Here is a 205,000-nt window from a genome sequence, read left to right as displayed (position 1 = left end):
CTCAATGCTTTCATGGTGGTTTGTATGTTGTATGTATTTTATGTATTTGTACCTTGTTTTACTGTTGTACCTTGTTTTTACTGTTGTACTTCGTTTTTACTGTTGCGCCTTGTTTTTTACTGTTGTACCCCGTTTTACTGTTGAACCTTGTTTTTTAATGACTACTGCTGCAAACCAAATTGCCCCCCGGGGACATTAAAGATTTTCTAAGTCTAAGTCTAAAAGCGACATCAGTCTGTAAAGGATATCACCGCATGGGCTCAGGAACACTTTAGAAAATCACTGTCAGTAACGACAGTTCGTCGCTACATCTGTAAGTGCAAGTTGAAAGCCCTTTATCAACAACACCCAGAAACGCCGCCAGCTTCGCTGGGCCCGAGCTCATCATTTTTTCTCTTTGCATTTTCTACGTACGAATGGTCGTGCTCAGAAAAACCTTAGATTTTACTGCACACAATTCAACTAAAGAGCAGAGTATTATGGTAAAGCAATACATTATTTTGAAGCCTGAATCCCAGTCTAAAGGCATTACCACCTTGTGTCATGATATAACTGCACTCGGTAAAGGGCAAGAATTAGGTAGAGGGTGATAGCCAGTGTTGAATACACAGTAACTGACACGTAGGGTAGACCACAAGGATAAACGAGTCAGGGGAGAGAGCAATGTGTTATGAAGTCTTGTCTCATGTTACTGTCACACTGACACAGGTCACCGGTCATTTATGCCGTCCATACGTTCAGGGTTGGATTACACCAGCATCGGAATGTCACCTTCACCTCTAATACAGCCAGCATCTAGAACTCAATGTTCATATGTTTGATGTGTGATTACCAACAGAAGGCAGGCACTTTTTAAGATGAGGTAGGATGTTGAGAATCATGCGTCCATCTCTTATTTTGAATACCCCATTTCTGTATCTGAATTTGTCTGACAACATAGATTCAAACCAACAGTGACGTGCAGTGAGGTTGATGACTGGTGAGGCACTGACTTCATCACAGTCAGATTTACAAACATATGAACCCTAAAGAGTATCTTATTCACCATTTGATTGGCAGCAGTTAACGGGTTATGTTTAAAAGCTCATACCAGCATTCTTCCCTGCTTGGCACTCAGCATCAAGGGTTGGAATTGGGGGTTAAATCACCAAAAATTATTCCCGGGCGCGGCGCCGCTGCTGCCCACTGCTCCCCTCACCTCCCAGGGGGTGAACAAGAGGATGGGTCAAATGCAGAGGACACATTTCATTACACCTAGTGTGTGTGTGACAATCATTGGTACTTTAACTTAACTTTAACTTTACACATACAAACTGTAGCACACAAAAAAGCACATTTAATTAAAGAAAATGTTATTATGGTCTTACCTTTACTTATAAGTGCGGGAACAGTGGTGTTCGTGTTGGAGGAGTTGTGAATGAATTAAATAGAAATCCGTGCTGCAGTCTGCAGGTGTACCTAATGTTGTGTCCCTGCAGTCCTTCACGGCTCCTCCGGCGCGAGCATTGTTGTTTTTGCACTTTGTGGCTTCTTGTTAAGTAACTTTTTTTGGGTGGATTCGGTCTTGCACATGGAGGGTTTGGGTGTGGGCTTTGGTTGGTGTGGCGCTCCCGTCGGGGGGTGCACTCTGCGGCGGGGGTGCATTATCCACCAGGAGGCGGGATTACTGCGAGCCTCAGCCAGTGCGTCTTCGCAGCATTTTTATGATCGCTCAGCACAAGAAATACGTTACACACATACAGTTGTTGACAAAATACACTGTACATTATATACCTCAGCTAACTAAACTATGGAAATGTATAATATAATTCATATAGCAATACGGTCTCACTGCACAGCAGGCCAGCAGTTAGCCGAGTCATTGCACAATCCATGTTGAGGCACTGAGTGACGTGCCTCAACTGGCTGCTGATCACCGCACCGTCTCTTCTCAGTATTTGAACGGCAAATGTGAAAATTCTGCGATTTTGAATAAAAATAATCTAAAACTGGTGAAGTTAAATGGAAAATAACTTTATAGTATAATCACTGAATACATATAACAATTTAATAAGTTTTTTTTCTTTTTACATTTTTTTTCTTTCCATGATGGCAGGTGAGGCCATCAGCTACAAAATAAATTATAAGATGTCATTGCTGAACTGACAATACGTCTCAAAGTGGCCCACATTTGATGACACACACACAGACGGAATATTCTCTCTCTCCATCAATTGTCTTTACAGAGCATCTTTTCTCCCAGCCATTTGTGCGTAACTGTGCCAGTGTGCACGAACATTTCAACATATACATAAAGAAGCAAAACAGCGGCCGCAGAACAGTTTCAGTCTTGACAAATCACATTGCGTGTGCTGAATGAGTATATTTGGATATGTTCTACTGGAATTGTGGGCGTTTTGATAATCTGCATATATTCTGCAAAGACATGAAGACGGACACGCTAAATCAAAGCTCATTTTAGATCGGGGAGCCACATGGAGAAAAATCTACTCCCAAGTGGTAAAATTACGGCATGATAACTTAAAAATAAAGACAACTTCAGATTGTTTTCTTTGTTAAAAAATAGAACAGGCACATTCTGAAAATGTACAAATCATAATGTTGTTGTTGTTTTTTTTATATTTACATGTTTATTTGTCGTTATTTATACTTACTGAATAAAGTGTGTGATAATGTTCATCAGTCAACTCCATCCATCCATCCATCCATCTTCTTCCGCTTATCCGAGGTCGGGTCGCGGGGGCAGCAGCTTAAGCAGGGAAGCCCAGACTTCCCTCTCCCCAGCCACTTCGTCCAGCTCCTCCCGGGGGATCCCGAGGCGTTCCCAGGCCAGCCGGGAGACATAGTCTTCCCAACGTGTCCTGGGTCTTCCCCGTGGCCTCCTACCGGTCGGACGTGCCCGAAACACCTCCCGAGGGAGGCGTTCGGGTGGCATCCTGACCAGATGCCCGAACCACCTCATCTGGCTCCTCTCGATGTGGAGGAGCAGCGGCTTTACTTTGAGCTCCTCCCGAATGACAGAGCTTCTCACCCTATCTCTAAGGGAGAGCCCCGCCACCCGCCGGAGGAAACTCATTTCGGCCGCTTGTACCCGTGATCTTGTCCTTTCGGTCATGACCCAAAGCTCATGACCATAGGTGAGGATGGGAACGTAGATTGACCAGTAAATCGAGAGCTTTGCCTTCCGGCTCAGCTCCTTCTTCACCACAACGGATCGATACAGCGTCCGCATTACTGAAGACGCCGCACCGATCCGCCTGTCGATCTCACGATCCACTCTTCCCTCACTCGTGAACAAGACTCCGAAGTACTTGAACTCCTCCACTTGGGGCAAGATCTCCTCCCCAACCCGGAGATGGCACTCCACCCTTTTCCGGGCGAGAACCATGGACTCGGATTTGGAGGTGCTGATTCCCATCCCAGTCGCTTCACACTCGGCTGCGAACCGATCCAGTGAGAGCTGAAGATCTTGGCCAGATGAAGCCATCAGGACCACATCATCTGCAAAAAGCAGAGACCTAATCCTGCAGCCACCAAACCAGATCCCCTCAACGCCTTGACTGCGCCTAGAAATTCTGTCCATAAAGGTTATGAACAGAATCGGTGACAAAGGACAGCCCTGGCGGAGTCCAACCCTCACTGGAAACGGGTCCGACTTACTGCCGGCAATGCGGACCAAGCTCTGACACTGATTATACAGGGAGCGAACTGCCACAATAAGACAGTCCGTTACCCCATACTCTCTGAGCACTCCCCACAGGACTTCCCGGGGTACACGGTCGAATGCCTTCTCCAAGTCCACAAAGCACATGTAGACTGGTTGAGCAAACTCCCATGCACCCTCAAGGACCCTGCCGAGAGTATAGAGCTGGTCCACAGTTCCACGACCAGGACGAAAACCACACTGTTCCTCCTGAATCCGAGGTTCGACTATCCGGCGTAGCCTCCTCTCCAGTACACCTGAATAGACCTTACCGGGAAGGCTGAGGAGTGTGATCCCATGATAGTTGGAACACACCCTCCCTCCATTGGTGTTAATTTTCAATCTAACCAGATAAAAAAATAATATAAAAATCAAATTGCAGGATGTTATTGATGTATTTATAAATGGTTGATTTATATAGGCTAGTTAATGTGATCCACTGCCCGGATCATAGTCTGTTTACGTTTTCGAGTCACTTGTGTTTTCAGCATCTCTTGAGTTTGTTTGTTTCAGTTGCCATGACGGCAGATTGCACTCACCTGCCTCTGGTTAGTGTTCGGGACGCTCACCTGTTGCCCGGGCACTAATCAGAGGGCTATTTAGTCTAGACCCTGGCCTCACTCGGTCTGGCTTCCTAGTTTGCTTTATGCAACAGTCGACGACAATTTTGATTCCTGTTAGCTTCCACGCTAGCCCCTTTTGGTTTTTGCCTTCTGTGCTATGAACACGTTTTTCTTTGTTCCCGTCTGATTTATTCCTAAAATAAATCATTTCCTACCTGCACGCTGTGTCTGAAGTCCGTTTGCATCCTGGGAGAACAAACCCTGCATCATCATGCGACCCGGTCGTCACACTAGTAAGGTAAAGTTTTGTACCTGACAAGTTATTTACCGTATTTCCTTGAATTGCCGCCGGGTATATAGTATGCGCATGCCTAGAATTACCACCGGGTCAAACTCGTTTCGCGAATATTATTTTTATTAGCGCATGTCTAGAATTTCCGCCGGGTCAAACTCGTTTCGCAAAATAATTAGCATATGCCTAGAATTTTCGCCGGGTCAAACTCGTCACGTCACAACTGACACTTCACCTGTCATCATTTTCAAAATGGAGGAGGCTGATTTAAATAATTTAAAATCGCATAAAGGGAAGAAGATTAAGAGCTATTCAGTAGGATTTAAGGTCCAAGCTATTGAATATGCTAAAAAGAACAGCAAGAAGCTATGTTTTATTAATATACCGTAGCTCCGTGTGTCAAATATGAGTCACTAAATGATTCCCGCCTCCTGGTGGTAGAGGGCGCTAGTGATCCTTTTTGCGACTACTCGGCTGCAGAAGAAGTGACAACAAGCAGCAACAGTGAGCAGCGATCGTTTATTTGTTCCTCTCGCTTGCACTTTTAACATGGAGGATTACATATCTAAAATAAAACAGTTTTCTAAACTGGACTTTCAATCGAAGCAGTAGGTAATAATTAAAGGAAGATCTCCATCGAGACAGAGAGACTTTTAAAACTGAAGAAAGATAAGGAAGACTTCTACAAACAAGTTATCGATGCTTTTGTTCAGAAGGAGCTGCGCATGGACATCATTTATAAGTAAAGGTAAGACCATAATAATGTTTTTTTTATTAAATGTGCTTTTTATGATGGTATCCTTACATCACACTCAAATTTATAAGCGCAGGCCTAAATTTACCGCATGCCTTTGGTAAGCGCCGGAGTGAGAAGAGGTTTTAAAATAATTAGCGCATGCTTACATTTACCGCATGCCTTTGGTTTTGATTGATTGATTGAGACTTTTATTAGTAGGTTACGCAGTGAAGTACATATTCCGTACAATTGACCACTAAATGGTAACACCCGAATAAGTTTTTCAACTTGTTTAAGTCGGGGTCCACTTAGATTGATTCATGATACAGATATATACTATCATATATCTGTATATAGAGATCAGAAGGCATAAGAAAAAGTATCTGCATTTGATTGTTTACATTTGATTATTAACAATCCGGGGAGGGTGTTAGTTTAGGGTTGTAGCTGCCTGGAGGTGAACTTTTATTGCGGTTTTTAAGGAGGATAGAGATGCCCTTTCTTTTATACCTGTTGGGAGCGCATTCCACATTGATGTGGCATAGAAAGAGAATGAGTTAAGACCTTTGTTAGGTCGGAATCTGGGTTTAACGTGGTTAGTGGAGCTCACCCTGGTGTTGTGGTTAAGGAAGTAGTTTGACATGTACTTCGGTATCAGGGAGGTGTAGCGGATTTTATAGACTGGACTCAGTGCAAGTTGTTTTACTCTGTTCTCCACCCTGAGCCAGCCCACTTTGGAGAAGTGGGTAGGAGTGAGGTGGGATCTGGGGTGGAGGTCTAGAAGTAATCTGACTAGCTTGTTCTGGGATGTTTGGAGTTTAGATTTGAGGGTTTTGGAGGTGCTAGGGTACCAGGAGGTGCATGCGTAATCGAAAAAGGGTTGAACGAGAGTGTCAAGACTTGATCCGGGGTGTGTGCTTTTCCAGGATGCAACGGAAAGTTGGCACGGGCGAGACGGGAATGAAGGTACATGATTTATTTATCAACTATAAATACAAAAAAAAGGATCAAACAAAAAGCGCGCACAGTGGCGGAGAATAAACTATGAACAATTAAACAAAACTTGCAAACTATGGCTTGAATAAAGAAAACTTACTTGGCATGGACAAAAAAGGAGCAGCGTGAACATGGACATGAAAAAATGGACAGAGCATAAATGTGGTGTGAGGTCGTCAGGACGAACAACAGAAAATGAATGAACTTAAATATTATGGACATGATTAGTGAAAGCAGGTGCGTGACTCAAAATGTGAAACAGGTGCGTGACGTGACAGGTGAAAACTAATGGTTGCTATGGTGACAAACAAGAGTGCACAATGAGTCCAAACGTGGAACAGGTGAAACTAATGGGGTAATCATGGAAACAAGACAAGGGAGTGAAAAGACAGAAACTAAAGAGTCCTATAACTAAACAAAAACATGACTTAACACAAAACATGATTACACAGACATGACAGAGAGTTTCCGCCAGAATCCTCATGGTGCTTTTGTTGACCAGAGAGGAGATTCTACAGAGAAATCTCGTTCGTTGGTTGACCTTTTTGATTACCTTGGTAAGCGCCGGAGTGAAAAGAGGTTTTAAATTAATTACCGCCCCGGCGCTAATTCAAGGAAATACGGTATGTAGTTTGCTCATTTTCCTCGACTGATGTACTAACATCATGTGGTTTACTTTTTTTTTTTTAACATATGTAGCATCATCTACATAGATACAAAGAATTGCTGTTGTGACATCTAGTGGACACATTTAGAACAGCAGTTTCTTTCATTCAAAAATTTCGGTTCATTTTCATACTTAGCAAACTCATCCCGCAGGCCGGATAAAACCTGTTTGTGGGCCTTTTTTAAGACATGCAGTCGTCTGCGCACGAGCTTGGTAGATCAGCTTTGAATGCGCTATCAAGTTTACACACGTTTGAACACGCACAAACCTTTATCAGGCCTTATGTGACTCAGTTTATAGGACAGTGATAGTATGCACATATTGACATTTGTATGCTGTTTCTCGTCAAACTGAAGGCGAAGTTTATAATACAGTATATATAACACACGTAAGGACCTCCCAACCTTATAAAACATAAGGACTTGCACTCAGCCCTTGCTAGGAAATCATCATAAAAGTCAAGAACAAGTGAAGGGGGAGCGCTACCATGATGGAATGTGTGATCCGCTGCCAAGGGTATTCGGAGAATCACTGACACATCATACGGTTCAATGACCATCCATAAAGTAGGAGACAATGAGTATTATCATGAATGCCAAACACCAATCCGCACCAAAATCTTCACTGGCATACCAATGTCAGCATTTTCCAGAATGACTCGAAATCTGAATCCATTCTAAACCGGGATCGGGTGATGCTTACTGTATCCTGGAGTATCTGTTTGATGTATGTCTTCTCTGGTGTGAGAGCGGGCCAAACGTTTATTTAGAAGTATCCTCGGCGGGGGCGGGGGGTGGGTTTGCCAAGCAGATTTATTCCCCTGCTATCGCAGCAGACGGACTTCTAAAGATGTAGGACAGGGTTGTCAAAGTCATTTTCGCTCAGGGAGGAAAATATATTCCCAAGTGGGCCGGAATGGTAAAATCATGGCATGATAACTTAAAAACAAAGACAACCCCAGGCTGTTTTCTTTGTTTTACTTTGGCCACAATTACAACAAGCACATTCTGAAAAAACGTACAAATCACAAATAATCCTCTGGACAAAACACTTCAAGTTTGTTGAAATTGAGGCAGCTTCTAAGACACAATGGGGCGGTATAGCTCGGTTGGTAGAGCTGCCGTGCCAGCAACTTGAGGGTTGCAGGTTCGATCCCCGCTTCCGCCATTCTAGTCACTGCCGTTGTGTCCTTGGGCAAGACACTTTACCCAACTGCTCCCAGTGCCACCCACACTGGTTTAAATGTAACTTAGGTATTGGGTTTCACTATGTAAAGCGCTTTGAGTCACTTGAGAAAAAGCGCTATATAAATGTAATTCACTTCACAATGGGTCCCATCCAGAAATAAGTTCCTAAGTTTTCCTCTTATCTTTCTTCCTAAGCGATTTCCTAGGAGGAGTCCATTCAAATTCATGACGTGTTCTTAAACGCCTAAATTGTTCCCACCTGCTGTTCTCAAATTGCTGAAGGCCAATTGGTGAGCGCGTGCGTGTCTATCATAATTTGCATATAAACACGCCCTTATTTCCCCAATATGCATATGTAAACACTAGAGATGTCCGATAATATCGGCCTGCCGATATTATCGGCCGATAAATGCGTTAAAATGTAATATCGGAAATTATCGGTATCGGTTTTTTTATTATCGGTATCGGGGGTTTTTTTTCGCCCGATTGTAGCTGAGATAGGCTCCAGCGCCCCCCGCGACCCCAAAGGGAATAAGCGGTAGAAAATGGATGGATGGATGGGGGTTTTTTTTCGTTTTGTTTGTTTTTTTTTTGTTTTTTTTTATTAAATCAACATAAAAAACACAAGATACACTAAGAATTAGTGCACCAACCCAAAAAACCTCCCTCCCCCATTCACACACATTCACAAAAAAGGGTTGTTTCTTTCTGTTATTAATATTCTGGTTCCTACATTATATATCAATATATATCAATACAGTCTGCAAGGGATACAGTCCGTAAGCACACATGATTGTGCGTGCTGCTGGTCCACTAATAGTACTAACCTTTAACAGTTAATTTGACTCATTTTCATTAATTACTAGTTTCTATGTAACTGTTTTTATATTGTTTTACTTTCTTTTTTATTCAAGAAAATGTTTTTAATTTATTTATCTTATTTTATAAAAAAATTTTAAAAAAGTACCTTATCTTCACCATACCTGGTTGTCCAAATTAGGTATAATAATGTGTTAATTCCACGACTGCATATATCGGTTGATATCGGTATCGGTAATTAAAGAGTTGGACAATATCGGAATATCGGATATCGGCAAAAAACCATTATCGGACATCCCTAGTAAACACCCTTAAGTCCGTAATTTGCATAGGTAAACGCCCTTAATTCCCCATATAAGGGCACAATTCCGACGGAAAAGCCGACCATCAAACACACGGAGAAAACACGAACAGATTACAGAAGACAAATTCGTATTATCCCGCGGGGGGAGTACATAATGTCAAAACGTAAGTTTAAGAAAGGGGGGACAGCTCTCAGTTGCTTAAAGCGTTCAAGTAAATATTTGTCACTTTTTTGATTGATTAAAACTTTTATTAGTAGATTGCACAGTACAGTACATATTCCGTACAATTGACCACTAAATGGTAACACCCGAATAAGTTTGTCAACTTGTCCACGTTAATCAATTCATCACTTCGTACATATCAACCGATATACGCAGTCGTGAAATTAACACATTATTATGCCTAATTTGGACAACCAGGTATGGTGAAGATAAGGTACTTTTTTTTTAAATTTAGAAAATAAGATAAATAAATTAAAAACATTTTCTTGAATAAAAAAGAAAGTAAAACAATATAAAAACAGTTACATAGAAACTAGTAATTAATGAAAATGAGTCAAATTAAGTGTTAAAGGTTAGTACTATTAGTGGACCAGCAGCACGCACAATCATGTGTGCTTACGGACTGTATCCCTTGCAGACTGTATTGATATATATTGATATATAATGTAGGAACCAGAATATTAATAACAGAAAGAAACAACCCTTTTGTGTGAATGAGTTTAAATGGGGGAGGGAGGTTTTTTGGGTTGGTGCACTAATTGTAAGTGTATCTTGTGTATTTTATGTTGATTTAATTAAAAAAATAAATAAAAAAATTTAAAAAAATAAAAACGATACCAGTAATTTAAAAAAAACGATACCGGTAATTTCCGATATTACATACAAAAATGTTCAAAATTGCCGATATCCGATATTCCGATATTGTCCAACTCTTTAATTACCGATACCGATATCAACCGATACCGATATCAACCGATATATGCAGTCGTGGAATTAACACATTATTATGCCTAATTTGGACAACCAGGTATGGTGAAGATAAGGTACTTTTAAAAAAAAATAATAAAATAAGATAAATAAATTAAAAACATTTTCTTGAATAAAAAAGAAAGTAAAACAATATAAAAACAGTTACATAGAAACTAGTAATTAATGAAAATGAGTAAAATTAACTGTTAAAGGTTAGTACTATTAGTGGACCAGCAGCACGCACAATCATGTGTGCTTACGGACTGTATCCCTTGCAGACTGTATTGATATATATTGATATATAATGTAGGAACCAGAATATTATTAACAGAAAGATACAACGCTTTTGTGTTGGGGGAGGGAGGTTTTTTGGGTTGGTGCACTAATTGTAAGTGTATCTTGTGTTTTTTATGTTGATTTAATTAAAAAAATAAAAAATAAAAAAATAAAAACGATACCGGTAATTTAAAAAAACGATGCCGATAATTTCCGATATTACATTTTAACGCATTTATCAGCCGATAATATCAGTCTGCCGATATTATCGGCCAATAAATGCGTTAAAATGTTAAAAATTGCCGATATCCGATATTCCGATATTGTCCAACTCTTTAATTACCGATACCGATATCAACCAATACCGATATCAACCGATATATACAGTCGTGGAATTAACACATTATTATGCCTAATTTGGACAACCAGGTATGGTGAAGATAAGGTACTTTAAAAAAATAAAATAAAATAAAAAATAAGATAAATAAATTAAAAACATTTTCTTGAATAAAAAAGAAAGTAAAACAATATAAAAACAGTTACATAGAAACTAGTAATTAATGAAAATGAGTAAAATTAACTGTTAAAGGTTAGTACTATTAGTGGACCAGCAGCACGCACAATCATGTGTGCTTACGGACTGTATCCCTTGCAGACTGTATTGATATATATTGATATATAATGTAGGAACCAGAATATTAATAACAGAAAGAAACAACCCTTTTGTGTGAATGAGTGTGAATGACTTTAAATGGGGGAGGGAGGTTTTTTGGGTTGGTGCACTAATTGTAAGTGTATCTTGTGTTTTTTATGTTGATTTAATTAAAAAAATAAAAAATAAAAAAATAAAAACGATACCGGTAATTTAAAAAAACGATGCCGATAATTTCCGATATTACATTTTAACGCATTTATCAGCCGATAATATCAGTCTGCCGATATTATCGGCCAATAAATGCGTTAAAATGTTAAAAATTGCCGATATCCGATATTCCGATATTGTCCAACTCTTTAATTACCGATACCGATATCAACCGATACCGATATCAACCGATATATGCAGTCGTGGAATTAACACATTATTATGCCTAATTTGGACAACCAGGTATGGTGAAGATAAGCTACTTTTTTTTTTTAATAATCAAATAAGATAAATAAATTTAAAAAAAAATGTTGAATAAAAAAGAAAGTAAAACAATATAAAAACAGTTCCGTAGAAACTAGTAATTAATGAACATTAGTAAAATTATCTGTTGAGGAAGGTTTTTTGGGTTGGTGCACTAATTTTTAGTGTATCTTGTTTTTTTATGTTGATTTAATTAAAAATAAAAAAAATAAAAAAAAAATAAAAACGATACCGATAATAAAAAAAAACGGTACCAATAATTTCTGATATTACATTTTAACGCATTTATCGGACATCCCTAGTTTGTAGTTCATCATGCATTTAAGTATAGCCTTGTAGTGACGCTACAAAACCCCCATTTGTAATACTTCTTTTAATCCTACTTCTTAGTTCAATTATGATATGCGTAAAGTTGGCAAGCAAATAGGAATAAAAAATAAAATAAGTCTGGAATGATTTTCTCCATTTCTGCTCTATCAAGAAGTGCTTGCCCAACGGAGCGTCACATTCCGGCCTGGAGCCGCAGTTGGGGCTTTGCGAGATTATGATCAGACAATGAACGCCCCAGCTCACACTCACACTGCTCGTGCGGATGATCGTTCTCTTCTAAATATTTCTTTTTTTTTTTCATCCAAAGAAATTGCATCTAGAAACTCCATCCCAACATCATGTGTTTGATCCGTTGGTCCCGAGCCAGATCCTAAGGCACTGAACCACTTCCATGCTGCAACAATGAATTCTTGAATAGAAAATCCCAGAGTGGTCACATTTTGTCACAATTGTGTTGACAGGAACAAGTTGTGGTTGCTCAGCTGGACAGATGGTGTATTCCTTCATAATCTATAAATTGCTTCATTTGTGTCCTTCTGTTCTGGCTACAGATTGTGTTCCACATTTCATCTCTGACTTCACAAGTGTGATGTAGCTTCAGTTCAGTGGAAACGCCACTCTTCAACACACACACCCACAGGGGAAACACTACAGTCTCCGCTGAGTCAGACCAAAACACCATTCAAACCCAACAACACCCCCATGCAACACACACGATAAGACTCTGAAAGCTGCATGCTCACATCTCGTTACCATTTATCCGCTGACTGAGAAGCGTGTGTTCAGCGATAGATACCCACCGTGGGCTTCTTGGCAGCTCACTGCTGAAACGATTCCTCATTTATGTCAAATTCCATTTTTTTCAACATGGAAGTGTTGATTTTCTCTTAAGTACAAGAAACAGGATAGTCTTTTTTTGACCTGTTTTATCATTTTACAACACCCTGTAGTAGAGATGTCCGATAATATCGGACTGCCGTTATTATCGGCCGATAAATGCTTTAAAATGTAATAACGGAAATTATCGGTATCGGTTTCAAAAAGTAAAATTTATGACTTTTTAAAAAGCTGCTGTGTACACGGACGTAGGGGAGCAGTGAGCAGCAGCGGTGGCCACGCCTGGAATCATTTTTGGTGATTTAACCCTCAATTCCAACCCTTGATGCTGAGTGTCAAGCAGGGAGGCAATGGGTCCCATTTTTATAGTCTTTGGTATGATTCGTGGCAAGAATGTGGGTGATAAGAGTGAATGTGCGTAGACATGAACTTGGACCCTGTTTCAACTGAAACTCAGAACATGTAGCGCCAATTGACCTTAAAGGCACTGCCTTTGCGTGCCGGCCCAGTCACATAATATCTACGGCTTTTCACACACACAAGTGAACGCAAGGCATAGTTTTGGTCAACAGCCATACAGGTCACACTGTGGGTGCCCGGATAAAAAACTTTTAACATTGTTACAAATATGCGCCACACTGTGAACCCACACCAAACAAGAATGACAAACACATTTCGGGAGAACATCCGCACCGTAACACAACATAAACACAACAGAACAAATACCCAGAACCCCTTGCAGCACTCTTCCGGGATGCTACAATATAAAGCGTGCCAGCCCAACACTTGTTATACAATATACATCTTCTGCTTGCACACGTACGTGACAGCAAGGCATACTTGTTCAACAGCCACACAGGTTACACTGACGGTGACCATATAAAACAACTTTAACACTCTTACTAATAATGCGCCACACTTTGAACCAAAACCAAACAAGAATGACAAACACATTTCGGGAGAACATCTGCACCTTAACACAACATAAACACAACAGAACAAACACCCAGAATCCCATGCAGCCCTGACTCTTCCGGGCTACATTATACACCCCTGCTACCACCAAACCCCGCCCCCACCCCAACCCTGCTCCCTCACACATCAACATTTTTAAATAATAATATGACTCTTTTAATGCGCCTTATTATCCGGTGCGCCCTATGGTCCGGAAAATACGGTAATTCTAAACATTTCGGTTTTCTTTATCCATTCCCCAGCCAATAAACAGTATATCTAAAAATGCGATGAGGTGGCGACTTGTCCAGGGTGTACTCCGCCTTCCCCCCGAAAGCAGCTGAGATAGGCTCCAGCACCCCCCACGACCCGAAAAGGGACAAGCGGTAGAAAATGGATGGATGGATGGATGGGGAGAAAAAAACATTGTACAATGATGTGATGTTAAAGGTCTACTGAAACCCACTACTACCGACCACGCAGTCTGATAGTTTATATATCAATGATGAAATCTTAACATTGCAACACATGCCAATACGGCCGGGTTAGCTTACTAAAGTGCAATCTTAAATTTCGCGCGAAATATCCTGCTGAAAACGTCTCGGTATGATGACGTCTGCGCGTGACGTCACGGATTGTAGCGGACATTTTTGGGACAGCATGGTGGCCAGCTGTTAAGTCGTCTGTTTTCATCGCAAAATTCCACAGTATTCTGGACATCTGTGTTGGTGAATCTTTTGCAATTTGTTCAATGAACAATGGAGACAGCAAAGAAGAAAGCTGGAGGTGGGAAGCGGTGTATTGCGGCCGACTGCGGCAACACAAACACAGCCGGTGTTTCATCGTTTACATTCCCGGAAGATGACAGTCAAGCTTTACCATTGGCCTGTGGAGAACTGGGACAACAGAGACTCTTACCAGGAGGACTTTGAGTTGGATGCGCAGACACGGTACCGTGAGTATGCTTCCAAACATTTGATTGCTTGCCCGTACGTGCGTGCCGCTATGTGCATGTCACGTACGTAACTTTGGGGACTTTGGGGAAATATATGTGCTGTATGAACTTTGGAGAGGTGAACGGTACTTTGGGCTGTGGGATTGAGTTTGTTGTGCAGGTGTTTGAGTTGTATTGGCGGGTTATATGGACGGGAGGAGGGAGGTGTTTGTTATGCGGGATTAATTTGTGGCATATTAAATATAAGCTTGGTTGTGTTGTGGCTAATAGAGTATATATATGTCTTGTGTTTATTTACTGTTTTAGTCATTCCCAGCTGAATATCAGGTCCCACCCGCCTCTCACAGCATCTTCCCTATCTGAATCGCTCCCACTGCCCTCTAGTCCTTCACTCTCACTTTCCTCATCCACGAATCTTTCATCCTCGCTCAAATTAATGGGGAAATCGTCGCTTTCTCGGTCCGAATCGCTTCTCGCTGCTGGTGGCCATGATTGTAAACAATGTGCGGATGTGAGGAGCTCCACAACCTGTGACGTCACGCTACTCGTCTGCTACTTCCGGTACAGGCAAGGCTTTTTTATCAGCCACCAAAAAGTTGCGAACTTTATCGTCGATGTTCTCTACTAAATCCTTTCAGCAAAAATATGGCAATATCCCGAAATGATCAAGTATGACACATAGAATGGACCTGCTATCCCCGTTTAAGTAAGAAAATCGCATTTCAGTAGGCCTTTAATGTTGATCACCAAATAACCCTGTGAGTCATAAAACCTTGTTAGACAAAATAACTTTTACACAGGAAGCTATTAAGCCGTGTGTACTATGAGCGTGCACCGTGCATACTGATTGTCACACCAAATGTGTCCTTCCCTGCAAAAAGTGTCGGGAGGCTCCCCGACCGTGCAGGCCATAAAAGCAACACCAAACATCAGCATCAGAGCTAATCTGCACTCACACATAATCATGAAACTAAAAGATGCGTCCGAGGCCAGCAGATAATTGAATCCACAACATACCGAGGGCGGAAATAAGGACACATCATGGAGTGCACTCTATATTCCGAGTCGCTTAAAACAACAACGGTTTGTGCTGCGTTTTGTTTTGGCTGTTAATCGAAAGGTCAGCGGTGAGGACTTTGACAAATGCACACATGGATGGTTCTGGGGCGAAAAGACTGATTTTAAAAAGGCAGCGGATGAAAAATAGCCTCTTCTTCCTATCTGCTCATCCAGACCCGCCTTTTAGGTCCGTATCAGACACGAGGGCCAGAGGTGGGTAGAGTAGCCAGAAATTGTACTCAAGTAAGAGTACTGTTACTTTAGAGATTTATTACTCAAGTAAAAGTAAGGAGTAGTCACCCAAATATTTACTTGAGTAAAAGTAAAAAGTATGTTGTGAAAAAACTACTCAAGTACTGAGTAACTGATGAGTAACATACACACTCATATCATATATATATATATATATATATATATATATATATATACATTGATATATACAGTATATCATTTATATGTATTTATTTTGCTGTTTTTGTTTACATGTTAAAGGTGTTTTAATGATAATACAAGCATGTTTAACATATAGATTCCTTTCTTTCATGAAGACAAGAATATAAGTTGGTGTATTACCTGATTCTGATGACTTGCGTTGATTGTAATCAGACAGTCGTGATGATAACGTCCACGTTTTCAAATGGAGGAGAAGAAAAGTTCCTCCTTTCTGTCTAATACCACATGAAAGTGGTGGGTTTTTGGCATCTTATTTGTCCAGCTTCCATATTCGTTTTTATACACTTTACAAGAAATATATTGGCGTCAAACTCCGTAGCTTGCTAGCTTGTTTGCGCTGGCTTTCGGAGACTCTTGTTTTGAAAGCGCAGGCGCGATGGAGCGGCACTTTTATTGTGAAGACAGGAACGTCCTCATGTGCGATCAGTCTTTAGGCTTTTGACGGGATGTACGGTTGAAATAAAAAAGTATCTTTTTTCCTTCACACTTTTGATTGATTGATTGGAACTTTTATTAGTAGATTGCACAGTACAGTACATATTCCGTACAATTGACCACTAAATGGTAACACCCCAATAAGTTTTTCAACTTGTTTAAGTCAGGTCATGTGACCACCTGGCTCTGTTTGATTGGTCCAACGTCCCCAGTGACTGCATCTGATTGGTGGAACGGAGTGAACGTCACCAGTGACTGTATTTGTTGAAACGCAGGCACTATGACAGACCAAAACAAACAAAGCGTGCATTAACAGATCGATAAAAATTAGTAGCGAGTAGAGAGCTGAATGTAGATAAAAGTAGCGGAGTAAAAGTAGCGTTTCTTCTCTATAAATATACTCAAGTAAAAGTAAAAGTATGTTGCATTAAAACTACTCTTAGAAGTACAATTTATACCAAAAGTTACTCAAGTAGATGTAACGGAGTAAATGTAGCGCGTTACTACCCACCTCTGCTTGTCAACAATCTGATTTGAAGTGGAAATCCATTTTTTGCAGCATCTTTTCACAGCCAAAAAAGCAAAACCCAGGTTTTTTAAATTCTTAGCTTAAACCCAGCTGTCTAAAAATAGACCAAAAGGCATACTAATTACTACAACTAACCGAAGTCAAACTTCCCACTATATTGTTCTATACATGGATTTTAATGTAAGTGGCAGTAAGTGGTCCAAGTTTCTCCCCTTTCTGAGATTTATTTTTTATTTTTTATAATGACGTCTAATTATACGATGGTGATTGCTTTCCTTTTGTTTGGCGCACTGCCATCAGAAAGGTACGCCTTGCACTTTGGCGACATAACGAAGGACGAAAGGTAACAAAAAGGAACAAAAGACACGTTGATGCCAGAAAATTATCCTGCCAATGTATTATCCCACCCACATAATAAGCACTCTTTAAAACATCAAATAGTTGATGGGGTGTGCGTCCTGAAACCACGAAACGTCATAACAAAAAAAACAAAAAAGGCCGCCTGTATATGTTGGATAGATCTCCAATAAGCTTCCATTCGCCGATATTCCAAAAAAACAAGAATCCATGCAAAATTGACTAAGGATGTCAGCAAAAAACAAGTATCGGATTATATCATCTAAACCAGTGGTTCCCAACCACCGGGCCGCGGCCCGCTACCGGTCCGTGGATCGATTGGTACCGGGCCGCACAAGAAATGTAAAAAAAAATAATAATAATAAATATTTTTTTGATTTTTATTAAATCAACATGAAAAATTTAAGATACACTTACAATTTGTGCACCAACCCAAAAAACCTCCCTCCCCCATTTACACTCATTCGCACAAAAGGGTTGTTTCTTTCTGTTATTAATATTGTGGTTCCTACATTATAAATCAATATATATCAATGCAGTCTGCAGGGATACAGTCCGTAAGCACGCATGACTGTATTTTTTTATGACAAAAAAACAAAAAAAAACAAAAATTAAAATAAAAATTAAAAAAAAACACCATACCCCCCGCAGGTATTATTATTATGTATTGTGTTTTTTTGTATTTCAACTATTAATATTACTACTATTATTATTGTATTAACTTATTAATGTATTATTTATATTTTATTTTCACACATATTTTTTCATATGTTTCATATTATTTTTTAGATGCCGTTAATTAGTTTTATTCTTCAGCGTAGACGCCTCAAAGGTGGCGTTTTTCCTCAAATCCTCAGTGCCATGCCATGTTTTGTTTTTGGTTTTGTTGATGTTTTGTTTTGCCATGTTTTGTTTTTGTTTTGTTAGTGTCAATAGTGCTGTCTTTGTGTGTGTGTGTGTGTGTGTGTGTGTGTGTGTGTGTGTGTGTGTGTGTGTGTGTGTGTGTGTGTGTGTGTGTGTGTGTGTGTGTGTGTGTGTGTGTGTGTGTGTGTGTGTGTGTGCGTGTCTTTTATTCTCTTCCTCTTTTTTTTGTACAGCACTTTGTTTCCCCCTTGCCAGTGCATGAAAAGTGCTATATAAATAATGTTTTATTGTATTTTATTCGAAAGTATCCAGTAACAAACGTGTCCGCACCGTTCAACTAACTGCGTCTCGATCTTAACCTAATGCCTTATTGTCTTCCACGAGGTGTTGTTAAAAGATTGGAATTGGACTGGTATCCAAATGTTGCTCGAAATCTGTTAATCACAATCAGAATAAACTAGTGTGTATTATAATTTGTCAATACAAACAAGTATCAATTAGTTATAGCCTCCAAAGGTAGAAGCGCATTAGAAAATATCCAGTAACAAACGTGTCCGCATGAATCAACTTACTGCATTATGAGCATAACTTATTGAATTTTTGTGGCGGCGAGGTGTCGCCTAACCCCTCTCCTCCTCCCTAAAAAATATGTTTGTAGCCCATTTCAATGCAACCAGAAGGAGGTTTTATAACCTGTAACCTGTTTTGAAAAAGTTTCATTATAATTATCATATCAAATCACTAGAGATGTCCGATAATGGCTTTTTTGCCGATTTCCGATATTCCGATATAATCCAACTCTTAATTACCGATACCGATATCAACCGATACCGATATATTTACAGTTGTGGAATTAACACATTATTATGCCTAATTTTGTTGTGATGCCTTGCTGGATGCATTAAACAATGTAACAAGGTTTTCCAAAATAAATCAACTCAAGTTACGGAAAAAAGTGCCAACATGGCACTGCCATATTTATTATTTAAGTCACAAAGTGCATTATTTTTTTTAACATGCCTCAAAACAGCAGCTTGGAATTTGGGACATGCTCTGCCTGAAATAATCCTGATACCCACTACAACTATGGGAAACACTGTTAACTTTGACTTTCACAAAGTGCTTTTTTTTTTTTTTTTTTTTAAACATGCCTCAAAACAACAGCTACAAAAACAATGAAGGCACGCAGCTTCAGTCCAGAGTATACTATAAACAGGGCTCAATCTGCCCTGTTCTTAACATATTCGTATGAGTAACAAAAATGTGCAAATAAAAACAAGAAAGGCACAAAAATAAAAAACTGCTTCAGTCTGGACTAGTAGATAACACAGCCATCCTTTAAAGTGCATGAATATTAATACAACTGCTTCAGTCTAGACTAGTAGAAAACACAGTAAATCCTTTAAAGTGCATGGGGTAGAGATGCGCGGATAGGCAATTTATTTCATCCGCAACCGCGTCAGAAAGTCGTCAACCATCCGCCATCCACCCGATGTAACGTTTGATCAGAACTGCACCCGCCCGCCATCCGCCCGATCTAATATAGATGATGCAAGGCATTAGTGAGCCTGCCAACTACTCCGGTTTTCCCGTAATTCGTACGGTTTTCATCAACCTATTCCGGGTTTTTCATTAATTTAAAAAAAAAAAAAGGGTGAAAACTACGCGAATTGCACCTTGTGCAGACAAGATTTTTCGATCGGACACGGAGGAATTAGCGATGTAAAAGACCACGTTGGGACAAAAAAACACAAGTCTAATGCCGTTGCTAGCGATACAAGTGGAAAACTTTCAACGTTTTTCGTCGCCCAAACAGATTCTTTGGATGTGATAAATGCCGAAGTTTTATTTACGGAGGCAATAATTGAGCATGGATTTCCAATCGCACTGGCTGATCACATGGGACAGTTAAATGTTTGTAATGCAACCTTTAAAAATCATTACGCGGTGATCGCGGTCCCAAAAATAAACTTTTCTTGCATGATAATGTCCAGAAAAATTTGCTTTATATTACTATAGAGTCCTTTTAACAAACCTTAAATGAAAGAAGTCCTTTGTTCTCCTGCACCATGGCCTTGCTTCGTGTTTGGTGCGCAAGCTTTATAACCTCACTGAGGTTATAAAACTTTTGCCTGTTAAAGAAAGGAGACTGATCCAATGCAGCACAGACTTTCGCGTGCCACGCTGTCACGACCCAGACGCACACCAGTGCGCAATCATATGGGAGCCGCGCTGAGCGCACCTCCAAGCGCGTCTCGCTGCCGGCGACGGCCGGGTATATGGGCCCGACGCTCCAGCGCCATCCATTTTCAGGGCTAGTTGATTCGGCAGGTGGGTTGTTACACACTCCTTAGCGGGTTCCGACTTCCATGGCCACCGTCCTGCTCTCTATATCAACCAGGGTGAGCCCCACCCCTTTCGTGAGCGCACTGCGCGCGGAGTGACCCCTGTTACGCGCCCCCGGCAACAGGGGTGGCGGGCAGGTAAGCTGCGCGGGCGGAGCGCGCGGAGTGACCCCTGTTACGAGCCCCCGGCCACGGGGGTGGCGGGCAGGTAAGCTGCTTACCTGCTGCGCGTGACGCCGGCCGCGGCGAAGGCGGACGAGGCGGGGTGTCGGTGCGGTAGTGCGTCGGGCCCTTCTCGCGGATCGCCTCAGCTACGGCTCCCGGTGGGGCCCTCTCGGGGGAAGGGGCCTCGGTCCCGGACCCCGGCGAGGCGTCCCTTCTCCGCTCCGTAAAAGTGTCCATCTCTTTTCTTTTTTTTTCTTCTGTTGTGGCATATGCAGCAGGTGCCTGCTCGTTTTTCGTATGTGGGTAACAACATTTAACTATGTATATATATTTCCCAATTGGTTTAACTGCCACCCGCAAAAATAAAAATAAAAATAAAAATATATATATATATATATATCTAATTAATCCACCCGACCCGACCTGCGCGCGGATAAAATCTTATTTTTTTTAATTTTATCCGCCCGATCCGCGGATAATCCGCGGACTCCGCGGTTGTGTCCGCAAACCGCGCATCTCTAGCATGGGGGAAAAAGGCACAAAACATAAATAAAACAGCTTAGACTATTAGTCTATTTGTGCAACAGATGAAGCTCAAAGAGTGGGCTAATTATTTTTCTCCTTGTCATCACGTGTGAGAGGTAGATTTTTCTGAATGAAAACAAGCATCTGCAAGGGATTCTGGGTATTTGTTCTGTTGTGTTTATGTTGTGTTACGGTGCGGATGTTCTCCCGAAATGTGTTTGTCATTCTTGTTTGGCGTGGCGCATATTTGTAACAGTGTTAAAGTGGTTTATACGGCCACCCTCAGTGTGACCTGTATGGCTGTTGACCAAGTATGCCTGGCATTCACTTGTGTGTGTCAAAAGCCGTAGATATCATGCGACTGGGCCGGCACGCAAAGGCAGCGCCTTCAAGGTTTATTGGCGCTCTGTACATCTTCCTAGTTCCGTGTGCACAGCACAGTTTAAAAAGTCATACATTTGACTTTTTGAAACCGATACAGATCATTTCCGATATTACAATTTAAAGCATTTATCGGATGATAATAACGGCAGTCCGATATTTTCAGACATCCCTACAAATAACACATTGAGAAAATCGGTTTTGGGAATGGAGAACCGTGTTGAATTGAGAATTGATTCTGAATCGAATCATCGAATTGTAAGTGTTCAAAGATTCACACCTCTAATAATAAGGACTTTTTTTTTTCCAGATATAATAAACAAAACTCCAATTGTATTGCAACATAATATAAGCTGCCAGGGCCCTACATCATTTAGTTTGGACATTTTTGCAGCAATTTGAATTGAACATGATCCATCCATCCATCTTCTTCCGCTTATCCGAGGTCGGGTCGCGGGGGCAGCAGCCTAAGCAGGGAAGCCCAGACTTCCCTCTCCCCAGCCACTTCGTCCAGCTCTTCCTGTGGGACCCCGAGGCGTTCCCAGGCCAGCCGGGAGACATAGTCTTCCCAACGTGTCCTGGGTCTTCCCTGCGGCCTCCTACCGGTCGGACGTGCCCTAAACACCTCCCTAAGGAGGCGTTCGGGTGGCATCCTGACCAGATGCCCGAACCACCTCATCTGGCTCCTCTCGATGTGGAGGAGCAGCGGCTTTACTTTGAGCTCCCCCCGGATGGCAGAGCTTCTCACCCTATCTCTAAGGGAGAGCCCCGCCACCCGGCGGAGGAAACTCATTTCGGCCGCTTGTACCCGTGATCTTGTCCTTTCGGTCATAACCCAAAGCTCATGACCATAGGTGAGGATGGGAACGTAGATCGACCGGTAAATTGAGAGCTTTGCCTTCCGGCTCAGCTCCTTCTTCACCACAACGGATCGATACAGCGTCCGCATTACTGAAGACGCCGCACCGATCCGCCTGTCGATCTCACGATCCACTCTTCCCTCACTCGTGAACAAGACTCCGAGGTACTTGAACTCCTCCACTTGGGGCAAGATCTCCTCCCCAACCCGGAGATGGCACTCCACCCTTTTCCGGGCGAGAACCATGGACTCGGACTTGGAGGTGCTGATTCTCATCCCAGTCGCTTCACACTCAGCTGCGAACCGATCCAGTGAGAGCTGAAGATCCTGGCCAGATGAAGCCATCAGGACCACATCATCTGCAAAAAGCAGAGACCTAATCCTGCAGCCACCAAACCAGATCCCCTCAACGCCTTGACTGCGCCTAGAAATTCTGTCCATAAAAGTTATGAACAGAATCGGTGACAAAGGGCAGCCTTGGCGGAGTCCAACCCTCACTGGAAACGTGTCCGACTTACTGCCGGCAATGCGGACCAAGCTCTGACACTGAGCATACAGGGAGCGGACTGCCACAATCAGACAGGCCGAAACCCCATACTCTCCGAGCACTCCCCACAGGACTTCCCGAGGGACACGGTCGAATGCCTTCTCCAAGTCCACAAAACACATGTAGACTGGTTGGGCAAACTCCCATGCACCCTCAAGGACCCTGCCGAGAGTATAGAGCTGGTCCACAGTTCCACGACCAGGACGAAAACCACACTGTTCCTCCTGAATCCGAGGTTCGACTATCCGGCGTAGCCTCCTCTCCAGTACACCTGAATAGACCTTACCGGGAAGGCTGAGGAGTGTGATCCCACGATAGTTAGAGCACACCCTCCGGTTCCCCTTCTTAAAGAGAGGAACCACCACCCCGGTCTGCCAATCCAGAGGTACCGCCCCCGATGTCCACGCGATGCTGCAGAGTCTTGTCAACCAAGACAGCCCTACAGCATCCAGAGCCTTAAGGAACTCCGGGCGGATCTCATCTACCCCTGGGGCCTTGCCACCGAGGAGCTTTTTAACTACCTCAGCAACCTCAGCCCCAAAAATTGAACATGAAAAATATAAAATTCGGAGGCGTTCACTGGCTGTATTTGCATTAGAAAAATGTCAACAAGTCCGAGTTGGTTAAGTTTAATAGCACAAAAAGATGAGATAAAAAAAGAAAAGAATATGTGATTTAGGTTAAGTCAAGGTAGGGCCCTAGCCAGTCGTTGAGCACTCGGATTACGATGTCAATTTTTTTTTTTTAGTTCTTGACAGATGGACCTCTCGGTGGAAAGAGACATTTTTCTTGTGATATCAGGCTGCCACATTTAGCTCATCTCCCCCATTAGACAATGACCTTCACACCAGTGCTGACAGCCCAGCAGGAGCATACATCACTGGGAGGATTTCATGCAAGTCTGCTGCTCCAAATTCATCCAAATAACCGAGATAAGAATCTGTATATATTGAACAATTATACAGTGTGTTCATGCTTTTTCTTTTTTAATTTCCTTGTTATTAATCCTGTGTTGTTTTTTTGTTGGTTTTTATTGAAAGCAAAATGCCCTGATAGTGTAGTAAATGATGAAAACGACGATCATTTTTAACAGTAATTGTATGAACGCTCCAAAGCAAAATTCCTCTATTTATTATTCAACTTCTTCTTCTTCTCCACATTTTGGCGCTCTCTACCTTCCACATTTTTCACCCGATTCAAACGGTTCTAACTTCAAACTGTTCAGCCTATTCGAGAATCGCGGGCTTTCCCTTTACTAATTCCAAAAAGTCCCAGATTTAACAGAATTCCAGGTTTTCCGGGACATTTTTCCCATTCAAAATGAATTGGCCCTTTTTCAAACTTCCACCATTTCCACATTTTTCAATTGATTCAAATAATTCCCCCTTCAACACATTTCACCATCCTGGAAATTCAAACTACCCGTTTTCTAAATTCAAAAAAATTTCAGGATTTTCCATAATTCCTGGTTTTCCAAATCCCTATTTCCACCCTTTTTTCTGGCGACTACTCCTCCCACATTTTTCATCCCACTTCAACCATTCCACCGTCAAAACATTCCTCTCAATTAGGACACAAAACTAAGTGGGGTTTTTTAACTGGAAAATTTCCCAAAATTCCAGGAATTCCATAGTACCATTTCTCAATTCAACATGTTACTTCTTCAAAATTTCTGGACCAATTTGAAAAATTCCAACACCAACCATTTCAACTCATTCAGACCATTCAAGCTTTTTACCATTTTTTTAAAAATTCCCGATTTTCCCCGAAATCCCCAAATTTTTTTAAAATTCCCATTGAAATAAATGGAACATTCTTCAAAGTTCCACAACTCCCACATTTTTTATCCGATTCAAACCGTTCTAACTTCTAAATATTCACCTTGTTCAGGAATTGTGTGCTCTACTTCAACAATTCTAAAAAAAATTCCAGGATTTCAGTTCAAATTCCAAAAATTCCCAGATTTCCCCGAATTCCAGGTTTTCCGGGACATTTTTCCCATTCAAAATGAATTGGCCCTTTTTCAAACTTCCACCATTTCCACATTTTTCAATTGATTCAAACCATTCCCCCTTCAACACATTCCACCATCCTGTAAATTCAAACTACTATTTTTCCAAGTTCAAAACAATTTCAGGATTTTCCATAATTCCTGGTTTTCCAAAGCCTTATTTCCACCCTTTTTTCTGGCGACTACTCCTCCCACATTTTTCATCCCACTTCAACCGTTCCACCATCAAAACATTCCTCTCAATTAGGACACAAAACTAAGTGGGGTTTTTTAACTGGAAAATTTCCCAAAATTCCAGGAATTCCAAAATACCATTTCTCAATTCAACATGTTACTTCTTCAACATTTCTCGACCGATTTGAAAAATTCCAACACCAACCATTTCAACTCATTCAAGCTTTTTACCATTTAATCCGATTAAAACCGTTCCAACTTCTAAATATTCACCTTGTTCAGGAATAGTGTGCTCTACTTCAACAATTCTAAAGAAATTCCAGGATTTCAGTTCAACTTCAGCATTGGAGCATTCACACGCAATTCCTTCAGGAATTGCCTCATCTAGTTATTCAACTTCTTCTTCTACAGATTTTGGCGCGCTCTACCTTCCACATTTCACCCGATTCAAACCATTCCAACTTCAAACTGTTCAGTCTATTCAGGAATCGCGGGCTTTACCTTTACTAATTCCAAAAAGTCCCAGAATTCCAGGTTTTCCGGGACATTTTTCCCATTCAAAATGAATTTCCCTTTTTCAAACTTCCACCATTTCCACATTTTTCAACCGACTAAAACCATTCCACCTTCAACATATTCCACCATCCTGGAAATTCAAACAACCCTTTTTCCAAGTAAAAAAAAAATTCCTAGATGTTCCAGAATTCCTGGATTTCCAAAGCCCTATTCCCACCCTTTTTTCTGGCGACTACTCCTCCCACATTTTCCTCCCACTTCAACCATTCTACCGTCAAAACATTCCTCTTAATTAGGACAAAAAACTAAGTGGGTTTTTTTAACTGGAAAATTTTCCGAAATTCCAGGAATTCCATAATACCATTTCTCAATTCAACATGTTACTTCTTCAACATGTCTCGACCGATTTGAAAAATTCCAACACCAACCATTTCAACTCATTCAGACCATTCAAGCTTTTTACCATTTTCCAAAAAATTCCCGCTTTTCCCCGAAATGCCCAATTTTTTTGAAAAGACCCATTGAAATGAATAGAACATTCTTCAAAGTTCCACAGCGCCCACATTTTTTTTATCCAATTCAAACCGTTCCAACTTCTAAATATTCACCTTGTTCAGGAATTGTGTGCTCTACTTCAACAATTCTAAAAAAAATTCCAGGATTTCAGTTCAACTTCAGCATTGGAGCATTCACACGCAATTCCTTCAGGAATTGCCTAATCTAGTTATTCAACTTCTTCTTCTTCTCCAGAGTTTGGCATGCTCTACCTTCCACATTTTTCACCCGATTCAAACCGTTCCAACTTCAAACTGTTCAGCCTATTCGAGAATCGTGGGCTTTCTCTTGACAAATTCCAAAAATTCCCAGCTTTCCCAGAATTCCAGGTTTTCCGGGACATTTTTCCCATTCAAAATGAATTGGCCCTTTTTCAAACTTCCACCATTTCCACATTTTTCAATTGATTCAAATCATTCCCCCTTCAACACATTTCACCATCATGGAAATTTAAACTACCCTTTTTCCAAGTTCAAAAGAATGTCAGGATTTTCCATCATTCCTGGCTTTTCCAAAGCCCTATTTCCACACTTTTTTCTGGCGACTACTCCTCCCACATTTTTCATCCCACTTCAACCGTTCCACCGTCAAAACATTCCTCTCAATTAGGACACAAAACTAAGTGGGGTTTTTTAACTGGAAAATTTCCCAAAATTCCAGGAATTCCATAGTACCATTTCTCAATTCAACATGTTACTTCTTCAAAATTTCTGGACCAATTTGAAAAATTCCAACACCAACCATTTCAACTCATTCAGACCATTCAAGCTTTTTACTATTTTTTAAAAAATTCCCGATTTTCCCCGAAATCCCCAAATTTTTTGAAAATTCCCATTGAAATGATTGGAACATTCTTCAAAGTTCCACAACTCCCACATTTTTTATCCGATTCAAACCGTTTTAACTTCTAAATATTCACCTTGTTCAGGAATTGTGTGCTCTACTTCAACAATTCTAAAAAAAATTCCAGGATTTCAGTTCAAATTCCAAAAATTCCCAGATTTCCCCGAATTCCAGGTTTCCCGGGACATTTTTCCCATTCAAAATGAATTGCCCCTTTTTCAAACTTCCACCATTTCCACATTTTTCAATTGATTCAAACCATTCCCCCTTCAACACATTCCACCATCCTGGAAATTCAAACTACCCTTTTTCCAAGTTCAAAAAAATGTCAGGATTTTCCATAATTCCTGGCTTTTCCAAATCCCTATTTCCACACTTTTTTCTGGCGACTACTCCTCCCACATTTTTCATCCCACTTCAACCATTCCACCGTCAAAACATTCCTCTCAATTAGGACACAAATCTAAGTGGGTTTTTTTAACTGGAAAATTTCCCAAAATTCCAGGAATTCCATAGTACCATTTTTCAATTCAACATGTTACTTCTTCAAAATTTCAGGACCAATTTGAAAAATTCCAACACCAACCATTTCAACTCATTCAGACCATTCAAGCTTTTTACCATTTTTTTTAAAAATTCCCGATTTTCCCCGAAATCCCCAAATTTTTTTAAAATTCCCATTGAAATGAATGGAACATTCTTCAAAGTTCCACAACTCCCACATTTTTTATCCGATTCAAACCGTTCTAACTTCTAAATATTCACCTTGTTCAGGAATTGTGTGCTCTACTTCAACAATTCTAAAAAAAATTCCAGGATTTCAGTTCAAATTCCAAAAATTCCCAGATTTCCCCGAATTCCAGGTTTTCCGGGACATTTTTCCCATTCAAAATGAATTGGCCCTTTTTCAAACTTCCACCTTTTTTTCTGGCGACTACTCCTCCCACATTTTCCTCCCACTTCAACCATTCTACCGTCAAAACATTCCTCTTAATTAGGACAAAAAACTAAGTGGGTTTTTTTAACTGGAAAATTTTCCGAAATTCCAGGAATTCCATAATACCATTTCTCAATTCAACATGTTACTTCTTCAACATGTCTCGACCGATTTGATAAATTCCAACACCAACCATTTCAACTCATTCAGACCATTCAAGCTTTTTACCATTTTCAAAAAAATTCCCGCTTTTCCCCAAACTGCCCAATTTTTTTGAAAAGTCCCATTGAAATAAATGGAACATTCCTCAAAGTTCCACAGCGCCCACATTTTTTTTATCCGATTCAAACCGTTCCAACTTCTAAATATTCACCTTGTTCAGGAATTGTGTGCTCCACTTCAACAATTCTAAAAAAAATTCCAGGATTTCAGTTCAACTTCAGCATTGGAGCATTCACACGCAATTCCTTCAGGAATTGCCTAATCTAGTTATTCAACTTCTTCTTCTTCTCCAGAGTTTGGCGCTCTCTACTTTCCACATTTTTCACCCGATTCAAACCGTTCCAACTTCAAACTGTTCAGCCTATTCGAGAATTGCGGGCTTTCCCTTGACTAATTCCAAAAAGTCCCAGATTTCCCAGAATTTTAGGTTTTCCTGGACATTTTTGTCATTCAAAATGATTTGGCCCTTTTTCAAACTTCCACCATTTCCACATGTTTCTATTGATTCAAACCATTCCACCTTCAACACATTCCACCATCCTGGAAATTCAAACTACTCGTTTTCCAAATTCAAAAAAATTTCAAGATTTTCCATAATTCCTGATTTTCCAAATCCCTATTTCCACCCTTTTTTCTGGCGACTACTCCTCCCACATTGTTCATCCCACTTCAACCATTCCACCGTCAAAACATTCCTCTCAATTAGGACACAAAACTAAGTGGGTTTTTTTAACTGGAAAATTTTCCAAAATTCCAGGAATACCATAGTACCATTTCTCAATTCAACATGTTACTTCTTCAAAATTTCTGGACCAATTTGAAAAATTCCAACACCAACCATTTCAACTCATTCAGACCATTCAAGCTTTTTACCATTTTTTTAAAAATTCCCGATTTTCCCCGAAATCCCCAAATTTTTTGAAAATTCCCATTGAAATGAATGGAACATTCTTCAAAGTTCCACAACTCCCACATTTTTTATCCGATTCAAACCGTTCTAACTTCTAAATATTCACCTTGTTCAGGAATTGTGTGCTCTACTTCAACAATTCTAAAAAAAATTCCAGGATTTCAGTTCAAATTCCAAAAATTCCCAGATTTCCCAGAATTCCAGGTTTTCCGGGACATTTTTCCCATTCAAAATGAATTGGCCCTTTTTCAAACTTCCACCATTTCCACATTTTTCAACCGATTAAAACCATTCCACCTTCAACACGTTCCACCGTTCTGGAAATTCAAACTACTATTTTTCCCAGTTCAAAAAAATTTCAGGATTTTCCATAATTCCTGGTTTTCCAAAGCCCTATTTCCACCCTTTTTTCTGGCGACATTTTTCAACGCATTTCAACCGTTCCACCGTCAAAACATTCCTCTTGATTAGGACAAAAAACAAAGATGTTTTTTTGAACTGGAAAAATTCCCGGTTTTCCCGAAATTCCAGGAATTCCGTAATACCATTTCTCAATTCAACATGTTGATACGTCAACATTTCTCGACCGATTTGAAAGAATCCAACACCAACCATTCATTCAGAACATTCACATTTTTTAGCATTTTCAAAAAAAATTCCCTCTTTTCCCAAAAATACCCACATTTCCATGAAATTCTCATTGAAATGAATGGGATATTTTTGTAAGTTCCAAACCAAATTCCAGTCTTCCTGGAAATTCAAACTCTTCATTACATTCTATTATTACATTCATACTACATTTTGTCAGCATTTCAGTTCAACTTCAGCATTGGAGCATTCACACGCAATTCCTTCTGGAATTGCCTCCTCTAGTTATTATTGCTTTCCAAAATAATCAATAATGACAGCCACATGTTTGTTCTAAGCACATATATTCTTGATGATGTCATTAGGGATGTGATATAATCTCTCTACAAAAGCTAGTAACATAAATCAAATAAATGTACCATATCTGAAAACACAGACCTTAAACAGGTCTGTCAACGGATGAGTGGCGGCTCGCCTCGGATGAAAAACAAAACAAAAAAAAACATGATGGCTGTCTACCAGAAAATGCCTTTTTCTGCTACTAAATATGTTGTACCTGTTTCATATTGGAAGCATGAATGATTGCAGAATCAGTGTCAGCTATCAAACTGTATGTCTCTGCACTCATGGATCAATCACCATCCTGAGTGTGACAATATCTACATTCTATAAATTCTCTTTTAGGTTCCTTTTAAAAAAAAAAAGATATGTGTTTTGTCGTTGTTGTTGTGTTGTATATATTATATACATTGTTGATGACGTATTTATATATTATTTTACCCTGATTCATCCATCCATTTTCTACCGCTTGTCCCATTTGGGGGTCGCGGGGGTGCTGGAGTCTATCTCAGCTGCATTCGGGCGGAAGACGGGGTTCACATTGGACAAGTCGCCACCTCATCACAGGGCCAACACAGATAGACACTGATTATTATTGTAATATAGCAAATGTAGAGTAAAATTTGGATATCAGTCCAACTCCAATCGTTTCGACACCTAGTGGCGACAATAGTGCACTAAAAAAGATCATGACAGTAAGTTCAAGAATGTGGACACGTTTGTTACTGGATACTTTCTAATATGCTTCTGCCTTGGAGAATTTGTATCTATAAGTAAAATGTATCTATGATTATTTAATATGTGTTTATGTTGGCAAATGTGTTTAGACTGCACTTATTACGTATTTCTATCTTGTGTGCTATTGTGTGCTTAGCTGTTGTGTAGCTGCTAGTTCTTTGCAGCCTACCGCGTTTATCTTTTGTAAATATTTCAGGAAAATACCAACCATGTGTGCTTAATGGAGGACATTTGTGACCTGGCTGTCCATAGCTTTGCACGAGCAAATGCTCCGCCGGACTGCTTGTATCGAAGCTTATATCAGAGATTTTTGTTTTACAATTGTGTGAGTCAAAATGTTATGTAACACATTTCCTCTCCTATTAATAGATATACAGTACAGGCCAAAGGTTTGGACACACCTTCTTATTTCAATGCGTTTTCTTTATTTTCATGACTATTTACATTGTAGATTGTCACTGAAGGCATCAAAACTATGAATGAACACATGTGGAGTTATGTACTTAACAAAAAAAGGTGAAATAACTGAAAACATGTTTTATATTATAGTTCAGGGCGCCAGCGTCCAAAATCCGGCCAGCGGGAAGTCCCAAGTTTAAAAAAATATTATTTTTCATTATTATTTAAAAAAATATTTTCTACCGCTTGTTACTCTTGGTGTCTCCGAGCCACTCAGGCAAATCATATTGTCTAAAAATGCATTTTCCCATCGATCATGTGACATCATCAGCGGCAAGTGCGCGCTCTTACAGTCAATTAGTGTGCGAGGAATATATATACAGTATATATATATTTATATATATATATATATATATATATATATATATTTATATATATATATATATGTATATATACATATATATATATATATATATATATATATATATATATATATATATATATATATATATATATATATATTATAATATACTATAAATATTATAATATATATTATATATTTTATAAATAAATAAATACCATTTTATAAATAACTAAAATCCCCTGAAGAGCAGGGAAACCTGCGAAACAGGCTTGTAGGGATGAAATAGCCTCTGTGTTTTTTCCTGGCCTAACGTATATATATATATATATATATATATATATATATATATATATATATATATATATATATATATATATATATATATATATATATACATGTTAGGCCAGGAAAAAACACATATATATATATATATATATATATATATATATATATATATATATATATACACACGTTAGGCCAGGAAAAAACACAGAAGCTATTTCATCCCTACAATATATATATATATATATATATATATATATATATATATATATATATTGTAGGGATGAAATAGCCTCTGTGTTTTTTCCTGGCCTAACGTATATATATATATATATATATATATATATATATATATATATATAAAACACAGAGGCTATTTCATCCCTACAAGCCTGTTTCGCAGGTTTCCCTGCTCTTCAGGGGATTTTATTTATTTATAAAATTGTATTTATTTATTTATAAAATACATTTTATTTATACATTTTATTTATTTATAAAATCCCCTGAAGAGCAGGGAAACCTGCGAAACAGGCTTGTAGGGATGAAATAGCCTCTATGTTTTTCCTGACCTAACGTATATTCTGCTTTATTCAGGTATTGAGCACTGTATAACAGATAAACCACAGAAACCTTGACTATATATATATATATATATATATATATATATATATACATTAGTTTAAAAAAAATAATATTATGTTTATAAACACAGGAAATACGTCCGTAGACACATGAGGACTTTGAATATGACCAATGTATGATCCTGTAACTACTTGGTATCGGATTGATACCCAAGTTTGTGGTATCATCCAAAACTAACGTAAAGTATCAAACAACAGAATAATAAGTGATTATTACATTTTAACAGAAATGTAGATAGAACATGTTAAAAGAGAAAGTAAGCAGATATTAACAGTAAATGAACAATTCATTTTCACCACTTGTTCTGTATAATTTTGACAAAATAATAGAATGGAAAATGACACAATATGTTAGTGCATAAATTAGGAGCCTTTGTTTGTTTACTTACTACTAAAAAACAAGTTGTCTTGTATGTTCACTATTTTATTTAAGGACAACATTGCAATAAGAAACATATGTTTAATGTACCCTAAGATTTTTTTGTTAAAATAAAGCCAATAATGCCATTTTTTGTGGTCTCCTTTATTTAGAAAAGTATCAAAGTACCGAAAAGTATCGAATTCATTTTGGTACCGGTACCAAAATACTGGTATCGGGACAACACTAGTTTGGACTTTCAAGTCTGCAGAATGACTGGTTTGTTAGGTGCAATGTTTGACTGTATAATGAACAGAAAAATATACTTTTTGGCTATAATATCAACAATGTAAGAATATGTGGGCTCGGGATCTTTCTGTATGGAGTTTGCATGTTCTCCCCGTGACTGCGTGGGTTCCCTCCGGGTACTCCGGCTTCCTCCCACCTCCAAAGACATGCACCTGGGGATAGGTTGATTGGCAACACTAAATAGGCCCTGTGTGAATGTGAGTGTGAATGTTGTCTGTCTATCTGTGTTGGCCCTGGGTTGAGGTGGCGACTTGTCCAGGGTGTACCCTGCCTTCCGCCCGAATGCAGCTGAGATAGGCTCCCGAAAGGGACAAGCGGTAGAAAATGGATGGATGGATGGACAGTAGCCTGTACTGTACGTTATAATGGCGATTCGATACTTGTTTTTTTTTTAGCTTTCCAATATCAATATCGACCCGTAGTCCATACTTGCCAACCCTCCCGGATTTTCCGGGAGACTCCCGAAATTCAGCGCCTCTCCCGAAAACCTCCCGGGACAAATTTTCTCCCGAAAATCTCCCGAAATTCAGGCGGACTCCACAATATAAAAAGGCGTACCTGCCCAATGACGTTTTAACTGTAGAATGATGGAGGGCGAGTTCTTGGTTTCTTATGTGGGTTTATTGTTAGGCAGTTTCATTAACGTCCTCCCAACGCGGCAACAACACACAACAACAGCAGTCACGTTTTTCGTCTACCGTAAAGCAGTTCGTCTGCCGTAACAGCAATGTTGTGACACTCTTAAACAGGACAATACTGCCATCTAGTGCATTTGATGAAAGCACTTTTGTGCGTGCCACACATCAATGCATCATCAGAGAGGGTGTTCAGCATGGTTAGAAAGATAGTGACAGAGAATAGAACAAGGATGGACAATTCAACCCTTAACTCAACAATGAGTAGATGAGTGTTATGTGTGTGTATATGTGTAAATAAATGAACACTGAAATTCAAGTATTTATTTTATATATATATATATATATATATATATATATATATATATATATATATATATATATATATATATATATATATATATATATATATATAGCTAGAATTCACTGAACGTCAAGTATTTCTTAAATATATATATATATTATCTATATATATATGAAATACTTGACTTGGTGAATTCTAGCTGTAAATATACTCCTCCCCTTTTAGCCACGCCCCCAACCACGCCCCCGTCCCACCCCGACCACGCCCACCCACCCCCCCTCCCCCCACCTCCCGAAATCGGAGGTCTCAAGGTTGGCAAGTATGACCCTGCCTTCCGCCCGAATGCAGCTGAGATAGGCTCCAACAACCCCTCCGACCCCGAAAGGGACAAGCGGTAGAAAATGGATGGATGGATGGACAGTAGCCTGTACTGTACGTTATGATGGCGATTCGATACTTGTTTTGTTTTTTTAGCTTTCCAATATCAATATCGACCCGTAGTCCCTTGCCACGACATGTTTTTTTTTTTTTTAATCCGTTTTTTTAAATCTTAAATCTTAAATTTTGAATCTCACCTTCTTTATCAAAGTGCACAGGCACTCGTGTTAGCGCCAAGAATAGAACCAATCAAACGCATGCGCGAGAAATCACTTTACAAGGCGTCACACTGTCATGTCTAGACAAGCCCACATGTATGCTACAACTTTATTTTTGCAGCCGTATGCAATAAATAAAAAAAAAGCACAGCAAATAGGAAGCCTACTGGGTTTGGACTTTCTTTTTCTTTTTTTTTCTTTTTTTTGTCCTGTCCAGCTTCTCACGCAAATCATATAGTTGATGTAGATGCCCGTATCGGCTGTTCAGATTGACTTTACAAAAGAGAAGTCTCTTGTTGCCTTATTTGTATTTGACTTCATTAAATGTATTTATATTATCATTTGATGCAGATGGGATAGAAAGAGAAAAAAAAAAGGAAGACAGACGGGGGAATTGTGGGCACAGTAGGGGGATTAGACAGAGAGGGTTTGGACTTTCAAGTCTGCAGAATGACTGGGGTTTTTTTTTTTTTTGGTGCAATGAACAAAAAAAATATACTTTTTGGCAATAATATCAAGAATATGGCCAAACGACCATAGATATTTGTGAGAGGAAACATCAGGGAGAATTTTGGCATTGCCACTGTGGATAGAAAGGAGGTATGAAAACTCACACATAATCTTTTATCAGCTCAACCATTGGAAATAGCAACAGGTTCCAAACTTCTACCTGCAGCTTTGTCACTTATTCACTATAATCATGTTTCTATACAGTCAAATATCCTGAGCACACAACAACTTTGTGAAGGCGGAACCATTGGACATAATGGGACATACTAAACAGGGTTGAAACTTTTCTATGTGACATGAGAGAGCAAAATTGGGAAGCAAGCTCACCGAATCTCAACACGTGTGGCATCCCGTGAGAACATCCCACACAGTGTAAAAGCAGCAGCAGGAGACTGCGCCTCAATCTGCCGTTAGAAACCAGCAGGGAGGTCATCTTCACGGTTCCTGTGTGGCGCGCGCTATTCGGCATTGCCCTAAATCGCCGTATCTCCCAGGTGTGCGGTTTTTTTTTTTTTTCCTCGTTCACTCCGGCAGGTCAGACGAGCGCTTCCTCATATCCATAGGGGGGGTGGTGGGGTGGGGGGGGAGAAGAGAGGAAAAAAAAGCGCTGCGTGTCCGCGTCTCCGCTGCAGAAGCAAATGCTCTCCGGCTCGGCCGAGGAAGGAGACGGCGGTGATGATGGAGATGGTGAAGGACGTGCAGGGGCATCCATGTCAGGCGGGACGGAGTTTGAAGAAATCCATCTGGGGGGGGGGGGGGGGGGGGGGAGGAGAGACGGTCGGGTTTAGGAGAGACGGAGTGATGGATGGAGTTGGAGAGAGTGGTGCTGATGCTGCACTGGCGCAGAGCATCTGACATGCAGCCGGCTAATAACAGTTCACGCACTCTCACGTCTCCGCGGATGACATTATCTCACATAGTCCACCCTTCCCCTCCCCTACCCCGCCTCCCCCCCCGCCCGGAGGCTGTGTTGCCTTTCTAGATTGTCCTCACGGTTCACTTCAGTCGCCGCTCGCTCCGATCCGAGTGAGCGCCAGTCAATGAATTAGACAAGATTGCTGTTTGATCGGAGTCACTCGAGCGTGCGGGCTGGAAGCGACCCTGCCAGCATGATGAATAGCCTCTTTCCTTCTACTTATCTGTGGAATTATGACTTTTTTTTTTATTGTCTTATTGTTTGAGGCAGTGGGTTTTTTTTAACTTTTTTTCACCAAGTGCCACATCAGAAAAAAAAACTTGGCTCTCCAAGTCAGGCCCGGCCCTAACCAATCTGGCGCCCTAGGCAAGATTTTAGGTGGCGCCCCCCCCCCCCACATCGGCAGTGAAGTGTATATACTCACAAGAAACCGAATAGCTTTGTCTTTGACCTTTTTTTTTTACTTACAACTATACCTAATATATAAAGGGGTGGAAAAGTGACTATTACCTGCAGGGCAAACATTAGCTAACCAGAAGGCAATAACAATGTAAACAAAAAACACCTGCTTAAAATATCTAATACAAATGTCCCTGAGGAATGTAAGGTGGGAGTACTGTAATTACCTAACGTTACATTATTATTTTCCATAACAATTTAGCCCCCTCCACAATATTAACCCGACGTTAAAACAGAACTAGCTATTTATTGATTAGCAATTGCCGACTCATGTAACATTAGCTTAATGCTAAAAAGCCAGGTTACTATCACATTCTGTAACAGACAAATCATTTCATGTAGGCTAACGTTACCTACTTGCTACCTCTGTCTTTTCTCGTTTCTCCTCCTCTTCTTTTCTCTTTTTTCTTCCCTGGGCACCTGACAGTTTTGGCCGTTTTGACATCTTGTGTTGATTTTTTGATGTGGTGACGTCCAAAAAGAGTCATGATACGGGAAGGGAGGGGGCGCACCGTGCGGGGGGGGGATGTTGTAACAAATAATAATTCTATTAAATAGGCTTTACTTTGCATTTTAATTAACGTGGGATTATTTTTTTGTATTTAGAAATAATAGTACCAACTTTTTTTCTCTTTTTTTTTTTTTCTCTCCAACATTTGTGGCACTTGCGTGGCGCCCCCTGATGGACGGCGCCCTTAGCATTTGCCTATACGGCCTATGCCACGGGCCAGCCCTGCTCCAAGTACCAACATATTTTTTTTTTTTATATGTATTTATTCATTTGTTAGGGAAATCATAACACTACGGAGACCCTAAAGCATGGGTGTCAAACTCTGGCCCGCCGTGTAATTTCACTTGGCCCGTGAGGTGATATCAAATTAACACTAGAGCTGGCCCGCCGATTATATACAGCGGTGGTGCCGCGGTACACCGCTAATTCTCATGCTTGCCAAACCTCCCGGGAGACACCCAAATTTCAGTGCCCCTCCCGAAAATTGTAACGTCCCCTTTTCGTCCAGTCCAATGAGTGCTGGCACACAGAAGTGAATGCAACGCATATTTGATCTTCAGCAATACAGGTTACACTGAGGGTGGCTGTATAAAAACCTTGAACATTGTTAGAAATATACGCCACACTGGGAATCCACACCAAACAAGAATGACAAACACATTTCGGGAGAACATCCGCACAGTAACACAACATAAAACACAACAGAACAAATACCCAGAACCCTTTGTAGCACTAACTCTTCCGGGACGCTACAAGGTGTGTGTATGTGTGTGTGTGTGGGGGGGGAGCGGCAGGGTTTGGAGGTAGCGGGGGTGTATATTGTAGCGTCCCGGAAGAGTTAGTACTGCAAAGGGTTCTGGGTATTTGTTCTGTTGTGTTCATGTTGTGTTACTGTGTGGATCCATCCATCCATCCATTTTCTACCGCTTATTCCCTTTGGGGTCGCGGGGGGCGTTGGAGCTGGACAAGTCGCCACCTCATCGCAGGGCCAACACAGATAGACAGACAACATTCACACTCACATCCACACACTAGGGCCAATTTAGTGTTGCCAATCAACTTATCCCCAGGTGCATGTCTTTGGAAGTGGGAGGAAGCCGGAGTACCCGGAGGGAACCCACGCAGTCACGGGGAGAACATGCAAACTCCACACAGAAAGATCCCGAGCCCGGGATTGAACCCATGACTACTCAGGACCTTCGTATTGTGGATGTTCTCCCAAAATGTGTTTGTCATTCTTGTTTGGTGTGGATTCACAGTGTGGCGTGTATTTCTAACAATGTTAAAGTTGTTTATTCGGCCACTCTCAGTGTAAACTGTATCGCTGTCGATGAAGGATGCTTTGCATTTACGTGTGTGTGCGTACAGGAGCCGCTCATATCTTGTGACTGGGCAAGCACGTTGTTAGAAGGGAGGAAAAGCGGACGTGACGTCAGCTCGTAGAGGACGTTAAAAGCAGTGCCTGTAAGGCACGCCCCCAAGACTGTGGAATACGAGATATAATGACTGATGAACACTTTCAATCGATAATGAGGGTTGCCTCAGCTTAAAGCCTGAGCCCCGACATTAATGAACTAGCATCCAAGAAAAGATGCCAAGTATCTGGCTTGGGCACATCAGGTTAGATCAGTGTGTTGCAAACTGAGCAGTTTAAAGTCCAGAATGGTTGGTTTATTCATTATTTTATTTTCAAATTTATTAGCCTGTGGAAAAAGTTAATGTTGATATTTACCTCAGAAGGCTGCAAATAGAAAAGAGGCATTACATTTTTATTTAAATTGTATTTGATATGCCATTGATATTTTTTAATTATTATTATTATTATTTGAAACTCGATTTTGCATGTCACTATAAAGTTATATAGGCCTTGCTTGTTCAATATTTAATGCAAAACTTGTTTGGGTCCCTATTAAAAGGTTAATTTGTTCAACCTTGGCCCACGGCTTTGTTCAGTTTTAAATTTTGGCCCACTCTGTATTTGAGTTTGACACCCCTGCCCTAAAGGGACATGGAGGGGGAAAAAAGTATTGCGAGATATCGCAAAAGTACACTTTTGGAACTTTTTCAGGTTATAAGTTGAACTTTGCTTAAAAAAAAGTGTCTGTTTTCTCAGTACCTGTATTATACGGAGCCCCTTAAAGGGACATGGATGTTTTGCGAGATCTCGCAATACTTTTTGTGAGATCTCCATCCTTTCGGTTCACCATCGATGTGTTCGTTTTACTTTCGGTTCACTGACATAGGAAAAAAAAACTTTTGTGAGATCTCCATTAGAGATCTCCGACAATATCGGCCTGCCGATATTATCGGCCGATAAATGCTTCAGAATGTAATATCGGAAATTATCGGTATCGTTTTTTTTATTATCAGTATCGTTTTTTTTGTTTTTTGTTTTTTTTAATTAAATCAACATAAAAAACATAAGATACACTTACAATTAGTACACCAACCCAAAAAACCTCACTCCCCCATTTACACTCATTCACACAAAAGGGTTGTTTCTTTCTGTTATTAATATTCTGGTTCCTGCATTATATATCAATATATATCAATACAGTCTGCAAGGGATACAGTCCATAAGCACACATGGTTGTGCGTGCTGCTGATCCACTAATAGTACTAACCTCCATCCATCCATTTGACTCATTTTCATTAATTACTAGTTTCTATGTAACTGTTTTTATATTGTTTTACTTTCTTTTTTATTCAAGAAAATGTTTTTAATTTCCATCCATCCATCCATCCATCTTCTTCCGCTTATCCGAGGTCGGGTCGCGGGGGCAGCAGCCTAAGCAGGGAAGCCCCAGACTTCCCTCTCCCCAGCCACTTCGTCCAGCTCTTCCTGTGGGACCCCGAGGCGTTCCCAGGCCAGCCGGGAGACATAGTCTTCCCAACGTGTCCTGGGTCTTCCCCGCGGCCTCCTACCGGTCGGACGTGCCCTAAACACCTCCCTAGGGAGGCGCTCGGGTGGCATCCTGACCAGATGTCCGAACCACCTCATCTGGCTCCTCTCGATGTGGAGGAGCAGCGGCTTTACTTTGAGCTCCCCCCGGATGGCAGAGCTTCTCACCCTATCTCTAAGGGAGAGCCCCGTCACCCGGTGGAGGAAACTCATTTCGGCTGCTTGTACCCGTGATCTTGTCCTTTCGGTCATAACCCAAAGCTCATGACCATAGGTGAGGATGGGAACGTAGATCGACCGGTAAATTGAGAGCTTTGCCTTCCGGCTCAGCTCCTTCTTCACCACAACGGATCGATACAGCGTCCGCATTACTGAAGACGCCGCACCGATCCGCCTGTCGATCTCACGATCCACTCTTCCCTCACTCGTGAACAAGACTCCGAGGTACTTGAACTCCTCCACTTGTTTTTAATTTATTTATCTTATTTTATTTTTTTAAAAAGGACCTTATCTTCACCATACCTGGTTGCCCAAATTAGGCATAATAATGTGTTAATTCCACAACTGTATATATTGGTATCGGTTGATATCGGTATCGGTTGATATCGGTATCGGTAATTAAGGGTTTGGTCAATATCGGAATATCGGATATCGGCAAAAAGCCATTATCGGACATCCCTAATCTCCATCCTTCCGGTTCACCATCGATGTGTCTGTTTTACTTCCGGTTCACTGACATAGGAAAAAAAATCTTTGCGAGATCTCGCAATACTTTGTGCGAAAGTAAAACAGACAAAGCGATGGAGGAGCCTACCCATTAACAGCGAGAGAAATTTATTGATTTCTATTTTAGTATTGGCCTAACATATAAAGACATCAAATCGTATTATAGTCCCACAACTGAGCACAGATGATGGGTAGGCTAAAGGAAAAAATAAAAAACTTTTGCGAGATTTTCGCAAAAGTTTTTTTTCTTCCTATGTCAGTGAACCGGAAGTAAAACAGCGATGGTGAACCGGAAGGATGGAGATCTCACAAAAAGTATTGCGGGATCTCGCAAAACATCCGTGTCCCTTTAAGGGGCTCCGTATAATACAGGTATTGAGAAAACCGACACTTATTTTAGCAAAGTTCAACTTATAACCTGAAAAGGTTCCAAAAGTGTTGAGCAGGTCAACTATCTTAGGAATGGTAGATATCGGATCCGAAATAAACAGTAACAAATCATCTGCATATAGGGAAAGTGTATGTTCCAGACCGCGTCTACTGATTCCTTTGCTAAAACTAACCGATTTAAGTGCAATAGATAGAGGTTCGATTGACATAGCGAACAACAACGGGCTCAGAGGACACCCTTGACGGGTGAAATATTGGGATTTCATCCCATTGGTGCTTACGGACGCTTTAGAATATAAGAGTGCTATCCAAGATATGTAATTAGACCCAATGTAAAACCTTTTTAAGACTTCTAACAAAAAACTTTTTTTTTTTAATTGTCTTATTGTTTAAAGCAGTGGTTCTTCAACTTTTTAGTACCACCATATTGACCAGACCTGGGCAATATCAGAATATCAGAATCAGAAATACTTTATTAATCCCCGAGGGGGGATGGGGAGAAAAAAAAATTAAATCCAAGTTTAGGCTTGGATTGGTCCAGACTGAGGCCAAGGGAGGAAATACCTCACAGCCATAGCACACATAAGCATGCGTCTAAGAGGGAAACATCAAAGAACACAAAGGCCATTAAAGACATTAAAAGAGCAGAGCTGATGCAACCAGCCAAAACTGTTTTTATCATCTCAGAAATATTTCTTAAGTGAGATATTTGTTGTCAAAATTATATCGGGAAATGATCATTCACGCGTTCATTTCGTCTCGCATTGACTATTGCAATTCTCTCTTCACTCTTTTAAACAAGTCAATGCTAAAAGGACTTCAGACTGTACAAAATGAGGCTGCCAGACTTTTGACCGGTGTACCCAGAACAGCCCATATTACCCCCATTTTATCCAGTCTTCATTGGCTTCCGGTTAAATTCCGAATTGAGATTAAAATGTTATTCCTGACATTCCATGTGTTGCATGGTGGGGCCCCCTCAGTACATCACTGACTTGCTATGCCCCTACTCTTCAGGTCTTCAGGCCAGGGTCTTCTAAAGATCCCCAAAACTCGTTTTAAAACCCGTGGAGACCTGGCATTCCAGGCTACAGCTCCCAGACTCTGGAACAACTTGCACTAGTCCCTCCGTGATCTTGACTGTGTTAAACTTTTAAGAAACATTTGAAAACATCTCTTTTTAGTAAAGCCTTTAGTTAATGCACCTTTTAACTATCATTATCCTTTTTAATGATGTTGCCCGTGTTGTTTTAAATTGAATTTTTGTTTTACTTCACCTATGTTTTGTACTGCGCTTAGTGATTTTATCTCTGAAAAGCGCTTTATAAATAAAATGTACTTACTTACTTCTACATACAGCTTCAAAATAAATACACTTTTTTTTTTTTTTTTTTAACATATACACTGTGGTGGCCTCTGCCTCCTTTTACAGTAATATACACTACATTTTGAGGTGAAAATATTGCAACATAATATATATTTTTTTAGATTTTAGTTGAAAAAAATCTACTAATAAAATGCGTTCAAAAATTGTGTAATGATAGTATTCACTGTTCGAAGCGGCCCTCTGGGGCCAAACATAACTCCGATGTGGCCCCCAGTGAAAACGACTTTGACACCTCTGTTTTACATCATTTTTTTTAGACCTTTAACATAAAAACTGTCGCCGCCATTATGATGTGCAGTGTTTTTTTTTTAATGATCGTAAGTCTTGAACTATAGAAAGTAGTTCAATGGTCGAAATCTGCACTTTTTGAGTTTATACGAGTTATTACGGTAATCTATGTCACAGGAGCTCAGACCAGGAACAAACCAGAGTGGGCGGGGTTTGTTTTTGACACGTGTGTGTCAGGAAACAGATCCGGAAGCAGATTTTTACGTGATAATATATCATATTGTAGGTGTTTATTACACTTTGCATTCATATTTAGCTGTTTTTTAAATTTTTGTTGAGTTTTGCTTGATTTGAAAAGATACACAACTATCGAGGAGCTGGTCTGAGAAGTACTAGGGGAAGCGACATTCATATGTTGTTGATATTTAGTGTTTTATTGTTCATAGTTAATATTTTAAATCCCACTTTCTTTATTTTCATGTACATTTTGGGTGTCCCATTGAGTAAAAAACGGTAAAATTCCATTTCGCTTTTTTGGAGGTGGTCTGTCATAATTTTTTTAGAATTCCATCAGACGTTGTGACTTTTAGTATTAGTGTTCCTGAAAAAAAGGGACCCAAACACACATACTGTACAGCAGATTTTTACAGCTAAATGTGTTTATATCATTTATACACACATACACATTGGCCCCCCCGGACACATTTCTTCTCTCAATGTGGCCCCCAGAGTCAAAATATTTGCCCAGCTCTGATATTGACCAACATCAAAACGCAGTAACATGGTGGGTAGGGGTGTGGGGAAAAATCTATTCGAATTCGAATCGCGATTCTTACGTTGTGCGATTCAGAATTGATTCTCATTTTTTATAATTTGTTCTATTATTATTTTTAAATTATTATTTTATTATTTTTATTTTTTTAATTAATCAATCCAACAAAACAATACACAGCAATACCATATCAATACAATCCAATTCCAAAACCAAACCCGACCCAGCAACACTCAGAACTTCAATAAACAGAGCAATTGAGAGGAGACACAAACACGACACAGAACAATCCAAAAGTAGTGAAACAAAAATGAATATTATCAACAACAGTATCAATATTAGTAACAATTTAAACATAGCAGTGATTAAAAATCCCTCATTGACATTATCATTAGACATTTATTTAAAAAAAAAAAAGAACAATAGTGTCGCAGTGGCTTACACTTGCATCACATCTCATACGCTTGACAACACACTGTGTCCAATATTTTCACAAAGCTAAAATAAGTCATATTGTTGGTTCATTTAATAGTTAAAACAAATTTACATTATTGCAATTAGTTGATAAAACATCGTCCTTAACAAGCTTTTTACAAAAATCTACTACTCTGCTTGCATGTTATCAGACTGGGGTAGATCCTGCTGAAATCCTATGTATTGAATGAATAGAGAATCACTTTGAATCGGGGAAAAATCGTTTTTGAATCGAGATTCGTGTTGAATTGAAAAAAAAAATCGATTTTGAATCGAATCTTGACCCCAAGAATCGATATTGAATCGAATCGTGGGACACCCAAAGATTCACAGCCCTAATGGTAGGCCTAAGTATTCATTAAAGACAAAGCGGGGGATTTATTTAATCGTTTTGGCCACTGTAACATTACACACCGTTTGAACAGTAACAGAAACTTTTATTCGTAGATTGCACAGTGAAGTACATATTCCGTACAATTGACCACTAAATGGTAACACCTGAATAAGTTTTTCAACTTGTTTAAGTCGGGGTCCACTTAAATTGATTCATGATACAGATATATACTATCAGATATATACTATCATCATAATACAGTCATCACACAAGATAATCATCAGAGTATATACATTGAATTATTTATATTATTTACAATCCGGGGTGTGGGAAATGGTGGGGACACAGGGGGTTAGGTTTGGTTGGTATCAACACTTCAGTCATCAACAATTGCATCGTAAGAGAAATTGACATTGGAACAGTGTAGGACTGACTCGGTAGGATATGTACAGCAAGTAGTGGACATAGAGAGAGAGATCAGAAAGTATAAGAAAAAGTGTCTACATTTGATTATTTACATTTGATTATTTACAATCCGAAGAGGTATGATGAGGAAGGGAGGGTGTTAGTTTAGGGTTGAAGTTGCCTGGAGGTGTTCTTTTAGTGCGGTTTTGAAGGAGGATAGAGATGCCCTTTCTTTTACACCTGTTGGGAGTGCATTCCATATTGATGTGGCATAGAAAGAGAATGAGTTAAGACCTTTGTTAGATCGGCATCTGGGTTTAACGTGGTTAGTGGAGCTCCCCCTGGTGTTGTGGTTATGGCGGTAGTTTGGAAGTAGTTTGACATGTACTTCGGTATCAGGGAGGTGTAGCGGATTTTATAGACTAGGCTCAGTGCAAGTTGTTTTACTCTGTCCTCCACCCTGAGCCAGCCCACTTTGGAGAAGTGGGTAGGAGTGAGGTGTGATCTGGGGTGGAGGTCTAGAAGTAATCTGACTAGCTTGTTCTGGGATGTTTGGAGTCTAGATTTGAGGGTTTGGGAGGTGCTCGGGTACCAGGAGGTGCATGCGTAATCGAAAAAGGGTTGAACGAGAGTTCCCGCCAGAATCTTCATGGTGCTTTTGTTGACCAGAGAGGAGATTCTATAGAGAAATCTTGTTCGTTGGTTGACCTTTTTGATTACCTTGGTTGCCATTTTATCACAGGAAAGATTAGCCTCTAGAATGGAACCTAGGTAGGTGACCTCATCTTTCTTGGCAATAACAATGTCACCCATTTTTATAGTGAAGTCATTGACTTTCTTAAACGCTGTATTTTAATGAAGTAATTATTTGACGTACCACTCGATGGCGCACGCGTACCACTAGTTTGTGCCACAGTTTGACAAACACTGGTTCAAGGTGTAGTTGCATGCGCCATGATGAGTCAATTTAGTTTATCCCTCGCTTTACCTTTTCCATGAGGGGCGTTGCCTCTTTAAAAAACGTCTGAAGTATTTGATTGTGGCTTAAATTACATTTCTTCACCTTAACAAAAAAAACAAATCGGTTTAAAAATGTACAAATGTATATTTAAGCAACACTGACCTTTTTTTATTAATGAGAGTCTTGATCATTTAAACCGTTTAGGCCATGGAAGTGCACGTGCTGAAAACTTTTTAGAATAATGCACAATACCGTGGGGCGATATAGCTCGGTTGGTGCCAGTAACTTGAGGGTTCCAGGTTTGACCCCCCCCCCACATCCGCCATCCTAGTCACTGCCGTCGTGTCCTTGGGCAAGACACTTTACCCACCTGCTCCCAGTGCCACCCACACTGGTTTAAATGTAACTTAGAGAGAATGGGTTTCACGATGTAAAGTCACTAGAGAAAAGCGCTATATAAATAGAATTCACTATTTCACACTATTCTTTAGTGTTTATTCATACTTGTCATGTTTCTTAATCCACTGCCTTAATAATGTGAAATTGTGTTTCATTCCCTTATATGCACAAGTTTTAATAAAAATTCATAATCTTATGTCCCAAAAAAACAGTATTTTCTTATAATCTTGTCAAGTCAAAAATATGGAAAATGTTGCACAATAGACATTTTAATTCGCTGATTTTTTTTTTTTTTTTTTTCTTTAAGAAGCTCAGTGAAGTCAATAAAGTTGATGTTAAGCATTAACTACATTGTTTTAAAGACTTAAACGAATTATCTGCGGATCTTTAACAGCAAGCATTGTCTAATTCCAGCTCAATAACAGCATGAAAGTGTCGAGACAAAAACAAGCTCATTGGAGGTCAATATATATATTTTGATACGACATATTATTTGCCGACATATGCACGAAAATTATCACAACAATCTGACTGGTGCGAATTTTTTTTTTTTTTTTTTTTTTTTTTTTTTTAAATATAAATAAAAAGTCCCAATTTCAGAAAAATGCCAGTCCAAACTAGCCCAATGGATGCAAAAGTTGTCAGGGATCGTCTTACCTTCGAAAAGGAGAGCATCGAGCAAGAGTCTTACGTCCGCACAGAGAAGTTGCTTTGTTTCTGGATGGCGAAGCAGAGCCGCTTCATAGCACCGCTCGCCTCCGGGAAAGCCGCGCTGGATGCGGCCGTGGGGTAGACACGCCCCCTGTCGGCCGCTGCTAGGCACTGTTTACAGCAGCGCCTCTTAACCTTTTATGAAGGATTATTTTACCCTCCATGACCTTAAATATCAACCTTTCAAAAATGTGTTTGGAACAAAATTGTTTTTCTTCTCTTTCTGTTCATTAATGCATTTATATTTTCACATGTTGATAAAGAAATAATAAAATGCCATTATGTATAAAACTCAGAGGTGGGTAGTAACGCGCTACATTTACTCCGTTACATCTACTTGAGTAACTTTTGGGATAAATTGTACTTCTAAGAGTAGTTTTAATGCAACTTACTTTTACTTTTACTTGAGTATATTTATAGAGAAGAAACGCTACTTTTACTCCGCTACTTTTATCTACATTCAGCTCGCTACTCGCTACTAATTTTTATCGATCTGTTAATGCACGCTTTGTTTGTTTTGGTCTGTCAGACAGACCTTCAAAGTGCCTGCCTTACTGGTGACGTTTGACTCCGTTCCACCAATCAGATGCAGTCACTGGTGACGTTGGACCAATCAAACAGAGCCAGGCGGTCAAATGACCTGACTTAAACAAGTTGAAAAACTTATTGGGGCGTTACCATTTAGTGGTCAATTGTACGGAATATGTACTGTACTGTGCAATCTACTAATACAAGTTTCAATCAATCAATCAAAAGTGTGAAGGAAAAAAGACACTTTTTTTATTTCAAACGTACATCCCGTCACAAGCCTAAAGACTGACTGCACAGTTCCTGTCTTCACAATAAAAATGCCGCTCCATCGCGCCTGCGCTTTCAAAATAAGAGTCTCCGAAAGCCAGCGCAAACAAGCTAGCAAGCTACGGAATTTGCCGCCAATGTATTTCTTGTAAAGTGTGTAAAAACGAATATGGAAGTTGGACAAATAAGATACCAAAAACCAACCACTTTCATGTGGTATTAGACAGAAAGGAGGAACTTTTTTTCTCCTCCATTTTAAAACGTGGACGTTAAGCACTGCTGTCTGATTACAATCAATGCAAGTCATCAGAATCAGGTAATACACCAACTTATATTCTTGTCAACATGAAAGAAAGGAATCTATATGTGTTAAACATGCATGTATATTCGTTAAAACACCTTTAACATGTAAACAAAAACGGCAAAATAAATAAATATAAATGATATACTGTATATATCAATGTATGTGTATATATGTATATATATATATATATATATATATATATATATATATATATATATGATATGTGTGTGTATGTTACTCATCAGTTACTCAGTACTTGAGTAGTTTTTTCACAACATACTTTTTACTTTTACTCAAGTAAATATTTGGGTGACTACTCATTACTTTTACTTGAGTAATAAATCTCTAAAGTAACAGTACTCTTACTTTAGTACAATTTCTGGCTACTCTACCCACCTCTGATAAAACTATACATTTGCAATTCCTAACATCCACTGTAATGATACCAAGTACAGAAGTGTATCTAGTCGATACTACTGTGATTACATCGTTATTTTTTAGCATCACAAAATATTTTTTTCTTTTTTTCTTTTTTCATTCAATTTTTATTGATATCCAGCATCGGACATTTCTATCCATTACATCATATTTACATACTTCATATATTTGTTGCCTGCCCTAAATGTCAAAATATTTTTTTGTTTATATCCCAATGATGCCACCCTCAAAAAAAGAAAGAAACAGCAAGAAAACAAAATAATAATATTTACAGATAAATCAATTAAATAAAGAAAAAATTAAGAAAGAAAGAAAAATAATAACAATCAGAAATAAAATAAAAGAATATACATATAGTAAATAATAACAAAACAAAAAATTATATAGACATATAGGGAGTAATCCTTTTTTTTTTTTAAACAGTACAATAACTAATTCCAGATATTAAAATCAATGTATGGGGCGTGACATTATTGACCCAGTGTTCCCATATATGAAGTAAATTTCTCCAATTTATAATTCATAAAAGCATTGTTTATATCCCAACGATGCCACCCCCCCACCCCCAAAAGAAAGAAACAGCAAGAAAACAAAATAATAATATTTACAGATAAATCAATTAAATAAATAAAAAATAAATAAATAAATAAATAATAGTAATAATAATCAGAAATAAAATAAAATAATATACATATAGTAAATAATAATTTAAAAAAAAATGATATAGACATATAGGGAGTAATACTTTTTTTTTTTTTTTTAAACAGTACAATCACTAATTCCAGAAATTAAAATCAATGTATGGGGCGTGACATAATTGATCCAGTGTTCCCATATATGAAGTAAATTTCTCCAATTTATAATTAATAAAATCATTGTTTATACCCCAACGATGCCATCCCCACCCCCAAAAGAAAGAAACAGCAAGAAAACAAAATAATAATATTTACAGATAAATCAATTAAATAAAGAAAAAAAAGAAAAATAAATAATAGTAATAATAATCAGAAATAAAATAAAATAATATACATATGGTAAATAATAATTTTTTAAAAATTATATAGACGTATAGGGAATAACCTTTTTTTTCTTTTTTTTTAAACAGTACAATCACTAATTCCAGAAATTAAAATCAATGTATGGGGCGTGACATTATTGACCCAGTGTTCCCATATATGAAGTAAATTTCTCCAATTTATAATTAATAAAAGCATTGTTTATACCCCAACGATGCCACCCCCCACCCCCAAAAGAAAGAAACAGCAAGAAAACAAAATAATAATATTTACAGATAAATCAATTAAATAAAGAAAAAAAAAAGAAAAATAAATAATAGTAATAATAATCAGAAATAAAATAAAATAATATACATATGGTAAATAATAATTTAAAAAAAATTATATAGACGTATAGGGAATAACCTTTTTTTTCTTTTTTTTTAAACAGTACAATCACTAATTCCAGAAATTAAAATCAATGTATGGGGCGTGACATAATTGAACCAGTGTTCCCATATATGAAGTAAATTTCTCCAATTTATAATTAATAAAAGCATTGTTTATACCCCAACGATGCCACCCCCCACCCCCAAAAGAAAGAAACAGCAAGAAAACAAAATAATAATATTTACGGATAAATCAATTAAATAAAGAAAAAATAAATAAATAAATAATAGTAATAATAATCAGAAATAAAATAAAATAACATACATATAGCAAATAATAATTTAAAAAAATATATATAGACGTATAGGGAGTAATTTATTTTTATTTTTTTTAAACAGTACAATCACTAATTACAGAAATTAAAATCTTTACTGCCAGTATAAATTCAGAATGTTTATCATGGTTCTTCTTCTTTGTACTTTGTAAACTTTAAGCTTGAAGAGTTTCTTAAAGTGGATCATATTAGTACTTTGTTTGATTTCTTTGCTTAATCCATTCCATAATTTAATTCCACATACTGATATAATGAAGGTCTTAAGTGTTGTACGTGCGTACAAATGTTTTAAATGACATTTTCCTCTAAGATTATATTTCTCCTCTTTTGTTGAGAAGAATTGTTGTATATTCTTAGGTAGCAGATTATAGTTTGCTTTGTGTATAATTTTAGCTGTTTGCAAATCCACTATGTCGTGAAATTTCAGTATTTTTGATTCAATAAATAAAGTGTTTGTATTTTCTCTATATCCAACATTATGTATCATTCTAACTGATCTTTTTTGTAACACCGTTAATGAATGAAGTGTACTTTTGTAATTATTTCCCCATATTTCTGCACAATAACTCAGATATGGTAACACTAGTGAGCAGTAGAGAATATGAAGTGATTTTTGGTCAAGAACATGTTTTGCTTTATTCCTTATTAATGTGTTTCTTGCTACTTTATGTTGTATATTTTTTACATGAGATTTCCAGTTCAATTTATCATCAATCATTATACCTAGAAATTTGGTTTCATTTACTCTTTCAATTTCTATTCCGTCTATTTGTATTTTGTGTTTGACTTTCTCTTCTACTGTTCATGAGGACTTTGAATATGACTTACTTGGTATCACATTGATACCTAAATTTGTGGTATCATCCAAAACTAATGTAAAGCATCCAAACAACAGAAGAATAAGTGATTAGATCAGAGACATACAGTCATGGAACAGGCTGCCAGCCCATGTCGGAAACTGTGACAGCTATTTAACAATTACAACTGCACTGAAAAAGTGGTTGAAAACTAATCAGACATGCACGCACAATTAGATTATTCACTTGTTTTTGTTGTTGTTTGTTTTATTTTGTTGTCCATGGTCTGTGCTTATGGTATGCGTGTAATGTGTAATGTCTTGTGATTTATGTATACTTTTGTATCATGACCTGTTGAATGTTTACTGTATTAACCTGCCTTAGGAAAACGAATGAAAATTAGCTATTGTGCTAACTCCGGCATATTTACATTGTTGCTCTATGTTGATGAATATGCATTGTCCTAATTCAAATAAATAAATAAATAGAAATAAATAAATTATTACATTTTAACAGAAGTGTAGATAGAACATATTAAAAGCATATATTAATAGTAAATGAACAAGTCGATTAATAATTCATTTTCTACCACTTGTCCTTAATAATGTTGACAAAATAATAGAATGATAAATGACACAATTTGTTACTGCATACGTCAGCAGCTAAATTAGGAGTCACACTTACTAATAAAAGACAAGTTGTCTTGTATTTTCACTATTTTATATAAGGACAAACTTGCAATAAGAAACATATGTTTATTGTACCCTAAGATTTTTTGTTAAAATAAAGCCAATAATAAAAAAATTTTGAGGTCCCCTTTATTTAGAAAAGTATCGAAAAGTATCGAAATACATTTTGGTATCGGGACAACACTAATGTACAGTATTCATTGTTTCCATTTTGACAGAAAAAAATGCATGTACTTTATACAATTGCATTTCTGTTAAGCGTTGATATTATCCAATAATGTGACTGATATCATATATTCCAAACATTTATTGTTGAAATAGAAATGGATACTTTAATATTTTATCCATCAATTTTACACTGTAAAAATGACAGTAGATTTTACAGTAAAAATCTGGCAGCTGAGTCACCGGAATGCTAATGTAAAACAAAATAAAGTGGAACCTTTTTTCCATTTGCAGTAAAACAACTGTAGATTTTACAGTAAAACACTGTCATCTCAGTCACCTGTTTTTTTTTTAATTGCATTCTGAAAACTGTGGTGTTGTTTTTGTCCATTTACGGTAATATGGTTTATGATTTAAGGTTTAAGTTTAATGCTGTAAAAAAAAAAAAGTATGGTAAAATTCTTGTGACTGAGCTGCCAGTTTTTTATTGTAAAATCTAAATATTTTTTTTCAGTGTACGTAAAAATATTAAATAATCAAATGCATAGGCAATTACGTAACATCTTGAAGCGAATCCTTTTACATTTACATTCATATATTATACAGTATAGTCGCGACTACAAACGGCCCTCAACTGCGACGTGGCCCTCAGTGAAAATAAGTTATTCACCTCGTTTAGGTTTTTCCAATCATATCGAATTGTTGTGATTTTATGAATTTATTATACATTTTTTAGGTGCTCCTTGTAACCTTAACCTCAGAAAGAGTCATGACCACTGATGACAGGTTGGACTTGTAGTTATTGTTTTCCTATGTTTTCATATTTACTTCCTGTCCAGCGCTCTTTTTTTTTATTCCACGTCCTGTTTGTCTCCACTCTCACCTTTGTTTCCTCCAGCCTGGTGCTACCTTATTTTTTCATTCTTGAAATATGATTTTACCTGCACATTGTTTCTTGTCTCTGCATCCTGGGGTCACATGCCAACAACATCAATCTCCCATGACAAAAAGCACAGGCTTTCAACAAAAACTAGAAATGTTGTACTGTATTGATGTTTTACTCGTTTCATACCCTACAGACCTACAAGTAGCCACTAGAAGGCAGTAAAAGCACATATTCGGGACTTATTGTCCAATTCCTGTACTGTTTGAATTTGTTATAACTGATAATAGTAATAATCATAACTACACAAATAAAAGCTGCTGAAGGATTCCTTATCGTCTGCTGTCTTCTCAGTGGTTCACAAGTTACAGACATTCTCCATTTTTATTTTACGCATGAAAAGTGTTTCTCTATCCTAAGCATTCATTTATGTTCCGACACATTTACTCCCACGCGTTAAAAGCCTTTGTGAATTATTGAGAGTGAACTATAACAGTGATTTTTGTTGGTAAATAAGAGACGGGAGATTATCATCACACTTCAACATTTCTAACATAGAAATGCTACCTCTTTGCTAGGTCAGCATTGTAAATTAAAATATGTTCTTTATTGCCTTACCCTGGATGAATAAAGGTTGAATAAGTATATAAATAGTAGAAAGTGAACATGCAGGTGTGTTGATAATTGTTTATATATGTATATATATATATGTGTATGTATAGCCAGAAGGCTTAACACTGTAGACAGGAACCAGAAGTAGGTCTGAGCTACGTAAGAGGACGGCAATTGCGCTGTTTGTTCAATATAGATTTTCTGTGTGATTGAGAATTACACTATTTGGTCAAAATTTGCAGGAAATTGTGCATTGGACAAAGTTGCAAAGTTGTGCATATTTCGCAAACATTGTTTGAACTTGCATGAATTGGTGTGATCGCTGCAGGGACTGATTTTGGTATTAGAATTAGAATCTGTGGTTAAAGAGTGTGTTAACGATTCCAGTTGAACTTTATTATATATAAGACAGATGCCTGCTCGTTTGGTTGTGAGACAGAAAGTTAACCTCATAACTTTAGGAGCTGTGTTGGACAATGAGCTTGTATGCTTTTAGCTCATTGGCTAGCACTGATCGAATAACTCTCTATTGATGGTGGTTTTAGTCCATGGCTTCACCGAGCGGATGACCACTGCAAATACACGAAAATAGCAATTTAGAGTGTGTAGAGGTTGCCCTCTAATGGGTTCCTCGGACCACCACACACTGCCACGAGAGCCCGGATTTCAGGGTACAACACTGTTTTATTTTCATAAATCGTGCAAGGCTTTTGCTTTCCAGTAAAATGTCTTTTTCTGAGTCCGTGTCTCTCTCTCTCTCTCTGGCTCCCACTCCAATTCCAGCAGCGTGTCTCATCCCGGCTGCTGCTAATAAAGGTGGCAGGTGATTACATAACAAGGCCCACCTGGGCCATCTACTCACTCGTCGCTGTCTTCGAGGCCGGTCCTTGCACACCCCGTTCCGTGGCAGGCCCACAGGCCATGCCCCCCTCCACAGAGTGAAATTAGTTCTTGGATTTAACCCATTCTCTTGTGGTACAGTCAGTGTATATATATATATATATATATATATATATATATATATATATATATATATATATATATATATATATATATATATACATATATATATATGTATGCACATATATTTATATATGTATATACACACATATATATATCTCTATGTATAATTGCATATATATATATATATATATATATATATATATATATATATATATATATATATATGTATATGTATACGCTTATATGTGTATATATATGTACTTTTCTTATGGACAGGGAGGCGTGTCATCGTCATGTTGTGACATTGTTGGTAATATGATATGTATATCTATACGTGTGTGTGTGTGTGTGTGTGTGTGTGTGTGTGTGTGTGTGTGTGTGTGTGTGTGTGTGTGTGTGTGTGTGTGTGTGTGTGTGTGTGTGTGTGTGTGTGTGTGTGTGTGTGTGTGTGTGTGTGAGGTAACTAGCTTATGCAGCTATTGTCGTACTGAGCTGGTGAGCTGCTGCACTGCCTCAGAGTTGGTAAAAGTTAATTCTAGATTATAAATCATGCCTCTCACTTGTATAGTAGAAGGTTGTGGTCATAAATCAAAAAGTTGGTCAACTTTGGCATTCAACTTTGATCCGGAAAGACATGAAAAGACGCCCGTTTGAACCCACATTTTTTTTTTTTACGTTTTTGAGGATTACTGTTCATTTTTCATCTAAACTGGAAGATGTAAACATTCCATCAGTCCGCATCCGAGTGAGAGCAGACATTGTACAGTAAGTTTTATTATGATCGTAGTTTGTTTTTCTTGTTTAGCGCTTAGCAATAGTGCTACTTGCTGAATCTGCTTATCACTCAGCTTCTAAAGCTTGAAGTTTCAGGCTAAAAAATATAAGGTTCGGGATCATAATTTTTCCCCAAATAGTTGTTGTTAGCTCTCATATAGTCTGCCATAATTAGTAATAGTAGTAGTAGTAGTAAGTAAGAAATAGTTGCGATGCATCTGTGAAATGAATGCGCCGCGGTAAGCTTAAAATGACCAAAATACGTAAATATAATATTACATGTAATTATGAATGTGTCTGTTACTATATTACATACATACTTACAGCGTGTATATAAAATGTTGAAGGATGTTTTCAGAGCGCTTCGTAGGCGGAATAGAGCAAATTTCATTACCTCCATTATTAGCTGACTTTAGCTAGTGTTTATTTACGAGTTAGAATGCGTAAAAAAAGAAGAATGTGTACTCAGGATTGTGAATGATGTACAACATTTCAAAAAGAATGCAGTTTAATGTGCTACGACACGGTGGCTGGCTGGTATGATGAAGTCTTAATTAACGAAAAGGTCAGCACACACAGAGCGCCACAACACACAAAAGGCAAAGTACCAAAATAACAAATGCGCAAAGGAGAATAATACAGGAAACCGTAAAACGATCACTTAAGACACAACAGAATGCATTCAACAGTCGAGTTACAAGAGTCTAAAGAAATGTAATGAACCAAAAACCAAGACAGGTATACTCCCAAAGTAAATGTAATGTATACAGACATAACAAAATAAAAGCACAGAACAGGAAATACTGCAATGGCATAAAAAAAGGAAATAACCAAACTAAAAGTCCAAAATGCAATCTGAAACATAACACATACTGCTATTATAAATAAGTATGTGAGTAAATGTCATTACTAGTGCTGTCAAACAATCCATATTTAATCAGATCAATCACAGTTTTGAATTTGGAATAATCATGCTTAACCACAGGTTACTGCTTGCTTGCATCATTTCAACTGTCTTAAATATGGTTTTCGTAAAAAAAGCACCACCTGTATGGCTATACTCGAGCTTTTGGAAAAGGTCAATGACTGTATTGAAGAAGGAAAATGCGGTATTGGCATTTTTTTGGATCTATCCAAGGCCTTTGACACAATAGACTTTGAGATCTTATTGTATAAGCTATATCACTATGGTGTCAGAGGGGTACCTCTCGATTGGTTCCGCTCTTACCTATACGGAAGGCAGCAATGTGTATGCGTCAATGATCACAATTCACCCTGTATGACCATAAATTATGGGGTTCCTCAGGGATCCATCTTGGGGCCTCTCCTTTTTATCCTATACATAAATGATTTTGTAAACTCCTCCGAAACTTTTCATAAAATAATTTTTGCTGACGATACAAATTTGTTTACCTCACACAGGAGCCTACACCATCTACAAGTAACTGTCAATTCAGAGCTTGTGAAAGTAGATTCCTGGTTCAAATGCAATAAGATCTCACTTAATGTAAATAAAACAAATTTTATTCTATTTCGTTCTAATAAAAACCGGACAAATACTGAGCACTGCCATATCAACATCAATGGGCAGGAAATACAGAGAGTGTACTCCACAAAATTCCTGGGGGTCATCATTGACGAATACCTCAATTTCAAATGTCACATTAGCCATCTGTTAAACAAATTATCCAAATATGTTGGCCTGTTCTTTCACCTTCGTCATTATCTTCCTCTTTATGCTCTACTCACACTATATAAAACTCTCTTTGAACCACATCTAAACTACTGTAATGTCATCTGGTGTAACACCTTCCCTACCTACCTTCACAAATTAGAATCTATGCAAAAGAAAATTATACGGGCCCTGTCATGGTCCAAGTTTAATGCCCCCACTCGACATCTATTCCATAATTATCATCTCTTAAGACTGACAGAGTTCAATATTTATCAAAATGCTTGTTTAACCTATCAAGTCATTTACAGGCTGAATTTAAGGCTCTGTAGCTTGGTTCCTATCTACCATCCCCAGCATGCCCACAACACTCGTAACTTAGATTTGATATCAGGGAAACATCGTTTACTGGATTGTACCGCTCGAAGTGTTGTATGCAGGGGACCAAAGATTTGGAACCGGCTTAATGAGAACCTCAAGATGCTGTATCCATTCTCCAACTTCAAAAATAAACTAAAAACTTATCTATTAACCACCTATATTTAATGCCTCATGTAGGGTAGACTACTGTTGGGTTTTGCATGGTTGAATGAATGTATGTATGTATGTGTATGCTTGCTTTAGTACTATTATCTTGTGTTAATCATATAGCGTTGTTTTTTGTTTTGTTTTTTTTGTTGTACTTGCTACCATGTTCCATCATTCCATGTATATTCCATCATTCCATGTATATTCTATCCTCTGGACCCCCTGTCAAAAGCTTCTTCTAGCTTATTTGGGGGACCCTTTCACGTACCAACATCTTTAAATGATGATATTTTACTACTATTGTATTTGTTATATGGTATTGTGAATAAACTTGAAACAAGAAACTTGAAACAAGAAAAACGTACCCCCAATATATGGACAAAAATGCAATTTTATTTCAGAATGTCATCCAGGAAAATTGTTATAATGTTTTACTTGACTGCACATAATTTATTGGGTCTAAAGTCAAGTCAGGGTGTATTATGAAGTGAAATTTGCCAGTCAGCTCACTAGTACGAGTTTCCTCACTCATCTTCGCACGGACGTATGCGTTGACCTGATCACTGATGGTATAACCTATGCTGCCTTTCAGGAAAGGTAAAGAAACGTGTGAAAATAAATTGTGTGAATCATCTGTGTATGGATGATTATTGTGATCATTTGTTTATGATTAATCACAAGTACCCGTATTTTTCGGACTATAAGTCGCAGTTTTTTTCATAGTTTGGCCGGGCTCCAGTGCGACTTATATATGTTTTTTTTCCTTCTTTATTATGCATTTTCGGCAGGTGCGACTTATACTCCGGTGCGACTTATACTCCGAAAAATACGGTAATCTTATTTTTGACGGTCTCCAAAAAATTTTTCAAAAACTCTGCAGCATTTTTGTGTCATTATTATGTGAAAATATATTTTTCTTAGAAATTAGTTTATTTACCCAAAAACTGTCTGTGAAGGGACAAGCGGTAAAAAAATGGATGGATGGATGTGAATTGAGGCTATACCAGGCCTAGGCAATTATTTTGACTCGAGGGGCCACATTTAGAGGAAAAAAAATGTGTCTGGGGGCTGGTATATCTATTTTTAGGAATACTAATACAAAACTTCACAATAATGTCTGATTGAATGCTAAAAACGTTATGACAGACCAGCTTAAAAAAAGAATGGGATTTAAAAAACATTTACTGAATGAGACACCCAGAATGTACATGAAAATAAAGAATGTGGGATTTACAATATTAACTATGAACGATAAAACACTGAATATTGACAACTAGGGCTGTGAATCTTTGGGTGTCCCACGATTCGATTCAATATCGATTCTTGGGGTCACGATTGGATTCAAAATCGATTTTTTTTTTTCAATTCAACACGATTCTCTATTCAAAAACGATTTTTTTCCCGATTCAAAACAATTCTCTATTCATTCAATACATAGGATTTCAGCAGGATCTACCCCAGTCTGCTGACATGCAAGCAGAGTAGTAGATTTTTGTAAAAAGCTTTTATAATTGTAAAGGACAATGTTTTATCAACTGATTGCAATAATGTGAATTTGTTTTAACTATTAAATGAACCAAAAATATGACTTATTTTTTCTTTGTGAAAATATTGGACACAGTGTGTTGTCAAGCTTATGAGATGCGATGCAAGTGTAAGCCACTGTGACACTATTGTTCTTTTTTTATTTTTTTTATAAATGTCTAATGATAATGTCAATGAGGGATTTTTAATCACTGCTATGTTGAAATTGTAACTAATATTGATACTGTTGTTGATAATATTCATTTTTGTTTCATTACTTTTGGTTTGTTCTGTGTCGTGTTTGTGTCTCCTCTTAATTGCTCTGTTTATTGCTGTTTTGAGTGTTGCTGGGTCGGGTTTGGTTTTGGAATTGGATTGCATCGTTATGGTATTGCTGTGTATTGTTTTGTTGGATTGATTAATTAAAAAAATAAATAAATGAATAAATAAAATAAAATCGATTTTTTTTAAATGAGAATCGATTCTGAATCGCAAAACGTGAGAATCGCGATTCGAATTCAAATCTATTTTTTCCCACACCCCTATTGACAACGTATGAATGTCACACCCCCTCTTAATCGACATATTTTACAATCAAGCAAAACGCAACAAACAGCGAAATATGAACGCGAAGGGTAAAAAAACAAAAAAAACACCTACAATCTGATATATCTGATATATCACTAAGCTTTAGAACTTTGTTATAAAAATCTCCTTCTGCGTCTGTCCCTGACACCCGCATTTCAGGCTGGCCGCTCTGGAAACACTCTGTGGAAACGCTCCCCACCCACACTGCTTGGTGCCTCGTCTGAGAATGTAGATGTCCATAGTAACTAATTAGATGACCATAGTAACTAATTAGATGACCATAGTAACTAGTATATCATGCAAAACCAACCATTGAAATACTTACGGTCATTTGAAAACATCACTGCACATCATAATGGCAGCTACAGTTTTGATCTTAAAGATCTAAAAAAATTATTTGAGAATGTCTGGCGGGCCAGATTGAAAAGCTTAAAGGGGAACATTATCACCAGACCTATGTAAGCGTCAATATATACCTTGATGTTGCAGAAAAAAGACCATATATTTTTTTAACCGATTTCCGAACTCTAAATAGGTGAATTTTGGCGAATTAAACGCCTCTCGGAGCGCCTCTCGGAGCGATGACGTCACGTTGTGACGTCACATCGGGAAGCAATCCGCCATTTTCTCAAACACCGAGTCAAATCAGCTCTGTTATTTTCCGTTTTTTTCGACTGTTTTCCGTACCTTGGAGACATCATGCCTCGTCGGTGTGTTGTCGGAGGGTGTAACAACACGAACAGGGACGGATTCAAGTTGCACCAGTGGCCCAAAGATGCGAAAGTGGCAAGAAATTGGACGTTTGTTCCGCACACTTTACCGACGAAAGCTATGCTACGACAGAGATGGCAAGAATGTGTGGATATCCTGCGACACTCAAAGCAGATGCATTTCCAACGATAAAGTCAAAGAAATCTGCCGCCAGACCCCCATTGAATCTGCCGGAGTGTGTGAGCAATTCAGGGACAAAGGACCTCGGTAGCACGGCATGCAATGGCGGCAGTTTGTTCCCGCAGACGAGCGAGCTAAACCCCCTGGATGACTTGGCTCACACCGAAGATGATCAAGAGAAGAATATCGACCCTAGCTTCCCTGGCCTGCTGACATCAACTCCAAAACTGGACAGATCAGCTTTCAGGAAAAGAGCGCGGATGAGGGTATGTCTACAGAATATATTAATTGATGAAAATTGGGCTGTCTGCACTCTCAAAGTGCATGTTGTTGCCAAATGTATTTCATATGCTGTAAACCTAGTTCATAGTTGTTAGTTTCCTTTAATGCCAAACAAACATACCAATCGTTGGTTAGAAGGCGATCGCCAAATTCGTCCTCGCTTTCCCCCGTGTCACTGGCTGTCGTGTCGTTTTCGTCAGTTTCGCTTGCATACGGTTCAAACCGATATGGCTCAATAGCTTCAGTTTCTTCTTCAATTTTGTTTTCGCTACCTGCCTCCACACTACAACCATCCATTTCAATACATGCGTAATCTGTTGAATCGCTTAAGCCGCTGAAATCCGAGTCTGAATCCGAGCTAATGTCGCTATAGCTTGCTGTTCTTTCCGCCATGTTTGTTTGTGTTGGCTTCACTATGTGACGTCACAGGAAAATGGACGGGTGTTTATAACGATGGTTAAAATCAGGCACTTTGATGCTTTTTTTAGGGATATTGCGTGATGGGTAAAATTTTGAAAAAAACTTCGAAAAATATAATAAGCCACTGGGAACTGATTTTTAATGGTTTTAACCATTCTGAAATTGTGATAATGTTCCCCTTTAACGGGCCACATGCGGCTCCCGTGCCTTAATTTGCCCAAGTCTGGGCTATACCATACTCGTTTTTATGGTCATGTGTAAGCATGTTTAAAGATCATGTCTTTACTGAGGGCGTAAGGACTTGTTTAGTCCCAACATCCCTACGAGTGAGAATGAAAAACAACAACAATACAAGGCCATCAGACAGCAATAACTGCATGCTGCTATACAATTTAGATGTGGAGGACAACATCCCCGCAGTGATGGAGAACTGATCTAAAGCCACAGTCTGGAGCTGAAATGAAAGGGAGCTTTGATTGCCCCCAGTCCCTCTGAAACCCTCCTGTGAGCTGCATGAAAAGTTGAATTGTGAGGTCGACAAATAAATAGTCAATGACAGCTCTGTGATCCAACAAGCATTGCTATCTCAGCCACGGGGGATTAAAGGCGCTGAACCCCAGAACACACAGAACACACACCCCTCCTCCAAAAGTACTGAAACTGTGACGCTAATTCCTTTATTTCTGATGACAAACGATGAATATGAGACAAGACATCAATGTTTCAACCATTCAACCAGGCATTTACATCTGCATAAGACAATTTTAGAGAAATATGCAACCAGTCTGATAATGACCTACTACCACATTGTTTAAACATGTCAGTAGATTTTACGATAACATTTTTTTTTTTTTAAATGGCAAAATTTAACTGTAAAAATAAATGTGGTACAATTTTTCCATTTACAGTAATGCACTTTAAAAGCAGCAACAGTAGATTCTATGGTAAATAAAAACTGTCCTTTCAGTCGTCATATTTTTACTCTAAAAATACCAGTGGTATAGTGTTTTTTATTTACAGTAATGCACTGTAAAAACGACTGTAGATTTTGCGGTTAAACAAAAATAAAAGGTCCCAGCTCAGTCAACAGAATTTACCATCAAAATAACAGTAGTACTGTTTTTTATTTATTTAAGGTAATTCACTGTAGATTTTATTGTAAATAAAAAACTGGCAGCTCAGTCACCATAATTTTACTGTAAAAATAACAGTTTTATCATATTTTTTTATTTACAGTAAATCTTGTTAAAACGATTTTAGGGTAGTTTTTACAGTAAAAATAAAAATATAAGCTCAGTCACCCGAATTTACAGTAAAAATAACAGTAGCACTGTTTTTTTTTCCATTTACGGTAAATCACTGGGTGAAAAAAAGATTTTATGGTAAATAAAAAACTGTCTGTCCCCATAATATTACTGTAAAAAAAGAGAGATATCATATTTTTCATTTACAGTAATTCAAGTGAAAAACGACTGTAGATTTTTCAGTTTAAAAAAATGGCCGCTCAGTCTTCAGACTTTTGCTGTAAAAATAACAGTGGTACTGTCAAGACTTGGACTTTGGGGTTTGTTTTCCCGGAATGCAAATGAAAGTTGGCGCGGGCAAGGCGTGAAGTTAAAGACATTATTTATTTTACACTAACAAAGGAACAAAAAGCGCGCTCAAGGCGGAAGTACAAACTTGACTAACGAAACAAAAAGACTTGCACGTGGGCAAAAAACTATGGACATGAACAAAAGTCGCTAACTGTGGCATGAATAGAAAAAACGTACTTGACATGGCATGAAGTGCGCAGAGGTAAACAGAGTGAATGTCGCCAGGCCGACCAACAGAAAAAGACAGGCTTTAAATAACAGTGACATGATTGGTGACAGGTGTGTGAGTCCAAACGTGGAACAGGTGAAACTAATGGGTAACCATGGAAACAAGACAAGGAAGTGAAAAGGCAGAAACTAAAAAGAGTCCAAAACCCAAACAGAACATAACTTAAACAAAACATGATCCAGACATGACAGGTACGTTTTTTCCCATTTACAATAATGCACGGTAAAAACAACGACAATATATTTTACAATAAAAATAAAAAAAACTGGCAGCTCAGAATTTTACCGTTAAACAAAAAACAGTGGTGTTGTTTTTCCATTTACAGTAATGCACTGTAAAAATAATGACTGTATATTTTAGGGGGGGGAAAACTGGCAGCTCATTCTTTAAAATTTGTATAACAGCAATACCGTATTTTTTTATGTACAGTAGCGCATAATAAAAACGATTGGAAAAAAAAAATTGTCAACTCAGCACCAGAAATTAAAAGTTAATAATAACCAATTTTGAATTTGCATTAAAGCTGTTGTGTAACAGAGAAGGGAAGGAGGCGACAACCAGGGCAGGACTGCGGCTATAAGGTTTATTTTAAACCTTTGATGAATACGTGGCGTGTGTATGCTACTCAAAGTGAATGAGTGTTGACTATGTGTAATATTAATAATGTAAATGTTACCAAGGGTTGTTGTCAGCAAATGTTGGTTGTATCTTTCGTCGTTATCCAAGGGGGAAGGCGAAGAGGCAGTTCGTGGACAGGCAAAAGGTCGTGGGCAAGAGCAGGGCAGCGTGGTCTGGGTCCGAGCAGGGAGGTCGTGGATCGGGGAGAGCAGTCAGGAATCCGGATGGGTGTCGAGTAGTGATGGGTCCGGCAACACCGATGCATCGGCGCATGCGTCGAGCTCATAGAGCGAAACCCTGTGTCGGTGCGCGTACCGCTTTTAGAAAGTCACGTGACCGATCATGAGCTGTTTTGGTCACGTGACCGATACGCGAACTGTGTCGCACTGACGCCTCCTCTGTGCCCTGTGAGCGGGTCTTTTCTACAGCCGGAGAAATAATAACTAAGAAGAGAAAGCGTCTAAAATTGAATACTTTGGAAAAACTGTCTTTTTTTTAATAGAAATGTGTAAAAAAATAATAATATTTTCCAGGTCCACAAGCATCCTCATTCACAACACGTTCTCTTAGATTTCCATGTTATGATACATGTTCACATTATTTATTGACTGTATCTAAAAAAGACAAAAAATATATTTTTATTTAAATGAAGTTATGAAATAATCCTAAATGAAATACAATGACTTGGTTTATATTATTGTATATACTAGGTCAGTGGTTCTCAACCTTTTTTCAGCAATGTACCCCCTGTGAATTTTTTTTCAATTCAAGTACCCCCTAATCAGAGCAAAGCATTTTTGGTTGAAAAAAAAAAGATAAAGAAGTAAAATACAGCACTATGTCATCAGTTTCTGATTTATTAAATTGTATAACAGTGCAAAATATTGCTCATTTGTAGTGGTCTTTCTTGAACTATTTGGAAAAAAAGATATAAAAATAACTAAAAACTTGTTGAAAAATAAACAAGTGATTCAGTTATAAATAAAGATTTATACACATAGAAGTAATCATCAACTTAAAGTGCCCTCTTTGGGGATTGTAATAGAGATCCATCTGGATTCATGAACATTCTAAACATTTCTTCACAAAAAAAAAAATCTTTAACATCAATATTTATGGAACATGTCCACAAAAAATCTAGCTGTCAACACTGAATATTGCATTGTTGCATTTCTTTTCACAGTTCTTTTTGACGGACATTTTAGTGACAAACCTGAGCTTGTGCTTCACTGAGTTTATGAACAAACTTACATTCATATTTTGTTGAAGTATTATTAAATAAATATATTTATAAAGGATTTTTGAATTGTTGCTATTTTTAGAATATTTAAAAAAAATCTCACGTACCCCTTGGCATACCTTCAAGTACCCCCAGGGGTACGCGTACCCCCATTTGAGAATCACTGTACTAGGTCATAAAATCAGTGTCAGTTGAGTCGGTCCATAGGTTGCCTGTAGGGATTTTTAATGTCCAGCAGATGTCAGTATTTAGTGACACAGTATCAATACAGTTTTGCAATGTGTCGAAACGCTTCATGACGCCTCATGAACCCATCACTAGTGTCGAGTGACAATGCACAATCACGGAGGACAGGAGAGTCACTGTGGAAAATACAAAAGGGCATGAACCAAGGGAAAACACGGAGAGAGAGAGATCATAACAAGGGTGAGGAAATCACGGGGAAAACAAGGGATGCCAGACGTGATGCTTACTGGAAGGTTAGCGACGTTCTGGCAAAGGTTCCTCGGGTCCGCTGGTCTTTATGCTGCTCCCCCTCGTCAAGTCCAGGTGCGCTGATAATTAATTGTTTGCAGGCTTGTTGCTGTGTGGGCGTGTTGTGCTCAGCGCGAGCAGAGGCTTGTCTGAGTGTGCTGCTAGCAGAGGGGTTAAGAGAGGTGCCTGCAGCTCCAGCTGCAAAGGAAACGTGGGTTCGACTTTGCGTCATGACAAAAGCGCTGGAAAAACATTTGACTTAGATTTTCTGTAAATTGGCAACTATTCCGCCGGAATTTCGGCATAAAAATGACAGTGGTACTGTTTTTTCATTTTCCTTAATGCACTGTGAAACAACGACCATACCTTTTACAATGAAAAACAAAACAAAAAACTGGCACCTCGGAGTCTTGTTCACGAGTTACGGAAGAGTGGATCGTCTTCAGTAATGCGGACGTTGTATCGATCCGTTGTGGTGAAGAAGGAGCTGAGCCGGAAGGCAAAGCTCTCAATTTACCGGTCAATCTACGTTCCCATCCTCACCTATGGTCATGAGCTTTGGGTTATGACCGAAAGGACAAGATCACGGGTACAAGCGGCCGAAATGAGTTTCCTCCGCCGGGTGGCGGGGCTCTCCCTTAGAGATAGGGTGAGAAGCTCTGCCATCCGGGGAGGAGCTCAAAGTAAAGCCGCTGCTCCTCCACATCGAGAGGAGCCAGATGAGGTGGTTCGGGCATCTGGTCAGGATGCCACCCAAACGCCTCCCTAGGGAGGTGTTTAGGGCACGTCCGACCGGTAGGAGACCACAGGGAAGACCCAGGACACGTTGGGAAGACTATGTCTCCCGGCTGGCCTGGGAACGCCTCGGGATCCCCCGGGAGGAGCTGGACGAGGTGGGTGGGGAGAGGGAAGTCTAGGCTTCTCTGCTTAGGCTGCTGCCCCCGCAACCCGACCTTGGATAAGCGGAAGAAGATGGATGGAATATTAAGAATGCAGCAAAATCTACAACGTAGCAAAAATCTAATATTGGTTAACATAAACAATAAACAAAGAAGATTACTGAAACATGTTGATCCAGTCATGCTAGTATTGATCCAAAGGGGATATGACCCTTGGTATTGATACTATCGCTATCAAAACAATCTACCCATCCCTCATGAAAGCCGGGGGGACAGTATTTATGTTTTTCACTCCCAGACATTTAGTTTATAGTTCATTACACTCAGTGCAACAACCCCTAAGTCTTGTGAGTTTAATAAACTAACAGATGCTTTCTGGAAAGTGACTCACTTAGGAAGTGTGATGTGAATTACATTTATATAGCGCTTTTTCTCAAGTGACTCAAAGCGCTTTACATAGTGAAACCCAATATCTAAGTTACAGTTAAACCAGTGTGGGTGGCACTGGGAGCAGGTGGGTAAAGTGTCTTGCCCAAGGACACAACGGCAGTGACTAGGATGGCGGAAGCGGGGATCGAACCTGGAACCCTCAAGTTGCTGGCACGGCCGCTTTACCAACCGAGCTATACCATCCCAAAGTATAATTCAAAGGAAGTCAGGCAGCAACTGCGGGAGAATATTTTCACCACGGACATCACTTCAAAATGTTAAGAAGCAGGATGACGTTCTGCCTTCAGGGAAAAGCAGCTTCCTAGAAGCAGACTGTATCAGGGTTCTGAGAAACCCTAACACAATTGTTTTGCGTTGTTTTGTTTTTTCTCACACAGTCTCAGAAATCCTCCATCGTTCTGTATAGTATGCTTGAAAAACATACTAAAAAGTGTCATAAAAAATACTCACCCTCAGATGTATTGGAAGACACAAAACACAATCAGTCCTTGTGGTCCTATACCGGAATCAACTGTAGGGTGGTGTTGTCGCGATACCAATATTTTGGTACCGGTACCAAAATTATTTCGGTACTTTTCGGTACTTTTCTAAATAAAGGGGACCACAAAAAACGTCATTGTTGGCTTTATTTTAACAAAACATCTTACAGTACATTAAACATAAGTTTCTTATTGCAAGTTTGTCCTTAAATAAAATAGTGAACATACAAGACAACTTGTCTTTTATTAGTAAGTAAGCAAACAAAGGCTCCTAATTTAGTCTGCTGACATATGCCTAGTCTAAAGTATGATTTATAAAGTAATGGTTTCATGTAAAGATATAAAAAGTCACATGTAGCAAGGCATGCTGTGAGCACTTTTAGTTTCCCAGCCTTAAAATACCCATAATATACATTTGATTGTTTGTAGTGTGAAACCTGTACTGTATATTCAATGACATGATTTTAAAAAAAAAAAGTGTTATATAATTTAACGATTGTTCTCACGTGCAAGATTCCTTCAATATTTCCACATTCCTTCGATTCATACATACGCGCAGATTCAGTGGGTACAGGATGTCCACTGGGGAGCACGTCTCGCAACACGCATCGTCTAAACATCAAAATAATGTAACCCAAACTCTGTGACCGTATTACAGGAAGTAAAACTGTACTTCACAGAACATTTGAAATGAATGTCGGGTTCAGCTAATTATGATTCAGAGCAGATCCCTCACAATGACACGGATCAACAGAAGGAAGATAGTCCTGGTATCTTTTAATAATTCCTTCAACCTTCCTTCCGTCCACCACTTCTTTGATTACCATCACCCCTTTTCTGCTGCCCAAGTTATTCAGCCGTGCCACGCTTGGTATTTAGATAACCAATGTCAGAGGCATAGCCGGAGCCCCCTGTCTCATTAAGATGGGGGTGGCAGCATTGTTTGAACCTACTCTCCAGTGCATAACACTAATTGGTAATCAGAGAGCGGTGGCTTTCACCTCTTTGCACCCCTCGTTGCCAACCTATGGAGACCACTACATTTCACCAGCGGTAAAATTTACATATACAGTATGTGTGCTTTTCAATATGAAGTTACAAAGTACACGGTTATATAACATTAGAGTTTTATGCAATTGCTAAAACGACATGTCTTGAAACTGCCGGCCATTGATGATGAATGATGGGTTTATAATGTTTATACAACACAGAAAAACTGTATATCAATGTGTTGAACTAAAATGTAATCAATCAATCAAAGTTTATTTATGTAGCCCTTAAAGGGGAACATTATCACAATTTCAGAATGGTTAAAACCATTAAAAATCAGTTCCCAGTGGCTTATTATATTTTTCGAAGTTTTTTTCAAAATTTTACCCATCACGCAATATCCCTAAAAAAAGCTTCAAAGAGCCTGATTTTAACCATCGTTATATACACCCGTCCATTTTCCTGTGACGTCACACAGTGATGCCAACACAAACAAACATGGCGGAAAGAACAGCAAGCTATAGCGACATTAGCTCGGATTCAGACTAGGATTTCAGCGGCTTTAACGATTCAACAGATTACGAATGTATTGAAACGGATGGTTGTAGTGTGGAGGCAGGTAGCGAAAACGAAATTGAAGAAGAAACTGAAGCTATTGAGCCATATCGGTTTGAACCGTATGCAAGCGAAACCGACGAAAACGACACGACAGCCAGCGACACGGGAGAAAGCGAGGACGAATTTGGCGATCGCCTTATAACCAACGATTGGTATGTGTTTGTTTGGCATTAAAGGAAACTAAGAACTATGAACTAGGTTTGCAGCATATGAAATACATTTGGCAACAACATGCACTTTGAGAGTGCAGACAGCCCAATTTTCATCAATTAATATATTCTGTAGACATACCCTCATGTCAGCAGGCCAGGGAAGCTAGGGTCGATATTCTTCTCTTGATCATCTTCGGGACGGTGTGAGCTAAGACATCCAGGGGGTTTAGCTCGCTCGTCTGCAGGAACAAACTGCCACCATTGCTTGCCGTGCTACCGAGGTTCTTTGTCCCTGAATTGCTCACACACTCTGGCAGATTCAATGGGGGTCTGGCGGCAGATTTCTCTGACTTTATCGTTGGAAATGCATCTGCTTAGAGTGTCGCAGGATATCCACACATTCTTGCCATCTCTGTCGTAGCATAGCTTTCGTCGGTAAAGTGAACGGAACAAACGTCCAATTTCTTGCTACTTTCGCATCTTTGGGCCACTGGTGCAACTTGAATCCATCCCTGTTCGTGTTGTTACACCCTCCGACAACACACCGATGAGGCATGATGTCTCCAAGGTACGGAAAACAGTCGAAAAAACGGAAAATAACAGAGCTGATTTGAGTCGGTGTTTGAGAAAATGGCGGATTGCTTCCCGATGTGACGTCACGTTGTGACGTCATCGCTCCGAGAGCGAATATTAGAAAGGCGTTTGATTCGCCAAAATTCACCCATTTAGAGTTCGGAAATCGGTTAAAAAAATATATGGTCTTTTTTCTGCAACATCAAGGTATATATTGACGCTTACATAGGTCTGGTGATAATGTTCCCCTTTAATCACAAGTGTCTCAAAGGGCTGCACAAGCCACAACGATATCCTCGGCTCAGATCCCACATCAAGGCAAGAAAAAACTCAACCCAATGGGATACAATGAGGACCCTTGGAGGGGACCGCAGATGTGGGGACACTCTCCTACCCCCTCGGGCGACCGTTGCAATGGACGTCGGGTGGATCTAGTTAATAGTGTGAGAGTCCAGTCCATAGTGATGCACAGATGTGTGGTCCACCCCGGGTCCCGACTTTGAACAGCTAGCGCGTCATCTGTGGTCACCTAATACCCTCTCCACGTAGGAGAGGGGGGCAGAGCAGAAAAGAGAAACAACAGATGAACTGGTCTAAAAGGGGGGGGTCTATTTACGACTTGCCTGACCTTCAGGAATTCATCATTTACCGATAGGACGACTTTCTGACTGTTTGACATTGCAGACAAAAGCATGACTTTTATGAACGATTCAGCATCCTTTATTTTTTTTTTAAACCATATCATTTTGTATATTATTCCTTTGTATTTCATCTACTTACTTTTTAGTAAAATAACTCTGACGTAATATTGTCTGTTTATTTATATGGTATCAGTGGAGAAATATACTGAACCACTCCTCCATACGTCATCAGTCTGATAAGTATAAACTCTCCTGAACTGGGAAATGTAGTGGAAACACAAACCACACACTTCTACAGGATCCTCTAGTACAGGGGTCGGCAACACAAAATTTTGAGAGAGCCATATTGGACCAAAAATACCAAAAAAAAAATCTGTCTGGAGTGTGTCCAAGTTAAAGGAAACGGCAGGTTGTCTTCTTCTAATGGGTTTATTACAATCTTTGCGAGCTGGGTAACGTTTGTTGTGGTCTGGAACAACATGGCACACAAACAACTATGAGAAATGCAGCCAATATTACGTACACATAATATTTCATGAGACATGCAAATATAAATTAAATACACAGAGGACATAAGTAAAGGAAATTATATGAGCTCAAATATACCTACAAGCGAGGCATAATGATGCAATATGTACATACAGCTAGGCTAAATAGCATGTTAGCATCAAATTACCCTGCAGTCATGGATTGACCAAATATGCCTGATTAGCACTCCAGCAAATCAATAAAATTAACAAAGCTCACCTTTGTGCATTCATGCACAGCATAAAACTTTTGGTGGACAAAATAAGACAAAGCAGGAGTGGCATAAAACACGTATTTCTGTGGCAGCATCGGAGAAAGTTGTGCATGTAAGCAAACTACGGTGAGTTCAAGGTAGGACAAAACGGTGCTTGTCAACACTATCATCAGTGAAGCGTGTTTAACATAAACAGTGGGATTTCTAACAATTAATAAGGTTTGTGTCATGTTTGTTCTCCTACAGAAAATATATTAAAACAAAAAATGGGTTGCTGACCCCCGCTCTAGTCCAAGAAACTAGCGGTTCCAGGAATCTAAAGTTCATAAACTTTTGGTGGAAAAGAGCCTATTATATCCTGTACATGCAAACTCCACAACCGGGATTCAAACTCAGCATTGCCTGGTTGTGAGCCAAATGTTCTAACCACATGCTCGACAAGTGCTGTGTTTATGCTTTGCAGGATGACACTGTGAACATGAAATGTTTTCCTCTGAAATGTAGTTTGTCTTTGCCATTTTATGTCGGATTACTTTGCCCTTGCCCATGGTAATGTCATCCACAGGATATTCATTTGCAACGTGGTTTATGTTAGTTATGACAATATCAGGGATGACAAGACAAACATGAGAAATTCACATGGATAAAACTCAAACTGATGCATTGTTTTGTACAAGCTATGTCCTTCAGGGATGTGTGTATGCGTGCGTGTGTGTGTGTGCGTCTGTGTGTGTGTGTGTGTGTGTGTACAACAGAGTGATTCATTCCTACTCTTCGTAAAAGACATTTCTTGCAGCATTGCTCCGGCGGTTCAGTGGAAACTATGCTTACATACAGTGTGTGGAAGTGGGGTTGTATGGCATGCTATGAAAAACCTTCAGTTTGGTGCTGGTATACCCGAGAAAGCCAGTAAATCAGTAAAAGGGCCGGTTGTCATAGCGTACACCATCTCCTGGATTACTGACTAATTGGCCCCAGATTGTGTTCTTGGGGAGCACCGTGACCACAGAACTGTTCTGTGGTTACTTTTTGGTTGGCCAAGCGGACGTGACGACAGGCTGTCTCCACTCAGGTCCGCATGGACCTGGAGGGGGCATGCCTTAAGTCCGGCTGGAAATCGGGAGAAATTTGGGAGAATGGTTGTCCCGGGGAGAGGCACTGAAATTCGGGAGGGTTGGCAAGTATGAGATATTCTCACTTCTTTTCTTTTGTCGAGCACAAAGAAAAGAACATTTTAGTTGAATGTAAGTTGTGTCTTGGATCAAAGATCCCGTCTACTGCCCAAAACAACAATTCAAATATGCCTGGTTAGGCTTTGTGTATGTCACGTGTGCCTTCCTTAGGTGAAGCCAGGTTTACAGTTATGTTGTTATTATGCTGTTTGTTACTTACGTATGTTATGTTGCAGCTATTTAAAATAGTTTTGTCAATTTGTTCTGGCCTGAAATAAATTGGCCCTTTGAAACATATCTTTGTCTTTGTGTGTTGTATGTAGAGCACATTGCTTAGCAGAGTTCAGTGATGCAAATGCATGTCAAGTTGATCAACAGATTGTATTATTCTCCAGTGCAATCCAATCCAATCCAATCCAATCCACTTTATTTATATAGCACATTTAAACAACAAAATGTTTCCAAAGTGCTGCACAACAATATTAAACACAATTAAAAACAGTATAAAATAAATATGACTAAAAACGATTTTAAAGGGTAAAACCAATTAAAACAGTAAATAGAAATCAAAATTTTAAAAACACAGAGGACAACAGAGGACCACACAACTCACGTAGTGTTAAAAGCCAGAGAATAAAAGTGGGTCTTAAGACAAGACTTAAAACACTCCACTATGGGAGCAGTTCGAACATGGAGGGGCAGAGTGTTCCAGAGCTTAGGGCCGACCACAGAGAAGGCCCTGTCTCCCCTGGTTTTAAGTCTCGTCTTGGGCACCACGAGCTGGAACTGGCTCTCGGACCTCAGAGCGCGCGCAGGATTGTAAATTTGGATGAGGTCCGAGATATACTGAGGTGCCAGTCCATGTAAAGCTTTAAAAACAAACAGCAAGGTTTTAAAATCAATTCTAAAATGAACAGGGAGCCAGTGCAAAGTCTCAAGAATTGGGGTTATGTGCTCGCGTCTCCTGGCCCCTGTTAAAAGTCGTGCTGCCGCATTCTGGACTAACTGCAACCGGGAGAGAGCTTTTTGGCTAATGCCAGCATAAAGTGCATTGCAGTAGTCCAGGCGACTTGAAATAAAAGCATGTTCAAAAAGGTTAAAAGATAAAAACGGTTTTACCTTTGCTAAAAGACGAAGATGATAAAAACACGATTTTAAAACGCCATTGACTTGTTTGTCAAGTTTAAAATCGCTGTCTATAGTGACGCCAAGGCTGGTGACTTTCGGACGCACATAATTTTGCAATGGTCCTAAGTCAGTGAGGGCCGGACCAAAAACTAAAATTTCCGTTTTTCCCTCATTCATTATTAAAAAATTCTGGGCTAACCAAGCCTTGACGTCACATAGACAGTTGAGAAAGGGTGTCAGGAGGCCTTGGCCTTTTGAAATCGGCATATAAATTTGGCAGTCGTCTGCATAAAAGTGATAAGACACTCCATGCCTCTTAAAAATCTCTCCAATCGGGAAGAGATATAGAGCGAACAGGATGGGGCCTAGAATAGATCCCTGGGGGACACCACAGTAAAGCGGAGCAGAAGAAGAGGTGGCGTCCCCCAGCCTGACAGAGAAGGACCTTTCTGACAGGTAGGATCTGAACCACTCTAATGCAGTCCCACTGACACCCACACAGTCTCTCAGGCGATCCAAAAGAATTGTGTGGTCGACTGTGTCAAAGGCAGCTGTAAGATCTAAAAGCACTAAAATGGCAGATGAATAAATAATGAATAAAGCAAAATATGTCCTGGGCCAAAAATCACTACATATTCTCTACTGCTCGCTAGTGTTACCATATCTGAGTTATTGTGCAGAAATATGGGGAAATAACTACAAATGTGCGCTACATTCGCTAACCGTGTTACAAAAAAGATCAGTTAGAATAATACATAATGTTGGATATAGAGAACACACAAACCCTTTATTTATTAAGTCAGAAATATTAAAGTTTGGTGATTTGGTAAAATTGCAAACAGCTAAAATGATGTACAAAGCAAACTATAACCTGCTACCAAAGAATGTACAACAATTCTTCTCAACTAAAGAGGAGAAATATAACCTTAGAGGAAAAAATCATTTAAAACATTTATATGCACGTACAACACTTAAAACTTTTAGCATATCAGTATGTGGAATTAAATTATGGAATGGATTAAGTAAAGAAGTTAAAAATTGTACTGATATGATCCAGTTTAAGAGGTTGTTCAAAATAATAGTGCTTACAGAGTACAAAAAAGAAGAATTATGAGAAATACTTTCAACCTTATTGAAAATAAGATATTCTTCATCTCAGTATGTTAATAATGACTGAATTAATTAATTAATTACATATTACAAAACTGTTGTATACTAATTCATAGATGTTATTTTATTATATAAAAAGGTCAGTAAATGATTCTATATATTTGTAAACGCTTGAAGTGGGAAAGGGGTAGGATTAAATAAGCTTTGCTTCTTCCTACTCCTTTTCGGGCATGATGTAAAATGAAATGATATGAAATTGTGTGATGTATTATGATGTAAGTGTGTTCATGTTCGAAATAAACTAAAGAAAGAAGAGCTGCCAGAATCAGACATTAAAAGCAAATCATTAAAGACCTTTAAAAGTGCAGATTCAGTACTGTGCAAAGCTTTGTATCCAGACTGAAATTGATCTAAAGTGCTAGTTTCATCTAATAACAGTACTGAAATGAAGGCTAAAAGGGCATTAATGGGAGCTTTAAAAAAAAAGAGTAGAAGAAGTAACTAAATAGTTACTTTTCACAGTAACGCATTACTTTTTGGTGTAAGTAACTGAGTTACTTTTGAAATAAAGTAACTAGTAACTGTAACTAGTTACTGGTTTTCAGTAACTAACCCAACACTGTGTATATATATATATATATATATATATTTTTTTTTTTTTTTTTATTTTATTTTTTTTTTTTTTGGTCCTGTCCAGCTTCTCAGGCAAATCATATGCAACATTTAAATGAGATAGGCTCCAGCCTGCGCCATCCAAAGGGACAAGCGGTAGAAAATGGATATAAGCATTTACATATAAGAAATAATAATGATCAAAACATGTACAGAAACAGTACAAAATAACGCAAGGGGGTTGTAAACTCAATAAAGCAACTAAAATAGAATGCAATATATATATATATATATGTAACAAAATGTAAAGTCATAGGCTCACGGCATTCGTATAGTCCACTGACAGCGAATGTCTAGTCACGTAATATATGCGTATGGGTAATGTAGTCTATATTGTTTTTTCCAAGTGGAAGTTGATATATTGCAAACTACAAAACCCACAATTCCTAGCGGGTCGGAACTTCTGTTGACATGTGTCTTTTCGCAAGCAACTAGTAAGTGACTGCTCACGGTGGAAGGTGTTTTGTCAGGTAGATGTTCATATTTTGTATGAAAGTGTACGTTTGTGGAATGTTTGCAGCCAACATGGAGTTTGAAGAGATAACTGCGTCTTGTAGTGAAGTACAGACGAGGAAGCAACTCTCAGAGTGTCAAGCTAACGTTAGCATGTTACGTAGTGTTAGTATTAAACATCATACTGTATGTGACAGATTTAATCAGGCGCATATTTGCTGTTTGTTTTGAATATGATCTCATTTGATAACTGTGCCACGCGAACGTCAAAATTTAAAATTGACTATACACTTTGTTGTCGTTAGTTTTGTCTGTGTAGGAGCTCCTGGACCATTATAAAGACATTGTTGTCGGATAATAATGACTCCTCCGAGGCTGACAGGAGCTTTACGTTCCTTCTCCAATGTCACCCGGAAGGAGGATTTCAACGAGAAGCTCTATGATCTGAAGGTAAGTGGAAGAATGACATGCATATTCACTTGTAGCCTTCATAGCTCAGCGAGTTAAGTTTCATTTACTGTGTAGCTAGCTGACTGAAGTTGAGTTTCGTGATGATGCATAAGGGTGCGTTCGCGCCTGCTGTGTTTGTTTTGGTTGAAACGGACTGGATTCCTTTTGGCAAGTGTGAATGCAGTTCAGGATCAAACAGAACTCGACCAAATGGGTCCCAGTTCCAGTTTTCATTTCTCATGTACATACTTTCCAACCCTCCCGGATTTTTCCGGGAGACTCCCGAAATTCAACGCCTCTCCCGAAAACCTCCAGGGTCAAATTTTCTCCCAAAAATCTCCCGATAATCAGGCGGAGCTGGAGGCCACGCCCCCTCCAGCTCCATGCAGACCTGAGTGACGTGTCAACAGCCTGTATTCACGTCCGCTTTCCCACAATATAAACAGCGTGCCTGCCCAAACACGTTATAACTGTAGAATGATCGAGGGTGAGTTCTTGGTTTCTTATGTGGGTTTATTGTTAGGCAGTTTCATTAACGTCCTCCCAGCGCGGTAACAACACACAACAACAGCAGTCATGTTTTATTCTACCGTAAAGCAGTTCGCCTGCCGTAAACAGCAATGTTGTTGTAATATATTGAATTGGAGGCAATAACCAGGCGAGGTGATAAAGTACGTCTCTTTACTGTAGACTTCAGAACAGACTCACACACGTGACGTCAGGTACGCAACACCACGTAAATCGTTGGCCAACCAAAAAGTAACCCCAGTACGCTATAGCCAACATTCACCAGGAGATGGCAACAGACAAACATAGCTCACTCTATTACATTCCTCCCCTTTTAGAAATGTAGGAGTTACTCAAAATAAATAAACAACCCAACCAAAAAATGCAGCAGCTCAATTAAAAAACTGTACTTAAGCCACATTCTTTTTTTTTTTTTTTTAGTACTGAACTCTTAACCCTCATTTGTAAACAATAACATGCTTGTTATACAAACAGTATTTGTACACCTTTAACACAGATTTTTATACTGTCTTCAGAGATTCAGTTTTTTTGGTAGTACGCGAAACCTTTCCGGGTACCTGCGAAATGGTGTTCAGCATGGTTAGAAAAATAGTGACAGAGAATAGAACAAGAATGGACAATTCAACCCTTAACTCAACAATGAGTAGATGAGTGTTATGTGTGTGTATATGTGTAAATAAATGAACACTGAAATTCAAGTATTTCTTTTATTTATATATATATTTTATATATATATTATATATATATAAATATATAAATATATATGTATATATATATATATATAATAAATATATATATATATAGCTAGAATTCACTGAAAGTCAAGTATTTCTTTTATATATATATATATGAAATACTTGACTTGGTGAATTCTAGCTGTAAATATACTCCTCCCCTCTTAGCCACGCCCCCGTCCCACCCCGACCACCCCCCACCCCCCTCCTCCCGAGGTCTCAAGGTTGGCAAGTATGCATGTAACAGGGTCAATTATGTCTTGTCTGACACCCCTTCTCAACTGTCTATGCCAGTGGTTCGCAACCTTTTTTCAGTGATGTACCCCCTATAAACATTTTTTTAATTCAAGTACCCCCTAATCAGAGCAAAGCATTTTTGGTTGGAAAAAAAGAGATAAAGAAGTAAAATACAGCACTATGTCATCAGTTTCTGATTTATTAAATTGTATAACAGTGCAAAATATTGCTCATTTGTTGTGGTCTTTCTTGAATTATTTGGAAAAAAAGATATAAAAATAACTAAAAACTTGTTGAAAAATAAACAAGTGATTCAATTATAAATAAAGATTTCTACACATAGAAGTAATCATCAACTTAAAGTGCCCTCTTTGGGGATTGTAATAGAGATCCATCTGGATACATGAACTTAATTCTAAACATCCATCCATCCATTTTCTACCGCTTATTTCCTTTTGGGGTCGCGGGTGGTAAGGTCTATTCAGGTGTACTGGAGAGGAGGCTACGCCGGATAGTCGAACCTCGGATTCAGGAGGAACAGTGTGGTTTTCGTCCTGGTCGTGGAACTGTGGACCAGCTCTATACTCTCGGCAGGGTCCTTGAGGGTGCATGGGAGTTTGCCCAACCAGTCTACATGTGTTTTGTGGACTTGGAGAAGGCATTCGACCGTGTCCCTCGGGAAGTCCTGTGGGGAGTGCTCAGAGAGTATGGGGTATCGGACTGTCTGATTGTGGCAGTCCGCTCCCTGTATGATCAGTGTCAGAGCTTGGTCCGCATTGCCGGTAGTAAGTCGGACACGTTTCCAATGAGGGTTGGACTCCGCCAAGGCTGCCCTTTGTCACCGATTCTGTTCATAACTTTTATGGACAGAATTTCTAGGCACAGTCAAGGCGTTGAGGGGATCTGGTTTGGTGGCTGCAGGATTAGGTCTCTGCTTTTTGCAGATGATGTGGTCCTGATGGCTTCATCTGGCCAGGATCTTCAGCTCTCACTGGATCGGTTCGCAGCTGAGTGTGAAGCGACTGGGATGAGAATCAGCACCTCCAAGTCCGAGTCCATGGTTTTCGCCCGGAAAAGGGTGGAGTGCCATCTCCGGGTTGGGGAGGAGATCTTGCCCCAAGTGGAGGAGTTCAAGTACCTCAGTGTCTTGTTCACGAGTGAGGGAAGAGTGGATCGTGAGATCGACAGGCGGATCGGTGCGGCGTCTTCAGTAATGCGGACGCTGTATCGATCCGTTGTGGTGAAGAAGGAGCTGAGCCGGAAGGCAAAGCTCTCAATTTACCGGTCGATCTACGTTCCCATCCTCACCTATGGTCATGAGCTTTGGGTTATGACCGAAAGGACAAGATCACGGGTACAAGCGGCCGAAATGAGTTTCCTCCGCCGGGTGGCGGGGCTCTCCCTTAGAGATAGGGTGAGAAGCTCTGCCATCCGGGAGGAGCTCAAAGTAAAGCCGCTGCTCCTCCACATCGAGAGGAGCCAAATGAGGTGGTTCGGGCATCTGGTCAGGATGCCACCCGAACGCCTCCCTAGGGAGGTGTTTAGGGCACGTCCGACCGGTAGGAGGCCGCGGGGAAGACCCAGGACACGTTGGGAAGACTATGTCTCCCGGCTGGCCTGGGAACGCCTCGGGGTCCCACAGGAAGAGCTGGACGAAGTGGCTGGGGAGAGGGAAGTCTGGGCTTCCCTGCTTAGGCTGCTGCCCCCGCGACCCGACCTCGGATAATCGGAAGAAGATGGATGGATGGTCGCGGGTGGCGTTGGAGCCTATCTCAGCTACAATCGGGCGGAAGGCGGGGTACACCCTGGACAAGTCGCCACCCCATCGCAGGGCCAACACAGATAGACAGACAACAATTCACACTCACATTCACACACTAGGGCCAATTTTAGTGTTGCCAATCAACTTATCTCCAGGTGCATGTCTTTGGAGGTGGGAGGAAGCCGGAGTACCCGGAGGGAACCCACGCAGTCACGGGGAGGACATGCAAACTCCACGCAGAAATATCCCGAGCCCGGGTTTGAACCCAAGACTACTCAGGACCTTCGTATTGTGAGGCAGATGCACTAACCCCTTTACCACCGTGCTGCCCTAATTCTAAACATTTCTTCACAAAAAAAGAAATCTTAACATCAATATTTATGGAACATGTCCACAAAAAATCTAGCTGTCCACACTGAACATTGCATTGTTGCATTTCTTTTCACAGTTCCTTTTGACAGACATTTAAAAAAAATCTCACGTACCCCTTGGCATACCTTCAAGTACCCCCAGGGGTACGCGTACCCCCATTTGAGAACCACTGGTCTATGCGACGTCAAGGCTTGGTTAGCCCAGAATTTTTTAATAATGAACGAGGGAAAAACGGAAATTTCAGTTTTTGGTCCGGCCCTCACTGACTTGGGACCATTGCAAAATTATGTGCGTCCCAAAGCCTCCAGCCTTGGCGTGACTATAGACAGCGATTTTAAACTTGACAAACAAGTCAATGGCGTTTTAAAATCGTGTTTTTATCATCTTCGTCTTTTAGTAAAGGATAAAACCGTTTTTATCTTTCAACCTTTTTGAACAAGTCGTGCATGCTTCAAGTCGCCTGGACTACTGCAATGCACTTTATGCTGGCATTAGCCAAAAAGCTCTCTCCCGGTTGCAGTTAGTCCAGAACGTGGTAGCACGACTTTTAACAGAGGCCAAGAAACGCGAGCATATAACTCCAATTCTTCAGAGTTTGCACTGGCTCCCTGTTCATTTTAGAATTGATTGTAAAACCTTGCTGTTTGTTTTTAAAGCTTTGCATGGACTGGCACCTCAGTATATCTCGGACCTCATCCAAATTTACACTCCTGCGCGCGCTCTGAGGTCCGAGATTTAGCTCCAGCTCGTGGTGCCCAAGACCAGACTTAAATCCAGGGGAGACAGGGCCTTCTCTGTGGTCGGCCCTAAGCTCTGGAACACTCTGCCCCTCCATGTTCAAACCGCTCCCACAGTGAAGTGTTTTAAGTCTCGTCTTAAGACCCACTTTTATTCTTTGGCTTTTAACACTACGTGAGTTGTGTGGTCCTCTGTCCTCTGTTCTCCTCTGTGTTTTTTATAAATTTTGATTTCTATTTACTGTTTTAATTGGTTTTTCCTTTTAAAATCGTTTTTAATCATATTTATTTTTATATTGGTTTTATATTTATTTATTTTTTGTTTTTATTCAGTCATTGGTGGAGCTAAGGATAATACATACCTGCCAACTATTCATCAACCTATTTCGGGTTACGGTTGCAGTGATAAAAAATACGGTTTTTCATTCATTAAAAAAAAAAAATTTTTTTAAAGTTTTATTCACGAAATCGCGTAACAACAATGACAATCGACACTGCTTCCCGTAACTTCCTATCGAGCCATTCCGAATGCCATGCGCGAGGTTATTTATAGCACCGCTGCCAAGCACGAGGCACCAGTTGCCATTGTTTCCAAACGAGCGAACGATCATGGAATCAGCCGGAGAAAAATCGCAAACGAGTCTTAAACCGAAAAGAAAACTGCAGTCATTCCGTGAAGAATATTCAAAAGCCTATCCGGGAATAATTATCCGTTCCAAAAAGGGTGAAAACTACGCGAATTGCACCTTGTGCAGACAAGATTTTTCGATCGGACACGGAGGAATTAGCGATGTAAAAGACCACGTTGGGACAAAAAAACACAAGTCTAATCATTTTTGCAGTATGATCAATCTGATAGAATAAATTTGGATTTTAGCCACAAAAAGGTAATGACACCAATGTTATCTATTGGAATTGTTTAATACGGTTATACTGTTAAAAGTGTTTATACTATTTATGCTTTCAAGTCCAAGTTGAAGAAATCTTGTTAAATGTTGACAGCATAACTACCAAAATACAGAAGTATGTCCTTAATATTTTTGCAGTGCTATTTCTGTTGAAAAGTTAAAATGATTACATTAGAGATGTGATGTGCCACTTTTCAAGTGTCTGATGGCTTAAATTAATTTTCATTAATTTTTCATATTTTGAATTCTTTTGAAAGGCTTACAAAAAAACTACATTTGAATTGTAATTCCATGCTATTGACAGGACTATTAATTTTAATGAAGTTAGCTTACCATGTTTACAGTATGATAATTGTGATAGAAATGTGAATTTTAGGCACAGAATATTTTTTACAATTGAACAAGGCAGTAGATTATACAAGCTTGGACAGAAAGTTAATAATGACACCAATTTTTTTTTTAATGGAATTGTTTAGTACTGTTTTACCATTTGTTTACTGTAAAAAGTGTTTATACTGTTTATACTTTCAATTAACAAATTGAAGTCTTGTGAAAGGTTGACAGGATAACTGGCATTAACTGTCAAAATAATTTCAAACTATTGAAGTTAGCTTACAGAATAAACATGTCAATCAACCAATATGATTTTTGCTGTAATATTTTTGTTTTGAAAAGTCACTGTGACTGATAGAAAAGTGATGGTTTTAGCAACATTTTAACCTGTCTGAATGCTAATAATCATTTTGCGTCGGGGGGCGAAGCCTGAACCCCCCACCAGGACTTTGTCCTGGACCTACCGGGGCCTGCGGCCCCTGGACCCTGGCTACTAGGTTTTTCTGATTTCAAAAGTTGGCAGGTATGATAATACTTGAACATTGTTTTTAATATTGTTTTTAATATTGTTGTGCAGCACTTTGGAAACATTTTTGCTGTTTAAATGTGCTATATAAATAAAGTGGATTGGATTGGATTGGATTGTAAATAAGGTATTTTATAATGTTTTATTATTGTTATAATTACACAAAATGTGTAAGTTACATGTAAATACCTGAATGTTGTTCGATGTTTTGTCAATGTGGAACCATTGTCTCGTTGTCCCTCCTACTGCAATAATTACTGTGACACCTGTCTTTTTATATGCGTTGGACACGCCTTCCAACGTCCCTTTTGTCTACGATAACGGGAGAGGTAGGCGTCCATGCGACGACAGAAAATGTATTGTCTTGTTAAGAACTTTAGTTCACTTTCTTGCTCATTATAATTGTGTAGGAGCTCGACAATGGCAGAACATTATTGACAACAATTGTATTCTCTGTATTATCAGTAAAGTGCAGCTGAGCAACCCATAGTGTCGGTCGTATTCCATAAAATCCACACAACGCAGAGGAAAAGACCACCGGTTACACTTGTGCCGTGACCGGTGTAACCGGTGTTCTTTTCCTCTGCGTTGTGTGGATTTTATGGAACACGACCGACACCATGGGTTGCTCAACTGCACTTTACTGATAATACAGAGAATACAATTGTTGTCAATAATGTTCTGCCATCGTCAAGCCCCTCTCCCGTTTTCGTAGACAAAAGGGCGGAGTTACGTACGACAGTGAAATAAAAACATACCTGATAATACAGAGAATAAAATTGTTGTCAATAATGTTCTGCCATCGTCGAGCTCCTACACAATTATAATAATGAACAAGAAAGTGAACTTAAGTTCTTAACAAGACAATACATTTTCTGTCGTCGCATGGACGCCTACCTCTCCCGTTATCGTAGACCAGGGGTCGGCAACCCGCTCTTTAGCGCCGCCCTAGTGGCTCTCTGGAGCTTTTTAAAAAATGTATGAAAAATGGAAAAAGATGAAGGGAAAAAATATATTTTTTGTTTTAATATGGTTTCTGCAGGAGGATAAACATGACACAAACCTCCCTAATTGTTATAAAGCACACTGCCAGCTTCACGGATTCGAGTATTTGGCGAGCGCCGTTTTGTCCTACTAATTTTGGCGGTCCTTGAACTCACCGTAGTTTGTTTACATGTATAACTTTCTCCGACTTTCTTGGACGTGTTTTATGCCACTTCTTTTTCTGTCTCATTTTGTCCACCAAACTTTTAACGTTGTGCATGAATGCACAAAAGTGAGTTTTGTTGATGTTATTGACTTGTGTGGAGTGCTAATCGGGCATATTTGGTCACTGCATGACTGCAAGCTAATCGATGCTAACATGCTATTTAGGCTAGCTATATGTACATATTGCATCATTATGCCTCATTTTTAGGTATATTTGAGCTAATTTCGTTTCCTTTAGTCCCCTTAATTCAATTTATATCTCATGACACACTATCTGTATGTAATATGGCTTTTAATTTTTTGCGGCTCCAGACAGATTTGTTTTTGTATTTTTGGTCCAATATGGCTCTTTCAACATTTTGGGTTGCCGACCCCTGTCTTAGACAAAAGGAAAGTTGGAAGGCGTGTCCAACACATATAAAAAGGTGTCACAGTAATTATTGCAGTAGGAGGGACAACCAGACAATGGTTCCACATTGATAAAACATCAAACAACATTCAGGTATTTACATGTAACTTACACATTTTGTGTAATTATAACAATAATAAAACATTATAAAATACATTACTTACAAGACATAATTGACCCAGTTACACTCATACCAGAACTGCAACATTTTATATCTGCTGCCTGATACCAATCTGATAACTACATTTGTGAATGTGAATTATATTTATGTAGCGCTTTTCTCTAGTAACTCAACGCGCTTTACATTGTGAAACCCAATATCTAAGTTACATTTTTTTAAAACAGTGCGGGTGGCACTGGGAGCAGGTGGGTAAAGTGTCTTGCCCAAGGACACAACGGCAGTGACTAGGATGGCGGAAGCGAGATCGAAGCGGGAACCCTCAAGTTGCTGGCACGGCCACTCTACCAACCGAGCTATACCGCTATAATTGCCCCTTTCTTGTCAATAGATGTACAAATGTAGGTGATGCCGAATGTAAAACTTCAGGCACACTTTTGTAGCAGATATATTTCTCGTATTTATCTCACTTTTCTCAGATTTAGCTAATTTTCATCATTAATTTTAAATTAAATGTTGACTCTAAATATTATATCTAAATGTTAAATCCAAACCTAAATTTTAAATATAAATCTACAGTCGTGGTCAAAAGTTAACATACACTTGTAAAGAACATAATGTCATGGCTGTCTTGAGTTTCCAATAATTTCTACAACTCTTATTTTTTTGTGATAGAGTGATTGGAGCACATACTTGTTGGTCACAAAAAACATTCATAAAGTTTGGTTATTTTCTGAATTTATTATGGGTCTACTTAAAATGTGACCAAATCTGCTGGGTCAAAAGTATACATACAGCAATGTTAATATTTGGTTACATGTCCCTTGGCAAGTTTCACTGCAATAAGGCGCTTTTGGTAGCCATCCAGAAGCTTCTGGTGGAATTTTTGACCACTCCTCTTGACAAAATTGTTGCCGTTCAGCTAAATTTGTTGGTTTTCTGACATGGACTTGTTTCTTCAGCATTGTTCAGATGTTTAAGTCAGTCAGGACTTTGGGAATCCCATTCTAAACCTTAATTTTAGCCTGATTTAGCCATTCCTTTAGCACGTTTGACATGTGTTTGGGGTCATTGTCCTGTTGGAACACCCAACTGCGCCCAAGACCCAACTCCGGGCTGATGATTTTAAGTTGTCCTGAAGAATTTGGAGGTAATCCTTTTTTTTCATTGTCCCATTTACTCTTTGTAAAGCACTAGTTCCATTGGCAGCAAAACAGGCCCAGAGCATAATACTACCACCACCCTGCTTGACGCTAGGATTGGTGTTCCTGGGATTAAATGCCTCACCTTTTCTCCTCCAAACATATTGCCGGGTTTTGTGGCCAAACAGCTACATTTTAGTTTCATCTGACCACAGAACTTTCCTCCAGAAGGTCTTATCTTTGTCCATGTGATGTCAGATGAAACACAAATTGAGCTCAAGACAGCCATGACATTATGTTCTTTACAAGTGTATGTACACTTTTGACCACCACTGTATATGTTAAATCAAGGCAGCACGGTGGGGGTTAGTGTGTGTGCTTCACAATAATTCTGAAATGTTAAATCTAAACCTAAATGTTAAATATAAATCGTAAATCTAAATGTGAGCGCTATATGTTAAATCTAAACCTAAATGTTAAATCCAAACCTAAACCTTGAATCTAAATGTGCTAAATCTCTAGTCAAGTATAAAGATGAATATTTATAGGATGTCAATATTCCATCAATCGGGCGCCTCTCAGCTGTAAAGCTGCGCCCACATCTACCTCTTAGTGCAGACACTACTACACCTGTCTTACTGCGGAAGGAAGAAAGATGATAGATGCTTAATGACAATTAATGCCAATAAAAATGCATATTTTTTTTAATGTTATCTCCAAACGTGTAAAATGTGCAACACTGTTGGCGCTAGGAAATTTCAAAATGGAGTCCCAGGGGCCCCATCAAGTCATAAAAATGGGGTCCCACAGTAAATTTTTGGTGTCCCACTTTTTTGTAACCGTTTTGAAAACAAATGGTAAATGCATTATCCTGTTATATCTCGCATTCTATATTGTGTTTTGGAAAAAGGTTGCAATAAACGTTACTTAATTCTTTAAAAAAAATAATACAAAAGAAAACACATTTTTATGTATACATATGTAAACGTATCCCGTTATAAATATTCATTCACTTTCTTTTTTCCTTCATGGATCTAAACCTTGCTGCTGCTGGTATTTTTTTCTATATTTTTATTTAATAAGTTGTTGGTGTATTTATTTCAGTATAAAAGTCATAAATTGGGTGCTTACTTTGCTTTACTTGGGGTTTATGTGACGTCACTCACACAAGTTTACTCTGTGTTGAAGACACCTCCATCTGTGTCGACTTGACACTGTTGACTATAGATGGATCACTTTGTTCTAAGACAGACAGAATAGCCTTTATGGTCAATGTGAATATTTTAATTGTTCAGACAGTAATGTTTTTATACCATTTTTGATTTGGGTATGACGTTTGTTAATAGGGAAAGACAATAATGTCTCTTCCATCCATTTTCTACTGCTTATCCCTTTCGGGGTCGTCGTCAGCTGCATTCAGGGCCAACACAGATAAACAGACAACATTCACACTCACATTCACACACTAGGGCCAATTTAGTGTTGCCAATCGACCTATCCCCAGGTGCATGTCTTTGGAAGTGGGAGGAAGCCGGAGTACCCGGAGGGAACCCACGCAGTAACGGGAAGAACATGCAAACTCCACACAGAAAGATCCCGAGCGCAGGATCAAACCTAGGACCTTCGTATTGTGAGGCAGACGCACTACCCCCTCCTCCACCGTGCTAGTTTATCAAAATGTGAATATCAATCATGATCTTTCGTTAATGTTGATTTAATGTTGAAGTATGGGGGAATACTTACCAGAACACAATTAATCCTCTGATCATTTTAGAGAAAAGAGCAGTGCGGATCATACACAACGTTGTTTTTTTTTTAGAAATATACTCCTAATCTTTTTATGCAATCAAAGTTGCTCAAATTTGATGATCTTGTTAAATATCAATCAATCAATTTTTTTTTTATATAGCCCTAAATCACAAGTGTCTCAAAGGGCTGCACAAGCCACAACGACATCCTCGGTACAAAGCCCACATAAGGGCAAGGAAAAACTCACCCCAGTGGGACGTCGATGTGAATGACTATGAGAAACCTTGGAGAGGACCGCATATGTGGGTAACCCCCCCCCCCCTCTAGGGGAGACCGAAAGCAATGGATGTCGAGTGGGTCTGACATAATATTGTGAGAGTCCAGTCCATAGTGGATCCAACATAATAGTAAGAGTCCAGTCCATAGTGGGGCCAGCAAGACACCATCCCGAGCGGAGACGGGTCAGCAGCGCAGAGATGTTCCCAGCCAATGCACAGGCGAGCGGTCCACCCCGGGTCCCGACTCTGGACAGCCAGCACTTCATCCATGGCCACCGAACCTGTGCCCACCCCCCCTCCACAAGGGATAGAGGGGAGCAGAGGAGAGAAGAAAAGAAACGGCAGATCAACTGGTCTAACAGGGGGGCTATTTAAAGGCTAGAGTATACAAATGAGTTTTAAGATGGGACTTAAATGCTTCTACTGAGGTAGCATCTCTAATTAATTATTATAAATAATATATATAATAAATATAATACATCAATAATCTTATATAAAGCATTTAACAAATTATTGCCGCCTAATCTACAAAAAATTTTTATAACATGAGTGCAGGCTCATAACTTGAGAGGCTTTGGATATTTCTCATTGCCAAGAGCTCAAACCACTCGTAAACGTTTTTGTGTGTCTGCATGCGGAGTAAAACTGTGGAACAAACTGGACTTACAAGTTACAACACAAGCAATGACAAACTATTAATCGATTGAAACTATTATACAAACATCGGGTCTGGTTCAAATATAGAGATGAGGGTCTTTAACTTGCTGTATTAATCACTGAATGGCGAAGTGGGGGTGGGATTAAATAAGTTATCTTCTAACCACTCCCTTTCAGGCAAAACTGGATCATCATGCTTACATACTGTACATTACCTTTTGAATTACGGTAATATTATTATATGTTGTCTACCTTGTACTTTTTTTTTATGTCATTGCCTGAAATAAATGAAATTAATACGGTAATACTAACTGTCGTGGAAAGGATTTTAGACATGATCGCCCATCCCTATTACACACTATTCTACTTTTCATGGCAGAGAACATGGGTTAGATACCCGGCCAATGTTACATCACACTATGTCAACACTAACCCCAGATTTCCACTGGATGCATAATGGCTGATGAACGACTATGTTGCCCTGATTGTTTCCTAAACATTTTTATTCTAGTCAATGTTTCAGTTTGCACGCGCTGTGCCACATACTGTATACAAAGAGCTTTTAATTTTGGCGAACAGCGAAGCATGGTGGCTCAATTCAGCAAAAATCTGCTTGCGCAGGATAGGACACTGTTTTTGTGAAATGGCGTTGTTGTGCTGCCGTGTGTGTGTGTATTAGTGGTGCCTAGCTTTCATGGTTGGATCATGAAGAAATGATTCCTTCCCAGTCATTATTTTTGACTCTATTACTATCAAATGCTGGAAATTCAACGTCCATGGTGAGCTTAGAAAGAAACAAAATAACTCTGGTAAAAAGTTGAGGGACGACACATACAAGCTAATACAGCTAATGGATTATGAGCATCTGAAGAAGTATCTGAAATATTTTTTTGAGCTTTAAATGAACTATCAGTACCTTAACTTCTTAAAATGTAATTATCTTTTTCCCCTTAGACCAAACGTCTGAAGAAACAGGAACTGTTCGCCAAAGAAGGGCTAACGTGGCAGAGAATTTCCCACTTCTGCACTGACCATCAGGACAAAGTGAAGCAGGATGCTGCTAAGCAAGAATTAAAGAGCCTTCTTCTGGCAGCCAAACAGATAGGTAACCAATGTTCCCTCTAATTTTTTATGTGTGTGAGCAAATGCAAAAACTCCCTGAGCATTCAGTGGAGCCCATGTGAGCAACATCAGACGTGCACACTGTGGCTACACCAGCAGCACACCTGTCCCAAACCTGACTAAATAACAAGTTCAATTTCCATCCATTCATCCATTTTCTACCGCTTGTCCCTTTCGGGGTCGCGGGGGGTGCTGGAGCCTATCTCAGCTTCATTCAGGCGGAAGGCGGGGTACACCCTGGACAAGTCCCCACCTCATTGCAGGGCCAACACAGATAGACAACATTCTCTTATTATTATAATCAAATGACAGCAGTCATTTCCATGAGATTATTTTCTAATATAAGTCTTTAGGCCCACTTACAATGACAATAACAAAAAAATGTTTTTTTCATGAACTGTGTACTTGTATTGTTTGTCTGGGTGGAGGTCCTGCTTTGGAAATAAATTGTACCCCTTTCAGACAATGCATTTAGTTCCCATTAAAACATTCACATGTTGCACAATGAGATGTAAGCAGGGGATCATGTGTACATTCCTGCAACTTCCTGTTTGTAAAAAATATATTTTTATTAGTATTTATTTAATATACTAACAGCATTTCATGATTAATATTTATGAATTAAGATTCCTAATAAATGACACTAGAATAAGCACACATTTGATTGGTGAATCATAGTGTAACGACCTGGAATGACACTTTATGTGTGGTGTTGGAGTTGTCCGACTTTTTGTGCGGCTGTAAACGCATCACTGGCTAAGTGCCATATGTGCATGTGTTGACGCAATTGAGAAAGAGCGAGCGGCTGCTGTTTATATAACAAAGTTGCTTTTGGTCTGGTTTGTACTGCAGAAAATGACCACTTTTGCTAGATATAATTTTTTTACTAATGTTTTGGTGATGTGTTTATGGCCGACAATTAAGAGTTTTGCTCAGTAAAGTGATCGATGGAATTCATGTCCTCAAAGCGTCTCGACAGACGTTACAATATTTGAAGAATGATGACGAAAACTGTTTTCTCTGTCGTGTCGTGTCCGTGTGTCGAAAATTGTTATGCGCTTATTTTTTTATTTGATTTTGTGCGTGGCATAGATTTGCCGTGCGCAGAGGACGCTTGAGCAATGCACAATTGCACAGGCGCGCACCTTAAAGGGAACGTTGTAGGTAACTAACTCCATAGCATGTCTCTAATCTCAATTGTTTCCTTTTTCATTGAGTCAGTTAAGCATTGTGTTAACTCATTGGCTTTTTGTAATTATTATATGACTGAATCAGACTGGGGGAAAATTGAGGGTTTACTATGGATTTGTTGTCTTATGTTTGCTGCTGCCATGGATAATTGTTTGTACAGTAAATACAACATGTTTGCTTAATGAGAGGACAAGGTATGGATCTGTTATGTAGGAAAGGTATCCCCAAATGACTTCTGTTCTGATCTTGTGCTATAAACAAGTGAAGCATTGCAGCGTCACATTGCTGGTTCATTTAAGAATTGTTGACAATGGCTCATGGTGTACAACACTGTCCAACAACTTGGGGGTTGGTGGTCTGAAGCCTGTTTCCCTCCATCCGTTCCAGTCACTGGTCTGTTGAGCCCTTAGGTACACTTTACCTGCTTTGCCTCCAGTGATGCCCACACTGGTGCATAAATGTGAATGCTGTTGGTGCAAATCGGCAGCCACGTTTCTGTCGATTTGCCTCAGGGCAGCTGTGACGACTGATGTAATCTACCAACACCAGTGGGCAGTGACTGAATGATGGGTTACGTGCAAAGCACTACAGGTGTTTAGAAAAAGCAGCATACAAATCAATTCCATTATTATTTGTATGTAATTAAGAATAACATGTGAGTTATTTGTCGTATGCAAAATGATGATGGAGAACAAAAAGTAACGTATGTGACAAGACTGCATTTAGCATTCATTGGCTATTGACCATTTACTAAACTAATTGGTGCTACAATTGTCAGTGTTTTAGTTCTGGTCTTGCGCTCCTATTTTGGTGTTGATTGTCATGTCATGTACAAATGTACTTTGTGGACGCAGTCTGCCCCACACACTGTAAGTCTTTGCTGTCGTCCAGCATTCTGTTTTTGTTTATTTTGTAGCCAGTTCAGTTTTAGTTTCGTAGTCTGCTCTAACAGATCTGACTGCAGTCATACAGCAACACCACTTGGGCAAACCAGTACTCCTACTATGTGTCTAGCTTAGGTTGACTTATTGTCCATCAGTGTGTGAATGTGTGTGTGAATGGGTAAAATGTGGAAGTAGTGTCAAAGCGCTTTGAGTACCTTGAAGGTAGAAAAGCGCTATACAAGTACAACCCATTATTCTTCATCTTTTAGAAAAAAATACATTGTATAAAGGTAAAGCATTTATAATTGATTTAATTCAGAAAATTACTACAATCACACAATTGAAAATTAACCAAACTGAATTACAGTTCCCTTGTCACGGCTGTACCGTCCAAACATTTTAATCGTATTTGCGACTAAAAATAGGTTGTGCGAGTATTGAAAAAAAAAAGTAGCACATCTGCGAACACAGATTTTAACCCTTTAAGTAGCATTTTGCTCTTAAAATGAATACATCCAAATTTGATCAAACTAGAGTAAAATGTTTGCCCATTTGTATAGCATATTTGAAATGAACTCAAACCATAACCATAATCAAAATGGGAACGTGATTGACACGGAAGTGTCACTGATCACCGTGTACGCACTGAAAGCTGTGTGTGTCATTCCCCCTCTGCACCCTGCACAGAGAGGAGCGGGGCTGCAACCCCTAGCTCACACACTCAGTCTTCCAACACAGAAGTATCAAGGGCATAGTTGGAGGAACTGGTCAGTAAAAGACAAGGTCACCACCTTAAAACTTGACACAAACTGTACTCCGTGCTCGTAACTACGAGGGGTCAACGGGAATATTGAAGAACAAATCAATGACTGAAGTGACAAACTTGCCATCCAAACAATACCCCGTTTGTTGACCAGAACATACAGCCATGGAAGCACATTCAATCTATCTATTAAGTAGACTGCTGCCGCTAGCCTGCTAAGCTAACAAAAACAGCTCAAGCTAAAATACCAGTGAGACTGAGACTGAATGTGGAATTGTTGATGTCGCACTTCACTATGCAACAGGCACCGTCTTTTAAAGGCACACACTCAGATGCAAACACTGCTCTCATATACAGGTATATACTTTAACCTAGGGCTAGTCGATATGGCCTTTTTTTAATATCTCGATATTTGTAAGCCATATCGTGATACACGATATATATCTCGATATTTTGCCTTAGCCTTGAATGAACACTTGATACATATAATCACAGCAGTATGATGAGTCTATGTGTCTACATTAAAACATTCTTGTTCATACTGCATTAATATATGCTCATTTTAAACTTTCATGCAGAGAGGGAAATCACAACTAAGTCAATTTAGCAAAACTGTATTTATTAAACAGTTATTAAGCAGTGGCACAAACATTCATGTCATTTCCAAAACAGAAAGTGCAAGATTGTCAGAGACATTTTAAAACAAGCTATAAGTGCACTTTCATGAATGATGTCACTAAGATGACATTTCAAAACAACACTAAATTAAAGTGCACTTTTTCTACAGAACGCCACTACAATAGTTTAAAACAAATAAAGCGCACTTTTGTGCATGATGACACACAAGATATTTCAATAAGTGTCGCATAAAAATGAGCTGCATATCAAATTGTATATGTCCTACGGTGTTGATGTGGAAATAGTTGCTTCGGCATTTAGTACGGAGATGTTGACATCTAAAGACATATTCCCGCTTGAAGCCAAACCACCGTCAGACGATGGACCCCGTGCTGTTTTTCTTGGGAATTAATTATTCCTTCATTTGTTACCAGATTCGCACCTTCTTTCTCTCGTATTACCACTCAAACCACACCGTTAGCTGTTAGCATCACAGCGAACATGTCGCTACCTGTCTGCTCCGCGGGAGCGTGTGACGTTGCTCACGTGACAGTATGTGACGTATGTAAGAAGGTGCGCTTGTTTTAAGTCTCTGTGAGAAGGATAGACAGGAAAGAGTGAGAAGCGCATGCAGTTTATTGCCCCGCAGCTAAAAGCAACTGCGTGAGAACGTATACTCGAATATCACGATATAGTCATTTTCTATATTGCACACAGACAAACCCGCGATATATCGAGTATATCGATATATCGCCTAGCCCTACTTTAACCGTATGCACTCAGCATCCATTGCACCGTCACCCGGGGGGGAGGGGCACATCTGCAGTCCCTTCCAACGTTTCTCATTGTTCCCATTGGGTTGAGTTTTTTCTTGTCCTGATGTGGGATCTGAGGATGTCGTTGTGGCTTGTGCAGCCCTTTGAAACATTTGTGATTAAGGGCTATATAAGTAAACTTTGATTGATTGATTGATACTTTATATGAAACTTATCTCAACTGTATTATGCCAGATATTTGAAGTTTTTATTATTATTACACATTAATTACTTTCCCTAGTAATTAATTACATTTATTAAAGAGTAATTCTGTTAGTATTTCTGTTACTTTTTGGGTAAAATAACGAGTAACTATAATTGATTACTTTTTAAAAGTAATTTTTAAAACACAGCCTATCAGACAGCATTATGAAGCAGTTGGCAGGTTGGTGTTCCTGGCTAAAAACCTTTGTGTGTATGTCTTATGGTAGTCCTATAAAACCACCATTGTTAAATGTCAATTATTTTCACGTTGTTGCTGACGTTTAAACATATTCTCTTAAACCAGAGCACTTTATTTCACATGTTTTTGTTTGCTGAAGAATTGAGCATAGTTTAATGTTTTTTTTAGAGAAGATTAGAGATTATATTTGACTTTTCTGATATTATTTTCAAGGCTTTTTCTTTTTTTTTTCTTTTTTTTTTAAATCTCAAAACACCTTAAGTTATGATCCTGTTATGCAAAACCTGCTTTTCTTACTGGTTGGTACCTGTTTTTGGGATCCCATCAGTCTCGAAAACTTATAACCAAAGCATGGAGGAAATATTTAGTTATGTCAACGGATATTTCCATTTATGGGTTAGTTTATGGGCGAAACTATATCGGGATATGAGTTTTGATCCATATCGCCCAGCCCTACACTTGTGTTACCGACAGTGCTAGCACAGTTTAGGGATGTTCTCTGTGTTTAATTACACAGTAGGCCTTATGGTGGCATTTATAGGTATAAGTGCGCATGTGTTCCTTGTTTGAGTGTTAATAATGAAATTGTGATATTTATGCAATGTTGTTCTTGTTGCTAGTTATTTTCTTTTAGTAGCAGTGGTGATACTAGTGAAAAAGCTAAGCGTACAGCCCTGTTTGCACCAAGACCACTAAACAGGGGCTCTTAGATTCAAAACCAACTGCAAAACCAACAGTTAATTTATTAGCAGAACAAAAGTTTGTGATGTTTCTGAGATTAAAATTGCACCAATATTTTGTGTGACATTGTCGTTTTAAAGACTTTTCTGTTTCGCAGTGGGGACTGAAAATGGTCAGGAGGCAATCGAACACGCTGCTGTCTTTCTGTTTGAGACCTTTCACAACAAAGACCATGTGGGGACCGAGGAGACCCGTGCCATCAAACAGATGTTTGGCCCTTTTCCTTCATCTGCCGCTGAAATGTCCTGTGCCTGTGTGGTACGGTTGGTGGCTTCTCTGGGAGAGTCCAAAATTGAGGAATTTCTCCAATCCCATTCCTCTCGTCAGAAACCTCAACAAGGCTCCACTTTTGGACGCAATATTACCTTCTCCCATGACTGCTATACACTGGAACCACTGGAAGAACTGCCCTGCCCCAGCATCCAGGATCAAAATGTCAACTTGGACTTTACTAACTTCCTAAATAAACAGCAAATTGAGCGGAATGTTGTCAACGAAGGAGATATGTTCTCAGGAAGAGCTTCTGTGCATGAAACTGTTCTAATGACAGAAGTGGAGAAGTATCTGAACGGAGGAAACATGATTTCATCTCGCCCAGAAGATCTGTGCACCTCCCTTTTTGAGATGTTGGCCTCCGATAAAAGCAATGATGAGCTGCAGAATGAGGTAAGTGTTCTAAAGAACTTAAAATCCATGCAGATGAGTTTCGATGCAATGTTATGGTTCGAATCCGCTTGTCAAATTATTTGCTACTAGTATGCATTATGGTAGTTATATTACTATTGAGGATGATCTAATATAGAAACTGTGTATATCAGGGCTTTTTAAATAATGGGGCAGGCTCCCTGAGGGGGCGCAGTGAGGTGTCGTGGGGGCCTGAGAGGCGAGGGACTTTCAGTAGTAATGTCTCTCTGGCACTCATTGAAGGCTGACACTTTACCATGCTCTCTCCCATACTGTATCTCTCCTGCTTGCTTCTTTGTTTTGTCTTGTCTTAACTTTCTGGCAGCCTCTTTTAGCACTGCTCTCCAAAATCTAAACAATGGAATTGACCAACTGGCCTCAACGAATTTGAGAAGATCTTAGGTTTTTGGGAACCTACCTGTCTTGACAGAACAGTTGTTGCTGGACACAGAACAGACTCTTGGGAGTTATTAGGGGAGGCTAGAAGCTTGTCTTCTAGTCGGCCAGGCTCCCTAAGGGGATGACAACCCTAGCTTACATCTGTACGGGCTGTGAAGGGAGAAACCTTGTTTCGTGTGTGTGTGTGTGTGTGTGTGTGTGTGTGTGTGTATATATATATATAAAAAACAGCTCCTCAGACCACCACCACAACCACCACTACTACCACGACAATCACGCACATATGCCCCCACTGCAATAGAGTCTGTGGATCACGGATTGGCCTCCACAGCCACCTGAGGACCCACAGATGACTAGACTCACCAACAGGAGGACTATCATACTCGCGTCGAGTGATCGCCAATGATATATATATATATATATATATATATATATATATATATATATATATATATACAGTATATACACACACACATATATATATATATATATATATATATATATATATATATATATATATATATATATATATATACAGTATATACACACACATATATATATATATATATATATATACAGTACATACATATATATATCTATATATACATATACATGTATATGCATATGTATATGTGTATATGCATATGTATATGTGTATATGCATATACATGGATATGTATATATGCATATGCATGTATATGTATATATAAATGTGTGTGTGTATATATATATATATATTTATATGTATATATATATATATGTATATATGTATAAATATGTATATATAAATGTATATATGTGTATATATATATATATATATATATATATATATATATATATATATATATATATATATATATATATATATTTAATTTTTTTGTTTGTTTTTTGTTTTATGGATTCTAACTCCACTAACAATGGACATAATGGGACTTGTTCTATTCTGTCTATACAGCGCTTATAAAAACATCCATAAACCTCCTGTTTTATATACACGCTCTAAGTATATATGTAATGTAGTAACAGGCACATTTATAATAACATGTCAACCTTATGTGTTTAGCATGAATATAAGGATGATGAGCTACAACATTTAGAAACGGAGTGATAAGCAGATCCAGCAAGTGGCACTATTGCTAAGTGCTTAACAAGAAATACAAACTACGAACATAATAAAACAATCACTTACTTAACAATGTCCGCTCTCACTTGGATGCCGACTGATGGGATGTTTGTATCTTCCTGTTTAGATGAAGAAATAATCATAATCCTCACGAAGGTAAAAAGAAAAAAATATAACTAGCAAACTTTTCGTGTCTTTCTCGCATTCTGTTGGTCCAAGTAGAATGCCAAAGTTGACAACTTCTCGGTTTATGGCCACAACCTTCTATTATACAAGTGAGAGGCACAAATTATAGTCTAGAATACATTTTCACCAACTCAGAGGTGATGCAGCAGCTCACCAGCTCAGTTTGTCAATATCTGCAAAAGCTAGTTACTTCTTTGTGATCATGGCGCGGCTAAAAGTAGTTCCTAGGTGTTAGTGCTTATGGTAACAATATCACTAATACTGGTTAATATGCAGGTCATGACATGGAGTATTGCTGACAGTTTTTGGAAGTTTTTTTAGAGGGCTTTATGGGTGCAAAAGATGACTTCAATTAGCTTCATTGTTAGCCACCTCGTACTTGCCTCACAGTATAATACAATTTAGAATAAAATGCATAAAAAAAAAGAAAATAATATTTGTTCTTGTCTTACGTAAAGATTGTGAATGATAGGGCAACATTTAAAAACAAACTGCAGTTCCCCTTTATTGGCAAAGACTACTTCCTCACTATGGCAACACAGAATAGCTAATCCAAAGTCTACTACTTCACGGTAATACTTGCACATGAGATTCAGAAGTGTAAGAAAAGAAGATGTAACAAAAACACCAAGGATACCTGCTCGGCACGTTGGCATGTTTCTTTGCAGGCTGCTACGGTGCTTACTTATCTAGTCTTCTATGCATCTACAGTATGTTGTGCGCGATCATAGACAAAAAACGAAAATGATGCAATATGTTCCCGCATACTTGGTAGCTAAAGGAGGAAGTAATTTACATATTATTGATAATTAAAGATGCTGCAGTGTAATAATTGATTTATAATCAAATTACAGCCCCAAAATCATTATCATCCAATTGTGAGGTGCCCAAAGATTTTCACCCCGAGGAAAGACCCACCTTTTATTGCCATTAGCAGTCAGTGCTGTGGAATAACGGCAAACGCCACAAAATAGGTTGTTCCGTAAGAAACAAGAGCTAGCCTAACTAACCACTAACCACAGGTGTAAAAGCTCATCCTTTGCCTGCGCATTACTGCTGCAACCCACCAGCATTGCATTCGTTAGTACAATTACATGAGTTGTTTTTGCAATTGCTTTGTTATAATGAGGAAAACAATCTTTCCATTTTTAAAGTGCATCGAGCCTCACAGCATATTTTATGCTGAAGATAATGGGTGCTGAAAAATAGGGCTGGTGAAGTGTGAGAGGTACTTTCTTTTGTGAGATACTGTGTATGCACAAATGCGTAATATGGACTAAATTCCATCCTTATTCTTGATGTTTTTACTACATCTCTTAACAGTTGCGTGTTTTATCCACCGTTATGTAAAACGTTTCTATATCTATTATTACACAAGATACCATTTCACCTGAAGGATTTTACTTTCAGAAGTACAATAGTATTTCTATATTACAGTTCTTTTGATTGATTGTAAGCCTACTGTGTGTAGGCTTACTATCAGGTGGTTACTGTGGTTGGTAGATATTACAACTCCAGATGTCAAGCTGAGTGTGCAGGTGTGCGCTTGCAAACTCCAGTTTTATAAATTTTTAAAAATGTCTTTATTTTGCATTTTAAATAATATTTATCAGACCAAAGTTGGGTTAAAAAAAATTAAAAATGTTCTTCATTCATTTACTCACTGGGTATATAACTGCATTCCTGTTTTTGGCTTCAAGACACTGATTTGTTTCCATTTCTTTTTTTGTCTGCTTCTAGTTATTTGAGCTGCTTGGCCCAGAAGGTCTTGAAATGATCTCTACCCTCCTGCAGCAAAGACCAGCTATTGTTGACTCTCTGCTAAACATGCCACTTCTTGCTCAGTCACAATCGGGCTATTTACATGGTAAAACAGTTTTTCTTCCTTTCATATTGCCGTAGCAACCACTATGGTTCACGTTTCCTTCTACGAACAATGACATTCTAATTCTGAATAAATTCCAGAAATGTGTCTGCTCCTTGCTGCACTTTGCCAAACATTTTCCCAACTCTGGTATTACGATTCTCACAGTCGTACTGCCAATAACTCACAGATGGCACACTAACAAACAAAAAACACACTATGTCTGTGTATAGCCAATATACCTGAAGGTGTTATTGACAATCAAACTATGGATATTTTTAGATTAAATTGTCAACTGGTATATTTTTTGAAAGAACCCCCGAAAATAGACAATTTGAATTTGTCCCATATTATTAACTAGGCCTGGATTGATAACAAATTTTGCTGGACAATTTATTGTCCCACATTGCTAATAAAACTATATTATCAACAACATTATTTTAATACCAAATTAAGCACAAATGTAATCATATTATAGAATAATTATTCAAATAACCCTTTCAAAGGCAATAAACTTTTATTTCTCATTACTGTAGCATTTTTTTACCATTGTAACTGGAAGGGCAAACACTTTGTTATCCTAAAAGTCCTAAAAAGAAACAAACAATGACAATAAAGTTGACTATCAATCTTTGTTACTAAAAAATTAAATAAATACAAATTTAACATCTTGAAGTCCTCAAATGGAAAAAATAGATCCGGTGTTCTTTATTTTTTATTTATTTATTTATTTTTGGCCCTCACTTTCCAAGAAATTGAGCATACTTGCCCGTCTGTCCATGTTTATGGGCTCATCTTGGTCATCCAATTGTAATTAATCATTTAAAGCTGACATTTCCCACACCGAACATTTGGCTTTTTAATAATATTTTTTCTTCCTAATTTTTGTTATTTTACGGCGCTTCTGACTTGCGGCGAGCAAGGCTCGCTCTCTGTGCATCCTGTGTGTGTAAGCTAACGATCCAGCGTTCTCCCACCGAGGCAGAGCTTGTGGAAGACAAACAAAAGGGGTGCACTCTTTTCATTTAATTATGCTATTAAATAAACGCCCCCAGGTATGGACAGCGATGCGCGGAATGAACCCTCTTGCACCCTTTTTGAAAACCAGAAAAAAAGAAAACAAAGTCGCACATGTTTGGCAAATTATCCACTCAAAGTCATCTATCTCATTTTCATTTATTGTTGCGACTAATTGATTTATTGATTTATCAGCCCGGATATATTATTAACTCTGGAATCCTCCTCCAGATGCTGTCCGAAAAGGCACTGATGATGTTTCAAGGCCTACCTATGGCTGCCAAGTGACCGTCCAGTCGGAACAAGAAAAACAGTTGATGAAGATATTCCGCAGGGAGGACAAAAGAGAGAGGAAGAAGGGGAAAGGAACAGATGATGTGGAATGCTCTGATGCTCTCATGAACTTTGACCCCAGAGAGATGAGAGCCCAGCGGTACATTAGCTATCAAGTCTTGCTCTTGTTTTGTTTTTTCCTCTTCAGTTGTCTTGGCTCTCCATTCTGCTTTGTGTGTGCTCTTACGAAAACTGACAAGCTTCAGTATTTTCATTGGCTTTACGTAAATTGCATCCAAGAGTTTATTTCATGAAATAGATTTTATTTGGAGGCATAGGTAAAGTGTTGCTTTAAGACAAATGAATTGCATAGGGGTGTAATAGTACGTGTATTTGTATTGAACTGTTTCGGTACGGGGGTTCCGGTTTGGTTTGGAGGTGTACCGAACGAGTTTCCACACGGACATATTAAGTAGCGTAACGCACGTTGTGTAAACAATGCACATTGAGGCACAACACACGGCATGCTAGCAGCTAACGGGCTACAATAGACTGACCATACGTCCTCTTTTCACCGGACATGTCCTCTTTTGCGGCGCTGTCAGGGCGGAGTTTCTTAAATGCCTTAAATGTCCGGCATTTTGAGTTAGGGTTGCGTGTATTTTCAATGTACGTTCAGGGTTAAGAAGGGGTTAAAAACAAAACAAATTGTGCGCGCAGCAGCATTCGTGAGGGAGGGGCAGCGACAGAGAGAGCGAGAGTGTTATGATAAACACGCCAGGCTCTGCTCTGCATAGATTTATCAGATTACATTTTTTATTATCTATAGCAGTGGTGTCAAAAGTGTGCCCCGGAGGCCATTTAAAGGCCCACGGCACATTCTAAAAACACTATTAAAATATACAAAAACATAACAAAAGTGAAATAAAAAAGCTTAAAGGTTAAATGTAATCTAGAAAAAGTTGCAATTAATAAAACAAAGCTGGTTTTTTTGTCATTGCTCAAAACATAATAATGAATCAAAATCAATGTTATTATGAATTATTGACCTATCCAAGGTTCTGATTACTTCACATCAAACATTCCACTAAGAAAAATATTTTTGGTGGAAGATTTTGCAAATTTGGTAATTAAATAACCCAAAAATGTATATTTTGTTGTTTTCTTACTGTACCGAAAATTAACCGAACCGTGACCTCTAAAGCGAGGTACATACCGAACCAACATTTTTGTGTACCGTTACACCCCTAGAACTGCAGTATAAAGTCGCAGGTTCTCAAGGAGGCACACCGTTTTATTGGGATGTGAGTCTTACAACAAGTCATTATTCAATTAAACTCTGATTCTTAGGGTGACTATTCGATTTTGAATTGATTGTCGATTCAACACGATTCTCGCAATTTAGTATATACCGGTAATTATAATAAAACCTCTTTAAAACCAGTTATAAACTGTATGCTGTATGGCATGCAGCTAATAAGCGTAGCCTAAAACATATTTTTAAAAATCGATTCTAATCCTAATATTGTATACATTAAGGGCAACGATAGCACCCAAATCTCTTCACGGGGATTGATAAAATATTTCTGATTCTTCAATATTTTTGATTCGATTAATTTATTGGCCAAGTATGTTTAACACACAATGAATCTGACTTGGTGAGATGTGTTCTCCTTGTTCAATGCAAGAAACAAAGAAAAACGCATTAACAATGATAGAGCACAGGACCCGTTATTAAAAATCTATGAGACAGCACAGTACAGTTAATAGGAATCGTGATTTGGATGTGAATAGCAAGGATGCGTTTACACATCAATGCCTTCTTCATCTAAGTCAGGAGTGCCCCAACTATTTGCCTCCAATAGCCAAAGTTATAATGTACCAACAGGTCGTAGACCACACTTTATGAATGAAACACAAATAGCTAACAAGTTCCTATATATAGTATCAATAACAATGATAGATCGCAACTGGTTTGCCAACTTGTTAGTCTTGCGAACATGCCGTCAATGATTGTGTGAGTGTAAAGGGTGTCCCAAACTTTTTCACTTCCGATACAATACTGATAATAATCCGATCCAATATCAGCAAGAATCCGACATAATCTATATTATTTAGTAGTGTGGAATGTTAGAAAAGGTTCGATCCAGGGAAATTAGTCAAACAGAGAACAATAGTGGGTATGAAAAACACTAACCTATTTGTTATTACCTGTCAGGAATGGACTTATGCCGTCTTTAAGACGAAGTGGAGCGGTAATTGTTTTTTGTGACACCTCGTGATCACAAAAATGTATGAAGTTAAGCTCATGACACAGCCAGTTGAATAATGCAGACACGTTTGTTACTGGATACTTTGTAATACACTTCCGCCTTGGAGACTTTGTATATACAAGTAATGTGCAACTATAAGTATTTGATACATGTTTTTTTATTGACAAATGTGCTGTTTTGATTGTTCAATGATTATTACATATGTCTAGCTTGTGTGCTTAGCTGTTGTGTAGCTGCTAGCTCCTAGTAGCCTGTAGCCTAGCATGTTTACCTTTTGTAAATGACTTGACTAAAATAGAATAACTTGAGTGTTTATTGGAGGACATTTAGATGTTAACTGGCTGTCCAGCTTTGCACAAGTAAACATGCCGCAGGACTGCTGGTAGTAAAACTAATATTGAAAAGTTTAGATGCAAGCCAATATAATCCGTTTTTTTATGCTGATATAGGGCCGATATGTGATATCAATATTGGATCGGGGTACCCTTAGTGATTTTAAAAGGTCAGTATTACATTTGGGAAGCCACCCACTGGTGTGCCAAATCAAACAACTCGTCGGGCCAAATTTGGCACCACTGATTGAAGTGATTGGTCATAAAATGGATGAAGATATTTAAAAAAAATTGTCCTGTCTCTGTCCTCCTAGCTCGTTCATACCGAGTTGTTTCTTATTAAATGCTTTAATGACACTTACAGTTGTGTAAAGCATGTTAAACTGTGTTTTGTTTTTCATACAGGGAGCATGCTCTGTTGACTGCCCGCCAGGAACCTGTGCTTTGTAGAGAGAGAGTGTATGAACGGATCAAATACCCAAATGTTTATGACAGCTATGCTGAGGCCGCAAAGACACCTTCCTTTGTCGGAGGTGCTAGGGTAAGCAATAATGAATATGTTTGTGTTTGTGCATATGTATAAGATTATTATACAGTGTTTCTTGTAATTGACAATGAAATGAGTAAAAAAAAACAAATAGATTAATGTTGTTTTTTTTGTCTCGATTTAAAATAATTGAAAGCTTCTGTAATGTAATTTTTACTTTTGTAATTTATTTTAATGTATTTAAAGTGTGTGATTATCCGTGGTGGTAAAATAACACTTTTACCTTGTTTAAATGTTTAAAATGTTGATTTTTAGCAATATAGGCCATACATTAATAACATTTTTCACACAAACCTTTGATAGTTGTACTACATTGAAAAGCCAATCATCCATAATGTTTGAAGAATATTTCATTTCAATCATTCAGTTGAGTGAATGGGAAATGTGCGTAATCCACACTCTACATAACCTTTACTTTTATCTTTCTTGCACATTTTAAACCATTTTTGAAACATTTTATATTTATATATTTTCATTTTTACGTTTTTTTAAACTAAATAAGCATATTTACACCATAAGAGGAGCAGTTTCAGTCTCATTGTGTATAGGGACTTTAAAAGGCCATCCATCAATTTTCTACCCCTTGTCTCTCTCGGGGTCACGGAGGTGGCTGGAGCCTATCCTAGCTGCATTCAGGCGGAAGGTGGGGTACACCCTGGACAAGTCACTCCCTCATCGCAGGGCCAACACAGATAGACTGACAACATTCACACTCTAATAAACACACTCAGGCCAATTGAGTGTTACCAATCAACCTATCCCTAGGTGCATGTCTTTGGAGGTGGGAGAAAGCCGGAGTACCCAAAGGGAACCCACTCAGTCACGGGAACAACATGCAAACTCCACACAGAAAGACCCCGAGCCCAGGGATCGAACACAGGATTTTCTTATTTTATTTTATTCCAAAACGTGTTAGACATAACCTATGTTGCGTTACTAATCTAGGTCTGAGGACGTTAATAACTATGGATGTAAATAATTAGTTTTGTCAGAATTTTTGTGTATTTAAATTTGTGTACATGAAGTTGTTAGTGTATTCTTTTGTCTTCTTTTTTTTTTAAACCCCAATACTATAATACAAACGATTATTTACCATACATTTTATATGTTGCATCCAGATGCTGCTTCCTGAGGGAATCCGCAGACATAATGTTAAAATGTATGAAGAAGTGGAAATCCCACCCAATGAGCCCCTACCTATTGGATTTGAAGAGAAACCCATCTACATCTCTCAACTGGATGAGGTAAGACAAATGGAACTCTTTAGTTTTTGCCCTTGTTTAACGCAGTTAAGTGGTTCCGGTGAATACATTTCTGTGAAGTAGGAATTATTCATTATAAATCAAATATTTTCATAGCTATATAATTCTAAATATAGTTTTTAACAATGTAAGAGCCCTTTTAACACCCGCACAGTCATCTTTACACTTGTTTAAAACAATGAAGTAGATTTAATAATAGAATATAGGACATATACTTTACTGACTTTAGATGCCATGGTCTCATCTCGTGGCCAGTACTACTGTACTTGTGATCTTTTTAGTTCATTTAGCCATTTTTATGCTTAAAAATAATTTGGTATAAAGATAAGTAGGAAAAACTAACTAGCACAGAATAGATTTGTTGGCCCCACCCTAAGATGTACTAAATGTGCCTACTTTTGATACCTAGGGGCCATTTGCAAATGTTTAATTCCAAAAGTACTATGACAAAAAAACACACACAAAAAGTGGAATAAAAGAGCAAATATAGGTGTAAAGAAACGGGAAAAAGCTGAAATGTTAATGCTGGAAACTTGGGATGCTTGGTGTATTCTTTTAAGCCAGTACTGATCCAGATAAATTTCTGCTTCTCAAGAACAATACCGATAACTGAGTAAACTATTCATATCTATAATTTTTTTAATGTAGTTTGTGCACACCTTTCTTTGTGGCTGGCTTTTGGGCAGCTTCTTCAGCACAAGGCTGCTTCAAAAGCTTTCGAAACCCCGTCATCACAATGCTAGTGTTTCAGCTGGCTGATAAGGTTTGATGTGTTGATGCGTGATAGTTTTTTCCCCTCTTCACGGAATGTTTGCTGAACATTTGTTGCTAATAGCACTCAAAATGTCTCCCGCCGAAACAATAAAGTCCCGTATTTGCCTTACATGTTTACAATGAGAGAGTATAGAGATGGTCCACAGTTCCACGACCAGGACAAAAACCACACTGCTGCTCCTGAATCCGAGGTTCCACTCCAGTACACCTGAATAGACCTTACCGGTAAGGCTGAGGAGTGTGATCGCACGATAGTTGGAACACACCCTCCGGTTCCCATTCTAAAAGAGAGGAACCACCACCCCGGTCTGTCAATCCAGAGGTATCGCCCCCGATGTCCACGCAATGTTGCAGAGTCTTGTCAACCACGACAGCCCCACAGCATCCAGAGCCTTAAGGAACTCCGGGCGGATCGCATCCGGGGTCTTGCCTCCAAGGAACTTTCTAACTACCACGGCAACCTCAGCCCAACCTCAGCCCCTGAAATAGGAGAGCCCACCACAGATTCCCCAGGGACTGCTTCCTCATAGGAAGCTGTGTAGGTGAGATTAGGGAGGTCTTCGAAGTATTCCCTCTACCAATCCACTACATCCGCAGTCGAGGTCAGCAGCACACCATCCACACAATCCACAGTGTTGACAGTGCGCTGCTCCTCCCTCCTGAGGAAGTGGATAGTGGTCCAGAATCGCTTTGAATGGTCCTTGAGGGTGCATGAGAGTTTGTCCAACCAGTCTACATGTTCTTTGTGTACCTCGGGAGGTCCTGTGGGGAGTGCTCAGAGAGTATGGGGTATCGGACTGTCTGATTGTGGCGGTCCGCTCCCTGTATGATCAGTGTCAGAGCTTGGTCTGCATTGCCGACAGTAAGTCGGACCCATTTTCAGTGAGGGTTGTACTCCGCCAGGGTTGCCCTTTGTCACTGATTCTGTTCATAACTTTTATGGACAGAATTTCTAGGCGCAGTCAGAGTGTTGAGGGGATCCGGTTTGGTGGTTGAAGGATTATGTCTCTGCTTTTTGCAGATGATGTGGTTCTGATGGCTTCATTTGGCCAGGATCTTTAGCTCTCACTTAATCGGTTCGCTGCCGAGTGTGAAGCGACTGGGATGAGAATCTGCACTTCCAAGTCTGAGTCAATGGTTCTTGCCCGAAAAAGGGTGGCGTGCCATCTCCGGATTGGCGAAGAGATCTTGCCCCAAGTGGAGGAGTTCAAGAACCTCGGGGTCTTTTTTCATGAGTGAGAGAAGGGTGGATTGTGAGATCGACAGATGGATCGGTGCGGCGTCTTCAGTATTGCGGACACTGTATCAATCCGTTATTATAAAGAAGGAGTTGAGTCAGAAGGCAAAGCTCTCAATTTACCTGTCGATCTACGTTCCAATCCTCACCTATGGTCATGAGCTTTGGGTTATGACCGAAAGGACAAGATCACACGTATAAGCTGCCGAAATAAGTTTCCTCATCAGGTGGCGGGGCTCTCCCTTAGAGATAGGGTGAGAAACTCTGTCATCCGAGAAGAGTTCAAAGTAAAGCCGCTGCTCCTCCACATCGAGAGGAGCCAGATGGGGTGGGTTTGGGCATCTGGTCAGGATGCCACCCGGGCGCCTCCCTGGGGAGGTGTTTAGACATGTCCAACCGGTGGGAGGCCACGGGGAAGACCCAGGACACGTTGGGAAGATAATATCTTGTTTTCTTTGCTGGCCTGGGAACGCCTCGGAATCCCCCGGGAGGAGCTGGACGAGGTGGCTGGGGAGAGGGAAGTCTGGACTTCTCTGCTTAGGCTGCTGGCCCCCGACCCGACCTCGGATAAGCGAAAGAAGATGGATGGATGGTTTACAATGAGAAAAGGAGCCTTTGATATGCTCACCCTAACCCACCTACAACACAGTATGGGTAAAATTGCCTCATTGTAGGTTGATTGGCAACACTAAATTGGCCCTAGTGTGTGGATGTGAGTGTGAATGTTGTCTGTCTATCTGTGTTGGCCCTGCGATGAGGTGGCGACTTGTCCAGGGTGAACCCCGCCTTCCGCCCGGTTGTAGCTGAGATAGGCTCCAGCGCCCCCCGCGACCCCAAAAGGGAATAAGCGGTAGAAAATGGATGGATGGATGGATGGAGCTATTATTTTTTTAATCGGTTATCAGAACTATTTTTTTGATATTATTGTATTTACATCTTAAAGTAATTCCTTATATGATAATTATCTATCCAACATTTATTATGCACTCACATGAATAACACAACACTGACATACAGGCTGTTTTTTATTTAAAAAATCTACATGTTGTATTAGCTTTGAAAATGAAATAACCCTTTATCTTTGCTCCTCTTAAGCCATCTGAATTAGCCTCATGCAAGCAGTGGCTTTCTTGGTTAACTGCAGCTTGAAAGTGTCTTACTCTTCTAAAGCACGTGCACATAACACTTACTAAATGATTACTAAGGCTATGCAAGACAGTCTAAAAATGGGACACTTCCTCATCTTCTATTTTGCACATGTGTCATTAATGGAGAGCTGTGATGGCTCTCTTGGTTTGGAAGCCTTTGTATGCGCCTTAATAGCTCTAAGAGACCTTGAAAAGCTGAAGCTTTTAAATAAATGAGTCATGTACAAACTATTTCTCAGTTGCACTTGCATTAAAAGCCATTTAATTAACCTAAATAAATATATTATGTGTGTTCTGTTTAATGGTAAGTAGCACTCAGTTATTAGTTATTCTAAGTATTCACTTCTGGACAGAAGTGTGAAAATCCAGCTGCAGTACTGTCTGCAATGTCTGCGACAGAGCCAAAAATTATTCCAGATGAATGTAGTCTAAGAGAATAAATACCTTTAAACCTACAATGCAAGGGCTGGTGTGGACAGACCGTTATACAACTTTTTCTTTTTTAACATGTATTTTTTAAAACGTTCATTGTTTCACAACCCCAGTGAGATTATAAATTCATAGTCGTCGGCCTGTAGTGTTAATGACAGAAAGGGCTTGTGAAGTACTGCTAAAAGTGTATTAATATCTGATCAGTGTTATTTTGGCAGACAGCTGGTTGTGTGTGCATCGGGTTAATTCACAGCTGATAAACTAAACTCGATCAAAATACAAGTACACACAACTCAATATAAATAGCAAAACAAAGTCTCTTATTATTCCACATTGTCTGTGACCAAGGCTTGTTTTATTATAGCTATATACGTAGTATTAAACATAGCACCAGCTTATTAAATAATAGGCTCTTTAATGTCGAGGGGTGTGTGTCTCCATAACACTTCCATGATTGATTATAGTTTGTGACTCTTCTTGCTTTGAGTCTGGTGTAGAATCTAATAGTGATTAATTTTTTTAAAATTAAAAAAAACAATATGATTTTGGGCTGTATCCAAGATAACACTGTAATTATTCAACATTTTCTCTTAGGTTTGTAGACCTTTACTTTTTGTGATTGATACTACTTTAGCAGGGTTCTTCACAGATTGACAATATTCGATCTCAATTCTGTACACTGCTGCTGGAATTTAAATTGTCCTGAAGGAACTCTCCTAAAGGAATCAATAAAGTACTATCTATCTATCTATCTATCTATCTACCTATATACATGTGGCTGTGGGGTCGTGGTCAGAAGAGGTCAATATCATGTCATCATATAGTTTGCATAATTGGCGGTGATGCATATTTATTCTTTAAAAAGGCTAAAGAAAGTATGTGTTATTAGTATTAACATACTTTTTTTTATATCGTTTTGCAAATTTGCTCTATTTTATACTGTTGCTGCTTATTGTACAATGTAAAACAGGCTGCAATTTGTTGAACATTTTTGAAGTTTCTAGAGACTTGAAAAACGACTTGCAACAAATCTAGAATTTTTTTCTTGTGTTGTTGGAGACTGTACTCGTTTGGAGACTCCTTACTTCTGTCAGCAGCGAGCCTCTACTGTCCCAAAACACTCACTGACGTCACACTTATTTAGCGCTGCTACTCCAGCTTAACTTTTTTTACTTGAATGAGCACCACTGTCCTTTTTAAACATCATATCTCGGATGTATTAATGTATGTCAACATTGCAGACATGTTGCCTGCGCTCAAGGCAGTAGTGTGCGGGATTAAATTTTTTTTCTGTGGCCAAATTTTTGGTGCGTCACTGGTCAAATAGGCGTTAATACATCAAATTATACAATATATTACTTAAAATGTGTTTTCACGTAAAAAAAACAAGCTTATTTTTTCACGTGTGGCAGCTTTTACTTTGCTGTGGTGGTACACATGATCAATTACATTTAGGGGAAACCCTACCTCCTTACAAATGTTTTCCACTCGTATGTGTGCTTTCAGATCGGACAGTTGGTTTTCAAAGGAATGGAGCGCCTTAACAGGATCCAGTCGCTGGTGTTTGAGACTGCCTACAACACCAATGAAAACCTACTGATCTGCGCCCCAACTGGTGCTGGCAAGACCAACATTGCCATGCTGACTGTTCTTCACGAGATCCGCCAACACCTGCAGCCTGGCGGCGTCATCAAAAAGGATGAATTCAAGGTCTGAGTGTAGAACAAAATCAAAAGAAATTGTATCTTTTCATCAGAAAACCAAACTAATAACACCTCATCAAAAAACAGAGTGTGTAAAGATTTTCTGATACCCTAGTCTAAAAATAAATGCATTTCGTATAATCCAAATTTAAATCTGTAAGGACTTGTACATTTATTTGTTACATTTGGCTGCATTCACACTTGCTGTTCAGTAACCAGGTCTGGAACAACAACAAAAAGGTATGTGCTGCACACTTTAGTTTGTTTACATACTGTATGCATAAAGTCAGGCCATTATTGGGCAGCTTTCAGCTATACAAAACGTTCTCCTTGTCAATCGAAACATCTGGCAGGGCTTGCTGACAAACTGAGCCTGCAATTTAAAAGAGCCTTTTCTGTATGAGCATGTTTGTCTAACTAAAGTGTGTATTTTAACATCTCACACACATTCCATCTGTATCACCTTCTGTTTCTGCAAATGACAGGATATACAAGCAAATAATTGAGCAAAAATGTGTAAATATAGGGTTAAATTTGTGTTAAAACATTAACGACAACCTTTCTTTTGACTTGATAAAGCGATGCACAAATATCGATAGCTGTCATAATTTGGGGGATTTTGGTGACAAATGGGGGAAATAATCTAAATTAATTACATTAATTTGATTTTTTTTTTTTAATTCTTAATCAAAAATTCTTAATCACACATTGTATGGTGGATGAAATTGTTATACATACACTATAATACCGTACATCTGGCAACACTGCATGCGACTTTCCATGCTGCCAGTTGTGAGCCCTGCCCCAGCGTCACAATTGTTGGCTTAGGAGAGGATTTTTTTTTAATGGAAGAAAAACATACTGGAACAAAAATTTGCTGGGAAAGGGGGGCAATATGTATTAGTGTCCTTGGGAAAAAAGGATAGGGTTGACAGGTAAAAGCTGTATTCCATGTACTGTCATGGAGAGTGTCCATTTGATTTAATCTATTTAAAGGGGAACTGCACCCCTTTGAAATTATGCCCATTATCAACAATCCCTATGTGAGACAAGAACACAGTCTTGTTTTCTGTGCGTGCTAAATACTGAAAAACTGCTAGCAATAGACTGCTAACAATGAAGGCAATTGGGATTGACCTATAAAGCCCTCTAAAAAAACTCCCAACGTTTTATATATACGCTGTGAATATATATGTAATATAGTAACAGCCACATTCATGATGACATCAAGTAATATTTACAGTACCGTATTTTTCGGAGTATAAGTCGCACCGGAGTATAAGTCGCACCTGCCGAAAATGCATAATAAAGAAGGAAAAAAACATATATAAATCGCACTGGAGCCCGGCCAAACTATGAAAAAAAACTGCGACTTATAGTCCGAAAAATACGGTATTCTGGTCCCTTTAAGTATTGGTGGAACTTCTTTCCCTGAGCACTTTGATTTCACAAAGTGCATTGCAACAAACGCCACTTTCGTCAACACCAACAGCATTGAGTGTGTTCTGTGTTTGTTAGCATTAATAATGGCGGACTCGGTGATAGACAAATGAGGATTCAATACATTATCTTTTAGAGACTGAATATACAAAGAATGAGCTACAAGTTTTAGAAAATGGGTGTTAGGCAGATCAGGATATAATGAAACACAAAGTAACTGTCCTAGTGTTAGCATTTAACAATAGTGGTAAATATGTAATCAACAACATAACAAAACAGTCACTTTCAATATCTGCTCTCACTGGGATACCGACTAATGGGATGTTTGTATCTTTCAGCACAGGACTTGCACTCCCAGTAGCGCTGGGAAATTCAACATACTCATCAAGTACAAAATGCTGAAAACAAAACTATTATCTTGCTTAGTCTTCCGGGCGATGTCTTTGAGTGTGTGTTGAGAACCAGTATCCACTGACTTAATCTATAGTTTTAGATGGTAAGAAATGGAATTTCGAAGTTGACAAACGTATCTGCTTATGGCCACCACCTTCTACTACTATACACCTGTGAGGCATGATTAATAATCTAGCATTTTTTTATATTTTCAAACTCAGGTACGATTTAGCAGCAGCAACTTCGTAGCTATCTTACCTTTTGCTAGTGGCCAGAGGAGCAGTGTGAGTATCTATGTGGGCAAGACGCTGTTTTACTATGCCAGAAAAGTAGTTTCTCTCTGTTAGCTTTTACAATAACAATGTTGCTAATACTTGGTTATTATGCATGTCACAGCATGTAAATGAAGCATTGTTGGTAGAGATGCGCGGTTTGCGGGCACAACCGCGGAGTCCGCGGATTATCCACGGATCGGGCGGATGAAATTTAAAAAAATTAGATTTTATCCGCGGGTCGGGTCGGGTGGTTGAAATTAAAAAAAATGTGATTTTAAATAGATTCAGGCGGGTGGCAGTTAAACCAATTCGGAAATATACATACATAGTTAAATGTTGTTACCCACATACGAAAAACGAGCAGGCACCTGCAGCATATGCCACAACAGAAGAAAAAAAAAAAAAGAGATGGACACTTTTACGGAGCGGAGAAGGGACGCCTCGCCGGGGTCCGGGACCGAGGCCCCTTCCCCCGAGAGGGCCCCACCGGGAGCCGTAGCTGAGGCGATCCGCGAGAAGGGCCCGACGCACGTCCAGGGTCACCACCGCGCCCACCGCACCGACACCCCGCCTCGTCCGCCTTCGCCGCGGCCGGCGTCACGCGCAGCAGGTAAGCAGCTTACCTGCCCGCCACCCCCGTGGCCGGGGGCTCGTAACAGGGGTCACTCCGCGCGCTCCGCCCGCGCAGCTTACCTGCCCGCCACCCCTGTTGTCGGGGGCGCGTAACAGGGGTCACTCCGCGCGCAGTGCGCTCACGAAAGGGGTGGGGCTCACCCTGGTTGATATAGACAGCAGCTAGACGGTGGCCATGGAAGTCGGAACCCGCTAAGGAGTGTGTAACAACCCACCTGCCGAATCAACTAGCCCTGAAAATGGATGGCGCTGGAGCGTCAGGCCCATACCCGGCCGTCGCCGGCAGCGAGACGCGCTTGGAGATGCGCTCTGCGCGGCTCCCATATGATTGCGCACTGGTGTGCGTCTGGGTCGTGACAGCGTGGCACGCGAATGTCTGTGCTGCATTGGATCAGTCTCCTTTCTTTAACAGGCAAAAGCTTTATAACCTCACTAATGCCTTGCATCGTCTATATTAGATATATAACAACGGGCGGGTGCGGTTCTGATCAAATGTTACATCGGGTGGATGGCGGATGGTTGACGACTTTCTGATGCGGTTGCGGATGAAATAATTGCCTATCCGCGCATCTCTAATTGTTGGTGTTTTTAGAGGGCTTTATAGGTGGAATGAATTACTCCCTATTACATGCATTGCTAGCCGCTTTTCATTATTTAGATGCACAAAAAAGAAAAGTACGTGTTTTCTTGTCTGACATAAGGATTGTGAATGATCGACAAAATAAAATAAAAATTGCAGTTCCCCTCTTATTTAACAATATAAATACAGTGAGACATGTAATGTTGGGATAGGGTGACACAGGTATGTTTCAATATTAGTCAAAAGTATGTTTAGTATTCTCATCAATCATAAGCAAATTTTATTTAAGACAGGTGTGATTGAGAAATGCCAATTTAAATTGCATTTGAACGCTTGGCAAAATGAAACGCTGTTGAAAAACAAACAAACGTATCTTATTTCAGAAGGATGTTTTTTTCTGAAACATTCTTACTGAAACAAAATACTGTTGGACTGAATGAGGAGTGCTGCATGAATTCAGGCCTTTTTTCAACCATTGGAACGTTATTTAAAATACTGCATGTGTTTCGAGGTTATTCAAGGTCACTATAATGCCCACTGAGCTCTCTGCATGCTGCAAAATAGAATTGAATTGTTGACCAATGGACCCAAAAGAGTGCTCTGATGAATCACAAGTCGACTGTATGTGTAATTTCCGCCTGTACGTTGCTAACCTAGGAAAGACGGCACCAGCATGCCCTTTCCAAAGAAAGCAAAGCAGGCGATATTAAAGTATATGTTGCAGAATTTTTGTTTAAAAGGTTTCAGCAGATGTCAAATCACTCAAAGAGTATCATAATGCGTCTTTAAATTCATATTGCCAAACCAAGCACAAACTAAATAAATTATTCAGACAGCCTAAGACTTTGTTGTCTTTGAAGGCCTGTCCACACGTCGGCTCTTCTGTTGACACACTGTGACAAAAACACTTTATATACCTCACTGAGCTTTGCAGGTGGAAGTGCCTGCTGTTATCAGCAGTAGATTTCAGATTGTGCTGATTGTCTTGACCAACATCCCCAATCCAATGTAACCCGCTCTGGTTTCCATCCTTTTTGTTTATTGTATCTCTCTCTGTTTTTGTGGCTGCAGATAGTGTATGTTGCTCCAATGAAGGCCTTGGCAGCTGAAATGACTAAGTACTTCGGTAAACGATTGGAGCCTCTCGGCATCACCGTCAAAGAACTCACTGGTGACATGCAGTTAACTAAAGGGGAGATCCTTCGAACACAGGTACAAACACACACAAAAACGCAAAGTGGCTCAATGATAAACCTCTAAATCAAATAAACCAAAACTGCAAATTACCCAAGTATTATAGTTGTATCCACTATGGCAACAGCCCACTTATACAGATGTATTTATCTAAAACCTGTTATTCTCTGTTTTGTCTTATAACCATTGCAAGCCACACTGCATGACATGCAATGGGGAGAAAGTTTACTGGAATGTTCATTGAATCATGGGTGTGGAAGAGCAATTATCAGGCTCTAAACATAGCATCATTGCATCACTGTACCTCTTCAGGTTGTTGTACCTCAAATTCTCTTCCATCTCCATGTTTGTCACCGACCATTGTGGCCTTTTGGGATGAAAGGGATTACTCATCAATAAACTGTGATAGCATTTTTGTTATCATACCGTTTTTAGTACTCACTCTGGATAAAGAGCTTATTCTACTTAAGGGGATTTACCACAGGTGTCAAACTCAAGGCCCGGGGGCCCGCCACATCATGTTATGTGGCCGGTGAAAGTCTGGCAATAATAAGACACTTCATCTTTCTTTCTTTCTTCCTTTCTTTCTTTCTTTTTTTGTCTTTCTTTCTGTCTGTCTATCTCTCTCTTGTTATTAATTAATTAATTGTTATTTATTTATTTCTTTATGTTAATCAATTTTGACAGCAAAAAAAACATTTTATTATTATTTTAAAACATTCAATATTTTTTCGGTCATTTTAACCCTTTTTGAAATCAATTCTACAATTGGTGAACTTTATTATCTGTTTGTTTTTCAAATTGTTGGTGAACAATGATAATGATCTAATGAAGGGACAATTGTATAATATTATGAGGTAATATACATCTATATTATAATATGTTGCACAGTTAGAATTGGTCCTCTTGAGGGCAGTCGTAACTGGAATATTACCCACAGTGAAAATGACTTTGATCTTAATGATATATAGAGTCAAACATGTTTTAGTGGCCACCTGACTGTAGCAGCCACAAAAATGTACCCCCAATCAGCGTTCTGTACCAAAGACGATGAAAGACTGGAATAAGATTCGCACACACCTGAACAATCTAACAAATTACAGTATTTATTTATTTATTTATTGGCCAAATATTGGTTAATCAGCAACCAGTGTTGCCAAACTTGCCAACATTGACTAGATTGGTATTTTTATACGACATACAGTATATAGTATTGTTAGTTCAACAATAAAAGACTGTAGTATTTTTCCTGTGTATTATTGTAGTGTTTAGTTTTGCTTTTAAATTTATGCATTTATTTTGTCACTGTATAAATTATAGGTTTTGAACATGAGTTTTATAAACTGTACATCGTAGCTGTGTATTGTGTTGTGGTCTGAAGTAGGTGTTTTGTAATTTATGCATTGTATCTTTGGGCATTTCATGAATTATTATTATAATCTTTGCACAGGCACTTTATCACCTATACTTTCCAGCATATGCATTTTATAAATGAACAGATGTATAGGTCTCCTTTTGAATAATAGGGGATTGTGAGAGGAGGTGTGTCGATATGTTGGGGCTCACGTGTGATGTCTGTCTTGTATATGTTTGTGTTTTCTGTTAGTTGTCGTTTTTATAAGTCATCCTATTATAGTTTTTAGTAGTTGCATAATTTATTTTCTCCCATGTATATTGTTTGTTGGATGGTGTAAAATTAAGGACTACAGATGGAAATTAGCTGTTTTCCAAATCTGATGCACCCATCGATTACTTGTGTAATAATGTATCAAGCACATTGTCCATAAACAAATAGTTACAATTAGGTAATGTTATAAACCTTGTCTATAGCTGCCACCTGTATAATGCAGCCAGTCATTGTGTATCCCAAAATAGTTATTTTACTAGTATCAATCAATCAATCAATCAATGTTTATTTATATAGCCCTAAATCACAAGTGTCTCAAAGGGCTGATAGTACCACATCCTTGCTCTACATATACGCAGAGCTTCTATTTTTGATGGTCGCCGCAACACGGCGGATCAATTCAGCTAAAATGCGTGTGACAGGAAGTATTGCACAAAAGCAAAATAAAGTATCCAGTTGACTTTCAAAATCAAATATTATATACTGCTCAAGGCGATTCGTATTGTACACTTTGAAACATCCTAATGGGTTGATACGGACCTGAAGTCAACTTGTCTTCCGATGTAGTTTCACCTCATTTACACAAATGGATGAGGACATGCGTATTCTGGAGATACAAAATCAAATAATCACATTACAAGCATATCCGGGACAGCTACATGGGGGCCTTTGTCAAATCCCAGCTGATACGGGGGCCGGGGAAGCGGGACTTGAATGAGATGTGTGTACGTGTGTGTGTGTACAATGCTCCACAGGGATGATGTTACTGTTATGTTGTTGCTTCCTACAAATGGAAAAATAAAATTGTCATTCTGCGAGGCAAAACTGTTGTTTTTTTCCCCAGAAGTCAAGTCAGTGCCATCACACACTTTGGGTATTGTTGGATGGCAAAACTCGAGACGTTCCGCTGTGATGCCGTTGCGTATCTCGAATGGCAGAACCGGGTTTATTTGCTTCTGTTCCTCTGGAAGGATAAAAATAAATAATGATAAATGGGTTATACTTGTATAGCGCTTTTCTACCTTCAAGGTACTCAAAGCGCTTTGACAGTATTTCCACATTCACCCATTCACACACACATTCACACACTGATGGCGGGAGCTGCCATGCAAGGCGCTAACCAGCAGCCATCAGGAGCAAGGGGTGAAGTGTCTTGCCCAAGGACACAACGGACGTGACTAGGATGGTAGAAGGTGGGGATTGAACCCCCGTAACCAGCAACCCTCCGATTGCTGGCACGGCCACTCTACCAACTTCGCCACGCCGTCCCTAAGGATAGAATAAACTGTTTGTGGTTCGCTTTTCTCCAACTCTCTTTATCATGTGATTACGTGCAGATTCGCAAGATTTCGTAAAGGTCCGCGCTAATTCACTGAGCCGCAGCAGTGTACATCAGAATTGTGGTGAGGATTGGCGGATAACGGCGAAGTTCCGTGGACGCGAAGTTCAGCAGCCGTTACGCATTCAGTCAAAATCTGGGGTTAATCACAGTTCCGCTCAGAATAATAAATATTTGTTTCCACATATTGTAACATAATCAAACACAAACAGAACAATAACGTTTTCCTGCATAAGCCATTTGATGTTCTCGTACAAAGTAAAACCACCTTCACCCTTTCTCCTTGACTAATGGTTCCCATGGAAACTGAGTTTGGAGTGATACAGTCCTGTGCATGCCAGTGTGTGGGTGGCTTTCTGGGACTACCAGGCTCTCTTCCCTCTCTGTCCAAAGAGGAAATTAATGACATTAAACACAGTTTCTTTTTTATTTATAAAAATGGGTTTCAGGAAGAATTTTAATATGAAGTAAACATAAAAACGCAGTAAATATAAGCGTCTTTCTAATCGTGGGAATGTATTTTGCATCTTGCTAATTGTGGAAATGTACTGTGCCCTCCTGTTTAACTCGAGGAAAAACCTATTAAATAATGCAATAGCAGAAATTGCATGAGATAGCAAGAAAGCATTTACTAGGAATCAGAACTGCATTTTAAAGTCCTCATGGTCTCCCATGCCTTTATAGGCAGATGACTTGTCAGGCAGCATAATGTGGGACAATGTCAACTTCGAGATTTGAATGCATTTGCAAATGCAATTAAATACTATGTTTGTGATCAAAGACAGTTTTATGTAGCAAAAAAAACCTCTGCCTAACGTTCAGTCTAAACTAATGAAAAATAACTCGGCTGCTTTGGATTCTGTTAAATGATATCCATACAGAAGTGCACTTACATCTTAATCAACACTCAACAATTTGGAGGAATTGTACTTACCTTATTTGTAATAGGCACTAAATAAAATGTTGTATATAGTATTTTATGTATAAAATGTGCACACATTTGTCAGAAATGTAATAAGTGCACATTCATTGTTGAACACATTCTGCTATTCATTAATTGTGCTTGTACTCCTTTTAAAAATGTGACCCTCCCTTGTCTTGTAGCCGTGATTGATAAGCACATTTAAAGACATGTTTTCTTCTGTATTTGTGAAGCATGACACAAAGTAGTCTGTTTTTACTTGCTAGCATCTCAATGTATATAATTTAATAGATAACAATATGTTTTGTGTGTGTTTTTAAATGGCTGGTACAATTTGTTTGAATGAAAGCTAGGTATGCTTTTATAGAGCGAGCTTATAGGGAAATTACTGTATTGATCATGGTAAAGATGTACAGTATCTCACAAATTCTGTACATGCCTTACATTTCAGCAGTCATGTATTCTCAAAAGACAATACTACAGAGCTAAAAAACCTGGGTAGAACAAGTCAGTGTAGTTTGTATGGCAGTATAGATGTACATGTACCGTCCTCTGAAAATGACACACAGCTATTATTATCTGAACAGTACCCAAAGTGTCAATATTTAGTGTGAGCACCAATGTTATCTAGCACTACCTACTGCTCTTGGACATATAAGTCACTGGAGCTGCACAAGTTGTTACCGGAATCTTCTTCCAAACCTTCAATTATGTCTTTCCAAGCTGTACATTGACTAATCGAAACCAAATCCAAGTTTACTTTTGAACAAATTGTGGCCAAAGGGTAAGTATGTTCCATCATGTTTCCTTCATGAACCTCAGCATCCCAGAAATCATGCATCCCCACCATTGTGCTACCACCACCATGCTTAGTATAGGCAAGGCAATTATCTTGCTGCTTACATGTGTTGCCAGTTTTTTGGACAATAATGTCTGCGAGTTGACTCATTTTCAGCGATAGTAGGTCTACAGTATACTGCAAACTATATACTGACCAAAAATATCAAATTACCTGTATGTCGTATCTATAGTATTGTCCTATGAGAATATCAAATGCAAATATGAGAGGGGAGGCTGTATATGTTAACACGCTCGCTTCCCTAAATATTTTACACATTTGAAAGTAATCGGCTACATAAACGTTAAATCAAATGTGTTTATATGTATGCAGATGTTAGTGACCACTCCAGAGAAGTGGGACGTTGTGACCAGAAAGAGTGTTGGAGACATTGCTCTCTCTCAGATCGTGCGGCTCCTAATATTGGATGAAGTTCACCTTCTTCATGAAGATCGAGGACCAGTGTTGGAGAGCCTTGTGGCCCGGACCATCAGACAGGTATAGAAATGTGTTTTTTGTCTGTATCGTCCCAAATAAACAGGACAATGCTTCTTAAATCAAGGCATCGATACATGAGTGTGAAGGGGTATTTGTCTATATGTGCCCTGCAGTGATTGGCTGACATACAGTCCAGGTTGTATCCTGTGATAGGCTCCAGCTTACCTGGAACCTGGACAAGCGGTATAGAAAATGATTGGATGGACATCAAGACAAATGTGAAGAAATATTTTATCGGTATTGAGTTTAAATAATGGTTCTCGCCCGGAAAAGGGTGGAGTGCCATCTCCGGGTTGGGGAAGAGATCTTGCCCCAAGTGGAGGAGTTCAAGTACCTCGGAGTCTTGTTCACGAGTGAGGGAAGAGTGGATCGTGAGATCGACAGGCGGATCGGTGCGGCGTCTTCAGTAATGCGGACGCTGTATCGATCCGTTGTGGTGAAGAAGGAGCTGAGCCGGAAGGCAAAGCTCTCAATTTACTGGTCGATCTACGTTCCCATCCTCACCTATGGTCATGAGCTTTGGGTTATGACCGAAAGGACAAGATCACGGGTACAAGCGGCCGAAATGAGTTTCCTCCGCCGAGTGGCGGGGCTCTCCCTTAGAGATAGGGTGAGAAGCTCTGCCATCCGAGAGGAGCTCAAAGTAAAGCCGCTGCTCCTCCACATCGAGACGAGCCAGATGAGGTGGTTCGGGCATCTGGTCAGGATGCCACCCGAACGCCTCCCTAGGGAGGTGTTATGGGCACGTCCGACCGGTAGGAGGCCGCGGGGAAGACCCAGGACACGTTGGGAAGACTATGTCTACCGGCTGGCCTGGGAACGCCTCGGGGTCCCACAGGAAGAGCTGGACGAAGTGGCTGGGGAGAGGGAAGTCTGGGCTTCCCTGCTTAGGCTGCTGCCCCCGCGACCCGACCTCGGATAAGCGGAAGAAGATGGATGGATGGATGGAGTTTAAATAAGCTGATAACAGATAGCGTGATAGAGGAAGATGACATTCTGTTATTTATGTTATTTCATTTTTTCCAACAATATTTACTGCATAGTTTGCTGTGACCTATAACATTATATATAGTTATAGTAATGGGTAAAAGACACCTCAGTGAGTGTGCCACACACTCACTGGCTGTATTGATGCTGCACTGATGCTGTGTTAGTGTTTAATAATCTGCTGGAGTTAAAACATTTCTACATTTGAAGCATGTCGTAAGTCACTATCAAGTACGTGTATTTTTTTTTTTAGAAATAGAAGCTTATGGCACATTTTGGGGGGCAGCACAGTGGAAGAGGGGTTAGTGCGTCTGCCTCACAATACAAAAGTCCTGAGTAGTCCTGAGTTCAATCCCGGGCTCGGGATCTTTCTGTGTGGAGTTTGCATGTTCTCCCCGTGACTGCGTGGGTTCCCTCCGGGCACTCCGGCTTCCTCCCACTTCCAAAGACATGCACCTGGGGATAGGTTGATTGGCAAAACTAAATTGGCCCTAGTGTGTGAATGTGAGTGTGAATGTTGTCTGTCTATCTGTGTTGGCCCTGTGATGAGGTGGCGACTTGTCCAGAGTGTACCCCGCCTTCCGCCCGATTGTAGCTGAGATAGGCTCTAGCTCACCCCGCGACCCCGAAGGGAATAAACGGTAGAAAATGGATGCTGGTTTGGTGGCTGCAGGATTAGGTCTCTGCTTTTTGCAGATGATGTGGTCCTGATGGCTTCATCTGGCCAGGATCTTCAGCTCTCGCTGGATCGGTTCGCAGCCGAGTGTGAAGCGACTGGGATGATAATCAGCACCTCCAAGTCCGAGTCCGAGTCCATGGTTCTCGCCCGGAAAAGGGTGGAGTGCCATCTCCGGGTTGGGGAGGAGATCTTGCCCCAAGTGGAGGAGTTCAAGTACCTCGGAGTCTTGTTCACGAGTGAGGGAAGAGTGGATCGTGAGATCGACAGGCGTCTTCAGTAATGCGGACGCTGTATCGATCCGTTGTGGTGAAGAAGGAGCTGAGCCGGAAGGCAAAGCTCTCAATTTACCGGTCGATCTACGTTCCCATCCTCACCTATGGTCATGAGCTTAGGGTTATGACCGAAAGGACAAGATCACGGGTACAAGCGGCCGAAATGAGTTTCCTCCGCCGGGTGGCGGGGCTCTCCCTTAGAGATAGGGTGAGAAGCTCTGTCATCCGGGGGGAGCTCAAAGTAAAGCCGCTGCTCCTCCACATCGAGAGGAGCCAGATGAGGTGGTTCGGGCATCTGGTCAGGATGCCACCCGAACGCCTCCCAAGGGAGGTGTTTAGGGCACGTCCGACGAGGCCGCGGGGAAGACCCAGGACACGTTGGGAAGACTATGTCTCCCGGCTGGCCTGGGAACGCCTCGGGGTCCCACAGGAAGAGCTGGACGAAGTGGCTGGGGAGAGGGAAGTCTGGGCTTCCCTGCTTAGGCTGCTGCCCCCGCGACCCGACCTCGGATAAGCGGAAGAAGATGGATGGATGGATGGATGGATGGATGGATGGATGGATGGATGGATGGGCAGGCACATTTTGGGTGCAAGGCAAGATGTCATCTCTTTGATACTACTTCACCCGCTTCAGAAAAAAACTTTCTCACAAGGACTTCCGGTACATCGACATTTGAGAGCCAACTTGTAGAGGTTAGACAAGTAAACAGCATGTGCGTAAGTGTATTATTTTTATTAAATGCACAAGGTAACAATGTAGTAACATATTTGAAAGGGCAACTGCATTTCATTGGTGGCCATATTTATTTGTATACCTATGTGAGGATTATGATAAATTCTTCATCTAAACAGAAATATTTAAACATTGCATCAGTCGGCATCCCAGTGTGATTGTTTTCTTATGTCCGTAGTTTTTATCTCTTGTCTAGCACTTAGCAAAAGTGCAACTTCCTGTATCTGCTTATCACTCAGCTTCTAAGACTTGAAAATCATCCTCTTTATATTTAGGATCAACAATAGAAGGTTTTTGTCCTAAAGTAGTCAATGTTGGCTCTCATGAAGTCTGCCATGATTAGTTGTAGTTGATATTGTTGGAAATAGCGAACATTTTGATGCGTCTGTGAAATGAATGCTCCGCCGTATGCCTAAAATGACCAAAATAAGATTAGATTAGATTTAGATTTATTGGTCCCCTTGGGGAAATTCATTGTCACTGCCGTACATTTAAACACTAGACATTACACATCACACACAAAAAAATAAATAACAAAAATACATCATACAAGACTAACACACATTTACAGGCTTGTCAGACGGGTCGGCCGGGCCTGCTGTTAAGGGCGGCTATAGCTGCAGGGATAAGGCTTTTCCTGAGGCGGGCCCTCCGGAATTTGATAGTTCTGTACCTGCGCCCTGATGGTAGTGGGATGATGTATTTGTGTAGTGGGTGAGTGATATCCTGGACTATTGTTTTTGCCAGTCGGGTGATGGACCTGTGGTTTAAGTCTGAAATATTGGGTGTGGGTAGGCCGATGATTTTAGCTGCTATGTTTGTAATGCGTGAGTTTGGTCCGGTTGGTTACAGAAAGCATGGTGAAAAAACATGTGGAACAGTACAGAAGGATGGGTTGAACAATGCTTTGGTAAAGTAATAACAGGAGATGAGGTGCAACGTATAGTCCTTTAAGTTTTCGGATGGCTGACAGTCTTTGTTGACTTCTTTTTTGAATGTCCGTGGTGTGCTGATCAAGGGTGAGTTTATTGTCCAAGGTTACGCCCAGGTATTTGAAAGTTTCAACTGTTTTAACTGTTTGTGTGTTTATGATGATGGGGTTCTGAGGTGAGAGGGGGTTGAACCATATTTCTTTTGTTTTATTGACATTGATTTCCAGATAACTGGCTGTGCATGACTCTGTGAAATAAGTAAATATTACATGTTGTTATGAATTTGCTTGTTACATTACGTACATACAGTGTGTGTAAAAACATTGATTGAGGATTTTGCATGTTTTTAGAGCAATTAATAGGCGGAATGGAGTAAATCCCAGTAACACCAATTTTAGCTGACCCATGCTAGCGTTTATTTACAAGTTAGAATGCAAAAAAGAGAACATGTGTGCTTGTCTTACACAAGGATTGTGAGTGATAGAGACAATTAAAAAATGTACAGTTTTGAAATTACTGGTTTCAGCACAGGTGTATTTTCGACCTAAGTACATCTTTTGCAAGCAGAGCCGTGTAATGTCTAAAAACTGATGATGTTCTCTTCTTAACAAAGGAAAGCTCTGTGCAGCAAATACGGTATTTGACCTGCAAATAAAATAATAGTTAGCAAGTATAATACTGTGCAGAAAGTAATATGAGACATGCAACTCAGTGAGCCAAACAGTAAAAGAAGAACATTTACCTTATTTGATGCTATAAGATCAAAATGATCCCACACTTTGGAAACGTTCCCTTATCTTAGTTCTAATTAGACTGATGATGGCGACCAAAACAGGCACGCCACTCCTGCGACTTCTTTCAGTGTGAGCTGTCACTCATGAGTTGAAAGAAGCGCTTCTGGTAAAAACAGTTTGGCGCCTTACAGTCAAATGACGCAGCAGCTGTATACACACGGCAATCTCCTGTTTTATTATAATGCGGCGATGGCTCTGTATCGTTTGACCCATCACCAACAGTTACAGTCTTCTGGGATGCTACAGTATGAACATCTAGTGAGTCTGATGGCTTCTTTTTGATGTCATTGATCACATCGGTAATAGGACATATCAGATTTCATTCTACAGAGTCATGCTAACCACTCAATCAATCAATCAATGTTTATTTATATAGCCCTAAATCACAAGTGTCTCAAAGGGCTGCACAAGCCACAACGACATCCTCGGTACAAAGCCCACATAAGGGCAAGGAAAAACTCACCCCAGTGGGACGTCGATGTGAATGACTATGAGAAACCTTGGAGAGGACCGCATATGTGGGTAACCCCCCCCCCTCTAGGGGAGACCGAAAGCAATGGATGTCGAGTGGGTCTGACATAATATTGTGAGAGTCCAGTCCATAGTGGATCCAACATAATAGTAAGAGTCCAGTCCATAGTGGGGCCAGCAGGACACCATCCCGAGCGGAGACGGGTCAGCAGCGCAGAGATGTTCCCAGCCGATGCACAGGCGAGCGGTCCACCCCGGGTCCCGACTCTGGACAGCCAGCACTTCATCCATGGCCACCGGACCTGTGACCCCCCCCCCTCCACAAGGAAAAGGGGAGCAGAGGAGAAAAGAAAAGAAACGGCAGATCAACTGGTCTAACAGGGGGGCTATTTAAAGGCTAGAGTATACAAATGAGTTAGTAGCTAATCTGATTAGTGTCTATTAAGTATGCGCACAGTTGTTCACATTGGTCAGTGTTAGTCACAATTTGTTGGGTATTGCTTCCTAATCCTATTTTTTTTTTACTTTTACCATTTTTCAGTAATGCACACTGCAATAAGTTTTAAATGTTTTTGGTGAACAGGTGGAATCTACCCAGAGCATGATAAGGATCCTGGGATTGTCAGCCACACTCCCCAACTATCTGGATGTGGCCACTTTCTTGCACGTCAACCCATATATTGGCCTCTTCTTCTTCGACAGTCGTTTCAGACCAGTGCCACTTGGACAGACCTTTGTTGGCATCAAAGCTACGAATAAGGTAAAATAACTTTAATGATTGGAGTGTATTAGTTAGCCGTCATGCCACTGTTTACTTTAATACACTATTACAAAAACTGTCTTAGATTTACATGTTTTTAAAATTACCAAATTGCACTTCACTCTAGCACAGTGTGATTAAAATGAAAACTATTGTTGTCCCTTTTAGATCCAGCAAATGCATGACACGGAGGAGGTGTGCTATAACAAAGTTATTGAGCAAGTCAAAGCTGGTCATCAGGTATTTCATCAATCTTGCATTTCTTTCATTCTTTCATTGCAATCTTGCAATACACATGTTGAATGATTAAGAGAATACAACAACAGTGGTTTTGAGACCTAATTTTGGCCACCATAACCTGGAAATGTGTGTTCTCCAAATGCCTTGGCATTTTTTTTTTTTTACTTGTTGCCGTATGGCTTCATTGTCTGTGCCTCTAAAAGTGGGCAGATTGTTCGGGTCTGTGAGGACAAATAGTTGAAAGTTGTCAGATGTCAATTTTTCCACCCAAGGCTAATCTTAGTTTCTTAGCATGGAGTCTCACAACATGTTTCAATGTTTCCCAAATTACTTTAATCTATTTGCAATTTGGTGAGTAATAGAGGATTTCTCTCATAATTTTACAATAACATTGTCATTAGTTTTTTACAACATACTACTCTGAATGGAAGAACTAAATTAAATTTGGAGGAACACTATGCACAATAATAATTTACAAGTTTGTGTGGGTCACTGCATCAAGTTCGAATGTTATGCAAATTGACAGATTACATTCTGATGTCAACACAGTGGTAGAGGGGTTAGTGCGTCTGCCTCACAATACGAAGGTCCTAGGTTCGATCCTGTGCTCGGGATCTTTCTGTGTGGAGTTTGCATGTTCTCCCTGTGACTGCGTGGGTTCCCTTCCGGGTACTCCAGCTTCCTCCCACTTCCAAAGACATGCACCTGGGGATAGGTTGATTGGCAACACTAAATTGGCCCTAGTGTGTGAATGTGAGTGTGAATGTTGTCTGTCTATCTGTGTTGGCCCTGCGATGAGGTGGCGACTTGTCCAGGGTGTACCCCGCCTTCCGCCCGATTGCAGCTGAGATAGGCTCCAGCACCCCCCGCGACCCCAAAAGGGATAAGCGGTAGAAATGGATGGCATTCTGATGTCATCACCAAAGCAGACATAATTATGTTTTACTTTTTCAGGTAATGGTGTTTGTCCACGCTCGTAATGCCACTGTGAGGACAGCCATGGGTCTAATCGAGATGGCTAAGAACCATGGAGAAACATGCTACTTTCAACCAGACCAAGGTCCTGACTATGGCCAGTGTGAAAAACAGGTGAAAAGCAAAAATAACAAGCAGAAAAAATCCAATGTACAATGTCTGTCTAGGTGTATACTTGTGTGCGTGTCTGCGCACTTCTCTGTTTATGTATGTTAATGTGCGTACATGTGTGCACGCAGTAATGCAGAAGAGTGATTGGGGTGTGGTAATTAATAGTCCCTGCTCTGTGAGAGTACACAGAGTTGGAGCTATACTCTCCCACAGAGGACGGTCAGTCAGACTCCAATTCCCATATTTAAATCACTTGCAGCAGAAGCCAGAGTGATAAATTTAGTAACCTTTTTCCTTCATTCCCTGGGGCTGAGCCATGATTGATGTGCCTCTAATCCTCCCTCTATTTAAATGGGATATGTATACAAATCAGATCACTTTTCATGCTTTCCGAGTCCGGAAATAGAGACAGGAGATTACGTCGGTTGACTAAAAATGGTGCTTTGTGGCCTGGTTATTCTGGAAAAACTGAATATAAGATAAAAAAAGCAATTGTTCCTTCTAACTGCTCTTGCAGGATACATTTATAAATATATATCGATTTTTCATACATTATAATTTATATTTTAATGTTTTATATGCTCTAAGTTTACATTAATTCACTCAAAGCTCAGCGTAATGGGTATTATCCACTCCATTAGTCTTTGGGTGTTTGTCGGTCCTGCAAGCTGTTGTGAAGAAAGGGGCATCAGGGCGATTCCACTCTAAGCCCACACAGAGATAATGCACTGCTTATTTGCGCTTTGGAAATTGCCCTACATTAATATTTATAGGTATTTTAATCTCCAATATGCATACGCATTGAATTAAATCACCTCTAAGGTCGGTCATATACCGGTAAATTAGTGTTTATTTATCCAGCTTTAAAAGACAGAAGGTATTCAACTATTATTTCTCTTCTCATGTTATTTAGTATGTTTCATCAAGGGCGCTAGAAAATCTGACAATCAAAATTGTATTTGTTGTTGGATTTAGTCAGTTGTTGAAAACTGTGTACTGTTTACTTTGGTAAAAACACTCAGGACATGTCCTTCCAAAGTCATGCATATTTGGCATGTTTAATAATATTGATTGTGTATTACTAGTATAATACACAATAGTATGATGTCATCGCCATCATACGACCCATATCGCCCTAAAAATATATCTTTCTTACGTGGTCATCAGAGGATAGCGGTAACATATTTTTAGACGTTTCTAAGTAATACTGGTGGTTGAAGATGTTTTAATGTTGTCATTGTGCAGATTTAATAACTCGAGCTGTACTTGCTGATTATAATTGCTTGGTTAATTAGACTTCAATTAAAATACAAATTGAGCAGGGTTTTAGGATAATGTACTATATAAATATAAGGTCCATATTAAACATGACCCAGTGTACTGTATGTTGAGTCACCATATAAGGGATGGAAAATATCTGCCTAATTTAATAATGAAGGTATTATTTCGGACATAAGTGTGATAACTGCCCTTTAAAGTTAAAGTTAAAGTACCCATGATTGTCACACAGACACTAGGTGTGGCTAGTGCTTTCTTGCTGAAAGAAACTTGCACTTATGTTAGCTGTTGCCCTACAGAGGTAAAAATGTATTTTATCCAAAAATGGTAGTGGTCCTTAAATAATGGCTTATGTTTAAACATGATCAGAATGTAATGTTCATACTGTCTACTGCTTATTGCTATGTCATCTCCATGGAGTGTAGGAGACACCTTGTGGTGTATTCTCACACCACGTTGTACTGTACTGTTGTGTAGCCTTATTTTCATGTATTTATGTATGCTCGACAACAGTTGTAAATGTTTCAAAAATAATATTTCTAGTAAGAAATAAGATGAACGCTCACAGACATTCAGTGTATGTCATCTGTCATCTGATGTGCATTCTCTTTCCTTGCAAGGAAAGTCTTCAAAATCTCTAGTGCTGCTTTCTTCAGCTGCTCAGCTTTAACTTAAGTTGCTTTGACAAGATTCACTAATTCAAGCAGACAGATGCATCTTATTGTGTAGCCTCCTGGGACTTCGCAGTATCGCCATACAGACCTCATTCATATGTGTGCTTGCTTTAATTTGCTGCTATTTTTACCAATCGAGTCCACCACCTGTCCTTTCATTATATCAGAGCTGTGACAGTCTGTCAGCTTGCTAAAAACAACTCTCAGGTACATTGATCAAGAACAATGTGACACAGCTCAAAGATGATTCGGTTGTGTGTCACACCCTTATGGAAAAAAGAACTACCTAAAAATAGAAACCCACTTTTGCGTAATGGAAGAACAGTCTTGAAGTCCTGTAATACTTCTACACGTACTGAAGTTTTCTGTACTAGTACTATACATTGTATTGTTAAGTTATTTTTTTAATCACAACTTCATGTTGATCATTTCCTGTAAAACCCAGTACAATTGCTGCTCAGGTCTGAACTTAAAGGGGCTGTTTGCAACCATTACGCAAACTGGGCTAGAGTGTGCTAACTTTCTAATGTGTTAGCATTTTATCCCGCCCTCTTACGGCTTTCAGCACGTATTGACATAACTGTGCTCGTACATAGTATGTTCGCACATGCTCTTAATTTGGGATAATGGAACATGTAACTTTGAGCAAGTTGCAAATAGTCCCTTTAACTGTACAGTATTGTGACGACTGATTATCAGATTTAAAACACGTCCAATAATCAGATAACATTGTGCAGAAAATGTTCAATATCTCATTGTTATTCAATATACATATTAGAGATGCGCGGATAGGCAATTATTTCATCCGCAACCGCATCAGAAAGTCGTCAACCATCCGCCATCCACCCGAATTAACATTTAACCAACACCGCACCCGCCCGTTGTTATAAATCTAATATAGACGATGCAAGGCATTAGTGAGGTTATAAAGCTTTTGCCTGTTAAAGAAAGGAGACTGATCCAATGCAGCACAGACATTCGCGTGCCACGCTGTCACGGCCCAGACGCACACCAGTGCGCAATCATATGGGAGCCGCGCTGAGCGCACCTCCAAGCGCATCTCGCTGCCGGCGACGGCCGGGTATGGGCCCGACGCTCCAGCGCCATCCATTTTCAGGGCTAGTTGATTCGGCAGGTGGGTTGTTACACACTCCTTAGCGGGTTCCGACTTCCATGGCCACCGTCCTGCTGTCTATATCAACCAGGGTGAGCCCCACCCCTTTCGTGAGCGCACTGCGCGCGGAGTGACCCCTGTTACGCGCCCCCGGCAACAGGGGTGGCGGGCAGGTAAGCTGCGCGGGCGGAGCGCGCGGAGTGACCCCTGTTACGAGCCCCCGGCCACGGGGGTGGCGGGCAGGTAAGCTGCTTACCTGCTGCGCGTGACGCCGGCCGCGGCGAAGGCGGACGAGGCAGGGTGTCGGTGCGGTGGGCGCACCGGACCCTGGACGTGCGTCGGGCCCTTCTCACGGATCGCCTCAGCTACGGCTCCCGGTGGGGCCCTCTCGGGGGAAGGGGCCTCGGTCCCGGACCCCGGCGAGGCGTCACTTCTCCGCTCCGTAAAAGTGTCCATGTCTTCTTTTTTTTTTCTTCTGTTGTGGCATATGCAGCAGGTGCCTGCTCGTTTTTCGTATGTGGGTAACAACATTTAACTATGTATATATATTTCCCAATTGGTTTAACTGCCACCCGCCTGAATCTATTTAAAATCTTTTTTTTTTTTTTTCAACCGCCCGACCCGACCCGCGGATAAAATCAAATTTTTTTTAATTTCATCCGCCCGATCCGCGGATAATCCGCGGATAATCCGCGGACTCCGCGGTTGTGCCCGCAAACCGCGCATCTCTAATACATATATTCGGCCGTATTTAGTAATCTGGAGCCTCATGTATGATGACTTATGTGGATTTCCTAAAACGTGCGCACGGAAAAATTCAAATGTATTAAAGCACCTTTCTTTTGTACATCCCAATCAACAGGGAATTGAGCGCATATGTTGGATTGTCTGGGCACTCCCTGCCCATGCCCCCATTTAATTACGCAAACCATATTTAAATTAGCCATACGCCTGAGATCCCGCACTGCACAGTCAGAAAACAAAAAGATAATGAGCAAGATGACAAAAAAGAATAATTTTATCCACAGCAACTTGGAGGGAGGTGCTTCTTGTTGGAGTGGAGCCGCGCAAAAATGTACTCTTTTCCACTATTTTTTCAAGTTAATGCAGCAGTGCATGCACGGAGAAAAAATATTATACACTTTACGCACTGGTTTTTAATAGAGATGTCCGATAATGGCTTTTTTGCCGATATCCGATATTGTCCAACTCTTAATTACCGATTCCGATATCAACCGATACCGACATATACAGTCGTGGAATTAACACATTATTATGCCTAATTTTGTTGTGATGCCCCGCTGGATGCATTAAACAATGTAACAAGGTTTTCCAAAATAAATCAACTCAAATTATGGGAAAAAAATGCACTGCCATATTTATTATTGAAGTCACAAAGTGCATTATTTTTTTTAACATGCCTCAAAACAGCAGCTTGGAATTTGGGACAGAGCATGAGGAGGTTGGGGGGGCGGGGTTGAGGTGGTGGGGGCGGGGGGTGTATATTGTAGCGTCCCGGAAGAGTTAGTGCTGCAAGGGGTTCTGGGTATTTGTTCTGTTGTGTTTATGTTGTGTTACGGTGCGGATGTTCTCCCGAAATGTGTTTGTCATTCTTGTTTGGTGTGGGTTCACAGTGTGGCGCATATTTGTAACAGTGTTAAAGTTGTTTATACGGCCACCCTCAGTGTGACCTGTATGGCTGTTGACCAAGTATGTCTTGCATTCACTTGTGTGTGTGAAAAGCCATATATATTATGTGACTGGGCAGGCACGCAAAGGAAGTGTCTTTAATGTTTATTGGTGCTCTGTACTTCTCCCTACGTCCATGTACACAGCGGCGTTTTAAAAAGTCATAAATTTTACTTTTTGAAACCGATACCGATAATTTTGAAACCGATACTAATAATTTCCGATATTACACTTTAAAGCATTTATCGGCCGATAATATCGGCAATCCGATATTATCGGACATTCCTAGTTTTTAACATCAGTATATTATGCACACAGAAACAATCGGGCTTGTTTGAAAGATCTTAAGATGTAGTTTAACCAGAAAAAAACAGCAAGTCACTAATTTTAACCACTGTCTTGTAATGATGCTGTAAAGATGGGATGTAAAATTAGGGGGCACAAATGCTTAATGTGCATCACGCGGATTAGGATTTGGACAATTACATAAATAAATGTATTCACTAAGAAGCCACAAATTGCGCACAATGTCACCATGCATTCTGTTCCCGACTATGCGGTTACTTTGAATGTAAGAATCATGTGTTGAATCAGCTGCAGCCACATTGGTATAATATTGATTCATGGCATTTGAGCATCACTTATGATTTGTACGTTGATCAAATGAAAATATTTCCTGTTGACATATACATATTCGTCAAAAGATGACAAGCAACATGTGTGCATTCGATCGCTCTGATTACATTAGGAAAACCGGCTGTTACTTCAAATTGCACTTTAATGTTGACCTGTTCAGCTGCCTAGGTATTTATTATACCTGGCGAATATGCTGATAATTGAGTGTTTGGTTTTTTTTGCACTACTTTGCCTATGCTTTTATATCACTTTGTTTAATTTCACATTGGGTGTTGCATTTGTTAATCTTTCTGATGTGTACATCAGTCATTCTGAGGAGTAATTGTTTGACATGTCTTTATTTAAACATCATCACCTCTGTGTGTCGCCAAATTATCCACAGCATGTAGAAATATGCGTACGGCAGCCATGAAGTTGGCATGAGGCACCGCACATTTCCACATTCAGTTTATTCTTGATACACCTCAACTTTACCAAGGTCAAAAAATTATGCATGGTACATAGGGATGGTTATCGGATTTGGTACTTATATATGCACCGACCAAATCATGCGGTATGACTGGGTATCGATTCACATAAAAGCAAACTGCCATATTTCTGTACCTTTCTTGTGCGTACTCTACATCCAGTTGCAGACTCGGCTGTCTGAAGCACTTGGCAGGCAAACAAGCACGTAAGCAACACTCTTTTACCATGAATTGATTAACGTGGACCCCGACTTAAACAAGTTGAAAAAACGTATTAGAGTGTTACCATTTAGTGGTTTAATTGTACGCAATATGTGCTGTTCTGTGCAATCTACTAATAAAAGTCTCAATCAATCAATCAAGCAGAGCGAACTCAGTCAGACTGCCTTTAAGTATTGTTACTATTTTCAATGTCAACAAGGTAAGTATGCCTGATAGAAAACACTAGTATACTAAGGTTCCACTTTTCAAAATGCACTAGCTCAATGCTAATTTAAATTGCATTTACCATAGACATGCTACTGATTGGCATTTGCGATTTTACCCGGCGATTTCAACACCTCCAAATTTCGTAATAAAATATTCAACTCAGATGTACGTTAAAATCAAACAGCTAGTGTGTAATGAATACAATAGTTACAGTTTAAACACTTATTACGGTGCAACAAAAGACTAGATTAAGCTTAATGGCAAAGGCCACTCCCCGAGTTGCGAATCTAACATCTTGAAATTGCAACTGCATGCAAAGTGTACTATGTACCGTATTTTTCGGAGTATAAGTCGCACCAGAGTATAAGTCGCACCTGCCGAAAATGCATAATAAAGAAGGAAAAAAACATATATACATCGCACTGGAGCCCGGCCAAACTATGAAAAAAACTGCGACTTATAGTCCGAAAAATACGGTAATACTTACAAATGAGACTCAGAAGTGTCAGAAATCAAAATATATAGCAACTGAACAGCACAGTTATCATTATGAGCTCACTGTTAAATGTTAAATAAAAAGGGGGATTGTATTTTTAAACAAATTAATATTTATTAACGCATAAACACACACAGTAGTACAGACAATTTGTACCGTTGAGTACTGGTATCGATTCCAAGAATACCGGTATTTTGTACCGTATGGATTCAAATGTGGATGGTACCCATCCCTAATGGTACATACATGTTGCCTGGTTTTCTTAGCATGCACACAGTGTCAAATGTATCATTGCACCAATAGCTGCCAAGTAGATAACAACCTGGTTGTGGCTCGTATTTGTGATTTGTTGCATGATAAAACTGCTATTTTCCAAACAAAAGCTCTGTCTTTTGTGCTTGGTTAAATACGCAAATCCAATATACTATTTTTACCTGCTGAAATGTCAGGGAAATCATATCCGCAACACATACCCACACACGTACTGACAAAGATACGCCACAAAGAGGTGGCAGTGGGTTTTGACGCATAAATGTTTGTGAATGCTCTGTGATTTTAGCAATTTAATATCACTATTTGAGCGCTAACATAAATAAGTGTGGGTGAGAGTAAAAATGAATCCTCCCACACTCTCTTGTCTATTATGCTTTAACAACCAGCTACACTGGGCCTCAAACATTATAACAATGAAGGGTCTCTAAATTATCTCAACCGTCAACTGTTTTAACATTACAAATGAACAGCTTAGGTGCTCTCACGGTCGCATTGGAAGTGATACAGTAAAGGAGAAGCCATCATAAAGTCCAGTCCTTACTAAAAAGCTATATCATTTGCCACAGTTAGGTGTGATTTTACACTTTCCAAATCTCAGCTTTGAAGTTGACGGTCCCCAGTCCAAAATACTGATGCTTTCAATTTTATAAAAGGCTACTTCTTTGTGTGCAAAGTATACTTGAGTCACAAATGTTCAAATACAGGTAAAAGCCAGTAAATTAGAATATTTTGAAAAACTTGATTTATTTCAGTAATTGCATTCAAAAGGTGTAACTTGTACATTATATTTATTCATTGCACACAGACTGATGCATTCAAATGTTTATTTCATTTAATTTTGATGATTTGAAGTGGCAACAAATGAAAATCCAAAATTCCGTGTGTCACAAAATTAGAATATTACTTAAGGCTAATACAAAAAAGGGATTTTTAGAAATGTTGGCCAACTGAAAAGTATGAAAATGAAAAATATGAGCATGTACAATACTCAATACTTGGTTGGAGCTCCTTTTGCCTCAATTACTGCGTTAATGCGGCGTGGCATGGAGTCGATGAGTTTCTGGCACTGCTCAGGTGTTATGAGAGCCCAGGTTGCTCTGATAGTGGCCTTCAACTCTTCTGCGTTTTTGGGTCTGGCATTCTGCATCTCCATTTTCACAATACCCCACAGATTTTCTATGGGGCTAAGGTCAGGGGAGTTGGCGGGCCAATTTAGAACAGAAATACCATGGTCCGTAAACCAGGCACGGGTAGATTTTGCGCTGTGTGCAGGCGCCAAGTCCTGTTGGAACTTGAAATCTCCATCTCCATAGAGCAGGTCAGCAGCAGGAAGCATGAAGTGCTCTAAAACTTGCTGGTAGACGGCTGCGTTGACCCTGGATCTCAGGAAACAGAGTGGACCGACACCAGCAGATGACATGGCACCCCAAACCATCACTGATGGTGGAAACTTTACACTAGACTTCAGGCAACGTGGATCTTGTGCCTCTCCTGTCTTCCTCCAGACTCTGGGACCTCGATTTCCAAAGGAAATGCAAACCAAACCAACCCAAACCATCGCATTAACGCAGTAATTGAGGCAAAAGGAGCTCCAACCAAGTATTGAGTATTGTACATGCTCATATTTTTCATTTTCATACTTTTCAGTTGGCCAACATTTCTAAAAATCCCTTTTTTGTATTAGCCTTAAGTAATATTCTAATTTTGTGACACACGGAATTTTGGATTTTCATTTGTTGCCACTTCAAATCATCAAAATTAAATGAAATAAACATTTGAATGCATCAGTCTGTGTGCAATGAATAAATATAATGTACATGTTACACCTTTTGAATGCAATTACTGAAATAAATCAAGTTTTTCGAAATATTCTAATTTACTGGCTTTTACCTGTATATTTTATGTAGAAATATAAATATTTTTAATTAGTAAATAAAATAGTAAACAAACATCAAATGTTAGCTAAAATTCTCTGCACATTCGCAAGCAGGATCAACAAAGACCAGAGCTGGCAGCTAGTTATCTGTGGACAGAGTGAGCTCAGCAGCAGAAGCATCAGCAAGTGGCAGGGCCTAATAGGATCTGATCAGGAGCTTAGGTCACTGCCATCTCAGATGTAGCCATGGTGCAGCAGACGTCCACGCTGACTCACCATAGATTAGAGGCTAGAATCAAGTTGGAAACGTACACTGACACATCAAAGCAAAGCGTCTGCCACAGCATTTCAATTACCTACCTTCCCCACCTCACATGCCTTTGTTGCACAAGCATGTCTGAAAGACTCCCACCACCTGTGCACAACTCGCTTGTTTATTCAGACACAATGGGGATTTTAAATGAGTTCTGTTGAATCTTCTGTGTATAAACCATGATGCAAATTGTTATTTGTGATTTAACAATTGAGAGTATATATATATATATAATTAACACACACCAATTGCCTGCTGTTATCATTTTACCTTGAATATATGATGTGGTAATCTGTTCAAAAAGCCAGATGAAACTCAAAGCAATTTTCCCAGAAGAAATATTCCAATTAATCTGTCTCCAGTGGTAACTTTGACAGCAGTTTTTAATTTAGTTTTAGTCATAGTCTTTTGACGAAAATGCCGTTTAGAGTCAGTCATATTCAAGTAATCTAAATTGAATTAGTTTTAGTCGACTAAGTTTCACAACATTGTCGTCAGCTATATTCCCAGTGGATTTAGTCGTCTTTAGTCCTCTTCTTTCTCCCAGGTGTACACATATTACGATGTGGGACTTGTTAAATGCGTGCAGATTTGTTTTGGCAGTGATAAATCCAACTTCCTTATCTCACAAAGAAAAGCATCTGATTGGCTCTCCGCTGTAACTCACTATCAGCCAATCTCCCATGCGCTGTGATTGGATTTATTTCAAACATATCCCTATTTATCTACAAAATGAAATTAGATATGATTGAATTTAGTTTCTGTCAACATTTTGATCTCGTTTTTAGTTTTTCACTAAAATGTCAGTAAATTTTGTCATCGTCTTAGTCAATGTGCATATGTTTTTAACAGTTATCCTCTTATTTTAGTCACGCACAAACACATTGTTGACCATAACTAAGATACAAATTAAAATTGATCAAGAAAACACATTTTAGATTGTAGTTTTACATGCAAAAAACATGTTACACACATACCGTATTTTCCGCACCATAAGCCGCCCCGTGTTATAAGCCGCGCCTTCACTGAACGGCATATTTCAAAACTTTGTCCACCTATAAGCCGCCCCGTGTTATAAGCCGCATCTAACTGCGCTACAGGGAATGTCAAAAAAACAGTCAGATAGGTCAGTTAAACTTTAATAATATATTAAAAACCAGCGTTCTAACAACTCTGTTCACTCCCAAAATGTACGGTAATGTGCAAATGTGCAATCACAAACATAGTAAAATTCAAAATAGTGCAGAGCAATAGCAATAACTTAATGTTGCTCGAACGTTAATGTCACAACACACAAAATAAACATAACACTCACTTTCTGAAGTTATTCTTCATTCATAAATCCCTCGAATTCTTCTCCTACGGTGTCCGAATTAAAAAGTTGGGCGAATACGGGATCCAAAATGGCCGGCTCCGTCTCGTCGAAGTCATCAGAGTCAGTGTCGCTGTTGTTTTTCCAGCAGTTCCGTGAATCCTGCCTTCCGGAAAGCTTGGACCACAGTTGAGACCGAAATATCCGCCCAGGCATTTACGATCCACTGGCAGATGTTGGCGTATGTCGTCCGGCGCTGTCTCCCTGTCTTAGTGAATGTGTGTTCGCCTTCGGTCATCCATTGTTCCCACGCCGTTCGCAGTCATGCTTTAAATGCCTTGTTGACACCAATATCGAGCGGTTGGAGTTCTTTGGTTAATCCACCCGGAATGACGGCGAGTGTTGTATTTGTGTGCTTCACTTGTTTTTTGACACCATCTGTGATGTGGGCGCGCATGGAGTCGTATATCAACATGGACGGAGCTGCGTGAAAAAAGCCACCCGGCCTCTTCGCGTAAACTTCCCTTAACCACTCGCTCATCTTTTCTTCATCCATCCATCCCTTCGAGTTAGCTTTTATGATGACGCCGGCTGGAAAGTTCTCTTTTGGCAAGGTCTTCCTTTTGAATATCACCATGGGTGGAAGTTTCTGGCCATTAGCATGGCAAGCTAGAACCACAGTATGTCGCTTAGTAGGAGCCATTTTGTGGTCTTTACAGATGTAAACACACAAAGGAAATGAAACGTAATACCCGCGCGCTTCTTCTTCTATGGGGGCGGGTGCTTACCTTGGCGGTTGCTTACCGTAGAAGAAGAAGCACTTCCTCTTCTACGGGGAAAAAAGATGGCGGCTGTTTACCGTAGTTGCGAGACCTAAACTTTATGAAAATGAATCTTAATATTAATCCATATATAAAGCGCACCGGGTTATAAGCCGCACTGTCAGCTTTTGAGTAAATTTGTGGTTTTTAGGTGCGGCTAATAGTGCGGAAAATACGGCTACATACAAATAAATAAAAGTCATAAAATAAAATAACTTATACTTTTATTATCAACTTTAATAGGCGAAGACTGCGATGATTGGAAAAGGAGAAGAGTAAGGAGAGCTGAGCGGAAGCCACCTTAATGAGGTCTTTCTTGAATTAAATAATGTTTCTCAACTTCTTTATCAAAGTCCTGCCATTCTTACCTTCTTTAGCCCCATTGTGGCTGATTTAGCAGCTGTACTGCTAAAAACCGTGGAATTCTTTGACTACGTTCACACTGCAGGTTAGGATGTCCACTTTTTCTGTCAAATCCGATCTTTTCATGTAATTGTTGACATTACAAAAAGATGTGAACACAATCTGACCGTCACAAGTGCTGCAGTGTCTGCAGAAGTAAACATGGCTCCAAACCTAATATGTCTCAGTCGTGGCGCATTTGTGGCAGTTTCAAGGATTTTGTTCAAAGAAGACAGCAAGCATTTTGAGTCCCGCAGTTTGCGGGACATATTTTTCAATGTCTGCTCCGAAGAGCGTGTGGGCGAGTAGTCAGAGACATGAGTGGTGAAACATTGACCTTAGTTCCCTAAACATTATTTTTGCCTTTTTCTACAAATTTGTCAACTATTTATTTTGCAATGTTCTCTTTTGGCGAAGAATCATTACGCTTATTGCTTTTTGATGACGTTCTCGCCAGATGAATGCGACTGGAGCGTTCACACCGCATTTCAAACATTATCGGATTTACATGCACGTACGAAAGAGGTCTGGGTCGGAGTTGAACATTTTGGAATTGCACATTGTCATGAAAAAAATCTGATACAGTTCACATATGGGCAACAAAATCTGAATTGACCTGCAGTGTAAACAAGGCCTTAGTATGGGCACTCCATTCTGTGTAGGAGTGGCGTGGGACAACAATTTGGAGAGTACGAAAACCGAGGTACAACTGCACTATGTCCATCCATCCATCCATCTTCTTCCGCTTATCCGAGGTCGGGTCGCGGGGGCAGCAGCCTAAGCAGGGAAGCCCAGACTTCCCTCTCCCCAGCCACTTCGTCCAGCTCTTCCAGTGGGACCCCGAGGCGTTCCCAGGCCAGCCGGGAGACATAGTCTTCCCAACGTGTCCTGGGTCTTCCCCGCGGCCTCCTACCGGTCGGACGTGCCCTAAACACCTCCCTAGGGAGGCGTTCGGGTGGCATCCTGACCAGATGCCCGAACCACTTCATCTGGCTCCTCTCGATGTGGAGGAGCAGCGGCTTTACTTTGAGCTCCTCCCGGATGGCATAGCTTCTCACCCTATCTCTAAGGGAGAGCCCCGCCACCCGGCGGAGGAAACTCATTTCGGCCTCTTATACCCGTGATCTTGTCCTTTCGGTCATAACCCAAAGCTCATGACCATAGGTGAGGATGGGAACGTAGATCGACCGGTAAATTGAGAGCTTTGCCTTCCGGCTCAGCTCCTTCTTCACTACAACGGATCGATACAGCGTCCGCATTACTGAAGACGCCGCACCGATCCGCCTGTCGATCTCACGATCCACTCTTCCCTCACTCGTGAACAAGACTCCGAGGTACTTGAACTCCTCCACTTGGGGCAAGATCTCCTCCCCAACCCGGAGATGGCACTCCACCCTTTTCCGGGCGAGAACCATGGACTCGGACTTGGAGGTGCTGATTCTCATCCCAGTCGCTTCAGACTCGGCTGCGAACCGATCCAGCGAGAGCTGAAGATCCTGGCCAGATGAAGCCATCAGGACCACATCATCTGCAAAAAGCAGAGACCTAATCCTGCAGCCACCAAACCAGATCTCCTCAACGCCTTGACTGCGCCTAGAAATTCTGTCCATAAAAGTTATGAACAGAATCGATGACAAAGGGCAGCCTTGGCGGAGTCCAACCCTCACTGGAAACGTGTCCGACTTACTGCCGGCAATGTGGACCAAGCTCTGGCACTGAGCATACAGGGAGCGGACTGCCACAATCAGACAGTCCGATACCCCATACTCCCTGAGCACTGATGCAGTTGTGTCATCTGCAAATAATACCAAAGTTAGGTCTTTTGTAACTTTACAAATGTCATTCATATAAAGATTGAACAATTTTCCAGTTCCAGTTCTAGTTTCCAGTATTGAGCCCTGGGGTATGCCGGAAGATGTATTTAGCGTTGTAGAAGTGTGTTTACTTGACTTCACATATTGATTCCTGTTGATTAAGTAGCTTCTTCAAGACCAATCCTCTAATGCCATACCATTCTAATTTGTTTATGACAACACTAAATTGGCCCTAGTGTGTGAATGTGAGTGTGAATGTTGTCTATCTATCTGTGTTGGCCCTGCGATGAGGTGGCGACTTGTCCAGGGTATACCCCGCCTTCCGCCCGATTGTTGCTGAGATAGGCTCCAGCGCCCCCCGCAACCCCGAAGGGAATAAGCGGTAGAAAATGGATGGACTTTGTACAGGTAACATTATCACTGGAAGATAGGAGAACATGGCTAAACATGTTCCATACAGAGTAAGAGTAAAGCAGAAGAAAACACAAAGGTATGTTTATCACTTAGAAGGATTTTGTGAGCTTGAATGAAGTCAGTCTGAACATGTATTCAATTTGGGAAGCCACCCTTTGGCCTTCCCCCGCGAGTCCCACTTTGAGTACCCTTGGTCTAGCGAGATAATAATATAACACAATCAAGGAGCACCAGTGTCTATTGGTATGCACGTAAAGGGAGAGCGGATAGATCCATACATCACTAGTTTCGATAATAAGAGTAGTATCAGTATATGATCAATACTAGAGTGATTAAATCAATATTTTTGTTCGTTTTAGTTTTTGTGTACAAATTCAGCAAATAAGGGTGAAAAATTGAGGGTGAAAACCAAATAATTTAAATAACTACTACTGTAGATTAGGGATTCTCAAACTGTGGTACTTGTGGTATGGGGGCTCCATCTAATGGTATGCCAAAACATCTACATTTATATCTATATTCAAACACAGTGTTACTATTCAAACTTTGTGTAATGTCACAGTGACCAAAAATATTAAATATACTTGTTAAAGCCCCAATCAAAAAACTTTCAGCCTTGGTTAATTTTTGCAGCACCAGTGGACCCAAGCGGTAGTGTTTTGCCTGAAGGAAGATCACATTTCCCATGAGAACTAGCACATAGCGTCGCAAATCGTCAGAAACTACTGTCATGTACATACAAACTAACACGTTAATACCACAATAATTCAGTATGACTGATCTTTCCACAGTGGGAACTAGGGATGTCCCGATCCATGTTTTTGCACTTCCGATCCGATACCGATATTGTTTTTGCACTTCCGATCCGATACCGATACCGATACTGGCCTATCCGAGCATGTATTAAAGTTTAAAGTTATTTAGCCTACTTAGTTGTCAGAATCATGTTGAAAAGGGTTTTAGTACTCTTGATAACAACTAGCCAGCGGAATTGGGGGAGTTTGAATAATACACAATGGTTGGTAACAAGAAACTGACCTGTTTATTCAAGGATAAACACAAAATAGACAAAATTATACATGACAAACAGAAATGGCATCATTGAACTAGGGCTGGGCGATATGGTCTTTTTTAAATATTGCCATATTTTAAGGCCATATCGCGATACACGATATATATCTGGATATTTTGCCTTAGCCTTGAATGAACACTTGATGCATATAATCACAGCAGTATGATGATTCTATGTGTCTACATTAAAACATTCTTCTTCATACTGCATTAATATATACTACTTTTAAACTTTCATGCAGAGAAGGAAATCACAACTAAAAAAATCACAAATTTTTTCATAGGGTGTTGATCTGGAAATGTTTGCCTCGGCATTTTGATGGTGTGGGCGTGTGGCACCGAATAGAGATAAGCGTCTCGACAGACGTTACAATATTTGAACAATGATGACGAAAACTGTTTTCTCTGGCGCGTCCGTGTGTCGAAAATTGTAATGCGCTTATTTTTTTATTTGATTTTGTGCGTGGCATAGATTTGCAGTGCGCAATTGCACAGGCGCGCACCTTAGAGGGAAGTTTGCTAGCCCGGCTGCGCTAGCATCACAGCTAACGTTAGCATGCTGCTACCTCTCTGCTCCGTGAGGACGTATACGTATGTGACGTATGATGTGACAGTATGTGACGTGTGTAAGAAGGTGTGCTTGCTGTCGTGAGAAAGACAGACAGGAAAGAGTGAGAAGAGCCTGTCGTGTAATGCCAGCAGCTAAAAGCAACTGCGTGTCTTGCGTGAGAATCCACAGACCTGTGAATGTGTTGAAGGTGTGCTGGAAAATGCGGAACGGATATTAGTGAGCAGCAGAAAAGTGGAATATATTATTTAAATCGGTGCGTTGGAAAACACGGACCGGAGTTTTTTTTAATCTGGATCGGCATTTTCCCATGCCTTGCCGATACGCATTTTTTTGCAAATATCGGCGGCCGATCCCATCCAAATATCGGATCGGGACATCCCTAGTGGGAACCTACAAATTTTACTGTAACTTTGTGTTTGCAGTTGGAAGTCATTGCATTGTTTTTTTGTTGTACAGTACTTTTGAGTTTGTTGCTTGACTGGTCGTGTCAATGTGGAACTGCACAATAATTAGCCGGTGGCTACTTATTGCAACCACGCAAATTTCCGATAGCTACAATCACCATTATCATTTTGATTTGAGCATCGAAAGGTATTTACTTGTCCAGTAGGAACAGAGCCAAGGCAGCATCAATCGAAAATCTGTCCTCGTCTTTGAGCTCATGCCAGGGAGTGAAAGCCGGGCCAATGTTGATCCTTGACTGTCTTTTTATCCGGGTAGCCCCCAAGACTAAACTTTTCTTTTTTTTTGTTGTTTTGCATCTTCAGCCATGGTTGCAGTCGCATCGACTTCCGTCTTTGTAACAAATGGGAAAAGGGGGAGTGACATATGTCGTGAAGCAAGTCAGCACATTTGTAGTTTTTTGTTTGGCAGGGTTCCTGCCACCCTCCTCAAAGTTGCTTAGTGCCAATGAAAACGATACAGACCTCAGGCCAATTACATAGGTGTCAGTATCTACAAAAGTACTATAGGCCAATTTTGCTCATGACTGATCGGAATCGGCAGCATAAAACCCTGATCGAAACATCCCAATCTGTAAACTGTCAACAATGGGATATGTGTAAATGTTTTTTTACATTTGGTTTTCAAAAATAAAGTGAAAGTTTTGTGAAAATGTGGAAAAAATTCAAAACATTTATATTCGAGTACAAAGGTTTGATACTTATATGGTGATTGCAAGTAGACTTGTGAGCAATTCATAGTAAAGTTCATATAAATACCACGTTAAATACATTCATTATTTTACAGTGTGACATTTTTTTCACTTCAAGTTTATAACATTTTATTTATGGAGTGGCTTTTTGCACATGTCTATGCAGTACTCACCCAAAACAAGCGGATGGAAACAATGTGTTCATCAAGTTAACCAAAGTTCACTTGTCCCGAGACTCATTGCTGCGCTGGTGTGCACTAGTGTTTAGAAGATCAGGTTTGACCAAATGAACCACAAGAGCAGAGCAAGAACACCAGCATGTGTTTAAACCGAAATAGACCTTTGTTTATATTCCACAAACTCTCATCTGGTGTGTGCAAGGAAAACAGCTGCTGGCCCGCCTTTCTGTGCAGAGGCCTGGTTGGCTTTGACCTCCATTTATACGCCCACCGAGTGAGATAAAGCCCTCTAATGAGTCCTTCAATCGAACACAACCAGGTCACAACCTTGCTGTCAATCGAAGCTGCATTTCAATTTGTGTGTACATGTTTGTGTGTGTGCACATGGGAGGGCTTTTTTAGTAGAGGATTCTGTATAAATATAGAAAACTCAAACCAATTGTAAATTGCATATATTTTCAAAATGCACAACATTTCAGATGGCTAATTAAGAATATAGTTTATGTAATGATAGCGATTTTAATAGTTTTGGTTTTGTTGATTTGTTGAGTTATAAAGTTTGCAAATAGATTTCTAAATAACGATTTAACAAATGTGAGTTTTCTTCTTAAATATTATGTCATTTGTGATGTGCAAAAAAAAACAACGTTTAATTTCTTTCATAGAGGAAAAAAAACATACAGAATTGTTATTATATTATTGTTGCACATAAGGGTTCCTGATGTATGATAATCATAATCTTTTGTCACAACATTTAGATCCAGCGCTCCAGGAACAAGCAAATGAAGGAGATGTTTCCGGAAGGTTTTGGGATCCACCATGCAGGCATGTTGCGACCTGACCGCAACTTAATGGAAAGCATGTTCTCCAGAGGGTACCTCAAAGTGTTGGTCTGTACTGCCACTCTGGCCTGGGGAGTCAACCTGCCAGCCCATGCTGTTATCATCAAGGTGTGTTTCTATTTGACTATTTTAGTTTTCTGGGATTCCCTTTTTGCCGCTTTACTAGGTACTAGAGATGCGCGGATAGGCAATTATTTCATCCGCAACCGCATCAGAAAGTCGTCAACCATCCGCCATCCACCCGACCTAACATTTGATCAGAACCGCACCCGCCCGCACCCGCCCGTTGTTATATATCTAATATAGACGATGCAAGGCATTAGTGAGGTTATAAAGCTTTTGCCTGTTAAAGAAAGGAGACTGATCCAATGCAGCACAGACATTCGCGTGCCACGCTGTCACGACCCAGACGCACACCAGTGCGCAATCATATGGGAGCCGCGCTGAGCGCACCTATATCAACCAGGGTGAGCCCCACCCCTTTCGTGAGCGCACTGCGCGCGGAGTGACCCCTGTTACGCGCCCCCGGCAACAGGGGTGGCGGGCAGGTAAGCTGCGCGGGCGGAGTGCGCGGAGTGACCCCTGTTACGAGCCCCCGGCCACGGGGGTGGCGGGCAGGTAAGCTGCTTACCTGCTGCGCGTGACGCTGGCCGCGGCGAAGGCGGACGAGGCGGGGTGTCGGTGCGGTGGTGACCCTGGACGTGCGTCGGGCCCTTCTCGCGGATCGCCTCAGCTACGGCTCCCGGTGGGGCCCTCTCGGAGGAAGGGGCCTCGGTCCCGGACCCCGGCGAGGCGTCCCTTCTCCGCTCCGTAAAAGTGTCCATCTCTTTTTTTTTTTTTCTTCTGTTGTGGCATATGCAGCAGGTGCCTGCTCGTTTTTCGTATGTGGGTAACAACATTTAACTATGTATATATATTTCCGAATTGGTTTAACTGCCACCCGCCTGAATCTATTTAAAATCTAATTTTTTTTTATTTCAACCGCCCGACCCGACCCGACCCGACCCGCGGATAAAATCTAATTTTTTTTTATTTCATCCGCCCGATCCGCGAATTCCGCGGTTGTGCCCGCAAACCGCGCATATCTACTAGGTACACAGACCCTAAACCAGGGGTGTCAAATGTAAAGCCCGCAGGCCGGATCAGGCCGGCGAACAGGTTTTATCCGGCCCGCGGGATGAGTTTGCTAAGTATAAAAATGAGCCGAAATTTTTGAATGAAAGAAACAGCTGTTCTAAATGTGTCCACTAGATGTCGCAATAGCAATTCTTTGTATCTTTGTCGATTATGCTACATATGTTAAAAAAATAAATAAACCACATGATGTTAGTACATGAGTCGAGGAAAATGAGCAAATTACATAAATAACATCCTGTAATTTCCATCCATCCATCCATCTTCTTCCGCTTATCCGAGGTCGGGTCGCGGGGGCAGCAGCTTAAGCAGGGAAGCCCAGACTTCCCTCTCCCCAGCCACTTCGTCCAGCTCCTCCCAGGGGATCCCGAGGCGTTCCCAGGCCAGCCGGGAGAGATAGTCTTCCCAGCGTGTCCTGGGTCTTCCCCGTGGCCTCCTACCGGTCGGACGTGCCCGAAACACCTTCCTAGGGAGGCGTTCGGGTGGCATCCTGACCAGATGCCCGAACCACCTCATCTGGCTCCTCTCGATGTGGAGGAGCAGCGGCTTTACTTTGAGCTCCCCCCGAATGACAGAGCTTCTCACCCTATCTCTAAGGGAGAGCCCCGCCACTCGGCGGAGGGAACTCATTTTGGCCGCTTGTACCCGTGATCTTGTCCTTTCGGTCATGACCCAAAGCTCATGACCATAGGTGAGGATGGGAACGTAGATCGACCGGTAAATCGAGAGCTTTGCCTTCCGGCTCAGCTCCTTCTTCACTACAACGGATCGATACAGTGTCCGCATTACTGAAGACGCCGCACCGATCCGCCTGTCGATCTCACGATCCACTCTTCCCCCACTCGTGAACAAGACTCCGAGGTACTTGAACTCCTCCACTTGGGGCAAGATCTCCTCCCCAACCCGGAGATGGCACTCCACCCTTTTCCGGGCGAGAACCATGGACTCGGACTTGGAGGTGCTGATTCCCATCCCAGTCGCTTCACACTCGGCTGCGAACCGATCCAGTGAGAGCTGAAGATCTTGGCCGGAGGAAGCCATCAGGACCACATCATCTGCAAATAGCAGAGACCTAATCCTGCAGCCACCAAACCAGATACCCTCAACGCCCTGACTGCGCCTAGAAATTCTGTCCATAAAGGTTATGAACAGAATCGGTGACAAAGGGCAGCCTTGGCGGAGTCCAACCCTCACTGGAAACGTGTCCGACTTACTGCCGGCAATGCGGACCAAGCTCTGACACTGATTATACAGGGAGCGAACTGCCACAATCCTGTAATTTAACTGTGATATTATTTTTTTATCTTAATAGATTGAAAAAGAACACCAATGAGTTGACTGATGAACATTATCACATAATGTATTAGGAAAGTATAAATAACGACAAATAAAGATAGAATACTATTAATCGCAACATGTAAGTGGAAAAAAAACAAAAAACAACAACATTATGATTTGTACATTTTCAGAATGTGCTTGTTCTATTTTTAAACAAAGAAAACAATCTGAAGTTGTCTTTATTTTGAGGTTATCATGCCGTGATTTTACCAGTCCGGCCCGCTTGGGAGTAGATTTTTCTCTTTGTGGCCCCCGATCTAAAATGAGTTTGACACCCCTTCCCTAAACCGTCTTCATCATTCTGAAAATTGAGGTTAGCCCTTTTTTCGTAGCCAAAATGAGAAAACACCCCTAACTAAGCAAACTACTGTAAGTATGGTGCAATATAGTTTTACACAGCTGTAAACTACCGCTACAATAACAGTTGTCAGCGTTGGCAGTCTGTAAAACGTCTTGAAGAATTGTGTGTTGAGGATTTAAATCTGCCTGACATGAAATAATATGCAAAAATAACTTACTGATAAAGTTGGTTCCCTCAATGAACGAAGGAACCGCAGCTTTCTAATGGTGGCAGCACAGCACTCATGCCGCTTCAGACCATGATGCTGCTATTATCTTGCTACTTGATTTTGTTACAAGCTATTTAGAAAATGTTGGCTGTTTGATTGTTGTTTTTAGCTGATAGAAAATGTATAGTGATGTTCATGTTGTACACTGACTACTCGAAAGTATATCTAAGTTTACGTTCTGTAATATTGTCCCTTGAAGATATACTGTGTATGTATAAATATGTATGCCTGTATACACACACACTTATTTGTGTGTGTGTGTGTGTGTGTGTGCGTGTGTGTGTGTGTGTGTGTACTCACTCTTGTGAGATTCTGTGTCTGTACTTATTCCTGTCTTCTGTGGTACCAGGGCACACAAATTTATGATGCCAAGCGTGGTGCCTTGGTGGACCTGGGCATTTTAGATGTGATGCAGATCTTCGGCCGTGCAGGACGTCCACAGTTCGACAAGTATGGAGAGGGCACCATCATTACCACCCATGAGAAGCTCAGCCATTACCTTACTCTGCTAACCCAGCAGAACCCCATTGAAAGTCAGTTTCTTGACAGCCTGGCTGATAACCTTAATGCTGAGGTCAGTCTTGAAATGTCTTGTAGTTTGTAAAAGCACCATTTTCAGTTTGGTTTGGTTGAATTAATGCAATACTGAATTTAGGAAACATTTGTAAGTCATTTTTGCTGTTTTGGTTGCACTGATCAAAGTTTATATTCAAAAGTTGAATCATAATAAAATGACCAATCAACATTCAGTGTATATAAACCGAGCGCCCCAAAATTGAAGGACCTGAGTTTATTATTATTATTATTATATGAGTTTTTATTGTCACAGCCTTGCAGATATGCGTGTTTTAATGATTTCCAATGAGTTTTTCTATTTTGTAAATTAAAAGGAAATCTAAAATTCAGTTTATTCATCTCATTATACTGTATTAAGTGGGGGAAAAAATACTTTTTTATGATTTTGATGAAAGGTTTCAACACAAAATGTAATTATTTTTTTTAAACAAATATAAATGTGCATAAAATACACAGCAATAAATACTGTGAGTGCCGTATAGACCTCTCTTCATGTTGCTGCTTCTAGTGCCCATTAGATGGTGACAGAGACCAGTGATTAAAGTGACTCCTTTCATCTGTTTTTCCTCTTTGATGCTATAGGTTGCTTTGGGGACAGTCACCAATGTGGATGAGGGGGTAAAGTGGCTCAATTACACCTACCTCTATGTGCGCATGAGGGCCAATCCGCTGGCATATGGTATCAACTACAAGGCCCTCCAGGTTTGTGATCTCGCTCAATTCTGACCGTTTTAAGTTACCTATATATTTCAGGAGAACAATTAATACTCATTCTATGTTTTCGCAACATTTGTATTGATAATAGTTTCATAGATTGTATTTATTGTCTAACAGGGGTGTCAAAAAAAAAAAGAAAAAGATTTCCGCATGAATCGCCATTCTTATTTGTAACTTTTTTTTAATCGATTAAAATAAAATCATGAATTGATATATTTGTATTTTTATTTGTCTTCTCTAGCCACTCAGGCAATTCATATTGTTCATGTAAATGTCCGTATTTGCTGTACATATTTACTTTAGAAAGGAAAAGCACTTCTCTTGTTGCCTCATTTGTATTTGACTTTTTTAGCTGCTTCGGTAGTGTTATTAAAGGGGAACATTATCACAATTTCAGAAGGGTTAAAACCATTAAAAATCAGTTCCCAGTGGCTTATTTTATTTTTCGAAGTTTTTTTCAAAATTTTACCCATCACCCAATATCCCTAAAAAAAGCTTCAAAGTGCCTGATTTTAACCATTGTTATATACACCCGTCCATTTTCCTGTGACGTCACACAGTGATGCCAATACAAACAAACATGGCGCATAGAACAGCAAGCTATAGCGACATTAGCTCGGATTCAGACTCGGATTTCAGCCGGCTTAAGCGATTCAACAGATTACGCATGTATTGAAACGGATGGTTGTAGTGTGGAGGCAGGTAGCGAAAACGAAATTGAAGAAGAAACTGAAGCTATTGAGCCATATCGGTTTGAACCGTATGCAAGCGAAACCGACGAAAACGACACGACAGCCAGCGACACGGGAGAAAGCGAGGACGAATTCGGCGATCGCCTTCTCACCAACGATTGGTATGAGTTTGTTTGGCATTAAAGGAAACTAACAACTATGAACTAGGTTTACAGCATATGAAATACATTTGGCAACAACATGCACTTTGAGAGTGCAGACAGCCCAGTTTTCATCAATTAATATATTCTGTAGACATACCCTCATCCGCTCTCTTTTCCTGAAAGCTGATCTGTCCAGTCCAGTTGGAAATGCATCTGCTTTGAGTGTCGCAGGATATCCACACATTCTTGCCATCTCTGTCGTCGCATAGCTTTCGTCGGTAAAGTATGCGGAACAAACGTCCAATTTCTTGCCACTTTCGCATCTTTGGGCCACTGGTGCAACTTGAATCCGTCCCTGTTCGTGTTGTTACACCCTCCGACAACACGCCGACGAGGCATGATGTCTCCAAGGTACGGAAAACAGTCGAAAAAACGGAAAATAACAGAGCTGATTTGACTCGGTGATTGTAATGTGTTTGAGAAAATGGCGGATTGCTTCCCGATGTGACGTCACAACGTCATCACTCCGAGAGCGAATAATAGAAAGGCGTTTAATTCGCCAAAATTCACCCATTTAGAGTTCGGAAATCGGTTAAAAAAATATATGGTCTTTTTTCTGCAGCATCAAGGTATATATTGACGCTTACATAGGTCTGGTAATAATGTTCCCCTTTTAAACAAAAACATTTTTTAAGTTATATAAAAATTGAACAGAGTTGGTCTTCTATTTTATGGAGGAATGTAGTTACCGGTAATCATAGAATTGGCACCAAATGTTATTGAAAAAGTATTGTTTTTTTAATCGAGAATAGTTTTGAATCAGGAATCCATTCTGAATTAAATCGGGACCCCCAGCAATAGAATCGAATCGTGTGGTGACCAAAGCCCTTGTGTCTACAAAAAAGTTAAAGTACCATTGAGTAGTTTCACCACACTAGGTGTGGTGAAACTACTCTCTGCGTTTGACCCATCCCCTTGTTCCACCCTCTGGGAGGTGAGGGGAGTAGTGAGCAGCAGCGGTGACCGCACTCGGGAATAATTTTGGTGATTTAACCCCCAATTCCAACCCTTGATGCTGAGTGCCAAGCAGGGAGGTAATGTCTCCCATTTTTATAGTCTTTGGTATGACTCAGCCGGGGTTTGAACTCACAACCTACCGATCTCAGGACGGACACTCTAACCACAAGGCCACTGAGCTAAATCGTGACCTCCAGCAATCGAATTGAATCGTGTGGTGACCAAAGATTCACAGCCCTCGTGTCTAATACACCTTTTTTTGTTTTTCAGATGGATCCCGGTTTAGAGCTGTACAGAAAGGAGCTGATGATAGAGTCAGGCCGGAAGCTGGACAAAGCCAGGATGATTCGCTTTGATGAGCGCACCGGCTACTTTGCCTCCACAGACTTGGGGAGGACATCCAGTCATTTTTACATCAAATACAACACTATAGAGGTAAATGAATAAGAATGGAAATAGAACAATTATTCATCAGATGTCTACGATAGCCTCAGATGTTCAGTTCAAGCTCTCAGGATCGGATCAGGGCCAATATTTGCCTTTTTTAGGTGATATCAATCTGCTGATGAGTGCCGATCTTTACCGCAGCTGTGTTCCAGTTTTTACATGGCTAAACGATTGTACTCACATGAAAGTGTCCTTCAAAAGGGATGCACACTCAACACAATTACATTTCATAATTCGTTGTCATACACATAAAGGAAGTCCGTGCTTGAATTCCAGCAGGCTGCGTGTCTTGAACGCGTTGTTTACCCACACAGCCAAAGATACTGTAATGCTTGTAAAATACTAATCTTCAGCACCATGGCCAAAAATAAACTATCTTTCTTCCAAGTATTATCACTGGAGGACTAGAGGAAAATGAATAGTTAAGCTTGTCACACACACCGAGCAGGACGACACAAAATGTTAGTATGGTAATATTGTATAAATGATACTGAAATGATTAGATTGATTTTTTTTTGTTCTTATTATTAAAAATATATTTTTTGGTGGTTTTGTTATTGTTTACAAACTCAAGGAGTCTTTGAGAGTCAAACCCAAATTATAAGGGACGGCGTGGCGCAGTGGAAGTATGGCCGTGCGCGACCCAAGGGTCCCTGGTTCAATCCCCACCTAGTACCAACCTTGTCATGTCCGTTGTGTCCTGAGCAAGACACTTCACCCTTGCTCCTGATGGGTGCTGGTTAGCGCCTTGCATGGCAGCTCCCTCCATCAGTGTGTGAATGTGTGTGTGAATGGGTAAATGTGGAAGTAGTGTCAAAGGGCTTTGAGTACGGTACCTTGAAGGTAGAAAAGCGCTATACAAGTACAACCCATTTATCATTTATTTATCATATGAACAGTAGTTTTTTTGCATTAGACACTTTATTTTGTAAAATAAAACAAAATTGTATGCAGCATTTAATACAAACTTAATACATCTAATTTACAACAATACTAGAAAATTCTAAATTTTATAAGATACTCTTTATATAAATATGTTATTGTGTTTACTTTAGGTACGGTACTTGTTATAAAACATTTTCAGTTCTATAATTTATTGTCAAAGTATCAGCTGGGATCTGAGGCTGAAAATGTTGATCGGAAGTTCAGGATGATAAAAATGTAATTAAAATATGAATTTGATAGGATAGAAGAATTGGATTTGCGTTTTACCACTCAATAAAATTCTTAAACAATAGTACAGAACACACATCTTTTCAAAAACAATTTAATCATATTCTTTTATAGCAATGTGACTGTTTTGTGTCTTAACATTATTCATACTAGTTCAGTTATTATGCACCATATTTAATGTTTTTTCTCATTAACCACTTATATATCTTGTCCCTTCATCTTTCAGACTTTCAATGAACATTTCAACTCTCAGCGAACAGAAGCAGACATCCTCAGTATTGTGTCCAAGGCTGAGGAGTTTGAGCAGTTAAAGGTAAGACTACTGAGGCTTTTCAAAAATGTTCTAATATTAATATGTACAATTAGTCACTATCTATGTGCACACGGACACATTTAATTGAATTTCAATAAAAACGCTTTATGTAAACACGCCATTCAGAATATTCTGACCCGATCACACACGTTCGGATCAAAATTTTATTGGGATCGAGACGGGTGATTTATGCCAAAAGTCATTGGAGCACATGAAAACAATTGGGTTAAAATTATCCTTACTGCGCATGTCTTTGATATCTGTACTTTGGTGGCGAAGCGGGGACTAAATTAAATAGTTTCGAAATTAATCGATTGTCTTGCTGCTGTCTCCCCCAATTCAACATGTACAGAAGTAGTATTAGTAGTATTGTTGAGTTTGTTGCTTTAAAATGAGACTAGCAAAAACCAAAGTATAGTATGGAGTGTCATATGTCAATGTAACAATAAAAGAAGGGATCCAGTCATCGTACAGAATCACAAAATAAAAAGCACAACAGCTACATTTCAAAAAGAGAGGTAAAACAAAAGTAGTGAACAGAAGGAGAAAATGGTAAGTAAATACCGTGGTAACATCGGAAATGCAGAAAGCCATGTTTGATAACAGTTGGAAGTCTACTGTTTCTTCAGCACCTGCAGTGAGCGTTTTCGTCCAAAAGATAGCGCCATAGCACAAATAATAACACACTTTTCTGTTTAAGTTAGGTTCTGCACATGTCAAAGTAAAGTATTCCAATTTAAGGTGTGATGCATGAAAATGCACGTCATAATCAGATCATTTTTTCATGGTCACAGTAACATTCTAATCGGAATTATGATCAGATTAAAGAATGTTGTCCATGTGCACGTGGCTAATGAGGATCTAGGGGTTGACTTGCTTGACTTCTGTGAGGCAGTGTGAGTTCAGTCTCCACTCAGTGATGATGTGAGTGTGATTGGTTGTCTGTGTCTGTATGTGCCCTGTGTTTGACTGACAACCTGTCCAAGGTCTAGGCCGCCTTTTTCCCGAAGTCAATTTCGATGTGCTCCAGCTCCCTAAAACGCTGTTAGAAAATGGAACTAAAGAGCAGCATGGTTAGCACATCTGTGTTTGAGGTTAGGATGTTTTTAAAGCTCAGTTTGAAATAGCATGTGCTCCCTGTGCTTATCAGCTTTTCTCCAGGTACTCTGGCTTGCTTCTTCATCCCAATAAAATGTTGGGTTATTTGGACGCTCGAAATTGGTCGGAATTGTTATTTGTCTATATGTACCTCACCTTTTTATCCAAAGTCAGCTGGGATAGGCTGCTGCTCCCCAACGACTGTAATGAAAAATGGTATAGAAAATGGAAGGATGGATATCCACTGTTCTTTTTGAAAAAGGTACAATGTCAACTAAAGAGGTCTCATACAGTACACGAGAGTTAATATGAGTTACTCGCAAATATCACACACAATTTTAAACAAGTTGGTCAGTGAGAAAAGGGCCTCAGTTCTAAAAGTAATTTCAAAATAACCCCAAAAAATGCAAAGAAAAAAAGTTGCATTTTACACTGTTGCTATCATGTAAACGTATCCTCCTCTGACCTAAAGCTCAGTATTGACTGTACGATATTAGAATTGTTGAGAGTCAATCGCCTGCGTTAAAATGAGTCAGAACTTGGGAAAACACAGATTGATTTCAACTGTGCAACATATGTCGAAGCCAGCACATTTCTCACACTACGTAAACCCAATTGATCATCCTATAACCAATTGGGAGCATGATGATCTTTTTTTCTTTATCCTGTACACAAAATGACTGACAACCCCAAACCGGACTTGGAACCATTCCGGATTCAAAAGTTATTTGGAATTGGGCCTAAAGTCACTAAATTACTAAAACTTTGTATAGGCCCCATCCTGTAAACCCCGTACAACTAAGTTATTTGTTGATGCCTGTAATTAATGCAGTGACTTAACACACACTCTTAAAATAAGGTACTTCTATACCAAGACTCCATTTGCATTTTGAGGTAGACAGAGAATTGATTTGAAATGGCAGATCATGTGTTTATCTACATTAACATTTGCCGTAAAATTAGTAAGTGATATGATCTACTGTATCAACCGTACAAAGTTTGGTTCTCTATTCTTATATAAGTGAATGTTCTTGCAGGTTCGCGATGAAGAGATGGAGGAGCTGGAACAAATGCTGTGTAACTACTGTGAGCTGCCCGCAGCAGGCGGTGTGGAAAATGGCTATGGCAAAGTCAACATTCTGCTGCAGACGTACATAAGTCGAGGAGATGTGGACAGTTTCTCCCTCATCTCAGACCTTTCATATGTGGCACAGGTAAGAATAAGACATACATTTCTAAGAAGGTATAATATTGTATCTGTTATTGCCGTCATTAACTTGTCCAATGTGTATCCCACCTTTCATTTATTGTCAGCCGGGATAGGCCTATGTGAACCCAATAAGTGGTTACAAAAAATAAATTAATTACTTAATTTAAGGATCAATTATTGAAAATATATATGCTCTATGTCAATTCCTATTGATAGACAACTAGGTTCTTATGGAACATTTGTTGGCTAGTCTTATTCTATATAGTAGTTATCTCTAGCATTGTATCATTTCCCTTTAGTCGGAAACGTAATCATACCAACACAAAGTAAACATAATGCTTCTCCAAACTGCAGGAGAATTTGGAAAACATTTTGTAAAATTGTTTAAGGTTACTTCTCAAATAAAGTGGAAGCATGTCTGGATTTATTTCATATTATAACATCCGTAAATCAGTAAAAGCTGTGAATCACTTTGAACCCATTCAGACAGATATCACAGCCATTAGTCATTAATTTAGCATCAGATGATATTTAAACTTATATCACTGCTGACCCAATACATCAGTACCTAGCAAGTTTAAGCGGTATATCATCATGCAGTTTTACCGCCTGTCCTCTTATACCAAATGATGAATTACCATAAACCCCAATAGACCGACTTCTGTCCCAGATTAGTTCAAGTGTATTGGATGGTTTAGTGTAATTCTTTATTTGTAATTGGTCATTTAGTTTCTGACGATTGTCTCCTTTTCAGAATGCTGCTCGAATTGTCAGGGCATTGTTTGAGATTGCCCTGAGAAAGCACTGGCCGGCCATGACTTACCGACTGCTCACACTCAGTAAAGTCATTGATAAGAGACTTTGGGGCTTCGCCCACCCTCTTCGGCAATTCCCCAACTTGAGCCATGTTGTACTCAACCGACTGGAGGAGAAGAAGCTCACTGTTGACAAACTGAAAGAAATGAGGAAGGATGAAATTGGTACAGTATATTAATCTAGTGTATGTGATGTCTTAGATTTTAATTGTGCATCTTTTCAATAAGGGCATCACGGTGGCAGAGGGGTTAGTGCGTCTGCCTCACAATACGAAGTTCCTGAGTAGTCCTGGGTTCAATCCCGGGCTCGGGATCTTTCTGTGTGGAGTTTGCATGTTCTCCCCGTGACTGCGTGGGTTCCCTCCGGGTACTCCGGCTTCCTCCCACCTCCAAAGACATGCACCTGGGGATAGGTTGATTGGCAACACTAAATTGGCCCGAGTGTGTGAATGTGAGTGTGATTGTTGTCTGTCTATCTGTGTTGGCCCTACGATGAGGTGGCGACTTGTCCAGGGTGTACCCCGCCTTCCGCCCGATTGTAGCTGAGATAGGCTCCAGCGACCCCAAAAGGGATAAGTGGTAGAAAATGGATGGATGGATCTTTTCAATAACATTACTGCTACCATCCACACTATTTTGGTAATATTCTTATACAGACAAGTAGGTATGTTCCAAGCAGAGTTTTAAGTTGCCGATACCGATTGATTACATTAACTGTAATTTTTTAATTTATTTATGGTGAGTTCTATTAATAATTTGCCAATATCAGCACAATATTTAAACTATTTCCTTATTCTGTTACATTAAATTATATTGTTTGAGCAAAACAAAGTCATTTAAATATTGGGTTTTTTACTAAAAGTCCTGTGTCCAGGAAATTGTTCCCTGAGTTTGAAAACATTAACAAAAACAACAACAAAATAATTTTGAGACAATCAAAATATCAACCTAATCAGTCTAGTATTGATACTGATACTAACCGTGGTCTCTACACCAATGTATGGATCGATCCGCCCTCCTCTTACATGTCGTGTACTGACTACTACTACTAACGAGTTGTTGTTACGGTCTCTCTCTTATACATTTACTTGTTAATTTCCTGTTAATAGCTGCTTACATTCTGCTGTAATGCGGTTGTATCTACACATCGTAAAGTTTACTAAGCACTTGTTTCTTGTGTTGTTTAAAGCTAGCTTAGCTGTTAGCATGCCTGCTCCTGGTTTGCTATCGGTGTGTAACATGTTTAGCCTTCTCCAGTGATATTATTACTTGATAATGATGCTTAAGATACTATGAAATGCTCTTTATTTTCCGTAATGGAGATGATTAATTTTAGCGTAGGGGAGCGGCTCCATACTGTGTATGGAGACACACACTTATCTAATAGCTGCTTGTCAGCCGGGGGACTAAAAACAGATACAATGGCAGCCTGAGGGGATCAACGTTTGTGATTGGCATTGAAAGATAATATTCAGCAATAGTGATCACATACTTTTTCACAAAAGTTGGCTAATACTGATTGGTGGCCGTTTGATAAGTACATCCCAATAGACAAGTGTACAGAGTAGCATACAGATGTTACATGACAGGGATATTAATTAGCAAACCATGCACTTCAGGTAAAGATGCACTAGGGACTAAATTTTAACACACTGGCCATTGCTTGGAAATACTCCTATTCTTCTTTATGTCCGCATGTTCATATCATCTCTATTGTTTCCAGGCCACATGCTGCATCATGTAAACATTGGGTTGACAGTCAAACAGTGTGTGCATCAGATCCCATCGATCACAATGGAGGCCAGTATTCAACCAATTACACGAACTGTCCTGCGCGTCCGTCTTGTTGTCACTCCAGACTTCCGTTGGAATGACCAGGTAATTATTGTGGACATAAATTGTATTTTAGGGTGTGGGGAGTTGATTGGGAACATGAACAATTGTCTAAAGCCCAGTACACACACAGAGATCATTTATTTTGAGCCTGGTTCCTTCCAACTAAATTCACCAAAGGCCCAGTTATCTGATTCCACTAAAGATGATCGTAAAAGATAATCTTATGGTATAGGGCAGGGGTCGGCAACCTTTACCAGTCAAAGAGCCATTTTGACCAGTTTCACAAATTATAGAACACAATGGGAGCAGCAAAATTTTTTTGAAATTTTAAATGAAATAACACTGCATACAATTTCTTTTTTTTGCTTTGTGCTATGTATAAACCAGGGGTCTCAGACACGCTGCCCACACCTTTATGTGGAATTTGAAAGCTGGTGCGGCACGCGGGTTTTATATGAATGGCGCTTCTCAGCGTCATGCGTGCCGTGATGGTACAGCATATAGCACCCACTACAGCCAGCGTGCCAGATCAGCCACACGTTGTATGGGGCTTCCGCTTGCTCACGTAGGTGACAGCAAGGCATACTTGGTCAACAACCACACAGGTCACACTGACGGTGGCGGTATTAAAAAAAAACTTTAATACTCTTACTAATAATGCGCCACACTGTGAACCCACACCAAACAAGAATGACAAACAAATTCCGGGAGAACATCTGCACCGTAACACAACATAAACACAACAGGACAAATACCCAGAATCCCATGCAGCCCTAACTCTTCCGGGATACATTATACACCCCCCCAAAACCCTGCCCACCTCAACCGACGCACAGAGAGAGGGGGGGGGGTTGATGTGTGAGGGAGCAGGGTTGGGGTGGGGGTGGGGTTTGGTGGTAGCAGGGGTGTATAATGTAGCCCGGAAGAGTCAGGGCTGCATGGGATTCTGGGTGTTTGTTCTGTTGTGTTTATGTTGTGTTAAGGTGCAGATGTTCTCCCGAAATGTGTTTGTCATTCTTGTTTGGTTTTGGTTCAAAGTGTTTTCTCGCCCGGAAAAGGGTGGAGTGCCATCTCCGGGTTGGGGAGGAGATCTTGCCCCAAGTGGAGGAGTTCAAGTACCTCGGAGTCTTGTTCACGAGTGAGGGAAGAGTGGATCGTGAGATCGACAGGCGGATCGGTGCGGCGTCTTCAGTAATGCGGACGCTGTATCGATCCGTTGTGGTGAAGAAGGAGCTGAGCCGGAAGGCAAAGCTCTCAATTTACCGGTCGATCTACGTTCCCATCCTCACCTATGGTCATGAGCTTTGGGTTATGACCGAAAGGACAAGATCACGGGTACAAGCGGCCGAAATGAGTTTCCTCCGCCGGGTGGCGGGGCTCTCCCTTAGAGATAGGGTGAGAAGCTCTGTCATCCGGGGGGAGCTCAAAGTAAAGCCGCTGCTCCTCCACATCGAGAGGAGCCAGATGAGGTGGTTCGGGCATCTGGTCAAGATGCCACCCGAGCGCCTCCCTAAGGAGGTGTTTAGGGCATGTCCGACCGGTAGGAGGCCACGAGGAAGACCCAGGACACGTTGGGAAGACTATGTCTCCCGGCTGGCCTGGGAACGCCTCGGGATCCCCCGGGAGGAGCTGGACGAAGTGGCTGAGGAGAGGGAAGTCTGGGCTTCCCTGCTTAGGCTGCTGCCCCCGCGACCCGACCTCGGATAAGCGGAAGAAGATGGATGGATGGATGGGTGTGGCGCATTATTAGTAAGAGTGTTAAAGTTGTTTTATATGACCACCGTCAGTGTAACCTGTGTGGCTGTTGACCAAGTATGCCTTGTAGTCACGTACGTGTGCAAGCAGGAGATGTATATTGTATTGCAAGTGTTGGGCTGGCACGCTGTCAATACAGATTGTAGAGGGCGCCAAATGTTGTACCATCATGGCACGCCCTTATTATAGCCTAAGGGTGAAAATCGGTGAATATTAATCCCGGGAGTTTTCTGCGAGAGGCACTGAAATCCGGAAGTCTCACGGGAATATTGGGGGGTTCAGCAAGTAAACTGCTGAGCCGCATCAGAGTGATCAAAGAGCCGCATGCGGCTCCGGAGCCGCGGGTTGCCGACCCCTGGTATAGGGTTTTATCTTGTGTTCTCCCTGATCTGGTGGAAAACGATCACAGACTAATTCTAAATGTCACAGGTTCAATATTTACGTTTGAAAATGCTGAGGTTTGTGGTCAACATAGACAAGCGCTGCCAAGCCTCAGACTCTGTAATTGTCACATGGTATGACACAATGACCATAGTGACATAAAACTATCAGTCAGTGAGTTGGAGTTTAAACCAGTCAAAATGGTACTTGATTGACCAACCGTAGTGTACAGCCTGTTTAAAGGAATATTTTTGTCTACTGCATCAAAAGCTACACTTAAATCCAGCAAGACCTGGACAAGGAGTTATCTCATGCAAGTGTTAACTTTGGGTGCAATTAAATGTCTATATTTGTCATCTCTGTGGTTGGCTGGTGATCAACAAGGATGTATTGTGCCTCTCCCCCTAAATCAGATAAAATTGGACTCCAGCTTCCCAGTGCCCTTCAATAGGAAAAGCAGTGGATGTTGTAGATTACATAATCCAGATTAAGAGTGCAGCTCTCGATTACTTTATCTATCGATTAGTTTGTTTGATTAATCAAGTAATCAGATACAACACTTTGTAGCCTCAATGCATATTTTAGGGAAAATAGCTCAAATAAATTCTTCTTCTGCTTGGCATAACCTTCATTCTTTTATTTCAGTAAATACGCTAAAAATAAACTCACCTCTATTTGCCGCCACACAGATCACAGTACCCACTCTCATGTGCGCTCAAATGCAGCGGCTGTACAGAAACTATGTCCCTGTATTTGAAGTTCTGGGCACTCCCTGCGGTATAAATTACTCATTGAACGACTACTTGAAGCAACATAATTTATTCGATTAATCATAGCAGCCTTAATCCATATGGTAATTTTTATCTTTACAGGGGGTGTAAATGAGAATTCTATGTTATTTATTATTAGTCAGTGCTAGGATGCTAGAAAAAATAGATTTAGATCCAAATCCCGATTCTTATTTCCAAATAAAATTTTCAAGAATCGATTTTTAAAAAGACTTACTTGTTGCACGTATAAATCATAAATCCGCAGCCAAGAGGAGCTTTTGTAACTTGTAACCTGTTTTGAAAAGTTTTTATTATAACTTAGATATTAAATAATATCATTGTGAGAATGCAGCTGAGATAGGCTCCAGCACCCCCCGCGACCCCGAAAGGGACAAGCGGTAGAAAATGGATGGATAGATGGTTTGAATGGCCAGTCAATACTGAATCGAATCGTCACCCCAAAAATGGGAATCGCATTTAATCAGGAGTCGTTGTAAGATTCACATCTCTATTATACATGAACGCTTGGTGATTGTCAGTGCGAGTGTTGTATTTGTGTGTCCGTGCATACAAAGCACTATTCTGTCAGCCCTTATTGCATCTGCTATGCAGTAAGGTTCCATCCATCTAATCATCTGTTATTTTACTGTCAAAGGACCCTTACACATTGCTTCCAAATCACAAACAAGACAGATAGCCATTCACACTTACTCGGGATACTAGACAATATCTGTTCCGAGACAATAGCATATGATACAATACACATTTCTCTTTTGATGTCAATAAAATAATCTTTAAAATAATGATCATCTTTCATCTGGGTTTCTTCTGTGCATTGTTCTCGCCAGAATATTTTCTCTCTGCAATGTTTTGCTTTGTGCAATGTCAAACAGTCATACTGGCGGACCACTAAAAGCAGCATTTTGCTGATGTTAGGGTACCATTTGTTTAAGCATTAAAACAAGATATGTTTTTGTTCTATTTTCTATGGTTTAGGTGCATGGCTCTGTGGGTGAGCCATGGTGGTTATGGGTTGAGGATCCCATCAATGATCACATCTACCATTCTGAATATTTCCTACTCCAGAAAAAACAGGTTGGTTTTTTTTGACACTGCAAAAAGTTTTATATAATTATACATCTAAGTGAGTTTTAAAACATGTATTCGAATGAATGTTTTTTTTATTTTGAGCATGTTTTGTGTGATGGCCATACCAGAATTATAAACTATTCTAAGTGCTTCTTTTTGCAGTGGGTTTGTGATTGTAGCGTACTTTTCTCAGTATTGCATAGTTTTCCACAGAACAATTTTGATCTACTGTATACAGTACGTAGCTGCGTGGGCGTAATTTGCCTAATCGGTTATGACCAGTGTTGGGTTAGTTACTGAAAACCAGTAACTAGTTACAGTTACTAGTTACTTTATTTCAAAAGTAACTCAGTTACTAACTCAGTTACTTCAACCAAAAAGTAATGCGTTACTGTGAAAAGTAACTATTTAGTTACTTCCTTTTTTCTTCTTTTTTTTTTAAAGCTCCCATTAATGCCCTTTTTGCCTTCATTTCAGTACTGTTATTGCACTGGAGAATAATACAATCTGTTGATCAACTTGACATACATTTTTATTTTCCTTTTAACATAATTAATGAAAAACAGCGCAACATAAAAAGGCATTCCTCCTTTCTTTAAACTTGGACCAATGACCATTAATAAAAAACAAGTTTAAGTGCAACATAAGAAGAAACATCATCTTCCTTGAAACATAGGTAGTGAAATAAAGCCTGACATCTGGAGTGATGCTGCTGTCTTCCACACTTGGAGCCATGGATTGTAGAATCCTTGTTTTCAGTGGCAGGATCATTGACACAGATGCTGAAGTTTCAGTGCTCAGTAGAGATGGAACACTTTTGAGGGGTTTAAGCACCTGGAGGACCTCCTCTGCCACTCTCACATCATCATCAGACAGGGTGACATTTGTCTTCAGGGTGTTGTGGGTCAATGCAGAGTATATAGCTGCCTGCTGCTCCAACATATCATAAGTGGAGTTCCACCTCGTTGGGACATCATGTATGAGCAGGCAGCTTTAGCATTTCTTGCTTTGTCTTAAGCACATGAGCAGCTGTTGTGCTTGGGTGGAAGTAAGAAACCTTCCTGATCCTCCCAAAGAGGCGCTCCATCCTATTGACTGAGATTCCCTTCTGTGATGCCAAATTCACTACATGTGCAAAGCACCTATCTGTGGTCCCAGTCCTGCCTCATTCTCTGTAATTATTTGATTTTTGGCATTATCACGTGTGACTGGGATATCTTTATCTTCCATTCCTCCACTGCTTGTGTCAGTACCTGCGCAAGGTGACTCTCGTAGAGGGGGCGTGTCTTCTCATCTCCCAGTCTGCTGTGATGAAGTGAGCGCTTATAGTTCCGCTGGACGTCCACCCGTCTGTCATGAGCGCAACAGATGATGCTCGGGATAGTTTTTTCTTCTCCTGCTCATAAAGATCTGGCACAATCTTATTGCTGAAGTGGGTGCGCGACGGGATGTCGTAACGTGGTTCAAGCACGTTCAGCATGTCTTTAAAACCCTCGTTTTGCACAACCGAGTCTGCACTTATAAACACACCGATTCAATGGCGGGGGCGTTCAAGCTCCTCCGTTACTCCGCTCGCCATGACCACGCTGTGTGGGGACTGAACGTGCCAACAACTTTTTTTTTTGTTTCATATATCAAACCGCGTGTGTGCGTCATCCCCTCCACACACACACACATAGACCGCGCCTCTTTTCTTCTCTCCGGCTTGTGACAGAGGAAGATTCAGAAGAACGACACCGCAGCGCTTCTGTTTCTAGCCGATACTACATCAAAAGTAACGTAAAATAACTACTTTGTAACGCGTTAGTCCCAACACTGGTTATGACACATGTATATATTTTATTTGAGTGTAAAAAAAATCACACATTTTATGACAAATATTTATAGATATGTGTGTATGTATATATATATATATATATATATATATATAATATATACATATATATAATATACTGTATGTATGTATGTATGTGTGTGTATATATATATATATATATATATATATATATATATATATATATATATATATAGTTATTAGTACTTTTCTTGTTACATTATAATTTTGCTTTATATTTTTTATTATTGCTGTTTATTTCTACAATGTTACACAGCCAGCACTTTGTACACCCATGTTGTATCCCTAAATGTTGGAATTTAGTTTGGCAGATAGGTAAACAGTTCTTCAAATTACAGATGAAAACATTTCCAACTTGAGATTGTTTATTGATAGTCTGCACAATTAAGTTACTGTTAAACTAAGCACACAAAAGAAAATGTATTAATATACACATGAAGTGTGCCAACATGCAAGAATTGACAATACAGCAATGCAACCATACAGAATAAAAGTTTGCAGTTGTGCCGCTTGCTTGATGCTCACATAGAATGGAAGGCTAACAAAAATTAGCATTGCAATCGTTTAAAACTTGTACAAACGTTTAACAAATTAAATTTTAACAAAACAAATTTGACATAAAACACCAAATGCATTTCTTATTACATGCATATACTCACCAAACTCTGCGAAAAAGAGTATTGACCACCAACTTTGTACTACTTGGCCTGTACACTGCAATGCACCTTGTATTGACTAGCTACGGAAGCCTGTCGTGTCGAACCTCAAACTCAAATTTTAAAACCATAACCATAGTCGGTGTTATGTGCAACATGATTACCGAGAGAAGAAAGCACATACTGTATATCACCTGGAAGGCGAAGTGTTATCTTCCTTAAATGCTAAACTCTGCATAGTAGTTCAAATATAGTAGCACCAGTGAACAGCAGAGAATGTGGAGTCATTTGTGGTCCAGAATGTGTTTTGCTTTATTCAATATTTGTTATTATATTTTTGAGTCGCATAGAGCAGTGGTCCCCAACCAGTCCGCGGACCGATTGGTACCGGGCCGCACAAGAAATTAAAAAAATAATAATAATAATGTTTTATTTTTATATTTTTTATTAAATCAACATAAAAAACACAATATATACATTATATATCAATATAGATCAATACAGTCTGCAGGGATACAGTCCGTAAGCACACATGATTGTATGTCTTTATGACACCCCCCCCCCAGTCTGTGGGACTATTTTTCAAGCGTTGACCGGTCCACAGCTACAAAAAGGTTGGGGACCACTGGCATAGAGTGCTTTTAATTGAAAGTTCACCATTGGTCAACAATAGTTTATTATGCCATGTTAAAGTTAAAGTACCACTGATAGTCACACACACACACTAGGTGTGGTGAAATTACTCTCTGTGTTTTACCCATTCCCTTGTTCCACCCCCTGGGAGGTGAGGGGAGCAGTGAGCAGCAGCGATGGTCGCGCTCGGGAATCATTTTGGTGATTTAACCCCCAATTCCAACCATTGATATCAGGGCTGACACTCTAACCACAAGGCCACTGAGCAGGTGTTGTTAATAAATAAATGATAAATGGGTTGTACTTGTATAGCGCTTTTCTACCTTCAAGGTACTCAAAGCGCTTTGACACTACTTCCACATTTACCCATTCACACACACATTCACACACTGATGGAGGGAGCTGCCATGCAAGGCGCTAACCAGCACCCATCAGGAGCAAGGGTGAAGTGTCTTGCTCAGGACACAACGGACATGACGAGGTTGGTACTAGGTGGGGATTGAACCAGCGACCCTCGGGTTGCGCACGGCCACTCTCCCACTGCGCCACGCAGTGCTGTTTTACTGTACACATTTTATTTTTGCCATTATACTATAGTATAGATCATACCTAAAGTGTTCATTATGATTACTTTTTTTTAAGAATTCCAGCATATGTTTTACTCCATTTAGGTGGTGACTGCAGAGCCCCAGCACATTGTGTTTACCATTCCCATCTTTGAACCGCTACCCACTCAGTACTACATCAAGGCAGTATCTGACCGTTGGCTTGGTGCTGAAGCCGTCTGCATCATCAATTTCCAGAACCTTATCCTACCTGAGCGACACCCCCCGCACACCGGTACGCTTCCTTACACAGTTAACTGGATTTAAATTTGCATGACACTGTCAGTTTGAGTATGTGATATCTTAATTGGTATCTCAACAGTTAAAACAGAAGCATAATACCTGTATTTTACTTTCTGTACAAGAAATTAATCTCCAAATTTTCCAACTATATTTCCCTCACAGAGCTGCTGGACCTGCAGCCGTTGCCAGTGAGCGCTCTGGATAACCGGGAGTTTGAAAGCTTGTACAAGTTCACTCACTTCAATCCTATCCAGACTCAGATCTTCCACACACTGTATCACACTGATACCAATGTTTTACTCGGGGCCCCAACGGGCTCTGGAAAGACCATTGCCGCTGAGATGGCCATGTTTAGGGTGTTCGACAAGTACCCTGGCAGCAAGGTTAGAATTGTACGCCTTTTGTATTGATGGCATTTTTCCCATCGTTGCACTGTTTTTGTTGTTGTTGTGCTTTCAGGTGGTGTACATTGCCCCGCTCAAAGCTCTGGTCAGAGAGAGAATTGAGGACTGGAAAGTCAGGATAGAGGAAAAACTGGGAAAGAAGTGAGTTTGACGAGATAACATTAACACACTTTTGCAAATATTTACACATCCAAGCTGTCAGAATTGGGTGTAACTAGCGAGACATGATGAACAACATTACCCTATTTTCTTGACTTTCATGTCTATTCATGAAGGGTAAAACTATCTGGTGTGTTTTATATAAAGTAAAAATATGAAAATCATGCTCGAAGGGGACCTATGATTATTTTAATCTACATTTAAAAAACTTCATTGTGGTCTAGATAATATTGGTATTGGATATGCTTTGGTGTAAAATTTGCTCAACGGTCACATTTATAAACCCTTTTTTTAGTCAGTCTGCAAGATGTTTGATTCTGGAGGCTTTCCCAGATTGCAAATGAAACACGCACCACTCTCTCCAAAAGTATCATAATTTATCTTTGGAAAATGTACACTGTATATCAGACGCGGTTGAAAATAATCTTCATAAACCTTGTATAAATTCACACAGTCACAACATTTGGCACACCTGATACACTCAGACTCTACATAAAAAACTGCTCTTAGCACCATTACCCTGGATTTCCACTAAATACGAAACGGCGGCGGAATCTTTCCGTTTTTATTCAAGTCACTGTGTCCGTTTCCGCCGCTAAAAATGCGCAGAGCTTCTACATTTGCTGGACACCGCAACCAATCTGTTCAATTTAGCTAAAATCTGCTTGTGTTGGACAGGATGTCATGCACAAACCCAAAGCATTTGGTGTACATTCAAAATAAAATATTCAGTTTTAAAGGTGGGTCCTATTTTGCTCTTAGAAACGTCATATTGGGCGGCGACGGACATGAAGTCAACTTGTCAAAGGTTTTCAGACGTAATTTCACCTCCTTGACACAAATGGATGAGGACATGTTTATTTTGGAGGTCCAAAATTGAAGTATAATATACAAGCATTTACCCGGCAGCTATATGGAGATATGGTGGCTTATCGTGTGGGGGTTTTGTTTAGCAGCCGTTCTACATCCAGTTGAAATCCGGGTTTAATGTCACCGCATGTCGGTTTTATGCGCATCATTAGATGAAAATACTACTTCAATACTTCATCTTACCTTTTTTATGTTATCATAACTTCTTTCCCTTCTGGCTAAGCGCTTGACTTAATATCCAAATAAGTACGTCCACCACGCTGTGACATCACAACGTAGCATACCACAAAACCCTGCGAATAGGCATCCAAAACTGCATGCAAGCTTACAAACCCCGTTTCCATATGAGTTGGGAAATTGTGTTAGATGTAAATATAAACGGAATACAATGATTTGCAAATCCTTTTCAACCCATATTCAGTTGAATGCACTACAAAGATGAGATATTTAATCTTCAAACTCATAAACTTTATTTTTTTTTTGCAAATAATAATTAATTTAGAATTTCATGGCTGCAACACGTGCCAAAGTAGTTGGGAAAGGGCATGTTCACCACTGTGTTACATGGCCTTTCCTTTTAACAACACTCAGTAAACGTTTGGGAACTGAGGAGACACATTTTTTAAGCTTCTCAGGTGGAATTCTTTCCCATTCTTGCTTGATGTACAGCTTAAGTTGTTCAACAGTCCGGGGGTCTCCGTTGTGGTATTTTAGGCTTCATAATGTGCCACACATTTTCAATGGGAGACAGGTCTGGACTACAGGCAGGCCAGTCTAGTACCCGCACTCTTTTACTATGAAGCCACGTTGATGTAACACGTGGCTTGGCATTGTCTTGCTGAAATAAGCAGGGGCGTCCATGGTAACGTTGCTTGGATGGCAACATAATGTTGCTCCAACACCTGTATGTACCTTTCAGCATTAATGGCGCCTTCACAGATGTGTAAGTTACCCATGTCTTGGGCACTAATACATCCCCATACCATCACAGATGCTGGCTTTTCAACTTTGCGCCTATAACAATCCGGATGGTTCTTTTCCTCTTTGGTCCGGAGGACACGACGTGTGGACTCGTCAGACCACAGAACACTTTTCCACTTTGTATCAGTCCATCTTAGATGAGCTCAGGCCCAGCGAAGTTGACGGCGTTTCTGGGTGTTGTTGATAAAAGGTTTTCGCCTTGCATAGGAGAGTTTTAACTTGCACTTACAGATGTAGCGACCAACTGTAGTTACTGACAGTGGGTTTCTGAAGTGTTCCTGAGCCCATGTGGTGATATCCTTTACACACGGATGTCACTTGTTGATGCAGTACAGCCTGAGGGATCGAAGGTCACGGGCTTAGCTGCTTACGTGCAGTGATTTCTCCAGATTCTCTGAACCCTTTGATGATATTACGGACCGTAGATGGTGAAATCCCTAAATTCCTTGCAATAGCTGGTTGAGAAAGGTTTTTCTTAAACTGTTCAACAATTTGCTCACGCATTTGTTGACAAAGTGGTGACCCTCGCCCCATCCTTGTTTGTGAATGACTGAGCATTTCATGGAATCTACTTGTATACCCAATCATGGCACCCACCTGTTCCCAATTTGCCTGTTCACCTGTGGGATGTTCCAAATAAGTGTTTGATGAGCATTCCTCAACTTTATCAGTATTTATTGCCACCTTTCCCAACTTCTTTGTCACGTGTTGCTGGCATCAAAGTCTAAAGTTAATGATTATTTGCAAAAAAAATTTTTTTTATCAGTTTGAACATCAAATATGTTGTCTTTGTAGCATATTCAACTGAATATGGGTTGAAAATGATTTGCAAATCATTGTATTCTGTTTATATTTACATCTAACACAATTTCCCAACTCATATGGAAACAAGGTTTGTACATTAAAAAGCATGAACTTTATCCAACATTGTAACAACATTTATAAGTCAGAAAAGACTAAATTCATCAAAGGTCCCCTTTAACTTAAGGTTGACAGGGATAAAATGTATTATATTCCTTCTATGTCCACAACACGATGTTTAGTGTGCAAAACATGTTCACTTGTTTTTATTGCTCACTGGGCTTGAAATGATAACACGGCCAAGCAATCGTACTCAAATTGTGTTATTGTTTAGTATTGGTAGATTTTTTTATTTAAAAACTAATTTGCTTAACATAATTAAATGAGCCACTGCTTTATTCACTGATTATATACATGTTGTTATATTTAGACATAAGCAATCTGAAGTCATTTCTGTCCTCGTTGATATCTGTGTGTAGAGTGGTGGAGTTGACGGGCGATGTGACGCCAGATATGAGATCTATCGCGCAGGCTGACCTCATTGTCACCACGCCTGAGAAGTGGGATGGAGTGAGCAGAAGCTGGCAAAACAGAAGCTATGTTCAGAAAGTAGCGATCTTGATCATTGATGAAATACACCTGCTTGGTAAGTGAATGTTAAAGCATGATGAGTAAGTTTTTTTTGCAATGACTGCACACGTTTTTCTCCTTTTTATGCATTCTAGATTGTAATATTTGTTTTGTACTACACTGCTAACAATGTAACTCATGGGAGTCATCTATTGCACCCATAAAGCTCTCTAAAAAACATCCAAAACCCGCCAACAATACTCCATTTACATGCCGTGACCTGAATATTAACCAGGTATTAGCGATATTAATATTATAAGAAATAACGCAGAGGACCTACTTTTAGCGACGCCTTGATCACAGAGGTAACTAGCTTTTGTGGCTTTTAGAGATGCGCGGTTTGCGGGCACAACCGCGGAGTCCGCGGATTATCCACGGATCGGGCGGATGAAATTTAAAAAAATTAGATTTTATACACGGGTCGGGTCGGGTCGGGTCGGGTCGGGTCGGGCGGTTGAAATAAAAAAAAATTAGATTTTAAATAGATTCAGGCGGGTGGCAGTTAAACCAATTCGGAAATATATATACATAGTTAAATGTTGTTACCCACATACGAAAAACGAGCAGGGACCTGCAGCATATGCCACAACAGAAGAAAAAAAAAAAAAGAGATGGACAATTTTACGGAGCGGAGAAGGCCCCCGACGCCTCGCCGGGGTCCGGGACCGAGGCCCCTTCCCCCGAGAGGGCCCCACCGGGAGCCGTAGCTGAGGCGATCCGCGAGAAGGGCCCGACGCACGTCCAGGGTCACCACCGCGCCCACCGCACCGACACCCCGCCTCGTCCGCCTTCGCCGCGGCCGGCGTCACGCGCAGCAGGTAAGCAGCTTACCTGCCCGCCACCCCCGTGGTCGGGGCCTCGTAACAGGGGTCACTCCGCGCGCTCCGCCCGCGCAGCTTACCTGCCCGCCACCCCTGTTGCCGGGGGCGCGTAACAGGGGTCACTCCGCGCGCAGTGCGCTCACGAAAGGGGTGGGGCTCACCCTGGTTGATATAGACAGCAGGACGGTGGCCATGGACGTCGGAACCCGCTAAGGAGTATGTAACAACCCACCTGCCGAATCAACTAGCCCTGAAAATGGATGGCGCTGGAGCGTTGGGCCCATACCCGGCCGTCGCCGGCAGCGAGACGCACTTGGAGGTGCGCTCAGCGCGGCTCCCATATGATTGCGCACTGGTGTGCGTCTGGGTCGTGACAGCGTGGCACGCGAATGTCTGTCCTGCATTGGATCAGTCTCCTTTCTTTAACAGGCAAAAGCTTTATAACCTCACTAATGCCTTGCATCGTCTATATTAGATATATAACAACGGGCGGGTGCGGGCGGATGGCGGGCGGGTGCGGTTCTGATCAAATGTTACATCGGGTGGATGGCGGATGGTTGACGACTTTCTGATGCGGTTGCGGATGAAATAATTGCCTATCCGCGCATCTCTAGTGGCTTTTGAAATACTGAGCCGGAAAGGTGCTGCATCGCCTTTGAGTTGGTGAACGTTTCTGGTGGATTATAAATTATGCCTTGCGCTTGTATAGTAGAAGTTTGTGGCCATAAGCAGATAAGTTGGTCAATTTTGAAACTCAATGTATTAATAATATTATATAATATTATATAAAATATATATATTTAATATTCAATTTAGCCCCGAAGACATTGCAAAGAATACACAAAAAGACGCTAGTTTGCGACCACCTTTTTTTACCTCAGTGAGAATTATGATTAATTCATCATCTAAACAGTTAACGCCGGTCTTGAGAGTAGACATTGTACAGTGAGTGATTGTTTTATTATGTTCGTAGTTTGTATTTCTTGTTTAGCACCTAGCAATACTGTCACATGATGCTTAGTCTTTTACTAAAGCTGGATCTGCTTATCGCTCGGCTTCTACTTGTAGGTCATCCGCTCTTTACTCAGGCTCAATAATATAAGGTTCTTGATCATCATTTGTTCTAAAGTAGTCGTTGTCTCTGATGAAGTCTGCCATTATTATTAATAGTTGTGTTTTGTTGAAGGAAATAGCAAATATTGTGTTGCATTCTGTGTAATGAAAGTCCCACTTAGAAACGTTCAATTTTGGTTGATTTTTGGCGGTGCCAGTGGACCCAAGCGGTAGTGTTTTGCCTGAAGGAAGATCACATTTCCCATTAGGACCAGCGCATAGCGTCATAAATCATCAGAAACGACTGTCACGTACATACAAACTGACAATAATACCACAACGATTCAGTATGACTGCTCTTTCCACAGTAGTAACCTACATATTTTACTCTAACTTTATATTTGCGGTTTGCAGTCATCGTATTGTTTTTTTCCTTATACAGTACTTTTGAGTTTGATGCATGGCTGATTGTGTCAGTGTGAAACTGCAAACTATCAAGCTGGTGGCTATTTATTGCTACCACGCAAATTTCAACTTTGGAATTATAATTTTGATTTGAACATCGGTGGCGACTTGTCCAGGGTGTGCCCCGCCATCCGCCCGAATGCAGCTGAGATGGGCTCCAGCACCCCCCACGACCCCAAAAGGGACAAGCGGTAGAAATTGGATGGATGGATGGATGGGAGCATCGAAAAGTACTTACCAATCCAGCAGGAACCGAGCCAAGGCAGCATCGGTCGAAAATCCGTCCTTGTCTTTGAGCTCATGTCAGCGAGTGAAAGCCGGGCCAATGTTGATCCTCGACGGTCCTTTTATCCGGGTAGCTTCTCTTTTTCTTTTTTGTCTCCGTAGACAAAACCTCTAGTTTTTTGTTGTTTTGCAGCTTCTGCCATGATAGCAGTAATTACACATAGGCGTTCGCATCTTTGCAACAAATGGGAAAAGGGGAAAGTGACGTATGCCCTAAAGCAGTCTGCACATTTGTAGTTTTTTGAGTGGCAGGGTCCCTGCCACCTTCCTCAAAGTTGCTCAGTGCCATGACCCCTTCAGACGATGACAGAGGTGTCATTCAACTAGTTGTAAGTCGAAATATCCTCCTAAAAGTTATGAAAACATTGTATTTAGGTTGAAAAGTTACTTAGTGCTGCGTTAATGTTCCACTGTAATGCTTAAAATGACAAAAATACTTAAATATTACATGTTATTATGAAAATACATTACACACATACTAACAGGAGTTTGCATGTCCTCCCCGTGACTGCGTGGGTTCCCTCCGGGTACTCCGGCTTCCTCCCACTTCCAAAGACATGCACCTGGGGATAAGTTGATTGGCAACACTAAAATTGGCCCTAGTGTGTGGATGTGAGTGTGAATGTTGTCTGTCTATCTGTGTTGGCCCTGCGATGAGGTGGCGACTTGTCCAGGGTGTACCCCGCCTTCCGCCCGATTGTAGCTGAGATAGGCTCCAGCGCCCCCCGCGACCCCAAAGGGAATAAGCGGTAGAAAATGGATGGATGGATGGACATACTAACAGTGTGTATATAAAACATGGATGGAGGTTTTCGGGTGTGTTTTAAAGCGCTTTCCAGGCGGGATAGATTGAATTCCCATTACCTGCGTTTTTAGCCGTCTACAACAGGCCGTATATTACAAGTTTAGAATGCATAAAAAAGAGAAAAACGTGTTCTTGTCTCACTTAGATATTGTGAATGATGGGCAAAATTCCCCCCAAAAAGTGCAGTTCCCCTTTAATATCTTTGATTACCAGAAACAACACAATAAAACTGGATCGGTTCGCTGCCGAGTGTGAAGCGACTGGGATGAGAATCAGCACCTCCAAGTCTGAGTCCATGGTTCTCACCCGGAAATGGGTGGAGTGCCATCTCCGGGTTGGGGAGGAGACCCTGCCCCAAGTGGAGTAGTTCAAGTACCTCGGACTCTTGTTCACGAGTGAGGGAAGAGTGCATCGTGAGATCGACAGGCGGATCGGTGCGGCGTCTTCAGTAATGCGGACGCTGTATCAATCCGGTGTGGTGAAGAAGGAGCTGAGCCGGAAGGCAAAGCTCTCAATTTCCCGGTCAATCTACGTTCCCATCCTCACCTATGGTCATTCACTTTGGGTTATGACCGAAAGGACAAGATCACGGGTACAAGCGGCCGAAATGAGTTTCCTCCGCCGGGTGGCAGGGCTCTCCCTTAGAGATAGGGTGAGAAGATCTGCCATCCGGGAGGAGCTCAAAGTAAAGCCGCTGTTCCTCCACATCGAGAGAAGCCAGATGAGGTGGTTCAGGCATCTAGTCAGGATGCCACCCGAACGCCTCCCGAGGGAGGTGTTTAGGGCACGTCCGACCGGTAGGAGGCCACAGGGAAGACCCAGGACACGTTGGGAAGACTATGTCTCCCGGCTGGCCTGGGAACGCCTCGGGATCCCCCGGGAAGAGCTGGACGAAGTAGCTGGGGAGAGGGAAGTCTGGGCTTTCCTGCTTAGGCTGCTGCCCCCGCGACCCGACCTTGGCTAAGCGGAAGAAGATGGATGGAAGGATGGAACACAATAAAATATTTGTATGCCGAGTCAGTTAAGCTTTCAATAATAATTGTGAATTTAGATCACAAACTATGATGTTATTAGTCTATACTGTATATTGCTAAGGGTTTCCTTAAATTGTCACTATATATGTGGCGGTGGGGGCGTGATATGACATCACCATATATATGACGATATGATCATTTTAATTGGCAATGATGCATACATTTTCTTCAAAAAGGATAAACAAAGGTTGTATTCATTTAAAAATAAATGTGTTACAGTATTAAGTACCGTATTAGTAATAAAAAAAAATTATCAGGGCATTCAATAGATCACAACTGGATTATTTGGTTTGTCTTAGAAGACGTTCGCCTCTCATTCAAGTAGGCTTCATCAGTTCATGGTCATAGACTTATTAGATCAGTCAGATCTAATCTAGCGGTTGGTGCCAGTACCTCAGTAGGCTTCATCAGTCCATGCTCATAGACGGGGGGGGTTTAGTGCGGACACGACGCAGTCCAATAGTTGTCCAAAGACACACACTTTGTGACACAGCTGCAGCTCTCTAGCCTAAAAGAGGACATGAGTCTTAATGTACAAATGTTGAGATAGTGTGCATTTTGGCGTCTTACCTGCCAGTGAAGCCCTAGCAGAGGCGAACCCACAAGACAGCTTACCTCGACACAGAAGCCCCTGACTCACAACACATGTCCCTGCAAGCACCCAGGCGCATAACGGGCCGCCAATCAAACGGCCATGCAGCATGCGCAAACATCGTCATGCCACAATTCACACTCACATTCATCCCTTAGAACAATTTACAGTCTCCAATGGACCTAACGTGATGTTTTTGGAATGTGGGAGGAAACTGGAGTACACGGAGAAAACCTCACACGCACGTAGAAAACATGCACACGCCTACGATGTCCAAACGGAGGTTTGAAGACTCACACGCCGTAAAGTGGGACATTATTATGGGTAGTAATGTCAAAATGAGGGTAGTTTACACATGCTTCAACGAGAAATGCATTAATGAACTTGAAATACCTTTTTCTCTTTAACTTTCTCCCCTTACTTTTGCTGAGTGTCAGGTGCGCAACCAGCTGCTGGGCTGCTAAAAAGCAATTTGTATGCACATTTTTTGTTGTTGTTGTTGTTGTTATTTCTAAATAAATCATAGAGGAAAATTGTTATTATATTTGTGAGTTTTTTTCCAAACTTAATTTGGCCAAGAGTATGTAAATATTAGACTATATATAGTATATATCATTAAAATGTGTTTTATGTAAAAAAAAACAAAAAAAAAAACTTATTTTCAATGAGTGGCGGCATTTATTTAGTAAGAAAGCGCCACGATCTGTTACATGTAAGGGAAATCCTGTTGTTACCGTTATAATGAGTGTGTTTTATGTGATTCCAGGGGAAGATAGAGGTCCTGTGTTGGAAGTCATCGTCTCCAGGACCAACTTCATCTCCTCCCACACCTCCAAAACTGTTCGAGTAGTTGGTTTGTCTACTGCTCTGGCTAACGCTCGAGACCTTGCTGACTGGCTGGGAATCGTTCAGGTTAGCCGCTCTCAGAAATTTCTATTGTACCCTAAGTATGTGAACATTGCTTTTTTTTTTTAGATTACCTTGATGTATATTCACAGACATCATTGCAAGAGACTGACAATCTATACATTAGGTGGCGGTACTGTAAAACACCTATTAGCATGAATGTGCATCATTCTAACTTTTGCCTCTACTTTTAGGTAGTTTTTATATTTATTTACAAACACATTTTTTGTATAATTGCCTAATTAATTAGTGCAGCCAAAGAAGTGACAGACTGAGCAAGTTCTCTGCCATCATTAATCTGCTTTACTTTCTACGTTTCGTACTGGGCTCCTTGATTTGTAACTCAGCAATTCATTATGAGGGCTTTTAAGACATCTCCATGCACATAAACGGACAAACCACACTGGTTACAGCATCTTTAATCACACTTTGATTTCAATGCTGGTAATATGAATTGAATATTGTGGACATAACAGAGCTTTGACACTGCAGTGTATGTAGCAGCAGTCTGGGCTTCAGTTGCTCACTGACAATGACAGAAAACTTACATTATCACCAGATGGGGCTGAGAAGTGCCAGCTGCTCACATTATACTTTCTGTTTTCCCTTTTTTCTTCCCTCCGCACCCCTTCTTCTCTTGTGTTCGACAGGTCGGTTTGTTTAACTTCCGGCCTTCTGTTCGCCCTGTACCACTGGAAGTTCACATCCATGGATTTCCGGGACAGCACTACTGCCCTCGCATGGCCACCATGAACAAACCAACCTTCCAAGGTGCACCACAGTTTTGAAACCGTGCATAAAATATTTCCTCTGAGATCTAATCATAATCGTATTAAAATAAAACATGACTGAAATTCAGTACCAGCAATGTACTGTATTAGAGGAGGATTTTCCATAGCGTGGATGTAGTTGAACTTCACTTAGCTCACTCATGTCATGTCGTTAATTTGAGCACCAACTAGTTGGGACTGACTCAACAGCGCCTCTGCTGGTTGCAACAATGTACTGCCCATACTTTAGCCTCAAAGAAGTAACACAACACATATATTGCAAAACATAACCTAGACATATGCTATGTTTGCGTATCTTCACAGCAATACGCACCCACTCTCCTGCTAAGCCAGTGCTGATCTTTGTCTCATCCCGACGTCAAACTCGACTGACAGCCCTGGACCTCATTGCATACTTGGCAACCGAAGACAACCCCAAACAATGGCTACATCAGGATGAGAGAGAAGTACTGTCTACGATACATTGATCAGTGATACCACAGCTCATCAATGCATGCCTTATTTAATTACTGTATTTTCCAGGCTATAGAGCGCCCTGGTATTTAAGCCGCAGCCAACAAAGTTTAGAATAAATAAAAGCTTTTACATATATTAGCCACACCGGACTATAAACCCCATACGAAATATACGATACGAAATATTTTGTAAAAGTTTATATACATACTCTTATTGTTTCCAAATGGTGCCTGTCACTGCAGTAAAACGGCTGATCAAACAAAACAGAAGTCATCAATATGAACCCATTAACTGCGGAAGCTAGCTCTCCAATCAGCTAAACAGACTCAACTCCACAGTAATGTCTTGGTAAATTTACGAAACTGAAAATACAAAACAATGCTATTTTAATTAATAACGCTAACACAGACACCTGTAAACGTCTGCTGGCTTAATAACATTACAATAGCACGTACAAATATGCATGAAAACTACTGCAGACATCACAAATGGGATGGTTTAGTAAGTATGACTTGTTTTAGTTGTATTGTAAAACGTATATACACTTGGCGAGACGAATGAAGAATCATTTCAAACGGAAATGCTATGGACAAATAGACAAAACTGGACTTATACTTCCGGTTCAAGGCACGAAACAGGAAGTACATTTTCAACCGGCAGCACCTGCAATGAGCGAACTCGTCCGAAAGATGGCGCCATAGCACAAACAATAACACACATTTTCAGTGTCTCTGTTAGTGTTATATGAAAACTATTAGTTGAATGCAAAATATTATGGACTTTAGAGAATAAGAATACATAAATTAGCCGCACCCTTTTATAAACCGCAGGATGAAAACTATGTGTTGAATACAAAATATTTTGGCTATTAGCATTGTTTTCGGATCTTATAATTTTAGTGCATCATGATAAAAATTGTCATGGAATTGGTTTCTGCTGACAGGCCTATAGGTATTAGGGTTGTACTTTTCCATTTTACACACAGTCATCTGGGCTCGGGGCTTGTATGAATGCTTAGTTTGTTTGCCCAGCAGCTTACTCGGGAAAAACCTAAAGACATGAGTAGCGGCCAGATGCCAGACATTGTAAAGTTTCCAACAATGTACTCGGAGACGTATTCTGAAGATTTGGAATGAAACCTATTTGGCACAACTAAGTATGTGTTATCATAAAACTGAGCCAGCAACATCAAATGTATCCACATTAAATTACACTGACTGACACCAGCAAAATAACTTGTGTGTAGGGATGGGTACCAAATTCTGTACTTTGATAGGCAAAAGTTTGTCTGTACTACCGGTTATTTGTTTAAAATCAAAGAGTGGCATATTTTGATACCTTTGTTGCACTTGACGTCACCTCCGGTTTGCAGAATCGGATTAGACTCAGTCGGACTTCCTCTAGCTAGTAATCTTAGAATTTTCCATGCCAACAAATCAAGTATGCGTGATAGAAAACATTTGAACATACAGCAAAACTCCACTCAATGCTAATTTACATTAAAATAGCCGTAGACATGCTACTGATTAGCATTAGAGATTTTACATGGTAATTTCAACACCTCCAAATTTGGTACTGAAAACTGCAACTAAGATGCACGATACAATCGAACAGCTGGTGTGTAATAAGTACAATACTTACAGTATAAACTCTTGTAGGGCGCAACCAAAGACGAGATTCAGCGTAATGGCAAGACTCCTCCCTGAATAGGCAACATAAGTTAGCCTATACAGTACTGCCATCTAACATCTTGAAATTGCAATTGCAGGCAAAATCTGTTATGTAATAATGAGAGTCAGAAGTGTAAGAAAACAATATGTAACAACTGGACAGCACAGTTATGCTTATCAGTCATACCTGCCAACCCTCCCGGATTTTCCGGGAGACTCCCGAAATTCAGCGCCTCTCCCGAAAACCTCCCGGGACAAATTTTCTCCCGAAAATCTCCCGAAATTCAGGCACACAATATAAACAGCGTACCTGCCCAATCACGTTATAACTGTAGAATGATCGAGGGCGAGTTCTTGGTTTCTTATGTGGGTTAATTGTTAGGCAGTTTCATTAACGTCCTCCCAGTGCGGTAACAACACACAACAACAGCATTTCGTCTACCATAAAGCAGTTCGTCTGCCGTAAACAGCAATGTTGTGACACTCTTAAACAGGACAATACTGCCATCTAGTGCATTTGATGAAAGCACTTTTTGCGTGCCACACAGCAATGCATCATCAGTGAGGGCGTTCAGCATGGTTAGAAAAATAGTGACAAATAGAACAAGGATGGACAATTCAACCCTTAACTCAACAATGAGTAGATGAGTGTTATGTGTGTGTATAGGTGTAAATAAATGAACACTGAAATTCAAGTATTTCTTTTATATATATATATATATATATATATATATATATATATATATATATATATATATATATATCAAATACTTGACTTAGTATTTCTTGTATATATATATATATATATATATATATATGAAATACTTGACTTGGTGAATCCTAGCTGTAAATATACTCCTCCCCTCTTAACCACGCCCCCAACCACGCCCCCCGCCCCCCACCTCCCGAAATCGGAGGTCTCAAGGTTGGCAAGTATGTTATCAGTTCACTGTAAAATGTTAAATGAGAAAAATGATTTCATCATAGAACAAATTAACATTTATCAACACATGAACACACACAAAAGTACCGAAAATTGTAATGGTTGAGAACCGATATCGATTCCCAGGACCGGGAATTGGAACTGTATTGATTCACATGTGAATAGTACCCACACCTACTTGTGTGTGAGCTTTCTGTGTATGAAATAATTATTGTCTCCCAGCATTGTCTTCGCTATTCATGGTTTCACCTTGGCTTTCAGTTATTTTTTATTGGGTTTGCGTCTTTAGATTGAGGACATCATCGCCACAGTACGAGATTCTAACTTGAAGCTAACTCTGGCCTTTGGAATCGGGATGCACCACGCTGGCTTGCACGAGCGAGACAGGAGGACCGTGGAGGAACTGTTTGTCAACTGCAAGATCCAGGTACAACCTTACTGTGTTTGCACCAGGTTTGATTTAAAAACTCAAGCACAAAGTGATTGTTTTTACTGTTGTACAGTATATTTATTTGTTAAGTGTTTACTATTGTCTTTGAATCTCAGTACTAATCTTGTCTTTTTTTCAGGTTTTGATTGCAACAAGCACTCTGGCTTGGGGAGTAAACTTTCCTGCTCATCTGGTGGTTGTTAAAGGAACTGAATACTACGATGGAAAAACAAGACGATACGTGGACTACCCCATAACAGGTTTGCGCAGCTTAAGTCTGTCATCCTTGTATATTAGACTTAGATTTAGACTTCCTTTATTGTCATTCAAATTTGAACTTTACAGTACAGCTAGGAACAACATTTCGTTGAATTAGCTCGTGGTAGTGCAGGATAAAAGAGCAATAAGGTGCAGAGTGTTTGCATTTACAAAAGAAGGTGCAGATATAAATAGATTACTGTACAGATAAATATGATGCACTTTTGCATATGCATCCATGTTTACGGATGTATGGTATATTGTCTTTATAGTCCAGCGAGTTAATTAAAAGGGAATTATTATTATTATTATTATTATTATTATTATTACACCTGTGTACAGTTGCTATTAAAGGTTCCCAACCCTGTTTTATAAAGTTGTTTAAGTTCTTAAATGTTTCACGTAAAAAAGAAGGACATGATTGTCTGAGATATACAGTATGCTACATATTTTTACTGCAGCCGCAGTACATTGACAATATTATAGTCTTGAATACTGTATATTCTTATACACTTCGTATTGGCAGTGCTCTGCCACATGCAACTTCCAACAATGACCCTGACTATGGGTTATACTTGTATAGCGCTTTTCTACCTTTTTTTTAAGGAACTCAAAGCGCTTTGACAATATTTCCACATTCACCCATTAACACACACATTCACACACTGATGACTATATTTGCGTAGGTAGCAGAGGTCCAAGTCAAAGGTCTACCTGTTCTGCTTTAGCACTGTGCCACACACTTCCAGTCTAAAGTTGAAGATATCTATCGAAGCAGGAACCCTTATGGTTTCAAATTATATAGTGTGAGGACAATTAGATTTGACTGATTCTTTTGTTGTTGTCACTTAAACTACGTCCATTATACCTGTCCTGTCAATCAGGGGACAGTGCTCCATTCTTGCTGTCAGATCTGACAGCTCACATGGCAGTGGAATGTATTACAAATGTATTAAACCAGTGTTTATCTTCATAACCTTTTTTTATTTGGAAGCAATGAATTCCTGCACTGTATGTATGGAGTCAGACTGTAGACCTGAGGTGTTTCGATTTTTTGTTTAGATGTTTTGCAGATGATGGGCCGAGCAGGTCGCCCTCAGTTTGATGACCAGGGCAAAGCAGTTATTCTTGTCCATGACATCAAAAAAGATTTCTACAAGAAATTTCTTTACGAGCCTTTCCCAGTGGAGTCCAGGTGAGTAATCTTGAATGTTTACAGTTCATCTTGGCAAGGGATTTTCTTGTCCAGTGTTTCTCAAATAGTGAGTTTGGAAGCCCTGGGGGGGTCGCGAGCGGCAGGGAAGATTTGTTTTAATTTACTACACTCTAGTATTTAAACTCGATACACAAGCCTGCAGCTAGGTGGCAGCAGTATTCAATCTAAACAACAGGCTCCCTGTTTCTGTTGTAGTTAGTACACAGTAATAGACAAGCACAAAGCTAAAGGATGTGAAGACATGGATTGTGGATTGTTCTTCTTGTAATTCAGCTAATGTGATCAAATATTTCCCTTGGGGGATCAATAGTTTGTTGAAGTCTAAGAGAAGTTTTTTTATAAGAATGAAAAGAAAAAAGGATTCCTTGGCGGAATATATAAAAAATGTAACTTGTTACAGGTAGATAAATTATTATTATCAAGTTATCAATAGTAATTCAAATCAGATGGGTCACAGAAAAAACATTCTGTCCCTCTTGGGCGTCATGAAAATAATTGAGATGAACTGCCAAATAATCATAATATTTGGGCTGTTTAAATTCATAATAATCTGCACTTCTCTTTAGTAATGTGAGTAAAGGCTTTAAGAATAATATATTTATGTACAACATTGTATATTATCTGAACATGCAGTTTGTCAAGTATTTGTTAAAAAGACTGGGTTTTTTTCATAACAAATATTGATGTAATTGATAAAACCACCTCCTTACGGCTCATAACTTTTTCATTTTGGGATTAGGTAAATCTTAATGTGAGGCTTTGATTTAAAACTATTGTATCTGCACTATATAGATTATATGAACGAGGCTTACTGTGAAAGGTAATTGATGTATTGTTGTTTTCTGTAGCCTCCTCAGTGTGTTGTCAGACCACCTGAATGCTGAGATTGCTGCTGGAACCATTTTGTCAAAGCAGGATGCAATGGACTACATCACCTGGACGTACTTTTTCAGACGATTGGTGATGAACCCCAGGTTAGGATCTGCTACATACGTCACACACTGTTTGCAACAGCCACAACTGTTCCTCACAAAATTAAAATCAAATAATTACTACTAAACTCATGCGCTGCCCTTGCCGCTTATTACAAACTGTGCTGATCATCGCTGCCTGTTTGCAATACATTTCAAATCAAATCAAATCAAATCAACTTTATTTATAAAGCACATTTAAAATTTACCACAGGGGTAGCCAAAGTGCTGTACAATGGGCAGGTTAAAAGATAATACGAGTACCAAGCAAACACAATGCAACACAAACAAAACACGATAAAAAATAAATAAATAAAATAGAATAAATAAAAACATAAAAACAGGTTCACAGCATGTGTATTATGGGGCGCCATTGCAGGATGGATATCACTCAGTGTTAAAAGCCATGGAATAAAAGTATGTTTTTAAGAGAGATTTAAAAACAGGAAGAGAGGAGGCTTGTCTAATACTCAGAGGTAGGTCGTTCCAGAGCTTGGGAGCAGCAGCGGCGAAAGCTCTGTCACCTCTATGCTTCAGCCTTGTGTCAGGGACCGTCAACAGCAGCTGGATCGGGTGGGGCAGTAAGGCTGAAGGAGGTCGGAGAGATAGGTTGGCGCGAGGTTGTTTAGACATTTAAAAACAAATAAAAGGAGTTTAAAATTGATTCGATAACGCACAGGGAGCCAGTGAAGGGACGCTAATATAGGGGTGATGTGCTCACGTCTGCGGGTCTGTGTTAGCAGACGAGCAGCAGAGTTCTGCACGAGCTGCAGGCGGGCGAGGGAGGCCTGGCTAATGCCTACATACAGGGCGTTGCAGTAGTCAAGACGAGTCGAGATAAAGGCGTGGATTAATTTCTCGAGATCATGTCCTGATAGAAGCGGTTTCACTTTCGCTATTTGGCGTAATTGATAAAAGCTTTTTTGAACGACGCTGCTGATTTGTTTTTCGAATTTAAAATCTGAGTCGAACTTTGTAGTTGTTTTGCCAAGCATTATTCCCACCCTCACCATATTGTATGTTTGATTGACTACATATTTTGGGCTGTATTTCCTCTTTAATTGTAAGTATGAGTGTGATGTATTTGCATCAAGTTAACTCATTTAACCTTTTATATTGAATGTAAGATCCCCCAACCTAATTTATATCTTAATTTGGTTGCTTTGATTCTCCATTAATGACACAAAGACTGTGTTTGCCCACGTGCTTAGCGGTATCCACCGGCCCACTCAAGAAAGTCAAGTAAATTGTATTCTCTGTAGTGCTAAAATCCGCGCAGAGGAAATTTCACCACAATTATCATAGGAATTGAGTCTTGACTTTGTCCTTTTATTCAACTAAAGAAAAAGCCTTATATAATGTATCATATTTACATGACAGTATCTAATATCTGTCTTTGTACAGTTTTACAATTCTCTATCGTGCACGGTAAAGCATGCTCCAACAGACGCTTTCAATATACACTTTAAACAATTGTTCAGTTTTATTTAGTAAAGTTTCAGTTCCCCAATATATAGCTGACATTACTTATATCACTTAATGGTACGCTGCATTTTTATTCAAGTTTCATTTATGAATCTATATTCATGTGTCTATATTTTGAAACTTCTGATTAAATAATAAATAAATAAAGGAGCATGTGCGATCAAAATAAATAGTGATTAATATGCGTTTATACGTGATTATTGCGATAATTTTTTTGTGTTAAATCACATGCGTTGACGTAGTTGACAGCCCTATTTGTAACCCTATTTCTAATGAGCACAAACGTGTTTTCTTTCCTTTGTAACTGAGCTACTGTGTGGAACAATTTCCCTTGTGGATCAATAACGTTTGTCTAAGTTAATCACACTGCTTAATCACAATTGAATACATTAAATCAGTTGTTTGTCTTTGTCATGAGCCTTCGTGACAGTTTTTGGATGTGATGTTTGTCCTGTGCATGGTGTTATTTATTTTCTAGTGCTATTTCTTGTTTCCACTTCCTGTGTGCTTTCATTTAATGTCACTGCACCTCTGGCCTAAGCGATGTCTCCCTCACCTGGTTGGCAATCAGGCTGCTTTATATGCCAGCCCTGTCCTTAGACGGGGATGGATCATTTCATTGTGTAGTGGTTTTCTGCAACCTCTGCTACACTGTTTTGTATCCCTGTGTTGTATTATGTTTTGTGTGCGCTTGCTCGCTGCACTGGTTTATTAAAAATACTGATTACCTGCATTCGGGCTGCTATTCTCTGCATCTTGGGATCACGCTGCAAGCAGCGTGTCCCTGCTCTTGACACGATAGCTTAATTAAAAACAATATATATAAATATAAAAAAAGACTTCAATATTTTGACACAAATAAAAAAAAATTGTGAGAATGACATACATAAACATTTCTAAAATGTTTCACTTAAATGTATGTCACTTACTTTCCCAAAACTTGGTAACAGTGTTATCTTAAGTCCAGTCAGGGTGTATTTTTTATTTTTTTTCACATGCATAGTTAACAGCCCTGTTTGTAACCCTATTTCTAACGAGCACAAATGTTTTTTCTACAGTTCCGTTTAACTTGCCATGGACACACTATTTCAAATTCAACTACAAAATAACACTCAATGGTGACTTTGCATTAAGCAGAATGGCTAACAAAAGGGTACATTTACATTTAAAACCAATAAAGGCAACCCGGTAATTAAATAAATTCCCAAATAGTTTACTTTTTACTTAAAATGTGTCCTCCTAATGCATTATAATCTACACAGTTAATAGTCAGAATATCCAAACTGACTTCAACTGAACAATTTTCAATATTTGTTCAGCTATTACAGTTTAGAAGACATCAGCCATGATTCCATTAATAAATTCCTCTCCAACCTGGTGGAAAGGAGCCTGCGGGACTTGGAGTGCTCCTACTGCATTGAGATAAAAGAGGTGTGTGCTTTTGTTGATAAATACTAATGTGTTTCATTTTCTGGCTTAAAACTTGACTTGATATGTTTATGATGCTCTAGGACGACCGAGCGATTCAGCCTCTGACTTATGGTCGCATTGGTTCATATTACTACCTGAAGCACGAGACCATCCGCTTGTTTAAAGAAAGACTGAGGGCCGAGCTTGCCATCAAGGATATTCTCTCCATTCTGACAGTGAGTTAACAACTTTTATGTATTTTTCTGTCTTCAAACACCAATATACATGTGATCATCGGGAGAAAAATGTGTGTGCAGTGTTATATCAATTTAGGGTGTGAAACACCTCTTAAAATGGCTTCACATTGTGAGCCCAACACAACATACTGACAAGAACACTTGTGTCCAATTCATTGCCCTGGGCCTAGATCTGGCCTGCCACATCGTTTCTTATGGCCAGTGAATAATGTACATCAATAAAGTACTTCATATTTTTTACTTTATGTATTCTTTCAAATTTGACACAAATAAATTAATGTATTGCATGCAGTTTAATATTATCTGATCATGCAATAAACATGCTCTAAACTTTTGTTTTTTGTTCAAATAGAAATAAATACTCCAATATATGCATATCACCTTGTCTTATGATTTTGAAGCAAGTTAATCCATCATTTTTTAATGTAAAAATATAATAGTTAAATGCTTAGGGAAATGTATAATATCATCATGAGGTGATTATACTTTATATGCATATATATTCACTGTTACAAACAGCCCTTTTTGGAAGCCATAACTGCCATTTGGCCCTCACCAAACAGGAGTTTGACACCCAGATTTGAAGTCCCAAGTTAAAAAAATAAATAAAATATATATTTATTTAATTTTTTTCATTATTGTGTTTTCAAATCTGTCCTTTCTTATCCATTTCTACCGCTTGTTATTCTCGGTGTCTCCTAGCCACTCAGGGAAATTGTATACTAAAACATATACTATAACGTGACTAAATCGCGAAGTATATATATATATATATATATATGTATGTATGTATGTATGTATGTGTGTATGTGTGTATATATGTGTCCCGACGGGATCACCACCTTATCGTGGTGGGGCACTTTGCGCGTCTCCATGACCCCTAGAGCTATGTCGGCTGGAGTCTTGTACTCCTGGCAGGGTTACCCAAGCCGAACAGGTCGAAGGGTAGAGTCCAGACTAAGAGTGATCCCGAAGACCTCAACGGTGGAGCAGGCAGAAGATGGTGGCAGTGAGAAGCACCACAATGGCTGTAAAAGCGGACGAAGGCTAAGGGAGCACACCCTGACAGAAAAGCAAGCTGGTGGCGGCAAACTTTGAGGCGGTTTCCCAAAAACCTGGATTCCGGCAGCTTCCTGCAGTTGTAAGAAGATGCCGGTCGTCTAGGGTCTCCCTTGCCACTGGAACGATCTTCTTACAATCAAGGTAGTGGCGTTGGGAAAAGCGCACCCCTCATGCCACTCTAAAAACCATCATTGCGCAGGTATCTTCTTTACCTGAGTCTCCGCAGACTCATAAATAAAAGAAGATGGTCATCATCGAATCGATGGACAACCATAAGCAAGCAAGCAATATATATATATATATATGTGTGTATGTATATATATATGTGTATGTATATATATTTATATGTGTGTATGTATATATATATATGTGTATGTATATATATATTTATATATATATATATATGTATATATATATATATATATATATATATATATATATACCTGTGTGTGTGTGTATGTATATACATATGTATATATATACATGTATATATGTTTGTGTACATATATATATGTATATATATATATATATGTATATATATATACACATATATATGTGTGTATATATATGTATGTATATATATATATATATATATATATATATATATATACATATGTATATATACTGTATGTATATATATATATATATATATATATATATATATATATATATATATATATACATTAATGTCCTCACAGATTTGCAATTTTTTGCAAAAATAAAAACAACAGAAAGTGATATTCTAGTCCAAGGGTCCCCAAACTTTTTGACTTGAGGGCCGCGATGGGTTAAAACAATTTGGCCGGGGGCCGGGCTGTGTATATATATATATATATATATATATATATATATATATATACATATACATATATGTATGTATATATATATGTATATATATATATTTTTTTTATTTTTTTTTTTATTTATTTATTTATTTTTTTATTTTTTTTGGGCCGGGGGCCGGGCTGTATATATATATATATATACATACACAGCCCGGCCCCCGGCCAAATTGTTTTTTATATATATATATATACAGCCCAGCCCCCGGCCAAATTGTTATATCTATATATATATATATATATATATATATATATATATATATACATATATATATATATATATATATATATATATATATATATATATATATATATATATACACAGCCCGGCCCCCGGCCAAATTGTTTTAACCCATCGCGGCCCCCAAGTCAAAAAGTTTGGGGACCCCTGGACTAGAATATCACTTTCTGTTGTTTTTATTTTTGCAAAAAATTGCAAATCTGTGAGGACATTAATGTGCAAGGATCCACTAATCTTTGTTCATCGAATGATTCAGCTGCATGTTTATTCAGTTCGTACTTTGTCACTGCGTCAAAGCTTTAATTTGTCAAATTGGTTCCTTTGAGAGGGGAGCGATGCCAAGTGTATTACTGTAGCTCTTTAATGGTGTTAAATAGGCTTTACATTCCCTTAAAACTGGGTTGTCCAAACCACGGCCCTCGGGCATCTTCAATTTGGCCTGCGAGACGATGGCATGGGTTCAATGTCAATTAGCAACTTGCACAAGGCATTTTCATATTAAATATAAATACACAGGGTACAACAAGTGGCAATTTGTCATCATCTTGTGGACGATGTAAGAAACTCAGGCCAGTGACCATGAAAATAACTACCAATGAGACATGATGATCTACAAGCATCACCTGCCATAAGTGTTAGTGTAATTGTGGGAAATAGCATTATTTTCCAACTAAGAATAGGTAAACTAGCGATAATGAGCTGGGAAATAATAACAAATGTTTGACATGTTCAATGTCTGTCTCTTAGGATGCAGAAGAGTATGCAGAACTGCCTGTGAGACACAATGAAGACCAACTCAACAGCCAGCTGGCTCAACAGCTCCCCCTGGAGGTCAACCCTCACTCCTATGACAGTGCTCACACAAAGACGCACTTGCTGTTGCAGGCTCACTTTAGCCATGCTCAGCTACCATGCAGCGACTACACAACTGACACCAAGACCGTTCTGGACAACGCCATTCGGATCTGTCAGGTATGTGCGGTCAAATTTAAGTCATATACAATATATCGTTGTGATTCACTCAGATGTCAGAAGAAAATACATAATGGTGTCTCTAGTCAGGTCTACTTAGTTCTGAAGCAAAAACAAATGTCAATGTGATATATGTACAGTATCTGTACAGCAAGAGGATATTTGAGTAAATGTTTTATTATCATTTTTCTACCACATAATATATTGTGAGGATCAGTTTTAAACGAGAATCAATTCTGAATCAAATCGTCACCCTAAGAATCAGAATTGAATCGTGAGTTGTTGTGGGATTCATATCCCTACTCGGGTTGTACGGTCTACCGGTGCTAATTATGTACCGCAGTACTAATGTATTAAAAACGGTACCATACTGCTTTTGAAAAATACAGGTTTTTTTTTTTCGTCGACATGATGTGTGCTGTGGTGACAATGCTGGCATACAAGCCGCAGCGCATTTTAGTCAACGTACACTAGAGATGCGCGGATAGGCAATTATTTCATCCGCAACCGCATCAGAAAGTCGTCAACCATCCGCAATCCACCCGATCTAACATTTGATCAGAACCGCATCCGCCCGCACCCGCCCGTTGTTATATATCTAATATAGACGATGCAAGGCATTAGTGAGGTTATAAAGCTTTTGCCTATTAAAGAAAGGAGACTGATCCAATGCAGCACAGACATTCGCGTGCCACGCTGTCACGACCCAGACGCACACCAGTGCGCAATCATTTGGGAGCCGCGCTGAGCGCACCTCCAAGCGCGTCTCGCTGCCGGCGACGGCCGGGTATATGGGCCCGACGCTCCAGAACCATCCATTTTCAGGGCTAGTTGATTCGGCAGGTGGGTTGTTACACACTCCTTAGCGGGTTCCAACTTCCATGGCCACCGTCCTGCTGTCTATATCAACCAGGGTGAGCCCCACCCCTTTCGTGAGCGCACTGCGCGCGGAGTGACCCCTGTTACGCGCCCCCGGCAACAGGGGTGGCGGGCAGGTAAGCTGCGCGGGCGGAGCGCGCGGAGTGACCCCTGTTACGAGCCCCCGGCCACGGGGGTGGCGGGCAGGTAAGCTGCTTACCTGCTGCGCGTGACGCCGGCCGCGGCGAAGGCGGACGAGGCGGGGTGTCGGTGCGGTGGGCGCGGTGGTGACCCTGGACGTGCGTCGGGCCCTTCTCGCGGATCACCTCAGCTACGGCTCCCGGTGGGGCCCTCCCGAGTGTCCATCTCTTTTTTTTTTTTTCTTCTGTTGTGGCATATGCTGCAGGTGCCTGCTCGTTTTTCGTATGTGGGTAACAACATTTAACTATGTATATATATTTCCGAATTGGTTTAACTGCCACCCGCCTGAATCTATTTAAAATCTTTTTTTTTTTTATTTCAACCACCCGACCCGACCCGACTCGCAGATAAAATCTAATTTTTTTTAATTTCATCCGCCCGATCCGCGGATAATCCGCGGACTCCGCGGTTGTGCCCGCAAACCGCGCATCTCTAACGTACACACATCACTTGCAAGCAGAAACAATGTAAAGACAGAAGAGGGAGAATGGACGTATCTTGGCTTTAAACCTAACAATTAAGGTGGAGCTATGAATATTAAAGCGCTTCTCAGCAAGCGGTGCTTTAAAACAGTGGTCCCCAACCACCGGGCCGTGGCCCGGTACCGGTCCGTGAATCGATTGGTACCGGGCCGCACAAGAAATTAAAAAAAATAAATTAAAATTTAAAAAAATAAAAATTTTTCTTTTTTATTAAATCAACATAAAAAACACAAGATACACTTACAATTAGTGCACCAACCCAAAAAACCTCCCTCCACCATTCACACTCATTCGCACAAAAAGGTTGTTTCTTTCTGTTATTAATATTTCTGGTTCCTACATTATATATCAATATATATCAATACAGTCTGCAAGGGATACAGTCCGTAAGCACACATGATTGTATTTTTTTATGACAAAAAAATAACTAAAAAATACTTTTTAATTTTGACAAAATAATACAATGATAAATGACACAATATGTTACTGCTTACGTCAGCAGCCAAATTAGGAGCCTTTGTTACCCGTTTACTTACTACTAAAAGAGAAGTTGTCTTGTATGTTCACTATTTAATGCCAAAACTGTTCTTTCAATGCAATAAGAAACGTATGTTTAATGTTAAACATTTTTGTTAAACTATAGTCAATAATTCCCTATTTTGTGGTTCCTTTTTTTTAGAAAATTATCGAAAAGTATTGAAATACATTTTGGTACTGGTACCAAAATATTGGTATCGGGACAACCCTAATCTCTACCAAATACTGTGAAAAAAAGAGGAATCGGCAAAAAAGCAATGGTGTGGAAATAATAAGTTAATATAATTCTTAAAGAGGGCTTCTGTAAAATGTTAAGTAATTAATTAGATTTTTACTGATCTCTGTTATTTTTATTTCATTCATTTGTTTATTTTGATCCGATACAGTATAAACAATATTTACAACATAAGTACAACATCCACATTTACACCTTCTTCTTATATTAAATAGACAAAAATATATATTTTTTGCGACTTGATGAGGCCAAAAAGGAGTGGGAAGAAAAAAAACTTGTAAATTCTCACTCCATGGTCATTTCACCTTAAATGGTTGCAGTGCTCCACACCACAAAGACGATCATTTAGATTTCAAAACAATACAATGACAATAATGGTTTATAAATGCCCAAGAGTTTTAAAAACACTTGTTTTTCATTTCAAAAGTATTTGCCTTTAATTGTTTGTTTTTTTATTTGTTGACATTTGTACATTCTTTGGACTGCATTCCTAATTTTAAAGAGTTTTACACCCTGCACGGGGACACAAAAACACATCCTAACCGCAGTTCTTATTTATTCGGAATCTAAATCAATTTCTAATTTTCAAAAATCAAAAGTAAAAAATTTTTTTAAATCAAGTTTATTCTCAAAGAACACTTACTCACTGCACTTAAAGGTAATTCGTCCACAGCCAAGAGGAACTTTTGTAACCTTTTACCTGTTTTCAGGAGGTTTTATTATACCTTTTATACCAAATAATACAGTGCAAGAATCGGTTCAAATTGATAATCGATTCTGAATCAGATTTGATAGTTGTAAGAATTATATCCTTACTGTATATCCTTTTACAGGAGCCCTCGGTCATGACCTTTCGTTAAAGAAAACCATAAGAATAATAATAACTGCTCATGTCTTTGTAAAGGCGTAGGTAATCTTTCCAAATAAGCAGGGAATTAGATCATTATTTCCCACACACTTTAAGCCTCATTTTTTTTTTCAGGAACACATTTGCTGTCCGCACCACTCACCACTCTTCCACTGTACTGTTGAGCAGTTTTTTTTTTAGTTATTAGTAGTGTGCAACACTTTTATCACCTTACAATAACTTTGTCCGACATTTTTTAATGCAATGTATAACACATTTCTCGTTTATTCTGCACCTTTTGCATTTTGGACCATGTCAGGACGTATGTAAGCCATTCTCCACACCCTGGGGCATGTTTTTGTGGTTGTACATATGTACATGTGCTTGTAATTTTCCATACCGTGTATCTGGGAGTCATACTGCCAATGAGTGTGGTTACCTCTTTGAGGTTCTTGCTGCTGTATACTGCAATGACATATCATTTATGTGTCGCTTTTAATTGAGGTAGTATTGTTTTGTTTTATTTAACTATTAATCAAAATTCCAAGAGTGGGTAAATGTAAGAATATAACGCTGTTATTACCCTATTCTGAGGTTGTAATAGAATGAAATGGATCTGGGTGTACAGTATGTTTTTTTGAAAAGACAGGAAGAAATCCACATCCTTTGGTCACTTTTCTATCTGGTTAGTCCGTATGGGATTAGAACCCAAGTGTTATCCTGCATGACTCCACCCGCTTATTACGGTCACACATTGCATTATTTACTCAATTGGCTTTGTAACCCCTCAAAAACATCTCCAGACTGCTGCCATTACTTTCAGACTCCTTGGCTGATGTACTGAGCAAAATCTTGGAAAAGCTCCAATATATAGAAAAAAAAATCAGCCACATCAAGTCCAAGCAACACATCACTATAATCATCCATTTCACTAGCTTCTCAATCAAGTTCTCATCTCTAGTACACAATCCTCCTCCTAACCTACAAATTCTACCAATCCCTTTTCATCCAATATCCGTAATCTTAATTAACAAATTAGAACGGTATGGCATCAAAAGGGTTGGTCTTAAATTTTGTAAGAAGCTACTTAACCAATAGGCGTACACACGTCTACAGCACTAAATATATATTGTGGCGTACCCCAAGGATCAATGCTGGTACCAAAATTGTTTAATCTCTATATAAACAACATTTGTAAAGTTACAAAGGACTTAAAGCTAATAATATGTATGGATAATGTGACCCCATTTTGTTCAGCAAAGAACAGAGAAAGCTAATACAAATAACAGAAGAAATTAATAAATGAAAGAAATTGACCAAAACAGACTATGAATCCCAGTAAAACCAAAATGCTATTTGGTAACAGTAGAAGATAAAACAAACAAATACAAATAGACAGCGTAGTCATTGACAGGGTAAAATAAATACTATTTATGGATAATATGACCCCATTTTGTTCAGCAAAGAACAGAGAAAGCTAATACAAATAAAAGAAGAAATGTATAAATGAAAGAAATTGACAAAAACAGACTATGAATCCCAGTAAAACCAAAATGCTTTTCGGTAACAGTAGAAGATAAAACAAACAAATACAAATAGACAGCGTAGTCATTGATGAAAATATGAAAAGAAATACAATTCCTCAGAGTAATAATGAATGATAAAATGAACTGGAACTCTCATGAAATATACAGTATGCTTCAATAATGAATAAAGCTAAATATGTTCTGGACCGAAAAACACCTCACTAAAGGTCAGTTAAAATAATACATAATGTCGGATATAGATAACATTCAAATCCTTTATTTATGTATTTAAAAATATTGTAATTCAATGATTTGATGCATTTCCAAACAGCTAAAATTATGCACAAAGCAAACTATAACCTTCTACCCAAGAATATACAACACTTCTTCTTAACAAAAAAGGATAAATTTAACTTTATGGACAAATAAAACATTTCTATGCACATACAACACTTAAAATCTTTAGTATATCAGTATGTGGGATTGCATTATGGAATGGATTAAGGAAAGAAATCAAACAATGTACAATAACAAATACCATAACCAATTAATACCGCATATGCTAGTGCCCCCATGCCAACAAAATATTTGAATAACATTTTATGACAAAGGGAAAGTCAATTTACCTATAAGCAAATACAGGAGAAAGTTGGCATGCGTTAGGATATTATTCATAATATCACTGAGGTAATGACTTGAATGCAGAGTATAAATACATACACTCAGAGTAAGCGTCTTGGGCAAAGGTTTTAAAAAGGCTTGTAGGTTTTTCAAAAGTTGTTTTAAAATGTAATCCCTTTCTATGAAAGGTTGGTTCACACTCCTCTCATGCAAACACCACATCCTTTTGCCGTGTCTCCTCAGGCCTTGCTTGATGTTGCAGCCAATGAGGGCTGGCTTGTTACAGCTTTAAGTATCTGCAACCTCGTGCAGATGATTGTCCAAGGCCGGTGGCTCCACGATTCTTCGCTCCTGACCCTGCCACATGTGGAACAGCAGGACCTCTACCTGTTCAGGTAAACCATCATTAATACATTGTAATTTGTCAGGCAAATGCATTGAGAAAACTATTCTTCAATTTACTGTTACACTCAAGCTTCAACCATTTATTTTTGAAAAGTACAATCTTTAACAGTTCAAAAATACTGCATTGTGGCAAACTTATTTTTGTTTTTTATTGACAAATTGCAAACAACTTCAAGTCTATTTACAATGAGTGTTAAATATTTTTTGGATGTATCTTACTGACACTAGTGTTACATTGTGTCATTAAATTAACTTTGTATGTGACAACTGAAAGTATTTTATCTACAGGCCCTTTATTTTAATTGAATTAATTAATGGATGATTTCATTTTTATTTGCTTTCTTTCTTTCTGTAAAGTACTTTGAAGTGCCTTGCGACGAATTGTGCTAGTAAATTGACTTTCCTTTCCTTGCCTAAATTATTATGATGGACCTCATTGACAATTATGTGAATCTGCACATGAGAATATCTAAGTAAAAGTCTACGATGGATCAATGGAAAGTTTTTGCAGAATTGTTTGCAACTGTGTTAGTAACTGACGATTGATCCTAATTACCGTAGGACAAAGGAGGACATTACATTAGTGCACTCAACAACTAAAGGAAGAAAGTCTGAAGAAATCTTAGAATTTCAAATGCCCAATTGGTGAAGCAGCAGTTGAAAGGATGTTCAAAATCGATTGAGGAGTTTAAATAAAACATTTAGGTAATGTTTAATTTATTAAATTTTGATATTTAGTATTAATTTATATTATAGTATTCATTTTATATATAAATATTTTATATTTATATGTATTTATATATATGTATTTTATTTATTATTTAAAAGGTTGAATTTAAACAGTTTGATTTTTTTTTTATGTGTTCAACTATGACTAAATCTAATATGCAGTTGACTGTTCTTATCTATTTTCAGTAAAAAAAAAAAAACAGTGAGTTTCACTGTCAAAAAAGACAAAATTAGAACTTTTAGCATTCATAATTGAGATCAGTTGGCACTTTGGTGACTTAACATATGCAGGTGAAAACAACTGCTGTTTTTTTTTTAAACACTTGATTAAACTGGCCGATGTTATTTGTGAATGGCACCTTTTGCTATTAAAAATGGTAACGAGTGTTCATTTATAGTAATGTTGAATGTCTTTTCATGCTGTAGAAAATGGTCAAACCGTAAGGGGAGGGCAGACAGAGGAGGCTACAATGGACCAATAGATGGACTCCCCGAGCTGATCACCGCCTGCAATGGAAAGGAGAGCATTTTTGCATCTATCATAGGCCAAGAGTTACCGTCAAGCCATGTTGCCCAGGTAAAAATAATAAAGCCATTTCAAATCACCTCCAGCATCTCAATCGAATTATCCACAACTCTCCTTTTTTTTTTTTCAAGCCATTTACCATTACCAGTGTCATACTATGAGCAGGCTTGCCATTTTGGTACCAGATACTTCCAATCATAGCTCCAATTTTAGTGCTAATTACAGCAGTAATGAGAATGTTCTAACATGACAACAGGCTCTGCAGCATTGCCTAGTCCAGGGGTCGGCAACCCGCGGCTCTAGAGCCGCATGCGGCTCTTTAGCACCGCCCTAGTGGCTCTCTGGAGCTTTTTAAAAAATGTATGAAACATGGAAAAAGATGAGAGGAAAAAAATATCTTTTTTGTATTAATATGGTTTCTGTAGGAGGACAAACATGACACAAACCTCCCTAATTGTTATAAAGCACACTGTCAGCTTCACTGATTCGAGTATTTGGCGAGCGCCGTTTTGTCCTACTAATTTTGGCGGTCCTTGAACTCACCTTAGTTTGTTTACATGTATAACTTTCTCCGACGTTCTAGGACGTGTTTTATGCCACTTCTTTTTCTGTCTCATTTTGTCCACCAAACTTTTAAGGTTGTGCATGAATGCACAAAGGTGAGTTTTGTTGATGTTATTGACTTGTGTGGAGTGCTAATCGGACATATTTGGTCACTGCAAGCTAATCGATGCTAACATGCTATTTAGGCTAGCTCTATGTACATATTGCATCATTATGCCTCATTTGTAGCTATATTTGAGGTCATTTAGTTTCCTTTAAGTCCTCTTAATTCAATTTATATCTCATGACACACTATCTGTATGTAATATGGCTTTTAATTTTTTGCGGCTCCAGACAGATTTGTTTTTGTATTTTTGGTCCAATATGGCTCTTTCAACATTTTGGGTTGCCGACCCCTGGCCTAGTCGATGGACTTCTCCACCTTTATCATTCTTAGGCTTGTTAATTAAATGATGAAATGTGCAGCAGCGGATCGATACAAATATCAACATTGAAGATACCAAGTATAGTATCAGTATATTGTCAGTAATACAGTGATTAGATCGATGTTTTTTGTTATTAAAAATCCTTTTTTGTCATTTTTTTATGCTTACAATAGCAGTTGTGCTTTTGTTTTGTTATTTTACTTTATTATAAATGTTGTATACACTAAAAGAGAATAAGGAAATAATTCAGAAATTGATATAGTTACACCATTATCTCGTGTTTATGTCAGATTACAGTTGTGATCAAAAATGGAAACATTTAATGATTTCAAGTATGAACATTGCTATGGCCAATACCACAGATGTAACTATTGGTATTCGATTGATGCCCAAAACTAATGTAAATTATCTAGGAACAGAAGTGCTGATTACATTTTAACATAAGTGTAGATTCAACCATGTTACGGCAGAAAGTGTTAATTAAAAAGTAGATTAATAATAGTCGAGAGAACATAACAAAAAAATTGTAAATGATGCAATATGTTACAACATACATTAGCAGCCAAATTAAGAGCTTTTTGAAATGGTTCTTTTATCGTTTATATGCCAAATAATGTATTATTATGCTGCAACACATATCACGATATAGATTTTAGGCCTTATCGTATCCTTATTGTAGTCTTGAACCCGCTGTGATACCGACAAATCAACTCTTTTGACTCACTCGTTTCTCTCTGGTCAGGCATGGGCCTTCCTCAGTCATCTGCCAGTACTAGAGGTGGGGTTGAGTGTGAAGGGTTGGTGGGAAGAGAACCAGGAACAAACAGAGCGCCCCCTGCCTGCAGCGGCAGCCAACCCTAGGGAGGAGCGCAACTGGCTGGAAGTCCATGCTGACCAAGAGTATGTTTTGCAAGTGTCACTTCGACGCATCAACATGGGCCAACAGAGGGTAAGTATTGTTGTTGTCAACTCTAAAGTGAATATTGCACAGAAAAGACTTTTGAGTTAGACACACTGACGAGTACCTTACTACTGGAGAGTTATCTCAACTCAAAAGAGTTGTATAAAGACATATCTATAAATATAATATGACATACATCCGTAAACGTGGATGCATATGTAAAAGTGCAATATATTTATCTGTACAGTAATCTCTCCTATTTCTGGGGCTGAGGTTGCTGAGGTAGTTAAAAAGCTCCTCGGTGGCAAGGCCCCGGGGGTGGATGAGATCCGCCCGGAGTTCCTTAAGGCTCTGGATGCTGTAGGGCTGTCTTGGTTGACAAGACTCTGCAGCATCGCGTGGACATCGGGGGCAGTACCTCTGGATTGGCAGACCGGGGTGGTGGTTCCTCTCTTTAAAAAGGGGAACCGGAGGGTGTGTTCTAACTATCGTGGGATCACACTCCTCAGCCTTCCCGGTAAGGTCTATTCAGGTGTACTGGAGAGGAGGCTACGCCGGATAGTCGAACCTCGGATTCAGGAGGAACAGTGTGGTTTTCGTCCTGGTCGTGGAACTGTGGACCAGCTCTATACTCTCGGCAGGGTCCTTGAGGGTGCATGGGAGTTTGCCCAACCAGTCTACATGTGCTTTGTGGACTTGGAGAAGGCATTCGACCGTGTCCCTCGGGAAGTCCTGTGGGGAGTGCTCAGAGAGTATGGGGTTTCGGACTGTCTGATTGTGGCGGTCCGCTCCCTGTATGATCAGTGTCAGAGCTTGGTTCGCATTGCCGGCAGTAAGTCGGACACGTTTCCAGTGAGGGTTGGACTCCGCCAAGGCTGCCCTTTGTCACCGATTCTGTTCATAACTTTTATGGACAGAATTTCTAGGCGCAGTCAAGGCGTTGAGGGGATCCGGTTTGGTGGCTGCAGGATTAGGTCTCTGCTTTTTGCAGATGATTTGGTCCTGATGGCTTCATCTGGCCAGGATCTTCAGCTCTCACTGGATCGGTTCGCAGCCGAGTGTGAAGCGACTGGGATGAGAATCAGCACCTCCAAGTCCGAGTCCATGGTTCTCGCCCGGAAAAGGGTGGAGTGCCATCTCCGGGTTGGGGAGGAGATCTTGCCCCAAGTGGAGGAGTTCAAGTACCTCGGAGTCTTGTTCACGAGTGAGGGAAGAGTGGATCGTGAGATCGACAGGCGGATCGGTGCGGCGTCTTCAGTAATGCGGACGCTGTATCGATCCGTTGTGGTGAAGAAGGAGCTGAGCCGGAAGGCAAAGCTCTCAATTTACCGGTCGATCTACGTTCCCATCCTCACCTATGGTCATGAGCTTTGGGTTATGACCGAAAGGACAAGATCACGGGTACAAGCGGCCGGAATGAGTTTCCTCCGCCGGGTGGCGGGGCTCTCCCTTAGAGATAGGGTGAGAAGCTCTGTCATCCGGGGGGAGCTCAAAGTAAAGCCGCTGCTCCTCCACATCGAGAGGAGCCAGATGAGGTGGTTCGGGCATCTGGTCAGGATGCCACCCGAGCGCCTCCCTAAGGAGGTGTTTAGGGCATGTCCGACCGGTAGGAGGCCACGAGGAAGACCCAGGACACGTTGGGAAGACTATGTCTCCCGGCTGGCCTGGGAACGCCTCGGGATCCCCCGGGAGGAGCTGGACGAAGTGGCTGGGGAGAGGGAAGTCTGGGCTTCCCTGCTTAGGCTGCTGCCCCCGCGACCCGACCTCGGATAAGCGGAAGAAGATGGATGGATGGATGGATGGATGGATGTACAGTAATCTATTTATATCTATATATATTCTTTTGTAAATACAAACACTCTGCACCTATTGCTCTTTTATCCTGCACTACAACGCGTTAATGCAACGAAATGTCGTTCTTATCTGTACTGTAAAGTTCAAATTAGAATGACAATAAAAATAAGTCTAATTCTAAGTCTCGTGTCCTTGTGTTTACAGAGGAAGCAGGACAGTAAGGCTCAGGCTCCAAGGTTCCCTAAGGTCAAAGATGAAGGCTGGTTCCTGGTCATCGGCGAAGTAGATCACAAGGCCCTGCTGGCGGTCAAACGAGTGGGATATGTGCGCAACCACACTAATGTGTCCATTGCCTTCTACACACCAGAGAATGCTGGAAAGTAAGGTTCAATTCTGAAGGAAACATGAACATAGTTTGCATGTACTCTCAAATCACTTAGGATTCCATCAGTGCCTCCCCTCCAACAATTTGCATTGTGCTTTCAGGTGTATCTACACACTCTACTTGATGAGTGACAGCTACCTGGGTCTGGACCAGCAATATGACATTTACCTCAATGTGACACCTGCTAGCATTGCTGCCCAGGTCAACACTGAGGTCGCTGACTAGATGACACGTTTCATCACCATCAGAACAGATCAGTCAACACATTTTTCACATCATTTTTTTCTTAAATTTGGATATTTTTTTTATTGTTTATAATCAGGGACACCAGTTAATTGGTAGAGATGTGGTAAGAAGAGAAGAGAAGGTAGCGTTTGAGATAAGTGCAAGACTCCTTCCTGCACCTCACATACCTGACTAAAGCCCCAAAAGTACTTGTTAAAAACAGTGACGTGTAAGAAAAAAAAAAAATCACCCTTCCAGCTTCTCTTAGGCCCAACACGCTTGTTACATTAATATGAAGAATCTAAATGGCCCAAAGTGTGAATGTGAATTCTGAATTGCTGCCTGATGACCTGTCCAGGGTGTATCTCTTTTGAATATGCACCTAATCATGTAGAAAAAACATGATGTAACCTAAAACTGAAATGGACTAAACTGCTATTTAATTAAATTCTTTTAGAAACTGTTGTCTTTGACAAGAAAATGTGCAAGTTCCCCCTACACATGCACCCGCTGACCAAAGACCGACTAGTAATGACGAGTGACACCTCAGTGAGTGTGTGGCACACTCACGAACTGCATTGACAGGGCACAGATACTGTGTTGGTGTTTCATTATGGTCATCCGCCATCTGCTGGATTATAAAAGTCACTACATTTAATCTGCAATTAAAATAACAGTTAGCAAATCTAAGGTTTTTGTTTGTTTGTTTGTTTTTTTAATGAATACCGTATTTTCCGCACTATTAGCCGCACCTAAAAACCACAAATTTACTCAAAAGCTGACAGTGCGGCTTGTAACCCGGTTCGCTTTATATATGGATTAATATTAAGATTCATTTTCATAAAGTTTAGGTCTCGCAACTACGGTAAACAGCCGCCATCTTTTTTCCCCGTAGAAGAGGAAGCGCTTCTTCTTCTACGCAAGCAACCGCCAAGGTAAGCACCCGCCCCCATAGAAGAGGAAGCGCTTCTTCTTCTACTGTAAGCAACCACCCGCCCCCGTAGAAGAAGAAGAAGAAGCGCGCGGATATTACGTTTCATTTCCTTTGTGTGTTTACATCTGTAAAGACCACAAAATGGCTCCTACTAAGCGACAGGTTTCCGGTTCATGAAAAGACGCAATCTCTCCATCCGCACACGGACTACTATTTCACAGCAACTGCCCAAAGACTTTCAAGAAAAGCTGGCTACTTTCCGTGCATATTGTAAAAACAAGATAGCTGAAAAAAAGATCCGGCCAGAGAACATTATCAACATGGACGAGGTTCCACTGACTTTTGATATTCCTGTGAACCGCACTGTGGATACAACGGGAGCACGTACGGTGAATATTCGCACCACAGGGAATGAGAAGTCATCCTTCACTGTGGTTCTAGCTTGCCATGCTAATGGCCAGAAACTTCCACCCATGGTGATATTCAAAAGGAAGACCTTGCCAAAAGAGACCTTTCCAGCCGGCGTCATCATAAAAGCTAACTCGAAGGGATGGATGGATGAAGAAAAGATGAGCGAGTGGTTAAGGGAAGTTTACGCGAAGAGGCCGGGTGGCTTTTTTCACGCAGCTCCGTCCATGTTGATATACGACTCCATGCGCGCCCACATCACGCTGGTTTTTAATATATTATTAAAGTTTGACTGACCTATCTGACTGTTTTTTTGACATTCCCTTTAGCGCAGTTAGATGCGGCTTATAACACGGGGCGGCTTATAGGTGGACAAGGTTTTGAAATATGCCGTTCATTGAAGGCGCGGCTTATAACCCAGGGCGGCTTATGGTGCGGAAAATACGGTAGTTGTGCACAAAGGAATATTAAATGTGTATAACTCTGATTAATGAGCCAAATAGTAAACAATAGAAGAACGTTTACCTTACCACACTTTCTTTTTTTTTTAGTTTTTTAGTTACATTTATTTTTTTATTGTTTTTTATTGGGGTTTTTTTCTTAGTTCAATTTAGATCAATGATAGTGACGAAAACTCCTCTAATATCATTTGGTATGAGATGTCACTCAGGAGCGAAATAAGTGTGTTTTGATCAACTCAGTCTGTCTGCTCAGTCACATTTTTTGTCCTTAAAGTGACGCACACATCGAGGCTTCGAACTCGCGTTTTATAAGGCATCGATGCTTCGGTATCTTTTGACCCATCAGTATCGTTTGACCCATCAGTATTGTTTGACCCATCAGTACTATAGCATTAATTACAGCAAAAGTCTCACAGAAATGATGAACATATACAATAGGTTAGTGTTTTTCAACCACTGTGCCATGGAACACTATAGTGTCCCGTGAGATAAATTATGCAATTTGACCTAATAGGTCTAAAAAATATATTTTTTGCAAACCAAAGGATATTTTCATGGCATCGGAGCTGGTGCAAATATCACAATATAAAAAAAACATTTTGAACCCTATACGTATCTGTTTGGATCGAGCACAAATGCAACAAACCTACTGTAAATGACTGATGGACAGTAATGACTCATACGGTACATCACTGGAAAGAACAGAAACCCTGGCTTCAGTATAGAAGGATTTTGATAGCTGAAGATTTACTGTCATTTCAACATAGCATTGCAAATGTAACTGATGCCAGCTGGGTGTGCTGTAGGATGTTGTGTAAACCTTAATTCTCGACACCCGAAGAGACGAGCTGGACTATGAGCTGACAGCTGCAGGGCTTTTAGTTCAGCGCTGCTGGATTTAATACTCATTTTGGACCTGGGTTCCAGTCCTGTCCATGGCTTTGATGTTAAAGATAAAAAATAGAAATAAAACATTTGGAAAAGTTTGGCAGACTGGATTAGAAATAGTAATTTGCTGTATATATACTGTACTATGTGTTTTTTGCAGCCTTACCACAATGGGGTTTAAGAGCAGGTTTTTGGGCATGAACTATGGTGGTTTTTTTTGCTCACCCTTATCCTTGGTAATTACAGTGTATTTGTTTTATAAATGCATCTGTTGCAAAGAATGTGAAAGTTGTCGTATTTATTTGAATTAAAGTGAGGTTTGTTATCTCCAAACTGAAACGTAAATATGAAAATGACAGTGAAGGTTTCAGCATATCTGGGTTAACTCTGCATGTGGAGTTCTGGGGTCTTTTTTTTTTTACCCTCATGCTTGCCAGAGAGGTGCTGTGATTATCAGTAAACGTGGAGTTAAAGCCCGTAGCGTAAATAATGCAGCCACCCTGATTTACTCAGCAACCTGGATCCCATTAGTGCAGCCAAACAAGGGAGAGAAAAAAAGAGTTATTGTGGTTTTGGCAATTCTCCACCATTATTAACTTTGTTTAATGTTTGAAAATAGCTTCCCTTTTACAAAAAAAAAAAAAGCAATAATTGACGCACCCAATCCATGCTATTTATCTCCAATTGTAATTACATTAAGGGACATCTAAAGCACTTATAATATCACTCAAATAAGCATATACACTGGAAAAATGTATTGTAGTCTTTGACAGTATTTTTCTACAGTAAAATAATGAAACCAAAATGTACTGTAATATATACCAATGATTAAAAATTATGATATCCTTATATTTCACAGCAATTAACTGTTATTTCACAGTGCAAAACTGTAATCATAGTATTCTTTAAAATCACAACAAATTACCGGTACTGTAAATTCAAACTGATTTGTCTCTTAAGGGTGTCTATGTCTCTTAAGGGGTTGTGTAGACCAGAGTTTTTCCAACCACTGTGCCGCGGCACACTACCGTGAGATATTGTCTGGTGTGCCGTGGGAAATTATGCAACTTCACCTAATTGGTCCAAAAAATATTTTTTGCAAATCAATAATTATAATCTGCAAATAATGTGCCGTTGCTTAGTGTCTGTGCTGTGTAAAACTCGGCAGGGTAACCACGTAATACTCCATGTCAGTAGGTGGCAGCGGGTAGTTAATTGCTTTGTAAAAGTCGTAAAGTGTCGGGTGAGACGAGGATGGTTTGTTGTGATCCCAATATGCAGACCACATCGGGAGGCAGGGTGCAGGTAAAAAGGTATGTAATGCTTAAACCAAAAATTAACGAAAGGGAAAGGCAATGGCTATGCAAAACGAAAGTAAAACTGAACTGGCTATAAAGTAAACAGAAACAGAACGCTGGAAGACAGCAAAAACTTACTGCGTCCACAAAGTGCGTCCGTTCTTGACATGACAATCAACAATGTCCACACAAATAAAGATAGCAACAATGTAAATAGCCTTGCTTGCTAACACAAACCAGGTGCACGGAATAGCGCTCAAAGGAAGACATGAATCTGCTACAGGAAAACACCAACAAAACAGGAAGGGCCACCAAAATAGCAGTGCAAGACAAGAACTAAAGCACTACACACAGGAAAACACTAACAAACTCAAAATAAGGCATGACGACCTGGTGGAGTTTAATTTTTTTCCACGTTTTCTGCTGGTGGTGTGCCTCCGGATTTTTTCAATGAGAAAAATGTGCCTTGCCTCAAAAAAGGTTAAAAAAACACTGGTGTAGACTATCTTACACACCTTACAGTAAGTGTCAATATTCTGTGAAAGCTAGAGAGTAATTAACACTAAAATTACAATTGTGAAGTTACAAAATACAGTTGTAATTTTTTGGGAAATAACTATATATATATATATATATATATATATATATATATATATATATATATATATATATATATGTGTATATATATGTATATGTATATATATATATGTATATATATATATATATGTATGTATATATGTATATATATATATGTATATATGTATGTATATATATATATATATATATATATATGTATATATATATATATATATATATGTTTATATATGTATATATATATGTGTATATATATGTATATATATGTATATATATATGTATATATATATATATGTATATATATACATATATATGTATATATATATATATATATATGTATATATATGTTTATATATGTATATATATATTTATATGTGTATATATATATGTATATATATGTATATATATATGTATGTATATATATGTACATATATGTATATATATGTACATATATATATATATATATATGTATGTATATATATGTACATATATATATATATATATGTATGTACATTAATATATATATATATATGTACATATATAGAGATATATATATATATATGTATGTACATATATATATATATATATATATATATATATATATATATATATATATATATAATTGTGAAGTTAAAGCATTTAGTTGATTGTAATATTTCTGCAGTCAACTATAACATTTCAAGTGTGAGTTTCAGCATTTAGTTCTGACTTTATTGCAATTAACTGTAAAATCACATGCTCTGCTGTTACAGTAAGTTGCTGGAAAAATACTTTACAGTAACTTATTGTAAATAGAAAATGTAAAAGCGTTGTAATTATTATAGTAATTTGCTGTGAATTTACAATGAAAATATAATGTGTTAATGACTGCTGAATAAATTGCGCAATAATTGTTATTGTAAGGGGTGTTAAAAAAAAACGTTCAATTACTTTTTCTCAGCAAGTGCTTATGACATTTACGAGGTGTTTGCAGATTTTGATTGATTGATTGAAACTTTTATTAGTAGATTGCACAATACAGTATATATTCCGTACAATCGACCACTAAATGGTAACACCCGAATACGTTTTTCAACTTGTTATACGTAAATCAATTCATGGTAAAACGTAAGTCCATAGATCATATTTAGGATGTATTAATACAATCATAAATTATGTAGCGTAATGGACAGTTTCCCCTTAATTTTCCCTAAATAATGAAACATTATAAAAGTAGTTTTGCAACATTTGGTATTTTAGGCCAGAGGTAATTAGTGATCTCTCATTGGCCAATGGTCGTTCATCGCACTTGAAGTGCAGCCAATGAGAAGACGAGCTCTATGTGCTGTCAGCCAATAGGAGCTGAGCTGCTCGGAGCCCTTAGAGGCTTCCTGGTTGGCGTGTTAAATCACTCCGGGACTGAACAGCCGCTGCTTTTTGGACATTTCCCCCCGCTTTTACCTCCACTTTTACGGTCTTAGTCGAGGTAAGCTAAACAAGCTGAATTTAAACATTATCCCC

General features: G+C 39.7%; 3 protein-coding genes across 5 annotated transcripts in view; 2 read left to right on the top strand and 1 right to left on the bottom strand.

Moving 5' to 3' along the window:
* grik2 (glutamate receptor, ionotropic, kainate 2) overlaps nucleotides 1-47,093 on the bottom strand; it is a 581,700-nt gene extending 534,607 nt beyond the window's left edge. For all 3 annotated transcript variants that reach the window (XM_061948573.2, XM_061948579.2, XM_072912957.1), the window contains exons 1-2: nucleotides 46,990-47,093; nucleotides 35,796-36,211 (exon numbers count right to left, since the gene is read on the bottom strand). In XM_061948573.2, the coding sequence (XP_061804557.2) occupies nucleotides 35,796-35,937 (142 nt within the window). In that variant the 5' untranslated portion in view covers nucleotides 35,938-36,211; nucleotides 46,990-47,093. The remainder of the gene's footprint in view (nucleotides 1-35,795; nucleotides 36,212-46,989) is intronic.
* Nucleotides 47,094-75,272: 28,179 nt separating this feature from the next.
* On the top strand, nucleotides 75,273-199,379 carry ascc3 (activating signal cointegrator 1 complex subunit 3). The gene is made up of 42 exons (XM_072912956.1): nucleotides 75,273-75,342; nucleotides 75,631-75,775; nucleotides 88,429-88,579; nucleotides 94,109-94,677; nucleotides 98,144-98,270; nucleotides 99,516-99,717; nucleotides 102,568-102,703; nucleotides 103,828-103,953; nucleotides 109,069-109,272; nucleotides 113,658-113,798; nucleotides 118,840-119,004; nucleotides 124,456-124,632; nucleotides 124,801-124,872; nucleotides 125,827-125,961; nucleotides 143,699-143,890; nucleotides 147,173-147,397; nucleotides 147,982-148,101; nucleotides 150,239-150,403; nucleotides 151,815-151,901; nucleotides 154,037-154,213; nucleotides 154,964-155,189; nucleotides 156,748-156,902; nucleotides 160,763-160,861; nucleotides 164,670-164,838; nucleotides 165,009-165,229; nucleotides 165,306-165,391; nucleotides 168,541-168,707; nucleotides 174,513-174,658; nucleotides 175,303-175,423; nucleotides 175,747-175,889; nucleotides 178,802-178,939; nucleotides 179,082-179,202; nucleotides 180,263-180,395; nucleotides 181,265-181,390; nucleotides 184,192-184,303; nucleotides 184,384-184,518; nucleotides 187,432-187,656; nucleotides 193,207-193,358; nucleotides 194,524-194,674; nucleotides 196,355-196,561; nucleotides 198,512-198,687; nucleotides 198,794-199,379. The coding sequence occupies exons 2-42, from the start codon at nucleotides 75,686-75,688 to the stop codon at nucleotides 198,915-198,917; spliced, it is 6,594 nt and encodes a 2,197-aa protein (XP_072769057.1). The 5' UTR covers nucleotides 75,273-75,342; nucleotides 75,631-75,685; the 3' UTR covers nucleotides 198,918-199,379.
* Nucleotides 199,380-204,898: 5,519 nt separating this feature from the next.
* The window catches only part of sim1a (SIM bHLH transcription factor 1a), a 46,990-nt gene continuing 46,888 nt past the window's right edge, over nucleotides 204,899-205,000 (top strand). The window contains exon 1 of the mRNA XM_061944560.2: nucleotides 204,899-204,965. The gene's annotated coding sequence lies outside the window, so the exon portion shown is untranslated. The remainder of the gene's footprint in view (nucleotides 204,966-205,000) is intronic.

Source organism: Nerophis lumbriciformis, linkage group LG04 (assembly GCF_033978685.3).
Source record: "Nerophis lumbriciformis linkage group LG04, RoL_Nlum_v2.1, whole genome shotgun sequence".
Classification (NCBI taxonomy): Eukaryota; Metazoa; Chordata; class Actinopteri; order Syngnathiformes; family Syngnathidae; genus Nerophis; species Nerophis lumbriciformis.
This window is presented reverse-complemented; position numbering and strand designations above follow the sequence as displayed.

What these genes read in the sequence shown, in the direction of transcription:
- ascc3 (XM_072912956.1), top strand. Translation starts at nt 75,686, where the DNA reads ATGACTCCTCCGAGGCTGACAGGAGCTTTACGTTCCTTCTCCAATGTC. An exon ending in AGAAGCTCTATGATCTGAAG is followed by an intron (nt 75,776 to 88,428) that starts GTAAGTGGAAGA and finishes TTTTCCCCTTAG; the next exon opens with ACCAAACGTCTGAAGAAACA. An exon ending in GAACAAACCAACCTTCCAAG is followed by an intron (nt 175,424 to 175,746) that starts GTGCACCACAGT and finishes GTATCTTCACAG; the next exon opens with CAATACGCACCCACTCTCCT.